We start from the raw sequence: 256361 nt of genomic DNA, 5'->3' as shown, positions 1-256361 counted from the left end.
TTCAATTTTTTTTCCAGGAGTTACGCCCCTTTGAACTTATTTGCCCAATATACTACTGCAACCTTTTGTCATCGCAACTCCTCTCAAACCACACAACAGAATTTCATAAAACCTTTTCATATAATAAGGACATACTTCGTAGATGTGCATATCGACAGAAAATTACGATTCAATTTTTTTTCCAGGAGTTACGCCCCTTTGAACTTATTTGCCCAATATACTACTGCAACCTTTTGTCATCGCAACTCCTCTCAAACCACACAACAGAATTTCATGAAACCTTTTCAGATAATAAGGACATACTTCGTAGATGTGCATATCGACAGGAAATTACAATTCAATTTTTTTTCCAGGAGTTACGCCCCTTTGAACTTATTTGCCCAATATACTACTGCAACCTTTTGTCATTGCAACTCCTCTCAAACCACACAACAGAATTTCATGAAACTGTGTAGATAATAAGGACATACTATGTAGATGTGCATATTGACAGGAAATTATGATTCAATTGTTTTTTTCTGATACAATTTTTTTTTCTTACACTTATTTTATTTCTCCAATGATAATGTGGGGACTTGGGGTATGTGAACGCGCTAGCCAAAATGACTGTATTGGCTATGTAATTTCACTTGTTACAGCACTGTGTAATACAACTTGTTGCTAGCCAAAATGATTGTATTGGCTATGTAATTCCACTTTTTACAGCACTTTGTAATACTACTTGTTGCTAGCCAAAATGATTGTATCGGCTATGTAATTCAGTGCAATACAGCAGACAATAAAGTGTGTCTCTGATAGATGAATTAAAAATATTTTGATGAAGTCTTGGACATGATAATTACCAATTTCTGCCCAGAAGCAACCATGTGGTTGGGTCTTTTTCTGTGTTTACAGCAATTTGCTAAGTTCAGTTGTTATTTAGTACTATTTGTAAGACAGCAAACATTGTGAAACCAGAAACTTGACACACCACAATGGAGTATACTAGAATGGGTACTTTTGGGGTCAAAGCGACCCAGACTTTAACCTGGAGATCAATCTGCATATGTCTTCTGTTTTTCAGTTTCTTCTGGACCCGGTTGTTCATCTCTCGGTTAAACATAGCCCTTGGTTAAATATAACCCAGGGTTAAATCTTTTAACTGAGGGTTACGTAACCCATTGTTCAATTTTCATAGAATGTTCATTTTTGTCTCGCCTTGACGGAGTCAAAAAGCGAGACATATGTATGCTGTTTCCGGCGTCGGCGGCGGCATCGGCGGCGTCAACAATGTATTAGTTTGTGATTAGGTCTAGTTCATGGTGAACCACTAGTGGTAGGTCAATGATATTTGGTATGCAGTTGTATTATCATTGGCACATCTCATTACCATGGAGATTATATTGCCCCGCCCCCTCAGTCAAGGTCTATTGACTTTGAAACTTTTCATAGTTTACATGTATTAGTTTGTGATTAGGTCAATTTATGGGGAACCACTAGTGGTAGGTCAATGATATTTGGTATGCAGTTGTATAAGCATTGGCATATCTCATTTCCATGGAGATTATTTGGCTCCGCCCCCTTAGTCATGGTCTATAGACTTTGAAAATTTTGCTAAGTTAACATGTATTAGTTTGTGATTAGGTCAGTTCAAGGGGAACCATTAGTGGTAGGCCAATGTTAATTGATGTTCAGTTGTATAAGCATTAGTACATCTCATTTCCATGGAGAATATGTGGCCCCGCCCCCTCAGTCATGGTCTATTTACTTTGAAACTTTTGCTTAGTTTACATGTATTAGTTTGTGATTAGATCAGTTTAAGATGAACTGCTAATGTTAAGTCAATGATATTTGGTATGCAAATTTATTGGCATTTGCAAGTATCGTTTCCATGGAGATTATATAGCCCTACCCCTGATCATGGTTCATTGACTTTGAAACTTTTACATAGTTTACAAGTTTAGGTTTGTTTAAAGGGAACGACTTATAATAAGTCAATGGTTATTGGTATGCAGTTGTATTAGCATTGGCACATCTCATTCCATGGAGATTGTTTAGCCATTTACCTTCAGTCATGGTTCATCGACTTTGAATATGTGCATAACTTACATGTTAAAGTATCGCTATTTTAATTTCAACATTTGCATTATCAAAATTACAAAAAGGCGAGACATATCTCTGTGATAACAGTTTATTATTAAAATAAGAATTATGAACACTTTTTTCTGGTCCTAGAAAAACTGTTTGGTCAATAAATATGATTTCTTATAAAAAACAATACGTTTTTCAGCATCTCAGTTCATTAAATAGAACAACAACGCGGACGTGACAGAGAGCACCTTTTGTTTGAAAAGATGCGTTGATCGTAAATTATTTGATTATCTAGATAAATACATTATCTTACTAAAAATTGTTTAATTTTGCTGCATACATTTGTTTATTAACGTAGAAGATGCCCAGGTAAAAAAATGTTGATTTGAAAACGTATGATAGGTACACGTAAACGTCGATGCAGAAAAGGGGGAAGGACTGTAAAATGTAATTAATCAGTTTTAATCAGTTTTTTGTCGAGCCAGCAACTTTTGTCGCAGAAAACTTGACATAGGGAAAGTGATCCGGCGGCGGCGGCGGTGTTAGCTAACTTCTTAAAAGCTTTATATTTTAGAAGGTCGAAGACCTGGATGCTTCATACTTTCTATATGGATGCCTCATGTTACGAAGTTTCCGTCAGGCACATGTCCAATGTCCTTGACCTCATTTTCATGGTTCAGTGACTACTTGAAAAAAAAGTTAACATTTTTTGTAATGTTAAATTCTCTCTCATTATAATTAGAAGGATAACTATATTTGGTATGTGCATACCTTGCAAGGTCCTCATGCCCTTCAGACAGTTTTCACTTGACCTCGACCTCATTTCATGGATCAGTGAACAAGTTTAAGTTTTGGTGGTCAAGTCCATATCTCAGATACTATAAGAAATAGGTCAAGTATATTCGGTGTATGGAAGGACTGTAAGGTGTACATGTCCAACTGGCAGGTGTCATCTGACCTTGACCTCATTTTCATGGTTCAGTGGTTATAGTTAAGTTTTTGTGTTTTGGTCTGTTTTTCTTATACTGTATGCAATAGGTCTACTATATTTGGTGTATGGAATGATTGTAAGGTGTACATGTCTAGCTGGCAGATGTCATTTGACCTTGACCTCATTTTCATGGTTCAGTGGTCAAAGTTTAAAGATTTTGAGTTTTGGTCTTTTTTTCTAATACTTCATCAATAGGTCAACTATATTTGGTATATGGAAATATTTCATGATCTATATGTCAGTCGCGCAGGTTTTATTTGACCTCGACCTCATTTTCACAGTTCATTGCTCAGTGTTAAGTTTTTGTGTTTTGGTCTATTTTTCTTAAACTATAAGCAATATGTCAACTATATTTGTTGTATGAAAATATTTTACGATGTACATGTCAGTCTGGCATGTTTTATTTGACCTTGACCTCATTTTTACTGTTCATTGCTCAATGTTAAGTTTTTGTTTTTGGTCTATTTTTCTAATACTTTCAGCAATAGGTCAACTATATTTGGATTATGCAATGATTGTAAGGTGTACATGTCCAACTGGCAGGTGTCATCTGACCTTGACCTCATTTTCATGGTTCAGTGGTCAAAGTTAAGTCTTTTAGTTTTGGTCCTTTTTTCTTATACTATATGCAATAGGTGAACTATATTTGGTGTATGGAAATATTTTAGGATGTACATGTCTGTCTTGCAGGTTTTATCTGACCTTGACCTGATTTTCATGGTTCATTGCTTAGTGTTAAAATTTGGTGTTTTGGTCTATTTTTGTTCAACTATAAGCAATAGGTCAACTATATTTGGTGTATGGAATGTTTATAAGGTGCTTATGTCTGTCTGCCAGGTATCATATGACCTTAACCCCTTTTACATGGCTCATTTGTCAATGTTACGTTTTAATGCTGAACTTGTTTCTTAGAAAATGTAAGCAATAGGTCAACTTTATTTGGTGTATGGAATGATTGTAAGGCGTATCTGTCTGTCTGGCAGGGTTCATATGACCTTGACCTTATTTTCATGGTTCATAGGTCAATGTTAGTTTTTTCATTCTTCACTGCCATCTTTAATCACAATAATCAATATCAATGGTATATCATTAAGTTATTTCACTCTTAACCACAGTTATCCAGCATATCTTCATATAGCGGATAATAACCTATACAATTAGTAGTATGAAGACACTAGGATAGTTGTCTTCAGCAGGCCTGGCAGCAGATTTAGCGTTCATACAGGCATCAGCAGCAGCGACATTATCTCATTATTTACAGCTTAAAATTTATAATGTATGTCTGATAGCATTTACTTTCAACATAACTTCAATTAGAAATACACAACAGGCGAGACATTTCTGTGTGTCCACTCTTGTGATAACTAATGGTTGTAGATAAAGAAGAATACGTTTAGTGACCTTTCCAATCTAGTAATAAACAGAGAATCGTACTTTTAGACAAAACTATTCCTTGGTTAAAATTTTAACAGAGGTCCGAAGCAAGGTTAAATCTGAATCATCTAACCAAGGATTTAACAAAGGGTTAAATTTAACCACAGGATGAACAACAGAAAATAACCTATGGTTAAATTTTAACCAAGGGTTATAATATTTAACCCTTGGTTAAAATTTAATCAAGAGATGAACTACCCGGTCCTGCAGTCCAAGGTTCTCTCTAAGTACTTCTGCTTCCTACAACAAAATAACAGGAACAAGGTTTTTCTGGTTTCCGGACAAATACTTAAGTATTAGTCAATGGATCTCTATGAAATTGTACCACAAGGTTCCATACCACACACAGAAGGTTGGGGTTGATTTTGTGGGTTGTGGCTTTAATTGTTAAGAAATTAGAGGCCAAATAGGGGCTAAAAACAAGACTTTTCTAATACTGACTAAGCTGGTTCTAACATAAATTATTTCTGATCTATATAAAGAAACAAAAAATACTGATATGGCAGGAGCTACACACCAAACAGGGTGTGTAAATTATTATATTTAGTTTGTAAACAGATTTACTAAGTATTGCACAACAGCAAAGTATTGCACAACAGCAAGTAATCTTCAATTGAAAATCAATACAAATCTTTTAACCAATTTCAAGGAAATTTGATTTATTAAATTATAGTTTATACACAACACAATTTATCTTCTATCTAGAGTTTAGAAGCCTCTGTCAATCTATTTTTAGATTCTATTATTGTTTACTACTAGAGGGGGTATGTGTTTTGATGACCTCATTATCAGATTGACAAACTTACCTACACGTGTATCATATGTATGTTAATCAGCTATTATTTACTGTTTTCGAACCATATTCGAAAATCTATTTAGTATCCGTATGTTAACAATCAATTGACATGGATATACGCTTCTTTGAAATAGTGATTGGATATTGTTCATTTGATTGAGTAATGATTATCTCCTCAACGTATCACTTTTCCAAGTGTGCCATGGGTAACCCCCAGGTAACAGAAACATTCGTCTTATGATCCAGAACTTTCGAAACTGGAATTAAACTAGATTTCGTGCAGAGCTGAGAACAAAGGACATTAAATGCCCAACTATCGCTAGGAGAATGGCTTATTGACTTTAGTTCGATTTTTGAAACCTTCGGCCATGACAGCATGTTAGAAGTTACATCTCAATTGACCAGTGCGCGATCCCACAATGCACCGCAAAAAATGTAACCAAAATAACAATTATGGGATAAGAACGACAAAGAGTAAACTTTCGTTCAACGTTTTAATCTACAGCTTTGAATAAATAATTATCTGTTTGTCAAACAATATTCCAAATGACAGTATCATTACATAAGCCCGCTAGTTTTGGGTTGGCCAGTTTTAACTACTTTGTCGGCGGCAGTCAACAATTCCATACACTCCATTTTTGTACTCCTGCTACATCAGAAACAATCACACTCCCAGCTCTTCAGGCAGTTATTCAATTGCGTCGGCTCTTCAACGCTTCACCGTCTTTGAATAAGCATGTTCCTACCGCCCAGGCTCGGGAAGTCAGTGATCGTGATTAAAGAGTATACATACATGTACGAATCTGTTACGGTTATTTTGCAGAGCCACTGCCTTTGGTGGAAACACAAATATTACAGCAGCAACCCAATGACTATATTTAATTAAAGAACATATATTTACTTTATTCAATGAAGAAGCCTCCTGCTTTACCGAGCGGAGTTAGTATTATCACATTAGTACATGTACGAGGTCAATTCCGTACCAGGAGAATGAGAAGATGTCGTCATACGGTAATCAACAGTAAACAGGTGTCAAATCAGTAGTTCAAGATTAGTCCTTGCAACTATAAAAAATTCCGCAAGTCTTTCCAAGCACGATCAATACTAGTCCAACAGCACCTACGGCACTCGTAGATCATACACTACACATTGGGGTTTACCATTCTACTGCAGCAGGGAGTGAAGAACAGCATGGAGATTGGAGGACACGTATAGGATATGCATATATATGTCTGCACTTCTTTAGGATATGCAACTGAATATATTGTATTGGTGGAAACTTTGCCTTTGTTAAGTATAAGTAATATTTATATATTTCATTAATAAACAAAACATACATCTCCTTATATCAGGATTAACAGCAGTTACATAGTATAAATAATACTATATATTATATGTAATATATTTCAGCACATAGTAGCACACATTATTTATATCTCTATTCTAGATTACTCTACACCTTCCGGGATCTCCCTAGGTGAATATTTTGTACAGTATAAGTAATAAATATGTATTTATATGTATTATATTTCAGCACATACTAGCACACAGTATTTATATCTCTATTCTAGATTGCTCCACACCTGCTGGGATCACTCCAGGTGAACATTTCGTGCAGTATTAGTCATCAATATGTATTTATATGCACATAGTACATGTAGCACACAGTATTTATCATGTTTATATCTCTATTCTAGATTGCTCCACACCTGCTGGCATCTCCCCAGGTGGACATTTCATACAGTAAAGTAATAAATTGTATTATATTTCAGGTCGTTCATTCTCTTTATATATATTGCACTAAGTCATTCATTCTCTTTATATATATCGTTCTACACCTGCTGGATCGCCACAGGTCAATCATTCATTCTCTTTATATATATTGCACTACACCTGCTGGATCGCCACAGGTCATTCATTTACTTTATATATATTGAACTACACCTGCTGGATCGCCACAGGTCATTCATTCACTTATATATATTGAACTACACCTGCTGGATCGCCACAGGTCGTTCAGTCTCTTTATATATATTGTACTACACCTGCTGGATCGCCACAGGTTATTCATTCTCTTTATATATATTGCACACCTGCTGGATCGCCACAGGTCATTCATTCATTTATTTATATTGTACTACACCTGCTGGATCGCCACAGGTTATTCATTCACTTTATATATTGCACTACACCTGCTGGATCGCCACAGGTCATTCAGTCTCTTTATATATATTGCACTACACCTGCTGGATCGCCACAGGTCATTCATTCTCTTTATATATATTGCACACCTGCTGGATCGCCACAGGTCATTCATTCACTTTATACATATTGTACTACACCTGCTGGATCGCCACAGGTTATTCATTCTCTTTATATATATTGCACACCTGCTGGATCGCCACAGGTCATTCATTCTCTTTATATATATTGTACTACACCTGCTGGATCGCCACAGGTCATTCATTCTCTTTATATATATTGTACTATACCTGCTGGATCGCCACAGGTCATTCATTCTCTTTATATATTGTACACCTGCTGGATCGCCACAGGTCATTCATTCTCTTTATATATATTGCACACCTGCTGGATCGCCACAGGTCATTCATTCACTTTATATATATTGTACTACACCTGCTGGATCGCCACAGGTTATTCATTCTCTTTATATATATTGCACACCTGCTGGATCGCCACAGGTCATTCATTCTCTTTATATATATTGTACTACACCTGCTGGATCGCCACAGGTCATTCATTCTCTTTATATATATTGTACACCTGCTGGATCGCCACAGGTCATTCATTTTCTTTATATATATTGTACACCTGCTGGATCGCCACAGGTCATTCATTCTCTTTATATATATTGCACACCTGCTGGATCGCCACAGGTCATTCATTCACTTTATATATATATTGTACTACACCTGCTGGATCGCCACAGGTTATTCATTCTCTTTATATATATTGTACTACACCTGCTGGATCGCCACAGGTCATTCATTCTCTTTATATATATTGTACTATACCTGCTGGATCGCCACAGGTCATTCATTCTCTTTATATATTGTACACCTGCTGGATCGCCACAGGTCATTCATTCACTTTATATATATTGTAATACACCTGCGGGATCGCCCCAGGTCGTTCATTCTCTTTGTATATATGGCAATACACCTGCTGGATCGCCACAGGTTGTTTATTATCTTAATAATTACGTATTAATGTTTTATATTTAACTCCGCTGGGATCTCCACTTAGATCTCTCTGGAGTATTTTAGGACTACTGGGACTTCCCAGGTCGTTTTTTCTTTTTCTTTATTTACAGAAAAATACAGATACAGATACAGATATTAATAACCTATCGTATCCTGATGCTGCCTTCAGAACAATAGCACCGGAATATAAAGGAAATCAATACCTTGATTCCTGCCATCATAGTATAATGTGTTAGAACGACAGTCACGCAACTTTCGTTAAGCATTAAACGCAACAATTTAATCAAATGTACAAGTTTATATCATTTCGAATTAGGGGCATACAGAGTTCCATGAACTGTCTTCCTACTATCACCGAGAACCATTTGATATACTTTATAACACACTGAAAGAATCGGAAAGAATTGCAATTATTATATAGCTAGGTTTTGATATCATTATTTGCTTGTCATAACTACACCACAACAGGGATCGAGCGATTACCTTCTGTTTGCATGGAGCAAGATAAACAACTTACATGTAGGCTTCTATGAACAGGCCAACATTTACATCATCCTTATTACAGTGTTTGTACAACATGTTATCAACAGGAGTTTTCCTCACGTTTCATAGATACTGTAACACTGTGCATTTTAACAGCGTTCTTTGGTTCTCTTCGATGAACTGGAAACATTCACTTGTTGAATTAGGGATGTAATCTAAAGTGCCTAGTAATCAGTGATGTTGATGTCAGGGTAGTACTTTGCTTTTGGTGTGAAACTTAGAACACCAAGACTGATTACAATTAAAGAATAGTTTGAACCAGTGGTGCCTTAGTATAAGTAACAATTAACTTGAGAATGGGGGCCGTATACTTTCTCCTCCTTTCTTTAAAGTGACTCTGATGCAATGCGTTTATTCCTTATTTGGACAACTCAGTTATGCCTTGGTTATAACTAAAGTTTCGTAGTCATTCTTAAGACAATACATCAGGACTTATAAGAAGTTTATTTGCAAATATCATGATAAATGTATCATTGAGTCTTTGTCATAGTTTTCTTATAACTAATTTATATTTTTATATGGTATTATTTCTTGGGGGCTTTCACTCATTCATCATTCATTATGAATTCACTCAATTTGGCCTTTATAATTCAAGGGGAATTATACTCCCCCAATTCAATAATACATCAGATGGGTTAATTCCTGCCAGGTCGGTAATTTCTCTAGTCAAGTAGCTTACACCTGCCGGGATCGCCCCAGGTGACATTTCATACAGTTAAGTTTAATTTCTCTAGTCAAGTAGCTCACACCTGCCGGGATCGCCCCAGGTGACATTTCATACAGTTAAGTTTGCTGCAGGGATCTCCCCATCATTGTTATGTATTTAAAAAATTTAAAGGTTAAATTTTCCAATGAATGAGTAGCCCCAAGAAAGCCAATAATGTAACATTTTAAGTTAAAGAAATGTTTATTGTTACATGTATGTTATGGTGTTTAATTTATATAATGATGTTTAGAGTTATTATGTTATATAATAAAAGTCTTTCTTTAAAATGTGTTGTGTATAAAAGGAAATTTGATTTATTAAATTATAGTTTATACACAACACAATTTATCTTCTATCTAGAGTTTAGAAGCCTCTGTCAATCTATTTTTAGATTCTATTATTGTTTACTACTAGAGGGGGTATGTGTTTTGATGACCTCATTATCAGATTGACAAACTTACCTACACGTGTATCATATGTATGTTAATCAGCTATCCCACCCACCGTCCCCAGCTACTCCAATCTGGGTTTCGAATAATATACTTGTATCTTACCAGTATGTAACTGTTAGTGTATAGATAGATAGTGAAGCTTCATATTGTATTTGTTGAACCTAAGGGATTTTCATTCTAGCCTTTTTTTAATAATTAACAATGATTTATAACATATTATTGTACATATGATATTGATGTTATGATATTAGTTCTTTAATAATCGTTTTAATCATTAATAACTAACTTAGTCATTAAGTTTAGTTTTATGTATGTACATTGTATATTTAGACTTGTTTTCTCACCAATTTAGAGGCTACTCATATTATGGATAATTGCATCAGGCCTTTATAATTCAAGGGGAATTATACTCCCCCAATTCAATAATACATCAGATGGGTTAATTCCTGCCAGGTCGGTAATTTCTCTAGTCAAGTAGCTTACACCTGCCGGGATCGCCCCAGGTGACATTTCATACAGTTAAGTTTAATTTCTCTAGTCAAGTAGCTCACACCTGCCGGGATCGCCCCAGGTGACATTTCATACAGTTAAGTTTGCTGCAGGGATCTCCCCATCATTGTTATGTATTTAAAAAATTTAAAGGTTAAATTTTCCAATGAATGAGTAGCCCCAAGAAAGCCAATAATGTAACATTTTAAGTTAAAGAAATGTTTATTGTTACATGTATGTTATGGTGTTTAATTTATATAATGATGTTTAGAGTTATTATGTTATATAATAAAAGTCTTTCTTTAAAATGTGTTGTGTATAAAATGAGAATTAATTTAAAGTCTTGAATTGTTTGATGTTTTTACCATGTATTACTATATTGGATATTTGGACATTTTTAAATAGGTCTACATTGAGGTCAAAAGGGTCCAAAATTAGACTTTGTTTGATTTCATCAAAAACTGAATTCTTGTGGTTCTATGATATGCTGAATCTAACTGTGCATTCAGATTTTTGTCGAGCCTGCGACTTTTGTCGCAGAAAGCTCGACATAGGGATAGTGATCAGGCAGCGACGGCGTTAGCTAACTTCTTAAATACTTTATATTTTAGAAGCTAGAAGACCTGGATGCTTCATACTTTGTATATAGATGCCTTATGTTACGAAGTTTCCGTATGTCATATGTCCATTGTCCTTGACCTCATTTTCATGGTTCAGTGAATACTTGAAAAAAAAAGTCAACATTTTTTGTAATGTTAATTTCTTTCTTATTATGAGTAATAGGATAACTATATTTAGTATGTGTGTACCTTGCAAGGTCCTCATGCCTGTCAGACAATTTTCATATGACCTCAACCTCATTTCATGGATCAGTGAACAAGGTTAAGTTTTCGTGGTTAAGTCCATATATTAGATACTATAAGCAGTAGGTCTACTATAATTGGTATATGGAATGATTGTAAGGTGTACATGTCCAACTGGTAGGTGTCATCTGACCTTGACCTCATTTTCATAGTTCAGTGGTCAAAGTTAAGTTTTTGAGTTTTGGTCTTTTTTCTTATACTATATGCAATAAGTCAACTATATTTGGTGTATGGAAATATTCTATGATGTACATGTCAGTCTCGCAGGTTTTATTTGACCTTGACCTCATTTTCACGGTTTATTGCTCAGTGTTAAGTTTATGTGTTTTAGTCTGTTTTCTTAAACTATAAGCAATAGGTCAGCTATATTTGTTGTATGGAAGGAATGTAAGCTGTTCATGTCTGCCTGGCATGGTTCATTTGACCTTGACCTCATTTTCACAATTCATTGGTCAATGTCTAGTTTTCTTGAGAACTGTAAGCAATAGGTCAACTATATTTAGTGTATTGAATGATTGTAAGGTGTACATGAATTTCTCCTTTGGTTCATATATGACCTTGACTTCATTTTCTTGGATCATGTTAAGTTTATGTAATAGTTGTAGTAATGCTTTCATTTAGGACTATCAACATAATATCAATGGTTAGTAAAGAAGGCGAGACATTTCAGCGTGTGCACTCTTGTGTTTTTATATGCTGAATCTAACCATGGAATTAGATTTTGGATATTGGACCATTAAGTAGATTAAATGTCCCATTTCAAATTTTTAAGTTATCTGACCACATTTATTCTGTGTTAGAAATCTATAATGTGTCAAATTCAGAGCTGTATCAAGCTTGAATATTGTGGCCATGCTTGCACCAACTGTTCAGAGTTCGACCTCTGTGGTTGTATCCAGTTGCTCCAGGCTGGCGCATTTTTTTGTTTGAAATGAAGCGTTGGTCATAGAATTGTACTTGATTATAGATAAATAGATTATCTTACTAAAACTTGTTAAATTTTTTTGCATCAATTTGTTTATTTACATAGAAGATGACAGGGTAAAAAAATTGTTGATTTAAAAATGTCTGCAAGGTACAATAGGAACGTAAACCTCAATGAATAAAAGGGAAAAGACTGTAAAACATAAAAATCATTTTTATGCCCCGTGTAGCGGAGGGGTCATTAAGTTTTACCCTTGTCAGTCTGTACGTCAGTACTTCCGAAATTGGTTTCCGTTCTCTAACTTTAGTTTGTCTCAACCAAATTTTATATAACTTATACACAATGCTTATTACCACAAAACACAGATCAAGTTTGAGTTTTGGTGGCATCACTTTTACCATTCTTTAGTTATGGCTCTTTTCAAATGGAAAAATTGCTGAATTTTTTGCTTCCGTTCTCTAAGTTTAGTTTGCTTCAACTAAACGTTATGAATCTTATACACAATGTTTATTACCACAATACACAGATCAAGTTTGAAATTTGGTAGCATCACTTTTACTGTTCTTGAGTTATGTTCCTTTATAATGTTGTATGCAAGCGGGGCATCATCTGTGTCCCATGGACATTTGATTTATGTAATGGTCGTAGAAATTGAAGAATAATGTATCAAATTTTTTGTGATCTTTCTAATCTTGGTATGAACAGGGAATTGTACTTTTAGATAACACTATTTTTTGGTTAACATTTTAACCACGGTCTGAAGCAAGGTTTAATCTAAATAATCTATCCAAGGTTTTAACAAAGGGTTAAATTTAACCAAGGGATGAACAACAGAAATTAACCAAGGGTTAAATTTTAAACAAGGGGTATGATATTTAACCCTTGGTTAAAATTAAACCAAGAGATGAACAACTGGGTCCAATGATAGATAAGTGAATGCCCTGAATAATAGAGGAATCTAACACTTAAAATACAATGACGCTGAAAACTGAAAGTAGCAAAATAAGAAAAATGGATGATTCCTCAATTGAATAACACCTTTAAATAGATTTAAACTATTCTTTTCCATACCTACCAGGCATATTAAGAGAAATCTGCATGGAAAAAAGTGGAACAGAGGCCAAAACAAGAAAAGTACTCACAATGAACTTTCACAAATCTCAGTTTAAAGCTAGTATATGAACATTACCAATGGTCAGAGCATAACAATGTGGCTGTGTTAACATTGTACAAAGATATGGACCAGATATTGTGTGAGTTGGGAGAGGTATTGGAGTATTGTAAATAGGTGATTTTATTTTTCAGAATCAGTGCAGCTGGAGGTAGAGGAGGGACTGGGATAAATGCACCGAATGTTTCAGGTGGAGGCTATGTGGAGGGCACGTTTAACTTGACAGAAGGAGAGAAGATTTATATTGTAGTAGGACAACCAGGCTCTAATGCATGTTCTCATCAAAGGGTATGTATAAGATAAACAACATTAGATAAATCTTTTCTTTTACTCATCAAGATTTAAGGGCAATCCGAGCTGTCAATGTGATGAATGGATGATTATTTTTTTAATTACAAAAGTCTTTATAAACATTGATATATTGTGGCTAGACTTGTGTGCATTCAATTGTTTGTCCCAATATGAGCTTTCCAGTATATATATTTTTGTTCAAAATTTCCATATGAAATAACATTTTTAAACCAACATTTTTTTCTGTTTATAAAGGATACATGTCTAAAACAGATCTAGGTCGACCACTTTATGTCCAGCCATATATATTTGAAGATGTTTTAACTTTCAAGAAATGTCTAAACATTTTCAAAAGGTTCTTTTGAGATTCATGTTGAAAAGTCAAATGAATGTTTTAAAAAGAAATTATTGACGTTGGGAGCCACATCTATAAATTCCAGGAATTTTTAAACAAGATAAATGACAAAACATTTTGGAAAACAGGAATCACAAAAACTAAATCCAATATTATCCAATGATAGATTTATATCCCTTTGTCAAAAGAAATTCAGAATCATGATATAAAAATTGGTTTAAATATGCATTTGATAGACTGTAGGAGATGGATTTGGTGATAAAACTGCAACATATATTGTTGTTGAACTAGGAAAGTGGTTGTATTTCATCAGTAATACTTTTTTTTATAACAAATTACAAATTTACCATTGCAACAATTTTTTTTTCAGATTGGTGAAATAAAGGATCTTTGTCATTTAGGCCTACCAACAAATGAGGAAGAATTCTTAAGAAAGAACAGATGGGGTGGAGGTGGTGGGGGAGGGGCAACTTATGTGTTTAAGGTATTTTGTATACTTGGTCTGCATGTTTGGGGAGGGACAACTTTTGTATTTAAGGTATTGTGTATACTTTGCCTGCATGTTTGGGGAGGAACAACTTTGTAAGGTACTGTGTATATTTTGCATGTTTGGGGAGGGGCAACTTTTGTGTTTAAGGTATTGTGTATACTTAGTCTGCATATTTGGGGAGGGGCAAATTATGTGTTCAAGTTATTGTGTTTACTTTGTCTGCATTTTTGGGGAGGGGCAACTTAAGTGATCAAGGTAATGTGTATACTTTGTCTGCATTTTTGGGGAAGGGCAACTTAAGTGTTCTATGTATTGTGTATACTTTGTCTGGATGTTGGTGGAGGGGCAACTTAAGTGTTCTATGTATTGTGTATGCTTTGTCTGGATGTTAGTGGAGGGGCAACTTAAGTGTTCTATGTATTGTGTATACTTTGTCTGGATGTTGGTGGAGGGGCAACTTAAGTGTTCTATGTATTGTGTATGCTTTGTCTGGATGTTAGTGGAGGGGCAACTTAAGTGTTCTAGGTATTGTGTATACTTTGTCTGGATGTTGGTGGAGGGGCAACTTAAGTGTTCTATGTATTGTGTATGCTTTGTCTGGATGTTAGTGGAGGGGCAACTTAAGTGTTCTAGGTATTGTGTATTCTTTGTCTGGATGGTGGTGGAGGGGCAACTTTCTTTTGTGTTTACAGTATTGTGTACACTTTGCATGTTTCGAGAGGGGCAACTTATGTGTTTAAGGTATTGTTTACACCTTGTTTGCATGTTTGGGGAGGGACAACTAATGTGTTCTAGGTATTGTGTTTACTTTATCTGCAATGTTTGGGGAGGATCAACCTATGTGTTCAAGGTATTATTTATACTTTGTCTGCAATGTTAGGGCGGGGGCAACTTATGTGTTTAAGTATTGTGTTTACTTTGCCTGCATGTATGGGAAGGATCAACCTATGTGTTCAAGGTATTATTTATACTTTGTCTGCAATGTTAGGGAGGGGCAACTTATGTGTATAAGGTATTGTGTTTACTTTGCATGTTTGGGGAGGGACAACTTATGTGTTCTAGATTTTTTGTGTATACTTTGTCTGCATGTTTGGGGAGGATCAACATATGTGTTAAAGGTATTGTGTATACTTTGCCTGCAATGTTAGGGAGGGGCAACTTATGTGTTTAAGGTATCGTGTATACTTTGTCTGCATGTTTAAGGAGGGGCAACTTATGTGTTTAAGGTATCGTGTTTACTTTGTCTGCATGTTTAAGCCAATTAAGGAGGGGCAACTTATGTGTTCTAGGTTTTTTGTGTATACTTTGTCTGCATGTTTGGGGAAGAGCAACTTATGAGTTCAAGGTATTGTGTATAATTTTTCTGTGTGTTTGGGGAGATACATCTTATGTGTTTAAGGTACTGTGTATACTTTGCATGGTTTGGAAGGGCAACTTATGGGTTTAAAGTATTGTGTTTACTTTGGGTGCATTTTTCACTCTAGTCTTAAAATGTTGTTTAAAATAAACCTTTGTCTGGAAAATCATATAGATTAGTATTAATTGAAGATATCTACAAAGACATGTTTTCCTAAAATAAAATGCATTTAAAAAACAAGCGAAAAAAAAGGTAAAATTATGAATAAAAGGAAGTGGGGTATAAGTAAGTGTGGCACCATCCCAAATGAAAATTATATTTTTTTGTAAAAAGCAAATCAAGTATTTAGTTTGTCATTAAACTGATAAAAATATTCTGGTTTTAAAAGCAAAGAACTTAGCTGCAAGTGGATGATATCCATGGTCATCTCTGACACGAGTGTATCAACTATGTGGTCATCTCTGACACAAGTTTATCATATATGTGGTCATCTCTGACAAGTGGATCATATCCATGGTCATCACTGACACAAGTAGATCATATTCATGGTCATCACTGACACAAGTGTATCATATATGTGGTCATCTCTGACACAGTAGATCATATACATGGTCATCACTGACACAAGTGGATTATATTTGTGGTCATCTCTGACACAAGTGGATTATATCCATGATAATCACTGCCACAAGTGGTTCAATTACATGCATGGTCATCACTGACACAAATGGATCAAATCTGAGGTCATCTCTGACACAAGTAGATCAGCTATGTGGTCATCTCCAACACAAATGGATCATATATGTGGTCATCAATGACAAGTGCATCATATCTATAGTCATCTCTGACACAAGTAAGTCATATCTGTGCCTTTTCTGTGGTATCCCGTGACACAAGTGGATCATATATGTGGTCATCTCTGACACAAGTAGATCATATATGTGGTAATTTTTGACACAAGTAGATCATATCCATGGTTATCTCTGACACAAGTGGATCATATCTGTGGTCATCTCTGACACAAGTGGATCATATCCATGGTTATCTCTGACACAAGTGGATAATATCGGTGGTCTTCTCTGACACAAGTGGATCATATCTGTTGTCATCTCTGATGCAAGTGGATTATATCATTGGTCATTACTGAAGCTTATTTTTCATATCCATCAAACAAATAGCTTTTAAAAATTTCAAAAATTTGGTTCAAGTTAACATTAAGATATTTTGGTTGAGTAGTCTTGAAGATATACACCCACTAGAATTTTATCATAGAAGTGGAAAGTTTGCAATGGGAAAATTGAAAAGTTGTTGTAAAGTTTAGTACTCAACTCCTTACTGTCATTTCAAGGTTGAATGGTTATTTTTATTACCATTATTATATATATATAGCACCTTAAACAATAAATGTTCGAAAATTAAAGTAAATAGCCTATATTTATGAATACAGTTTTATTTCAGTATGATGACAAAGATAATGTTGTGCCATTAATTGTAGCTGGAGGAGGAGGGGGTCAAGGTTACAGAAGTTCTGGAACACAACACAAAAAAAGAATTCTAGATATTTATAATACCAGTGGAAGTAATGGAGTGACTTCATATAATAGTTCAGGTAATTTTCATTAGATATCAAACATGATTATGTGTATAACAGAGTTGTTTTAATGTGGGCTGAAACGAAGCATGCATGAGTATAATCATTTTAAAGAAAGAAACTTAAAGAAAAATACTTAACTGTTTTTTGTTTCATATCAATTTTCTTGTAGCTGCATGTTGAAAAATGAATCACAGATAGTGGGTAGTGGATGTTGGTCAATATCTAGTATTCTTATAGCTGTTCAAGTTGTTTAGTATTCTGTATTTAGTACTTTATGTATACATTTGAAGTTTGATGCTGTTCATTCACCAAGGGAGGGGGGATGGAGGTAGGTATGTAACTTTTTTTAGTGGGTAGTGGATGTTGGTCGTACCCCCAAAACTGCCATAATAAGTTGTACTTCAAAGAAATTGTCTTTTGCCTTTTTCTGTTTTTATTGATTTGTTGAATTGAACTGTCAATATATAAACCTTGTTTGTATGTATTTTGCCATGTTTTTGTTCCACATAAAACTTGCAAATTCAACCTGTATTTTGGTATCGTCGAAACCAAAATTTTATCGGCCTTTCGCACTTTCACATATGTATAACAAGATCATAATTCATGCACAAATGAATGATAACTATATAAATACTCAAAGTACCATAAATTATAATGCACAAATTTAAAAAATAATTACGTTATAAATCAAATTAAAAAAGTATATTAAACTTTGCCTATCATGATATTTATTTCAGGTGGTTTTACCTTCTTAGCAATTCTCTTATATTAATTGCATCTGTCCATTCCAACATTATCTTCTGACAAAAACTGCTCTCTGCCTCATTTCAGCATACAACATCATTGTTAAAATTTAAAATCTTCACTTTTCTTGATAAAACAAAAATGGTGTCCGCTAGCATTCAGTGCAATTGCGAGAATGTTGGCTAATGTGAAGAGATAACATGCACCTAATCCTCATTGGTCAATTAGATATCATTAACCAATGCTACTCGTAAATAGTCTTAACCCTGATCGTGAGATGACCATACTGACCTTAACTGCCTGTAATCAAAAACTTAGTATACATAATTCACAGACAACCCCATGCAAATTTACTGTTTCATATTACTCTTGATAAGGATAATTTTCTGACAAAAATGTTTTTATGTACCAAAAAATTATTTTCTTTCTTTAATATGGCATTTAAGGAAGTGAAATATCAAAAGACTTGTTGTGGCAAACTTCAATGAGAGCTTGTTCGCTTGCAGCACTGCATTGTTTGGTTTTTGTCGGGCCTGCGACTTTTGTCGCAGAAAGCTCGACATAAGGATAGTGATCCGGCGGCGGCGTTAGCTAACTTCTTAAAAGCTTTATATTTTAGAAGGTGGAAGACCTGGATGCTTCATACTTTGTATATGGATGCTCCATGTTACGAAGTTTCCGTCAGTCACATGTCCAATGTCCTTGACCTCATTTTTATGGTTCAGTGACTACTTGAAAAAAAAGTTAACATTTTTTGTAATGTTAAATTCTCTCTTATTATAAGTAGTAGGATAACTATATTTGGTATGTGCATTCCTTGCAAGGTCCTCATGCCCGTCAGACAATTTTCATTTGACCTCGACCTCATTTCATGGATCAGTGAACAAGGTTAAGTTTTGGTGGTCAAGTCCATATCTCAGATACTATAAGCAATAGGTCTAGTATATTCGGTGTATGGAAGGACTGTAAGGTGTACATGTCCAACTGGCAGGTGTTATCTGACCTTGACCTCATTTTCATGGTTCAGTGGTTATAGTTAAGTTTTTGTGTTTTGGTCTGTTTTTCTTATACTGTATGCAATAGGTCTACTATATTTGGTGTATGGAATGATTGTAAGGTGTACATGTCTAGCTGGCAGGTGTCATCTGACCTTGATCTCATTTTCATGGTTCAGTGGTTATAGTTAAGTTTTTGTGTTTTGGTCTGTTTTTCTTATACTGTATGCAATAGGTCTACTATATTTGGTATATGGAATAATTCTGAGGTGTACATATCCAACTGGTAGGTGTCATCTGACCTTAACCTCATTTTCATGGTTCAGTGGTCAAAGTTAAGTTTTTGAGTTTTGGTCTTTTTTTCTAATACTATATGCAATAGGTCAACTATATTTGGTGTATGGAAATATTTTATGATGTACATGTCAGTCTCGCAGGTTTTATTTGACCTTGACCTCATTTTCAAGGTTCATTTCTCAGTGTAAAGTTTTTGTGTTTTGGTCTGTTTTTCTTCAACTATAAGCAATAGATCAACTATATTTGTTGTATGGAAGGACTGTAAGGTGTATATGTCTGTCTGTCAGGTATCATCTGACCTTGACCTCATTTTCATGGTTCATTGGTCAGTGTTAAGTTTTCATGGTTAAGTTTGTTTCTTAGATACTATAAGCAATAGGTCAACTATATTTAATGCATAAATTGATTGTAAGGTGTACATGTCTGCCTGGCATGTTTCATCTGACCTTGACCTCATTTTCATGGTTCATTGGTCAATGTTAAGTTTTCTTGGTTAAGACTGTTTCTTAGAAACTATAAGCAAGGTCATCTATGTTTGGTTTATTGAATGATTGTAAGGTGTACATGTATTTCTCTTTTGGTTTATCTGACCTTGACCTCATTTTCTTGGATCATGTTAAGTTTATATGTTACTTGTAGTAAAGCTTTATATTTAGGACTATCAACATAAAATCAATGGTTAGTAAAGAAGGCGAGACATTTCAGTGTGTGCACTCTTGTTCTAGTTTCATGACAATAACTGTGTGTAAGTGTATGGATCTTTCTGAAATTGTACTTCAAGGTTCCATATCACAAAGGGATAGCTGGAATTGAGTTTGGGGGTAATTGCCCAAAATGTTTAGGAATAAGGGGCCAAAAATAAGCATTTTTCTAGTTTCCAGACAATAACTTGTGTTCAAGTGTATGGATCTCTCTGAAATTGTACTGCAAGGTACCATACCACAAAGGGAAGGCTGGGATTGATTTTGGGGGTAATTGCCTCAAAATTTTAGGAATTAGGGGCCAAAAAGGGGCAAAAAACAAGCATTTATCTAGTTTCAGGACAATGACTTGTGTGTAAGTGTATGGATCTTTATGAAATTGTACTAAAAGGTTCCATATCACAAAGGGAAAGCTGGGTTTGAGTTTGGGGGTAATTGCTCTAAACGTTTAGGAATTTGGGGCCAAAAAGGGGCAAAAAAACAAGCATTTTTGTCGAGGCTTCGACTTTAGTCGAAAAAGCAAGACATAGCGATCCTACATTCCGTCGGCGGCGTCCACAAATATTCACTCTGTGGTTAAAGTTTTTGAAATTTTAATAACTTTCTTAAACTATCCTGGATTTCTTCCAAACTTGGACAGAAGCTTGTTTATGATCATAAGATAGTATCCAGAAGTAAATTTTGTAAAAATAAAATTCTATTTTTTCCGTATTTTACTTATAAATGGTCTTAGTTTTTCTGCCGGGAAATATTACATTCACTCTGTGGTTAAAGTTTTTAAAATTTTAATAACTTTCTTAAACTATCCTGGGTTTCTACCAAACTTAGACAGAAGCTTGTTTATGATCATAAGATAGTATCCAGAAGGAAATTTTGTAAAAGAAAAAAAACATTTTTTCCTTATTTTACTTTTAAATGGACTTAGATTTTCTGCCAGGAAACAACACATTCACTCTTTGGTTAAAGTTTTTAAAATTTTAATAACTTTCTTATACTATTTTGGATTTGTACCAAACTTGGACAGAAGCTTGTTTATGATCAAAAGCTAGTATCTAGAAGGAAATTTTGTGAAAAATTAAATCCATTTTTTCCGTATTTTACTTTTAAATGGACTTAGATTTTCTGCCAGGAAACAACACATTCACTCTGTGGTTAAAGTTTTTAAAATTTTAATAACTTTCTTATACTATTTTGGATTTGTACCAAACTTGGACAGAAGCTTGTTTATGATCAAATGCTAGTATCTAGAAGGAAATTTTGTTTTCTTCCAGTTAGCATTACATTCAGTCTGCAGTTAAAGTTTTTAAACATTTATTAGATTCATAAACTACCCTGGATTTTTACCAAACTTGGACAGAAGCTTCTTACAATCAAAAGATAGTATCAAGAGGAATATTTTTATTGATTTACTTCCTCATTTTTGTTGAGCCTGTGATTAACAGAAAAAGTAGGCGAGACACTGGGTTCCGCAGAACCCTTACGAATTTTTACAGTTTCCAGACAATAACTTGTGTTCAAGTGTATGGATCTCTCTGAAATTGTACTGCAAGGTACCATACCTCAAAGGGAAGGCTGGGATTGAGTTTGGGGGTTATGAATCATAAGGGGGTTCAAAAAATTGGGGGGGGGGGGTTCCTTTTTTTTTTCTTTAAAATTTTCCATTTTAAGTTGGTTATTTTTGATTTATATATAAAAGCAAATAATAATGATATGGTTTGATTTCATCAAAAATTGAAATATTGGGGTTCTTTGATATGCTGAATCTAACTGTGTATTTAGATTCTTAATTTTTGGTCCCGTTTTCAAATTGGTCTACATTAAGGTCCAAAGGGTCCAAAATTAAACTTAGTCTGATTTTAACAAAAATTGAATTCTTGGGGTTCTCTGATATGCTGAATCTAACCATGTATGTATTTAGATTTTGGATATTGGACCATAATAGGTAAATTAACAAATTTTAAGTTCTTAGACCACATTCATTCTGTGTCAGAAACCTATGCTGTGTCAAATATTTAATCACAATCCAAATTCAGAGCTGTATCAAGCTTGAATGTTGTGTCCATACTTGCCCCAACTGTTCAGGGTTCGACCTTTGGGGTCGTATCAAGCTGTGCCCAGCGGAGCATTTTATCTTATGATGTGATGTTAATGCACCAAGAGCATTCATGCAATTTTGCTGAATTTTTTTTAATTTAGATTTTGTGCATTTTTCAAAGCTCTAATGCATTTATTCCTTTGGTTTATGAGTTAGAATAAGAATAATGGTTCTGTAGTTGTTTTTTTTTTTTCAGTTTCAATTTTAACACAGCGAAATCAACATAGTGTTGGCACGTAGGTTAAGATACATGTGGATTTATGTGGGCAATAAATTGTAATACATGTAGTCATTAATAGGTACATCTCTCAGTCTGCGCTAAGTATAAATATATCGAGAATTTTATCACACTGTTGTTTACAATGCGAAAGAAGCACATCATATTAGAATGAGAAGTTACAAACTAATATAGCATATTACTAAACTATTCCTTATATTTAAACACTCTGATGAAAGATGAAGTCAGTTTAAGTAATAATGCTGAGCTATTGTTTTTACAGATAAGATATGTTTTCAACATGTACAGTATCAATGTTAAGCTGTATTTTAAACATTGCATTAATATTTATCTGTTTGTTTTTTTTTTTTGGCAAATCCATTACATTGTAGTAAAAAATGTTGTTCATCCTCAATATGCCCATTATTACTGACAAGACTTTTATCTCTTTGGAATATGAATATGTCTTTTTACAAAAGAATATGCACTTATGTGTGTTTTGCATATTGCATATTGATGCTCTATCATTTAAATTGTTGAACAAATCAACATATTACTGTCTGACCCATTGTGTAGAATTCTTATAGAAACTATATTGTGGTGCAACATATTATTTGAAAAATGTGTATGTCTCTTAACTTTGGATCAGGTTTTTGAGTGATTTCTGAAAAGCAGTGAATCTTTCTTTGGTAATAAAAGGTATTGATCACAGAATGCCATTTCAAAATGTTATCAGTTTAGTATCATAACCCTATTTGTACTGACCTTAATGATGCTATTTTGGAAGATCAGATTAATTAAAACTTGAGATGATAGATAAAACTGTAAAGATGCTGGGATTTTCCATGGAGGATACCATTATAAAAGATAATGTGATCCCATTTAAGTTAAATCAACATATAGTAATTAACTTTCACATTGTATAATTCTTTTTACTCACAAAACATGTACTTTACACAATTAAATTAGTTTTAATTAAAGTTATTACTTTATAATGCTGTGCTTCTAGGATTATTAAATGTTATTTATTAAGTAACAGAATTTATAGAAGATGGTTAATCAAAGGATGTTTTCTGACAATTAATTTGACAAATGAGGAAATATTGTCATAAAAAAAAGAAGTATGGTAGATATTGTATATGATTAATTGGTAGTGGCCATAAAAATGTCAGTAAAGGGTATATAGATGTACCTTCAAATGTTGAATTAAGGGTCTGTCTCTAATGTAATGTATATAAGGATTTTGATTAAAAAAACACACAGAATATATGATTTCCTAGATAATAGGAGATATGGGGTATATGAGACAGGAACACAATGACAAAAGTAACAGAAAATATAGAGGTCTTCAACAACAGACCATTATCCATACAATGACTTTATTCTAACACTTATATATATTCTTTATTGCACACAGTGCTTGCTGTTTATACAATGTCAAGATATAAATAGTCTTTGAAAGTTGTCATTTACTGTGGATTCATAATTATTAATCGTACCAATTTGAACCATAAATTTAAATGTTCCCTGTAAAGCTTGTATGGAGACTTACTGGCTTAACCATAAAATCAAATATCCACGAAAATAAATACATGAAATTGATACCCACGAAAATAAATACATCCACAGTGACATTCCCTGAAAATTAGTTGTCTGTGCAATATTTCAATCTCTTTACTCCTAATATTTCAATCTCTTTACTCCTTCTAATATTTCAATCTCTTTAATCCTCCCAATAGTTCAATTTGTCTAATCCTCCCAGTATTTCAATCTCTTAATCCCCCAATATTTTAATATTAATCCTCCCAATATTTCATAATCTTTTATCTTCCCAATCCTCCCAATATTCAATCTCTTTAATCCTCCCAATATTTCAATCTCCTTAATCCTCCCAATATTTCAAGCTCTTATCCCCCAATATTTCAATCTCCTTAAGGTGGATTGGGGTGGGGGTCTTCATTAATATCCATAAATTTTTTTTAATAATTTGATAAAATGTAGTTTATATCATGCTTTTTTCAAAAATATAATAAAAAGTATGGGTCACCGGCCTTTTTTTCATGCTACAGGTTGTGCAAAATTGTCAGATTTTATATACATTATGCATGGAAAACACAATTTTGTGTGATAAAAAGAAAACTACACCATAGAACTGTAAGATAAAATATGAGAAGATAGCTCTAATAATATGCTATGACGGCGTGCATAAAGCTGTCAGTCCACAAACGTAAGTCTTCAAATTACTTCAATCATTTACGACGTCGGCTTTTTTCCCTAGAAAACAAAAAAACTGGACACTTAGTTTATCACAAAGCTTTAAACATAAATGTTCAACACATTTCTTTTTTTTTTAACAACAAAGTGCAGCATATGCACATTCTGGAAATATAAATAAATATATGCTAAGAGCAGTGTAATGGAAATAATAAGCGACTATGTCGTGGACCCTATTCAGAAAATAGCGTTAAAACGTCTTTCTTTAAATTGTAACATAATAGCTGGACATTAAAAAAATTCAGGTGTTCAGCCTGGAATATCGAATCATTCATATTTTGCAGATTTTTTTAATGCTCATGTTATGCACATTTGGAACATCAAGTTATTTTGAAATAAAAAAATAGCAATTAAATACTTTTTCTTACCGATTCTTCCATTTTCGAATATAAATCCTTCCAAATTACTACTTCTTACACATAACGAACTACATTCCATACTCATCCACCATGGCCGTTTTTGTCTCGCCTTGACTTAGTCAAAAAGCGAGACATAGGTATGCTGTTTCCGGCGGCGGCGGCGTCAACAATGTAATAGTTTGTGATTAGGTCTAGTTCATGGTGAACCACTAGTGGTAGGTCAATGATATTTGGTATGCAGTTGTATTAGCATTGGCACATCTCATTCCATGGAGATTGTTTAGCCATGTACATTCAGTCATGGTTCATCGACTTTGAATATTTGCATAACTTACATGTTAAAGTATTGCTATTTTAATTTCAACATTTGCATTATCAAAATTACAAAAAGATGAGACATATCTCTGTGATAACAGTTTATTTAATTTTTATTCGGTGAATTTCGTATGACGTCATAGTCCGAATCCAAAAAATTCTATTATATGAAAATGCAGGAAAATATGTTGAATTTGTATAAATTTTAGGTCTTAAACTCTATTTTATGCTTATTTAATGTTACAAGTTTCACATATTTTTGCCGTATTCTCTATGTTCGTTTCATACTTTATAGATTTAATTTTGATAACCTTATAAGTAATGTGGATTTTAATGGCTAGCATTCACCATTTTATCATAAAAAAACTTCCTATTTAAAAGATATTTTAAACACGGTTGTATAAAACTACTTTTAAAAGCGCCTTTTACAGTTGCCTTCAACTTTGTGCACGCCGTCTTTCAGATAAGAAAAAGAAAAAATGGGGTCACCAGACTCGTTTTCTTGCTACATAATAAAATAGGTAAATTCACAACACATTCATTATAAAGGTTTAACTTTATCTGAGTTATCTCCCCTTATGTGGCAAATTTTAAAAAAATGAATCAAACAACAATATTGTGTTTTTTGTAAAATACAGCCATAAATGTGATAAAACACATAATTTTTTATAGTTACATGAAAAAGTCTTACACATGAATTACATACTGCTCTCGAAATTTGCACATTTCATTAAAGATATAGACCGATTGTTATCTGCTATTTCACAATCCAAGATGGAGGAAGACACTCCAGCTACCTTAACATCATCATCAACATTCATGTCTCAGTCATTACAACGGACGTGCTCGGTCAGCTCCTCTTTACCTACTATCCGCGATGTTGGTTTACTTATAGATGGCTCAACGACTTACTACTTTCAATGACAGAAACCAATCCAAAGCTGTACAGTCTACATTGTGGTCTATGTAAATACCCACGTCAGCATACACTCCAAAACCCATTATGGATGGGGGAGTGTTATGCTGACTGATGTCCGAGGGTCTGTATCCTTGGGTGTTAGATAATGGACCGCCATTTCACTGTCTTACGACATTGGTCCTGATAATGCTTCCTATCATAGTTATTACTATGTCGAAGACTCATCCACCAGTACTCCATTATCGTGGTTAGCGAGCTGCACAGCTGACCAACATGGTCCTGAAAGCAGATGTTGTGAAGGAAGTAAACTAACCAAAATAGTCAACAAACAAAAAGATCTTACCAAAACCAAAATGGCGGCCGTCCTTTTCAAAAGAGGGGCGAAAGATACCAGAGGGACATTCAAACTCATACATCGAAAATAAACTGACAACGCCATGGCTAAAAAAGAAAAAGACAAACAGATAAACAATAGTACACAAAACACAACATAGAACACTAAAGACTAAGCAACATGAACCCCACCAAAAACTGGGGGTGATCTCAGGTGTTCTGGAAGGGTAAGCAGATCCTGCTCCACATGTGGCACCTGTCGTGTTGCTCATATTAGTACAAACCAACTTTTCCAGCATTTTGTCAACAAAATATTTAAACTACCAAACGCCTTCGGGCACCGAGCTGACCGTGCGAGGGCTTAACAGCCAGTCAAGGTCGTTAAATACCACCCAGATAGATAGCTACCTTAATCTTCCCAATATTTAAATCTCTTTAATCCTCTCCCAATATTCCATCTCTGTAATCCTCTCAATAGTTCAATCTGTTAATCTTAATAATAGATTTATTGCACTTGAAAGCTGTTAACTGAATGACCTTACTGCTAGTAGCAGTTTTAATGGCATTAGATACTCTGATCATTCATATCTATAAGAACAGGATTTCATATAGATGAGTATTCTTTGATCATACCAATATTTTAATCTTTATAATTCTCCCAATATTTCAATCTTTTAATCCTCCCAATATTTCAACATCATTTTAGCAGTAAGGTCATTCAGTTAACAGCTTTCTAGTGCAATAAATCTATTAATATCTATAAGAACAGGATTTCATATAGATGAGTATTCTTTGATCATACCAATATTTCAATCTTTTAATCCTCCCAATATTTCAACATCTTTTTACACTTAATAATAAATTGATTGCACTAAAGCTGTTCACAATGACACCCTGATATAATGTGAATACAATACTTAGATCTCTCTATTCTTCCAATATTTCAATCTCTCTAATCCTCTCATTATTTCAATCTCTCTAATCCTCTCAATATTTCAATTGCTTAATCTGCCCAATATTTAGATCATTTAGATCTCTTAGTTCTTCCAATATTTCAATCTCTTAAATACTCTCAATATTTAAATCTCTTAATCCTCCCAATATTTCAATCTCTGCAAAAAGTGAGAATAATTTAAACATAAACTATCAAAGATGGATTTATTCAGTATTTTATGTGATTGTTGTAGCATATTAGTCCAGTTATGTTAACATTAATGTTTTAGCGGAACATTGTAAATACCAAGTTAAATATCTACATTGTAATATGTGATTAAAATCATCACACGTCAAACTTGTTTTTCTTAGAATATAGAATTATAGAACTTAGTAAGACAAGTTTATTTATTTTCAGATATAATTTATGCTGTCAGTTTTGATCATCTTTGTTTTGTACTGATTGTGACATCTGATTCAGCATTAATCAGTCTCTCAACACTATTAGGTTCTATTTGGTAACGTCATTTAAGTACTGTTACTGGTTAGCAATTTGTTAAAGTAGTCACCATTTATCAGCTCTGTATACAAATTTAATTCCTTGAATATTACAGCATAATTCTGTTGCCTACAGCTGTCAGAATTAGCTATATTTACCATTTAGGAGATGACATCATTGTAGATATTTAAATTGTAATTTTACACCTGCAAACTGAGTTTTCTTAACTATGTATATCTGAGCTTCAAAAAATGAATATCTGCATGCAACAATGAAATCAAGATTAATGTCTGCAAAATATATTATCTTCATTCTAATGCAATTATGTTCTCTATACTGAAAATTAATTTTCTTTTTGTCCTAATGTGGGTCTAATTTTACAAAGCTTGTAATTCTGCAAAATTTACTGGTATCTTTTGCACATCACAAATGCCATTTGAGTATACTTTCAGTACTTGAACTTTAGATTTTAATTGGCAGCAGCATTAACAATTGTTAAGTTTTCTGCTTTAGTCAATTTGATAGGAACTACTTGTGATAGGTCATTGATATTTTCTATAGATTTGCATAACTATCAGTACATATCAGTTTGAAGACTATTTTGAGGCCCTGCCCCCTAGGTCATAGTCCAGTGACTTTCAATTAATAAGCAATGTTCAATGTTAAGTTTTCTGCTTAAGTTAGTTTGATAGGAACTACTTGTGATAGGTCAATGATATTTTCTTTAGAGTTGCATAACTATCAGTAAATATCAGTTTGAAGACTATTTTGATGCCCGCTGTCCCCTAGGTCATAGTCCAGTCAGTGACTTTCATTTAATAAGCAATTTTCAATGGTTTTCTGCTTAAGTTTGTTTGATATGAACTACTTGTGATAGGTCAATGATATTTTCTCTAGAGTTGCATAACTATCAGTACATATCAGTTTGATGACTATTTTAAGGCCCTGCCCCCTAGATCATAGTCCAGTGACTGAATTAATTACCAATTTTCAATGTTAATTTTTCTCCTTAATTTAGTTTGATAGGAACTACTTGTGATAGGTCAATGATATTTTCTATAAAGTTGCATTACTATCAGGACATATCAGTTTGCGGACTAATGTGAGGCCTTGCCTAGTAGATCATGGTCCAGTAACTTTCAATTAATTACCCATTTTCAATGTTAAGTTTTCTGCTCAAGTTAGTTTGATAGGAACTACTGCCCCCTAGTTCATGGTCCAGCAACTTTGAATTAAGCATTAGCAAAGTTGCTGTCCATCAGATTGTCTTTTTCTGAATTTTCTGCTGACAGGCGCGACATATCTCTGCGTCAACAGTTTATCTTAAAACTTGGAGGGACTTGGACAGGAATTATCCAATCACAATAAAGTTTTTCTTTGACCAGGTTTTTTATGAAGAACTTTGATAGTGACAACCATTGATGATTTACCTGATCAAAATTTTCTTTCATCAAGTTTTTGTTGAAGAACATTAATAGTTACAAAAGATTTACTTTGAACACATTAAATTTGATAGTAACAACTGGGCTTAAGACATTTAATTTGGCAATTCTTCCATGTAGACCTTTTGTTATAATGAGTAAATTGATAATATTTTGGTTATGTTTTTGTCCAGCTTGCGACATTTATGTCGGAAAAGCAAGACATTGCAATCTTAGATTCCAGTGTCCGCAGCATCAACATTTAGGTTCAGTCTGTGGTTAAAGTTTTTTATGGCATCAATAACTTTGTGAAACCTTCATGGAATTTTATGAAATTTGGACAGAAGGTTTTATATGATCAAAAGCAGTATCAAGAGCTAATTTCTGAAAATATTTATTTTCATTTTCCTGTATTTTACTGATAAATGGACTGAGGTACAAGTTTTTCAGTCATCAATAACCTTGTCAAACCTTCATGACATTTTATTATATTTAGACAGTATGAAATGTGGACAGAAGCTTGTTTATGACCAAAATACAGTATCCAGAGCAAAATTTTTGAAATATTTATTTTCATTTTTCCGTATTTTACTGATAAATGGACTTAGTTTTTTTAGAGTTAACAAGTCTGGAGTTAAAGTTTGTTACACATTAACAAGTTTGTCAAACTTTCATAGAGTTTTATGAAACTTTGGCAGAAGCTCTTTTAATTATTAAGAGATAATGTCTGCAGCAAACCTTTGAAAATATATTGTTGTCATTTTTAGTATTTTTCTGATAGATGGACTTATTTTTTTACAGTCAACATTTACAGACAGTCTGGGATTAAATTTTTTTGACATGATAAATTTATAAACCTTCATGGAGTGTTATGAAACTTGGACAGAAGCTAATCTTCAAGACCAAGAAATAGCATCTGAAGAAAAATTTGATTTTTTTTTAAATTCTGTATTTTACTGATAAATGAACTCACTTTTTAAGTCAACATTACACATATTTGGGTATTAATATTGATTCACTCATAGGGTCTTTGCAACAGAAATAAACACATTTATTCTAAAACCAGTTGTAAAGTGGCATGATACAGGTTATGTTCTTCTCATATATTTTATGATGTTATGATACTAAACCCCTAAAGGGAGGGATTGTGCTTGATTTTCATATGATGAAGACATAATCTTTCAATCAGTTTAATTGAGGTCTGGAGCTGGCATGTCAGTAACTGCTAGTAGTCCTTTGTTAATTTATGTATCATTGTCATTTTGCTTAGTTTCTTTTGTTACCTATTCTGACATCGGACTCAGACTTCTTTTAAACTGAGTTTTACTGTACGTATTGCTGTGTGTTTGTTTATTCTACATTGGCTAAAGGTATAGGGGGAGGGTTGAGATCTCACAAAACATGTTTAACCCCGCCGCATTTTTGTGCCTGTCCCAAGTCAGGAGCTTCTGGACTTTGTTAGTCTTGTATGTTTTTTAATTTTAGTTCATTTATATGTTTTGAAGTTTAGTGTGACGTCCATTTTCAGTGAACTAGTACCGGTACTCTTTTTTGTTTAGGGGCCAGCTGAAGGCCGCCTCCGGGTGAGGGATTTTCTCGCGGTGTTGAAGACCCATTGGTGGCCTTTGGCTGTTTTCTGCTCTTTGGTCGTGTTGTTGTCTCTTTGACACATTCCCCATTTCCATTCTCAATTTTACTTTTACACTGACAGCAGCAATCACAGGCAATAATAGATGGACAGAAAGTTAAAATAGCAAAAAACTGATCAGCAAGACAAGATCTACAAATAAGTCAACATGGCCCAAATCTTCAGTCAGCTCATTATTAGAGTTATTCCCCTTTAGTAATGATTTTTACTAAAAAAGTGACCATTATTGAAGATGCAGGTGAGGGACACAGGCTCTTTAGAGACTCTTAGTTTACAATTAACAAGGAAATACAGTCTTGGGTTGAGTTTGTTACACATCACTTGCTTTGTCAAACCTCATAAAATTTTATGAAACACTGGCCGAAACTTTTTTAAGCAAACTTTTGAAAATATATTTTTTCCATTTTCAGTATTTTTCTGATAGATGGACTTATTTGTTTACAGTTAACATTATGCAGACAGTCTGGGATTAAATTTTGTTTTACATGATAAATTTGTAAACCTTCATGGATTGTTATGTAACTTGGACAGAAGCTGATCTTCAAGACCAAGAAATAGCATCTGAAGAAAATCTTAGAATTTTTTTAAATTCTGTATTTTACTTATAAATGGACTCAGACACAGGGTTCTACGGAACCCCTTACAAATTTTTAATTAATTGAACTTAGTTATTATAAAGTAACACGATGGGTGCCGCATGTGGAGCAGGATCTTCCTATCCTGCTGGAGCACCTGAGATCACCCACGTGGTGGTGTTCGTGTTGCTGCAATCTTTAGTTTTCTATGTTGTGTTTATTATACTGTTTGTTTTTTGTTTTTTTGCCATGACATTGTCAGTTTGTTTTCTACTTATGAGTCTGAATATCCCTTTGGTATCCCTTACTACCAGTATACATTGTGTCAATATATAAACTTGATTTGTACAAGACTTGGAAACAGATAGAAAGTGAGGTTGTGTAAGTGTTTTCTAATTTGTTTTAAGCCTAGTACAAATACAGTTTGTGTTTTGTTATGAGGATGAATAAATGAACCATGAAATCACTTAAATATTCTCATGTTGATCAATGACACTGCTACAGACATTTGTTTTTGCTCTTGTCTTTAAATAAAATTAAAAAAAAATCACTATTTTGTCCTTTACACACTGATTCCATACAAAATATCTTAATACACAATGATCCAATACATAATATCTTAATACACACTGATCCAATACATGATATCTTAATACACACTTATCCGATTCAAAATATCTTAATACACACTGATCCAATACATGATATCTTAATGCACACTGATCCAATACATGATATCTTAATACACACTGATCCAATCCATAATATCTTAATGCACACTGATCCATTACATAATATCTTAATGCACACTGATCCAATACATGATATCTTAATACACACTGATCTGATCCAAAATACCTTAATACACACTGATCCAATACATGATATCTTAATACACACTGATCCAATACATGTTATCTTAATCCAGACTGATCCAATACATAATATCTTAATGCACACTGATCCAATACATGTTATCTTAATCCAGACTGATCCAATACATAATATCTTAATGCACACTGATCCAATACATAATATCTTAATACACACTGATCCAATACATGATATCTTAATACACACTGATCCAGTACATGATATCTTAATACACACTGATCCAATACATAATATCTTAATGAACACTGATCCAATACATGATCTCTAAATGCACACTGATCCAATACATGATATCTTAATGCACACTGATCCAATACATAATGTCTTAATAAACACTGATCCAAAACATGATATCCTAGTACACACTGATCCAATACATGATATCTTAATACACACTGATCTAATACATAATATCTTAATACACACTGATCCAATACATGTTATCTCAATCCACACTGATCCAATACATAATATCTTAATGCACACTGATCCATTACATAATGTCTTAATACACACTGATCCAATACATGATATCCTAATACACATTGATCCAATACATGATATCTTAATACACACCAATCCAATACATAAAACTTAATGGACACTGATCCAATGCATGATCTCTTAATGCACACTGATTCAATACATGATATCGTTATGCACACTGATCCAATACATGATATCTTAAGGCACACTGATCCGATTCAAAATATCTTAATACATACTGAACCAATACATTATATCTTAATACACACTGATTCAATACATAATATCTTAATACACACTGATCCATTACAATTATACACACTGATCTAGTTAAAAATATCTTTATACACACTGATCCAATACCAAATTTCGTAATATAGACTGATTGAATACATATATCATAATGAACATTAGTACAACTGTACTTTGGTTTTTTTTTTAAAAGTGGCAATAATATAGGTTGAATAATTAAGAAAACTTTCACTTTTATTTTTGTTGTACTAACAGGTGGTTGTGATGGATGAAATGGAACAACCCTGTATCTTAAGGCAGGCTTTTCTCTTTTAAAAGCCAAAACGAAATCAAATAACGAAACGATATCAAATTACGGATCACTTTAATTAATTTTTTTTAATCTATTTAAAAACAAAACTTTAAAAAGATCATAAAATACTAGACAAATACAATATTGTATTACTAGTGTATGTGCCTTATTGTGGTTTTTCGTGAGGGTGAGGCAACACTGACTGGCCTCTCGGAATTAACATTCCTACAGTTGTCATCCTAGCTGTTTAATGGTACACTGGAGCATCCAAGTTTAAAACCGACTAAGGCACGGACCATTTGACTTTTTTTGGGGGAGGGGGAGTCTGGTCTTTTCATGTGGACCGGGATTTTTTTTCGAACGCTACGCTGGACAGATTATTGTTTTCATTGTTCAATGTAGAAAATTTATTTTGGATTTTTTTTTTCTATTGGAAAAATGTGGACAACTTGGATTATTTTTTTTTAATCCAAGTGCTGGCTGGGCAGATAATTTGTTTTACCTAAATCAGGGCCAGGATATTTTTTATAAAAAAGACACCCCCCCCCCCCCTTTCCCCAATAAAGTCAAATGGTCTGTGTCTAATCAACACGTGTCTGTCTAGTATAACATATAGAGTTCATAATCAAATATTATATATTGTGTTTAAATTCCTAAACCACAGCTTGTTATTGATTACGCTGAATTTCACAGTTTTTTTCCCCAATTTTAAAAGAAATTGTATCAAACTAGACAATACTATTTATAAATATAATCGGCTTAATATTCAATTTGACTGATTTAAATTTTATTTCTATTTCGTTTCGTTTCTTTTCTTTTCGTTGGTTCCTATTTCGATTCGTTTCGTTTTATGTTGATTTCGTTTCGTTTCGTTTTGTTTCTTTTCGTTTCGTTTCGTTTCTTTTCGTTTCGTTTCTTTTCGTTTCTATTTCTTTTCGCACTTTATAGGCACCCGCCAAATAATGCTGAAAACTTTATTTTTGTTGTATCAACATGTGGGGTGGTGGATGGAATTGCTAAGACAGGCTCTTCTTTTCTAAAAGTCAAACAATGATGTAAACATTTATTTTTGTTGTACTAACAAAAAACTTTTGTTGTACTTGCAAGTGGGTGGTGATTGGAATGGCTTAGGCAGGCTTTTCTTTTCTAGAATTCAAATAATGCAGACAATTTTATTTTTATTGTACTAACATGTGGGGTGGTGGATGGAATGGCTCAGACTGGCTTTTCTGTTTTAGAAGTCAAATAATGGAGAAAACTTTCTCTTTGTTGTACTAACAGGTGGTGGTGGTGGATGGAATGGAACAACCCTGTATCCTCAGGCAGGCTATTCTCTTCTAGAAGGTGCTACTGGTGGCATTTCTTGTAATGGCAGCTTTTCTGTGCAGACTCCAGGAGGATTTGGAGGGGGTGGAGCAGCTTGTTTATCTGGTGGTGGAGGTGGGGGTTTCACAGGTAAGCTACCGTAACAATTGCTAATGGTCACCTTTCTGAATTGTGGTATGTATTTGAGAACCATTGACATCTCTAAGTAACTAAAAAAACATTTCATAAATTTGATTATGAAAAGTTCTCCACCATTTATCCTTTTGCATAAGATGATGATAATATAACATTCAGTATGTCTTCATATAAAACCATGATTAGTTGACCAATATAAAGTGACCAGCCATCATATAAATTGAAACAAGGGTAATCCATTTGGTTGACTGATTCGATCCACAAAAACTCGTTCTTATACAGGTAAAAACGATGATTAACATATTTTCTTAACCTACAATAGGAAATCAAACAGACCAAGAAAAATCCAATTGCACGTGTTCGCTATCTACTTATATCCATGTTTATGTTTATATTGGGTTTTATGACAGTCTGCAGTCTTCGGAAGTCACCTCGATGTTTAATAAGATGGATTCTAGACTTAAATACACACGAAATGCTGATTCATATTATTGAGTACATGTATCATAAATTGTTTATTTAAGACTTTTTATAATTTGGATATAGGTTTTATCATGTTATGAATCAAATATGAAAATTTGAGTCAAATCGGTAACATGAAGGAGTAGGTTCGGTAAGGGCAGATTTTGGCCTCAAAATTCAGGTTCATCTGATGAAAGATTTTGGACACTTTTTAAACACTTAAGTGTCTAATTCAGTTGATTCAATTAGTTTATGTGAAAGATTTGAACTGATTTGGTCATTAAAGACGCTCAAATTCAAGCTTAAATATGAAAAATCTATCAAATATGCCATAATATGTCACTTTTCAGATGTTTTTTGTCAAAAATGAAAGTGGCCGCATCCGTGTTCATTCTCAAACTTTATATATGTTATGTATTATCATCAAATACAACTTACATTTAAATATTATGAATGAACACAAATGCGGCCACTTCCATTTCAGACGGAAACCGTCTAAAAATTAACCAAAATGCTAAAATTTCGAAGATTTCAGTAATTTAGCATGACTTAATGATGCTAGTACCCAATACATGTGCATTGTATTGTCAAAAACAGCCCATATTTATGTAACAGAAGTATTCTTCTTTCCAATAAATAGCTAAAAATTTACATTTTAACAATTTTGTAAAACTGCTATATTTTGGGGCCAAAAAGGGGTCTTACTGGGCCTACTCCTTTGACAGCTTATGCACCTTTAAGAGCGTATTAAACTAATGCTAGTCACTCTGACCTACATTTTTAGGATTGATTTATTTGTATTGAGTTAAATGTCTAAGTTATTTTCTGGAGTATTTAGTGATCACATTAAAACTCTTTAGATGTTAAGTTTCAAGTTTGATTGCAATTGTATTATGATATAAATCCTATGAAGCCAATTTGGGATATTGCATTCTTTTGTAATCATAGATAACCTACATATTATGTTTTATCACAAGCTATGTCTGGTTATAGTTTTTTTTTTATAGATATCTTTCTGTCCTTTTTGACTGTGTCAACTAAACTAAATACTTAATTCACTCACTTGGTTTTGTATCAGAGTGGGTCAGTTCTGTGGACTTGTCAATATTTAACTATTAGTAACCATCTCAGATTTATATCAAAAGGAGTTATTCATTATACAGATTCAATAATTATGTCAAAGTGTTTCCAAGAGCTCTCTTGTGTCTCTGTAAATCTTCCCATGATATATAAATTTTGTTTTATGCTAATTGTAATTACATAGTCAGTAATAGGTCATCTATAAAGAGACTTTGAATAATATTCTATATAAAATTATTTCTTTCATTATTTACAGTTTATAATGTAAGAGACTACTCATAGGGAACTTTAAACCATAGGATCTTTTCAGGCTTGTATGTTGGGAGGCATATCTCTTTATATTAATATAGCTGGAGTGTCTAAATGTTCGACAATAGATTTTTCTTAAACATCTGTAAAAGACTTCTGGGTCAATGTACTTTCAATTTTCAATATATAAACTGGGGTGATGGACCTTGTTTTTTTGTTAAAATACATTGAAATTAACGAAATCACAGTAATGTTATATGGGTTATATGGGGAAACCTTATTTTTCCTTATTGAGGATACATTAAACAATAGATATTGGTTAAAATTAAATGAGAGAATTGCTTTTCATAAATACTTCCAAAATATCAAATAAAATGAGGGGTCACAGGCCTTATATTCTTGAAAATCAGAAAAACACAAATTGTCCTATTGAATTCAATATAGTTATCTGTCCTTAATTTTAAAAGGATTTTTTCTGAAAATTTTAAATACACTTCAACAACACTTATTTTTTTTAAACATTAAACACAAGAGTGAACAAATGCCTGGTGAATCTGTAGTAAGTTAGAGTCCCTTTATAGTTTAATCATTAAATTTCAAGTTTCTGATGTTTATGTTGTATATTGAATGATGCTTGGTAGAATATTTTTAAACCAAAAAGTATTTTTGCAACATGCCAACAAGGGATGCTCAGAAAAAGACACCCAGATCTACTTTAATGCAGAAAATACATCAGTTTTAATTTTTGACTCAATTACCTGGAGTTTATACCTCTGAATTCGTTGTTATTTGTAGGTTACTTATTTTCTGCTTTCTCTAGTAATGGTTAAACACAAATTTAATTTTAATCTGCAATAGGTTTATTTAGCAGAAATAGTTAAAACTAAATAAGCTAGTTTCCATGGAAATTGTTTGTTTGTGAACTTCTGATGGGTTGCTGTCTCACTGACTTTCCCTTCTCATCTTCAACAGAATAATGGCAAATATTGATAAAACAATACACTTGTCAGAATTAAATACAGGTGTTGCTCATTGTTGAAGACTTACAGTACCCTGCAGTTGTTTACATTCTTAAAATGTCCTCTGCACTCTGGTTAATAGCTGTAACATTGGCAATCATACCACATTTCATTATTAGTCCCCTACCGATGAAATCTGTCCGTCTGTCTGTCCATCTGTCCATCTGTCAGTCCAGCAAATCAGTTTTCGACACTTTTTATGTCCCCGCCATAGTTGTGGGGGCATTAAGTTTTACCCTTGTCCGTCTGTACGTACGGATGTACATACTTACGTCCCATAATTGGTTTCCATTCTCTAACTTGAGTTTGCCTCAACCAAATGTTATGAAACTTATACACAATGCTTATTACTACAAAACACAGATCAAGTTTGAATTTTGGTGGCGTCACTTTAACCGTTCTAGAGTAATGCCCCTTTATAAATGGAAAACTTGCAAAATTTCAAGTTTCCATTCTCTAATTTAAGTTTGCCTCAACCAAATGTTATGAAACTTATACACAATGCTTATTACCACAAAACACAGATCAAGTTTAAATTTTGTTTTCTTCATGCTTGGAAGGTATTGATTTGATATATGGTATATAGTTTAACAATGAAAAGTTACAGATCAAGTTCGAATTTTGTTCTGGTCCGATGATTTGGTGCAGAGTTGTGGTCTTTGGACTTCGAAAATTCATGCTATTATCAGTTTTCCGCACTTTTTTTTCGTCATGCTTGAGGATCTTGATTTGATATTTGGTATATAGTTTTACCATGACAGTTTACAGATCAAATTCGAATTTTGTTCCGGTCTGATGATTTTGTGCAGTTATGGTCCTCGGACTTGAAAAACTTGCGCCAATAATCAGTTTTCCACACTTTTTTTCGTCATGCTCTAAGATATTGATTTGATATTTGTTTTATAGTTTACACCATGACAAGTTAAAGACCAGTTTTTCTGATTATCTGCCTTAATTTGTGACGCGACTCCTAAGTGTCGTCGTAGTAGCAGTCGCCATTACAGTCGTGAAAAAATTATAAACAAGCTACACATCTATTTCCCAGACCGCCTATAATTGCTTAACGTAAACACAAGAATGCGATGGCGTACATGACCTTGGCAAAATTATAAATGCTTTAAATAATAAAGTAATTAGATAAGGAATAGACATTCAAATAATTGGTATAAGTGTATTGCAGGGCAGTTGTCGTGCCCTAAAAATGAAACCGATACGTTACACCCGGGACAAAATATATTGACTAAAGTATACTAATCCCAGGTTACATATCCATTATAAATTAATTACTTAGTAATCATAATTGATTATTTTAGTAAATAAAAGTACATTGGACTAGAGGGTACCTGATGAGGATTTACGGCCTTGCCGGGTGGAATGTGATATCAGAAACACCAGGTGCATTTTTATCAAATCATAGAAATTTCTGTGGTCAGACCTATAATCAGACAGTCTTAAAATTTGACATTCCTCAAGTCCGACGTCCCTATATTCCGACAGCCCATTTCGTCCCACCCGCGGTTACTAGTCTCTGAAATAAATATACTGTCTTATAGACATGTAACGTTTGAATATATTTTTTCACAGAAACAGAGATTTTTGAGCTTGTGGTTCAACGCACTTATACTGCTCATAAATGAGTGACTTTTTATACGCCCGTCAAAATTTTGACAGGACGGGTCTGCCTGTCTGTCTGTCCGGCGTAAACATGTCGCACCGTAACTTGAGAACGACTTATCCAAATTTCATGAAACTTAAGATGGTTGTTTCTTATGACGGTCAAACGATCTGTATACTTTTTGGTGAAAATAAGATAAAAACTTTTTGAGTTACGGGACTTAGTAACTAAAACAGGTGTGTGTTTTTTATCGCATGTCGCGCCGTATCTCAAAAACAATTTATGATTATTGCTTAAAACTTTACACACATCTTAGATATATTAATCTTAAGATCTGTATACTTTTTGGTGATGATTCAAAATTTTATTTTAGAGATATTAAGTTTTTTGTAAAGAAAAAAGGGGGTTTTCGCATGTCAGGCCGTATGTCAGAAACTATTTATGATTATTGCATAAAAATTCACATACAAGACGACGAGCGTATTCGTCTTATTTTTGTCTCCACAAACATGAATTGTGCTAAAAATATTAACATTTAACGATCGTCTGAGTTGATGTTGTAAATAAAAAAAGCAATGATTAGTTGTGTTTTTAGAAGCTTCATTTAGTGTTTTTTTGACAAATCCTTTCTAATACATGTATATAAATGTGTAAAGTTGTATAAAATTGTATAATCCATGCACAGAACAATCTACTGAAGAAGGTCAAATCAAATTTCAACAGAGATTACTGTTAATGTCGTATAAAGAAAGTCAAGTGATTATATACTTGAAGCACAAAGGACAAGCTACGTTAAATCAACATGTAGCTTCGGGATAGGTTTAATTTTCATCATCATAAGAAATGTGTACAGCTTCTAGACAAAAAGAGGTAGATGCACTGTCATAATCGGATTCATTTTTTTTTAGAAATCGGCTCGTCAGAAGGCACCAAATGAAACTTGTATGGAATTATAAAAGGACAGACATTGCATGTTCAACTTTGTGTAATTCACATATTGATTTTTTCCACATCTGAAGATTTCTATGATTATTTGTAAAACAATTTTCTGCACAAGAATTGTCCCCACCTTTTTTTATAACTACAGACACTATCCATAACAAAATAAATCAGAAAATTAAAGAAATTCAAACGTAAATTGAAAATTTATAATGTTTTGATGGCGGATTGTTAATGGTTAATGGATGCGCCCATGTTTTTTTTATGCTAGTTATAGATAAACCCGTCTATAGTTCAAGTTAGCATTTTGTTCCAGTACAATGAATTTTTAACCGGTAGGGGACTATGCATTGCCATGCAATACTCTCAGAATGCTTGTTATTATATAGATTTTTTTTTTTATATATAAATCTGGTACTCATTTCACCAATGATTCAGTTACCAGAACCAGTACTATGTTGAGGTTAGGAATATCATTAGAATCTTGCAAGTAGCATATGAAAAGTATAACTGACTTGAGGGAACATTGTGTAAGAAGATTGATCAACTAGTTAAGGATCCAATAAGTCCCAAGTAATGGTCGTAATTAATCTTTTTGTTTATGATTAAAGTAATACATTGACACTAAGGGTTTTATTGATGTACAATAGTTGTCAGTCGCATTTGTCTTGATTAAAATCAGATCACCAAAATTGATTGTGCTTTGTCAAGTCTGATAGGATAAACATGGAGGTCATCTAAAACATAAATAATACACAGAATTTATAGAAATGTAATCACTTTAATATTTCCTGATATTCAAAAAATGCATTAGTCAATGTACTATGTGGTGATGATGGTGGTAAAAATCTGATTAAGTGTCTGTGTAAATGATTTGTATAAAGCTTTATATTTCAGGAGGTAGAAGTCTGTGTAAATGATTTGTATAAAGCTTTATATTTCAGGAGGTAGAAGTCTGTGTAAATGATTTGTATAAAGCTTTATATTTCAGGAGGTAGAAGTCTGTGTAAATGATTTGTATAAAGACTATATTTCAGGAGGTAGAAGTCTGTGTAAATGATTTGTATAAAGCTTTATATTTCAGGAGGTAGAAGTCTGTGTAAATGATTTGTATAAAGCTTTATATTTCAGGAGGTAGAAGTCTGTGTAAATGATTTGTATAAAGCTTTATATTTCAGGAGGTAGAAGTCTGTGTAAATGATTTGTATAAAGCTGTATATTTCAGGAGGTAGAATTCTGTGTAAATGATTTGTATAAAGCTTTATATTTCAGGAGGTAGAATTCTGTGTAAATGATTTGTATAAAGCTTTATATTTCAGGAGGTAGAAGTCTGTGTAAATGATTTGTATAAAGCTTTATATTTCAGGAGGTAGAAGTCTGTGTAAATGATTTGTATAAAGCTGTATATTTCAGGAGGTAGAAGTCTGTGTAAATGATTTGTATAAAGCTGTATATTTCAGGAGGTAGAAGTCTGTGTAAATGATTTGTATAAAGCTTTATATTTCAGGAGGTAGAAGTCTGTGTAAATGATTTGTATAAAGCTTTATATTTCAGGAGGTAGAAGTCTGTGTAAATGATTTGTATAAAGCTTTATATTTCAGGAGGTAGAAGTCTGTGTAAATGATTTGTATAAAGCTTTATATTTCAGGAGGTAGAAGTCTGTGTAAATGATTTGTATAAAGCTTTATATTTCAGAAGGTAGAAGTCTGTGTAAATGATTTGTGTTAAGCTTTATATTTCAGGAGGTAGAAGTCTGTGTAAATGATTTGTATGAAGCTTTATATTTCAGAAGGTAGAAGTCTGTGTAAATGATTTGTATAAAGCTTTATATTTCAGAAGGTAGAAGTCTGTGTAAATGATTTGTATGAAGCTTTATATTTCAGAAGGTAGAAGTCTGTGTAAATGATTTGTATGAAGCTTTATATTTCAGAAGGTAGATGTCTGTGTAAATGATTTGTATAAAGCTTTATATTTCAGAAGGTAGAAGTCTGTGTAAATGATTTGTATAAAGCTTTATATTTCAGAAGGTAGAAGTCTGTGTAAATGATTTGTATAAAGCTTTATATTTCAGAAGGTAGAAGTCTGTGTAAATGATTTGTATAAAGCTTTATATATCAGGAGGTAGAAGTCTGTGTAAATGATTTGTATAAAGCTTTATATTTCAGAAGGTAGAAGTCTGTGTAAATGATTTGTATGAAGCTTTATATTTCAGGAGGTAGAAGTCTGTGTAAATGATTTGTATAAAGCTTTATATTTCAGGAGGTAGAAGTCTGTGTAAATGATTTGTATAAAGCTTTATATTTCAGAAGGTAGAAGTCTGTGTAAATGATTTGTATAAAGCTTTATATTTCAGGAGGTAGAAGTCTGTGTAAATGATTTGTATAAAGCTTTATATTTCAGAAGGTAGAAGTCTGTGTAAATGATTTGTATAAAGCTTTATATTTCAGGAGGTAGAAGTCTGTGTAAATGATTTGTATAAAGCTTTATATTTCAGGAGGTAGATGTCTGTGTAAATGATTTGTATAAAGTTTTATATTTCAGGAGGTAGAAGTCTGTGTAAATGATTTGTATAAAGCTTTATATTTCAGAAGGTAGAAGTCTGTGTAAATGATTTGTATAAAGCTTTATATTTCAGGAGGTAGATGTCTGTGTAAATGATTTGTATAAAGCTTTATATTTCAGGAGGTAGATGTCTGTGTAAATGATTTGTATAAAGCTTTATATTTTAGAAGGTAGAAGTCTGTGTAAATGATTTGTATAAAGCTTTATATTTCAGAAGGTAGAAGTCTGTGTAAATGATTTGTATAAAGCTTTATATTTCAGAAGGTAGAAGTCTGTGTAAATGATTTGTATAAAGCTTTATATTTCAGAAGGTAGAAGTCTGTGTAAATGATTTGTGTAAAGCTTTATATTTCAGAAGGTAGAAGTCTGTGTAAATGATTTGTGTAAAGCTTTATATTTCAGAAGGTAGAAGTCTGTGTAAATGATTTGTATAAAGCTTTATATTTCAGAAGGTAGAAGTCTGTGTAAATGATTTGTATAAAGCTTTATATTTCAGAAGGTAGAAGTCTGTGTAAATGATTTGTGTAAAGCTTTATATTTCAGAAGGTAGAAGTCTGTGTAAATGATTTGTATAAAGCTTTATATTTAAGAAGGTAGAAGTCTGTGTAAATGATTTGTATAAAGCTTTATATTTCAGAAGGTAGAAGTCTGTGTAAATGATTTGTATAAAGCTTTATATTTCAGGAGGTAGAAGTCTGTAAATGATTTGTATAAAGTTTTATATTTCAGAAGGTAGAAGTCTGTGTAAATGATTTGTATGAAGCTTTATATTTCAGAAGGTAGAAGACCTGGATGCTTCATACCTTGTTTGAGATGCCTTATGTTTCTAAATATGTCCATTGTCCTTGACCTCATTTTCATGGTTCAGTGACTGCTTGAAAACAATGTTTAGTTAATCTGTCATGTGAAATACTCACTTATTATGATTAATAGGATAACTATTTGGTATATGGGATCCTTGCAAGGTCTACATTTCTGTCAGACAGGATTCACCAGACCTCAACTTCATTTCATTGATCAGTGATAAAGGTTAATTTCCTGTGCTGAAGTCCATAGTCCGCATTGAATAGGACAACTATACTTGGTGTATGGAATGATTGTAAGGTGTACATGTCCGACTGTTAAAAATGCAAATGTTGATACATGTGTCATATGACCTTGACCTTATTTTCATGGTTCATTGGTCAATGTTAAGTTTTTTATAGAATTTTTTATTTCTCCGATACTATAAGCAATTGGGCCACTATATTTGGTCTATGGAATGATTGTAAGGTGTACATATCTGTCTGGCAGGGTTTATCTGACTTTGACCTCAGAGATTCTATTTCAAACTAAAATCCTCTCTGAAAAACATTGATAAAATGAGACCAAAAAAGATGTGGCAGTGTCAGCAATATGTTAAAGTTTGTGATTATGTCAGTTAAAGAGGAACCACTAATGGAAGGTCAATGATATTTGGTATGCCGTTGAAGTAGCATTGATACATTTAATGTGGATTTCTTGGTCTCACCACTCAGTCATGGTCTATTAAAGTTGAAACTTTTGCTTAGTTTAAATGTAAAGTGTGATTAGGTCAGTTTTATAATAACCACTAATGGAAGACAATTTTATTTTGTATATAGGTTTTTCAGCATTTTCACATGTCATATCCATAGAGATTATTTGGCCCACCCCACTCTTTCATGGTCTAGTTTGTGATTAGGTCAGTTTGAGTGGAACCACTTATGGAAAGTCTTTGATTTTTTGGTCTGCAGTTGTTTTAATATTGAGCACGTCTCATTTCCTTGGAGATTACATGTTAAAGTTTGTGATTAGGTCAGTTTAAAGGGAATGGTTTATTGTAAGTCAATGATTTTGTTATGCAGTTGTATTAGCATTGGCATATCTCATTTCCACAGAGGTTTTATGGCCCTGAACCATTAGTCATGGTTCATTGACTTTTGATGATTTGCCTAGTTTTCATGTATACCCATTTTGATATCACCATATGCATTTTTACCATTGAAATTAATTGTAGGCCAGACATATCTATGTGTCAACAGTTTATTAATATTTTTATAGGTGGTGATGCCAGCACTGATGATGACCAACACAGAAGTGGTCAAGATGGATCAAATTATTTTCATCCAATGATTAAAGATGAAAAAGTTATTTCCCGTAAGTAGCTTATGAACTTGGAATATGAAAATATTAATTTCTGTAAGTAGCTTATGAACATGGAAAATGAAAATGTTAATTCCTGTAAGTAGCTTATGAAATTGGAAAATGAATATGGTATTTCCTATAAGTAGCTCACGAACTTGGAATATGAAAAAGCTATTTCCTTTTAGTAGTTTATTAACTTGGAATTTGTAAATGTTACTAGGAGATTCCATTTTGCCTGAAAATGTAATTTCTTGTAAGTAGCTTTTGAACTTGGAATATGAAAATAATATTTCCCATAAGTGGCTTATGAACATGGAATATGAAAATATTGTTCCCAGTTAGAAGCTTTTGAACATGGAATATGAAAATTTTAATTCCTGTAAGTAGATTATGAATTTTAAATATGAAAATGTTATTTCTGTAAGTAGCTTATGAACATGGAAAATGAAAATGTAATTTTCTGTAAGTAGCTTATTAACATGGAATATGAAAATGTAATTTTCTGTAAGTAGCTTATGAACATGAAATATGAAAATGTAATTTTCTGTAAGTAGCTTATGAACATGAAATATGAAAATGTAATTTTCTGTAAGTAGCTTATTAACATGGAATATGAAAATGTAATTTTCTGTAAGTAGCTTATGAACATGAAATATGAAAATGTAATTTTCTGTAAGTAGCTTATTAACATGGAATATGAAAATGTAATTTTCTGTAAGTAGCTTATGAACATGAAATATGAAAATGTAATTTTCTGTAAGTAGCTTATGAACATGAAATATGAAAATGTAATTTTCTGTAAGTAGCTTATGAACATGGAAAATGAAAATGTAGTTTTGGCATTGCACATGGTCATGTTTTTCTCTGACTGTTAATGACGTCTTAACACTAAATCAATTGGATGTTGGATGTGTATTGATTAATATTTTAGTCTTAGATACTTGATTTTTTCATTGGCTTTGAACTAGCTGTCAGTAACTGTGAGTACCCTCAGATCTGTCTTTTTTTGTTTTGAGGGATGTATAAATTCCCTGCTACTTCTGGTCTATGTTTTTGTTAGTTGTTTTGTATCATTCTGATGAGTTAAGCCCTTTTCAACCGATTTTTATAGTTCTTATGTTGTACTGTTACACCACTGTCCCAGGTTAGGAGGAGGGTTTGGCACCAGAAAACATGTTTAACCCCGCCACGGATATGTGCCTGTTCCAAGTCAGGAGCCTGTAGTTCAGTGGTAGTCGTTTGTTCATGTCTGTCATATTTGTTTTTCATAAATTATTTTTTTACAAATTAGGCCATTAGTTTTCTTTATTGAATTGTTTCACATTTTTCATGTCAGGACCTTTTATAGCCAATAATACAGTATGGGTTTTTCTCATTTTTGAAGGCTCTACGGTTGCCTATAATTGGTTACTTCATTTGAACTTTGGTGGATAGTTGTCAATCATACCACATCTCCCTATTTTGATAAGAACATAGAATATGAAAAATGTTTAGCTGGTGTTATTTATATAGATTGATGCACAAGGAAAAACAATTAATAAGGACTTTTTCTTAATTTCAGATTTGTCAGCTAGATCAGAAGCCTTTGTTGAAATCAACTTCCTATTAAACTGTCCATGTGACTTTTGGTGTAATATAAGTGATTGGGAGAAGCCTGTGTTTGCCTGCCTATGTCCTGCAGAACAAGTTTTATCAGCAGATGGATTCCACTGTGAAGGTCTGTATATTTAACATGAAATATTATTGATTGATGATTGATTGTTGGTTGCTGAAATATTATTGCTATGTTAACCAAATTATATTGTAGTATCAAAACTATAATGCATTCTGAAAATTTTTCGAATAAGTTAAAAGTTACAAAGGCTATATCAAATTCCAATATCCAGTCCAAACTAGCTCATAAGGTTTCTATGTGTTTCTACATCCCTTGATTTCAAATGTTTAGGTTTGAGCATTCGTGATGAATCCAGAGCTTCTGATTCACCAAATTTATAAAGTGTTTATTTTCATTAGTAATGATTATGATTAACCTGTAGTAGTGATTGCAACAGCCATTCTTTTATAGCCCATATGACCCTCCATACTTTTTTTAGAACTACCCCAGCTGAATTGGGTTGACAGCAAGGAGTTCAATTCATGGTCCATAAACTCTTTGCAGGTGTGTTGTTATGAAAATATGACAACTTAGATGCCCTTCTTGAAGTTAAAAATCGGAAAATTGTGAAAAGTAGCCAAAATCAGGTGGGAGTGGGAGTCATTTGATGGCCACTACGTTATTAGTATCGGCTGTAGGTATTAAATATAACCAAAGTAGATCAGTAGCACAAGGAGGTATTATATAGCCAAAATAGATCTGATCTGTAAAAAAAACAAGGTCATTTCGGCAGACCTGGCTGGCCATTAATAATTCCCCAGCAAGACTATCAAGTCACCTTTTCTTCCAGTCAACATGGATGGGTTACTTCAAGGTAATAACTCAGTCTGAATGATAAAGAAACACAATCTGGTCAATGTTCACCTCTCAAGGTCGTATTTAAATGGAAAAAAAGACTGAAAATTACCATTTTTCAGCTGGGGTGGGTTGGGTTGGATTCCACATGCTGGCTCCTACTCGACCCCCTATTCCATGAATTTAGCCCTTAAATCTCAATGCATTACATAAATTAATGAATCAGCATCAGATACATCATACAGTATCAAGAGTCAACTAATTTACATATTTTTGCAACTTTTTGACTGATTTTCCAGAAATCTCTTGGGGTCGAATCACTTTAACAATGAAATAACCCATACATAATAGAATTTCATTTAATAAAAAAGAAAAAAAAACATTTGTGGTAATTGTAATTAGTAGGATCAAAACATGATATAGTGTTTTAGTTCACTCTTATAACTTGACTTTAAATAATCGATTGTCAGTTCTAATGTTAAATCGTTGAAATAAATAATCTACATATTTTATTTTTTATTTAGTCTTTCTACTTAGGCATCATAATGATACATTGGCAGATCCAGTGGGGGTGTTGGGGGGTTGGAAACACACACCTCACAGCCTTTATTTTTATTTTTTATTAACTCACCTGACCAAAAGGCCAAGTGAGCTTTTCTCAAATTTAACCAAAGTTGGCCACAATCATTATTTGGGTATCTAGTAAAAAAAAGTGTGTCCAATAACCTCGCCTATCAACCAAGATAGCCAACATGGATAGAATAGAACGTAGGGGTAAAATGAAAATTTTGTCTATTACATGTATCTTGAAAACCTCAATGAATGGAGAAAATCAGACGGGACAGAAATGTTGGGATTTGCCAGCTGTCTATTTACAGCAAAACTTTATGACAACTTTATAGTCATTGCCCTTAAATATCAAATTTCAACATTTTTTTTCCATTTTTATGCCCCTGCCGTAGCGTAGGGGGCATTAAGTGTTACCCTTGTCCGTCCTTCTTGTACGTCCCCAAAATTGGTTTCCTTTCTCTAACTTTACTGTGCCTCAACCTTAACTATGATGACTCAGCATAAATTCACAGTTTACAGTATGCATAGTTCACTTAAAGCCCTGAATGCAAAGTAGATTCCGTGTAAAGAAAAAAAAAACATTTTAAAAGATAAAATTGTGGAAGTCAGCTCAGATGAAGACATGGTGGATGATATTAAACAGATGAGTGCATGTTGGATATAGATTAAAAAATCAGTCAAATTAGAAAAAATCATTCAACCCACACAATCCATCAATCATAACTTACCCCTCATTACTACTGTTTTCAAGCTAGTAATGTTACTCCCTCTGATACACCCATACATACCATTGTTCTACCTACATGCAATAGTGTACCCACAAGTGATACCTCTTAATTATAATAATAATAATAATAATAATAAATAAAAGAGGGTAAACACAGTTAGTTATAGTAAACTAATCTTCCCTGAGGCCCTCACATACAAATTACAATACAATCAAAAACAGATATTTACAGTCAACATGGTCAAGTAGTTCAATGTATTATTATTATAATTAATAGCTTTATAATTAATACTATTTTATTCAAAGGTCAAAACATAGGGCTGTGCAGCTAATTTTCAACATTTATATGCCCCAAACTTGTAAGAGTTTAAACTTATAATAAATTTCTGTTCTACCCCTCCCTTCATTAAATATAAATATTATAATTGAGTTTGCACACAAATTCTTTCAGATAGACATCTCATGTACAATCAAATGCAGTATCGTTTTATACTAGTAACCCCGCTATATCAGAGATTGTTCCTCCTTCAAACCCATCTTTGCACATTCCAAGTTTATATTTGTCATCTAGTGCAAACAACCAGTACCACAAACTACCAAAGTTCCATTTAAAAAACCAGTATCCTCAGGCATTTTTTTCTACAGAGCCATTGTATTTGCTTATGATTAAATGTCTTTGAAATAACCATTTAATCTTACAACAATTTCAGTATGCACAATAAGGGCATATCATGCACTCTTTGCGCAGCTGTTTATTGTATGTCAAAGCTTGATTTCAGTAACCGTAAGCATTCTTTGATATAGTTTTATTTTATATTGCTCCACAAGGAATACTGATGAGATTACCGGTATATATGGATTTTATATTAATTTTCAATTTAGTTTTAATTCTTGTAATTTCAGAATTCTTAGATACATATGATCTTTCATCCTAATTTACCCAAAATATTGTCTTTTACTTTACCTGAAGTAAGACCTATATCAAAATAGTAAATACTGCCTCTGAACTTGTCCTTATTACATCTTAGATCATACAAATACACTAAAACACACCTGCGGGTCTGTGACTGAATTAAAGTACCTATATAAAAATAAGAAGATGTGGTATGATTGCCAATTAGACAACATTCCACAAAAGACCAAATGACACAGAAATTAACATCTATAGGTCACCGTACAGCCTTAAACAATGAGTAAAACCCATACTGCATAGTCAGTTATAAAAGGCCCTGAAATGACAAATGTAAAACAATTCAAACAAGAAAACTAACGGCCTGATTTATGTACAAAATAGTGAATGAAAAACAAGTATGATATACAGCAACAAACGACAACCACTGAATTACAGGCTCCTGACTTGGGATAGGCACATACAGTATGTGGCGGGGTTAAACTAGTTTGAAGGCCCGCCAACCCTCCCTCTAACCTAGGACAGTGGTGTAACAGTACAACATAAGAACAAACTATAAAAATCAGTTGAAAAGGTCATCAGATCGATACAAAGCAGAAATCTAACAAAAACACAGAGTGAACGTGGCAGGGTACTTATACATCCCCACAACAAAAAGACACTAAGTACAGATCTGAAAGCACTCGCAAGTTACTGACAGCTAGTTCAAAGCCAATAATAACTAATAAAAAAAATTATGCATCTAAGACTAAAATATCAATCAGTACACATCCAACATCCAATGGATTTAGTGTAAAGACATCATTAACAGTCAGAGAAAAACATGACCTATGCCTTATATTAAGCCTGGATTTTTAGTACATGTAGTCGTATTGTCATCTGATAAAGTCATGCTGATTAGGTGCACAGTTTTCTCTGCTTTCAAAATCTTTCTGTTTGAACCCGTCCTGGTTTTCTTAATACAACCAGAAACTACATGTGACATATACTATTGGTATTGGGATCAGTTTCGACCCAGAACTTGTTAATTATTGGTGATATTAACTATGTGGAAAACAAAAGGGCCTGGAATGGTGTAATTTTTAGGCAGTTAACCTGCCTTATGCTAGCACTGTAGATTTGCATTTTTCCCCGAACTACTGAAATTGGTGCCATTGTCCTTATCTAGCAGGCTGGTAGTTCATGTATAACTAATTGGACACTTTTAGTTCTGGAATACCAAAAATAAGTCTAATATAACCTTAAATGATAGTCGAACAACCCAAAGTCAATAACGTTGCACATTGGAAATAGTGCTCAATGGAAAGTGTTACATTGAGTTTTATCTTCTGTTCTTTTGATAAGGATGTTAAAGAACAATTGTATGAAATTTCATCGTTGAAAATTTCTTTATACAAGTCGTTTACCAAATGACAAATTGCGCATGGATATCGTTTGGCGGTAATTTTAAACTAGTAGACAAAAGTAGATTTCAAGGATTTATTACAAATCGATACTATATTGCTACTTTGTTTACATGAATCGTACCTATTCCAGTGTCGTTTAAACGTAGCAGTCATTTGGCAGTCATGCATTGATAACTTTTTAAATGCGTACGTTCCTTTCTATTATATTATCCCGTTTTATTACATAACTGGCCTTGTCAAATGAAACGACAAATGATTTAATGGTTTCTAAGTTCAAGATTCGGGTCATGTGACAATAGGTCAGAGTTTATCGTGTATGCATTGTTTTCGGTTGGATTTTTTTTTTACATTGTATTGTCTTATTTTTACTTTTATACGTTTAACGTTTTATTTTTGTTATTGGTGAAAAAATAGTTAATCATATTTTGGATATCAACTGCATGCCATTTTCGCGATCTAAAAATTGGCAATGAAAGTAACCGAAATCCACTCTTCTGCTGCCAAGAAAGAATGGTTACTCCTCAATACTTTATGAATAGGAAAGTGAAGTTTTTATTTCTTCAAAATTCGGTTTGGTCAAAGCAATGATGATATTGTTATTTATACATCCTTGGTCAAAGATAAAAAAAAGTTATCCATATTTGGCTATAGTTCCACAACTTCAGACAACAGTGTCAGTGGACTTGTTAGTTTTTTTTTGTTCATAGAAAGGGAAGAAAAGCATAAATTTTGTACTGTAGAACTTACGTCAACCAAACTCAAGAGTTCTCCCCACGCAAATATAATATTGGAGAGTGGTCCTTAGACGTAATTTTAAACTAGTAGACAAAAGTAGATTTCAAGGATTTATTACAAATCGATACTATATTGCTACTTTGTTTACATGAATCGTACCTATTCCAGTGTCGTTTAAACGTAGCAGTCATTTGGCAGTCATGCATTGATAACTTTTTTAATGCGTACGTTCCTTTCTATTATATTATCCCGTTTTATTACATAACTGGCCTTGTCAAATGAAACGACAAATGATTTAATGGTTTCTAAGTTCAAGATTCGGGTCATGTGACAATAGGTCAGAGTTTATCGTGTATGCATTGTTTTCGGTTGGATTTTTTTTTTACATTGTATTGTCTTATTTTTACTTTTATACGTTTAACGTTTTATTTTTGTTATTGGTGAAAAAATAGTTAATCATATTTTGGATATCAACTGCATGCCATTTTCGCGATCTAAAAATTGGCAATGAAAGTAACCGAAATCCACTCTTCTGCTGCCAAGAAAGAATGGTTACTCCTCAATACTTTATGAATAGGAAAGTGAAGTTTTTATTTCTTCAAAATTCGGTTTGGTCAAAGCAATGATGATATTGTTATTTATACATCCTTGGTCAAAGTTAAAAAAAAGTTATCCATATTTGGCTATAGTTCCACAACTTCAGACAACAGTGTCAGTGGACTTGTTAGTTTTTTTTTGTTCATAGAAAGGGAAGAAAAGCATAAATTTTGTACTGTAGAACTTACGTCAACCAAACTCAAGAGTTCTCCCCACGCAAATATAATATTGGAGAGTGGTCCTTAGACCTATCAGCCTTAGGGCTGTCCTTTATTTCTGACCCATGTTGCTATAATTTTCAGTCAAAAAATCGTATATCGATAAAATTTTACCCGACTTGTTAAATCTTATCCGTGTAGTTTAAAATTCAAGGTGAAATTTTACCAACACCTTGATTGTAATTGATTTACCTGATGAGGTAGGTATGACGAGTGACGAGTCTCAGTTGTAAGCTTGTAAACTAGCACATTAAAATATTTATTCAGCGTTTTGGTCATGAACAAAGCAAGGTTCATAATCATGAACATAATATTAGCCGTCTATATAATAATTTGTGTAAAAATGCATCCTAAGATTGAAGCTTCCCATAAAACTGAGTCACTAAATCACCTTTTCAGAAATTCCCAATATAGATGCATTTGCTTTCTTCAATTATTCAATGGAGACATGCTTACACTTACATATACATACATCTTCTCAGACATTGATACTTTAAAAAATGATACATATTTTAAAGTAACTTGTATTAAAACCTGGTATCAATTTTTGAAAACAAATGGTATAGTTGTTGAGAAAAGTGTGTATAAAAGTGCAAAACAGAACAGTACAAAAAAATTGTTGATACGTGAGATTTTTTATACGACCGCAAAATGATTGCGGCGGTATAATGGTATGGTGATGTCGTCATCCAAAAAACATTTGGTTTCCAGACAATAACTTGAGTATAAGTGTATTGTTTTATCACACGTGCGCTCTTGATCACTTTTGAATTTGCAAAGCGTATGCAGGCTGCTTTTCATATTCCAGTTACAATTCAATTTTATTTATCACTGGAATTATTTAAACTTTAAAAGCTAAACGTTTTTAAACATGTTTGTTTAAAATATGACGTCTGAACGTGTAATTTGACCTAAATCCCAATCTGCCGTTTAGGACAAATAGCTTTAGTTTCACTCATGACTTGCAAATATGACTGTTTCCAAACCTTTGATTAGGACTCTTAGAGAAAGTTTTAAAATTACCTTTTATGGTATAAAGATACCAGAGTTTTTATACTCCCATGGCCATGTACTTGCTGAGTCCTGTTGTTCATTTGGACGATAATTAGAGTGTCCCATCATGGAGTGTAACTTATTTATACTGGTGAAATTTATTTAGAAAGGTCCTTTTAAACATAAAATTGAGAATGGAAATGGGGAATGTGTCAAAGAGACAACAACTCAACCATAGAGCAGACAACAGCCGAAGGCCACCAATGGGTCTTCAATGCAGCGAGAAACTCCCGCACCCCAAGGCGTCCTTCAGCTGGTCCCTAAATAAATATGTATACTAGTTCAGTGATAATGGACGTCATACTAAACTCCAAATTATACACAAGAAACTAAAATTAAAAATGATACAAGACTAACAAAGACCAGAGGCTCCTGACTTGGGACAGGCGCAAAAATGCAGCGGGGTTAAGCATGTTTTTTGAGATCTCAACCCTCCCCCTATACCTCTAGCCAATGTAGAAAAAACAAACGCACAACAGTACGCACAGTAAAACTCAGTTTAAGAGAAGTCCAAGTCCGATGTCAGAATAGGAAACAAAAGAAAATAAACAAAATGACAATAATACATAAATAACAACAGACTACTAGCAGTTACTGACATGCCAGCTCCAGACCTCAATTAAACTGATTGAAAGATTATGTCTTCATCATATGAATATCAGGCACAATCCCTCCTGTAAGGGGTTTAGTATTATACCATCATAAAATATATGAGAAGAACATAACCCTTGTCATGCCAACAACTGGTTTTAGAATGAATATGTTTAATTCCGATGCAAAGACCCTATAAGTGAATCAATATTAAAGCCAAAATATGCAATCTTTAATGACCTGACAACAGTATCGTAACTATATCCCTTCTTAATAAGTCTGTTTAAAGGTTTTGCACCATTAAAGAGTTTTACAAAGAACCTGTTGAAAATGCCTGTAGAATGTTTTCATGGAATACTTTAACTTGATTTAATGCATCAGATAGATGCATACCTCACGGCCTTCTTTATTGTTTTGTTTTATAATTTCCCACCTTGTGCAGAATATACCCAAGGACATATACATTGAGAAACAATTTACTCACAGTTCCTTTCATTAGGTGGTTTAAGCTTGTTTATTATGATCATGATCAATGATTGAATTTCAATGGTTTAGAATCGTGCTATATTTAATCACAGGATCTAGTCTCTATGGAATTTGTTGCTTATATAACTTTTAAAGAATGGTAAGTCGTGACAAATAGATATAATTGTCTCCTTCAAGAGTCCTCAGCCATTTATGATTTCTATCGTAAAAGTCAATTTAAAAAAAGAAAAGCAATATGTGAACCCGAGACTGCTGACTGGTCACCAAAATATTGTTGCTGAATTTTTTGCATTAGATTTGAAATAATTGACTGTGAATAAAAAAAGGTCATGATGATGTTAAACCACCTTTATTGAAAATATGTAAAAGTGTGTAGATTCTTGCACAAGTCGATTAAAAGGACTGTTGGATTTTAGTTGTAAATAGAAAAAAGTATTCAGCTACCTTTTGAATTTACCTTTTAAGGGTAGATTATTTTATTTATTACTTGGGAGTGTACAACATTTTTTCTTCGTGTTAAATATACAAAGTCCTAATCCTATTGCAATTCCTAGTTTCTGCAAATCAGATGTCTAAAGCAAATTGCACAGACCAATCGCAATATAAATTTTAGCACTCAGCTTGATTTATATATCTGGATGCATTTATCTTATCTTTCATATCTTCATCTTTTGTTTCCTGGATGCCTTTAATTATTCTTATTCTGATTATTTATTAACCGCATAATAATATGGTTTCAAGTTGGATTTCAAATCCGATTTTGTTGTGTTGCATGCAGAGGATTTAATATAATGTAAATGAACCAAGATGTGTGTAGGATAGCTGGTCAACACAATGCATACAATTTTCAAAACCGCACCATATTGCAAATATTTAGATGCTATAGGGTTGAACTACAATGCATTACAAACAAAAAGAAAATGGAAATTTAATTAACATACATTCCTGTTAAATCTTTTCCGAAAAATTTAAAATATACTATCAATAAACACAAACGTCAAGTATTTACTGATGGACATTTTTTTATCTAATCAATCTCTTCTTCAAGTCTGACTTTCCATTTTATAAATAGGTTGCTACACAAATATAAGAAGATACTTATAAAACCATACTAAAACGATATAAATTAATTAATGTAGTAATAAGTTGATGATTATTGTAAAAATATAAACTACTTTTTATGCGCCCGTTTACTGGACGTATTATGTTATACCGTTGTCCGTCCGTCGTCAACATGTTGGACAATAACTCAGAAACACTTTAACCAATTTGCATGAAACTTTGGTGAATTGTTTATATGTATTGACGTGAGCTCCCTTTCGATTTTTATAAATTTTAGATTTTACGTTTCCAAGTTATGGGGTTTTATTCATTAAAAAAGTAGGATTTTCCAGTTTTCGGACAATGACTCAAAAACGCTTTCACCAATTTGCAAGAAACTTTGGTGAATTGTTTATATCTATTGATGTGAGCTCCCTTTCGATTTTTATGAATTTCAGATTTTACATTTCTGAGTTATGTATGGGGTTTTATTCATAAAATTTTTTTTTTATATATAAAAAGGAGGATTTTCCAGTTTCAGACCAAAACTCAAAATTGATGTGAGCAGTTTCATGAAACTTTGGTGAATTGTTTTTATCTATTGACGTAAGCTCCCTTTCTGTTTTTATAAATTTTAGATTTTACATTTCAAAGTTATGGGATTTTATTCATAAAAAAGGGGTGATTTTCCAGTTTTCGGACAATATCTCAAAAGTGCTTTGAGCAGTTTTCATGAAACTTTGGTGACTGGTTTATATCTATTAAAATAACCTCCCTTTAGTTTTTTTATAAATTTCTGATATGACGCGATGGGCGTATCATGCGCTCATGGCCCAGCTCTTTATTTGTGAGATGCAAGGATTTAAAATCCTTGTGAATTGAAACCATGCAACTATATTTTTTTCATACACTACAGTTTACATTTTAGGTACTGATTTATTTGTGTGCATCCCTGATAATTTGTGCTGGTATGATGCATATAATTTTTCATAAATTTTATATATATGTATTCACGGTTAAAACAACTGTGACATAATATAACATTATTAATTATATAGTTACTATTAATGATAAATTTTGTTTCAGTTTAAACTTGATGATTTTAATGAATATTCCCTTGGTCTGTTGATGAAATTCAATATAATTTTTGACAGAAATATTGTTTTGTTTAATTATCTTTCCACTTTCCAACCAATGTGTTTCCGACCTAAGATAAATATTTTTAAGAAAAATATCGTTTTGTTAATTTTCTTCTTGCTTTCCAACATTTATACAAAATATCATGTGGTAAATGTTCAGAAAAAATCAGTTTATTCTGGGATATGATATATTTTGTCAGTGTAGTATTCCCAGGTTTATTGTAGAGCCTGCAACTTTTGTCGCAAAAGCGAAACATAGCGATCCTACATTCCGTCAGCGTCGTCCACAAATATTCACTCTGTGGTTAAAGTTTTTGAAATTTTAATAACTTTCTTAAACTATCCTGCATTTCTACCAAACTTGGACAGAAGCTTGTTTATGATCATAAGATAGTATCCAGAAGTAAATTTTGTAAAAAAAAAATCCTGTTAAAGTTTTTGAAATTTTAATAACTTTCTTAAACTATCCTGCATTTGTACCAAACTTGGACAGAAGCTTGTTTATGATCATAAGATAGTATCCAGAAGTAAATTTTGTAAAAAAAAAATCCTGTTTATCTGTATTTTACTTATAAATGGACTTAGTTTTTCTGCCAGTTAACATTACATTCACTCTGTGGTTAAAGTTTTTAAAATTTTAACAACTTTCTTAAACTATCTTGGATTTGTACCAAACTTGGACAGAAGCTTGTTTATGATTAAAGGCTAGTATCTAGAGGGAAATTTTGTAAAAATTTATTTCCTGTTTTTCCGTATATTACTTATATAAACTTATAAAGTTTTTCTTCCACTTAACATTACAAACAGTCTGCAGTTAAAGTTTTTAAAACATTTATTAGATGCATAAACCATCCTGGATTTTTACCAAACTTGGATAGAAGCTTCTTACAATCAAAAGATAGTATCTAGAGGAAAATTTTTAATAATTTTTTCCCTATTTTTGTTGAGCCTGTGACTAACAGCAAAAGTAGGCGAGACACTTGGTTCAGCGGAACCCTTACGAATTTTTGTCACAATGAACAATAGCATGTTGTGTTAAACACTACACACACAATGCATACATGGACCATCTCAAAACATGAATTATATAATTGTGTTATCATTATATTTGATATTTAATAAACATTCACATGAAAACACATATGTTCTGTCAAAAGGCAAATACTTTGGATCGAAAATTTTGAGACGTTCCGAGAATCTTGTTCCAATGATATCTGATTGGCCCCTAGAAGCTTCCGAAACTCACCAATATATAGACGCCTCAGCAAAAAATATGAATGACCAGAAATAAATACTTCCTTCAAGAATATCCAAATATTTTATGATGTATATCTTTTAAATCCTTCAATGTTGGTTGAGCTGGATTATTTTGATCTATTTTCTGGTTTTAGATATGCACGTAACATTACAGCCAGCAATGATGGAAGAAGTATTTGATATGCGATATATTATAGCCATTGGAGTGTCTGTGACCGTTCTCTTCCTTATCCTGGCTGCAGTTCTTATATGTCGTGGTAGGTAAAATTATCTACAAAAAAGCAATTTCAAATAAAAGTTATCATGATTAAGATTCTAATATTAAATAATGGCTGTTTAATTTTCTCAAAATTATTTAGTTTTTTAAAAAGGACAGTTTCTCATAAAACAGGTAGTATGTTTGTTTAATTTGTTTTGTGATTAGCTGGTAAATTTTTTTCTGATTTTCAAAATAGCGAAACTTAGTAAAAATTTCCAAGCAATATTCTCAGATGGTACCCTTCTTTAGCTCACCTGGCCCATTGCCATCATTTGGCATCTGTTGTTGTCCTTCATCTTTCAGTTGTCATTGTCATACATTTTTTTAAAGATCTGCTAAACCAATTTCAGCCAAACTTTGTGTGAATGACCCTTAGGGTATCTAGTATGAATTTTGTGGTTTTTTTTCTTTAGCTAGTAGTCAACAAACATGGCTGCCATGCTAAAAATAGATCATATAGGTAAAATGCATTGTCTTATATTTGAAAAAATTATAATACATAGAGAAAATCAGACCGTGGCTAAAAGGCTCAGAATGTCAAGATCTACCTTCTTCTAGTTTGCACCAAAACTATCAGATAACGATTTTTTTCTTGAATGTATGTGCTTTCTATACAAATGTTATATTGAAAGAATTAAATCAGTAATTTTTCAGAAAATATATTTTTGTTTTTGTTATTTGTTTTGTTTATAAATCAGACCATTGGTTTTCTCATTTGAATTGTTTATCATTTTGTCATTTTTGGGCCTTTTATATAACTTACTATACAGTTTTTCTCATTGTTGAACACTGTACAGTGACCTATAGTTGCTTACATCTAAGTCACTTGGTCCTAGTGGATAATTGTATCATAGGCATCAATACCACATCTTATTTTTTATTTATTTAGTAATTTTTTCATCAAAACTTTCAACAAAAGACTCAGTATCGATTTATGTAATCAACAAAGTATTATATTTCACTTTCTTATAAAATCTATACTATTCTATTTTATTAAAATTAATTTTACTTTGTCTTTCTTTTAATGGAAATATAAAATTTCCATATTTTGTCTATTTTTCTCTCATCCTTTCTACAGTTTTCAACCTAGACCTTTTAACTTACAGAAAGATTTCAAACATATTCAGATTGTAGCTTGCTATTATGGTAATGTTTGAGGATTTTTTTATCTTTTTCCAAGACATTTAAATTGAGTCATTATTCAGCAAAATAAGAAAAATACAGCATTAATTTTGAGTAATCAAATCCTTCTACAAACTTGAAACTTCATAGAATATATATTAAAGTGGCGCATTTCCCAATGTGTAGTTTTTTTCCTATTTTGAATTTCAATTGATTTTTGCTGTTTTTGCTTTTCAGGGACAAACAAATACTTATTTTAATTAAAATCTTCCTTTTGGTTGAATTAACTTTCTCATACATTTCCATAATAAAATCACTCAACTCTTTATGGTCAAGGGCATTGAATTGTAAATCCTAAGCTTATAAGGGTTACATGAAAACTGTTTTAAGACTGACAATGTCATTAAGCATAAGTATTAGGTCTACTTAATTACTGCTTAATTATACTGCAATGTATTGTGTTGACATGAGCTGGTTATTGTTTATTTTTAACTTGCATAGAGTTACTTATTGGATTAAAATGGAAGATTTAGAGAGTGCTATTACTGTAATGCCTAATAAATATTTTAATTAAGAAGACAATATATTCTTACAGATACGTGTAGAAATACAAATAATTATCCTTCCTCTGGCAAATAATAATCAATGGCTGAACTGTTGTTTATGGTTATAGTACTGTTTGGTAGATATTGGCAGTTGGATAAAAAGTAAATTGCTTTCTTTAGGATTCAGAACAGTCTCTTTACACACTTACTTAAACATGCTTTAATTTTGCTGTTGATCTAAAATAAAAAATAAAAAATTATTGAAACATTGAAATTTAATAAAAGGAAATGTGGGATATACATCAATACACAGTAACCCAATGACTAAAATTATCAATACATGTCAAGAGGTCAACATACAGTTTACAACAATGGACAGGTGTTTATAAAATATGTCAAGGTTTCAAAGCGTCATCGGTCTCCAAAAATTTTCATGTCTATTAATATATTCAAGGCAAAAGATATATAAAGAAAGGAAGAAATTGAGTGAAAATCAAATACTGAATATAATTAAAGGAGATGTGGTATGACTGCAAACATAACAACTATCCACCAGTGAGGGATGTATGTTGAAATCTAGATGTCTTTGGGTTGTTTTTGTCATTGGTTTGCTGTCTCATTGTTGTATACCCCACATTATATTTAATTTATATCAAAATTTGTTAGTTTGGTGAAATTATAATTTACACTGACAAAATTATTCAGATCTGTATAAATATCTCTATTAATCTTACAGGAATCAGACACACAACCAGTGTTTCCCCTTATCAGCCCTGAATTGAATTTAGATAAAAAGAAAACATGATACTGATTTGTAAGCACATGATGTATGTTTCTGAAATAATATTCATCTGGTAGGCTCCTAAACACAAGTTTGGAATTTAGCCCTTAATGACATAATCTTTTTTTATGAGCTGAATCTTGCTAGTGACATATTTGATGGAAATGAAACCATATCTCTATCATGTTTTGATACTCACATTAATTATTGTGCCACCACTCCAGAGTAGGGGTGGGGGGATTCTGTTTTATTTCTGTCCATCAGTCCAATGAAATTCAATGAAAATCACAATTTTCCTGAAACTTGGTATCAGTCTTTGTGTGATAGTACCATACCATGTCATGCAGTTTCAGATTCATAGATCCTCAACTACCTGTTTACCGAATACTTATAAATTTTAACACACAGTTGCCATGTATGAAATTTGAGTTGCATTTTTCAAGTGAACTACAAATAAGAGCTTCCTGAAATTTGTTATCAGTCTTGGTGTGATAATGCAATACCATGTAACACATAATGGCCATGTATGCAATTTTTGTAGGGAACAAAAATAATTTTGGCATTCAGCATTTAGGTACATTGTGGTTAGTCAGCATTTAGGTGCAATGTGGTTAGTCAACATTTAGGTACATTGTGGTTAGTCAACATTTGGTACACTGTGGTAAGTCAGTATTTAGGTACATTGTGGTAAGTCATCATTTAGGTATATTCTGGTCAGTCAACATTTAGGTGCATTGTAGTTAGTCAACATTAAGGTGTATTTTGGATAGTCAACATTTAGGTACATTGTGGTTTTTCAACATTTAGGTACATTGTGGTTAGTCAACATTTAGGTACATTGAGAATAGTCAACATTTAGGTGTAGTTTAGTTGGTCAACATTTAGGTATATTATGGTTAGTCAACATTTAGGTACATTGTGGTTAGTCAGCATTTAGGTGCATTGTGGTTAGTCAACATTTAGGTGTATTTTTGTTAGTCAACATTGTGTATTTTGGTTAGTCACAATTTAAATGTATTCTTGTTATTTAGCATTTAATAGGTTCATTGTGGTTAGTTAGCATTTAGGTTTAATTTTGTTATTCAACATTTGGATACATTGTGGTGAGTCAACCTTATAAAACATTGCTTTTAGTCAACATTTAGGTACATTGTGGTTAGTCAACATTTGGTACACTGTGGTAAGTCAGTATTTAGGTACATTGTGGTAAGTCATCATTTAGGTATATTCTGGTCAGTCAACATTTAGGTGCATTGTAGTTAGTCAACATTAAGGTGTATTTTGGATAGTCAACATTTAGGTATATTATGGTTAGTCAACATTTAGGTACATTGTGGTTAGTCAGCATTTAGGTGCATTGTGGTTAGTCAACATTTAGGTGTATTTTTGTTAGTCAACATTGTGTATTTTGGTTAGTCACAATTTAAATGTATTCTTGTTATTTAGCATTTAATAGGTTCATTGTGGTTAGTTAGCATTTAGGTTTAATTTTGTTATTCAACATTTGGATACATTGTGGTGAGTCAACCTTATAAAACATTGCTTTTAGTCAAAATTTAGGTGCATTGTGGTTTAAGTCAGCATTTAGATGCATTTTGGTTAGTCGCATACAGGTGTATTTTTGTTAAAAACCATATAGGTGCATTGTGATAAGTAAGCATTTAGGTACATTGTAGATAGTCAACATTAGGAAACACTCCTATTATTCAACATTGAGGTGTATTTTTGTTATTCAACATTTAGGCACATTGTGGTTTGTCAGCATTTAGGTACATTGTGGTTAGTCAGCATTTAAGTGCATTGTGGTTAGTCAGCATTTAGGTACATTGTGGTAAGTCAGCATTTATGTGTATTGTGGTTAGTCAACATTTAAGTGCATTGTGGTTAGTCAACATTTAGGTGCATTGTGGTTAGTCAACATTTAGGTACATTGTGGTTATTCAGCATTTAGGTACATTTTGGTTCGTCATTGTTTAGGTACACTGTGGTTAGTCAGCATTTAGGTACATTGGAGTTAGTCAACATTTATTTACATTGTGGTTAGTCAACATTTAGGTACATTGTGGTTAGTCAACATTTAGGTACATTAGTCAACATTTAGGTACATTGTGGTTAGTCAGCATTTAGGTACATTGTAGTTAGTCAACATTTAGGTACATTGTGGTTAGTCAGCATTTAAGTGCGTTGTGGTTAGTCAACATTTAGGTGCATTGTGGTCAGTCAACATTTAGGTACATTGTGGTTATTCAGCATTTAGGTGCATTGTAGTTCGTCAACGTTTAGGTACACTGTGGTTAGTCAGCACTTAGGTACATTGTAGTTAGTCAACATGTAGGTACATTGTGGTTAGTCAACATTTAGGTACATTGGTTAGTCAGCATTTAGGTACATTGTAGTTAGTCAACATTTAGGTACATTGTGGTTAGTCAGCATTTAAGTGCGTTGTGGTTAGTCAACATTTAGGTGCATTGTGCTCAGTCAACATTTAGGTACATTGTGGTTATTCAGCATTTAGGTGCATTGTAGTTCGTCAACGTTTAGGTACACTGTGGTTAGTCAGCACTTAGGTACATTGTAGTTAGTCAACATTTAGGTACATTGCGGTTAGTCAGCATTTTGGTATATTGTGGTTATTCAGCAGTTAGGTACATTGTGGTTAAATATTTTAAAACTTGAATAACTTTGTCAAACGGTTATGGAATTTTACTTGGACAGAACCTGAAGAGATAATCAAGAGACAGCACCCTAAGCAAAATATTGAATTTTTTTTCTGTTCAATGTTTACCGACAGCAACAGTTGCAGACAGGGTAGAATCATTTATGATATTTATCTAGTAGAGATCCTGGTACCTGTTGTATCTTGACATATTTATCCACAATGTCATAGAGGCTAGTTTATAAGTTTTGTTTTGATTATAAAATATTCAATTTGATGGCTTAAAACTGGATCAGGACATTGGTATACATACAAAAACTAAGATTCCCTAACTCCCATTGAGTTGTATGTTGCTCTTCAACTTTGTACTTTATTTGGCCTTTTATTTTTTTTTTTGAGCGTTACTGATGAGTCTTTTGTAGACAAAACGCGTCTCTGGCGTACAAAATTTTAATCTTGGTATCTATGATGAGTTTATTTGTATAAACTTTTGTTTCAATATAGTGTTTGACAAGTATCTGATTCGAAATATTGAGAGCATGCTATCGGAAAGATTCCATGATGGTGTAAGCTTTTCATTATTTTCTAGGTGCTGCTCCAACATCTGGCACATTAAATTTAACTTCAGGGGAATAACTGTATACAGTTCGAGATGTGGATGTGAAACTGCATTTAGATCTCATTAAATATGCTTGCTTTGTTGTGCCCTGTTTTTAAAATGAATTTTTAAATCTTTTTTTTATGATTTTCTTTTAAATTTTAAATATTTTTCCATTGAATGTCCTCAGTTGCCTTCATAAATTCTAAATATAAACATTACTAAATGAACAATGGAAGGAAACTGCAATAAACTATTGATAGAAAAAAAAATAAGATCATTGATCATTCTTGAAAATAAATTAGCTTGATTTATAGTTTAACAGAAGCATAGAAGAAGAAAGGAAAGGATTGTCAATTTTATATAATTACAATTTGAAGCATTCTATATCTGTTTCTATGCCTTTACGCAATGTGGGTGTGTGACTTCATTTAATTATTACCTCGACCTGGATAATCCCACCTAACAATGCAGGTGTGTGCATTCATGTAATTACAACTAGGTCTGGATAATCTTATCTGACTATGCTGGCCTGAGTCTCAATTAAATAACAAGCAAGGCCCTGAAAATGAATACCATCTGACTATACTGGATTGTAACTTGATTGAAATGCAAACAAGGCCTTGATAATCCCATCTAACTATACTATAGACTCTTGTAACTTGATTTAATTACAAAATAGGCCTTGATAATCCCATCTTACTATACTCTCTTGTAACTTGATTTATTTACAAAGAAGGCCTTGATAATCCCATCTGACTGTACTTGGTAATGTGACTTGATTTAATTACAAACTAGGCCTTGATAATCCCATCTGACTATACTGGTTTATAACTTGTTTTAATTACTACCTAGGCCTTGATGATCTCATCTGACTTTTCTGGCATGTGACTTGATTTCATTTCAGCAGCCAACAACAATCACTAGATGACAGGCACAGAAAGAATTTGGCTGGGTTACCCGTTTTTGGGAGCGTTGAACCTTCCATATACCGTATAGCGTTTTTTTTTCACAGATATAAAATTTTACAATTTAAGCTGGGGTAACACATTCCTATTCCTTGATAGAACTATTCCCGATTAAAATTTGTCAAAAGTCTGATCAAGATCCTGTGAATCGTGGCTGGAAATTCAAACTTTAAACAAAATTTGTAAAAACATTTATTTAATCACGACAAAAATCAGGTTTCAATTTTCTATTCTACAATGTATTTTCTAAGAGTATTCATAGTTCCTGAAGGCTAGTTCGAAGCCCAATATGATTAATAAATTAACTATGTTTTACAGGCCTAAAATATCAATCAGAGAACCTCCAAAGAATGTAGTGAAAGGACATCATAAATAGTCTAAGAAATGTATGACCTTGTACAATTCTAAAATACATGTATACGTTTTAACAAGATGAAGGACCATACGTTTTATAATTGGATAGCAATACTGTTTCAGTTATGTATTAAACGGTTAAAACAAAATCAATGCAAGTACCAATAAAGACAATATTTAAAGAACTTTCTTCAATGTTAACCTGATAACCTTTAAGACCAAATTTCTATAAATTACATGCATGTAAGATTTGAAGAAATACAGTTAACTTATAATGGTATATTGATATGTTGTACAGTTAACTTATAATGGTATATTGATATGTTGTTAGGAAGTAGAATGTTCATAATTCAGTCTAGTATCATTCTGTTATTGGCACAAATAATTTTTCTTTTGATACTTTTTTTGCTTCAGTTAATCAACAGAAAAAGAAACAGAATGCCAAACTTGTTAGACTTGAACTGAATTCCACGCCAACACGCGGTTATGCCATAAGGACATCAACTGCTAATGGTCTCCTTCCAAGTACTTTACTACATTCTACAGGAATAATGGCAGAATATAATCCAAATTACGACTTTGTTGTGGCCAACTGTCCAGAACAGAAGTTAAATGAGATTAATGCAAATAATCTACGATTAGTTAGGTATGTTAAACTGCCTGTGTATTTTATAGGATTTATCAGCAGAGAGTTTTGTCTGTGTCTGTCTTTTGAGCTGATTTAATTATATCTTTATGGTCCTCTTGAAGATTTATGGTTGATGACCCCAACAACCTTCAAACAACCTTCAAATATGCCTCTCCATTACTGAGAATACAAAATTTGACTAAAAATTTGGTAAAAAAGTGAGAAAAATCATGTGATGTATCAATTGCTATGAAACTTTGACTAAATTATTGGTTTAACTCTTTAAGAATTAATGTTGATTAATGAACCCATCTAATTTAAGCATGATTGCCACTGTATTACTTATATACAAAATTTGGCAGAATGGACCAATTGCTACCAAACTTTGATTAAATGATACATTTATAATCCTTTTTAGCTCACCTGGCCCAAAGGGCCAAGTGAGCTTTTCTCATCACTTGGCGTCCGTCGTCCGTCGTCATTAACTTTTACAAAAATCTTCTCCTCTGAAACTACTGGGCCAAATTTGACCAAACTTGTCCACAATCATCATTGGGGTATCTAGTTTAAAAAATGTGTCCGGTGACCCGGCCAACCAACCAAGATGGCCGCCATGGCTAAAAATAGAACATAGGGGTAAAATGTAGATTTTGGCTTATATCTCTGAAACCAAAGCATTTAGAGCAAATCTGACATAGGGTAAAATTGTTTATTAGGTCAAGATCTATCTGCCCTGAAATTTTCAGATGAATCGGACAACCCGTTGTTGGGTTGCTGCCCCTGAATTGGTAATTTTAAGGAAATATTGCCGTTTTTGGTTATTATCTTGAATATTATTATAGATAGAGATAAACTGTAAACAGCAATAATGTTCAGCAAAGTAAGATCTACAAATAAGTCAACTTGACCAAAATGGTCAGTTGACCCCTTAAGGAGTTATTGCCCTTTATAGTCAATTTGTAACCATTTTTCGTAAATTTTTGTAATTCTTTACAAAAATCTTCTCCTCTGAAACTACTAAGTCAAATTTAACCAAACTTGTCTACAATCATCATTAGAGTATCTAGTTTAAAAAATGTGTCCGATGACCCTGCCCGCGAACCAAGATGGCCGACATGGCTAAAAAATAGTACATAGGGTAAAATGCAGTTTTTGGCTCATATCTCTGAAACCAAAGCATTTAGAGCAAATCTGATGAGGATAAAATTGTTCATTAGGTCAAGATCTATCTGCCCTGAAATTTTCAGACCAATCAGGCAACAAGTTGTTGGGTTGCTGCCCCTGAATTGGTAATTTTAAGAAAATTTTGCAGCTTTTGGTTTTTATCTTGCATATTATTATAGATAGAGATAAACTGTAAACAGCAATAATGTACAGCAAAGTTAGATCTACAAATAAGTCAACATGACCAAAATTGTCAATTGACCCCTTAAGGAGTTATTGCCCTTTATAGTCAATTTTTTACAATTTTCATAAATTTTGTAAATTTTTGTAAATTTTTACAAAATATTTTCCACTGTAACTACCGGGCCATGTTCATTATAGATAGAGATAATAGTAAGGAGCAAGAATGTTCAGTCAAGTAAGATCTACAAACACATCACCATCACCAAAACACAATTTTGTCATGAATCCATCTGTGTCCTTTGTTTAATATGCACATAGACCAAGGTGAGCGACACAGGCTCTTTAGAGCCTCTAGTTTAGAATAGTAGTTGATAACTCCATTCACCTTCAAACATGACATCTACTGTCATTAAAATTGAAAACTTGATTAAAAATGATTAGAAGCTAAGCATTGAACATATCACCTTCAACAATGAGCAAAACCAATACCCTGGCATGAAAAAAGGAAAATTAATGAACAGAGAACTAGTGGGTTGGATACATTGACATATACAGATGCTGACTAGAAACAATATTGTCTATACAGTTGTATAATTCATTGACAATGTTCTTATGTCATCAGCTAATTTAATTTACAATTACATGTAGGTTAATTAAACTCCAGGACAAGTTGTTAGATATTAATGGTAATTTACAGCTTTTAGTCACAGCAAATTTTGAAATAAATGGAATTTAGTAGATTCCGATGGAGATTATGTAATCCGTAAACATATTAATGTGTCTGATTATGTAACAGGGTACCCAGTTGGTTCTGTCATCCCGAAACATATTAATGTGTCTGATTATGTAACAGGTTACCAGTTAGTTCTGTCATGGTGTAACACCACTAATTCGGGCCCGGCCAGAAAGTGATACATATTTAACACAAAATAGTTCCTACGCATGGGTGTAACTTTCAAAATATGTAGAATATTTAGGTAATTTTGGTATCAAATGAAAGCTGAATGACTGGTGATCATTGTAGAACACTGTTTGACTTATAATTTTGAAAAATAAAAAAATTGCATGAAATTTAAAAAAGAGGGTACATTTTGTCAGATCTGAAGTACCTGTTTTGGTATATCTGAAGTCCCGGGAACCAGTTCTTTCTTATATGCCATTAAAGGTATGTTGATTTTTTAAAGGCAGTGCTTTAATGCCTTTCTGGTTGCCGGGTTAATCCTTCCTTCCGCGATATCCAACTTATCTACGTGGGGGGTCATTAGGCTCCAAGTAGATCCGGAAATGTTGAATTCTCTCCTCTTCTTATTGTGATATAAAATGTTTTTTGTTTCATTTCATTTACATTGGGAAATAGAGAAACGATCATTGTGTTTTGTTAGTTTTAAAAACTTTTGAATTATTTGTATTTTGCATTATAAGCAGTCAACCGATTGACAAACACGAATTATTTGAATTCCGTGTGGAAAGAGGTCGGGTTAATTTCGAGTGTTATCTACAATCTAGATGTTTATAAATCATTTCAGTCGTTGATATAATAATTAAAGGTCGACTGAACATGAATGATATTATACAATTTAAAGCGCATTTCTGTTTATGCACGTGAACCCGTCTAACGTTATTGTTATTTCGCAGTTATGTAAAGTAGCAAATTATCGTTCCTGAATAGGTGGCGCCGTGGTAGCCCATCCTGTTCCTCAACTTCCTGTTTCTGCACTGTGCAACTAGAACAGTTACATTTTTAATTAACGATGCCAAGTACTTGTTGTTGTGTACTTGGATGTCATGTAAGAGGAGGACATGCATTTCCAAATGACTTAAAAAGAAGGAAAAGTTGGATCAACGCCATGGCCCATACGCAGATTGGACGAGAACACGATGAAATCGAGGAGTCCATCTCAATCAGCTGTTGTTTGCAAGGCACATTTTACTGAAAAAGACTACGTGCAGGAAACTATTCATGGTAAAACTCTATTTTCTTTTTGAAATATATAGTAATATATGTAATCTCCATGCGAATAAACCAAAGTCTGTTTACAACCGCAATTATCGTTTTAGAAAAAAAAAGGGGGTAGTTAATTCAAGACGTCATATTTTTTTGGATTACAATTCAATGTGATCTGTTTGAGATTTTTTGGTGATTGCTACAATTAAAATGATTTCTTACAAGAGGTATATCATACTGAGAATTATTTTAGCAGTAATTATGCTAATGTAGTAATGACAGGAATGCATAAGCTATGCCTCATAGACTTTCTTGAAAAATATCAATGACAATGTTAACAGGAACAAAACAATGACATGCTCTCATCTATATTATAGTTATTTAGGTAACAAACAATGTACGTTTGTTGCATAAGTCTCTCATTATTTGTCCTTTGGATTTACATAACATACATTGAATCAGGCAAACATAGTTTTATCCAGATTGTAATGAATAAATCTAGTTAATATTTTGCCAGGTAGTACAAAGTATACATTGCTAATGGAAGTTCATTTAGTTATCAAAAAACTAAAGTTTTATAACCCTTTTCAGGGCGCAAACCCACCATACAGAGACTTAAGTCTACTGCCATTCCCAGCCTATTTTCCTGGACCAAGCAAGAGACTGAATCGTCCGCAAAAAGAAAAATCAGGGCAGTTTCCTGTGAAAACAAAAGAACTAAACTTGATGAATATTGTAGTAGAAATCTAGAGGAAAGTTTTGATTGTAAAGTTGGTTTTCCTAAAGAAGTCATTCATACTGCAGAAAGGATTTATGACTGTTCACCACCAACTGCCGAGCTAATGTTGAGCTTCACAGATGGAATTACGCAAACACCATCAATGCCTATGTTTTCAGCAGAGAATTTTGAAATGAAGACAAGTGACACAGCCATGCATTTTTATACCGGTTTAGAGTTGTATACTAAATTTTTATTTGTTTTGACCACACTTGGTCCAGCAGCACATTGTTTGAGATACATATATTTTCAAATTGATAGCTATAGGGTGTCAGTTGAAAATCAGTTTTTTTATGACTTTGATGAAATTGAGGCATTATACAACCAACTTTGAACTGTCTAGATTCTAGATTGAATCTAGTGTTAAGAATATTGTGTATACATGGATTGTTTTTATATCTAAACAGTGGTGTGAGGCTTACACTTGGCCATCTGGTGGTTTAGTCAGGTATTCTTCGCCATCCAACTTCAAATTAAAGTTTCCTACAACTTGGATTATGATTGACAGCACAGAATATCCCGTGATAAAACCTAAAGTTCCTAGAGCTCAGGCAACCTTTTCATCATATAAAAACAGAAACACTGAAAATACTTGTATGTTCAACACCTGGTGGTTTAGTCAACTACAATGTATGTCTCTAATGCATATGTTGGTTGTACCAGTGACTGTGAAATAGTTGAAAGATGTAGAATAGTTCAATTATGTGATCCAGGTGACAGTGTGATGGCAGACAAAGGTTTAAATGTGCAAGATTTGTTTGCTAACTTTTTTCAAAAAAAGAAACAGAATTAGTTCCAAAACTCTTATACGGGATAGAAAAGTCTCCAATTAACACGTGCACATACATTGTAGAGCCAATTATTGGACTTGGCAAAACACAAAATTCTAATAAATCCTATGAATGGAACTGAAACAAAACTTGCATCTGAAATAACATTTAGTTGTTTTATGTTGTGTAATTTTAGAACTTGTATTGTGCCAAAGGATGCATAAATAAAAGTGACGCAATGAATTTTGTTCTGATATATATATATTTACAATTACATGCACATGTAAATTGTAATGCATATAAAAATAAGGAGATGTGGTATGATATTCAGTGAGTTTATCGAACCAAAGTGCATAAGAAATGGGTTTAAACAGTTACAGGTGTTACTGTCACCGTACAATCTCCAACAATGAGAAAAACTCGTACCGTGTAAAAAATCTCAGAGATCTTACAACTAAGTTTTGTTGTCTCGCCTTGACTTTGGTGAATTGTTTATATCTGTTGATTAAAATATAAAAAAGAAGATGTGGTATGATTGCCAATGAGACAACTCTCCACAAGAGACCAAATGACACAGAAATTAACAGCTATAGGTCACAGTACGGCCTTCAACAATGAGCAAAGCCCATACCCCACAGTCAGCTATAAAAGGCCCCGAAATGACAATGTAAAACAATTCAAACAAGAAAACTAAAGGCCTAATTTATGTACAAAAAATGAACGAATAACAAATATGCAACACATAAACAAACGACAACCACTGAATTACAGGCTCCTGACTTGGGACAGGCACATAGAAGTACATACAGAATGTGGCGGGGTTAAACATGTTAGCGGGATCCCAACCCTCCCCATAACCTGAGACAGTGGTGTAACAGTACAATATAAGAATGATCACTCATCAGATGGATAAATACAAATACAAGTGGACGTGGCCGGGTAGTTGTACATCCAAACAACAAAAAGACACTGAGTACAGATCTGAGAGTACTCGCAGTTACTGACAGCTAGTTCAAAGCCACTAACAACTGATAAAAAAATCTTGCATCTAAGACTAAATTATCAATCCGTTAGCACCCTTTAGAATTTTATAAATTTTAGATTTAACATTTCTGAGTTATGGGGTTTTATTCATTAAAAAAGGGTGGATTTTCCAGTTTTTGGACAACAACTCAAAAAATGTTTTAAGCAGTTCGCATGAAACTTTGGTGAATTATTTATAGCTATTGATGTAATCTCCCTATTGATTTTCATAAATTTCAAATATGACATTGAGAAGAAATTGAACTTTATTTGTTTATAGTCTGGCAACAGCTTTATTAAGTATTGCGCAACAGCACAGTGTATTGCACAACAGCAAGAAATCTTTAATTGAATATAAATTCAATTCATATAACCGATTTCAAGTTCTTTGACTACATTAATCAGAAACTATAATATGTCAAATATTAAATTACAATCCAAATTCAGACCTGTATCAAGCTTGAATATTGTGTCCATTTTTGCCCCAACTGTTCAGGGTTGGACCTCTGCAGGTGTATCCAGCTGCGCTCAGCGAATCAGTTTATTTCTTAATTAAGAACTCCTTTTTTCATTCATAAATTACTTTATACTTGGAAATATAATTTTGCTTGGAGTTATAGTTTCTAAAAAAAGTATTGTCATTGAAAGAGTTGACATGTTGCAATGTACATTTATTCTACATAGTTCTATGGTACCAAATCAAAAGTTTATATAAAAGAAATAAGTCAAAGGTTTCCCATCATAGTTTAGTTACATACATTTTTTTTGTACCTGAGGTCGTTTAATATAGATCATTATATAAATAAGGAGATGTGGTATGATTGCCAATGAAACAACTATCATCCATACTTACTAGTAACAAACCACATTTGCAAAGTTGAATAAAATACAGTTGATAACATTTATTTATTACTAAAAAGAAAATGCCCAACTATATTAAACAGTATTTGACTATAAACATAGATAAACAAGGTACAAACTGGACTTAATGGCACTAGTTCATAAACAAGTGAGAACAATCGCCTTCATATAGTGCTCAGAATATGACATTCATAAAACGTGTTCAATATCATTAGAGAACTCTTAATCTTAAATACTAAAAGCCACCTCTGATAAGTACACTGTACTATGCAAGATAATGATATAACTGGACTAAAAATACACACAACCTGTAATTAACTGCCTTTACAGCGCTTTCGCGCTTTGATTCAGTACAAGGCACCATAAAGTGTTGCTTTGACATGCAATGATTGTCACTTTATTTGAACTTGAAACAAAAGAGCTGTGCCTGCTTGAAATTGGGGAATTTAACATAGAAAGCAATGGGGCCATGAATTAGTGGTGTACTTCCTCATCCCTAAACATATAAATATGTCTGATTATGTAACAGGGTACCAGTTGGTTATGTAATCTCTAAACATATTAATGTGTCTTATTATGTAACAGGGTATCAGCTGGTTCTGTCATCCCTAAACATATTAATATGTCTGATTATGTAACAGGGTACCAGTTGGTTATGTAGTCTCTAAACATATTAATGTGTCTTATTATGTAACAGGTTACCAGTTGGTTTTGTCATCCCTAAACATATTAATATGTCTGATTATGTAACAGGTTACCAGTTGGTTATGTAATCTCTAAACATATCAATGTGTCTGATTATGTAACAGGGTACCAGTTGGTTCTGTCAAGGTTAATTACATAACCTCTAACATTCTCATATAATGTGTATAGTTGAATATATTTTATAAAATAATTTTGTTTATGTTTTTGATATACACTGAAAGTACTTTTTTTCGTGGGGTACCAATTTTTTGTAGTTTTCGTGGATCGCTTTATCCACGAAATTAAGTGTCCAATGAAATAAAACAACTATTGTCCAAAAAAATATGTGGTAAGGTCCCAGAGTAGGTTTGACTGCATGGATACGGACATCTAATCTAGAGATTACATCGAATATCGGCAAACGCACTATAAACTATATACAACTTCAGACAGGATTTTGCCCATTTAATCTTTTAAAAACTTAAACTGTATGACTTTTCTCCTTTTAATTCTCATAAAAAATTAGTTTTGATCCATGAAAGTCAAGACTTCCGGTGATGATATACAATGATGAAGTGTTCATTTTAACTCCTCATAATTCTTATACAAAAAAAATCGTATTGCGATTAATGCAAAAAAATTACTTCTACAAAAAGATGAATCAGCTTATTTTCGAAAACAATTATTTCATTAAAAATCTTGTGAATGTTTTCTGTTATGAAAGACAAAGAAGTAAATGAAAATGAACATATTTTGCAATGTCCCACAAATCGTTATAAAACAACATATGATTATTTTCATAAATCTTTGTTTGTGACGGCTTCAAATTCTTCACTCAATTTTTTTTTCTTCAGAAAACTAAAATCAGCGAATTTAAAAACCAAGGAACATGTAACTTTTGCTCAAACCACGAAAATTGATACCCACGAATTAAAGTAATTTCAAAGTAATTGAAAATATGTTTTATGCTTTAGAATATACCTTTAGATCTATTCAAAAAGTTATCCCCAGTTTTCTGCAACATTTTAGGACCTTAGAACTTTTAATGTGATAATAGCCTAGAACTCTGCCAATCTGGGTATATAGTAATCATCATTGACACTCATCCGTAAGTCTGTTTGTCCATCAAAGATAACAGCTTGTTGTAATTAGCAAAAACAAATTATGGAATGTTTTGGATTACTAAAGACAGGTTAAGTTCAATTAAGATTGTTTTCACTTATACCATTCCAGAGTTGAGGTGAATGATACATGTAGTTGAAAAAAATATTTTTTGGGGGGGTTTCCAGATAATAAATAGAGAATCTCTTTTTGAAATTAATTGTAATTTTCATGGAATGTTTTGGACCACTTAACAAAATCATGATGCCTCAGTTGCTGTGGATTGGGATATCTGTGATCACTAGATCACCTGAAGTTTTTTATCAGAATCATTTTTGCTCCCAACACTACTTAAGTTACTACTGAAATTAAATAATGCTAGAGTTGATTTCAAGCAATTTTGAATTCTCACAAGTTGTTAAACCTATTTTTCTTATGGTAAACATTTTCTTGATGTCAAATAGAAAATTCTGTGTAATGCTTTGCCTGTTTTTTGCACATAAGCAGTTTGATATCTTGGGTCCACTTCTGGTTACAACATTCACATCAGACATTCTAAAGCTTTTTGTACCCTTCAGCATGTAATCAAAGGAGTAGGTTCGATAAGGCCCAAAAATGGCCCCCTTATTTAGCTTAAATTTCAAATTAGGATTTATTGACCAATATCACAATGAATCATAGCTAATACAGTGACTAGATAGAAAATAAGCCTTTTTGTTGAAAATTTACGTTCCTGTGTTTTATTCATGACGTCACAAATAGTACTCATTTTGATTTTCCACGAAAAAAACAATGAAAATGGGTAAATTTGCATTGGTTTTTAGACTGGAAACATAGAGCGCATATGTCGACAAAAAAGATCTTTTAGAATAATGTTTGTATAGACATTTTACATGTCTAACTTGAATATTTAGTTTGTTGACGCCTGCGCTCTATGTTTCCTGGTCCTAAATTTGGTTGAAATCCGGCTGTTTTTGTCAAATTTTGCCAAAATCTCTTATCTTGATCTATTTGGGATGTAAAAATCAACGCTTTAGAATAAAACTTTGACACAAATAGTTCTATTTAACTTTCTCACATGTCTCTAAGTTAACTTAAAACATTTTTTATCTTGTAAAATTGAACTTTATAGTCAGGGCCAAATATGGCCCTTACCGAACTTACTCCTTTGGCAAAAAAAGGATTTTCAGTTCAAAATTTTAGTGCTTTTGTATATTATTGGAGAAATCACATATTTCCGTTGCTACGGCAGTGTGACCTTTGTAAGTCATCATTGACCTAACAAATAGCCAATGGAAATTTTGCATTTAGGTATCACATTGCTGGACACTTTGCAAGATAGACTTACCAAATTAATGTATTTTTTTGTATTGCTTATTATTATCACACCCTGTTGAGTGTGATACAAGAAATGTCTCTTCATGATGGTCACAACCAGAAGAGAATCCATTTTAATAACGTAAGGTTATTATTTATTATGCAATATCAGAATTCTTAGGTAATAAGTATCTCATTGAATTAAATTGGAATTTTGGATTTTGCATTATATTCTTCAGTTGACCTGTTAAAACCTATACGATTTAGATTCATATTTATTATCTGAATATAAGGAAGATAATAAGTTCATGGCACAAAACTTTGTTATATTTCAGAGCTCTAGGAAATGGAGCCTTTGGTGAAGTTTATAAAGGATTTCTGTCAGGTGTACCTGATGTCCATGGAGAATTACCTGTGGCAGTTAAGGTAAAAATTATTTCAATGTCCATTGAAAATTACCTGTGGCAGTTAAGGTAAATATTATTTCAATGTCCATCGAAAATTACCTGTGGCAGTTAAGGTAAATATAGGTACAAGGCCTCAATTAAAAATTTCTTTGTTTCCCCTTACCCTACCCAGGGTAGGTAGGTAGGATTTTTCTTTTGAGGAATTCCTAAAATATATCTGACACACAGGAAAACACAGAAAAACAATAAATTGAACTTTATTGATACTAAAACAACATATAACATATTATGCATGACTAGAAAACTTTTATAATTTCAGACTAGAAAATGTTTGTAAATATATCAATGTCTTTGTGACTAGAGTAGACCACATATAAATTGAGACAAGGTTCTATATTTTTTCAAGTTTCAATGATCTATGAATTACTATGCCTACACCAGTATGGCTCTTTAATTTTAAAATAAAGTGATCCTGACTGGGTTTAAAAACTTGTCAAGTTCATAGCTGTCAACTGACCCGTATTCTGCGGGTTACACCCGAGAATTTCCCCCTTCACATGGGATTTATTAAATACCTTCCGGGTATTCAAATAACCGGGGATTTCAGAAAATGACCTGTTTTCACCCGTATTTCTGACGGGTATTGTTTCCGGTATTTAGAAGTCAAATATACTTTCGGTTTTCGTTTCTCTGCGTTTTTCCTTTGAAAAAGTAAACAATTAAAATTAGAATTTACTTATTTACCGTGCCAATGACAGCTATCAAAACATTACATTTGATTGAAAAGTAACAATTTGTACCCCAGAAAGTTGAAGCCAGTCAAGCTTGACATACAATTCTATGATCTGATTAAAAGATTTGCCGTTTGCAAATATCCTTAATCCTGTTAAAATCATTTTAAAACAATTTGAACATTTTAATATATTTCTGTTGGAGAGAATAATTTTGTTATCACTTAAATGTAAAAGCTTTAAATCAAATCCATATGCTCTAAATATTACACTGAAAGGAAACACACTAACTTCTTTCTATTTATCTTCCTCCTGTGTAACTGAGCGACGTACAATGGCTCTGTTTCGCTCCGGTTCACTTCCACTTGCGTGTGAAACGGGAAGATACTCCAGGCCGCCTACACCCATTGCACACAGAATATGTGTGTTGTGCGAAACTAACAGCGTTGAAACAGAAAAACACTTTCTAATGGAATGCTCATTATATGATGATCTTCGATACAATCTTATTAATGAATGCTCAAAACTTATTGAAGACTTTCAAGATTTTAATACAAACAGAAAATTTATTGAAATTATGAATTGTACCAATATCCAGTATTATTTTTGCAAGCAAATGTTTACATAAATTTTATTTGCGTAGAAAATTATTTTTACAGTAATATTTTCCTATAATCAATTTTTAATGCTTTTATTTATAAGATTTTTACCCAAATGTGATCATTTTATAATATATCATATTTCATAGTTAATATATATCTTTTTTAATCCAAAAATTATTTAAATTTTAAGTGACCTGTCCTATTTTCAGTATAACTTTTATGAGATTATTTATAAGTTAAATAGTATATTTTTGTATATAATTTGGTTTTAAGGATCAGTGTCTCATAAGTCATTTTTTGGCTGGATATTGATTGTTTTTGTGTGTATTTGAATATTATGTGAATGTCTTGTCTCAATCTAGGAGCATATTAGCTATAATTGATTTCTAATTACATGTAATCTGGGGTTTATGACATTCATTAATAAGAAGAAGTAAACTAGTGTGAATAAAACAATAATTAAAGGGCACTGCTTTAGAAAGATATTTAATTAATGATAAATATTTATATACTTAACAAATACAAAAGTGATTATTTTTAGGAAACTCAGTGGTACATGTATATGTTGTAGTATATAAAAAAAAACTCTCAACACTAAAATTGGACCGAAAAAGTTCGTGCGCGTTATGACCTGACATTTTTACCTTCAATGCAGGTCATGACCTGCATTTTCAGTTTCAGAGATTGACAGGTATGCTGCAGTTTAAGGGTAAAATTTGAAAAAAATCCTTTTTCATTTAAAATTGTCGTTTAATATATATATGTGCATAAAAAAAAAAAATGAAAACTATTATAAACTGAAAACTAAAAACAAATAAGGATATGTACTGTAACCCCCTTACTACACATTCTCTGCAACAAACTTTAGCAAAATGTAGAACAATTGATTGTCTTAGTAGATAACAGTATATATAAATTCATCATTCCCCCAGTAAAAGTTACAGAACTATTTGATGAAATAATCAAACTAGATGTTAAGACATCTTCTAGTTCTGACAATATAGGTCCAAAGATTTTAAAACTGAGTGCTCCTTTCATAGCATCTTCCTTAACATATATTTTTAACCGAATGATTGATACTGGTATTTATCCATGTGTTTTAAAAAATGCCAAGGTAGCTCCTATTTTCAAATCAGGTGAAAAAAATTTAGCTAGCAATTACAGATCAATATCTGTTCTGCCAACATTATCAAAACTAATAGAGAGACATGTATCTAAACATCTGTATGATTATTTGACTAAGTTTCAATTTTTACACCCTTCCCAGTCTGGTTTTAGACCTAACCATTCATGTCAAACTGGCCTCATTAATATCATTGATAAATGAATAATGGAAATATCAATTTGGCAGTTCTCCTGGATTTTAAAAAAGCTTTTGATGTTGTTGATCCTGAAATTTTATGTAAAAAACTCCAAATTTATGGCTTCCATGACAATACTGTTGATTTTTTTAAACCACATTTGAAAGAAAGAACACAGTAAGTCCATATAAGTAATCAATATTCTGATAAAAAATTTATAAATTTCAGAGTTCCACAGGACTCAATACTTGGTCCCATTTTGTTTGTTTTATATAAAAAAAAATTGCCATGAAGATCTACTTGTATACTGATGACACAATGATGCATACATCAGGAAAGAGTATTGCTGATATGCAATTAAAAGTACAAGATGATCTCCAATGGGTTGAAAAATGGTGTCATGAAAATAACATATTCATAAATTTGGATAAAACTTAATGTATGGTTATAAGTACATGACAAAGGCTGCGTTTCCATCAAGCAGAACCAGTTCTAACTTGAGAATAATATTCTTCAAAAATCATCAATTGAAAAACTTTTAGGTGTTAGAATTGACTCTAATCTGTCATGGACAGGCCATGTTAATTACTTATGTTCATCAATATCATCTAGACTTCATTTACTCTCTAAGATCAAGAAATTTCTAAATATTGATTCAAGAAAATTATTTTATAATGGTTATATTATCCCACTGATAGATTATTGTTGTATTAATTGGAGTGGTTGTGCTAAAAATGAGCTAGTAAGAATAACAAAATTGCAGAAATGGGCTGCAAGACTAATTTTAGATGCTGATCCACTTTCAGCATCAGCACCTCTGTTTAAACAGCTTGGGTGGATGACAGTAGAGAACAGAATCTCATATCGTAAATCTGTTTTGATGCATAAATGCATTAAGAATGAAGCCCCTGTATATTTAACTGAAAAATTTGAAGAAATACCAGAAATAAACCAATATTGTTTGAGGAATATATGTCTTGCAAAAAATTGCAAGTTCCAAAAGCCAAAACAGAGATGTTTAAGAAATCTTTTATATATTCAGGATCTATTTTATGGAATAACTTACCAATATCCCTGAAAAAATCAACCTCAAGTACAAAGAAGATTTAAAAAATTACTTGTTGGAACATTAGGAAGCTGTGTAATTTTATATGCTTTTAAAATAATTTTTCACACACTTACTTAAACTTTAAATATTGTTGAGGTCATTTGAATGATGCCAATACTATATGAATTCATTACTGTCACCCGCACACGTTAAGGGGGACATAGAATTACCAGGTGTCCAGCCGTCCATCCGGCTGGTCTTGCTAGCTCTCTCACATGTATGATTCTTACCAGATTTTTCTAAAACTGATATCATAGGTTTAGATCAGCAATGTCTTGGACAAGTTTGAAAATCAGTGCCAAGGAATTATATTGAAAAGATTTATGCCCCTTGGAAACATTAATTATATGAAAATTGCCTTGTGAACGCTGATATATGTACAATTCTGCCCGAATTTTATGAAACTTATATCATAGGTTTATATCAGCAATGTCTTTAACGAGTTTGAAAATCAGCTGATCAATTATTTTCAAAAGAGTTATGCCCCTTGGAAACATTTCAAAAATAACTGCCGATCAAATATTTATAATGAGTTTCTATGGAACGCCACAGCTGTCTTATGTGGAACTCTGATATTACTTTATGTTATTTTATTATTACTTGATGATATTTTGTCTTTACTTAATATGGTTTTGACATTACGTAATGATGTTTTGATATAACTCAATATGGAATAGTCATTACTTAATGATATTTCGATATTACACGATATGGTTTCGTATTGACTTGATATAGTTTTGTCATTACTCAATATGGTTTTGTCATTACTCTATGCGGTTTCACCATTATTTAATGTGGCTGTGTCATTAGTCAATGTGGTTTTAACATTACTTGATGTGAATGTGACTTAACGTTATGTAGTTGTTTCATTACATGATGTGGTTTTGTTATTTTGTAATGATGATTTGCCTATTCTTTATATGGTTTTAACATTACGTAATGATGTTTCAAAAATTGACGATTTTACACTACATGATGTGTTTGTTTCATTATTTGATGTGGTCCTGTCATTCTTTGATGTGGTTATCCCATTACTTGATGAGGTAAAATCACGTGACCAATTCGGAAAAAAATATGTTCTATTTTTAAACAGATTTCAATATATCGTTTGTTTAATGTACTTTGGATGGGTATCGCTATCCATTGAGTTAAAGTTCAAATTAAAGTTCGAGTGGTTGTTCAGAGTTATTTGGTATGAAAAAGGGGAACGGCAGACAATAATAAGAAAAAAAGTATTAAAAAGTTTACAGTATTTCGTACATAATTGGGATATACCTAACCACTTGGTCTTGTTGTTTTTATCCTAAGTTCTCAAACGGAAGCAGTATTTAGTAATAAATTTGTAAAATATTCCACGGAACCCTGTGTCTCGCCTGATATTGCTGCTGTAAGTGTAAAAGCGTCATGTCGATCGGCTGTACATTTATCTATACATTTATCGGTAAAAACAAAATTAAAAAAAAAATGTTTTTCTGTAGATGCTTTTTCTTGAAATTGAGGAATAACTCCTATACAAGTTTTAAAACACTTCATGGAGGTTTACAAATTTATCATGTCAAAACAGTTTAATTCGGTTTTATTTAACTAAAACAAAACTGTATGGTTTTCAACAATAAGCAAAACCTATACCATATAGTAAGCTATAAAAGGTCCCGAAATGAAAAATGTAAAAAACTAGAAACCTAACGATCTATAGATAGAAAGATAAATAGATACTTTATTCTCTAAAAACTAATTACAAGTTTACAGAGAAACATACAATATAAATACAGATACAATAGTTGAGGTAAACAAATACAGTATGATATTCTAAAAGTACAAAATTATGATGGCATACATGTTTAGTAACATGTATAATGAAAGGTTAAAATCAACAGAAATTAAAAAAACTGGAGATTGAGACGCCGACGCCGACGCAACTATCGACGACGAAATATAGGTGTGTTGTGTCTCACTGCCGCTACATTGATGTCGCAGGCTCGACACAAATCAAAAGACTTGAACTTTATTGTTAACAAATGAAACACTTCAAATCAACTCACACTAAAGTTACAGGGAAACGGGGGGAGGGGGCTCGGATTTAGCGACAAAACATAAATACTATAAAATAAGAATTCTCCGAATTTTGTTTTAGCGAACTTATATGGATATCAATCTTTTATTTGTAATCAATTGAAATCCCTGATCTACCTCGCACTAATTGAAAAATAAACTTTTTGGAATATCTGTTTCACATGTGACGACGGACATGTTCCAGTGGTCGTAACCATAATACCGTTATCTTTTCCTTGAATGTGAACTACCAAATAAAACCAAATCACTGGGTTTGTACTTTCTCGAATAACACGACGGGTGCCTTTCTGGAGCATCCGAGATCACCCCGATGGATTTATATTACCCAGCCATACCGATCTATTGAGTCAGCCAAATGAAACTGTTTTGTATGCCACCACAACTGAAAGTTGGGGGCATATTGTGTTACTCTTGTCCGTCCGTCCGTCTGTCCGTCCCATTATGGATATATAGTTATTCCGCATAACTCCTCCTACAGTTTGAATCCTAGGAAGTTTTCTCTTTACTGTCTGTTTGTACATATATTGAAGGTGTGCATGTGGTCAGGGTTTAATGTTTATTAATATTTGCTCTTTTGGGAGATAGTTGAACTTTTTTTTTGTAATTTTTTGGGAAATTTACTAGCATAAGAAGAGCGTTTCCAGATTAATCCTCCTACAGTTTGAATGCTAGGAAGTTTTCAATCTGCTGGCTGTTTGTACAATTATTGAAGGTGTGCATGTGGTCAGGGTTTTTATTTTTATTATCTTTTGCTCTTTTGGGAGATAACTGAACTTTTTTTGTCATTTTTGGGGTATAAGCGGTTAATTTAAATGAGTTGAGTGCGGGGGCATCACTTTGTCTAGTTTACATTTTTTTCTCGTTTTGTGCTGTTACACAACTGTAACAGTCCGATGTAAGGTTAGGATTTAGCGCTCACATACATGTTAAACTCCACCACGTGCACTTTCTTTATGTACCTGCCCCAAGTCAGGAGCATGAAGTTCAATTGTTGTCATTGTATAAATGTGTGCCATTTTTTTTTGTAGATTGTTTAAATATAAATAAGACCGTTTGTTTTGTCATTTGAATTTTTTCACATGGTGCATGGTGGCCTTTTGTAGCTGACTATACGGTGTGTTTTAGGCTGTACGGTTGCCTATATATGATTTCTTACACCCACTGCATTTAAACTCTGGTGGATAGTTGTCTCATTGTCAATCACACCACATCTAACTTTATTTCAACTTTTATGTTGCGTTTGTATACTGTAACATTGTTTATCTTTTGTACGCATACACAGGAGCCCTCTTTTCGGAAGCCCGAGCAAAGTCCTTGTTCCGCGATAGAAAAATTTAATTACGAACTCATATAAGATAGCTCGAATTTCAACTCAAAATCTTAATTAATCTAAATGAGACTTAAATTCGAATCTTACTCAAACTCAAAAAGTGATTCAAATTTAATGTTGTAACTAGAACTCTTTAAATGTGACTCAAACTCGAAGTCCAACTCGAAACTCAATGCTAACTAAAACTTTAATTCTAATAATGACATGAATTCGAAATCGAAGACTAACTCAAAGTATAACTCAAACAGTAACCCGAACTTTAATTTGAACTCTAATTCGATGGATGGCCACACTCATCCAAGGCACATACAACATGGAAATCTATCTAAAAATAGAACAGGTTTTTCCGAATTGGTCACGTGATTTTACCTCATCAAGTAATGGGATAACCACATCAAAGAATGACAGGACCACATCAAATAATGAAACAAACACATCATGTAGTGTAAAATCGTCAAATTTTGAAACATCATTACGTAATGTTAAAACCATATAAAAAATAGGCAAATCATCATTACAAAATAACAAAACCACATCATGTAATGAAACAACTACATAACGTTAAGTCACATTCACATCAAGTAATGTTAAAACCACATTGACTAATGACACAATCACATCAAATAATGGTGAAACCACATCGAGTAATGACAAAACCATATTGAGTTATGACAAAACTATATCAAGTCAATACGAAACCATATCGTGTAATATCGAAATATCATTAAGTAATGACTATTCCATATTGAGTTATATCAAAACATCATTACGTAATGTCAAAACCATATTAAGTTAAGACAAAATATCATCAAGTAATAATAAAACAACATAAAGTAAAATCAGAGTTCCACATAAGACAGCTGTGGCGTTCCATAAGTTTCCCTTGGAAATATTGAATGTATCCGAAACTGCTCTCAAGTCTTCAACTTGCTTGTAAGATAATTTTAAAAAGTTTTAAAGAACAAAAAAAGTTTTTTTTTAGTTATTGTCCTTGGACGGAACAGATAAAATATGTGCAATGTGGGGGACATTGGAACTCTGTTCTTTTCTTTTTACCTGTTTTGAAAATTGTATATTTCATAACAATTTCTTATTTTATTTTTCTTATGTGTGTGTTTTGTTTGATTATTTTGTAATTCTGTGTTTGTTATATTTCAATGTATTTCATGAGGGCCTCAGGGAAGATTAGTTTTATAGCTAACTGTGTAACCCTCTTTAAATAGAAAATTATTATTATGATTATTATGAAAAACAACTCAATTAATTTAGTCAACAGAAGAATAGAAAACTGTTTGTAACTATTCAAAACGTGTGTAATAAATTGTCAGAGGAGCTATTTCAAAGTCCACATAAAATCATTCAATTTTTTATTGGATTTTGCCACTATCCACACATAAATGGCAAACTGGAAGTACTATTCGATAATTCTGAGTCGTTTCCTGTGATTTTTCTGCAGGAGCCATACCACAATGAGCACATACATCTGGTCTTCCAATATTGCTGTCATAGTAAGGAAACTTGATGTGCAACTGACATGAAAGCTGTAATCTTACGAACACTTTCCCTTGTAGAACATCTCCTGAAAGAAATTATTTAATATAACTAATATTTTTAATGTCAGAATACTAAGACTTTCAGAATACTTATAAAGAAGAAAGACTTAAAATAGCAACCTGGCGCTATTCAATGAAAAGTAATGAGTCCAAAAGTAATAACATTATTTGGTAGTATTTATATTAAAAGGAACAAAATGGAAGATGGAAGACACCTGCCAGTAGATGCAATTACAGAGAAAGCATCTTCTGTCACTTACATTAGTTAGTAATATAAAGTGCATGTTTTCTTCAAAGAGAAAAATTAAACTATAAAACCACTTCTTGTTAAGTTTTGTTAATTGACAAGGCAATTGTTCTCTTTAATAGACAGATTGAATTGACATGTAATGTTTAATATGTGGACTTTTGCAAGAGTCATATAGATTTTGACAGTGTTTTGGTTGTATATTAAAAATCACATTGATTAATTAATTGTTGCTTAACGTCGGGAAGTAAACTGACAAACCTTGTCACATACAAATCGAGCACACCCCTGGCATTTTTGTAAACATACAAAGCCAGGAGTCATGTATCAGTGATAGGCTAGTGGTCATTGAAGTAAACCAACGTCCTAGACCATTAGGCCAACCAGGCCCCCCCACTCCATCGTTCCGTCATTCTGTCTACCTGCAACGAACAGTTATATGGACTTTTTTCCTATACGCCTTCTCATATTAAGTTGATTTTTAGTATGTGAGTCTACTATGATGAGTTACAGATCGAGTTTTCATTTGGTTACACTCCATTGGTTATTGCTGAAATTAGCTTTGGACTTGAAAATTTCATGAAAATAGCAGTTATACAGACTATTTTTCTAAACACCTTCACATATTGAGCTGATTTTTAGTATGTGAGTCCTCTATATTGAGTTACAGATCGAGTTTATGTTTGGTTCAGCTCCGCGGATTTTTTTCTAGATTATTTGCTTTGGAATTTGAAAATTTCATGAAAATAACATGTATACAGACTTTCATTCTCTATTTTCCACTCCTTAAAATGGCTTCAAGCTTTTTTTGCAAGCGGGGCAATTCATGTCGTTCTGACACATCTAGTTTAACTCTCACCTAAGCCTGATTGATATCTTTTTAACTTTTTTGTTAGAGATGGCATGTGTTATAGTGACAAACAAAATATTGTCTTCAGTCTGTCAATCACAATCTTCATTAGTCACAAGCCTCACTCACTGTCTGTTTTGATTCTTCATTAGTCACAATCATATCTGTCTTGACTCTTTATAAGTCACAAACCTGTCTGTCTTGATTCTTCATTTGTCACAAGTATGTCCCTCCTGATTCCTCTTTTGTCACAAGTATGTTCCTCTTGATTCTTCATTAGCCACACACCTGTCTGTCTTGATTCTTTATTAGTCACACACCTGTCTGTCTTGATTCTTCATTAGTCACACACCTATCTGTCTTGATTCTTCATTAGTCACACATCTGTCTGTCTTGATTTTTCATTAGTCACAAGCATGTCTGTCTTGATTCTTCATTACTCACAAGCATATCTGTCTTGACTCTTTATAAGTCACACACCTGTCTGTCTTGATTCTTCATTAATCACAAGCATGTCTGTCTTGATTCTTCATTACTCACAAGCATATCTGTCTTGACTCTTTATAAGTCACACACCTGTCTGTCTTGATTCTTCATTAGTCACAAGCATGTCTGTCTTGATTCTTCATTACTCACAAGCATATCTGTCTTGACTCTTTATAAGTCACACACCTGTCTGTCTTGATTCTTCATTAGTCACAAGCATGTCTGTCTTGATTTTTCATTACTCACAAGCATATCTGTCTTGACTCTTTATAAGTCACAAGCCTGTCTGTCTTGATTTTTCATTAGTCACAAGCATGTCTGTCTTGATTCTTCATTAGTCACAAGCATGTCTGTCTTGATTCTTCATTACTCACAAGCATATCTGTCTTGACTCTTTATAAGTCACACACCTGTCTGTCTTGATTCTTCATTAGTCACAAGCATGTCTGTCTTGATTTTTCATTACTCACAAGCATATCTGTCTTGACTCTTTATAAGTCACAAGCCTGTCTGTCTTGATTCTTCATTAGTCACAAGCCTGTCTGTCTTGATTCTTCATTAGCCACAAGTATGTCCCTCTTGATTCCTCTTTTGTCACAAATAAAGGCAACAGTAGTATACCGCTGTTCGAAATTCATAAATCGATTGAGAAAAAAACAAATCCGGGTTACAAACTAAAACTGAGGGAAACACATCAAATATAAGAGGAGAACTACGACACAACAGAAACACAACATTAAAATGTAACACACACAGAAAGAACTATAATATAACAATGGCCATTTTCCTGACTTGGTACAGGACACAAGTATGTTCCTCTTGATTCTTCATTAGCCACAAGCCTGTCTGTCTTGATTCTCTATTAGTCACACACCAGTCTGTCTTGACTCTTCATTAGTCACAAGCATGTCTGTCTTGATTCTTCATTACTCACAAGCATATCTGTCTTGACTCTTTATAAGTCACAAGCCTGTCTGTCTTGATTCTTCATTAGTCACAAGCCTGTCTGTCTTGATTCTTCATTAGCCACAAGTATGTCCCTCTTGATTCCTCTTTTGTCACAAATAAAGGCAACAGTAGTATACCGCTGTTCGAAATTCATAAATCGATTGAGAAAAAAACAAATCCGGGTTACAAACTAAAACTGGGGGAAACACATCAAATATAAGAGAACTACTACGACACAACAGAAACACAACATTAAAATGTAACACACACAGAAAGAACTATAATATAACAATGGCCATTTTCCTGACTTGGTACAGGACACAAGTATGTTCCTCTTGATTCTTCATTAGCCACAAGCCTGTCTGTCTTGATTCTCTATTAGTCACACACCAGTCTGTCTTGATTCTTCATTAGTCACAAGCATGTCTGTCTTGATTCCTCTTTAGTTACAAGCATGTCTGTCTTGATTCGTCATTACTCCCAAACATATCTGTCTTGACTCTTTATTAGTGGCAAACCTGTCTGTCTTGATTCTCCATTAGTCACAAGCATGTCTGTCTTGATTCTTTATTACTCACAAGCATATCTGTCTTGACTCTTGATTAGTGGCAAACCTGTCTGTCTTGATTCTTCATTAGTCACAAGCATGTTTGTCTTGATTCTTCATTACTCACAAGCATATCTGTCTTGACTTTTTATTAGTCACAAACCTGTCTGTCTTGACTCTTTATTAGTCACAAGCATGGCTGTCTTGATTCCTCTTGATTCTTCATTAGTCACAAGCCTGTTTGTCTTGATTCTTCATTAGTCACAAGCCTGTCTGTCTTGATTCTTCATTAGTCACAAGCATGTTTGTCTTGATTCTTCATTACTCACAAGCATATCTGTCTTGATTCTTAATAAGTCACAAGCATATCTGTCTTGATTCTTTATAAGTCACAAACCTGTCTGTCTTGATTCTTCATTAGTCACAAGTATGTCTGTCTTGATTCCTCATTACTCACAAGCATATCTGTCTTGATTCTTCATAAGTCACAAGCATATCTGTCTTGATTCTTTATTAGTCACAAACCTGTCTGTCTTGATTCTTCATTACTCACAAGCCTGTCTATCATTAGTTTTCCATTCATACAACGGTTCTGGGTAATTTTACTTCATACAATGGTTCTTGGTAGTTTTACTTCATACAATGGTTCTGGGTAGTTTTACTTCATGCAATGGTTTTGGTAGTTTTACTCCATATAATGGTTGTTGGTAGTTTTGATTCATACAATAGTTGTTGGTAGTTTTACATCATATAATGGTTGTTGGTAGTTTTGATACACTTAATGGTTGTTGGTAGTTTTGATACACACAATTGTTGTTGGTAATTTAACTTTATATAATGGTTGTTGGTAGTTTTACTTCATATAATGGTTGTTGGTAGTTTTGAATCATACAATAGTTGTTGGTAGTTTTACATCATATAATGGTTGTTGGTAGTTTTGATACATATAATGGTTGTGGGTAGAATTGATACACATAATGGTTGTTGGTAGTTTTGATTCATACAGTAGTTTTGGTAGTTTTGATTCATACAATGGTTGTTGGAAGTTTTGATTCATACAATGGTTTTGGGTAGTTTTGATTAAAATACTATGGTTGTGGGTAGTTTTGATTAAAATACAATGGTTGTGGGTAGTTTTTTTAAGGTGATTCACACAGTGGTTGTGGGTTGTTTTAAATCAGCTTAATGACATTTGAAGTAGGTGCTTTTATTCAGCTTATGCTTTAATGTAGATAAACCGACCATTGTTTCTATACGTATGAAAGATAAACTTACCATTGTTTCATACCGTGATAATCCATGAGGTAATAACCTTTTAAGTTAATCAGCTTTCAAAGTCTTGCATTCATTAATCCTCTCACTTCCTTGTCAGCTGACTATCCTCAGGGTCATGAACTTCAGTACAGATGTGAAAGATGTCCATTTGCTTTGGTTCTTATCTGGACATGAGCGTAAAATAATATAAAGGTAATAACCCTTTAAGTTAATCAGCTTTCAAAGTCTTGCATTCATTAATCCTCTTTCTTCCTTGTCAGCTGACTATCCTCAGGGTCATGAACTTCAGTACAGCTGTGAAAGATGTCCGTTTGCTTTGGTTCTTATTTGGACATGAGAGTAAAATAATATTATAAAGTTCTACTGCTGATCACATGAAATAAGGACAAATTTTATTTCTCAAAATCTTAGTATTTTTCTATATATTGTGGACTGTTGAATGTTTGAATGTTAGAAGATCTGGATGCTTCATACCTAATGAACAAAGATGTAAGTTTTCATTGAAAATGCAATTGTTAATTTGGCATGGTCAATCTGACCTTGGCCTCTTTTCATTGGATAATGTTAAGTTTTTGGAATAGGTCTGTTTCACAGATACTATAAGCAGTATGTCGTCTATATTTAGTGTATGGAATGATTGTACGGTGTACATGGTAGTCTGGCAAGGTTCATATGAACTTGACCTCATTTTCATAGTTCATCGGTCAATGTTAAGTTTTCAGGGATAGGTCTTTTTCTCAGATACTTTAAGGAGTTTACCAACTTTATTTCGTGTATGGAATGATTGCAAGATGTGCATGTCTGTGTGCAGTGTGTGGTAGGGCTGATTTGACCTTGACCTTAATTGCATGGATCATTAATTGTGTTAAGTCTATTTGATAATTAGAGTTGACCCTTTGTTGTAAAGACTTGTATGTAGACTTAGCACATACTTACAACTTCTCGTCCAATCAAATTGCTTATATTTGCCTTCTAATTTTCATAGTACATACTTTTCCCGTGTACTAAGTAACTACACATGAATGACCACAAGGGTAAGATTTCATTGTATCATAATGAAGATATTTAAATCAAAAATTGCCGCTGGCTGTTTTGAAATAAAATGCTGTGTTCCAAATTAAATTAAATAGTTTGTAATTAGTTTTCACGTTGATTTTTAAATATCCTGCTATTAAAATCTTTGGATCTAAAAAATGTTTTTGATAATTGCTATTTCTTTCATTTAAATAAAGGGTAATACATATGGTTCTTTATACCTTGATTAGAGTACAACGATATCTTAAAATTATGATAATGTAATAATGTATCATCCATGCAATTACTTTGTACACAAAAAAGTGTGTACTATGAAACCTTGTGAAGGGAAATTAAAGCAACTTGGTGATAATTTTTTAAACTTTCTTAAGGTAGGTGATCTATTTCGTCATGAATTGATTGATTTATTGATTATCGGTTGCTTAATTTCCAGTGGCAAATATTTCATGCATGTTCAGGACGATGTCATGAATTGAAAAATTGTGATTATGTCTGAAGATAATGTGCCAATTATATATATAAACATATTCTGATAAATCTTTTAGTTTTTACTTTGAAATAATAAAAAAAAAAAAAACCACACAAAACCTATAATCTCTGATCTATTGATAGTTGCTTTTTAATGCCTATCTGCTAGACTATATCTATGGGGACAAACTATCTATATGTTTCAAATTTATTATAGCTTTAGTTTTTAGTGAAATTAAAAAATGTTTTCAAAACATGTAAAGCTTCCACTGCAATTTAATTATTGCCTGCTTTTGGTCAATTTATTTGGTCATCTTACCATGTAAGAAGAACATGTATAGTGAAACACCACTTTATATCAATATACATACTTACACCAGCAGCTACCATCTTTTCATTCTGGAGTCAAGGGCCTTTTGAAATCACATATTTTACAATGATACTAGTGAGTAGATTTACAAAACTTCGTTAATGAGCTCCGTTTTACAAACACCTGTGATACAAGTAGTCAGCCAAAATAAACTATCAATAGACCAATTAAAAGATTACTCGAGTTGTAAATATTTGCTAAATTGGATAGTCTATGAAAAGGTATATACTATGAAATTAAGAGCTCGGGGCAAGCCCCTCGCTCTAAATTTCATAGTATATACCTTTTTATAGACTAACCTAGACAAAACACATGTCTGTCGTACCAAATTAAGTTTTCCAACTTCAAACTAATTATCAGTAAAACAGGTGAGATATTGTAGTGAGTGAACTTTTGTTTTACTACTGTAATATCTTGTGAACGCAAAATCTGTGAGAGATTTGACAGAAAGCTCTTAAACTTCATAGGATTGGTTGTCATCATACGAGATTGAACTCATTTTTGAGTTGACCTTTTTGGAAAAGTTTAAATGGTAGAAAATTAATGACACAGCCTTTTATGATGGACTGATTAATAGATATAATGGTAAAGTAAAAGACCTTCCATTAAGATATTAAAGACATATGAAGTGGGAGGAATCATTTCCGGGAATGATATTCAACACTCTAATATGTCAATATTGTCTTTGATTCTCATTCTTTATGTCCTTGACCCCAGAACTTAGCTACTGGCATTCACAGATTGTTTCCTTTACACACTGTTATTGATTACAAACAAAATTAATGTTAACAATATCCATTCTTTCTTATAAACAGAATAATTTGTATCATTAAAATTTGTTGAATTTATCCTGGTTGATAGACATTTTCATGTTGAATCAATCTTCTAGGCTCAGCATGATTTTATCAGATTTGTCATAGGAAATTGTAGTACTGAAAAATATAAACATATTTAGTTTTTTTTTTTATTGGAGATTTATGAAAAACCAGTTGGACATCACCACCTGTTAATGTGCCTGTCAGAAATCTTGTCAATTGTTGTCTTTTCTTATTGTGGAATCCTCAATCAAATTCAAATGGTTTACAATCAATTTATGTCCCTATCAGAGTTCAAGATAAAGAAATATATGATACCTTGTTTGAAATTCTTAATTTTTATAAAGTGCATAGTTAAATATAAGTCCCACATGAGATTTCTCTTTGATATGGTACTGTATAGTTTATGATTTCTCTTTGATATGGTACTGTATAGTTTATGATTTCTCTTTGATATGGTACTGTATAGTTTATGATTTCTCTTTGATATGGTACTGTATAGTTTATGATTTCTCTTTGATATGGTACTGTATAGTTTATGATTTCTCTTTGATATGGTACTGTATAGTTTATGATTTCTCTTTGATATGGTACTGTATAGTTTATGATTTCTCTTTGATATGGTACTCTATATTTATGATTTCTTGTTAGTTATTATGATGCAGAGAAGGGATTTTTAATGCTTCCATATCGCCAGAGACATATAATACAAGAGATTCGCAACTCGGCAACATCCCGTAATAACACGCGGCCACTAGTTAAACCTCGCGAGATCTCCTTAGGTAATAAAGTCATTAATAAAAGTATTAAAAGTACTCGAAGTAAGGACGAATGTTTAAGCATAACATAAACTGTTTCAGTGTTAAATTTATCATAATTGATTCAATAATTTGAGTACATATATAATTATTTAATTTAATGTAATTTTGATTTTAGATTTGTATTATTGAAAAAGAGATATAATTTGATATTGTATTAAAAAAACTGATATTAAATAATTAACACTTGATAAATTGTGCCAGAGTTTATTTTATTTGATAGTTACATAATGGGTTTCTATTGAATATACACCTGTCTCGGAGACATAATTTCACAGTGTGACATGTATATTAGGTTTGAATTATTCGATGACCAGGTAAATCACGAACATGTTATAAATAATGAGTTTTAATTGACACCTTGTAAACAAGAAGTTGTTACACCACAGGTGTCCACACTCTTTCCAAAAATACAATTCACAAAATGTAAAATTAATTAATGTGGAAAAAAACTTAATTTATTTGTTAATTAATTGTTAATCATGATAGGCTTTGTTTTTTATTCTTGATATTTATAAATTATTAAAATTTCATTTATTTTTATAGTCATCATTTATTGGGCTTGCATTGATTTTTTCTGTAGGATTGTCTGTAAATGTTTGATTTCTAAGTGTTGTTTGAGTTTCATCATAGGCTTGCATTGAGTTTTTTTTTAAATGATTGTCGGTAAATTTATGGTTTCTTCATGTTCGAAGTGTGTATTGAGAATTAATATTTAAGAAAATTACAATTAATTTCTCATTTGAATAAAGCTTCATTCATGTGCACGCAATATGGAAAATTCCGATTTTATTTCGTGGGATGACAATCTTAATAGTTACGACTTAGATATTCTCCTAGTTGAATAAACTGATTACGAACTCTTTGTTGATAGTGAAAGTGACGAAGACATAAGCGAGAGTCACCCACCAACAAAAACAATTGACAATACTGCATACATAGATGGATATGTGTGTCCTAGAAGCAACAAAAAATCTATAAAAAAACACAACATTGAAGTGGGAGCCAAGGTCATACATCAAAGCAACATGAAAGACACTATTTAAAAAGTATTTTATAACCTTATTTCCAGGAGACAATCATTTGTAGTGGTTTTTGTCTTTTAATCATTTGTAGTGGTTTTTGTCTTTTTTATTCTGGGGTAAAGAGATGGCAGTTTAAAAGTAAGATTGTTTATGTGTATACATATACAAATCCTTGGTGTAAACAAAATCTTTTATTATCAAATATATATATATCTTTTGGAGTCACCATTGAAATGTCCTCAATACGATTTTAATTTAAAAATGAATTAGGTTCATGTTTTGAATGAGAAGCGTAGTCTGAAACGACAACAGATGCATGAAGCTCATTCATAATATTACGACCAGCAGAAGGTTTCTTTTACTAGGAAAATTTTACTCCTTTTGTAAATTTACTGCATTCGTTCATCTTTGGCACCCTAAAAAAAAAAAAAAAAAAATAACTTCAGAATAGGAGAAAATAAACAACTTTGCCATCAACAGAATGAAAAATGAATAAATTGCCTAACAAAATGCAGGCTATAAATTTCATAGTGCACAAAAATGAAGGACTGATTTAAGGAAATTTTTCCATGAACAATTTCAATATTTAGCCAGTTTAAAATTAATAAAAAAAAAAAAAAGAAATGAAAAGAAAAAGAAAAACTTGGGAGTAATATATATCCCCATAATATGACATATTTATTTGTAAATTTCTAGTTTCGACGAAACAGATTGATAAAATTAGCATAGCTGGCTTTGTGTATAAATAACAAAATAATAGTCACCTTTGTTGATATTTTTAGAAATAACTGTTTGATCAAATTTTACGAAACTGGTCTTATTTTCACGACATATAACATCTGAGAGTAATATAGCCCCATACAATTGAATATTTATTCGCACATTTCCAAGTTTTACGAGATAAAATGATAGTACCAGCACAGCTGGCTTCAGGTATCAATAAGAAAAAATCGCCACATTTGTTGATAATTTTGAAAGAAAAAAAACACTATTGGATCAAATTTTACAAAAATAGTCTTATTTTCACGAAACAAAATTTAGGAGTATTATTACCCCATAAAATTATATATTTATTAGCATATTTCCAAGTTTTAAGAAAAAAATTGGGAGATCAAATGGTTTATCTGGCAATAGGAGGTGAAGTAAAATGGGCCGAGTTTTAATTTGTTTGTATTTGATTAATTTCATCATTAGAAAACATTTTATCAATAACAAATGATTAGAATTAGTTTTTTGTAACTTTTAAATATATTTGCATGCTTTAGCTGTGAAAGGTATCGGCATTATCCATTAGAAAAATCGTGAAGCTTAGAACCTTTTTCACACGATAGCGGGTTTTTACCCATAAATCCATCGAAATAATCGGCTTTCCAGTGGCCACGTCATTTTATTGGCTGTTATATAGACTCTACTACAGTTGCGAATCTCTTGTATTATATGTCTCTGATATCGCATACTAAATGAATTTTTATACGACCCCAAAAACAATTTTGCAGTCGTATATTGGTATCACGTTGTCGTCGTCGTTGTCCGAAGACACTTGGTTTCCGGACAATAACTTTAGTTTAACTGAATGGATCTTTATGAAATTTATACACAAGGTTTGAAACCACAAAAGGATGGTTTGGATTGATTCAGTGGGTTATGGTCCCAACAGTTTAGGAATTAAGGGCCCAAAAGGGGTCAAAATAAGCATTTTTCTAGTTTCCAGACAATAACTTGTGTTTAAGTGTATTAATCTCTCTGAAATTATACCACAAGTTTTCATAACACAAAGGGATGGTTAGGATTAACTTTTGGGGTTATGGCTCAAACCATTTAGGAATTAGGGGCAAAAAAAGGGGGAAAAACAAGGGTTTCCTGGTTAGTGGACAATTAAGACAATTTAAAAGCAGTGTAAGGGAGGTAATCCAATCACATTTAAAGAACAATGTTGTGCAATTTTGGATTACCTCCCTTACACTGCTTGTAAATTATGTATAAAGAAATTTTGTATTGTCTTGAGGTGATTAGCTGTCAATTTAATTAGAAGTTACTATTCATTAATATTAATTTTAGCCATATGTCATTTTCTATTTTAAGACTTTTATGATGTATTTAAATGGGTAATTATAGTTGCAAACTCCATTAGAAATTTGAATTGGGATTATGACCATATCTTGAGGGAATGAAAATTTTTTGGAAAAAGGGAAAATGGGGGGGGGGGGGGGGGGGGGGGGGGTGGCATTTCAGATTTCAAAATTAAAAAGAAAATTCTTCAAATATTTTTTTTTTTTTTTTTGCAAAAAAGAGGGCAAAAGGGGGGGGGGGATAAAAGTTTTTTTTGGGGGAGGTGGGGGGTTGGGTCAATATGCATCAGCATAGTGTATTGCACAAAAGCTAAGTTCTTTGACTACAGTTATTCTGTGTCAGAAACCTATTATGTGTCAATTATTTAATTACAATCCAAATTCAGACCTGTATCAAGCGCGAATATTGTATCCATATTTTCCCCAACTTTTCAGGGTTGGACCTCTGCGGTTGTATCAAGCTGCACTCAGCAAAGCAATTTATTGACACTTATTATTGTCACACTGTTTAGAATGACAAAACAATAACAGAAATTTTTACTATTAATATCCTGATAAGACAATAACAAAAGAAATGGACATCAGGATTAATTAATTTGTGAATACATTGATCAGTACTATATGTGCTACCATCCATGATAAGATTTCCTTGATACTAAGAGAAAGGAGTGAGAAGCATGAAACATATCACTATATACTGAGGGGGCAATATCAGAAATCAAAGTAGGAATAGACAACAATGAAAATAATTAGATAAAACACCAATAAAAGACCACATCTATTACACAGAAAACTTCAGTAAAACTAACCACATTTAAGATGATTTTGAAGGTTAAAGCCCAACTGGACATGTTCATATGAAGGATTTTAAAACCAGTGTAACGAGGTCAAGAACAAATGTGCTGATATTCCAAATTGACACATAATAAGGTTCAGAGCTAATCAGTTTTCTGAAGCCTTCTCAAATAGTAGAAAGTTTACAATGTATCATAGGCAAGATGATAGTGCTTAGCTTCTTGTGGTATTATCTTTTAAGTTGAGTTCTGGTCACTTATAGCTCAAAATCATTATGTCCATCATGCAGTGCGATGAGGAGGTAAAAGATTTAAGATGTTTCATTGGTTAACTAGGAGAAAGATAATCTTATTTTTACCATTATGTATAGTAGGAGTAATATACTTCAGGCAGATTTCATCTAACGAAAAATGTAGAAATTGTTTATATCAATTATATATATAAGTGCAATGATTTGAAGAGATTTATAGGGAAATTGTGGTGTGATATTCCCATTAAGAAAACTTGAAAGCATGGACATTTTTGTTTGCCAGCTGTTCGTTCTTTCCTCTCAAGTTTTTTTTTTTTTTTTTTCTTCAACTATTCAGATAAGTGTACATAAATGTTGGAATAAGATCATCTTAAAATGCCTAGCTACGAAGTAACTTAAAGATTCTTCATAGTAACAATTTAGTACAGTTGAACCAAGCATTAAATTGAAGTTCACTGTAAAGGTTACGACAGTCACACGAAACTTCATTTGTATACTTGGTATCAAAATTTGTTAGATAATTGTGTTAAGGCCAGTATAAAAATTCTGAGATTCTCGTCTAACAACTAAAGAGGGGTGTTATTTTTAATTTTTGTAAAACCTAGCAAAAAGAAAAAAGGGTATGAAATCAAAATAATTTTGGTTTGGCTTTAAAAAAATCTGCTTAAACCTGGGCTGTTTGGTTGAGAATCTAGAATGTTTCTATGACCATACTCAGATTTATATACATATTTATCAACTGCCCTTTTTAAAAGAGGATCCGAGTCTGTTTGTCTTTCAAAAATCAATGATGAATTCAAACTTGAATGTTTGTTATATTCATTTTAAAGTAACTAAAAGCATGCCATCGACTGTTTTAAGAATGTAATAACAATCCAAATAGAAGCTTTATGAGTGGTGCTTGTTTTAACCATATATGTAGCTCCATTAGGGGGCAAGCCCATAAATCCGCCTCTGGTCTGTAAATATTTTTTAAAATAAGGAAATTCTATGGAAAACTTATTGGATCTGTGAAAATTGTGGTATACTGGTGGATGATATTCAGTAAAGGTTAGGGGAAATCTAGCTTACGTATTGAAACACAGTAAAATATGAAAATAGATATGTAATGTCCTGACGTACCCAAACCATACAAACAATAAGGATTTTCTATCTTACCTATGTGTTGGTAAAATGTAATTCAAATAAGCTAGTTCCTATAATATGTTTAATATTTTCATTTAAAAGGCATTTAAAAGAGAAAAAGGCATATCTTAGAAACAGTCAATTTTATATTCTGTTATGGATGTACACCTCTGAGGAGCCAAAAATTTCTAGAATTAAACTTTTTTCTTAACCTGATTTTTGGGTTTATATGACTGTAAAAAAATAATTGGTGAAGAAAAATTCATATGGCAGGTGCACTTCTTTTTTTGCTACGGCCCTTTGAAAGTACCCAATTTTGATGATTTTCCCATTTTTCATCAATTTTTACCCATTTTTGGGCTATTATCGTTAAAAAAATCACAGTCCCACAATTAAACTTTTTTTCATACTTTCAATAAAGATGAAGTGGACCAATCTGAATAAATTAAACTTCAAAAAACTTTAGGTAGGTGTTAATATAAGAAAGTTTTATCATATTTTGAGGCTTTTTCATGTCAAATTTACCATGCTGTCAATTTTGTAAATTTGAGATTTTTCTCCATTTTAAGAACAAAATGCATAATATTTCAACTTCTTTGTTATAAATGATTGAAAAATTACATATCTAAGAAATTTGAAAAGAAAAAAGTAATATGGGATGTATATGTTTCTGGTAAAATCATTTCTTGTACCCCTCACCCATTTTCTCAAAATTTTGTTTAAAAAGACTGTCTTGATTGGTAATAAAATTTGAAAAATTTATTACTCAAAAACTACTTATTGTAAATACACAATTTTTTTCACAGAGTTGAGTTTGATTATAACATTTTTTAAATTCATTGATATTTTTCACTTGTATCACATGTTTTGGAAATAATTCCAGAACGAGATTTCAACGAGACTGAAACGTCAGAAGAATACATCCTTCTTAAGTAAAAAGCTTGTAGTAAACATTATATTGAAAATGCACTAAAGCACAACTACCAGAAGCCTTAGTCAAACCATAATCTATTCATGTATTTTTTAGACATGGCATTTTATTGTTGAAGTAATGAAATTGTACTAAAAAACTCTCTATATCAATTAAAATGTAGCAACTGTCAAGATGAACTACAGCAATAAAATCACAGTTACTTTGATAAATTGGATGTTTTCAATTAATCAGAATGTTGTTAACCTCATATCATTTCTTTTGAAAAAAAAGGTTATCATGAAAAATAAGCTAACAAATATATAGAATATCAGACAATACTTAATATACTACACTCTACGTATCATTATAGAATATCAGACAATACTTAATATACTACAAAATAGTTGTTTTGGCTATAGATGCTTGTTTTGGCTATAGATGACTTGTTTTGAAAGTTTAGAAAATAAAACAAGATATTGTTGTATTGACAGTTAATGGAGGTCAGAGAAAATAATCTTCAATATTGTCGAGAGAAGATTTGTTATAAACACCAGAAATTGTTCTTTACAATTCATCATTTGATTTTGTTTTTACGTTTTCTGGATTTCAAGAAACAAAGTGATTTTTTTAACGGAAGATTGATATCATTTAAAACTCTCCTTGAAAAAGTGTAATCATGATATCTATAGGTGTATTTTTTGTCAAAAAATGTATGATATAGAGTATGTATTTTTATTATTCAAATTATATGACAAGGGTGGGGTACTTGGTGTGTCAGCTGCTAATTCCTACCTCAAAAATATTGAACAATTTTGTAAGAAATGGATTTCTATAACGTATCTATTTTCTCATTTTCAAAATTTTACTTTTTGTGGACATTACATGCGAAAGTTTCCATGAATTTTACTTTTTCACTGAAGTCTTCATCTGTTGATATATACTGTGACTGTTTTGTGTATCTTTAAGTTGAAAGACTTGCATAATGACAAATGATGAAAAGACGAATTGTTTTAAGTCTCTAAGAAGACCTATTGGATGCAGTTGCCATTTTTCAAAGTGGGTGCAATTAGGGTATTGTGACTTTACATGTCTGCATTTTATGTTTTTCAACAAAGTTTTATGCTGTTTTAAGATGATGGGCCTCATGAAATATTAGTTGCATAACTAACTGAATAATCCTATTAACATAAAGTATTGTTGTCGTTATATGACTCAACAGTGGCCTCAAATCAAAATAGTCTGAAGCTGAACTGTTCTAAATCATATTAATCCTTAAACTTTCTTCTTTTCAGACTTTACCAGCACTAACTACAGAACAAGCCGAGTTAGACTTCTTAATGGAAGCTGTTATAATGAGGTATTTTATGTTAATTATGACATGTCAAACATTTGTTACATGTGGTCATGTTGTCTAGACAGAAAAGTATGCTTATTATAAAAAGACAATAATTTTATTCAAAAAATTTCTATTCATTCATAAAACCAGACATGCAGGTCAGTTCTACCTCTCTTCAGGTTAATGTTTCCTCGAAAGCTAAGCCAGGTCAAATCTGAAGCCAAGTCTGATATGGTTGTTAAATCTGAAGCCCAATCTGACATAGAGGTCAGATCTAAAATAAAGTCTGATATATGTGTTAAATCTGAAGCTGAGTTTGATATGGAGGTCAAATCTGAAGCCAGGTCTGATATGTAGGTCAAATCTGAAGGCAAGTCTGATATAGAGGTCAAATCTGAAGCTGAGTTTGATATGGAGGTCAAACTGAAGCCCAGTCTGATATGGAGGTCAAATCTGAAGCTGAGTTTGATATGGAGGTCAAACTGAAGCCCAGTCTGACATGGAGGTCAAATCTGAAGCCAAGTCTGATATGGAGGTCAAATCTGAAGCTGAGTTTGATATGGAGGTCAATCTGAAGCCCAGTCTGACATGGAGGACAAATCTGAAGCCGTCTGATATGGGTGTTACATCTGAAGCCAAATCTGATATGGAGGTCAGAATGAAGTCAAGTCTGACATGGAGGTCAAATGTGTTAAATTTGAAGCAAAGCCTGACATGGAGGTTAAATCTGAAGCCAAGTCTAACATGGAGGTCAAATTTGAAGCCGTGTCTGACATAAAGGTCAAATTTGAAGCCGTGTCTGATATGGAGGTCAAATCTGAAGCCGTGTCTGACGACTGTGCACGTGTTAAATCTGAAGGCAAATCTGACATGGAGGTTAAGACTGGAACAAAGTCTGACATGAAGGTCAAAACTGAGGCTGAGTTTGACATTGTTGTTAAATCTGAAGTTAAGTCTGACATGGAGGTCAAAACTGAAGCAAAGTCTGACATGGAGGTCAAAACTGAAGCTGAGTTTGACATTGTTGTTAAATCTGAAGGCAAGTCTGACATGGAGGTCAAAACTGAAGCAAAGTCTGACATGGAGGTCAAAACTGAAGCAAAGTCTGACATGGAGGTCAAAACTGAAGAAAAGTCTGACATTGTTGTTAAATCTGAAGGCAAGTCTGACATGGAGATCAAAACTGAAGCAAAGTCTGACATAGAGGTCAAAACTGAAGCAAAGTCTGACATGGAGGTCAAATCTGAAGCAGAGTCTCAGATGTGGAGATCAAATTTGAAGCTGAGTCTGACCTGGAGGTCAAATCTGAAGCCATGTTTGACATGGGTGTTAAATCTGAAGCCAAGTCTGACATTGAGGTCAAATCTGCGAATATCTCCCACTTTCATTTATAATAAGCTCTAGGTAGTAATATGTCTGTCGAAAAAATTTGTGTTAAACAAAACAATGCCTAAGCTACCTGACATATTCATGAGCTAGGTCAATCATTTATTCATTGAAATTTGGATTTTTTAAAGGCAGTGCTTTAATGCCTTTCTAGTTGCCGGGTTAATCCTTCCTTCCGCGATATCCAACTTATCAACGTGGGGGGTCATTAGGCTCCAAGTAGATCCGGAAATGTTGAATTCTCTCCTCTTCTTATTGCGATATAAAATGTTTTTTGTTTCATTTCATTTACATTGGGAAATAGAGAAACGATCATTGTGTTTTGTTAGTTTTAAAAACTTTTGATATATTAGTATTTTGCATTATAAGCAGTCAACCGATTGACAAACTAGAATTATTTGAATTCCGTGTGGAAAGAGCTCGGGTAAATTTCGAGTGTTATCTGCAATCTAGATGTTTATAAATCATTTCAGTCGTTGATATAATAATTAAAGGTCGACTGAACATGAATTATATTATACAATTTAAAGCGAATTTCTGTTTATGCACGTGAACCCGTCTAACGTTATTGTAATTTCGCAGTTATATAAAGTAGCAAATTATCGTTCCTGAATAGGTGGCGCCGTGGTAGCGGATCCTGTTCCTCTACTTCCGGTTTCTGCACTGTGCAACTATTTCGGTTATATTTTTAATTAACGATGCCAAGTACTTGTTGTTGTGTACCTTGATGTCATTTAAGAGGAGGACATGCATTTCCAAATGACTTAAAAAGAAGGAAAAGTTGGATCAACGCCATGGCCCATACGCAGATTGGACGAGAACACGATGATATCGTGGAGTCCATCTCAATCAGCTGTTGTTTGCAAGGCACGTTTTACTGAAAAAGACTACGTGCAGGAAACTATTCATGGTAAAACTCTATTTTCTTTGTGAAATATATAGTTATATATGTAATCGCCATGCGAATAAACCAAAGTCTGTTTACAACCGCAATTATCGTTTTAGAATAAAAGGGGGTGGGTAATTCAAGACGTCATAATTTTTTGGACTACGATTCAATGTGATCTGTTTGAGATTTTTTGGTGATTGCTACAATTATAATGATTTCTTACAAGAGGTATATCATACTGAGAATTATTTTAGCAGTAATTATACTAATGTAGTAATGACAGGAATGCATAAGCTATGCCTCATAGACTTTCTTGAAAAATATCAATGACAATGTTAACAGGAACAAAACAATGACATGCTCTCATCTATATTATAGTTATTTAGGTACAAACAATGTACGTTTGTTGCATAAGTCTCTCATTGTTTGTCCTTTGGATTTACATAACATACATTGAATCAGGCAAACATAGTAATGAATAAATCTAGTTAATATTTCGCCAGGTAGTAAAAAGTATACATTGCTAATGGAAGTTCATTTAATTATCAAAAAACTAATGTTTTATAACCTTTTTCAGGGCGCAAACCCACCATACAGAGACTTAAGTCTACTGCCATTCCCAGCCTATTTTCCTGGACCAAGCAAGAGACTGAATCGTCCGCAAAAAGAAAAATCAGGGCAGTTTCCTGTGAAAACAAAAGAACTAAACTTGATGAATATTGTAGTAGAAATCTAGAGGAAAGTTTTGATTGTAAAGTTGGTTTTCCTGAAGAAGTCATTCATACTGCAGAAAGGATTTATGACTGTCCACCACCAACTGCCGAGCTAATGTTGAGCTTCACAGATGGAATTACGCAAACACCATCAATGCCTATGTTTTCAGCAGAGAATTTTGAAATGAAGACACGTGACACAGCCATGCATTTTTATACCGGTTTAGAGTTGTATACTAAATTTTTATTTGTTTTGACCACACTTGGTCCAGCAGCACATTGTTTGAGATACATATATTTTCAAATTGATAGGGTGTCAGTTGAAAATCAGTTTTTTATGACTTTGATGAAATTGAGGCATCATACAACCAACTTTGAACTGCCTAGATTCTAGATTGAATCTAGTGTTAAGAACATTGTGTATACATGGATTGTTTTTATGTCTAAACAGTGGTGTGAGGCTAACACTTGGCCATCTAGTGGTTTAGTCAGGTATTTTTCACCATCCAACTTCAAATTAAAAGTTTCCTACGACTTGGATTATTATTGACAGCACAGAATATCCCGTGATAAAACCTAAAGCTCCTAGAGCTCAGGCAACCTTTTCATCAAATAAAAACAGAAACACTGAAAATTCTTGAATGTTCGACACCTGGTGGTTTAGTCAACTATGTCTCTATGTCACATAGAGCGAATTATTGGACTTGGCAAAACATACAAAATTCTAATAAATCCTATGAATGGAACTGAAACAAAACTTTCATCTGAAATAACATTTAGTTGTTTTATGTTGTGTAATTTTAGGACTTGTATTGTGCCAAAGGATGCATAAATAAAAGTGACGCAATGAATTTTGTTCTGATATATATATATTTACAATTACATACACATGTAAATTGTAATGCATATAAAAATAAGGAGATGTGGTATGATTTTCAGTGAGTTTATCAAACTAAAGTGCATAAGAAATGGGTTTAAGCAGTTACAGGTGTTACTGTCACCGTACAATCTTCAACAATGAGAAAAACTTGTACCCTGTAAAAAATTTCAGAGATCTTACAACTAAGTTTTGTTGCCTCACCTTGACTTTGGTGAATTTTTTATATCTGTTGATGTAAATATAAAAAAGAAGATGTGGAATGATTGCCAATGAGACAACTCTCCACACATGCACAAGAGACCAAATGACACAAAAATTAACAGCTATAGGTCACAGTACGGCCTTCAACAATGAGCAAAGCCCATACCGCACAGTCAGCTATAAAAGGCCCCGAAATGACAATGTAAAACAATTCAAACAAGAAAACTAACGGCATATTTTATGTAAAAAAAATGAACAAATATAACAAATATGCAACACATAAACAAACGACAACCACTGAATTACACTTTTACAGGCTCCTGACTTGGGACAGGCACATACATGTACATACAGAATGTGGCGGGCTTAAACATGTTAGCGGGATCCCAACCCTCCCCCTAACCTGGGACAGTGGTGTAACAGTACAATATAAGAAAGAACTATAAAAATCAGTTGAAAGAGGCTAAACTCATCAGATGGATAAATACAAATACAAGTGGACATGGTCGGGTAGTTGTACATCCAAACAACAAAAAGACACTAAATACAGATCTGAGAGTACTTGCAGTTACTGACAGCTAGTTCAAAGCCACTAACAACTGATAAAAAAATCTTGCATCTAAGACTAAATTATCAATCCGTAAGCTCCCTTTAGAATTTTATAAATTTTAGATTTTACATTTCTGAGTTATGGGGTTTTATTCATTAAAAAAGGGGGGATTTTCCAGTTTTTGGACAACAACTCAAAAATGCTTTAAGCAGTTCACATGAAACTTTGGTGAATTATTTATAGCTATTGATGTAATCTCCCTATTGATTTTCATAAATTTCAAATATGACATTGAGAAGAAATTGAACTTTATTTGTTTATAGTCTGGCAACAGATTTATTAAGTATTGCGCAACAGCACAGTGTATTGCACAACAGCAAGAAATCTTTAATTGAATATAAATTCAATTCATATAACCGATTTCAAGTTCATTGACTACATTTATTCAGAAACTATAATATGTCAAATATTTAATTACAATCCAAATTCAGACCTGTATCATGCTTGAATATTGTGTCCATTTTTGCCCCAGCTGTTCAGGGTTGGACCTCTGCGGGTGTATCCAGCTGCGCTCAGCGAATCAGTTTATTTCTTAATTAAGAACTCCTTTTTTTCATTCATAAATTACTTTATGCTTCGAAATATAATTTTGCTTGGAGTTGAAAGAGTTGACATGTTGCAATGTACATTTACTCTACATAGTTCTATGGTACCAAATCAAAAGTTTATATAAAAGAAAGAAGTCAAAGATTTCCCATCATAGTTTAGTTACATACATTTTTTTTGTACCTGAGGTCGTTGAATATAGATCATTATATAAATAAGGAGATGTGTTATGATTGCCAATGAAAAAACTAAGGATTTTCTTATCCAAGGAATAGATTACCTTAGCCGTATTTGGCACAACTTTTTGGAATTTTGGGTCCTCAATGCTCTTCAACTTTGTACTTGTTTGGCTTTGTTACTATTTTGATCTGAACGTCACTGATGAGTCTTATGTAGACGAAACACACGTCTGGCGTATTAAATTATAATCCTGGTACCTTTGATAACTAATTTGACTATAAACATAGATAAAAAAGGTACAAACTGGACATAATGCACTAGTTCATAATCAAGTGAGAACAATCGCCTTCATATAGTGCTCAGAATATGACATTCATAAAACTTGTTCAATATCATTAGAGAACTCTAAATCTTAAATACTGAAAGCCACCTCTGATAAGTACACTGTACTATGCAAGATAATGATATAACTGGACTTAAAATACACACAACCTGTAATTAACTGCCTTTACAGCACTTTCGTGCTTTGATTGATTTTTTGTGAACATTTATAATGTTACAGTAAAAGGATAAAAAGATCAGTTCAAAATAGTTGTTGATGACTGTGAAGCCCTCTAGTCTTTTTTGTTTGTTTTTATGTGTGGTGCCTTTTTCATAGACGAACACCCACATCTCCTTTTTTTTGTTAAACTCTTAGACAATTCTGCCAATTAAACTGTTTTTTTTTTTTTTTTCTTTCTAAAAAGTTTTCCTCTTTTCATTGAAATAATTCAAAGCCATTGCTATAGCTTTCAGCTTTTTCACCACGTCAATTTTATCTTTTAATGTCTGCCATATTTTTTATTTACATAAGAGAAATTCTGAAAATAGAATTATAGTTTTTTATTCCACATTTAATTTATTATTGTTCATTAAATCTTTCAGACTTTTTTTATGAAATGTGCTACATTTTTTTTCTGTATGTATTTTTGTCAAGCCTGCCACATTTATGTCGCAAAAGCAAGACATAGTGATCATAGATGTCCGCGGGGGCGTCAACATTAAGGTTCAGTCTGTGGTTAAATTTTTTTTAGACATCAATAACTTTGTCAAACCTTCATGGAATTTTAGGAAATTGGGACAGAAGCTTGTTTAAGACCAAAATACAGTATCCAGGGCAAAAGTTTTAAAAAATATATTAGTTTCATTTTTCTGTATTTCACTGATAAATGGACTTTACATTTAACAAATAGATCACATTAATTACTTTATCAAACCCTCATTGAATTTTATGAAACTTTTGTTAGAAGTTTTTTTTTTTATTAGGTGATTATGTCTGAAACAAACTTTTGAAAATATATTTTTTTATATTTTCAGTATTTTTCTGATAGATGGACTAAGTTTTTGTCTCGCCTTGACGGAGTCAAAATGCGAGACAGAGGTATGCTGTTTCCGGCGACAATGTTTTAATTTGTGATTAGGTCTAGTTTATAGTGAACCACAAGTGGTAGGTCAATCATATTTGGTATGCAGTTGTATTAGCATTGGCACATCTCATTTCCATGGAGTTTTTTGGCTCTGCCCCCTCAGTCATGGTCTATTGACTTTGAAACTTTTGCTTATTTTACATGTATTAGTTTGTGATTAGGTCAGTGTATGGGGAACCACTAGTGGTGGGTCAATGATATTTGGTATGCAGTTGTATAAGCATTGGCATATCTCATTTCCATGGACATTATTTGGCTCCACCCCCTTAGTCATGGTCTATTGACTTCGAAAATATTGCTTAGTTAACATGTATTAGTTTGTGATTAGGTCAGTTCCAGGGGAACCATTAGTGGTAGGCCAATGTTAATTGGTATTCAGTTGTTTAAGCATCAGAACATCTCAGTCATGGTCTATCGACTTTGAAACTTTTGCTTAGTTTACATGTATTAGTTTGTGGTTAGATCAGTTTAAGATGAACTGCTAATGTTAAGTCAATGATATTTGGTATGCAACTTTATTGGCATTTGCAAGTATCGTTTCCATGGACATTATATAGCCCCACCCCCTCTTCATATTTCATTGACTTTGAAACTTTTACATAGTTTAAAAGTTAATGTTTGTGTTTAGGTTTGTTACATGTATTAGTTTGTGATTAGATCAGTTTAAGATGAACTGCTAATGTTAAGTCAATGATATTTGGTATGCAACTTTATTGGCATTTGCAAGTATCGTTTCCATGGACATTATATAGCCCCACCCCCTCTTCATATTTCATTGACTTTGAAACTTTTACATAGTTTAAAAGTTAATGTTTGTGTTTAGGTTTGTTACATGTATTAGTTTGTGATTAGATCAGTTTAAGATGAACTGCTAATGTTAAGTCAATGATATTTGGTATGCAAATTTATTGGCATTTGCAAGTATCATTTCCATGGACATTATATAGCCCCACCCCCTCTTCATATTTCATTGACTTTGAAACTTTTACATAGTTTAAAAGTTAATGTTTGTGTTTAGGTTTGTTACATGTATTAGTTTGTGATTAGATCAGTTTAAGATGAACTGCTAATGTTAAGTCAATGATATTTGGTATGCAAATTTATTGGCATTTGCAAGTATCATAGCCATGGACATTATATAGCCCCACCCCCTCTTCATGGTTCATTGACTTTGAAACTTTTACATAGTTTAAAAGTTAATGTTTGTGTTTAGGTTTGTTTAAAGGGAACGAACTATAATAAGTCAATGGTAATTAGTATGCAGTTGTATTAGCATTGGCACATCTCATTTACATGGAGATTGTTTAGCCATGTACCTCAGTCATGGTTCATTGACTTTGAATATTTGCATAACTTATGTAACTTGTTAAAGTATTGATATTTTAATTTCAACATTTGCATAATCAAATTTACAAATAGGCGAGACATATCTCTGTGATAACAGTTTATTTACAGTTAACATTATATTTACAGACAGACTGGGATTAAACTTTTTTGACATGATAAATTTGTAAACCTTCATGGATATTTATGAAACTTTGACAGAAGCTAATCCGTTCAAGACCGTGAAAAGGTTTGAATTTTTTTAAATTCTGTATTTTACTGATAAATGGACTCACTTTTTAAAGTTATGTCATTGCATTGATAAATCCTAAATTTTGTCTTGAATTGTATTAAAAAGTGTTTCGTAATCTATATATTGCACACCTTACAACCAACCCATATCATTTTGGATACGATAAGCACCCGTGACTGCTATATAAGAACATGAAGAAGGTTACTTAGCAGTTTCTTTTTATTTCTTCATTACTTGAATAAAATATGCTGCAAATTATTTCAGATTATAAATATTAATTATCCTCATGTTTTATTTGTTTATTTTGTGATTTGAACAGAACTTCAGACTATCTATCGGTTTCCCTTAGCAATCCCCAATGTCATTATGATCTGACAATAAAACTGATAATACTAAAAAAAATACAATTCTTTGATTAGCAGATGCAATTTTCAAGACTAAAAGAAGGAGTGTAAATTTCCCGAGCTTATAATGATGGACATGATGATAATACTCTGGCAGACTAGTGGGAAATATAACAGTATGCCTATTTCAGTGAATTTCACAAAATTTTGAGCATTGAATTGTTTAAGAAAATTTGAAAATAACTAATGGCTTTATACCCTTGAAGCAGTGTTATAAGATCTGTTTTAGCTAATTTAATTTCGTAAATTCTTTATAATCATGAATTTCCATGGAGAATTTATATAGCCCTTATATTTAAAAAGGAAATTACAAATTAAGTAGTTTTCCTTGACCTGGCTGTATGTTACATTTAAAGATTCCTAATAAATCTTGGAGAAATTTGTATTTTAAAAGGAAAAATTAACGCCTGTTTAGAAAACTAATTAGAAATAGGGATGAAATCAGCTCAATGTGAGGGTTAGAAGAAAGTATTATAATGAATCAGATGTTTGTCAACAATACATTAAAGATCACAGAGAACAACTTCCAATGAATTAATTACAAATCAACTTTGATCTTTTGGCTGGACACATGTGTTTGTCAACTCGAATTCTCCTATGATTTAATTATCAATGGAACAAAACTTAATAGATTTACTTTACATGGTAAACATTTTGTAGTATGGATGTTAGAATGGTCTATATAGCAAATAAGGAGATATGATTGTCATTAATGAGACGAACTATCCACCAGAGACTAAAGGAGGAAGATGTAAACAAGTATAAAACACTGTATGGCCTTTAACAATTAGCAAAATCTATACTCTATTATATAAATAAGCTATAAAAAGCATGACCAAATGGGAAACAATTCTGTTCATTTTTTATGAAAATATAGAAGTCTTCATATTTTAGATCCAGATGCAATGAATTTATTCTATCTCCCCATAGAACTATATCTTTATATTTTAGATCCAGATGAAATGATCAATCGCCCTATACAACTATAAAACAAGATTTCTATGAGTTTTGTTGTTGCTATTTCCCCACTCCCATTGCATTGTAATATATCCTATACATATAGGTTGAGACAGACAGTTTAGAGAATGTTATAGTGTTGTATGTCCATTATCTTAAACATAATTTTGCTCTTTAAAAATTGTTATCAAAATGATCTTAGTATTAGTATGTTTAAATGAATTGTCTGCAGGATTGAAAGCTGATCTATGAGCAAAAATTCAGGATTTGGGAATATTATACCCTGGAAGGGTACCTCCTAGAGCCCTTGTCTGTATAACTATTTCCTTTTTTTCAGTAAATTTCAGCATCCAAACATTGTTAAGTTTATTGGTGTGTGTTTTGAATGTCATCCGCGGTACATTATTCTCGAGTTATTAGAAGGTGGGGATTTAAAAACATTCCTACGAGAAATGAGACCAAAATCAATGAGTTTAAAGGTAAGATTAATATTACAAGCAGAATTTAGTATACACACTATGGATTGTACTATTTTGGAATTATTCTTCAAGTCTAAGTTTTTCAAAAGACTGACAACAAAATATCCTTCATATTATCATTTACATCCAGTTATCTGTTATTCCAACTTTTTTTTTGAAGAATTATCTAAGAGCCCCTGACCCCCTGTGAAGTTTGTTCTACCCATCAAACACATTTATTTAAATCAAATATCAAAGAGTTTATTTCCAAAGATAATGATTACAGTAATTTCCTGGTATAGTATTAAAGTATCCAGACTGATTTATGCCATTTTTGGGGTTGTTTCAATTCTGATACATATTAAAGTTTGTTTTTTATTTTTTATTTTTTTTATAGGGAAACATGACACCATCTTTGACATGTATAGACTTGCTCAAGATAGCCATAGATATTGCCAAAGGTTGTCAACATTTAGAAGATAAACATTTTATCCACAGGTGAGAAGATATAGTTACAACCAAGAATTGACCAATATAATTTCCTTATGTTTAATGGTGCTTTAAACTTAAGTGTTGTCTAGAAGTAGTTGATAAAAGGTCCATTCAATGATTTTATAAATAATTATTAACTCAATTGTTCTTCCACTAATGTATTGAAAGACTGCTGAACTCAATGATAGGGGCCATTTTGTTTTGTGAGACTTAATTAACAATGATCATCTGGATTAAAGAACATCAATAAAAGTATCATTCCTTTGTTGTAATATTATCTCCCTTTGCAGTTTACAGAAAACTTATTTCCCTGCATACTACACAACACACATAAGGAATTAAAGGAGGTGGAATCAAGTAGTTCCTAGAATACATACATTTATTGTGCACTTTTACATTGGAGAATTAATTGGAAGACAATAAACTTTTTTACGGAAATGTTCTTGATGGTAATAAATACAGCCATGAAATCTAGTTATTCTGTTACTTTGCACAAAACATGATAAACTGATGAACAATGCCAGCTTTATTTAGTTTATTAAACTCTGTTTCAAGGTCTCAGTTCATTAGAAAACAAAAATCACTCCATAAGACATGCCAATTAGAGGATAGAATGTTAAATAATGTCCATATTTGTCTACAGGGATATAGCTGCCAGAAACTGTCTATTAACATGTAAAGGACCAAACAGAAAATGCAAGATAGCAGATTTTGGTATGACAAAAGATATATACAGGTATTTTCTCAAAAATTTTGGTATGGCAAAAGATATATACAGGTACATTCTCAAACATTTTGATAAGACAAAAGACATATACAGGTATTTTCTCAAACATTTTGATAAGACAAAAGACATATACAGGTATTTTCTCAAACATTTTGATAAGACAAAAGACGTAAACAGGTACACTCTTAAAAATTTTGGTATGGCAAAAGATATATAGTATTTAAAATTAAAAAATTCTTGAGGAGTAAGATATTCTCAAACAGAAACGTAAAATATTATTAGTCTTGACAAAGAAACCCTGGAAATATTTAACATAGATATGACATTTGTCTGTTAAGCCTTTGGAAAAATCAAAATATCATCCACTCTGTTAAGTACCTATGTAACAATGGTTATGTTTTTATCAAAGTTTCTTAATCAATAATACTTCATGCCTTATTTATAAATCAAAAGCAATAGTAGTGCAATTTTCACTTTAAAGGTGCTAAGGTACGGTAGAAAATTTTTTGTTTGATTCCTTTTCATTAAAAAGCTCAAACAAAAACATATGAATTATTGAAAAGATAAGTTTGAAGACAAAGTTCATCTGGCAGACTATGTTTTATTATTTCAGGTCAGATTATTACAAAAAAGGTGGTAAAGCCATGTTACCTATCAAATGGATGCCCCCAGAAGCTTTTTTGGATGGTATTTTCTCTACAAAGACAGATGTTTGGTAAATATTTTATTTTTCCTTCTGAGGGGAGTTAACTGAACAGCAGTTACCAAAGATGTAAAGGACATGTGACTTCCGTTTGTCTGGGATGGATTGTAATCTCATTACCATTCCTACTCCATGTCTTTTATTCTTTTTGAGTTTAATGTCACCACACAACACACACTTAAAATTTAAAGTTGACAGAAACTATTTGCTATAAGAATATACCTGTATTGTAATGATAAGAATTAATAGTCACATTCAGAAAAAAATAAGGTCAATAGTCAATTCCATGAAGAGATAAAATTTTCAAAATTCTAGATGTCTTTTCACTTTTTGTGTGTGTTGAACTTGGGTTATTATCTCAATGACATTTACCTGACATCTGTTTTATACATATACATATATATAGAGAGAGAGAGAGAGAGAGAAACAGAGATAATTCCTCTTTTGAAGCCTGTTTGCATCAAGTTCAAAAGGTCAAATCCATAGACTGTAACCTTGAAATACAGCATGTTTAGATCTGGGATTATGTATTGATCTATTACAAACAGTTTTTATACGCCCGTCAATTTTTGACGGGACGTATTATGGTATACAAATGTCCGGTGTCCGTCCGTCTGTCCATCCATCTATCTGTCCGTCTGTCTGTCCGGCGTTAACATGTCGCACCGTAACTTGAGAATGACTTATCCAAATCTCTTGAAACTTAAGATAGTTGTTTCTTATTATGGTCAAACGATCTGTATACTTTTTGGTGAAAATATGATTAAAACTTTTTGAGTTACGGGACTTAGTAACTAAAACAGGTGTGTGTTTTTTTTCACATGTCGCGCCGTATCTCAAAAACAATTTATGATTATTGCTTAAAATTTTACACACTTCTTTGTTATATTAATCTAAAGATCTGTATACTTTTTGGTTTTGATTCAAAATTTTATTTTAGAGATATTGAGTTTTTTGTAAAAAAAAAAAGGAGGTTTTTGCATGTCACGCCATATGTCAGAAACTATTTATGCTTATTGCATAAAAATTCACACACAAGACGACGGGCGTATCATGCGCTCATGGCGCAGCTGTTTATTATAAATTAGTATGAATGAATGAATGAATGAATGAATATTTTAATATTAAAATGCAACCTGACTTATAACAAACAATTATATTCAAATAAACAAGTGATTTTCTGCAAGCCAAAATAGGCTTATGATGCACAGTCATGATATGATACGCATAATGCTTTCATTATTGAAAAGAAAAATAAGTTCAAATTTAGATGAAAATATAGTTTGGCACGATATCAATTGACCACAGGCTGTCTGATAGTAAAACAATCAAAAATAAAGTTAAAAACGTGCTTCCTGTAATTACAAAATAAAGGTTTTTATCTTAGGTTCACTGGTAGCGTATTTAAATCGATGTTGTAATTGTCTCAGATGTCATTGAATAGTGTTGTTCTCAATCTTTCATAGCATTTACAATACAACATAAACTTATCCTCTATGGATTGAGACTTGCACATTTTAAATAGGTGTTGGTCAAGTGGCACAGTTCGAAATGTACCCTTTTCAATCTCTAAAGGTAAAGTTCCACTTCGCATCTGGCAATCACAGATCTTTGTTGTCTTGACAACATTTTTTCAAGTATGGCTCTAAGTTGTAATCAGTTTTAATGTTTTGGTAATTGCATGATTTAGGCGTATCTTCCACAGGCACTTGTCTCAGAAAAAAATTTCCTTTATACCTTAATATAACACAAGGTACTTAACTCGCATTTTTGAAAAATGTCACCCCGTCGCGAAATTCCGTTATATTTCGATTTCTTGTTTGTCAACCCAACTAAAACTTGTTATGCCGTAAATCTAAATTGATTTATCTACACAATGGTGTATAACACGCCCTCCTTTCTTTGTTGGAATCATTCGTAGCAGGCCTACCCAAGTATGTCAAGCGTAATTATTTCATCTACCAACACTTGATTGGAAATGTAAGACTTGCAGTAAAAGGTATCTTTCCACTCACTTTATATATCTCAGTTTCCGATTGGTCAAATTTTATGGGAAGGTCTATAGCTAAAAATAAATATTTCTCTGAGTTATCTGATCTTATCTCATTTTATATGTAAAGTCCAGATAGAGTCTGAATGACATTGATGCAAAGGGAAAATTTGGTCTAAAAATAGAAACTCGTAACTCATTAGACATACCTCAAATAACACTTGTTATGATTTTTTTCACGGAATCTTTTACAAATTTGCTATCTGGATGACAAGTTCTATTCAGACAAGTTTTTTATACAACCCCAAAAAAATTTTTGTGGTCGTATATTGGTATGACGTTGGCGTCGTCGTCGTCCGAAGACACATTGGTTTTCGCACTCTAACTTTAGTTTAAGTGAATGGATCTCTATGAAATTTTACCACAAGGTTCAATACCACAAAAGGAAGGTTGGGATTGATTTTGGGGGTCATGGTACCAACAGTAAAGGAATTAGGGTCCAAAAAGGGGCCAAAAATAAGCATTTTTGTAACTTCCAGACATAACTTGTGTGTTAGTGTATGGATCTCTCTGACATTGTACCACAAGGTTCCATATCACAAAAGGAATGCTGGGATTGATTTTGGGGGTAATTGCCTCAAAATTTTAGGAATTAGGGGCCAAAAAAGGGGCAAAAAATAAGCATTTTTCTAGTTTCATGACAATAACTTGTGTGTAAGTATATGGATCTTTCTGAAATTGTACTACAAGGTTCCATATCCCAAAGGGAAAGCTGGAATTGAGTTTGGGGGTAATTGCCGAAACGTTTAGGAATTGGGGGCCAAAAAGGGGCCAAAAATAAGCATTTTTCTAGTTTCCAGACAATAACTAATGTTCAAGTGTATGGATCTCTCTGAAATTGTACTGCAAGGTACCATACCACAAAGGGAAGGCTGGGATTGATGATGGGGGTAATTGCCTCAATATTTTAGGAATTAGGGGCCAAAAAGGGGCAAAAAACAAGCATTTTTCTAGATCCAGGACAATAACTTGTGTGTAAGTGTATGGATCTTTCTGAAATTGTACTACAAGGTTCCATATCACAAAGGGAAAGCTGGGTTTGAGTTTGGGGGTAATTACCCTAAACGTTTAGGAATTTGGGGCCAAAAAGGGGTCAAAAAACACATTTTTCTAGTTTCCAGACAATAACTTGTGTTCAAGTGTATGGATCTCTCTGAAATTGTACTGCAAGGTACCATACCACAAAGGGAAGGCTTGGATTGAGTTTGGGGGTGATGAATCATAAGGGGGTTCAAAAAATTTGGGGGGGGGGATTTTTTTATTTTTCCTTTTTTTTTTCTTTTAAAATTTTCCATTTTAAGTTGGTTATTTCTGATTTATATTTAAAAGCAAATAATAATGGTATGGTAGGAGATACACACCAAACAGGATGTGTAAATTATTATATAATAAGTATTGTGCAATAGCAAGAAATTTTCAATTGCACAGTATTGCATAATAGCAAGAAATCTTCAATTGCACAGTATTGCGCAATAGCAAGAAATCTTCAATTGCACAGTATTGCGCAATAGCAAGAAATATCCAATAGCACAATATTGCGCAATAGCAAGAAATTGTCAATTGTACAGTATTGCGCAATAGCAAGAAATATTTAATTGCACAGTGTTGTGCAAAAGAAGATACTTCCTATAAATTGCTTATTTCTTGACCAATTTCAATGGGGTTTTATTCTTGAATTCTTGGGGTTCTTTAATATGCTGAATCTAACCGTGTATTAAGTTTTTGGATTTTGGGCCCTGTTTTTAAATTGGTTCACATTGAGGTCCAGAGGGTCCAAAATTAAACTTTGTTTGATTTCATCAAAAATTGAATTATTGGGGTTCTTTGATATGCCGAATCTAACCGTGTATTCAGATTCTTAATTTTTGGTACCGTTTTCAAATTGTCTACATTAAGGTCCAAAGGGTCCAAAATTAAACTTAGTTTGATTTTAACAAAAATTGAATTCTTAGGGTTCTTTGATATGCTAAATCTAAACATGTATTTAGATTTTTGATTATGGGCCCAGTTTTCAAGTTGGTCCAAATCGAGGTCCAAAATTAAACTTTGTTTGATTTCAACAAAAATTGAATATATGGGGTTCTTTGATATGCTGAATCTAACCATGTATTTAGATTTTTGATTTTTGGGCCCCGTTATCAACTTTGTCCACATTGAGGTCAAAAGGGTCCAAAATTAAACTTTGTTTGATTTCATCAAAAATTGAATTCTTGGGGTTCTTTGATATGCTGAATCTAAACATGTATTTAGATTTTGGATATTGGACCATAATAGGTGAATGTCCAATTTAAATTTTTTCAGTTCTTAGACCACATTCATTCTGTGTCAGAAACCTATGCTGTGTCAAATATTTAATCACAATCCAAATGCAAAGCTGTATCAAGCTTGAATGTTGTGTCCATACTTGCCCCAACTGTTCAGGGTTCGACCTCTGCGGTCGTATCAAACTGCGCCCTGCGGAGCATTTTATTTAAATACTTTTTATAATTAATCATTTACTGCGAGTCTTAATTTTCCAATAGAGTGTCAGTAGACGAAATAATTACGGTTGACATACTTTGGTAGGCCTGCTACGAATGATTCCGACAACAAAGGTAGGAATGTTATATACCATTGTGTAGATAAATCAATTTAGATTTACGGCATAACAAATTTTAGTGGGGTTGACCACCGAGAAATTGAAATATATAAAGAAATTTCGCGACTGGGTTACATTTTTCAAAAATGAGAGTTAAGTACCTTGTGTTATATTAAGGTATATAGGAAATTTTTTCTGAGACAAGTGCCTGAGATATCTTCAAACGCATTTAACCACTGCTGTTAAAGGATTTCAATAGATTTGCCCTTAACAAGGTAAGACATGAGTCATGGATCGTTGTTCTGAGTTAAGTTTGGTACTGTAAATTCAGATATTATTGCGTCCATTTATTATTGTGATTTTTCAAAGATGGACAAGAATGCGATTTTAATTATTGCGATTTCAGAAAAATCTACATACAGATCTATGTTTAAGTTATCAAAATGCGAGTTCTTATTATTGCGATACTCGCCTAGTCGCATTATTTGCAATAATTTCTGAATTTACAGTATACACGTTTAGTAGATTACATTTAGTCATGAAAACATAATTTCTGCCCAACTATATGAAACTCTCTTTTCCCTCCAAGAACCACCCACCCACCCACCGATCTCTCACACATTTAATTATACGACCGCAAAAATTAAAAAATTTTTTGGTCGTATATTGGTATGACGTTGGCGTCGTCGTCGTTGTCAGGCGTTGTCCGAAGACACATTGGTTTTCGCACTCTAACTTTAGTTTAAGTGAATGGATCTCCGTGAAATTTTACCATAAGGTTCAATACCACAAAAGGAAGGTTGGGATTGATTTTGGGGGTCATGGTACCAACAGTTAAGGAATTAGGGGCCAAAAAGGGGCCAAAAATAAGCATTTTTGTAACTTCCAGACATAACTTGTGTGTTAGTGTATGGATCTCTCTGACATTGTACCACAAGGTTCCATATCACAAAGGGAATGCTGGGATTGATTTTGGGGGTAATTGCCTCAAAATTTTAGGAATTAGGGGCCAAAAAAGGGGCAAAAAACAAGCATTTTTCTAGTTTCATGATAATAACTTGTGTGTAAGTGTATGGATCTTTCTGAAATTGAACTACAAGGTTCCATATCACAAAGGGAAAGCTGGAATTGAGTTTGGGGGTAATTGCCCAAAACGTTTAGGAATAAGGGGCCAAAAATAGCATTTTTCTAGTTTCCAGACAATTACTTGTGTTCAAGTGTATGGATCTCTCTGAAATTGTACTGCAAGGTACAATACCAAAAAGGGAAGGCTGGGATTGATTTTGGGGGTAATTGCCTCAAAATTTTAGGAATTAGGGGCCAAAAAGGGGAAAAAAACAAGCATTTTTCTAGCTTCAGGACAATAACTTGTGTTCAAGTGTATGGATCTCTCTGAAATTGTACTGCAAGGTTCCATACCACAAAGGGAAGGCTGGGATTGAGTTTGGGGGTGATGAATCATAAGGGGTTTCAAAAAATTTGGGGGGGGGGATTTTTTTTTTTTCCTTTTTTTTCTTTTTTTCCTTTTTTTTTCTTTTAAAATTTTCCATTTTAAGTTGGTTATTTCTGATTTATATTTAAAAGCAAATAATAATGATATGGTAGGAGATACACACCAAACAGGATGTGTAAATTATTATATAATAAGTATTGTGCAATAGCAAGAAATTTTCAATTGCACAGTATTGCACAATAGCAAGAAATCTTCCATTGCACAGTATTGCGCAATAGCAAGAAATCTTCAATTGCACAGTATTGCGCAATAGCAAGAAATATCCAATAGCACAATATTGCGCAATAGCAAGAAATTGTCAATTGTACAGTATTGCGCAATAGCAAGAAATATTCAATTGCACAGTATTGTGCAAAAGAAGATACTTCGTATAAATTGCTTATTTCTTGACCAATTTCAATGGGGTTTTATTCTTGAATTCTTGGGGTTCTTTAATGTGCTGAATCTAACCGTGTATTAAGTTTTTGGATTTTGGGCCCTGTTTTTAAATTGGTCCACATTGAGGTCCAAAGGGTCCAAAATTAAACTTTGTTTGATTTCATCAAAAATTGAATTATTGGGGTTCTTTGATATGCTGAATCTAACCGTGTATTTAGATTCTTAATTTTTGGTTCCGTTTTCAAATTGGTCTACATTAAGGTCCAAAGGGTCCAAAATTAAACTAAGTTTGATTTTAACAAAAATTGAATTCTTAGGGTTCTTTGATATGCTGAATCTAAACATGTATTTAGATTTTTGATTATGGGCCCAGTTTTCAAGTTGGTCCAAATCGGGGTCCAAAATTAAACTTTGTTTGATTTCAACAAAAATTGAATATATGGGGTTCTTTGATATGCTGAATCTAACCATGTATTTAGATTTTTGATTTTTGGGCCCCGTTATCAACTTTGTCCACATTGAGGTCAAAAGGGTCCTAAATTAAACTTTGTTTGATTTCATCAAAAATTGAATTCTTGGGGTTCGTTGATATGCTGAATCTAACCATGTATTTAGATTTTGGATATTGGACCATAATAGGTGAATGTCCAATTTAAAATTTTTAAGTTCTTAGACCACATTCATTCTGTGTCAGTAACCTATGCTGTGTCAAATATTTAATCACAATCCAAATTCAGAGCTGTATCAAGCTTGAATGTTGTGTCCATACTTGCCCCAACTGTTCAGGGTTCGACCTCTGCGGTCGTATCAAGCTGCGCCCTGCGGAGCATTTTATTTACATTTGAGTTGGATTGTCTCCTTCTATTCAGCAGCCGATTGCTGGATTCATATTCATATTTGCACAAACATGTTTTCATCTTGAATAAGGTTGACAGTTAACTTGTTGGAAGTTAACCCTTTGTCAGTCCAATTGTTTATAAAGTTGAAAGATAACTTGTTGGAAGTTCACCCTTTGTCAGTCCAATTGTTTATAAAGTTTGGAAGTTATCCCTTTATCAGTCCAATTGTTAATAAAGTTTGGAAGTTAACACTTTATCAGTCCAATTGTTTTTAAAGTTTGGAAGTTAACCCTTTTATCAGTCCAATTGTTTTTAAAGTTTGGAAGTTAACCCCTTTGTCAGTCCAATTGTTTATAAAGATGGAAGATAACTTATTGTAAGTTCACCCTTTATCAGTCCAATTGTTTATAAAGTTGAAAGATAACTTGTTGGAAGTTAACCCTTTGTCAGTCCAATTATTTATAAAGTTTGGAAGTTAAGCCTTTATCAGTCCAATTGTTTATAAAGTTTGGAAGTTAACCCTTTATCAGTCCAATTGTTTATAAAGTTTGGAAGTTAACCCTTTATCAGTCCAATTGTTTATAAAGTTTGGAAGTTAACCCTTTATCAGTCCAATTGTTTATAAAGTTTGGAAGTTAAGCCTTTATCAGTCCAATTGTTTATAAAGTTGAAAGATAACTTGTTGGAAGTTAACCCTTTGTCAGTCCAATTATTTATAAAGTTTGGAAGTTAAGCCTTTATCAGTCCAATTGTTTATAAAGTTTGGAAGTTAAGCCTTTATCAGTCCAATTGTTTGTAAAGTTTGGAAGTTAAGCCTTTATCAGTCCAATTGTTTATAAAGTTTGGAAGTTAACCCTTTGTCAGTCCAAATGTTTATAAAGTTTGGAAGTTAAGCCTTTATCAGTCCAATTGTTTATAAAGTTGAAAGATAACTTATTGGAAGTTCACCCTTTATCAGTCCAATTGTTTATAAAGTTTGGAAGTTAACCCTTTGTCAGTCCAATTATTTATAAAGTTTGGAAGTTAAGCCTTTATCAGTCCAATTGTTTATAAAGTTTGGAAGTTAAGCCTTTATCAGTCCAATTGTTTATAAAGTTTTGAAGTTAACCCTTTGTCAGTCCAATTGTTTATAAAGTTTGGAAGTTAACCCTTTGTCAGTCCAAATGTTTATAAAGTTTGGAAGTTAAGCCTTTATCAGTCCAATTGTTTATAAAGTTGAAAGATAACTTATTGGAAGTTCACCCTTTATCAGTCCAATTGTTTATAAAGTTTGGAAGTTAACCCTTTGTCAGTCCAATTATTTATAAAGTTTGGAAGTTAAGCCTTTATCAGTCCAATTGTTTATAAAGTTTGGAAGTTAAGCCTTTATCAGTCCAATTGTTTATAAAGTTTTGAAGTTAACCCTTTGTCAGTCCAATTGTTTATAAAGTTTGGAAGTTAAGCCTTTATCAGTCCAATTATTTATAAAGTTGAAAGATAACTTATTGGAAGTTCACCCTTTGTCAGTTCAATTATTTATAAAGTTTGGAAGTTAACACTTTATCAGTCCAATTGTTTATAAAGTTGAAAGATAACTTGTTGGAAGTTCACCCTTTATCAGTCCAATTGTTTATAAAGTTTGAAAGATAAGCCTTTATCAATCCAATTGTTTATAAAGTTTGGGAGTTAAGCCTATATCAGTCCAATTGTTAATATCTCTATTTTCATGATCAAAATGTGTTTAGCTTTCCAGCACTGAAACTTTTTTTCCCCTTTAATCTCCATTTGAGAAATGAAAGCAGTTGTATTATTAAGAAACATTTGATTTTATTTTCCTCCACAGTAATTGTTTTCTTAGAATTGAGACGGAAGCATATTTTCTACTTGACAGCCTGGGTTGATTAAGAAAAATGTCTGTTTATCTCAAATTGTTCTTGATAGGATTTGTTGACTGATAAAGAAGTAAAATCTTGCCAGTTTGAATTTATTTATCTAATTTGATACCAAAAATGCAGATTAATGGTATTAAATGCAAACAATATAAGGCAGTTGTAAATTTTGATTAAGCCTCAAATCAGTTTAGCTCAGAGGCATTTCCTTTTCTTCTCTATTGAATTAGTTTTGAATTTTATATAGTAAGATTAAAGAACGAATATATTTCTAAATTGTAGTTTTAACCCGCACAATTTTATTATGGTTTATAGATAATAGAATAAAAAGGTTTATACAACGATGAATTAACTGATTTTTTTTTATCTATGATACCCAACATTACAAGTTAAAAAGGATTAAATGCCTGTCTGTTTACAATTTGTTGTCACTTGCATTTGGAGAATATATATCTCTCAGTCTATACAATATTCTGTGTGTTTCCCATTATGATTTCCTTGATAGAAGGTTGCTGCCTACAAGGCACCTATTGAACCAATGGTTTCCAAATGCTTCATTGGTATCGTGTCTCCTTTTGCCTTTATTTCTCATTAGATCCTGTTCAATGATGGGTTATTCTCAACAAAATCTTAATAACATAGATTAATAGTTAAGTCAGAAATGAGGATGTAGCAAATATCACAGGAATGGGGACTTGTATAAATATCACTCTTTTATTTGTGTTGCATTAAAACTGCCTTTATTTCTGTATGGAGTACTGACAGTTTTGAAGAAAGTTTTAACTCGATCAACAACTTGAATAATTGCAAAAATAAGAATCAACATTTTTGTAGGAGTAAAAGTTGTTTTTGCTACAATCATTTTAGGAAGAATTAGTGGTACATCCATTAGTGTTCTGTCTTCCATGGGTATAAGCTATATTTAAATGGAATAACCCTGATAACTTCTAAAATTGCATCTCAATTTACTTATTTACTCGATGGCTCCACATAATATCCCCTTCTTACATTTTTGCTTCGCATCACAGTGGGAAGCTATTAGTTTCATTCGATATTCACGCCATCTTGAAATTATTATGTAATACATATTGGTTCTCATTGTTTGCCAGGTGATGATATAAATGTTGTATTGTCTAAAATGAGATGTAGAATTGGGAACATGTCCTAGACAGGAGAAGATATTACATACGGACATAATTACAGTATGGGTATTCATGGGAACATGTCCTAGACAGGAGAAGATATTAAATACGGACATAATTACAGTATGGGTATTCATGGGAACATATCCTAGACAGGAGAAGATATTAAATCCGGACATAATTACAGTATGGGTATTCATGGGAACATGTCCTAGACAAAGATATTAAATACGGACATAATTACAGTATGGGTATTCATGGGAACATGTCCTAGACAGGAGAAGATATTAAATACGGACATAATTACAGTATGGGTATTCATGGGAACATGTCCTAGAAAGGAGAAGATATTAAATACAGACATAATTACAGTATGGGTATTCATGGGAACATGTCCTAGACAGGAGAAGATATTAAATACGGACATAATTACAGTATGGGTATTCATGGGAACATGTCCTAGACAAAGATATTAAATACGGACATAATTACAGTATGGGTATTCATGGGAACATGTCCTAGACAGGAGAAGATATTAAATACGGACATAATTACAGTATGGGTATTCATGGGAACATGTCCTAGACAAAGATATTAAATACGGACATAATTACAGTATGGGTATTCATGGGAACATGTCCTAGACAGGAGAAGATATTAAATACAGACATAATTACAGTATGGGTATTCATGGGAACATGTCCTAGACAGGAGAAGATATTAAATACGGACATAATTACAGTATGGGTATTCATGGGAACATGTCCTAGACAAAGATATTAAATACGGACATAACTACAGTATGGGTATTCATGGGAACATGTCCTAGACAGGAGATAATTACAGTATTGGTATTCATGGGAACATGTCCTAGACAAAGATATTAAATACGGACATAACTACAGTATGGGTATTCACGGACATAATTACAGTATGGGTATTCATGGGAACATGTCCTAGACAGGAGAAGATATTAAATACGGACATAATTACAGTATGGGTATTCATGGGAACATGTCCTAGACAGGAGAAGATCTTAAATACTGACATGATTACAGTATGGGTATTCATGGGAACATGTCCAAGAAAGGTGAAGATATTAAATACAGACATAATTAATATGGGTATTCATGGAGTTCTAGACAGGAGAAGATCTTAAATACTGACATAATTACAGTATGGGTATTCATGGGATCATGTCCTAGAAAGGTGAAGATATTAAATACAGACATAATTAATATGGGTGTTCATGGGGTCCTAGACAGGAGAAGATCTTAAATACGGACATAGTTACAGTATGGGTATTCAAGATCCAATCTGATACCCGATCAATGAATAATTTTGCCTTTATTGGTTTACCTTTCTATATATATAATGTCAGGTCAATTTGTGTTGATAAGTTAGAAGAGGGACAAAGATTAACAAGTTTATGAGTGCTCATCTGACTAAATATGCATACACACCAACACTTAAAACACATATAACCAGTAATCTTAAGAATTTTGTATTCCATGTTATGGAAGAAAATGATATATAACAAAAAACAGCTACGTCAAGACCCCATGATACCACCAAATTGTGCATTAGAATTATTGTGAGAAGATCTGAAATCCATTTAAGCTTCTAATAACAACTTGGTAACGTTGCTGTATAAGAAAACATGAATGAGGATATCCATATACAAATAAATATTACGTCAAAATTGACTGCTAAAAGTGAGATAACCGTATGGAACGACAAACCAAAAAAATTTCAAATCCAAAATGAGTCTTGATTCACTAATACAAACAACAGTGTAAAGTTTATAGTTAATCCAAATAAAACATTCTAGATCTAGAGTATGCCATGTAGAATATTATTATAAGTCTCATAATTGTGGAATGACAAATCTTAGATTTTCAAAACCAAACGGGATTTCTTGAATGACAACACATTATTATTTTGAAATCAAAAGGAAGTTTTTGTCTACGAATCCTAATGTTCTGTTTTAGTTTTGTGGGAATTGGTTAAAGCAAATCTAAGTTTTTGTAGGAAGAATTCATGTTCAAACTACAATATATAGTTTTACCACATATTTATCAAAAGATATCACTACAAGTCTTCAGAAATTGTCTGTGGAAAACACCAAGCAGTCATTTAAAAGATAATTGTCAGATTGCCGTCATTTTAAAGAAAATTGTCACATCTCCGTCATTTAAAAGATAATGGTCACATTGTGTCTTGAAGCAAATAAGTTTTTTCTAGTTGACCTCATGAGAATCAAAGTACAATAACGTATCTATTGATGCTGTTAATGTCTCTTTTGTTAATCATTTATTTTATTCTACAATAAATGAGAAGTTTGCAACATATATAGTCATTGTTAAACTCATTGATGTGTAAAGTTTTTAGATTACCATTTAATATCAAGGTTTTGTCCTTTTATCAATGACTTAGTGTGGGAGTTTTACATAAACCTACTGTACTAGCATATTATCATTTGTATTCCCCCACCGCGGCTGAGGGGGGGGGCATTAAGTGTTACCCTTGTCCGTAAGAACATAAGTCCCAAAATAAGTTTCTGTTCCCTTACTTTAGTTTGCCTCAACCAAATGTTATGAAACTTATACACAACGTTTATTACCAGAAAAAACAGATCAAGTTCAAATTTGGGTGGCGTCACTAGTACCTTTCTAAAGTTATATCCCTTTATAAATGGAAAATTGCTGAATTTTTTCGTTTCCATACTCTAACTTTAGTTTGCCTCAACCAAATATTATGAAACTTATACACAATGCTTTTTACCATAAAACACAGATCAAGTTTGAATTTGGGTGGCGTCACTGTTACAGTTCTCTAGTTATGTCCCTTTACAACTTTATATGCAAGCAGGGATAGCATCTGTGTCTCATGGACACATGCTCCATTTATTTATATATATTTATGTAATGTAATCAACTTCTAGCAAAGGAACCTGCTCAAATACTATATATATAGTGATATAACAATAAATTATTATCCTATGCTATTCATGTACAATATTGATTGAAATTTTACTAAATATTTTACAAGCTATAATCTACATAGACATCTTCATATACCATGGCCAGTTTCAGCTATATGACTTATTATACAAGTAATTGATTTCACATGGAATGATACTGCTTTTATCTCAGAAGACAATTTCTGCTGAATTTTTTTTTTAATTTTACTTTCAGATTAAAAATGTAAATAACATCTATTTTCTTATTTCCAAAATCTATTGATATAAGAATTGAATGCTGTGTTTTTGAAAATTTATATGAAATGAAAGTAAGTGACCATCACATTTTTAGCAAGAATACTTTAAGAGGATTTAGAAAGTAAAAATCTTAGGTCATTGCACTCATTTTCTTACTTAATTACAAAATTGCATTGACTAGCTCTGTATTCTTTTATAAAACTAGATTATCCAGGAACTCTCTATATAAAGCTAAATTTTTCAATCAGACATTTCATTTATAAAAAGTAATCACCATATGTTAAAATCAAATCAATTTTAATGAAAGTTTCAACAAATAATTGCATTTCTCATTTTGAAATTGTATAAAAATAAGGACATGTGGTATGATTGTCAATGAGACAACTATCCACCAGAGTTCAAATAAGTGGATATAAGCAATTAAAGGTCAAATGTACAGTGTTGTCACAAATAGACAAGAATCATTATACTCTTTACAACTTGTTATATTGGCTTCAATAAATAAGTCAGTTGTAAACCTAATTATTTTAATATTTATAAATTATTTGTTTTTCTCCTAAATATGGATGTAACTATTTTGCCACGCGATGTTCAACCCAAAAGATCTAATCAACAATCAGTTATCATCTGAATAGTAAAGCAGCTTGTTTAATTGTAAATTAATTATGGCGCTGTAGTTCTTGTGATTTAATTGGAATGTAATATTTTCAGGTCATTTGGAATTTTGTTGTGGGAAATATTTTCCATGGGTTATATGCCTTATCCAGGAAGGACAAACCATGATGTCATGCAATATGTTACAACTGGTGGCAGGTTGGAAGCCCCTCAGCAGTGTCCACCTGTCATGTAAGTATATGTTTTCATGCAGTCCGTTACAACTGGTGGCAGGTTGGAAGCCCCTCAGCAGTGTCCACCTGTCATGTAAGTATATGTTTTCATGCAGTCCGTTACAACTGGTGGCAGGTTGGAAGGCCCTCAGCAGTGTCCACCTGTCATGTAAGTATATGTTTTCATGCAGTCCAATACAACTGGTGGCAGGTTGGAAGCCCCTCAGCAGTGTCCACCTGTCATGTAAGTATATGTTTTCATGCAGTCTGTTACAACTGGTGGCAGTTTAGAAGCCCCTCAGCAATGTCCACCTGTCATGTAAGTATATGTTTTCATGCAGTCTGTTACAACTGGTGGCAGGTTGGAAGCCCCTCAGCAGTGTCCACCTGTCATGTAAGTATATGTTTTCATGCAGTCTGTTACAACTGGTGGCAGGTTGGAAGCCCCTCAGCAGTGTCCACCTGTCATGTAAGTATATGTTTTCATGCAGTCCGTTACAACTGGTGGCAGGTTAGAAGCCCCTCAGCAGTGTCCACCTGTCATGTAAGTATATGTTTTCATGCAGTCCGTTACAACTGGTGGCAGGTTGGAAGGCCCTCAGCAGTGTCCACCTGTCATGTAAGTATATGTTTTCATGCAGTCCGTTACAACTGGTGGCAGGTTGGAAGCCCCTCAGCAGTGTCCACCTGTCATGTAAGTATATGTTTTCATGCAGTCCGTTACAACTGGTGGCAGGTTAGAAGCCTCTCAGCAGTGTCCACCTGTCATGTAAGTATATGTTTTCATGCAGTCCGTTACAACTGGTGGCAGGTTGGAAGCCCCTCAGCAGTGTCCACCTGTCATGTAAGTATATGTTTTCATGCAGTCCGTTACAACTGGTGGCAGGTTGGAAGCCCCTCAGCAGTGTCCACCTGTCATGTAAGTATATGTTTTCATGCAGTCCGTTACAACTGGTGGCAGGTTAGAAGCCCTGTCAGTTTTTGTTATTTATATGAAGACATTATATGATTATAGTACCGTTTTCTAATTTTTTTCTAGATACATAGATGCCAAACGTTAGGATTTTTTCGTAATTGTTACAAATTTTGGACCAAAATTACAGTGTTACGATTAACAGTCTATTTGTTACAGATTTTACTTCATTACTGGTTCTGGAACAGTTCCCTGTTTAAATATCATTTTGAACTTTAGGACTCTCCATCCGTTGTTATAATTGTGTAACAATAAGCGCTTGAGTGTTTCGGATTATTGAATTCTTGGAGGGTTCTTTGGACCATCTGTAGTAGAAAGCAATCTATCCATTTTCTGTTCTATTCCAAATGATTAATGAAGACAGGAAGTCTTTGTTTTTTAATTTTATGGTTTCTAATGGAACAGTGAATTTCTGCAGTAAGGAAAGAAAACTTGAACAACAAAATCGGAAATTGCCTTTTGCAATATTGTGAACAAGACTTCCATTCAGAGTGATAGTTAGTGTTCCTCACTTGCTCATCAAGTTTGAATCTTAGTTGTCATAAATAAAGGAAGTCATGTATATGTCACTGTGTGTGCCAAGTTGTTGTCATAAATAAAGGAAGTCATTTATATGTCACTGTGTGTGCCAAGTTGTTAGTTGTCATAAATAAAGGAAGTCATGTATATGTAACTGTGTGCCAAGTTGTTAGTTGTCATATATAAAGGAAGTCATGTATATGTCACTGTGTTTGCCAAGTTGTTGTCATAAATAAAGGAAGTCATGTATATGTCACTGTGAGCCAAGTTGTTAGTTGTCATAGATAAAGGAAGTCATGTATATGTCACTGTGTGCCAAGTTGTTAGTTGTAATATATAAAGGAAGTCATGTATATGTCACTGTGTGTGCCTAGTAGTTAGTTGTCATAGATAAAGGAAGTCATTTATATGTCACTGTGTGTGCCAAGTTGTTAGTTGTCATAGATAAAGGAAGTCATTTATATGTCGCTGTGTGTGCCATGTTGTTAGTTGTCATATATAAAGGAAGTCATGTATATGTCACTGTGTGTGCCTAGTTGTTTGTTGTCATAGATAAAGGAAGTCATGTATATGTCACTGTGTGTGCCAAGTTGTTGTCATAAATAAAGGAAGTCATGTATATGTCACTGTGTGTGCCAAGTTGTTAGTTGTCATAGATAAAAGAAGTCATGTACATGTCACTGTGTGTGCCAAGTTGTTAGTTGTCATAGATAAAGGAAGTCATGTATATGTCACTGTGTGTGCCAAGTTGTTGTCATTAATAAAGGAAGTCATGTATATGTCACTGTGTGTGCCAAGTTGTTAGTTGTCATAGATAAAGGAAGTCATGTACATGTCACTGTGTGTGCCAAGTTGTTAGTTGTCATAGATAAAGGAAGTCATGTATATGTCACTGTGTGTGCCAAGTTGTTGTCATTAATAAAGGAAGTCATGTATATGTCACTGTATGTGCCAAGTTTTTAGTTGTCATAGATAAAGGAAGTTATGTATATGTCACTGTGTGTGCCTAGTTATTTTTTGTCATAGATAAAGGAAGTCATGTATATGTCACTGTGTGTGCCAAGTTGTTAGTATGACTTAGTATGATTATTATTAAATTCCATGAAAAAAAAAATTATTTCTGAAATAAATCACAAATTACGAAAATCTAAATACTTTTTTACTAATTACAACAAAAGGGGGTTGGCATCTATGTAGATATAGAAAATGTTTAAATTGATTCTAAGATATAAAAAAATAACTTTTAACTCACCTGGCCTAAAAGGCCATGCGAGCTTTTGCCATCATTTTGTGTCCGTCCATCTAGGGTATCTAGTTTTAAAAATTTTTAGGGGGATTTGATCCATCAACATTAAAATTTTTTCGGTTGTATATTGGTATCATGTCTCGTCGTCGTCGTTGTCGTCGTCCGAAGACAGATGATTTCCGGATAATAACTTGAGTATAAGTATAAGTGAATAGAAATCAATAAAATTTTAACACAAGGTTTATAACCACTAAAGAAAGGTTGGGATAGATTTTGGGGGTTATGTTCCCAACTGTTTAGGAAATAGGGGCCTAAAAAGGGGCCCAAATAAGCATTTTTGTATTTTCCAGACAATAACTTGTGTTAAAGTGTATGAATCTCTCTGAAATTATACCACAAGTTTCCATACTACAAAGGGATGGTTAGGATTGACTTTGGGGGGTTATGGCTCTTACCATTTAGGAATTATGGGCAAAAAAAGGGGAAAAACAAGGGTTTTTCTGGTTAAAGGACAATTGAGACAATTTAAAATTAGTGTAAGGGAGGTAATCCAAATCAATTTTAAAGAACAATGTTTGATTACCTCCCTTACACTGCTTGTAAATTATGTATTAAGAAATGATGATTGTCTTGAGGTGATTAGCTATCAATTTATTTTTAGCAGTTACTATTAATTAATATTAATTTTAGCCATGACTATGTATGTCATTTTATATTTTAAGACTTTTATGATGTATTTAAATGAGTAACTATGGTTGCAAACTCCATTAGAAATTTGAATTGAGATACTGACCATATCTTGAGGGAAAGAATTTTTTTTGGAATAAGGGAAAGGGGGAGGTGAAATAATTGGAGGGGGGACAATTTCTCTCATTTCAGATTTCAGAAATTAAAAGAAAATTTCTTCAAATATTTTTTTGGGGGATTATATTCAACAGTATAGCAAAAAACCGGGGTAAAATTTTAATTTTTTATTTTTTTTGGGGGGGGGGGATCAATTCGCAACAGCAAAGTGTATTGCACAAAACCAAAAAATTGAATATAAATTCAAATCATATAACCAATTTGAAGTTCTTTGACTACAGTTATTCTGTGTCAGAAACCTATTATGTGTCAAAAATTTAATTACAATCCAAATTCAGACCTGTATCAAGCTTGAATATTGTGTCCATTTTGGCCCCAACTTTTTAGGGTTGGACATCTGCGGTTGTATCCAGCTGTGCTCAACGAAGCAATTTATTTGAGTTATTGCCCCTGAAATTGATTTTTTTGCAAATTTCACAGTTTTGCGTTATTATCTTGAAAACTATTACAGATAAAGAGAAATCTTAAACAGTAAAAATGACCAGAGCATTGAAGATCTTCAAATAAGTCAACTAGGCAGAAATCATCTAATTATAATGACCCCTTATAGTTTTTGATTTTTGCCCTTTTTGCATTAATTATAGGAAACTATAGTTGATATAGAGAGAATCATTTGATAGTAAAAATATTTTTTGGAAATGCAATCTACAAGTCAACATGGAAGAATAGTCATAATCCAGAATCCAGATAGGAGTTGTTGCCCGCATTAATAGAAACTTCGCAATAATTTCTGAATTTACAGTATGTTTGATTATAATCAATCTGGATTATAAAATAAAGAAACCTGTAGGTAACTGCCTTTACAGCTCTTTCTTGTTTTGATTTGTTTCAGGAAGCATTTTTATGGCACCGCCACTAAGTGGTCGTTCTGACACATCTAGTTTAAGAGCTTTTTACATTTTATTCCAAATTCTTTTAACTTGTTTCTTTCTCTATTTCAAAATAATGCTTCTTCCATGTATTATTCTTACAAACTATGAGGAAATTGTCAGATATAACTAATAAGTGTCAGATATAACTAATTTTTGACTACGTTTCAAAATTGGTTTCCATTCTCTAACATAGTTTGCCTCAACCAAATGTTATGAAACTTGTACACAATGCTTATTACCACAAAACACAGATCAAGTTGGAATTTTGATGGTGTCACTTTTACCATTCTAGAGTTATGCTCCATTACAAATGGAAAAATTGCTGAATTTTTCGTTTCCATTCTTTAACTTTAGTTTGTCTCTACCAAATGTTATATGAAACTTATACACAATGCTTATTACCACAAAACTCAGATCAAGTACACATTTGGGTAGCGTCACTTTTACCCTTCTTGAGTTATGTCCCTTTATAATGTTATATGCAAGCGGGGGCATCATCTGTGTCCCATGGACACATTCCCCATTTATTTATACTATATTCTACCTTAAAGTTACATTTTATTTTCAAAATGTTATTGGAAAAACTTTTTTAAAAATCAAACATAAGCTGTGACTTTATGACCCAGTTTGACTGTAATGTCAGTAAAATGAAGTAAACACATTTGCATGGTTTTAGCTAAAAATCGGCAAAAAATCCAGAAGCTTTTTGGTAAACATAACATAAAGTACAAGCTTTGCTTGAAAGTATTTTTTGTCATGGTAAATAGTCACAACTTTAAATATTGTTTTTGGCAACGGTTGTGTACAGTATGATTTCATAGTATATTTGAGTGGCACGTCAAGATTTTGGACAATTTAGCAAATACCTTGTAATAACTTTCATTTCATGGTTTTATGACAAGTAAGAGAGAAAGGCTCAAACAAAAATTAGAAATTTGATCTTGACTGTAGATTGATTCAATATGTAAGTTTTAAAGATGGAAAAATTTAAAAATATATCTGATTTACAGGCAAACTTGGGCCAAAATTATACCATTTCTCTTGTCAAAAATTAATCTGTAATAATACGACTTAAATTCAGAATCAACATGTTGAAATAATTAATGGCATTGACCATTAAAATTTTGTTTATGGCTGATTGAGGTCTAAATTTGATTTTATCTTTACTTTAGAAAAAAATTTTTGTGTACATTTATTTGACCTATGTACCGGTAAGTCTTTCCTATAAAAAAGACATCTTGATCGAAATGTGTGGACAATGTTTTCCAGAGAGCCATGAAGATTTAAATTACGCTCAAAAAACTTGCTAACACCTGGTCAGCAGCTTGGCAGTGTTGAGTGTGCACTTTTCCCAATCTGTCGACCAGACAACTACTTCTTTAGCTCACCTGGCTTAAAAGGCCAAGTGAGCTTTTCTCGTTACTTGGCGTTTGTTACAAAAAATCTTCTCCAAATTTAACCATACTTGGCCACAATCATCATTAGGGTATTTAGTTTGAAAAATGTGTGTGATGACCCAGCCTGCCAACCAACATGGCTGGCATGGCTAAAAATAGAACATAAGGGTAAAATGGGCAGGTTTGGTCTAGTATCTTGAAAACTGCTGTAAATGGAGAAAATCTGAAAGCGGCAGAAATGTTTAAAATGATGAGATCTACCTATTGTCTATTTATTTCAAAACTGTCAGACAACTTCTTATACGAGTTATTGCCCTTAAATGACGAATTTTACCCAAATTTTCCATTTTTGCTTAATATCTGGAAAACCTAAATAGATAGAGAGAAACTTTTATTATCAAAAATGATTAGCAAGATCAGTCTGCATGGTCGGAATCGTCAGATGACTCCTTATTGGAGTTATTGCCCTTTAATAATGATTTTTATCAATTTTATGCATTTTTGCCTGATATCTGAAAATAATAATAAATAGAAAGAAACTTTGATAAGCAAAAATGATCAGCAAGACTTGTTCTACAAGTAAGTCAAATAGTGGAAAAGAGTTCTTGCTCTTTAATGACGATTTTCCCAATATTTTACGTTTTTTCTTACTATCTTGAAAACTATAAAAGATAGTTGGAAACTTTAAATAATAAACTAATCAGTAAGACAACGTCTACAAATAAGTAAAATTTTGCTGAAATCAGATTTTACTCTTTATAGGAGTGATGGCCTTATATGATAATTTTTTTATCGTTTTTGGTGTTTTGGGCAAAAATTATAAACAGAAAAATGATCAGCAATACAAGATCAATAAAAAAAAAAGATTTTTGTCAAGAATTCTATTCTAGTCCACAAGATGCTCATAGACCTAGGTGAGTGACACAGGCTCTTTAGAGCCTGTAGTTTGTTTACCAATACTTTTTTCAATATGTTGAATGAACACAATGACTTCATATTAGGTCAGCATCTTAGCCTTGACAAGTTATAACATTTAAGATCTTTTAGGATCTGTCAGACATCTACTTTCTAATTTCTTTGAATTAAGGGTGGGATGTGCTGTCTGCTATCCTGTTAAAGAATATAATAATTGTTTGATAGTTGTGATTCTTCTTTTTGTAGTTAAAATTAAAGTTAAAATTTTATGTGGTTTCTCCTTACACATAGGAAAAGTTAAGGATAGGCAATATGACAAAGTAGATAATCATCAAGTAAGAAACATATGCTGACAAATATAATACCTACCAATGATAGAAGAACATAGAGCATGACATGAAAGAATAATTTTATTTTAATAGGATTGATGTTGCAAAAACTAACCACTTCACAATTAAAATGTGTACAAAAACATATAGACTTACTTTTTTCTGGGACATATTTAAATGATTTTATTGAATTTTATAGCATGCAGCACCCACAAAAATGTCCATTTTGACCTTGGTCATTATTAATATAAACTTATGTATTTAGTTTAATTTTGATAATTTTGATGTGACTCACATCTAACCCTTGTTTTGTATGTATTTGAACAAGTGTGTAACAGTTTATAGAATTAGTAAATTTTTATTATAGGTACCAGTTAATGTCAATTTGCTGGGCAGCCATTCCAGAAACCAGACCAACATTTTCTGAATTAATAGAAAGGTTACAAAGGGCCAAACAGGTATATTGAAACTATTTGATGTTACTACTTTAACTACAAAGCTACTTGGTTTATAAGTAACAAATAAAAGATGTTGGGTGTACCTATGTGAAACGGCATCTGAAATTAATATTGCTAAACAATTAGAATACTTGGCAGGGGTGGATCCAGCCATTTAAAAAGGGGAAAAGGGGGGGGGGGTTCCTAACCCAGGATAAAGGGGTGGTTCCAACTATATGTCCCCATTCACATGCATTGATCGTCAAAAAAAAGGGGGGATCCCCCCCCCCCCTCTGGATCTGCCACTGCTATGATATATTATGTGTACTTCATTTGACAAGTTTGTTAAAATGATCTTAATTAAAACAGAAAATGTATGATAAGACCAGTTTTTGGCACCATTACATGTATTTTGAAATACTAAAAGTATTATAAATATACCAATTACCAACCTTTCATTTCAAGCTCACCTGACCTGAAGAGTCAATTGACCTATCTAATCACTTGGGGTCTGTCATCGTCCATTAAATCTTACAAACATCTCCTCTGACTTGAAAAAAAATGTCCAGAATGTTGAGATCTAACAACTGTCCAATTTTGAGGCCCCTCATGGGGGTGTCCAAGTAATCACATAATCACAAATTTTTTGCCAATACAATTACATAATCATTAATTATTTTTTTAAACAAGATAGTCAAATAATCACAAATACAGTCCTAGATTATCGAATAATCACATAACCATGAAGTATTTGGTCTGGTAATCAAATAATCACTATAAAAACGGCCAAGTAATTACATAATCAATAAAATGCTTCGTTGAGCGCAGCTGGATACGACCACAGAGGTCCAACCCTGAACAGTTGGGGCAAAAATGGACACAATATTCACGCTTGATACAGGTCTGAATTTGGATTGTAATTAAATATTTGATATGGAAAGAACTTAGAATGGGTTATATGATTTGAATTTATATTCAATTTTTTGCTTTTGTGCAATACACCATGCTGTTGCGTATTGACCCCCACCCCCCTTTATTTTGCAAAAAAAAAAATATTTGAAGAAATTTTCTTTTTAATTTCTGAAATCTGAAATGAGAAAAAATTGCCCCTCCCCCCACAATTTCTTTTTTACCCCCCCCCCCCCCCATTTTTTTTCACCCCCCCCTCAAGATATGGTCATAATCTCAATTCAAATTTCCAATGGAGTTTGCAACCATAATTACCAATTTAAATACATCATAAAAGTCTTAAAATAGAAAATGACATACATAATCATGGCTTAAATTAATATTCCTTAAATAGTAACTCCTAAAACTAATTGACAGCTAATCACCTCAAGACAATAAAACATATTTATGCATAATTAAAAAGCAATGTAAGGGAGGTAATCCAATTTTTTTTTTAATACTTTAAATGTATTTGGATTACCTCCCTTACACTGCTTTTAAATTGTCCATTAACCAGGAAACCCTTGTTTTTCCCCTTTTTAGCCCCTAATTCCTAAACATTTTGAGCCATAACCCCCCAAAGTCAATCCTAACCATCCCTTTGTGGTATGGAAACTTGTGGTATAATTTCAGAGAGATTCATACATCGTTCCACAAGTTATTGTCTGGAAACTAGAAAAATGCTTATTTGGGCCCTTTTTAGGCCCCTAATTCCTTAACTGTTGGTACCATAACCCCCAAAATCAATCCCAACCTTCCTTTTGTGGTATTTAACCTTATGGTAAAATTTCATAGTGATCCATTCACTTAAACTAAAGTTATTGTGCGAAAACCAATGTGTCTTCGGACGACGCCAACGTCATACCAATATACGACCGCAAAAGGTCGATAAAAACCCCATGAGGAGGCTCATTAAAACTGTCAGACTACTTCTAATAATTTTGCCTATACTTGAAAATTATGATAGATACATAGAAACTTGAAATAGCGAAAAGGATGAGCAAGACCAGATCTACAAATAAGTCAACATGACCTAAATCATCAGTTGACTCCTTATTGGAGTTATTGCCGTTAAATCACAATTTCTGACATTTTGGATGTGCATATTATCTGGAAAACTGAAATAGATAAAAAATAAAAAAACAACATTTAAGTAGGAAAATTATCAGCAAAACAAGATATACAAAAAAGTCATCATGGCACAAATTGTTGGTCAACTCCTGATAGGAGTTTTTGCCCTTGAATGACGATTTTTACAATGCTTTTGTGCAATTTAACTATTTAGTTATAATATATAGAGAGAAAATTTAAATAGCAAAATTGATCTACAAGACAAGATCTTTACAATGCGATTTTTACAATGCTTTTGTGCTATTTAACTATTTAGTTATAATATATAGAGAGAAAATTTAAATAGCAAAATTGATCTACAAGACAAGATCTACAAATAAGTGGATATTGCCAAATTGTTGGTCAACATTTTATTGGAGTTATTGCCCATAAATGACAATTTTTTTTTTAGTTTTTGCGTATTATCTTATTTTAATAGAAACAAGAATGTGTCCATAGTACACGGATGCCCCACTCCCAGTATCATTTTCTATGTTCAGTGGACAGTGAAATTGGGGTCAAAACTCTAATTTGGCATTAAAATTAGAAAGATCATATCATAGGGAACATGTGTACTAAGTGTCATGTTGATTGGACTTCAACTTTATCAAAAACAACCTTGACAAAAAACTTTAACCTGAAGCCAGTCAGGCGGACGGACGCACACACCAGAAAACATAATGCCCCTACTACTATCATAGGTGGGGCATAAAAATGAGTAGCAAGAAAAGATGACAATTAGTCAACATGGCTGAAATTGTCAGTTAACTCTTTATTGGAGTTATTGCCCTTAAAAGACTATTTTTACAATGTTTTGAGGTTTTTATGCCCTCGCCATAGCAGAGGGGGCATTAAATTTTACCCTTGTTGTCTGTACTTACGATGTCCCAAAATTGGTTTCCGTTCTCCTACTTTAGTTTGCCTCAACCAAATGTTATGAAACATACACAATGCTTATTACCACAAAACACAGATCAAGTTTGTATTTTGGTGGCGTCACTTTTACTGGTTGAGAGTTGTGCCTCTTTACAAATGGAAAAATTGCTGAAATATTCGTTTCTGTTCTCTAACTTTAGTTTGCCTTGACTAAATTTTATGAAACGTATACAAAATGCTTATTACCACAAAATACACATCAAGTTTGAATTTTGGTGGCGTCACTTTTACCGTTTTAGAGTTATGCCTCTTTACAAATGGAAAAATTGCTGAAATATTCGTTTCTGTTCTCTAACTTTAGTTTGCCTCAACTAAATGTTATGAAACGTATACACAATGCTTATTACCACAAAACTCAGATCAAGTACAAATTTGGGTAGCTTCACTTTTACAGTTCTTGAGATATGTCCCTTTATAATTGTTATATGCAAGCGGGGCATCCTCTGTGTCCCATGGACACATTCCTCATTTATTTCCATTTTTTTACAGTTTTTTCCTACTATCTTGTAAACTATGATAGGTAGAAATTTAAAAACCAAAAATGATCAGTGAGACCAGATCTACAAATACGGCAATTGCAGGAATCGTACTTTCACTCCTTTTAGGACTGGAGTTATTGCCCTTAAAGACGATTTTTTTTACTATTTTTATGCTCCCTCTGCGGCGAAGGGACCATTAAGTGTTACCCTTATCGGTCCTTCACTCCATCCCATTTTCTTTTCAGCACTCTAACTTAAATTTTCGTCATCCAAATTTTATGAAACTCATACACAATGCTAAGAAGTACAACTTGCAGATAGAGTTTGAATTTGGGAAGTGAGTCATTTACCATTCAAGAGTTATGCCCCTTTTTAGCTCACCTGGCCCAAAGGGCCAAGTGAGCTTTTCTCATCACTTGGTGTCCGTCGTCGTTGTCGGCGTCGTCCGTCTTCTTCGTCGTCCGTCATCGTTAGCTTTTTACAAAAATCTTCACCTCTGAAACCACTGGGCCAAATTTAACCAAACTTGGCCACAATCATCATTAGGGTATCTAGTTTAAAAAATGTGTCCGATGACCCTGCCAACCAACCAAGATGGCCGCCATGGCTAAAAATAGAACATAGGGGTAAAATGTAGATTTTGGCTTATATCTCTGAAACCAAAGCATTTAGAGTAAATCTGACATAGGGTTAAACTGATTATCAGGTCAAGATCTATCTGCCCTGAAATTTTCAGACAAATCTGACAACCTGTTGTTGGGTTGCTGCCCCTGCATTGGTAATTTTAAGGAAATTTTGCAGTTTTTGGTTATTATCTTGAATATTATTATAGATAGAGATAAACTGTAAACAGCATTAATGTTCAGCAAAGTAAGATCTACAAATAAGTTGTATGACCAAAATTGTCAGTCGACCCGTTTAGGAGTTATTGCCCTTAATAGTCAATTTTTAACAAATTTTTGTAATCTTTTACAAAAATCTTCTTCTCTGAAACTACTGAGACAAATTTAACCATACTTGGTCATAATCATTATTAGGGTATCTAGTTTAATAAAAAATTTGTCCGATGACCCTGCCTTCCAACCATCATGGCCGACTTGGTTAAAAATAGACCATAGGGGTAAAATGCAGTTTTTGGTTTATATCTCTGAAACTAAAGCATTTAAAGCAAATCTGACAGGTGGCAAAAATGTTCCTCAGATTTAGATTTATCTGCCCTGAAATTTTCAGACAATTCCCACAACCTGTTGTTGGGTTGCTGCCCCTGAGTTAGTAATTTTACAAAAATTTTGCAGTTTTTTGTTATTATCTTAGATATCATTATAATATCTAATATCTAATACTATTAATTATGATTTTAACCTTATTTTACATGATTTCCAAAGCATCAGTAAATACAGGTGAGCGACACAGGCTCTTGAGAGCCTCTAGTTTAACTTGAAAAATTGAAAAGCTTGAGTGGGGCATTCATGAGGACATGTTCTTCTTTTATTTTGTTTTTGTCATGAATCTTATCTTGAAAACTAAAACAGATAGAAACTTTTAAGAGCAAAAATGATCAGTAAGACAAGATCAACAAATAAGTCAAATTGCAAAAATCATCAGTTGACTCCTTATCTCGGTTATCCTCCTTAAAGACAATTTTTATACGACCGCAAAAAAATTTTGCGATCGTATATTGGTATGACGTTGGCGTCGTCGTCGTTGTCGTCCGAAGACACATTGGTTTTCGCACTCTAACTTTAGTTTAAGTGAATGGATCTCTGTGAAATTTTACCATAAGGTTCAATACCACAAAAGGAAGGTTGGGATTGATTTTGGGGGTTATGGTACCATCAGTTAAGGAATTAGGGGCCAAAAAGGGCCAAAAATAAGCATTTTTGTAACTTCCAGACATAACTTGTGTGTTAGTGTATGGATCTCTCTGACATTGTACCACAAGGTTCCATAGCACAAAGGGAATGCTGGGATTGATTTTAGGGGTAATTGCCTCCAAAATTTAGGAATTAGGGGCCAAAAAAGGGGCAAAAAAACAAGCATTTTTATATAGACAAATACTTTAGTACAAAACATAATTTAAAGCAGTGTAAGGGAGATAAATCAAATACATCATTTGTATTACCTCCCTTACACTGCTATTAAATTATGTATAAAGTTATGGTTAATGAACAATTAAGACAATTTAAAACAGTTTAAGGGAGGTAATCCACATACAACGTTTTGATTACTTCCCTTACACTGCTTTTAAATTATGTTTAAAGAAATGCATATTTATAAAGGAAGACCAGTAAAAATATCTGCAAATGTTACATCTTTTTTTTTTTTACAAAAAAATCCATATGAAAGATTTGACACCATATTTTAAATTCTATTGTAAAATAGATTAAGTTAGCACTATGGTAAATTTAAATGGGTAATTATGGTTGCAAATTCCATTGGAAATTTGAATTGAGATTATGATCATATCTTGAGGGAATGAATTTTGGGGGGAAAAAGGGGGGGGGGGGTAAAAAGAAATTGTGGGGGGTCATTTTTTTCTCATTTCAGATTTCAGAAATTAAAAAGAATTATTCTTCAAATATTTTTTTTTTTTCAAATTTCAAATATTGAAAAATTTCAAGAAGTAATCTTTAATTGCACAGTATGGCGCATTAGATTTGTAAAATCTTTGACCACATTTATTTATTTGTTATGCAAAATCTGACCGTGTATTTAGATTTTTGATTTTGGGTCCAGTTTTCAAATTGGTCTACATTAAGGTCCAAAGGGTCCAAAATTAAACTTATTTTGATTTTAACAAAAATTTAATATATGGGGTTCTTTGATATGCTGAATCTAAACATGTATTTAGATTTTTGATTTTGGGCCCAGTTTTCAAGTTGGTCCAAATTGGGGTCCAAAATTAAACTTTGTTTGATTTCAACAAAAATTGAATATATGGGGTTCTTTGATATGCTGAATCTAACCATGTATTTAGATTTTTTATTTGTGGGCCCCGCTATCAAATTGGTTCATATTGAGGTCAAAAGGGTCCAAAATTAAACTGTTTTATTTCATCAAAAATTGAATTCTTTGGATTCTTTGATATGCCAAATCTAACCGTGTATTTAGATTTTTAATTTTGGGTCCAGTTTTCAAATTGGTCTACTTTAAGGTCCAAAGGGTCCAAAATTAAACTTAGTTTGATTTTAACAAAAATTGAATATATGGGGTTCTTTGATATGCTGAATCTTAACATGTATTTAGATTTTTGATTTTGGGCCCAGTTTTCAATTTGGTCCAAATTGGGGTCCAAAATTAAACTTTGTTTGATTTCTACAAAAATTGAATATATGGGGGTTCTTTGATATGCTGAATATAACCATGTATTTAGATTTTTTATTTGTGGGCCCCACTATCAAACTGGTTCATATTGAGGTCAAAAGGGTCCAAAATTAAACTTTGTTTTATTTCATCAAAAATTGAATTATTGGGGTTCTTTGATATGCCAAATCTAACAGTGTATTTAGATTTTTAATTTTGGGTCCTGTTTTTTAAATTGGTCTACATTAAGGTCCAAAGGGTCCAAAATTAAACTTAGTTTGATTTTAACAAAAATTGAATTCTTGGGGTTCTTTGATATGCTGAATCTAAACTTGTGTTTAGATTTTTGATTATAGGCCCAGTTTTCAAGTTGGTCCAAGTTGGGGTCCAAAATTAAACTTTGTTTGATTTCAACAAAAATTGAATATATGGGGTTCTTCGATATGCTGAATCTAACCATGTATTTTGATTTTTGGGCCCCGATATCAAATTGGTCCATATTGAGGTCAAAAGGGTCCAAAATTAAATTTTGTTTGATTTCATCAAAAATTGAATTCTTTGGATTCTTTGATATGCTGAATCTAACCATGTATTTAGATTTTAGATATTGGACCATAATAGGTAAATTAAAAAAATTTAAGTTCTTAGACCACATTCATTCTGTGTCAGAAACCTATGCTGTGTCAAATATTTAATCACAATCCAAATTCAGAGCTGTATCAAACTTGAATGTTGTGTCCATACTTGCCCCAACTGTTCAGGGTTCGACCTCTGCGGTCGTATCAAGCTGCGCCCAGCGGATCATTTTATTGTCCATTGTTTTTGTTTATAATGGATAGATAAAAACTTTGAAATGCAAAAATGATCAAACAGCTGTTTGTTTCCTTGTACTATCTACCTATTGTTTATTTTACATTGCAGATGCCTGAAGTTATAAATGCTCAAATTCCCACATTTTATCAGATTCCCAAGCTACCTGTGTTATCGACAGAAAGTGTAGAACCCTCCGAGGATTCTGATGAGGAAGTGTTATCGACAGAAAGTGTAGAACCCTCCGAGGATTCTGATGAGGAAGAACAATGTCATCAATGTGTACGGGATTCAGAATCGAAGGAACCGCTTCTGCCTCTTCATGAAAGTACAGATGAAAACATTGAATCGCAATTTATATCAAGTTTTAATGTGACTTTTAACCATGACAATTTAGGGTCAGAAGCTAGTGAAAAATCTTTATCATCTCGATCACATGACTCTGTTTGGACCAATCCAGTATTAACAGATGCCAATATACAGTGTAATGTTAATCTTGAAGAGGATTGATGTTTTTAATTGAAAATACTTTAAAACAATGAATACGACTACACCATATGAACTTGTGTATGCTGAAGGTAATTCCAGATACATTTGTTGTAAACACAGCAATCATATCATATACTGGCGAAAAAAAAAAAAGAAACTTATGTATCCTAAAGTACTATCTTTTTATGAAACCAAACGTTTAAGTTATTATGTGCTCAATATTGTTAAAATGATGCTTTTGAAGATAGCCAGTGATACTAAACTCTGCATGATGGATATTTGCATATTCCTGAATTACATGCTCATTTTTGTCTCGCATTGAGTCAAAAAACAAGACATAAGCATGCTGTTTCTTGTGTCAGTGGTATCAACAATGTATTAGTTTGTGATTAGGTCAGTTTATGGGAAACACCAATATAATGAATTGCATAGGCCAAAACACCGGAATAGTGAATTGCATCAGCCAATACTCCTGTATAATGAATTGCATAGGCCAAAACACCAGAATAATAAATACATTGAATAATGAATTACATAAGCTACAACACCCAAATAATGAATTTCAAAGGCTAAAACACCGGAATAATGAATGCATAGGCCAAAACACCAGAATAATGAATTTCATAGGCTAAAACACCAGAGTAATGAATTGCCTAGGCCAAAACACCAGTATGAAATACATAGAATAATGAATTGCATAGGTCAAAACACCAGAATAATGAATTGCATAGGCCAAAACACCAGAATAATGAATTGCATAGGCCAAAACACCATAATAATTAATTGCATAGGACAAAACACCTGAGTAATCAACTGCATAGACCAAAACACCTAAATAATGAATTGCATTGGCCAAACCACCAGAATAATGAAATGCATAGTCCAAAGCACCAGAACAATTAATTACATAGGACAAAAAACCAAAATTATGAATTACAAATGCCAAAACACCAGAATAATGCAATACATAGAATAATCAATTACTTAGGCCAAAACAGCTGAATAATGAATTGAATAGGCCAAAACACCAGAATAATGAATTACATAGACCAATAACAGCTGAATAATGAATTGCATAGGCCAAATACAGCTGAATAATGAATTACATAGGCCTAAAACAGCTGAATAATGAATTAAATAGGCCAAAAACAGCTGAATAATGAATTACATAAGTCAAAAACAGCTGAATAATGAATTACATAGACCAATAACAGCTGAATAATGATTTGCATAGGCCAAAAACAGCTAAATAATGAATTACATAGGTCAAAAACATCTAAATAATGAATTACATATGTCAAAACAGCTGAATAATGAATTACATAGGTCAAAAACAGCTGAATAATGAATTACATAGACTAATAACAGCTGAGTAATGAATTGCATAGGCCAAAAACAGCTGAATAATGAATTACATAGACCAATAACCGCTGAATAATGAATTGCATAGGCCAAAAACAGCTGAATAATGAATAACATAGACCAATAACAGCTGAATAATGAATTGCATAGGCCAAAAACAGCTGAATAATGAATAACATAGACCAATAACAGCTGAATAATGAATTGCATAGGTCAAAAACAGCTGAATAATGAATTGCATAGTTCAAAAACAGCTGAATAATGAATTACATAGGTCAAAAACAGCTAAATAATATGAATAACATAGGTCAAAAACAGCTGAATAATGAATTACATAGGTCAAAAATAGCTAAATAATATGAATTACATAGGTCAAAAACAGCTGAATAATGAATTACATAGACCAATAACAGCTGAATAATGAATTACATATGACAAAACACCAGAATATGACTATATATCATTGAAATTGATTATTTCTTATGTAAGTAAGTACATTGTAAACATGCACTGTAAAATAAGCAAAATTGTTTATATATCTGTATTAGATGTTCATGAATAAATTGTTTAATGTTATGTTGGCAATTATGATAAAGTGTCTGTTTTCTGTTCAAATCTCTTCTTTCAAAGGTTGTATTAAGCCTTCACAAAGTATTGTGCAATTTCTCTATTTATATCAATTCTAATTAATCCATCTTTATCTGATTGATGTTTTTGTCGGGGAAAATATGTTTTTTTTTTTTAAATTATGCTTTAAAGTTGCTTTCAGTAACTGTTAGTAATCGTATAAATATAAGGAAATGTGGTATGATTGCCAATGAGACCACTATCTACCAAAGTTGAAATAAAGTGGATGTAAATGATTAGATTGTCTTGTGCTTGGTACAGATCTGAGGAGTCCGATGTTCAGCTAACAAATCTCACAGGTTCAAATGAGCTATGCTCATCTATCGTCATGTTTGTAAATTAACTTTTACAAAAGTCTTCTCCTCTGAAACAACTTGGATACAATCAACATTTGGGTGTCTAGTTAAAAAAATGTGTCAAATGTGATTCTCATGGCAATTATGTTTAGAATGTCAAAATCTACCTACTGTCCAATGTGTTCAAAATTGTCAGATGACGCCTTATTGGAGATATTACATTTAAATGATGATTTTTTTACCTCTTTTTCAGGTTTTTTGTTATCTTGAAAACTATAATTGAGAGAAACTAAAAGGCACAAAAATTATCAATAGGAAAAAATCTGCAAATAACTCTTCAGTTGACTCCTTATAAAAGTTGTTGGCCTTGAATGACAAATTTCAACCATATTTTGTGTTCTTGGAGGAAACTATAGTAAGTAGAAAGAGATAAACTAAACGATATAGAAAATTATCAGAAAAAAAAACATCTACATTAAATCTACACTAAGATGCCTGAATGTATCTGTTGACTCCTTATTAGAGTTATTGCCCATAAATGATGTCTATATCCAGCCAATTGTTTATAAAACATGCCAAGCTCTATATTCAGCCAATTGTCTATACAAGATGTCAAGCTCTATATTCAGACAATAATCTAATTAGTATGTCAAGCTCTATATCCAGACAATGGTCAATACAGCATGTCAAGCTCTATATCCAGACAATTGTCTATACAGTAGGTCAAGCTCTATATCCAGACTATTGTCTATACAACATGTCAAGCTCTATATCCAGACAATTGTCTATACAACATGTCAAGCTCTATATCCAGACAATTATCTATACAGTATGACAAGCGCTATATTCAGACAATTGTCTATACAAGATGTCAAGCTCTATATTCAGACAATTGTCTATACAGCATGTCAAGCTCTATATCCAGACAATTGTCTATACAAGATGTCAAGCTCTATATCCAGACAATTTTCTATACAAGATGAAAGCTCTATATCCAGACAATTGTTAGTACAGCATGTCAAGCTGTATATCCATACAATTGTCTTTACAGTATGTCAAGCTCTATATCCAGACAATTGTCTTTACAGTATGACAAGCTCTATATCCAGGCAATTGACTATACAGCATGTCAAGCTCTATATCCAGACAATGGTCAGTACAGCATGTCAAGCTCTATATCCAGACAATTGTCAATACAGCATGTCAAGCTTTATTTCCACACAATTGTCAATGCAGTATGTCAGGTTCTATATCCAGACAATTGTCTATACAGCTTGTCAAGCTCTATATCCAGACAACTGTCTATAAAGCATGTCAAGTTCTATATCCAGACAATTGCGAAATAAAGTATGTAAAAATCTATATCCAGACAATTGTCTATACAACATTTCAAGCTCTATGCCCAGATAATTGTCTATATAGCATGACAAGATATATATCCAGTATATTTTCAGCACAGTATGTCAAGCTGTATATCCAGACAATTGTTTATACAGCATGTCAAGCTCTATATCCAGACAATCGTTTATACAGCATGTCAAGCTCTATATCCAGACAATTGTCTATACAGTATGTCAAGCTCTATATCCAGACAATTGTCTATACAGCATGTCAAGCTCTATATCCAGACAATTGTCTTTACAGTATGTCAAGCTCTATATCCAGACAATTGTCAATACAGTGTGTCAAGCTGTATGTCTAGACAATTGTCTATACAGCATGTCAAGCTCTATATCCACACAATTGTCAATGCAGTATGTCAGGTTCTATATCCAGACAATTGTCTATACAACATTACAAGCTATATATTCAGACAGTTGTCTTTACAGCATGTCAAGCTCTATATCCAGACAATTGTGTTTATCTTACTTCCTATACATTTCTGGGAATATGATTGGTTAAAAAAGCAACCGCTTGGAGACCGTGTATATTTCATATGGGATTAGTAAGCGTGGTTTATTTCAATACATGGTTAGTTGTGGTGTTGGGTTCATTTGTCAAAACAACACAGTGTTGAGGAAAAATCTGAAAGGTTTCAACAAAGAAATTGCTGATGATCGTTTGAAATAAATGCAAAAAACACATTTAAAGCTTGTTATTGTTGGCATTTTCTTTGTGTATAGACCAATGTAAGTAGGTTCTTAATATTGAAGATTGATCACTTTGATAGGCCACTTGTTAAGATAGTCGGTAAGATGAATTCGTTACACAGTGTGCTAGTGACCTAATACTATATATATATATATGGGGTCAGTAATTTTCATATGGTATTCGAGCTTCGCTCTCACCCCATATGGAATTAACTGACCCCATATATCGTATTAGGTCACTAGCACACTATGTAACTAATAATACATCATGTTAAGCTTTATATCCAGACAATTGTCTATACAGCATGTCAAGTTCTATATCCAGACAATTGTCAGTACAGCATGTCAAGCTGTATATCTTGACAATTATCTATACAGCATGTCAAGATCTTTATCCAAACAATTGTCTATACAGCATGTCAAGCTCTATATCCATACAATTGTCTTTACAGCATGTCAAGCTCTATATCCAGACAATTTTCTATACAGCATGTTAAGCTGTTTATCCATACAATTGTCTATACAGCATGTCAAGCTCTATATCCAGACAATTGTCTATACAGTGTGTTAAGCTGTATATCCAGACAATTGTCTATACAGCATGTTAAACTGTATATCCAGACAATTGTCCATACAGCATGTCAAGCTCTATATCCAGACAATTGTCATTATAGCATGTCAAGCTCTATATCCAGACAATTGTCTATACAGTATGACAAGCTCTATATCCAGGCAATTGTCTATACAAAATGTCAAGCTCTATATCCAGACAATTATCTGTACAGTATGTCAAGCTCTATATCCAGACAATTGTCTATACAACATGTCAAGCTCTATATCCAGACAATTGTCTATACAGTATGACAAGCTCTATATCCAGGCAATTGTCTATACAGCATGTCAAGCTCTATATCCAGACAATTGTCTATACAACATGTCAAGCTCTACATCCAGGTAATTGTCTTTACAGCATGTCAAGCTGTATGTCCAGACAATTGTCTATACAGCATGTCAAGCTCTATATCCAGACAATTGTCATTATAGCATGTCAAGCTCTATATCCAGACAATTGTCTATACAGTATGACAAGCTCTATATCCAGGCAATTGTCTATACAACATGTCAAGCTCTATATCAGACAATTGTCTATACAGTATGTCAAGTTCTATATCCAGACAATTGTCTATACAACATGTCAAGCTCTACATCCAGACAATTGTCTTTACAGCATGTCAAGCTGTATGTCCAGACAATTGTCTATACAGCATGTCAAGCTCTATATCCAGACAATTGTCATTATAGCATGGCAAGCTCTATATCCAGATAATTGTCTATACAACATGTCAAGCTGTATGTCTAGACAATTGTCTATACAAAATGTCAAGCTCTATATCCACACAATTGACTATACAACATGTCAAGCTCTATAATCAGACAATTGTCTATACGACATGTCAAGCTCTATATCCAGACAGTTGTATATACAGTATGTCAAGCTGTATGTCCAGACAATCGTCTATACAGTATAACTTAATGTCTATACAATCTGGTCTTCCTTTTCTGTATAGCTTCTGTAAATATTTAAACGATAGTATATAAAACAAGCATTCTGTGAGTATTGCATGGCAATACATAGTCCCCTACAGGTTACAAATTCATTGTAATGGAACGAAATTCTTACTTGATCTATAACTTGTCATGGTGTAAACTACATAAAAATATCAAGTCAAAATCTTCAAGCATGATGATAAAAACTGTTGAAAACTGATTATTTAAGGAAATTTTCTATGTCCAAAGACAATAACTCAAACAAATCAATATCTTCAAGAATGACAAACAAACCTACCACTAAATTCTTCAAACACTTAACCAAAGAAAAGGAAAAAAATCCAAAATGTCATTTTGTCTTTTAAAAGTCTTTTAAAAAATGATTTATTTCCCTTTGAACAGAAATCTACTAATTAATAAGTATTTCATCAAAAATTTAATTCTAGGGAAAGGGCTTTAACTGAACAAAGAGAAAAGCTAAAATCGTGAAAATTGAACTTGACCTGTAACTTGTCATGATAAATCAATAAACCAAATATCAAATCAATATCTTCAAGCACGAAGAAAAAATGTCTGGAAAACTGATTTGCCGGACTGACAGATAGACAGACAGACAGACAGACGGAGTGCAAACCTAAAGTCCCCTTCGACTACGTCGGTAGAGGTTTACTAGCCTCATACGACGATACCACAAGGATCCATAGGATTCATTTTGGAGGTATATCGGTCATTTATTATAAGGATGTACATGAGTAGCATTAGGTAAGATTAATGTGCTGTATTGAATGCATTTCAATTGTTTAAGACAGGAGGACTTCAAATCAATATCTTAACTCTTTTGAGCTTATTTTCGGTAACTGATAGCATTTTTTAATACTGTTATATCATTTTTTATTATATCCCCGATCCAAAGGAAGGGGGAATACGTGTTTACCTCTGTCATTCTGTAGCACTTTTCTCAACAACTGCAAATCAGAGCTTCTTTTTATTTGATACCAAGCTGGTACATTGTACGCCGTACACATTGTTAGATCAGTTACTTGTCTAACGCGAGTTTGCATCATTATATATGGTTGTTTTTCACACTGATGCAGATAAAAGAAATTGAATTGTTGCATTTTTCTTAGCAGCTGTTGAGAGTATATAATTGAAAGGACTTAAACATAGCAGTGACAAGCGTCGATAGGCCACATTGATCAGGGCATGGCACCCTTAGAAAACATTTTATTGTACTTTAATTCCATGATACTCAATTTTGACTATATGATGAATTGCTGGTGATGTTCCGTGGTCACACGGAACTTCAATTCCTATCACTACATGTTCTTCATGTGACAAAAATGTGTTTCTCTTTGACGGTAGAAGTTGAATTCACCAAACTTATAATAGACCATGTCATACCTTGTTACTTACGATCAGGTGCGGATCCAGGCTTGCTTACTATTTTGTGTTTGTAAACTTGTATCTATATGTTTATATATACAAGTCTAAATTGAATATATATTATTGTGAAACTAACCCTTTACAACGGGGGCAAGTGCCAGCATAGTATTTACAAACAACATTATATGATTGTAGTAAAACATGGTACAAGATACTTGCAAATATTTAAACGTCTAATAATTACATTAAGGCTAAAATAGCATCATACATTGGTTATTTCGTAAAAGTACATCGCAGTAAAAAGTTCATAATCGTATATTATTTGAAATATATATTTCGTCCATGAAAAAACATAAAAACTCAAACCTTGAAACTAAAAATTTTCGCACACAGTTCATGATATTTGAAAGTTGAAATTTTATCAAATAAAAAAAGAACGTTCATTCATAACGTCTGTAAGAAATTTTTCCGATCTTATCTAAACTATAACTTAGGTCCGGACTATACAAGTAACCCAAATCGCCTATCATGAACTGTATTTGTGCTAAAGGCGGCAACTCTGAAAAGCAGATGTCCATTTAAGACTATCGAAACATGCTTGTATGTCAGTAATTGGTTTTTTTCCTGATAGACGAGAAAGAAGGAAAATCTAACATGACGTGAAAAATACTTTCAGTCGCAATTGAGGAACATAACTGACACTCATTGTTTGTTATAAAGATCCATTCGTTGGAGCCTTGATGGGCGAAAGTCGTCAATGTTACGTTTAACCACAAATGATTGGTACAAGTTTAAACTACTCTTTTCTAAGATATTGGATAGTTGTGTATTTGTCGTTTCGTTACCATAAAGTTTATTAAAGATACTAACGTTTATCTTCAAGGCTGGCAATCTGTAGAATAATTTCGATATTTTCTATATATTTCCATTCATTAAATTTTGAAATTATAATTTCATTTAGGATAATTTTATACAATCGAATATCAGGCAGGTTTTTTAATCTAGCGTAGTATGCAATTCTTTGTCTATCCATAAATATATTTATTGATTCCCAGCCAAATTCAGTTAGTAGCGCATACATTTAGGAATATTCATTTTTGTGTTTACGATATTTTTTCCCACTTTATATTGAAAACTCTCTAGTAATTCAATACATCTCTTGGATGACGGGAACCATACCGAACACCCGTACGTCAGTGATGGCCGAATAGCCGACATCCAGAGAGAATGTCCAAAATTTATACGAATAAAATCCCTATGTTCACCTAAAATAGGAATTGCATGATTTATTTTCCGTTGAAAATTTTCTTTCAGGTACTGCTCTATATGGTATGTAGATTTAAGGGATCTTGAAAATATACGTCTTAACATTTATATTCATTTACTTCTTCAATGAGATAATTCCCAAAGTACCATTTTTTTCTTTGAGTCTTTCTTTTTACCTGTAACCAGAACCTTCGACTGTGATTCATTAAACTTTATGGTCCATTTTGAGACAAATTTATGAGCTATTTGTAGCTCATCTTTCGTGATTCCTAACAGGACAATATCATCAGCGAAAAGAAGACATTTTATTAATACAGAAGCGATGCTAATACCTTAATTTGCCTCCTTCAGCATATCGCAAAGGTCAGTCATTAAAACGGGAAAAAGTGTAGGGGATAAAATGCATCCATGTTTCTTGATCGAACCAATCAGACTCCGAATTATCAAAAAGGATTTTATTGCTCACATTTCTATATAGAGCACGGAGAATCTTCCGGCATTTACCCTGGATAGCCTTTTTCCATAGGAGATAGAACAATCTATCTCGCCAAACTTTGTCGAAAGCCGATGAAAGATCTGGGATTGTTTCTAAATCTGTATATTTTGTAAAAAAATATATACTAAAGAGTTCAACAGAATGTCCTCCTCATATTTAAGGAATTCGTTAGGAATGCTATCAATACCAGACTTTTACGGATTTGAGATTTTTCAAAGTCTGTGAAATTTTATTTTCGTCGAAAGTAACCGATAGTGGAGAATATGAAATTTATAATTTTTTGTCAATATTTGTAATTAGGTTTTAACTTCTTTTTCAATTGAGCCGTTTTCATTTTGAAAGGAACCAATGGAGCTGAAATGCTGGGAAATGGCATTATTTATCTAAAGGTCCTGTATCGGTTCGTTTTATTTTAAAGAAACCCGAAAACCCTTTCATTTTATTCTTTGCATTTATACAGTTTTCATTAAACTGTCGGATTTTAGCTGACCGTTCTTTTCTTTTGATGGCCTCTTATATTTGCGCTTCCCGATTAAAATAAATTTCTTTCAGTCTTTTGCCAATTTCGTCATCATGCGCATTGAATTTATTATGAGTGCGGTTTAATCTATTGGCATTGCGGCGTTGCTTTGAAAGATAATTGAGTTCCTTAACCCAAAAGTCTCTGTGATTTTTGACGGGTTTTGCTTTACCGATAACTAACAGGGCAGACTTTTCAACCGCATTTTTCTAGAGACAATTTCTGACAAGCTTTTAGTTAAAAATGTGTAATCTATAGCCGATCTCTGACTATTAAGAATGCGCGTGAAATGACCCGTACAGCAATTCATTGTATTTATAGCGACTGTCATTCGACTTGCGTCGCTGAACTGTGGTAACATTAATTCATCAGTGTAAGTTTTATTTGTTCAATCGTTCGGAAAATAGACTACACCTATTGCCGTTTTCACATTATTCATTCTCGTTAGAATCCATAGCCGTTCATATGAATCTGATTTGCTCTGAAGCAAATCTTCATCAAGCAATGGTAAATGAGGCTGCACTCTTTGTTTCCCTCTAACAAAAAGCTTGATTTATTAAAATAGGAAGAAAGCTAATATCATTGAGTGACCATTGTACTATTGTTTTACTATGATCCGAGGAGTAAAATGAACTGAAAATAAGTCAATTTTAATTACTACCTACGTCAGAAATGTAGGCGGATGTTTTAAAGTGCTATGTTATTGTGTAATCACTGTAACTGCCAAACAAGGATACCATAATGGTATAGATACGATAATCATGTGTAATTCTTTAATCATCATTAAGTTGGTTACCTTGTGTTTTTATAATACCGAGTTCCATTTAAAAAGGTCTGTTTTCAAAAGACTAAGAGATATAATATCGAGTTCCATTCAAACAATCTGTTTTCAAAAGACTCAGAGATATAATATCCGGGAGTTCCATTTAAACAGATCGGTTTTCAAAAGACTAAGAGATATAACATCGAGTTCCATTTAAAGATATCTGTTGTCAAAAGACTAAGAGATAGATACCCGATTGTATACTGTATGATATTACAGATAAAGTTTTTCTCAATAAATTCCAAACGGATGATTCAAATGATAATTCCTTTACTTGATAACAAAATAAACCGTATGGTCAAGCGAGCTATTGTCGTCAATTGACGTCCGTCGTCGTCATCGTCGTGCCTCGTTCATTAACTTTTACAAAAATCTTCTCTGAAACTACTGGGCCAATTGGAACCAAACTTGGCCACAATCATCATTGGGGCATCACGTTTAAATATTGTCCGATGATCCCGCTTGCCAAACTGGCAACATGGCCGATATGGCTTTAAATAAAACATATCGGTAAAATGCAAGCATTGACGATTATCTTGAAAGCCCCTATAGATAGTAAAAATCTGATAGGCGCAGAAATGTTCAGGACGTTGAGATCTATGTACTGTCCGGTGCCATCAAATCTGTGAGACAACTTCTTATAACATTTATTGCCCTTAAATAAATGATGAATTTTACCATTAATTCTATCTTGAAAAATATAAAAGACAGAGAGAAACTTTTAATAGCAAAAATTATCAGCAAGACAAGATCTACAAATAAGTCAAACATTGCCGAAATTATCAGTCAACTCCTTATCGGAGTTATTGCCTTTTAATGATGATTTTACCAATTTGTTACGTTTTTGCCTATTACTTTGAAAAATGTTAATATATTACCAGGAGGACAAGGTCTACAAATTTGTCAAGATGGCCAGATTTGTCATTCAACTCTTTATAGAAGTTATTGCCTTTTGTATGATGATTTTTACCCATTTTTGCATTTTTGGCGAAAATTTTGATGGATAATGAAAACAAAAACGCAAATATGATCAGCATGACAAGATCTACAAAAAAGATAAGCATAGCCTAAATTGTCCGTTGACTCCTTACAGAATTATTGGCCTTAAATGACGTTTTTAACTTTTTTGCTCACCTAACCTTAAAGGCCAAGTCCCTTTGCGTCCGTCAATCCGTCCGTCCGTCCGGTGTTATCTTTTTCAAAGAGCTCCTCTGAAACCACTGGATCAATTTCAACCAAACTTGGGCTGAATGATCCTTAGGGTATTATTTTTTTGCTATTATAGATAGAGAAATTGATATTAGAAAAAATGTTAAGCACAATCATATTTATAAATAAGTCAACATGGCCGAAATTGTCAACTGACATCTTTTCGGAATTATTTATTTTTACCCATTTTTTTTTCTAAAATAAAGATATATTAGAGAGCAACAGTATATAGCAAAAATGTGTAGCACAATAGAATCTACAAATCAGTCATCGCGTCCGGAATAGTCAACTGGCTCCTCCTTATAGAGAAATTTCTCCTGAATGATGATTTTTACCCATTTTTACATTTTTGTCAAAAGTTTTGGTCGGGAGCAACTTCAAAAAAGCCCAAAAGATCAGCAAAATCAGATCTGCAAGAAAGTCAACATTGCCAAATTATCACACTAGTTATAGGATGTATTGCCATTTAACGACATTTATTTTATTCAAAAACTTTAATAAATAAGTGTAAACTGTTAACAGTAGAATATGATCATCAGTACAAGACCTACAAAAATGACACAAAAAGATCTACAAATAAACAAACATAACTGACTGTGATAGAGAAAGAAAAAATAATATCAAAATGGCATATTTTTTACCAGGTGAGCGATTCCGGCTTTTGTGAGCCTCTTGTTTCATTTTAATTACCCTTTTTCATTTTAATGACGATTTTTACACTTTTTCAATTTTGGCAAAAATTACAGAAGATAGAGAGAAACTGTAAATAGTAAAAGTGAAAGTGAGCAACAAGCCCCGACCAACAAAAAAATCATTAAATTCATAATTATGTTCTAGTTTACAATGTCAGAGAGTTTCCATTTTTAAAGATGCACATAAATCCATGTAAACGATAAAGACTCTTTAGAGACTCTATTTATGAAATTTCTGTAGGTAGAATAAAACTTGCACAACAGATCTCTATATTTTGGATAACATGTAATGGATAAAAACTTGCGTATTATTTAAAGTTCAAATTTAATTATCGAACTGATACATAAAACAGAACAATAGGTTGCAGCAGTGCTGTAGGCAACTTATATCTCCGACAGCTTTATATTTGTTCACATGGTAGACACTATTATAATCACCAAACATAATGGCACTGTATGTTTTTTAAATTGTTGGGCATATCCTGATATTTTGAATTGTCGAGAAATAATATCAGACTTTATGAGGAAAGAAGTATAATTATAAGAAACACAAATGATGATGATATGTATTCACACAAGGAACTGCTGCAGGGTATTAATATGCATATATGTATAGGGTATGTAGATAGTAACGTGGCAACATGGGAAAGTGTTTATCTGAGAAAGTCTCACTTAAAACATTAAAGGAAAACTCATCTTTGTTATAATCAAAAATTTCAAGATATGGATGTATAACTGTTCAATATTTTGAGGGATTTCGTAACAACAAATTCCTTAAAAAATTTAACAAAATTCGTTCATAGAGCCTGTGATTCAATAGTTATCGTCGGTTAAAACTTATGAAGTTAGATATCAAAGATCTACCTTCAAAATAAAGCTCTACAAAGTATTACTAGTAATATAAAAAAAAATACTGCTTTTTACTCCAAGGTAAACAAAGTTATAATGTCAGAGATCTACTTTTTACTCCAATGTATACAAAGTACTAATATCAAAGATCTACTATGAACAACAAGTTCTACAAAGTATTAATGTCAAAGATCTACTATTAACACCAAGTTATACAAAGTACTAATATCAAAGATCTACTATTAACACCAAGTTCTTCAAAGTATTAATATCAAAGATCTACTATTAACACCAAGTTCTACAAAGTATTAATATCAAAGATCTACTATTAACACCAAGTAATATCAAAGATCTACTATTAACACCAAGTTCTACAAAGTACTAATATCAAAGATCTACTATTAATACCAAGTTCTACAGAGTATTAATGTCAAAGATCTACTATTAACACCAAGTTCTACAAAGTATTAATGTCAAAGATCTACTATTAACACCAAGTTCTACAAAGTATTAATGTCAAAGATCTACTATTAACACCAAGTTCTACAAAGTATTAATGTCAAAGATCTACTATTAACACCAAGTTCTACAAAGTATTAATGTCAAAGATCTACTATTAACACCAAGTTCAACAAAGTACTAATATCAAAGATCAACTATTAACACCAAGTTCTACAAAGTATTAATATCAAAGATCTACTATTAACACCAAGTTCTACAAAGTATTAATATCAAAGATCTACTATTAACACCAAGTTCTACAAAGTATTAATGTCAAAGATCTACTATTAACACCAAGTTCTTCAAAGTATTAATGTCAAAGATCTACTATTAACACCAAGTTCTACAAAGTACTAATATCAAAGATCTACTATTAACACCAAGTTCTACAAAGTACTTATATCAAAGATCTACTATTAATACTAAGTTCTACAAAGTATTAATGTCAAAGATCTACTATTAACTCCAAGTTCTACAAAGTACTAATATCAAAGATCTACTATTAATACCAAGTTCTACAGAGTATTAATGTCAAAGATCTACTATTAACACCAAGTTCTACAAAGTATTAATGTCAAAGATCTACTATTAACACCAAGTTCTACAAAGTATTAATGTCAAAGATCTACTATTAACACCAAGTTCTACAAAGTATTAATGTCAAAGATCTACTATTAACACCAAGTTCTACAAAGTATTAATGTCAAAGATCTACTATTAACACCAAGTTCAACAAAGTACTAATATCAAAGATCTACTATTAACACCAAGTTCTACAAAGTATTAATATCAAAGATCTACTATTAACACCAAGTTCTACAAATATCAAAGATCTACTATTAACACCAAGTTCTACAAAGTATAAATGTCAAAGATCTACTATTAACACCAAGTTCTACAAAGTATTAATGTCAAAGATCTACTATTAACACCAAGTTCTACAAAGTATTAATGTCAAAGATCTACTATTAACACCAAGTTCAACAAAGTACTAATATCAAAGATCTACTATTAACACCAAGTTCTACAAAGTATTAATATCAAAGATCTACTATTAACACCAAGTTCTACAAATATCAAAGATCTACTATTAACACCAATTTCAACAAAGTACTAATATCAAAGATCTACTATTAACACCAAGTTATACAAAGTACTAATATCAAAGATCTACTATTAACACCAAGTTCTACAAAGTACTAATATCAAAGATCTACTATTAACACAATGTTATACAAAGTACTAATATCAAAGATCAACTATTAACACCAAGTTCTACAAAGTACTAATATCAAAGATCTACTATTAACACCAAGTTCTACAAAGTACTAATATCAAAGATCTACTATTAATACTAAGTTCTACAAAGTATTAATGTCAAAGATCTACTATTAACTCCAAGTTCTACAAAGTACTAATATCAAAGATCTACTATTAACACCAAGTTCTACAAAGTACTAATATCAAAGATCTACTATTAACACCAAGTTCTACAAAGTACTAATATCAAAGATCTACTATTAACACCAAGTTATACAAAGTACTAATATCAAAGATCCACTATTAACACCAAGTTATACAAAGTATTAATATCAAAGATCTACTATTAACACCTAGTTCTACAAAGTAATAATGTCAAAGATTTACTATTAACACCAAGTTCTACAAAGTATTAATGTCAAAGATCTACTATTAACACCAAGTTCTACAAAGTACTAATATCAAAGATCTACTATTAACACCAAGTTCTACAAAGTACTAATATCAAAGATCTACTATTAACACCAAGTTCTACAAAGTACTAATGTCAAAGATCTACTATTAACACCAAGTTCTACAAAGTATTAATGTCAAAGATCTACTATTAACACCAAGTTCTACAAAGTATTAATGTCAAAGATCTACTATTAACACCAAGTTCTACAAAGTATTAATGTCAAAGATCTTCTATTAACACCAAGTTCTACAAAGTTCTAATATCAAAGATCTTCTATTAACACCAAGTTCTACAAAGTACTTATATCAAAGATCTACTATAAACACCAAGTTCTACAAAGTATTAATATCAAAGATCTACTATTAACACCAAGTTCTACAAAGTACTTATATCAAAGACCTGCCATCAACACCAAGTTATACAAAGTACTAATATCAAAGATCTACAAATATCAACAAGTTCTACAATTTCTACAAAGTTCTAATATCAATGATCTAACATAAACATCAAGATAAACAGAGTAACAATATGAAGGATCTACTGTCAAAATCATATCTACAGAGTACTAATATTAAGGCATACGATACAGTTGCAAGGGAGATAATGAGATTGCTAGCATAAATGTTATTTATCGCGACGTCAATCTGTGACATATCTGGAAAAGATGCATTTTTCGATTGATTTTATCGAAAACGAGTACATGGACCCCTAGATTGGTTCCTTCTGTAAAATAATCAGTGTGCCATCGGAATATACAAATAATAACGGTCGGTATGAGCTTGTAGTGACCTTGAACTTGAACGTTTCGGTTCCTGGTAGACGACGTTTCTGAAATTCTACAGAGAATGAACTCTGTTATGACTACTAAATATTCTATTCTTTAAAAAAAAACAAAAAGAGCAATTGAAGCATGTAAAAAAAGAAAGATGTGCTGGTAGTTTTGCCAACAGGATACGGCAAAACCGTCATAATTCAGAAAAATAACGATACTCTCGTGCTGTCAAACTTTCAGTTTACTTATTTAGTAAACAATCAGAATAATTCGTCTTGGTCTTTTTTATCGTCCAGTTCTATAATTTAACTTTCAAATTGGGAATCTGCATGTTCTGACAATTATTATAGACACATTGTTCGTTGTTCTATGACTTGCTTCTCTCGAAGGACCCCATGTCAAATGGGGCAGTGTATTTATAGAAAGGAAATCGAAAATTTGTCTCTAGCAAAATGAGTATTGCAGATTGTTTATTAATATGAGTTTTGTTATTGTGTTCTGTTACTGGAAAATCTTATTCCAAGTATGAGTGTTTTGCTATGCATAACAGTGTATAAGGACTCCATGCTATTTTTTCTAAAATATGAAACTTATGATATCAAATGAGATTGAAGTGCATTCTAACATGAAACCTTGTGTTTACAGGCTCTTCTATTTTTGACGGTTGAAAATGTTTGTGTTGTTATTATCAATAGACTCGCAAGCATTATTCAGAAACAAAAACAAGATTTTGAGACAAAGCTGTTGTCATTGATGAGGAAATAATTAAATATTTAGAGGACTAGCCAACTACTAGTACCAAATATAAAAAAGCAACAGGTACTGAAAAAAAAATGTTTAAAATTTGAAAATATTTTCTTTCAAAAATTTATTATTGTTTGCATTTTGTCAAACTTGGCAAACAACGGCCGGGTACCAGTCTAATGGAGTACATGGACGCCTCTTTCTTAAAATGACGTTTGGCTTGATTATGTACTTGAAGATTATTTGTTCCATTTTTTATGAAGAAATCACCGATGATTTTTTTTTATAATTAGATAAATATACAGCAAAAAATGCCTGTTTTTTTCTCTCAAATCATGAAAATTTAATAAAAATAAATTATTTTCAAAGAATTGTTACACAAATTTTAGAGCAAAATTTTGTTAAGAAGATTTTCCAAATCGTTTTACAAAATTTATCTTTTGAAACAAAAAAGTTAAGTCTGCCTCATAGGATAGAAATGTCCAAGAAACCGAAACTATCCATATCACAGATGGTGGTCAGTAAGTTGCTCATTTACTACCACTGCTAGCTCCATACTACTGCTGATGGACAGTTAGTTGTCCATTTACTACCACTGCTAGCTCCATATCACAGCTGGTGGTCAAATAGTTGCCCATTTACCACTACTGCTAGCGCCATACCAAAGCTGATGGACAGTTAGTTGTCCATTTACTACCACTGCTAGCTCCATACTACTGCTGATGGACAGTAAGTTGTCCATTTACTACCACTGCTAGCTCCATACCACTGCTGGTGGACAGTAAGTTGCCCATTTACCCCCACTTCTAACTCAATACCACAGCTGGTGGACGATTAATTGCCCATTTACCACCCCTGCTAGCTATATACCATTACTGGTTAGTTCCTATTTATCAATAAAAGGTTAACCTAAAGATACATCCAGAGAAAAATCAGTTCCTTCTACTTAGATTTAATAGGACAAAAAATGCATATATATAATTATTAATTGAATGTGCTTTTTAAGGGTCATAACATCCGTTTAACATTAAATTTGTTAGTTTGTATGTACCCAACAAAGTATATATATATATGATACAAATTAGATTTAATGAAAACAGTTATACATGGATGTATCGGATGAATTGAATTTTCATTTAATCAAGTCTCTGACCGAGATTTGTAGTAACTAATTTAAACCTTCACTATTATTCCTAAAGTAAATTATATATTGTTAACCTTTATATCAAGTGTTGGTAAATGGAATCAAATTTCAGAATATCACAAGAAGAACGACTGCAAATGTTTTAATTATATTTTAACTTCAATCCTTACAACATTTATTTTTTTAAATAAATTAGACTCAATGAAAGGGAGGAATTTAAATGAATTTCTCTTCATCACCGTATCAGTACTCATTAACTAGGTTAAACTTTCAGTACCAGTTTTAGATTATATTATGATATAATTTCAAACCAAATTTTACAATAAATTTATGATTTTCATCTCTTAATTAATTCTTACACGCCAAAGCAAACATAAGTACACACACACTTGTATTTTCATTAATCAGATATATTTTATCAAAATACCATTTCAATTAAAGTACATTTAAACTTCATGGAATTTGTGTTGTGTTGTACTGATTCGTATTCAAGTTCGGGAAAATATGGTTTATTTATTAGTTGAAATTAATTTTAAATTAGCTTTAAGTACCTGCGAGTACTATTATTTCGGTACTTCGTGTGGTAAACTTCTGTTGTCTAAATTTTTCTATTTTTCAATTTTGTTGTTGCAGCAAATTAGTTTAGGCTTGTCCTTCAAATCCTCTTTTGGTCTAAAAGAATAGCTGATCTTATTGAATTTATTGGGATAGTTTTTGTCTTGTTATCTTTTGTTCCCTTTTACATATATTTTTGTCATTATCAATGATCTTATTTATAGTCTGAAGACACAATAAAAAAAAAAGATGTTGTATGATTGATGCAGTGTGATAACTTTCCACCTGAGACAAAAGGCCGAGGATGTTAATTGTTTACATCCTATATTAGGCTTTTTTTTTCTATTAGACCAAAAAGAGGATTTGAAGGACAGTGCCTAAACTTATTTGCTGCAAATTCAATGTTAATGTGAAAAGTTGAGTATGAGATATATATGCTTCGCGCTCACCCCATATGGAATTTTTATCGTATTAGGTCAGTATCACACTATGTAACTAATATTATAGGTAACCTTTTCAGAGACACGTGCCTGTGGGGGTGGGGATAATATCTGTGATAATGGTGTTACGTTCGCTGAAAATGGGAGACATATTTGCATACACGCTCAAATCTTATCTATAACAAAGACCAACTTGCAATAAAGTAAACCAAGATGTGGAAAAAAAATGTATATCAGAATGAAAAGACTTAGAAAAGACGTTCTTATTCCCTGAACAATCTACTTGTAACTTTAATAATGATAATCAAATTGTCTATCAATCTTAAATTATCGGCATATTTATAAGACAACTTCAATCAACAAAGTCTTGGAATTTAAAGAATTAATAAAACAGAGTTTTTTGTGTCAATCATACGAAAGCCTAGAAACATCTATTGTTGTAAGGTTCGAGACTCGGAATTTGAAATTCCTCCGTTTTTCATTTATGAAAAAAAAACTCGTTCGCTTTAACACAAATGTGTAGTGTCTTTTGCTTGAAATTTAAAAATTTTGTTCAAGTTTTCCCTTTTGGTTGAACAATTTCCTTGCGAAGGGACTTAATTTTATTACCGTACTTTAAAAAATCGTTCATTTTTAAATATTATTTAGTTCAAATGAAAGTATGTCACAGGTACTTTAAAATATCGTCAATATTGTTAAAATAGAAAGAGAAATACAAGAGTTTTATAAATTTATCCTTGAAGTCAATGTCGAGAAGTAACGTCGATTTAGGTACACAAGAGCCTAGTAATATTCTAACGTTCTATTGTTTCGCAGACCCGATAGTTAAGACGCACAGGGTTAGTCTGTTGTTGTTTTTTTTACTTATATAATGTTTTATTCCTCAACCGATATTATTTTTTTAATCTTTCTTTTGAGCTGGTTTTAGATTGTATCATAAATTGCTGTGTTAATTTCGAATATTTATCTATAAAACATGATTAAGATTAAACATTCACATGAATTCAAAGCAAACTAAATCAAACTTTCGCGATTATCTTTTGAGAAACTAAAAACTTTTTTTACCAAAGAGATATGTAAATTTTTAATCATTTAGACTTTGTCAGAAATTTGGTTTTATTATATCGCCTAAATATGAGTTATTTCATGTTTAACATTATATTTTCGATGTTTTATCATTTTTCTATGTTACCACTGTAATTTGTTTAGTTGAAACATCAATTCAAAACAGCAATTGATAACTACTGGTCAAATTTTATAAAGATCAATCAACTAGTAAATCAACATTACTCTGTTTGGAACATGTCGCAATTGGAAAACTGCATCTAATTTGGCAATCTATTGGGTCATCAGTCACTGAGGTGAAGAGATTTAACACTCACTGTCTTCTCACAGCCCAAATGGCAATGTTAATCTCGCAGAAAATGATTAATTATAATTGTCCCTTTGGTATCTTTCCCCTCTCTTAAACATATCTCGGATTCCGATTGGTCAATCTTATTGCTAAAAATAAATGTTTTTTGAAGTTATCTCAATTCTATATGTAAAGTCTAGAGAGAGTCTGAATGACATTGATGGAATGGGAAAATTTGAATTTCAAAATAGAAACTCATAACTCATTAGAAATACTTCAAATATCACTTATTAGATTTTTTCACGGAATCTTTTACAAAACTATGTAGATGATAAGTTCTATTAAGGTCTGTACTTTGACCTATAAGGGTATACTTTTACAAATTGTGACTTGGATGGAGAGTTGTCTCATTGGCACTCATACCACATCTTCTTATATCTATATAAGATACTCTTTTTCAGAGACAAATGCCTGTGCTTGTGAAGCTGCTCATTTGAACTATGATTGAAAAAAACTTTTGATGTCATGTAGATTTTGGTCACTTATGTCCCCTTGTACTTTAGTAATTGCTAAATTCTTTGATTTGAAGTTTTATAAAAAAAGAGTCAACCTAAATTGTACCTTGGCAATATGGTACTGTGCAGTGGTAATGTCTAATGCCCTGAACTATGGCTACAATTGCTAATGAAAACATGCGCAGTACAATAAATTATGTAACCTTTGTGGGATTTACGTCAAAAGTGCACGTAAAGCAATACATGTATTTTTTATTATAATAAATTAAAAGAGACCTCGAAAATAGACATTTGTTCTTCAGACAGACTATAATCAAACTAGTGTGTCTTTAATAAATCGGGTAATTTAATTTATAAACCTTTATCGGCTTTCTATCATGACTTCTCTATGTTCTACTGGTATTAAATGCACTTTTGCATAATATGGAAAAATAATTGTAAAGCTTGAAATTTTATTATTCAAGTTATCAATTTAAAGTGGTTACAGACAAAATACACAGCTCTAAAACAAACACTCATTTTATCATAAAAGGGCTTCTGGCTCCATAATTCAAACTCTTCCATCGGACAAAGTAATGTAAAATCCGTTTCAGTTGTTAGAAAACTATAGTATGGTGTACAAAATGTAAAAGTAAACCAACATATCTAAACCCTTACCATAATATGCGGAAAGGAACCCAATTTGTTGTCACTAGATTTAATCATACAAACTCAGTGGTGGCGGAAATTTAAACGTAGACAATTATCATATTGTGGTATTTTACTGATTTGGCAATTTTAAAAATCTATCAAAAAGTTAGAGAAGGGGATACATTAGCCTAAATAGTATCTTACTGTAAATCAGACACTATTACAAAATGTCCCTGATCTGGAAACTTGTTCCTGCATGAGAATTCGAGAACGCATGATGAGTGATGCATGCAGACAATGTCAAATACTTCGTGTCGTTCAAATCGGATGATGAGTGAGGCATGCAGACAATGTCAAAACACTTGGTGTCGTTCAAATCGTATGACGAGTGATGCATGCAGACAATGTCAAAATACTTGGTGTGGTTCAAATTATTACGACTCACCCGTTTAACATCACTAATTGGTTGACTGATATGGAATTTTTGTGTCACTGATGTGTTAACCATGAACAACATTAGCAACGTTACGGGTGCAACATGAGTAGTAGAGAATTGAGAGTTCTGCCTTACCATGCAGAAATTCAGGTCAAAAGGTGATTTTTACAAAAATGAACCTATAACGGTGATTTGATGATTTTTTTTCCAAATAGGAGTAAGAGATTGAAAGTGAAAGTAGAAAAAATGAAAGTAGGAAAGTGAGAGATTGAAAGTGAAAGTAGTAAAATGGAAACTTGTTCCTGCATGAGAATTCGAGAACGCATGATGAGTGATGCATGCAGACAATGTCAAACACTTCGTGTCGTTCAAATCGGATGATGAGTGAGGCATGCAGACAATGTCAAAACACTTGGTGTCGTTCAAATCGTATGACGAGTGATGCATGCAGACAATGACAAAACACTTGGTGTCGTCCAAATTGCATAATGAGTGATGCATGCAGACAATGAATAAGAGGTAGTTTTTTTAAACCCTAAACCCCTAACTCTAGTGAGAGTTCTGCCCCACACAGATATTAGGTCAAAGTTAAAAATGAAAAAAAACATAGAATAAAAGATATGGTTATAATAAGTAAAATGAATACAATTGTTGTTGAAACAGTAAAACAGTTAAAAAGTATGGCTAAAAATGCCGGTCTTAAAAGGTACTCTAGAATGAAGAAAAATGAGTTACTCGAGTTGATTGAAACGAAGACGGAACATACATTTGAGCGCATTCCTAAACCAGCGACGAAAAAAAGAGATCATGATCGAGGCGAAACAACATGAGTTGAAGGGTTTAGAAGGTTACCTAAAAATCAACTGTTGACAAAGGTGAGTGAAAAGATTATAAAAGATAAGGTGTCTATGATTCATGTACATGAACCAATTAGATCCTTAAAAAGTGTATTAACTATCTGGAAAATAACACCGAATGCTGAAATGGATATCCAGACCTTTCTTGAAATAGCACGAGGAAAAGGGAAGGACATAATCCAAAATTGTGGATTGAAAGGAGTTAAAATTAATGTGGTGTATTTTTGTAAAAATTAACCCCACAAGTTAAGAGGACGATGAGAATGAGGGACACTTTAATTCGGGAAATCAAACTTTTACCGATGTCACCGACTTAATTGATACTTTGGAAGAGATGGACCAAAAGATCGGAGAAAAAATTACCGAGGAGACCTTTGAGAACAGTGGCTGGACATTGAAGGAAATTGTGAAATAGCAACTTAACATCAACAAACACAAACCATTATCTGGTTCGCAGTATGTAGCTTTACCGAAATGGATCAAAGACAAGAAAGCTGTGATTAATGTGGAAAACAAAGATGATCAGTGTTTTAAATGGGCAATACTTGCAGCCGTGCATCATGAGGAGGTAGACCAAAAGCATACAAATAGGTGGACTCAGTATTGTAGATGGAACAATGAACTAAATCTAAAAAGGATTAGAAGTCCCCGTAAGGCTTAAGGATATTAACAAGTTTGAGGAAATCAACCCTACCTTGGCACTCAATGTGTATACAATCGATGATGACAAGGAAATATATGTACTACATTATTCAGATGTTGCTGAAGAGAGAAGTAAACTGATTAACGTGTTAATGATACAAGGTGATGAAAGAAAACACTACTGCTGGATTAAGAATAAGTCCCTGCTGATTTCAAACCAGATCTCGGCACATAAGGGTGAGATTCATTTATGCTACAGGTGTTCAAACCACTTCCACAGCAAGGATGTACTGAAGACTCATAAAGAGCATTGTGTTAACCACAAAGCAGTTAAGATTGAGATGCCTGGTAAAGGAGCGTACCAAAGCTTTGAGAACCACGCCAGATCGATGAGAGTTCCTTTCGTGGTTTATGCAGACTTTAAGTGCTTTACTGAAAAAGTAGAATCCAAAACAGAGGAAACTATTGCAGATAATACACACATCAAAGTGTATCAAAAGCATACACCACCGGGATTTTTTTATTACATGGAATGCTTTGATGAAAGTTTCTTTACTAAGGAGCCGGTACTTTACACTATGCAAAATAAAGACAACAGTAGTATACCGCTGTTCGAAATTCATAAATCGATTGAGAAAAAGACAAATCCGGGTTACAAACTAAAACTGAGGGAAACACATCAAATATAAGAGGAGAACTACGACACAACAGAAACACAACATTAAAATGTAACACACACAGAAACGAACTATAATATAACAATGGCCATTTTCCTGACTTGGTACAGGACATTTTAAGAAAAAAATGGTGGGTTGAACCTGGTTTTGTGGCTAGCCAAACCTCCCGCTTTTATGGCAATGTTAAATATAACATTAAAATGACAACATTACATGACAGGACTACAATACAAATAAATGGGAGAACATATAGGACAGAGACACACACAAATAATAGCTAACAAAAGGTACCAGGTTTAAAATTTGATACGCAAGACGCGCGTTTCCTCCACACAAGACTAACCAGTGACGCTCAGATAAAAAAAGTTCGAAAGCCAAAACAAGTACAAAGTTGAAGAGCATTGAGGACCAAAAGTTCAAAAAAGTTGTGCCAAAAACGGCTAAGGTTATATGTCTGGGATTAGAAAATCCTTAGTATTTAGAATAATTCATAATTAATTTAGCAAACAGTAAATTTATAAAAATATATAATAGATATACATTATAACACCGAAAAGAAGGAGAAGATGTGGCGCAGATTTTTGTTTAAAGACTTGAGAAAGAAATCAAAGCCATTTACTCCGAGAATGACTTTAAAAAACCGATGGTAATGATGACGGAGGATAAGAGATATTAAGGCTGCAACAGTGCTGCTTAAGGAGAGGATGGAGTCAGAGATCACTGTCACTTTACCGGTAAGTACAGGGCGCGGCACACAACGAGTGTAACTTGAAGAACAAAGTACCAAAGTTTATACCCATGTTTTTTCATAATCTAGCTGGGTATGACAGTCACCTTTTCATTAAGAATTTATGTGTAAGAGAAGGACCGATTAAATGTATTCCCAACACCGATGAAAAATACATTTCATTCACCAAAAGAATTCAAGTAAGTGAATACAAATCAAAGGATGGTACTATGAAACCACTTTACCAACATTTGAGATTTGTGGACAGTTTTAAGTTCATGAGTACAAGTCTAGATAAATTAGTGAAAGTAACCCCTCGTGAAAATTTAAAGAACATGCAAAAAGTGTTTGGTGACAAACCGCTGGATCCTAAATTGTACAAAGTTAAACCATTTACATCAGCGAACAATCGGGTAATCATCGATATACATAAGTTTCTCATGCTGACGATTTTGAGTTGGGAAGTCGATGTTTCAAAAGCGATTTTGAGTTGAGAAGTCGATGTTTCAAAGGGTTAAGTTGGAAAAAAGCACAATTAACACTGATGAAAGATTATTTGTCGCGGGTAAACAAGCGAGGAGAATGTGTAATGAGGTATTATCAGAGAAATGGTTTTGATAGATACTGGACTAGTGAAATCTTGGTTTTCAAAACATGAGTCGGAAAATTAGACACACTTTGTGTCGGGAGACCATGTATGACATTAACATGAAGAATGCGCATCCAAAATTGTTATCATGGTATTGTCATGACAATAGTATTAAATGCAATGGGCTTGATGCTTACATTGAAAACAGGGAAAAGTACATGGCAGATTGGATGACACGAAATAAAGAAACCCGGGACGATGTCAAAGCACATTTTGTAGCCATGTTTTATGGGAGACGGGTTACACTAATACCTGAGGATCCAGAATGGTACAAAGAATTTTACAGTGGAATGAGACATATCATGAACTCAATCGTCAAATTGAGACCAGACCTTTATGCACTAGCTAAAAAGTCAAAGGATAACAGAGGTACAGACTACAACATCGATGGTACTACGGTAAATTACGTGATGTGTAGTCTAGAGAAGATTGATTTTGATCATTTAACAGAACAAGGCATTGAAGTTGGATCTCTTGTGTTTGATGGTCTCATGATTTACAAAGATAATGTACCACAGGAGAAACTTCCAGAAATATTCAAAGGGTGTTCGCAAAAAGTGAGTCATGGGATGTAACATTACATTTACTAACAAAGTTATGGATGAAGGTTACGATTTACCTCCGGACGCATCAATCCAATCTGTGAACGTTAAATTGCTTCTGCGAAAAGGTGTTTACCCCTATGATTACAACGGTTGGGTTTGAGAAACTCCAAGTCACAGAGTTACCATCTAGGAGAGACTTTTACAATACCCTCGATAATGAAGAAGTGAGTAATGCAAACTATGAACATACACAGAAAGTCCAGTAAACTGATGTCCCGGAAGATGCAATTCTACTGGTAGATGATTGATGAGTTTGTTCATAAAACCCCTACCGGTAGACCTTACAAACTGGGATTTCTTTGATTCACACACGGTGCAGATTCCACCTTTTCTTCGTCGTTCGGTGCTAGTCGTCTCTTCAAAAAGACTGTTTGTGTCCGTAGTCCTTTTACATTTCAAACAATAGAATGTCTTTTATGTAAATAAATGGACGATGAAGACATCTCATACAATGAAACGACTGTTAACAGAAAGAATTACTTCCTTCTTCTACAGCGTTCGATTCGAGAGTTGATTATTGGCAAGTCAGACTGTGGTAAGACAATATTACTCAACAACTTTCTTTGTAAAGATGAATGCTTAGATTACGATTGTTTGGAAAATCACTTCATCAACCCATCTATCAACTGTTTCAACAAGCATTGGAAAAGGGATACACAAAAAAAAAGACAGACGCGACCTGTTATCCGTTAAAGGAAAATACCCTCACTCTTTAATCGATGTTGTAAAAGAATTACCCCCACGTCAACATCCTAGTGGTATCAATGCCTTCTATTATGAACAAGGAGACGAGGTACCCGACCCTCGACAACTGAATTCCCATTGTAAGAACTTGATGGTGTTTGATGATTTGATGTTTAGTAAACAAAAAAAAATTAAAGATTATTACGTCAGAGGTCGGCATTAGAACGTGGACTGTTTCTACTTATGTCAAAATTACTTTAAACTTCCACGTCAAACGATTCGTGCAAATAGTAACTTACTCTGCTTATTTCGACAAGACGCTAAAAATCTTCAACTCATTCATCGTGACCATTGCTTAGATATGACCTTTCAAGAATTTAAAACATTCTGCAATCATTGCTGGAACGGGCCTTATGGATTTGTGACCATCGACCTAATTAGCCGTAATGAAAATGGTAAATACAGATCTAAATTAAAAGACTTTTATGTCGTTAAATACAATGGACCCCATTAAGGATTTTGAACCTTACTTTGAACTGTTTAGTAGTAGTAGTAGTAGTAACAGTAACAATAATAATGATGTGTGTGACCATAACTTTTGTACTGTTTGACGACAGGGTAAAACAATGTTTAAAATCGGGTATTGAACAAATCTACAATCGATTTAGCAATGGTGATGACTTTGAGTGTTGGAATTTGGGTAAAATCTTTCACAAGTCAAAACCACAATGCACTCCAAAGACGATCAGAGGACATCAATGTACACGCCCATGTCAACCTAAAAATTAACTATGCCTGAGACACTTGAATTTTAAGAAAAAGAATGCTCTTAACTATGCACTACCTTCATTGTTTTAACAACTATTTAAACGCTAAACAACGTTCAACAGCGTTCAACGTTCAACGCTCTAAATAAATGGCGTTTATTAGCATTACCGACCCTAAACAACGTAAGGCTCTTGCTAGGGAGTTACACGATATCAAGCGTAGCATTCAAGCTAGCAACTTACAACAACGACTTCACAAACAAGGAGTGAGTCGTGATCTTAACAAGTTTTTTAAACCCGTCGTAGAAGCACAAGAGAAAACGGCTTCTAAAATCACCAAGACCATTGAAGACCTCCCGGCAATCCTACCGCTACCCGCATTACCTCTCCCTCCACCTCCCAAGTTTGCCGATCCATTTCCTATCGAACCACCTACAGACATCATTAACGTTGGACCTCGAGCACAAAAGTATTTACAACTCAGTTAATCGCCAAAGGATGCTGACCACACACGGACTAAGATTTAAAGACAACAATAGTATTTACATCGGGAATGCACCCGTTACCTTTGAAGGAGATGACATTCTTGCGGATGGAGTACCATACAAAGGAACACTAGGATTGTGGGAACTTATGGTCTAGAAACGTTCTGAAACAATTGAACAGGACGACTTAGATGTCTCTGAAGCTATTTTGAAAGATACAAATGCAATGTATAAAAATTATGATCCAGCGTCCGGACCTAAATAAAACTGAGGTCTCAAATGGAAAGCCATCGTGTGGGACATTTACAAGAGAGATAAGTCTGGTAGTGGACTGCAACAAACCGTATTTCTACCCTGAGACTTTTATCAGCTCCTCGATCGATTGGAGCTGTGCACTGCCTGCTATTATGCTGGAAATAGTGGTATACGTAAAGAGACCGTAGCCATTCTCGACGTCATGAAAAAGAGCGGTTTAATTAACAATGAGGAGTATAAACAAATTCATCGTAAACTCCTATAAATCAATGTTACACATTAATAAAGGATACAAACGTGTAAATATGTGGTTGGTGGTAATGGTCTGTTTGACACGATCGCTAATTTAGCTGGACGCGCGTTCATCTCTTCTACCGCAAAGACATTGGGGAGTAAAGCCATGACCGCTGTCACCAATGCAACTCTTAAAGGTGTGGAAAAAGGAGCTTCCAAAGCTGTGGATCGTGTGCTTCGTAGGAAACCAAAAGCAAAGACTCCTCATCAACAAGCCCGTTTGAATAACATCATCTCATCTAAATGCAAAAAGACTCCTCAGTAGCAAGCATCATCATTTCAGGCAGTGGTATTGCAACCATTCGGGTGCTGAAATAAGAATCAACATCGAAACCCAAGATCTGTTTGTTCGTTCGGCTGAGAGATATCTTTTGGTGGAAGGACGACTTTACAAAACGACGACACGGCGTATACCGATGCAGATCTGGTATCCCTTGTCAACAATGGTATCGTGTATCTCTTAAAAAGCATCGGTTATAAACTGTCCAGTCAGCAGATTGAATACCTCAATGATCCAGGTATAGCGACTACTATCTTGGGGTTGTTGACGTATCCCGACAACTTAAGTAAATCGTAAAATAAGTATCCTGGTTGGTTCCCCATGTGGTCCCCTCCGATGACAACAAGATGAAACTATACAAAACAATCCAAAGCAAAACTAAACTCAATTGTGGTTTCCGCATGAGGCAGTGCGATTCCATATCTGTTCCCCAAAGTAGAGAATTCACTTGGCGACTCTCTGCCAAGAGTGACGAGAGTAGCCTAGATACATCATCGTTGCCTTCCAAACCGATAAAAGTAACGATAAAGAACATAACGCAGCCGTGTTTGATCACTGTCGATTACAAAATATCCATGTCACCCTGAATGCTCAACGTAATCCAGCCGTAGACTTTAACACCCTCTTCACCCAGTGTCAATTATCTAGGGTGTACAATGAAGCCGCTGATTTTCGTAAAAAGTTTTTCAACATGGTTCATCTCGTTAGCAATACTAACATCAACCCTTCTGATAGACCTATACCCTCTGTTCGTCATCGATGTGAGTCACCAGTCTGAAAAGTTGAAAGAGTCTGTGGTTGACATTCAAATCAGGGCAGCATTCGGACACAATGGTCCAGCGAACACCGAAGCCTTTGCACTGATGATCTCAGATAGAGTCCTACAGTTCAAGTCTGATGGACAAAAAATGAACGTTGTGTTCTAAAGTATAAATAAATGGATCATAAGTGGTTACAACGCATCGTTGAAAATACAGCACCTAGGGAGGGGTTCTCTTTTATTGTGTCTGCTAATAACAAAATAATCGATACCCGGTTCAATCCACCCATTCACTTAAAATTGGAAAGAGTTATGAAATGGCTCTGCTCAATCTGGATACTTACTAATATTTCCCAAATATTCATGCAAGGAACACCACTTTTCGTTATTCTTATGATAATGGTGCCACCTGGTTTACCGTTGCGTTAAGCACTGGCTCTTACTCTATCGAAAACATCAACGACGTGTTACAAAGGAATCTACAACTCAATAAACACCTCACCAAAATCAACATCGGTGCTAATCACAATACACTGAGGGCAACAATTACTTTAGCTAAAAACTATCAAGCAGATTTTAATGTTGACAATAACATCAATACAGTGCTGGGCTTCGAACGAGAAATTTACACACACGATCGAGCCACAAACGGTTACACAGAGGGTGAGACCATTGTCAGTATCATAAGCATCAACAGCATTCTCGTCAATAGTGATATCATAAGTGGTAGCTATGTCAATGGATCACAACAACCCACCATCTACAGTTTCTTCCAAAATGTATCCCCTGGTATGAAAATCATTCAAACTCCTAAAAACTTGGTCTATTTACCAGTCACACTGAAAACCGTCAATCGCATGAGTACTACTCTGATGGATCAAGATGGAAATCCCATCGATCTGAGAGGTAAACATTTAAGCATACGTTTTCATCTTCGTGATATATAAACCACCTTAAAAGGGAATGTAATGACTTAATATGGATCATTATCCAATTATGAGATGTTATTGGTGCATCTGTAAAGTAAACTCTGAAGTTGACTCACTGTGGTGTCCTGTTGACAAACAATCCACGTACTGTAAGTAATGGAGTAACATTACGATGAAAGATTACACATTACATAACCAAAAGTATGTGGTGCTTCCTTACCTTTTTTGTTCGTTTGAATGTTGCTTAGCCTTCGTTAAAGACAATACAACTGATTACACGTTTGTTAAGAGTAAAGCGTTAGTGTTAGACATGTTTAAACAAGTCAGTGACCCAGATGAACCTGAACCTTGTCGTGCTAGTCATCGGTCGGTGTTAAGTGTGTTTGGAGGTACCATGGGTAATGGTGAATTTAAGAAACTGTTCGTGACTAAAACGTATTACTGTAGATTCATTAATATTCGTGGGATACCAATTTTCGGGGATTACGTTGTTACAGGTGATCCACGAAATTTAATGTTCAAGGAATTACAAATTTCCTATAGTCTTGTATGCAGACTTTGCTAAACCATGAAATCAAATATCCACGAAAATGAAAGAATTCCTGAATCCACAAAAAATTGGCACCCACGAAAATAAATGAATCCACAGTACATGAAACGTACTTTACTATTCAAACCCCTTCAACAGGAGTATGTTGTAGTGAAAAAACATGGAAATCAGTAAAAACGGTTTTGTTTTTTAGGGAATTAAACCAATTCCCTAAAATAGAAATGTTCGTTAGGTATAAATAAATGAACTATCATACGTATGGTTTGCATTTGACACAAGGTCAAGCCCATAAATTACAAAAAGCAGCCAAGAATGGTTGTCCTTTTAGTATGCGTTTATCGCATGCTAATTTAACGGGGAACGATAAGATGTTGCTCACTCAGCGACAAATACAAAAGATCGACAAGCTGTTAAAAAGTGGTAAAGGTGGTATGGTCTTGGAGTTGAGTGTAAAACAACTTAAACAAAACATGCAAAAGGAAGGTGGATTCTTACCCATGGTGGCTGGTTTGGCTATGAGAGCTCTTACACGCTTTAGGTGTAGGTGCTTTGAGTGGTTTAGGTAGTGCTGCCATGAGTAAAGCCGTTGGTTCTGTCTCTGCCTTCAACGTGGAGATAATGTTTGCATTTGTAAAAAAACAAGGTAAAGGTCTATATCTCACCCCAGGTCAACTCCTTAACACCAATGGAGATGGGTTGTATTCAAAACATGGAGGTAAATACAAATGATAAAGAGGGTAGTGGATTGCATTTAGGTCCCAATAGTCCTTTGGATAACGTTCCTCTCCTAGGTTGGTTGTTATAAATAAATGGATGACGTAGACTCTAACAAGCAAACGTATCGAGAAGACAAAATTCGATCCGTTGAACACCTTCTAGAGGCAGAGATGCTTAAATACACCAAAATGCTAAAAACATACAATAAACTAGACAATGTGCTTTCTGTTGCATTAGGAACCTGTTCTATTCTAAGCGTTATTTGTACAACCAGTGCACTCAGTGCTGCTGCAACAGGAATCGGAGCCATTGCTTGCATTCCTTTAAGTTCACTAGCGGTCATTTATTCGTTTGGAACGATGGGGTATTATCCAAACGTATCAATAAAAAATGTTAAAAAAAATAAAGATACCGTACAAGTAATTAGAATCTCTAAATCTAAGATTGAAGATGCAGTTATTAAAGCTTTGGATGATGATGACTTTAGTGACCTTAGTTTACGAGTAGTGTTACATGCTTAGACTCTTACTACGACTACCTAAGAAAAACCCGCATGTAAATTAGTTACACACACCAATATTTTTTTTTAATCTAGTGTTTGCTAGATTAAAAATGAATTGGCATTAACTTAGGGGATGGACTGTTCGCTTGGTAACTAGGTGTCAATTACTTTCTAACCAGGTCGTATGAAAAATACTCTTGTTTAGTCGTTTTACTTATTTTAAAACCTGTACGTCTTACAAAGGCACCTTCCAAAGGTTCCTTCTCTTTGTTTACCCACTGCAAGCCCACACCCTTATCATTTTCCCTTCCCTATTTTTCAAGGTAAGTATACTACTCTTTCCAAACTTACCATCTACTTCAATCACCTCTAAAATTTGGTGAATTACTCCGGTGGGAAGGTCTTTCAATTTTGAGGTTTCTTCATATTCTTATTCTACCTTTGTGTCAAATATATTCAGATCAATGAAAGTAGCCATCGTATTCTTAATACTTAACATACACACGTCTTTATGGTGTTTTTTTTTTCAATTTTCATCGTCGCTATCACTGTAAAAGCCACTGTCGACGTCACTGTCCAAATCCAACAATTAAAACTCGCTATCGGTACTTCCACTGTCGACGTCACTGTCCCAATCACCGATCACCTCTTCTTCTAGTTGTTAAATCTCGAGAAATAATGCTTCGTTGGTGCTAATTGCCATGTTTACCTTGTATTCCAAGGTTTCTTCGATTGGTACTTGTACGTGGGTGTTGTAATAGCTTAGGAAACGGGTGTCAAAATCTTCAACACTTACGAAATCGTATGCAAGCCATGGTTATTAACCAAACACACTGTCTTCATACTATGTTTTTTTTTTATTTTTAACTTTGACCTGAAAACTTGTGTGGGCAGAACTCTCACTAGGGTTAGGGGTTTAGGGTTTAAAATAAAACTACCTCTTACTCCTATTCCATTTTACTACTTTCACTTTTACAACTTTTACTTTCAATCTCTCACTTTCCTACTTTCATTTAATCTACTTTCACTTTCAATCTCTTACTCTTATTAGGAATATCATCAAATCAACGTTATAGGTTCATTTTTGTTGTAGTGTGTTACACTGTGTTTTTGTAAAAAATCACCTTTTGATCTGAATTTCTGCAAGGTGGGGCAGAACTCTCAATTCTCTACTACTAACATGTAGAGCAGGATCTGCTTACACTTCCGGAGCACCCGAACATTCGGTTTTTGGTGGGGTTCGTGTTGCTCAGTCTTTATGTTTCTATGTATGTTTTGTTTTATGAACTTGTTTGTCTTTTTGTCGTCTTTCGCTTTTTGCTATGTTATTGTCATTTTCATTGTGTTGTGAGTTGTGAGTTGTGAATGTCCCCTTCTTATCTTCCGCATCTTTTTTTTGTATATTTTTTAGGAATGGGAACGTTAAAGCCGATAATCCGCGTACGTTGAGTGTCACGATCTCTGTGCGTTAAAAAACCCTTGCAACACCTTCTGACAGGTTCGTAGGTGGACAATATGCTGAAGAAAAGAAATTTATCAATCTTAATCCTGAGTGGTGTCATTTATTCATATTGATAATTCAAAACAAAATAAAAAGGAAAGGATAGTTTTTCAAAAAGTTAATTGTCTATCCAGACATCAGCCTCGGGCTGTTTCCTGCTCTTTTGTGGGGTTGTTGTCTCTATGGCACATTCCCCATTTCCATTCTCAATTCGATTAACTCATATTTAACCGAACGATCACAAAGACGATATAGTCTAACTAGAATCATCTTTAAGCATGTTTGCACGCATGCCCCTCTTTAGGTGAAATAACAACTAAATATTTGCGTCTGATGAGGACAGTATGGCTTGATATAGTTTGACCATTACAAAATATCTTTGTCATAGATATACTTCATTTATTGAATCACTGAATGCGCTTGATTTTAATGTGATGGGTCACATCTATGAATTGTTTTATTGACCTGTCAGTGTCTTGTCGTCTTTTTCTTTGACAATGTCTTTCTTTTGATAACGTCTTTCTTCTTTGACAATGTCTTAAGTGTGGAATAATCATCCAATAATAACATATCATATTTAAACATCACAGATTAAATGGATCTATCTATACTAGTGTAGTTAAAAATGCTGAAACAAATAGGCATTCACATTTTATTTGCATTATTTGAACTATTATTCCCTCTGACTTGAATATTATATCATAAAAATGACAAGACCTGGAACGTCTGACTTTGTGACTTTGTGACTTTGTCATAATCCATACTTCTGTTATCCCGTTACGTTTGCGCGAATTTTACCTGTTGAAAAGTCACTACGTTTGCTCGGATCAATTAAAAAAAATATTAAAAAGAAATCAATGACTATTTATAAACAAAAATTATGATTTCAAAACTAAACAAATTTATTTTTAACCTAAAAAAAAACCCCAAAAAAAATTAATTTCAACTTTTTTATTGGCAATCTTACATATACATGGTAATGATTGACCTGTATTCACCTACTGTCCACCCACATAATTATAAAGACTTCTCTAATATATATTTATTAATATAAGAAATAAGAAGATGTAGTATGATTGCCAATTTATGTTCAAAACAATAAACGAAAAACAAATATTAAAGACAACAACCAACGAAATAACTCATTTTTCTAAAAAAATATGTAAAATTCAGGTTATTCTCGGGATTAAACTACGGGTAAATTCGAGCAAACGTAATGCCATTTCTTCACGCAAACGTAATGTCATTTCTTCACGCAAACGTAATGCCATTTCTTCACGCAAACGTAATGCCATTTCTTCGCGCAAACGTAATGTCATTTCTTCACGCAAACGTAATGCTTGTCATATTCAAATTCGCGCATATTTATGTCGTCCATAATGCAATTAGGCATGTAACCCCAATTTTGGTTGAATGACATATTCCATCAATTCCCCGGTTGACAGTCGTAGCCATTGAAACCGAAACCTAGATTAAAACCGATGAAATCACCACCGAAACCGAAATCAGTTATAGTTACAGACACTTCAGACTTAGCTAGTGAATCTTCACCAGAGGATGAATATTATTTTGTACCTGTTATGACAACAGATAGTGCTCCAACAAGTACTGAGGATACTGTTGCATTACAGGAAGTGGAAATTGAACAGGATACAACAGAATCAGTTGGGGATTCAATCTGATATTCAGGAAATCAGAGATGATTCTGAATTAGGAAGCGCTTCTGGAATTGATGAATCTAGTCATGAATTATTGAACGCAGATGAAACCGTTCAATCTGATAATGATAGTGATACATTAGATGATTTGGTTCTTACTCCGATACCTCCACCTAGAAGGTCGCGTCGTGCTAGGAGAGAACCAAAGTGGCTAAGGTCTGGAGATTTTGTTGTAAAAAGTGCAGTGGTTTGTGATTGGAAAGCAAAAGCAGAATTTATGGCTTCTGCAATTAAGGATGGAACTCTATCTGGATTAGAAAAAGAAGCTGGGAAAGCTTTAATAGACATTATTTTGAAATCATCTTAGATATTCAGTGAGATTATTCCATTAAGTGATTGAGATATGTGTTTTATCTTTTATATGTTTGATAGTTAATTTCATGAATTGTTAGTAAGAAGTACTGAGAGTCAGAACTTCACATGTGTATTATATATTGTATTATGTTAAAACTTGACTGCAATGACGGGGACGTCATTTCCCAATGCAGGGGAGTTTGTAGTACAGCTTGATTTTATCATTTATGTTAATAAATAGTATTTGTATATATTTGTTCATGCATTGACTTGTTGACTGACTCTGACAGAGTATATAGTATGACAGTACTTTGATTTTCTATTCACTTGGGTATTTACATCCTGGGTTTTCTATTTCTTTATTCTGATTGGTTACTCTGTGAACTCCCTTGATATTGAGGCACTCTTTTCAAATTCTACACAGAGATATAGAACACTGACACTTTATTGTGATTTATAGATATTTATTCTTCTTATTCTGGAAACTATTCTTTATATTCAGGTCAGTTATATTCTTTACATTAGTATTTGATGCATTGTATTTCTATATTTTTATCTTGGTATAAAAGATATGAATGTGTTATGAAAATGTGTATGAAAGTCCACTTTGATTCCCATGAGTATGAAAGAGTTCATATTTTTATTTATGTTGGTATTTGCAAGACAGAAAGAATATTACAGTTATTATATTATTTTTCATATTTGGCTGTTATTAGATTTCAGCATAGAATATTGTCTTGCATTGAGTTTAACTATGTTATTTACTAGTTTTGACATTAAGACTTATGAAGTCATATTTATTTATATTCAGATTCCAGTATGTGAAGTATAAGAGTATACAGTAACTTTATAGAGGAGCACTGCTCAGCCCTTGTATTATATACACGGTAAGCTGTGTTCTGTGTTTACATGTTTATTTATTTACGTGTTGTCTATTTGTACTTATGTGTTTTAATTAATGTGTGTCTTGTCTGTGTTTGTAATGTGTTATTGTTTAGTTTACGAATATCTCAGACGCGAATAGTGTATTAGAATTGATTACTTTAGATAATGATCGTTGACACAAGGTGTTATTGATATCTGTAGAATTGCATTTTGAACAGTTACTGGAAATAGACTTTGGTATAGATGCTTATGATTTGTAGTAAAACATACTTTATTAAATATGATATATTTCGAACTGAAGTTAACTACTTGGATAATTTATACTTTATTTTATTAATATGGAGATTATAATTAGAGTTATCGTTCTTTGAACGTATGTATTGTATCTTATTGTGTGTTTTATATGTTACAGGGTGTTTATTTGAGATTACTATAATAAACCAATAGAACCTTACTCAGATGTTATTTACGCCCAACTTGATGAGTCTACAGTTGCACAATTTAGTGCAGTCGACGTTAACGGAATATTCCAAATGTTTTAATTTGAACATTTTAAGAGTTTTGTATTATAATAGGAATAACAGTTATGTAGTTGAAGCGTTGCCACCGTCAAATCTCCAATTGATAGTGGCAACTCTTCAAATACAGTACTGTTATTCCTTAAATAATAGAATTGTGTAGGAAGTAAAGCTATATATATATATATATAATGTCTTTCAGATACAAGTTATTTCATTCTGTTGAGCGAAGTCTTTCGATGCAAACTTTTACAAAAACATGTAAAATTTGAATTTTGTTTTATAAAAATGCGTTCAGCAGCAACTTGTAGAGCTGAATAACATTTTGAATTTATTGAAATTTGTTGCATTGTTGAAAAAGTATATTATATCACATAGAATCTTAAATAAAGGATTTGCCTACTTTAAGATTTTTACCTGGTGAGTGAAATAAAAACAGAGGTTCTCTCTATCTCAGGAGCTATAATAATTATTTACCCCCCCCCCCCCCCCAAAAAAAACAATAACTATTGAATTGTCCGGAAAAGCGACTGAACAGTTCTAGATGAGGGGCAGCACTTAAATCATTTAAAGGATAATGCATAAAGGTGCAGTTATTGTAGAAATAACTTTGACTGCTCTCAAAGTTATTAAAAAAATATAGTAGTCCAGCAAATTAATCTAGGTTTGCAGAACAGTTCTAAGGACAGAATTGAAATCGACTTGTAGTGGTTTGCTTCATTAGACCATTTAAGACAAGTGGTTAAATATTCTTCTTGACCAATCCCGTTGACAGTCTGTATTTTGACCAGACCTTTATATTGACAGGTATGCCCATTTATATTTTGGGTGATATATCCCCTAGAATAAGTACATGTGTTTCTACAACTCTTAAATGATTTTTGTCGAGCCTTCGACTTTTGTCGAAAAAGCGAGACATAGCGATCCTACATTCCGTCGGCGTCGTCGTCGTCGTCGTCGTCGGCGGCGTCCACAAATATTCACTCTGTGGTTAAAGTTTTTGAAATTTTAATAACTTTCTTAAACTATCCTGGATTTCTACCAAACTTGGACAGAAGCTTGTTTATGATCATAAGATTATATTCAAAAGTAAATTTTGTAAAAAAAAAATTCCATTTTTTCCGTATTTTACTTATAAGTGGACTTAGTTTTTCTGCCAGGAAACATTACATTCACTCTGTGGTTAAAGTTTTTGAAATTTTAATAACTTTCTTAAACTATCCTGGATTTCTACCAAACTTGGAAAGAAGCTTGTTTATGATCATAAGATAGTATCCAGAAGTAAATTTTGTAAAAAAAAATTCCGTTTTTTCCGTATTTTACTTATAAATGGACTTAGTTTTTCTGCCAGTTAACATTACATTCACTCTGTGGTTAAAGTTTTTAAAATTTTAACAACTTTCTTAAACTATCCTGGATTTGTACCACACTTGGACAGAAGCTTGTTTATGATCAAAAGCTAGTATCTAGAAGGAAATTTTGATAAAATTTTGTTCCATTTTTTCCATATTTTACTTATAAATGGACTTAGTTTTTCTTCCAGTCAACATTACATACATTCTGCAGTTTAAGTATTCAAAACATTTATTAGATTCATAAATTATCCTGGATTTTTACCAAACTTGGACAGAAGCTACTTACAATCAAAAGATAGTATAGAGAGGAATATTTTTATTAATTTTTTTCCTCAATTTTGTTGAGCCTGCGATTAACACCAAAAGTAGGCGAGACACTGGGTTCCGCGGAACCCTTACGAATTTTTTTACTATTTGAACTGAACAGCGTAAATTTTAAAATTTCCGCGATTAACAAGTCAAATATACAAAATGTTTCAAAAATTGAATAATGACTCACTGAGAATAAATTTTTAAATTCTTGATAAAAATTAAATTGATACTCTTTTCCCAAGCGCCAATAGTGCTATCGATGCCATGATGCGGATTTTGTTTCTAATAAAATACCAAATCGTTTATTCAAAGGGAGACAACAACAAAATGTTATCAATTCCAGGTAGTTCTAGATTTTGACATTGTTGACATTAGACTTGTGTTTAGTTTATTTATTCAAGCTGATTACATTTGACAAATATTTAACAAAGGACTAAATAAAATATAGATCTGCTCAGTTAACTAAATAAAAAGGAATGTTTTCATCAGAATATTTTGAGCGAATGAGTGTTAGTCCTGGATCTGTAACTGCGACTTTACTGGTTGGGTTTGTTGTTTACATTTTAATAGTTGTACTGCGAGAAATTCTTAGACAAATCAATTTACGGAAAACATTTAGTGGCTTACCAGAACCAGGAAAAAGGCACTGGTTGTATGGTCATCTTCATTTGGTAAGTCTTGCGTACACCAAACCCCCTTTTCACCGATCACTGTCATCAGTCAAATACGCCATTTATTACATGTTAATAACGTAACATTTAGATATGGCACAAAGAAGATCAGCCAGATATGTAACAAACCGATACTGAAATAGATCATCTGTAAGCGATATGTTATAAATAACAATTAAATTAAACATCGTTAGAGAAAAGAAGAAAAAAAATCATGTCAAACCATGCTTTATAAGGAAGTAAGGGAGCTACCATTTGATTTTTATGGGGGGGCTAGGATGAAATTTGAAAAAAATAGGCAGGACAGGAGTTTTGTGTAAAAAAAAAGGCAGGATGAGACACTTTGCAAAAAAAAGGCAGGATTACAATTTATGTAAAACAAAAGTCAGGATAAACTAAAAAAAAAAAGGCAGGACCGAATAGAGTGGAAAATAAAAAGGTAGGGCAGAGATTACAAATAAAAAAAAATGCAGGACAAAATTTTTCATCCTAGCCCACCCCCCCCCCCCCATAAATATCAAATGGTAGCTCCCTAAACATCGCAGCAAACTTGTCATAAATTGATATACCACCAGACATAATCTCACGAAATATGAGCAATAACTCGTTCCAGATCCCAGTGTGTACCACCACAACAAGGAAAGAATCGTTCTACCCAAGAACCATTAGGGATTGGAATGCCTTACCCTACTCAGTGACATATCTGTCAGTAGTCTTAGATCCTTCAAGAGATTCCCGACTTAAAAATAAATCTATATAGTCACCTGTGTTATCACCCTTACTGTTAAATATATGTAAAGCAATTTTATTTTTGTTCAAAATTATTCATTCGCACACCAAAAAGTGACAGAATAGTCAACCTGATGACGTTGGTTCACTCAGCGGTAGAAGTAGAAGAAATATTTTGTACACATAGGCAGCGGGACATTGCTTTATAATGATGGTCTTCTGTGTGTTGCCCTACTAGCATAAAAGACATTTAAAGGGATCAATAAATACGTGTAAATCAAGACTTTACTGACAACATTAGACTACACCAAAAAGAATAATGATGAGAAAAATTATTGTCAGAATTTTCCATCAGTCTTTAACAAATATGAAACATATGAAGTGACCGGTCAACACAACTTTGCAATCTTTCCCTTTTGGATTATAAGACTAGATCTCAGGTGATGCACCCCCTTTTTATCACTTGAATTTTAATAGGTTCTAAAGCATTGATCCTTGCTCATATGTATCGGTCATAAGGAGAATTATTACTGATTATTTGCAGCTAGCTGTTCAAAATGACTGACCCTTGCTAACCTCTGCATTGTAGTGATGTAACGACGATCCCTGTGTCTCCGTTTTTGTCGAGCCTGCGACTTTTGTCGCAGAAAGCTCGACATAGGGATAGTGATCCGGCGGCGGCGGCGGCTACGGCGGCGGCGGCGGCGGCGGCGGCGTTAGCTAACTTCTTAAAAGCTTTATATTTTAGAAGGTGGAAGACCTGGATGCTTCATACTTTGTATATGGATGCCTCATGTTACGAAGTTTCCGTCAGTCACATGTCCAATGTCCTTGACCTCATTTTCATGGTTCAGTGACTACTTGAAAAAAAAGTTAAGATTTTTTGTAATGTTAAATTCTCTCTTATTATAAGTAATAGGATAACTATATTTGGTATGTGCGTACCTTGCAAGGTCCTCATGCCTGTCAGACAGTTTTCACTTGACCTCGACCTCATTTCATGGATCAGTGAACAAGGTTAAGTTTTGGTGGTCAAGTCCATATCTCAGATACTATAAGCAATAGGTCTAGTATATTCGGTGTATGGAAGGACTGTAAGGTGTACATGTCCAACTGGCAGGTGTCATCTGACCTTGACCTCATTTTCATGGTTCAGTGGTTATAGTTAAGTTTTTGTGTTTTGGTCTGTTTTTCTTATACTGTATGCAATAGGTCAACTATATTTGGTGTATGGAATGATTGTAAGGTGTACATGTCTAGCTGGCAGGTGTCATCTGAACTTGACCTCATTTTCATGGTTCAGTGGTTATAGTTAAGTTTTTGTGTTTTGGTCCGTTTTTCTTATACTTTATGCAATAGGTCTACTATATTTGGTGTATGGAATGATTGTAAGGTGTACATGTCCAACTGGCAGGTGTCATCTGACTTTGACCTCATTTTCATGGTTCAGTGGTCAAAGTTAAGTTTTTGAGTTTTGGTCTTTTTTCTTATACTATATGCAATAAGTCAACTATATTTGGTGTATGGAAATATTCTATGATGTACATGTCAGTCTTGCAGGTTTTATTTGACCTTGACCTCATTTTCACGGTTCATTGCTCAGTGTTAAGTTTATGTGTTTCAGTCTGTTTTTCTTATTAAACTATAAGCAATAGGTCAGCTATATTTGTTGTATGGAAGGATTGTAAGCTGTTCATGTCTGCCTGGCATGGTTCATCTGACCTTGACCTCATTTTCACGATTCATTGGTCAGTGTTTAGTTTTCTTGGTTTAGTCTGTTTCTTAGAAACTATAAGCAATAGGTCAACTATATTTAGTGTATTGAATGATTGTAAGGTGTACATGTATTTCTCGTTTGGTTTATATGACCTTGACTTCATTTTCTTGGATCATGTTAAGTTTATGTAATAGTTGTAGTAAAGCTTTCATTTAGGACTATCAACATAATATCAATGGTTAGTAAAGAAGGCGAGACATTTCAGCGTGTGCACTCTTGTTATTCTTTCTAATGATGATACTTGACTATAGTCCATATTTTAAATCATTCCTTTGGTGGACCCTGCACTCCGACAACTGAACCAGCATGTTCGACTGCTTTGACCACGAAGAAGACTGTGACTTGAATACTATCCAATGTATTATCCACCTTGGCAGAAATCCAGTCCAAAATATAATATATATATATTATTGGAAAATGTTGTTTGTGCTGTATTTAGACCTCTCTACCAAGAAATTATAAAAATTGCGGTTTTTATCCAACGCAATCATATGTTTGAACGTTGTTTTCAATTTAGACTTGTTTATATATATTTATATATATATATTAAGTACGTCTGAACCAGTGACAACTCTACAACAGATTTATCCATCGGATCACCAGCAGTGATGGTGATACATGGCTGTGTACATTCTGTATATACAACTCGTCTAAACATCAGCCCAACAATGTTAGATCTGTAAATTTGCTTTCGCAAATTTTTTGTTCTTCCCTCACCTGGATTCGAACTCATGCTACTGAGATATCGTGACACGATATCTCAGTAGCATGAGTTACGATATCTCAGTAGCATGAGTTCGAATCCCGGCGAGGGAAGAACAAAAAATTTGCGAAAGCAAATTTACAGATCTAACATTGTTGTCACGATATCTCAGTAGCATGAGTTCGAATCCCGGCGAGGGAAGAACAAAAAATTTGCGAAAGCAAATTTACAGATCTAACATTGTTGGGCTGATGTTTAGACGAATTATATATATATATATATATATATATATATATATATATATATATATAAATTGCGGTTTTTATCCAACGCAATCATAGGTTTGAACGTTGTTTTCAATTTAGACTTGTTTATATTTTTTCGTTTGGGCTTGTATTATATTTGCCTTTGGGTTTATATGATCCGTTCATCCTATTTTGACTCCTCAAAATTCAAGAGTCTATCCTAAATTGAGGTAAATTGTATGGCTTTCCAAATACCGTTTCGATTCCTAACATCACTGAAGAGACATTAATTGCCGAAATCCGGATATGGTGTAGAAAAACCTTTGCACCTTTTGTTTGCGGTATACCATCTTTTCTGCAAGTTTATTGTTTTCTGTTTAGTATTAAATTTATAATTAAGATCCATTTGTTACATCGGTGATCCGTTTATTTGGCAATCGCCAATGGCAGTCAGCAGGGTTTAAAACATTTGTTGTTCGACCTGTTAGTCAAATGCGTTTTGTTAAAATATACTTTTTCACTTTTTTGTTCCTTTGGAAAATGTTGTTTGTGCTGTATTCAGACCCCTCTAACAAGAAATTTGTTTTGCATGCACACGTATAAAAATTGCGGTTTTTATCTAACGCAATCATAGGTTTGAACGTTGTTTTCAATTTAGACTTGTTTATATTTTTTCGTTTGAGCTTGTATTTTATTTGCCTTCGGGTTTAAATGATCCGTTCATCCTATTTTGACTCCTCAAAATTCAAGAGTCTATCCTAAATTGAGGTAAATTGTATGGCTTTCCAAATACCGTTTCGATTCCTAACATCACTGAAGAGACATTAATTGCCGAAATCCGGATATGGTGTACAAAAACCTTTGTACCTTTTGTTTGCAGTATACCATCTTTTCCGCAAGTTTATTGTTTTCTGTTTAGTATTAAATTTATAATTAAGATCCATTTATTACATCGGTGATCCGTTTATTTGGCAATCGCCAATGGCAGTTAGCAGGGTTTAAGAACATTTGATGTTCGACCTGTTAGTCAAATGCGTTTTGTTAAAATATCCTTTTTCACTTTCTCGGTCTTTTGGAAAATGTTGTTTGTGCTGTATTTAGACCCCTCTACCAAGAAATTTGTTTTGCATGCACACGTATAAAAATTGCGGTTTTTATCCAACGCAATCAAAGGTTTGAACGTTGTTTTCAATTTAGACTTGTATATATATATATATATACGGATTCGACCCCAGTACAACCTGGGACTATTATACTAACATATATTAAACAACAATTTTCAATTAAAACACATATAAAATATGAGCAATATAGAACATCGTTAAAATTCAAATGTGCGTTGTATCTGGGACTAGTATAATAGTCCCAGATACGATGTTCTATATTGCTCATATTTTATATGTGTTTTAATTGTAAATTGTTGTTTATACATATTTCATAATATAATTTGTAATCACGTGTACAGTGAAGTTTATGTATCTAGTCTAACAAGGACCTATAATTAGTCTAATCATAAATCTCATTGCTATATATATTCTTTTTATTGACAATCTGCTTAAAACCTGTGCTTAGGACCAATAAAAGATTAAAGTTTATAGATTGTACTTATAGATAAGAAATAACATGTATAAGGTTCTGGTTGATATAATAGGCGATGTTGTGTCTTCATTTCTGTTTTAGGTCGTATTTCTCTATTCTTTATATTTTGCCCACTATTCTGTATTCTTTATTTTTTAGCACCCCATTAATCTTTATATATTTTGTAAACCCCATTCAGTCCCTCTTGTATACTCCAAGGTTAGAAAAGTTTAAAATTAACAAATCAAATTAAAATTAATTTTTTTTTTAAAGATTTTATTAAAAGTTGAGTGTCTAAAATGTATCGACTGTTTGATTAAAACTGTGTCAATGCATTCCTTCTTGATCAGAAACCCCACTTTCAAACACGGAAACAGATACAAGTAGATGTCAGACAGTAATCAATCAACACAATTTTACCAAACTTGAGAGTTAAAGAACTCTGCGTACACGAACCTCTATCTCATAAACAAAACCATAAAAAAATCATATTATTATTTCATAACAGATCATATGCTACATGTATAACAGTGTTCCCGGATTACATAACATGGGCACTTGCTGCTTGTTTCTGAATCCTATTTGTGAATATGAATATATATTGTAATTTGTATAATTAATAATTATAAACTATTGTTTACACTAACAGTGTTCCCACTGACACAATAATTTCAATTGCAAGGCAAAGTATACATAAGTATGCAGTACTTTGGATTCTTATTGAATTTCGTGCATTTAAAACTCGTTGAATAGAAAAATTATATGTTTACCAGTTATACTTTCAGAGATATACATCTGTAAATGTATATAATGCATGTAAAACGCTATAAGTTTGCATTTTCACTTTGAATTGCGAATTTGTCAACAGAATTTTCTTTACGAATTAGCTGTTATTTCTGCATATATTTCTGTTACAATTATATAAAAGAATAAGTGGTATACCGGATTCATTTTGCAGTAGTTTTGGTCCAATCAAGGAGATCCGAAAATAACCGTCTTAGTCTTATGGGTATTTTTTTGTTTTAACTATTTTTTTTTTTTTTTCAGAGACCCATATTCGTGACCCTCAATACCAAACATGTTTCCTGTTGGGTCGCATTTGTATAGCATTACTAATAATAATGAAACTGAAACCAAATCATAAGTGTAAAAAAAAACACGAATAAAGGCTTCTGTAAAATAAATAAAAACTGTGTTTTTTTCTTTCCTAAAAAAATCACAAAACCACAAAAACAAAACTGCATGACGTGAATTTATGATACTGCGAAATACTCCATTCCTTTTTTTTTAATAAAGGTTGAAATAGTCCATGTGTTCTTTCGTGTATCACAAAAACTTAAATTTATCAGATAGCAAAAACGAAGCCGGTGTTATGAAAACGGAAATTGTTCCCAGCATATCATGTTCGCATATCATATGTGAAAAAATTGTGAAATCGCAAGCAAAGTAAAAACAATCCCGTTAATTCCATTTTTACATGTAATTATTTATACTTGTACTTCTATTTCACAATTATTTATACTTGTACCTCTATATCACAATGATTTATACTTGTACCTCTATTTCACAATGATTTATACTTGTACCTCTATATCACAATGATTTATACTTGTACCTCTATTTCACAATTATTTATACTTGTACCTCTATATCACAATGATTTATACTTGTACTTCTATTTCACAATGATTTATACTTGTACCTCTATTTCACAATGATTTATACTTGTTCCTCTATATCACAATGATTTATACTTGTACCTCTATTTCACAATGATTTATACTTGTACTTCTATTTCACAATGATTTATACTTGTACCTCTATTTCACAATGATTTATACTTGTACCTCTATTTCACAATGATTTATACTTGTACCTCTATTTCACAATGATTTATACTTGTACCTCTATTTCACAATGATTTATACTTGTACCTCTATTTCACAATGATTTATACTTGTACTTCTATTTCACAATGATTTGTACTTGTACCTCTATTTCACAATGATTTATACTTGTACCTCTATTTCACAATGATTTATACTTGTACTTCTATTTCACAATGATTTATACTTGTACCTCTATTTCACAATGATTTATACCTGTACCTCTATTTCACAATGATTTAACCGATTTTATCTATGGAAGTATAAATGAGTCACATATCATTTTTCAATACTCAAATAGTTTAACGAGTTCTAAGGGATACAACATTTCATAAAAGTCCGAAGTATTGGCCAAATAACGTAGACTTTACCTGAAGTTGATACTAACCAGAAAACGTATACTTTACCTGAAGTGAATACTGGCCAAATAACGTATACTTTAACCGAAGTTATAATATGACGTTCTGAAACAATAAAACATGGGCTGCACGACGTGATTGACGTCACGATTGAAATTGCGACAGTTGTATTTTGAATAAAGCCGGAGATCAAAATGGACATTTGTATTGGTGTTGCTCGCTGGGAAATTAAATAAAATCTTTCTAAAAGTAGGTTCGAAGTACCAAAGTTCTAAATCTTCCTATTAGAATCGAAATAATTCTATGATGACATGCTCTATGCTCATTTTAACATGGGTAGGCATTATATTTGTCAACATTTTACACTTCGCTCACGCTCGGTCTAAAGATTTGACAAATATAATGCCTACCCATGTTAAAATGGGTATACAGGAACATCTATACCGCTTCCGAAAACTTGAGAAATTCAAAAGTAACAACCACAATATTAAATTTATAAGATTCAAACACTCGAAACGATCCAGAAACAACAAGGGCAATCGCATGAACAATTTGAAGATTCCCATAAAATTATTGAACTGTCTCAAATTAACAAGTTCTGTGCCATATATATAGGGCCAATATTTTGGCCTTTGTAATTTCTCAAAATTGCCACGGGGCCAATATTTTGGCCCATTGAAAGTAAAACATTAAGATCACTTTGAAGTACAGATTCACTGTTTGTGTTGTATGAAATATACCCAATTAGTTGTGGTGACAACAACAATGTGTGTTTAAAAATTATAATGGTTTTATTTCGATTCGCGTCAGTAGTAGTGTGACGTTTACGTTTGTTAGGGGACGATCATTTGATATTCCGGGGGAGAGGGCTAAAAGGACTGCATTTCTTTTCACAAAAAATCTTAAGAGTAAAAGTACTCTTTAAGTCATACACATTTCAGTATAACTTACGATCAATTTTAATCGTAAGATTTTTTGTGAAAAGAGTCGCAGATTATTTATTTTCACAATTATATATAATAATATTTGAAAACACACAATTTTTAAATTCATTTTTTTATTCTTAAATAAATAATACATGTATAGTCAAGTCATTATGTACCATTTAATCAGAATTAATCATCATCCTCTGGAAGTGAATCTGGAAGAGGATGGTCACAAGCACTTGTCTCAGAAAAAAAAATCAAAACTCTATACCTGAAAGTGAGGTTAATGTACAGATATAAAAAAAAATTCTGAGACAAGTTCGTGCGTGGATGATAAATAAATGACAGGGAATTCAACCTCACCGTAATAACTATATATTGTAGTGATACAAATCAGTATAATCTGGTTTGTTGTTATATATTATATTGATATTTGTATATTACAGTTACATGTATATATAATTTTCATCCATTTGTATATCATTCTATTCTACTATATTAATAATAGTGCAGTACAAGTGCATGGTGGACACTCTTCTGTAAAAAATCGATTTTTCTAATAGATTGGATTTGAGAAGGCATTCATATTTTCCCGCAAAACGTTCAATCTCTCATGCAGAGTTATCGGTCCTTGAGAGAGAGAGCAAAGACCGATAACTCTTCATGGGAGATTGCAAACGTTCTTGTGATATTCTTCCGCATGCGTTAACACAATTTTTTCTGTACGTGTGCATAGATATTAATGATTTTTTCTTATACATATATAACAAAACATTTTCATATTATTTCTGTTCTAAAAAAATATTTTATGAGTATTCATTGAAGAAATTAATTTATAACAAGCGATAAGGAATGTTATTTTGCACTCGATGATGTCCGCGTATTTATAGATTATAGATCGGTTCCCATTCAAACACGAAAGTTACGTAATGAAAATCTCTCTGGCAACAATACATCGGAATGCCCTCACGGTCATCGCGATGTAAAAATGATGAAAAATCGTGCATTCTGCGCGTTTCCCAGACCCTTTAATTTCTTAATCTGAAACACAAGTTCTGTTTTAATTATTTTTTCGACAATATTTTGGTCTCTAAGCAAAATATATAGATTCAGTGTAAGACTTTTAGTTTTTAGGGACATAGTAAGTCACATAGTTAAGTATGTGGCTGCTCTGGTTTTTTTTTTTTTTTTTGGTGTTTCGGCTTGCAGAAAATCTTTTATTCCTGTCAATTATGTGGGTTTTTTTCAAATTAAGTTAAGAGGGGGCTATATATCATTGATATAACTATGTCAAGTAAGTTTTTATAACACATTTCAATTACAACTGTCAAGTAAGTCTTTATAACACATTTCAATTACAACTGTCAAGTAAGTTTTTATAACACATTTCAATTACAACTTGATGTAGTTCCTAACTGGGATACAATTTAAAGTAGTTTGTAAAATTAGATCAAAAGTCCTTAAATGAAATAAAACTCAAGATTAAAACAAAATTACTAAATTACAAACGGATTCAACACTAAGAGAATAAAGAAGGGCAATCAATAAACAAAAGGCAAACCCGGGAACAGATAAATCACAAAACGACAAACAATAGACAAATAACACTGAAAACTAAAAATAAATGAGAAACGCGGATCCCGAAAAACGGGGGCTACGTCAGAGGGTGAACAGAACTTGCTTCTTGCAAGGCACTCGCCGTAAAAACAATTTGATGTGAGAACAAGCTTTTGTTTTTTGAAATTTCCTACACGAGGCATTTGCCTCAATGTAGAACTTTACGGCCCTGTAATAAAAGTGAGGTAAATGTTCCTGAGACAATATACCTCAAGTTAAATGAAACCCATTTTCAGACATTTCAAGTACATTAATATTTAATATTTATACATTGTATTATTAAAAGATTTGGGAAGTTTTTCCCGAAAAAAATATGAAAAAAGATGAATTTTGGAAGAATCTGGTGCCATCTCATACTTTAGAATAGCATTATAGCATTTATAAAATGGCTTAAAAGACCTGGCGAGTTATTTTTTTTTCAATACATTGTAAGTCAGGTTATTTGTTTTCAAAGAACCACAGAGCAAACCATAATAATGATTCATTTTTGTTACTATCAAGGCTGAGATATTTATTTCGTCTGTTACGTCACTTTCAAATTCACAACAGGTAACCGTTCTAGAACAAACGCTACGTGTAATATCATGCTTTATTAACGTCAAATGTTGTGATTTATATACACAATTCCATTGTCAAACTTTAGAAAAATAATTTATAAGCAATGAAAGAATAAAGCTAATTGTATTTTTTTTAATTATTGTTTGTCTAAGTGGTGAGCGAAAAAAACTTTTGGTTTTGGTACAGTTTGTTTTCCTGCTTTTGTTCTACGTACATGCCCATAGTTTGTATAATATTGAGCATTAATGAGCACAGAAAACAGGTATTCCGTTAATTTCGGTGAATGATAAAGCTGACCATAAATATAGTTGTGAAATGATATGAAATATATTGTTTGCAAAGGAGTATCGGCCAGAAAATCGTTCATCATAATGTTTACGGCAAACATTTTTGAAACAAACAGCTAATCTAAAAGATCGCTACTTCTTTGTAAAATTGAGCTCCTAAAGACAGGCGATCTGATGTTCAGTAGTTGTCGTTTGTTGATGTGGTTCATAAGTGTTTCTCGTTTCTCGTTTTTTATATAGATTAGACCGTTGGTTTTCCCGTTTGAATGGTTTTACACTAGTAATTTTTTGGGGCCCTTTATAGCTTACTGTTCGGTGTGAGCCAAGGCTCCGTGTTGAAGACCGTACTGTGACCTATAATGGTTTACTTTTATAAATTTTGACTTGGATGGAGAGTTGTCTCATTGGCACTCATACCACATCTTCTTATATCTAACACATTCGTTTCTTGTTTTATCTTTAATTGAAGATGATGATGGATGGCTGCTTAACGTCCAGGGGCAAAATAATATGCATATTTAGGTCGATAATATGTTAATGGAATTTGAATTTTTACCCTGCTTTGTACTAGACCGACACCGCTTGGTAACAGTCCGCAGGAAGACATGTCAGCCTACCCGGACACATTCATCTGACTCTGTGCCGACCAATCTTTGCTCTTACTCCTTAATGCCGCTTGCCTAGCGGAGAAGTAGCAAATACCAATTTTAAAGTCTTTAGTTTAACCAACCCATGACCTTCCGCATTCAAGGCGAATGCGCTACCACGAGACCACCGAGGCGGTTTTTTAATTGAGAATATATATCTAAGTCTATAAGTATTTATTTTAATTCATTCTTTTATTTAGTTAAATTTTAAAATACAAGTATAACGTGGAAATGAAGGAAAACTAAATGAAAACAAGACCAGTCCTCTAATCAACTAAAGACTGTTGGTTACCTAAACTACACAAAAAACCAGTAAAATATCGTTATATCTCGGCCTCTAGTAATTATCGGAATAAAACAACTGGATTATTCGGGTTAATTTAAACCACGTTGGTTACGTATCTGCGCATGTGCACAAATGGGAAATTTAATTGTGCATCTGAAAGTTTCAAAATAATGATAAACAGAATTGTCATATATTCATACCATCCATCTTGAGTTAAAGTCAAGTATATACGTGGAGAGTACGACTTCAAATCAATGATGCTTGAAAAAATACAACTAATATTTCAGTGCTTTTTTAACTAGTTCCTTAACTACTATCAAAGAACTTATCATTAACTTGTGTAATAAAATATATGAAAATAGTGGAATTAACTATTTTTCGAGTGTAAAATTTTTAGTGGATGTTTTAGATAAATTACGTGCTTTTGATGGTCCTTTTGATTTTGTTGACAGTTTTGACTTTTCAACTCGTTACACTACACTTCCACACAATCTTATCAAACAAAAGTTTTCCTATTTAATTAAATGGTCGTTTGGTAAATCTGAATGCAAATATATTTGCTGCAACTCATTAAAAGCCTTCTTCTCTAATGAGAAAGGTAAATATGCTAGATATACTTACTGGAGGTGTGATGAGATGATTGAAGCTGTTAATTTTCTCCTTGATAATATTTATGTACGTTTTCAGCAATAAAGCTTATCGACAGGTTTTAGGTATTCCTATGGGCACCAATTACGCCCCCTTAATAGCAGACTTGTTCTTGTACTGTTATGAATCAAAGTTTATGACCAAACTCAGTAAAGACCCGTCTAAGTTGCATTTAATTGATAAATTCAACAACACTTAACATTATCTTGATGATTTTTTTTCGTTAAATAATCAAGAATTTTCTAAATGTACTGCCGAAATTTACCCAAAGGAACTACTTTAAATAAAGCAACTATAAACGGTAATAACTGTCCTCTCCTAGATTTAGATATTTCAGTCTTACACGGGAAATTCTACACTAAAATTTACGACAAAAGGGACGATTTTTCGTTCCCTATTGTTAATTTTCCTTTTTTGGATGGTGATGTTCCTTTGGCACCATCTTACGGTGTTTATATATCACAAATCGTTCGCTATGCCCGTGTCTGTTGTTAAGTTTTGGATTTTAATGAACGTAGTCCATGGGTTACTGGTAAATTATTAAGTCAGGGATTTCGTTACCACAAATTACTTAAAACCTTTACTAAATTCTTTAGACATAAAGATTTGGTTTTGAAGTTTGGTTGTACCTGTAGAAAACTTATTTCAAACGGGATAGCACATCCTCATTTTTAGGGAAAGACGGCTTCAAGCCGTCAATTCCCTATTTGGTTGGCCAGACTTCCAAGCTTCTCACGTCAATCATTTTGTTTTTATAGTTGGGAAAACACCTCAAAATTTCATACTGAATTGATGAGAAGGAGACACACAAATGAACAGATTGACTTTAAACACTTTTTTACACATTTCCCTTCTGTTTCTCGTGAAATTATCGTATCTTGAGCTCTCCCTTACACTAATTACGTTTCTTTTACAATCCGGAAAAATCAGTAGTTGTTATTTCATTTACTTTTTTTTGTTTGTTTGACATCTTATGTATTTGAAAAAAAAAATTGTCAAATAATCGATCACAGATGTCATTTGTTTCAAAACGTTGAACTATATCTTGAAATTCATTACATGACGTCACAAAGTATATCGGTTTTAGATATTCTAAAAATAACCGTGCAATATGCTTTTTGCTGTGCAATATGCTTTTTGCTATCCGCCGTTTTCTCTCTACCTTCGAAAATATAGTTTAACATGTGACTATCCCTAAACGAATCAAATTTGTTAAAATATACGAATTAATAATATTAAGAAATATTCTAAATATATCAAACCTAGTGACGTCATGGTAGGAATTCCACACTTCGTAGAAGAAGTGATATCCTTTACTCATTATTAAAATCATTCGCAGAAATCGTGTACGGTTTTAAAATTGGTATTTGTTTATTTAAACATAATTATGTTTGCTGTAGATGATTCCAACATCAATGCTTTAATTTGTAGGTCAACTTTCGCGGTAAACAATGGGGATACATGAGATTGGGGAGAGAAACGACAGTTTTCATTCTTTCTGTAACTGTATTGAGAATCTTCCTACAATACAGGAGCACCTCAATTGATGAGTAATTATCCACCAAAATAAAAGTTAATGTATCTGAACACTTAAAACGTGACATTCATTAGATGATAAGTAGTCTTCCATTTAAACAAAATTTTGTGTACCAGCAAAATGGTAAAAATTATAAAATTTTCAAATGTTGCTTTTTAAACATATTTATTCATGAAATTTGCATATATCATAATGTAGGATCTTGAAACAAGCTGCACACAGCTTATATCAATCTGATTGATTTTTGTAAGTACATGCATTCCTGTGATGAGAGTTGTAACTGGGAACTTTATCAATGGAAATTTAAAACTGAATAGTCTTTTCAGTCCTCACTTTCTTGAGAAAGTTGTAATCAATTAAAAATCTTAGAGCACTGTCACAAAAAATGGAGAATGACCCTAGCCTGCAGTTCAGTGGTACACAAAAAAAAAATTAAAATGTATTGTAGAAGTTATTAAATGATAGAATTCAATTGAATTTTAGATAATTAACTTTCAACTTTAATCAAATGTTTTGATTTAGAAGGTGCCGATCTCTTCCATTGGTCCAAATTGACTCCATGATGAATTCTTGACTAAGGAAATGAACTTACATTAAACAACAATTAATTTCAAAATTGTCAACCTTTCTGCATGATCTGGCTGTTCTTTTGCTCATTCTTTGTATGAAGACTATCAAAAGATACCCCCAAAAAATAGAAAAAATGGCCGCCTTTTCCCTCCGAGCTCTTAAGCTCTTTGATTACGGAGATGTTGTTTACCAAGCCCGGAAATTTAGAAACGATCCGGATAAACTTGTCAATCCTTTAAATAAACTTATTCTAAAAGGTTATCAATTCAACACTGTAATTAGATCTTTGAATAATGTTTTTATTGGTATTGATATTGTTTTGTTATAAGTAAATTAAAATCAAACTAAATATTATTGTTATATACATGTGCACATTCATGGCTCTACAATCTGTCGATACCTCACGGTATCTTGGCATTGCACAAGGTCATGTTTTTCTCTGACTGTTTATAACGTCTTTACACTAAATTCATTGGATGTTGGATGTGTACTGATTGATAATTTAGTCTTGGATGCATGAATTTTTGTATTAGTTGTTATTGGCTTTGAACTAGCTTTCAGTAGCTGCGAGTACTCTCAGATCTGTACTTAGTATCTTTTTGTTGTTTGGATGTATAAGTACCTGTCCACGTCCACTCTGTGTTTTTTGTTTATGTATTTCTATTTGTATCCATCTGATGAGTTAAGCCTTTTTCAACTGATATTTATAGTTTGCTCTTATGTTGTAATGTTACACCACTGTCCCAGGTTAGGGGAGGGTTGGCGCCTTCAAACTAGTTTAACCCCGCCACATTTTATATGATATGTGCCTGTCCCAAGTCAGGAGCCTGTAATTGAGTAGTTGTCGTTTTTGGTGGAAGAAGACTTCAAGTCTTCTGAAAGCCTTTACTGCCGGCTGTAAAATCATTGAACCGTTACCAGGACGTATATGCCGTATCCCTTTCTGTGCTTTGCAATTTCATCACAACTTCCGTGCCATATCTTGACACCGAAGTTTACACATGATCTAAGTATCTGCATCATTAAATTTATTAGTTAGGCTTGAAAAGCGATCACTATCGTTAGTGTTATAATTTCTCATGTTTTAATGTATTAATATCAACCCTTTTATTTATGTAAATTATTAGATTTCATCTCATCTTACATGAACGTTATTTATTTACTTGTAATCGGATGTCTTTAAAGTAGAGTTTGTAGTACGCATGCGTGAATTTGGTATCGGGTCGGTTCGCCCTGATTACATGTTCGCCCTGAGTTCGTCCCCATAGAGTACGTTCACCCTGGGTTCCTTCTCCTTATTTTTATCGTGGAAGTATTATATTGACTGCTTTTATCAAGGACGTTTTATACGTCCTTGCAATTATTAAAAAATAATAATATCATGGGTATTAAAGTTTAATTAAGTTATTCAGATATTTATATGGTATAAGTTCTCGAAATTCATGAACACACATGAAAAAAAATTAATTAAAAGTTGATGGCTTGTTTTGGAGCATTAATAGGTCATGATAATAATTCTCACTGATTGTTGTAATAATTGTCTTTGGCAGATAAATAATTGGAATTATCGGAATAAAACAACTGGATTATTCGGGTTAATTTAAACCACGTTGGTTACGTATCTGCGCATGTGCACAAATGGGGAATTTAATTGTGCATCTGAAAGTTTCAAAATAATGATAAACAGAATTGTCATATATTCATACCATCCATCTTGAGTTAAAGTCAAGTATATACGTGGAGAGTACGACTTCAAATCAATGATGCTTGAAAAAATACACGGATTTATTTGTTCCGTCTGCGTTCAGATCTTTAATGCAATCAATTAAGTCATATTCCAGTATTAGACAACATGTGTTTTTTTAAAACGAAAGTTAGAATATTTAAGTATGTTATTGCGATAATAAAGAGTCAAGCGCACACGTGAATCTGCTGGTGTTTTACACATCAAACGATGCACCGTCTGTTGACAGAAATATCAATATTCAAACTAATGTCTGTTGACGGATTCCATTTCGAAAGTACGTAGTTTTCATGTCGGTCATTGTCGGAATGTCCCCAATGATTGCCTTTATTGCCTTAATACGTTTCAAAGTTTTAGAAGTGATAAAAAACAGGATTTAACAACTGAATAGTCCAGCTCTTTACCGTTATTCGTCATTAAGGTACACACATTATCGAGGCTCGAGTACGGAACCAGTAATTCGTTACTGTCAATAGTTTTATTTTCATTTGTTTTTTTGTATATTGTTTTGTAAAATTTGTTATTGTGTTGTGCAGTTACACCACTGCCCCAGGTTAGGGAGAGGGTTGGCGCATCCAAACTAGTTTAACCCCGCCACATTCTGTATGTGCATGTCCCAAGTCAGGAGCCTGTAATTCAGTGGTTGTCGTTTGTTGCTGTGTTACATATTTGTTTTTCGTTCATTATTTTGTACATAAATTTGGCCGTTAGTTTTCTCGTTTGAATTGTTTTACATTTGTCATTTCGGGGCCTTTTATAGCCGACTATGCGGTATGGGCTATGCTCATTGTTGAAGGCCGTACGGTGACCTGTAGTTGTTAACTTATGTGTTATTTGGTCTCTTGTCGAGAGTTGTCTCATTGGCAATCATACCACATGTTCTTTTTTATGTAGAGCATGGCATGAAAAAATTATTTCTTAGTTGATACTGGCCAAACAACATAAACGTTACCTGAAACTGAATTGTATGTTTGGTGATGTTTTAGCTTCCAGAACCTGGAGAGAAATTGATAAGATGGGCACAAGAAACAACTGGGAGGTTACCACGTATATACTGTTTTTGGACAGGGCCATTGAGACCGAGTGTCATGTTGAACCACCCAGAAACTGTTAGTGTTCTTTTAAAGACTGCAGGTAAAAGTTACAATCTAGTAGGTCAGGAAATACCTTAAGGCGATAGCGACCACCTTTAGGGGTTTTCGAAGATGTGTTTTAAGAGTTTTTACTATTATATATCATTTAAATGAAGTATAATGATAAAGAAAGTGTGTGTTATGACTAAAATGAGACGGTGGGTATACGTCAGTGATCAGACAATAATTACAGAAAGATGGCAATACTTCTGTATCATCCTACATGTTCATTTGATACATCTATTTACAGAGCTGGACATGGTGACATTTCAAAAAAGGAAATAAACAGAATGATACGCATATTATACCTGAATATTAGTCTCATATTGGTACACACATAGATAACAAAGGATCATGATTCTTCTCTTGTCGAACTTTCTTTTAATTCAGTCTCATCTAATTGTAAGAATAAAAATTGAAACTAACGGTAACTCTTATTTCGGCGTAACTTTCATAAAATCTTGTTTTAGAACCTAAACCAGTTCAGTGGGGCGGAGCTTACAGACATGCGTTACCATGGCTTGGAGAAGGATTGTTATTAGCTGGAGGTGCCAAATGGGCTAGATCTAGACGATTACTAACACCAGCCTTTCGTCCATACCAAACTATTTATAACGAGGCTGCTGACTTGTTGTTGGTATGATAATAGTGTTGTTAAATGAGGAATAAGTGATGTTTTTTATTTTTGAAACGAGGCCTTATATCCATCCTCATAATACATGTTTTATATTTCAGAATGAAAAAAGTCACAATATGTGGGGTTTTTTTTCAGCAAGATACATTCACATTTTCACATATATGCTTGAAGTTCTAGTGTTTGTAAGCCGTTAATAATATTGAAGAAAAAAACACAACAATAAATAGCTTTAAATTGCAAATTCGAAGGATTTGTTGCAAATCTTGAATTTTACCTGAAAAATGATTAAGAGGGACATTCAAAACAAAATTATTGTATCAAATTTTTTAAATTAAAAAAAATTGATTCTCAGTAAAAAAAATTCTTTGAATGTCCTTCTATGTAAAAGAGAGGCGACAGATACCAAAGGGATAATCAAACTCAAAAGTCGAAAACGAACTGACAATGGCATGGCAAAAAAAAAAAAAAAAACCAACAACAACCAAAACACAAACACAAACAACAGTATACAAAAAACAACATGGAAAACGGGGTTACCTCAGGTGCTCCGAGAGGGGAAGCAGATCCTGCTCCACATGTGACACCCTTCGCTATCTTATAAAATATGTTGATGAGTTATATCAGGTGATTTTGTATAACGCAATAGCGGATTGGTAATTGGCTCTTTTCTACCCCTAAGACATTACTAAATTTATAAACCATCGGTCATGTATATTTTCTAACCCTGCAACTTGACTGGATTTGAAATTTTGAAATTGAAAACAACTTTTTAATGACAAAGGATAGACAAGACTGTTATCGTTATAAACATCAGAGACATTTAAAAAATTAAAAAAAACACAAAGAACAACACTAAAAACTAAAGCAAGAGCAACACTAAAAGCTAAAGCAAGAGCAGCACTAAAAACTGAAGCAAGATCAACACGAACCCCTTTTAAATAAAACTATGGTTGATCTCTGGTGCTTCGGAAGGGTAAGCATACTCTGCTCCACACATGACACCCATCGTGTTGCTGGTGTCAGTACAAACCCGGTGATAATTCGGTATGTCGGATTCGAGGATGTAAAACGTAAATGTCCTATAATACCTTATTTAAATTGTACATTACATTATCAATTATTTTCATCAATAATATCATGCTTTGATATAAATATTTTAATTTTATTGATATTTGTAAAAATGAAATCATTGTACACATATTATTCAAACATTATAATGTTACACTAGGTTTCATTAGCTTTTCTTACTTATTATGCATAGAAGAAATAAGAGCATAAGTGAACATTTCTTTTTTTACCATTTTGTGTCAATACACATACTCTTAAAAAATCATATAATATTAAATGCATATAACAATATAAGAAGAGGTTGTATGGTAGTAATTAAGAAATTTCCAACAGAGACAAAATGGCATTGATGTAAGCAACTATAGGTCGCCGTACGGTCTTCAACATTGAGCGAAACCCATACCGTATAGTAACTAAAGCTATAAATAGCCCCGACATGAGACAATATAAAACAACCCAATCGAGAAAACCAACGAACTGATTTAAATACAAATCAATAAACAATAAACAATAAACGAAAACCAAATATGGCAGACAGCAATCACCAATCATGGAGGTATCGGCAAAACTGTATTTATGTTTCTCTGGACGTTTTTTTTACTTGAATGGCCATACAGTAACTGTGTGTCTTTTGAAAACCTTCATGTTTCCACTACAATATAATCCTGAATATTTATTATATATTTGGATGCTAAAATAGCAGTTGATCAATAATCTCCATAAAAGTGGTCTGACACATTTTACACTTGAAAACATTTGATGCTTTCTTAGTGGTGACCATGGATTGGTGATATTTGAACACTATAATAACTCCAAATACACTGTACAACTTGCAATTTCTGGAATCATTTTGTTACTCTGACTTTTCTACACACTTAAATTGACTTGGACTAGGATATAAACGTGTCACAGTTATATGAAAGGTTCAATTAACGTGGTTGCTTATTATTTCATAAATTAAAATTGGTACCGTTAATGTTATAAAAGCGATGGTAACTTGCTGAAGGTGAAACAATTGAAGTTTGTCTGGATATATACATGTGTAAGTTATATCCCTTTCAATATACATACTGTCTTGGGCCATCATATAGATGTCAGGGAAAAATGATAAATTTGCTCAGACGATGGAAGTTTTGAACATTATTGTACTGTAATTTTTAGGAAAATATTGATAAATATGCTGATTCGGTTGAAAGTTTTGAAGTATTCCAGTTGATCAGTGCTTACACCTTAGATGTGATGCTCAGATGCGCTTTCTCATATGAGACAGACTGTCAGAAAAATATGTATGTATAGAAATTTGTTTCTATTGCGTTGTTATTGTGCAAGTCCGTCTTGCACACAGACACTAAATGTTATACAAACCATATTTCACTCTTAATTTGGCTTCCATTTCATTGTTAAAGTTAAAGGGAATGTTCAGTCGGAAGACATAAAGTTACTATCAGTGACTGTAATATAACTCTACCTTTAAAAGTCAGTCTTACCTACATTATGATTCATTTCCCTAGGCGAAGTTTTTATTTCTCCAATATTTTATGACTTCATATATTGTTGCAGCCTGAGAAAGTCAGTCTGACTAACATTTTATACTTAATTCCTTTATTGACTAAATAAACTTTTAATATCACAGTTTGATCCCAAGATTCGAAGTGACTATACATTTTAAATTTTGATGGAGGGATGCAACAAGGAAGATCTATGAGACTATTAATTTTTATGATTAAATGATTCACGTCAAGTTTAACATTTAAGCTAAAGGGCTACACCCCTCCTTTTTTTGAACGTATTTCACACCAATACCAGAATATTTTTAATTATTCTTAAAAAAACATTCCCTTTGTTTATCCCAATGAGTGGAATAATAAGAAGGACAGTTTAGAACGCACAAAAGTACCATTTGTTAGTCAAATGAATGAGGTTAAAATAGAAGGGTTGATATTTCTAACCTAGTTTTAACTCTGCAACATGCTAAAATATCTGTCCCAATACAATTCTGTCATATCATAATGTATTTTGGTCTTTTGGGGGAATTAGGTGTTGTAGGAAAATCTTTGATAGTTTATAACACATTTATTAGCTTCTTTTCTAGACTTGGGGTGATTTAGAGCTTGACATTTTGTAAAAACACCTATCTTGTTGAAGATATCAAAGAGGGCTCGCAGTAACTAAAGTCAAACTCATGTACAAAATCTCCTGTCTAATAAATTGTTATACTACATTCTAAAAATTGTCATTCTGATTCAACTGTATCCTAGATTCAGATGCAGGATGTAGAAAATGGCTTAACCTACATATCTTGGCTGAGGTCAGATCTAATTGAATGTGCCCTAACATTTACGAATGAAACGTCATGGTTTACATTTTCGTCAATTCTCACATTGAAATGGTTTCATGTCCCTTTCTATGGCTAAGTTAGGTTTTTAGAAACATTGGAGCCACTTTGTATATAAAATAACTTTGCTGATTTCAGTGTTCCTGTCACATGTTTCTGATTTAGTGTTTAAGTATTGTACGTTTGAAAGCTAAACATGTAGCAATTGTGTATTACCGATGCCAGATATATAGTGAATAATGCATATTTATCTTCTTAAGTTTGATGTAATACTTTTCCAATTGTAGAAGTGGAGAATCTCATCCATATTGTAATGCTGTTGGTATTATTGCCAAGTGTTGGGCAGCAAGAAGCAGGTATGAAAAATATATGTTACCATACATGGACAAATGTTATTGATTTGAACAAAACGAAAGATAGCTGTATGACTATTATTATAACCTTTTGTGTTTGATTGAAGTAGGACATAGGTATAAGAGGCATCTGTACTTATGTAGTTAAAGTCATTTGCATCGAGATACTTCCAAAACGAAATGTTCTGTTCAAATTGAGAATTTTAAATTACAGTTGCAATCATTTGATCTGTTGGAAAATAAAATTAATTTTAAGTTTTCTGTGAAGTGTTTTATTGACTTGTCGTTTTGTCGACTTGTCCTTTTGTCATGGTTATGTCTGTTTTTCTTCGAATATGGTCTCTGATTTCTCCCTTGACATCTTCTGGTCTGTTTTGATTCGTATACATCATTGGCGTTCAAATATTCAGTTTTGAGTGTTCCTGATGAAGGTAAAACCAGAAAAGTGCTTCGGACGCTTGAAATTATAAAGTGTTGCTTTCATTGTTACAGCACTGGGTCGATACAACTGCACTTGTACTATCAGTCCCAGAGGGTATCATCAACTCAATAGTCAGTACTTTGCAACTGACATGTTTATAACAAACCTTTCTAAATTGTCCGTTTGCAAAGTTATACATTATTTGTCTTTATTAATATTACTTTTACTGTTAAGTCTGTTTTTTGAGATATCCATTTGACGTGACTCTGTACTTATGTATTCCGTCATACTTTGAACGACAACATTATTTTATTTATTAATATTACTTTTACTGTTAAGTCTGTTTTTTGATTGATTTGATTTGATTTTTGGTGTTTTAACGCCACTATTAAGCACCGCTTTTGGGCTATTTCGTGGCGGCCAGTTTGTATTGGTGGAGGAAGCCGGAGTGCCCGGAGAAAACCACCGACCTTCGATAGGAAAACTGACAATCCTAGTCAATTAAGATTGGAGTCGAGTGCACCCGCACGAGCGGGGTTCGAACTCATAACCTCAATGTTGACTGGCTAGTGATTACAGTAGTAACTACTTAGACCACTCGGTCACCGAGGCCCCCTCTGTTTTTTGTGGTATACATTTGACGTGACTCTGTACTTATGTATCCCGTCATACTTTATTTTATTTATTTATATTACTTTTACTGTTAAGTCTGTTTTTTTTTTGTGATATCCATTTTACGTGACTCTGGACTTATGTATCCTGTCATACTCTGAACGACAAAATTATTTTATGTCTACCTGTGCGAATTTCAAACGCGCGATTTTACGCCAGTACTTAAAACCTTCCATCCTTTATGGGTGGATTTTACATAGATAGATAAAATCGTATAATAAAACAGCAAAATGAGGATGTTAAATTTGATGTATGCCTTTATGTGCTTCTTCGTTACATTTGTTTGTTTTTATAGTGATTAAGATGATAACACAATGTTGACTGCTGTACCCCTATTTTTGACATTTTTACCTATTGTGTCTGTTTGTTTTGTTCACGCATCGTTGTCAATGTAATGGAATTTGATGCGACTGTCATACAAGTGAGAGGTTTAGCTAGCTATAAAACCAGGTTCAATCCACCATTTTCTACATAAGAAAATGCCTGTACCAAGTCAGGAATATGACAGTTGTTATCCGTTTGTTTGATGTGTTTGAGCTTTTGATTTTGCCATTTGATTAGGAACTTTCCTTTTTGAATTTTCCTCGGAGTATAGTATTTTTGAGATTTTACTATTTATAGAAACTTAGGTTTCAGGCAAATTGACCTTAGATATATTTGGCTATCATTTTATGTCCTTTTTGGTCATACAGCTCTTCAACTTTTTTCGGTTCTTTACATCCTTGGCTTTCAACTATTCGGCTTTGAGAGTTCCTGGTGAAGGTAAATCTAGAAAATCGCTTCGGACGCATGAACTTTATTAAATGTTGTTTCCATTTATTTCTGCGTCCCCTTTATCGATTTAATTAATTTTCATTAATTGCTTAAGTCAATACTATGAACAGGACCCTTCTTGGTCTTTGTTGTAAGGTCTTTGGATTAAAATTAAAATTTTTTGAAATCCTGCAGTAACTGGCAGGGTAACAGAAATGTTCCTATCATATACTTGTTTTTTTGTCCTGTCACTCAATAACCCACATTTCAGCGAGTGCTAGCATCTAGTATATCTCAGTGAACCTTGATATTAAGGATGCTACCAAACCAAGAAGTTCTGCTTTATATCTTGACCTCTTATTTGATATTGACACAGATGGACGACTTCAAACTAGAATCTATGACAACAGTAATAATTTCAACTTTCCAATTGTCAACTTCCAATTTTTCATCAGTGACGTACCCCAATCATATTTCGTTTACATATCTAAATTGATACGTCATTGTCGTGTATGTTCACACTATACAGACTTCGTTCACAGTGGTTTACTTCTTACACAAAAACTGCTGGAAACCAACACTACATAAGTTTTACGACACACAATCACGAATTGTTTACCCGACATGATATACCTATGTCTAAACTTACTAGCGAGATATTTTTTCAGTCTTCGATTTAGAAACCAGAATAGTCGCCTTATCTGTAATGTTTCCTATTGTGTCTATTTCCGATTGTGACATTTCGAAATGTTGACTTGAGTGTGGATTCGTATGTCTTGTGATGAACACATGGCATTAGACACCTACACCTGTTGACGTACCCAGTCTCGATCATTTTAGAGTTTATGCGATTCCTTCTGTTTTTGTTTTTTGTCTTGCTTCTTCTTTTTTATCCATTAAATCGAGATAAACAACACGTTATAAGTTTCATGCGTCCGAAGCGCTTTCTGGATTTACCTTCATCAGGAACGCTCAAATACGAACATTGAAAAGCCAAGGATGTATAAAAACCGAAATAATTGAAGAGCTATATCCATCTAAGGTCAACTTTGCCTGGGTGAGTTGAAACCTTAGTTTCTTTTTAATTTCAAAATTTATAAACGGACAATTTTAGAAAGGTTTGTTATAAATTATGTCAATACCGAAGTACTACCTACTAAGCTGATGATACCCTCAGGGACTGATAGTCCACCAGCAGAGGAATGGACCCAGTGCTGTAAAAAATGAAAACAAAACGTTATAAATGTCATGCATCCGTAGCGCTTTTCTGGATTTACCTTCATCAGGAACACTCAAAGCCGAATATTTGACAGCCAAGGATGTATAAAAACCGAAACAATCGAAGAACTATATAACCAAATGGACCTTAAATAATAGCCAAATCCATCTAAGGTCAACTTTGCCTGAGGGTGTAGAAACCTTAGTTTCTTTATGATTTCAAAATTTATAAACGGAAAATTTCAGAAAGGTTTGTTATAAACAATGTCAGTACCGAAGTACTGACTATTGAGCTGATGATACCATGAAGATACTCGGGGAGTATGAAGATACGCAAGGAGTATGAAGATATCCGGTGTTTTTTTGTAGCACTCTATAGTATGAATATTTAATTTTATTACGTGTGGGGTTATTTTTTTCTAATGTTGCAAAAAGTAAAATCACAAAAATACTGAACTCCGAGGAAAATTCAAAACGGAAAGTCCCTAATCAAATGGCAAAATCAAATGATAAAACACATCAAACGAATGGACAACAACTGTCATATTCCTGACTTGGCACAGGCATTTTCTTATGTAGAAAATGGTGAATTGAACCTGGTTTTATAGCGCTAAACCTCTCACTTGTATGACAGTCGCATCAAATTCCATTATATTTACAACAATGCGTGAACAAAACAGACAAATAGGTAAAATTGTCAAAATATGGGTACAGCAGTCATTACTTTGTCACAATCTCAAAACAAACAAACATTTAACAAAGAAGCACACTAGCATCTATCAAATTTAACAGCAAATTTCTAGGGAAGTCATTCTTGTTACACAGATCACCGTGGTTGTTTCCAGATACAATATTTTACTTGACTTCCATTGGTAGAGAGTTTTCAAGGAATTGTGATTATGTACATAAAGTGGCAGATGACATTATCAAAGCAAGAAGAAAAGTATTGGTTAGTCTTATGATATTTAGTAAGCTGTTGCATGTAATGGACATTTAAGTCATACATATATATGAATGCTTGGCCTGTATTAATATCAAATGGTTTCAACAAGAAAACAAATCATAAAACAAAACAAATAAAACACAAATTATTTACATTTATTTACGTGTTGTGAATTTTGTCAAGTGGCAAATGTTTCACCATAATTCAAGACCTCTCATACATTCAGTAAATGAACAATTTTATAATACATCAGCTAGTAGAATATAAAAAATGAGTGGATCAGGAAAACTTAAACCACAACTGGAAAACAAGTTTGTTTTAGTGTAAGAATATTTTCCTTATATCAAATACTCGGAGGATCCACATGAAGACTTCTATTTGTTTACATGAATTTCATATACGCATAGATCTCTAGACCTTGCCTTTGGTTATTGTCACCAGTAAGACCAGTAGTAACATTCTTAATCATGTCAGAAGTACTGACTGCTGGAAGGTAGATATATTCAAGCTACCCGTAGAGTGTAATAATATAAGAGATACAGAATACATGTTCTTATTTGAATTAGTGTTTTCTCTCCTTTCTTTAAAGTGTTTTGCTAATGATGTACATAAATTTCGTTTGGCCGGTCTAGGGGTTTTTAGAGCTTGGTATATGGTTTGAGGGATTTTTGTTAAATGTCTATGATAACCTCTAGACGTATGGTTAAGCATTTTTGTTACACATGTACATTAAAAGTAATATATCAACTGAACTTAAGGAAGGATCTAAAATAAAAAAATCCTAAATTCTTGGTAATCAGAGAAAACTTTAAAAAGCAACAAATCATGCTCAAACTTTACAATGTCACTGTAAATAACATTCTTTTAGAAATTTTGGTCGTCAACGTTATAATTAGATTTGTCTTGTAACTGTTTTGAATCGAGCGCGCCACTGATGAGTTTTTGTAAATAAAGCGCCCGTCTGGGATACCATACCAACAGTAACATAATCTTGGCTCCATCTTGTGTTGTTTATATATCTCAGTTAATACGTTACGCTCGTGCATGTTCACACTATACGTACTTCATTAACAAGGGTGTGCTTCTTACAAAAACTGCTCAAACAGTTATGAGGGTGAACGACTGAAATTGACACCACATAAGTTTTACGGTCACATCACGATTTGGTCGACCGATACGATATGGGGTTGTCTGAACTCACTAGCCACATTTCTTTTTCGGTCTTAAATCTTTAGATTCCAGTATTGTCGTCTGATTCGAATTGTTACCGATTGCGCCATTTTGACTGAATGCGAATACGCATGGCGGGTGATGCATGTATTGGAGGAGATTCTTACACTGTCTTTGCCTAAGGTTTCGCTCCATTTGGAGTTCATGCGATTCCCTCAGATTTTGTTGAATTGGTTGCCTCGATTAGTCTCTTTTAAACCGATTTAAGAGATTTGGACATCGGTACACTACTGTCGCCTGTATACTTATATAAAAAGCCTGTTATCTTTGATAGTTTTTTACAACCACAATGTCGATACTACAACTGTTGGGAGATTCTTCCTTCCCCGAGGGTATGAATTGAAGTTCATGCGATTCCATCAGATTTTGTTGATTAGCTTGATTTTTGTCTTCTTAACCGATTTACGAGATTTGAAGATCGGTAAAATACTGCCTTTATATTAAATCAAAAGCCTGTTATCCTTGATGTTTTATACATATACAATAACTGGGTCGAATTCACTGCAGTTGGAAGATTCGTCCCGGAGCGTATCCAAAGCCCAGTAGTCAGCTCTTTTGTGCTGACAAGAATGTACAAGAATCATTGATACTGACATTTTCTGTTAATTTACAGTTTATAAAACTTTATAATATTTTGAAACAATGAGATTTCTCTACCCTCAGGTCTAGACGGCCGAAGCCAGAATTGGCACAGATGGTTTTTGATTTTTTGTTTTGTTTTCAAGGGTGTTTCTTCGTAATTCATTTAGCCTTTTTAATTTTTTTAATTTGAACACCACTGGTGAGTCCAGACGATCCTGGCGTTTAACTAAAGTTAAAGAACGTTATCTTTTGATGAGTTTTATTATATGTGATTAAGAAACTTACAACTCTGATGACTGTGCTTCCTTCGACTGAAGAAATTAGTTAAAATCTATAAATTCTGTTTAATAATTAACAATCATGTTAATTAGCGCTTTTTACAAGAATACTGAATTATAGGTCTCTCTTATTACTGTGTTACAGATGTCTTTTTTCATAGATGTGTGTAAATACCTATTTATCCAAAAGAATTACCCAGGTTATATTTTACTTTCAAACTCCTAACAGACGATATATATATTTAAGTAACTATGATTCATGATTAATGATGATAATTATAAATAGGCCAAGTTTTCGAGTAAAACCGCTTTTAGAAATTTGATTTGATAATTAACTAATGAAGATCGTATTCATATCATCATTGTCATTTCCAACCATAGATGAATATATATGGATGAAACGTTATCGTTTAATTGTTCAGGAAACAGAGGATATCAGTAAGAAGAAATGTTTAGATTTCCTTGATATTTTATTGACTGCCAAAGACGATGACGGCAAAGGACTAACAGAACAAGAAATTAGAAATGAAGTCGACACATTTCTATTTGAAGGTATTTTATATTTCCATTTTATAAAGAATTTTACCTATACCAGTAACAAGTGCATATAAAAAAAAAACTTTCATGTGTATTGTTCTTTATGGACTTAAATGTAAGCTCATGCACAGATACAAAGATACGGACTAAATATGAAAAATAAGATATAGCACAAACATAAAAATAACCTGTTAAAAAAGAGCTACATATAGGCGTCCATAAATATAAAATGTTCATGCAATGACAAGCTCTAACCACTGGAAGTTAAAAACAATTATAAAAAAAATTGAAGTTTTTACATTTGCCGTGCAACCACTTCCTGTTTACAGTTAGTTTGAAAATTTTCAACACTCCCTGTACATGGAAAATGTTTGACTCATTTTTGTATAGAAAGAAATGCTTTTATATTTGGTTTGCAGCTTACAATGTTAAGTTGTAGCGTGTAAGCAATCTTTACATCTGTCTTGAAGCCACGTGTTTGCCGATAGCTTGAAATTTTACAAAGCATTGTTCAAGGAAAATATTCGTCAAAGTTTTCTTGGCTTCAATGAAATGGCATTTTCAGATATTACTTCAGTATACTTGTTACCTAAATCAATTGCATGGGGAGGCGCAGCCAGACATTTCGTTGGTTTTGTTATATTACCATTAAGTTCGAAAAATAATGTTATATTACTATTAAATTTGAAAAATAATTTAGCAAATTCAAGCTGTCAGATTGAAAATATTATATTTCGATAGAACATAACATTTATCTTATCATCAATTAAAAAGTATTGAGTCTTTAGTATTCTATATTGTGTATTGTATATTGTGTATTCTATATTGTGTATTGTATACTGATGTTTGTCATTTGATCGGTTTTTTTCAGTTTTTGCCATTGCATTGTCAGTTTGTTTTCGAATATGGTTTAAATTTAAGTCATCATTTAATCATTTATTGTAAACAGATTGTTTTGTTATTGTTTGTTATTTTGTTTGAAATCAGGTCATGATACAACTGCAAGTGCATTATCCTGGACTTTATACTCATTGTCAAAGGAAAAGGAATATCAAAACAAATGTCAAGAAGAAGTAGATTCTGTACTCAGTAGCAATAACTTTGTCAATTGGTAGGTGTTTTATATTACAAATGACAATTCGAATAATAATTGATTTAATTATAAAAAGTAAAATCACAAAAATACTGAACTCCGAGGAAAATTCAATCGGAAAGTCCCTAATCACATGGCAAAATCAAATGATTTGTACTATGTTTGTCCAAGGATGTGTAAATACATGAATTTGACCTAAAGGGACCTGATATTCTGAATATTGCTTGGCATTCTTTCATTGATTATGACCACCTGCAGGTCCACCTGCTCGACTTTTACATGCCAACATGATTATATTATAAAATGTGGACCCTAATCATGGAAGGCAAAACTTTTGGGTTTTCATAATCAGCAAATTCAACAAAATATGTTAAACACCAATATTTATCATTTTCTTGATATATCTGACTTTAGACTCTCGGAAAATGTAAATATTATTTATAGCCAAAATTACATCTATAATGTATAAGGAAGATTTGCTGAAATTTCGAAAAGTTGTTCCAAATACGGCTAAGGCAATGTATGGCTGGGGTAGAAAAAAAACCTTAGTACTTCGAATAAATCAACATTTTATAAACAGTAAATTTACAGAAAAAGAACGTATCAATGATATGTCATGTCAACACAACAGTACTAACTACTGTGATACAATCGGGGACGACATGTCAACACAACAGTACTAAGTACTGTGATACCCTCGGGGACGACATGTCAACACAACAGTACTAACTACTGTGATACCCTCGTAGACGACATGTCAACACAACAGTACTAACTACTGTGATACCCTCGGGGACGACATGCCAACACAACAGTACTAACTACTGTGATACCTTCGGGGATGACATGCCAACACAACAGTACTAACTACTGTGATACCCTCGGAGATGACATGCCAACACAACAGTACTAACTACTGTGATACCTTCGGGGACGACATGTCAACACAACAGTACTAACTACTGTGATACCCTCGGGGACGACATGCCAACACAACAGTACTAACTACTGTGATACCCTCGGGGACGACATGCCAACACAACAGTACTAACTACTGTGATACCCTCGGAGATGACATGCCAACACAACAGTACTAACTACTGTGATACCTTCGGGGACGACATGTCAACACAACAGTACTAACTACTGTGATACCCTCGGGGACGACATGCCAACACAACAGTACTAACTACTGTGATACCCTCGGGAACGACATGCCAACACAACAGTACTAACTACTGTGATACTCTCGGAGATGACATGCCAACACAACAGTACTAACTACTGGGATACCCTCGGGGACGACATGCCAACACAACAGTACTAACTACTGTGATACTCTCGGAGATGACATGCCAACACAACAGTACTAACTACTGGGATACCCTCGGGGACGACATGTCAACACAACAGTACTAACTACTGTGATACCCTCGGGGACGACATGCCAACACAACAGTACTAACTACTGTGATACCCTCGGGGACGACATGCCAACACAACAGTACTAACTACTGTGATACTATCGGAGATGACATGCCAACACAACAGTACTAACTACTGTGATACCTTCGGGGATGACATGCCAACACAACTACTAACTACTGTTATACCATCGGGGACGACATGCCAACCATCAGCGATATCGACCCAGTGGTTGTAAAAACTTGATTTTTCGTTCAGTTGTCTTATTCATTGACATACCTATGTCTCCCCTTTTAAGTTGAACACAGAAGAGTCTCGCCTATATCCCACAACTAGTTCGTTTTCAATAAACAAGAAGTATAAAGACTTTTTACACAGTTGTGCTTTAATGATAATGTTTTACAGGGAAGATTTGTCCAAGTTAGAGTACCTTACTATGTGTATCAAGGAAGGGATGAGGCTTCACAGTCCTGTACCATTCATACAAAGACGTAGTACCAAAGAAGTAGAAATTGATGGTTTCCGATTTCCACCGGGAACAAACTTCTCAATAAGTCTAAGCTCTGTACATATTAATCCAACAGTCTGGAAAGTGCCAGACAAGTATGATCCGGAAAGATTTTCTAAGGAAAATATTATGAACAATAAAGGATATACTTATTCATTTGTGCCTTTTTCCGCTGGTCCAAGGTAAGTGTCTTTGTAAGGAATCTTATGAGTTTATAGCTCCAGTCGATGATCTAATCAAAAGTTGGTTATGCGACCTTTTTACATAAAAGAGAGGTTTTCTGATACTAAAAATTTCATTTGTTTGTTTTCAGTTTAATCGGGAGTTTGAATATTTACTTACTTAATGATACTTAATGATGTTTTCCGGTACAGGATCCTCACGGTTCCTCTTCACCAGACTCATATATTGAATTGTTATCTCTATTATTTCTGTTGCTGCTTCCGGTTATTTCAGCTCGATAATCAGAATAATAGATTTCTTCGCATTCCCAGTAATTATCTAATCTATTTTTAAATGCATTTATAGATGGCGCTTTTGTTACTTTATCTGGTAACTTGTTCCATAATTTGGCAATTCTTACTGCAAAGCGGTTTTTCCTCAGACTTGTTTTAAATCTTTGGTGAATAATTGTGTTGCTATTAACTCTTGTGCTATGCCTATTTTCGGTGTTTGAAATTAATTTGAGAAATGTACTAGTTTCTGGATCATATTTTCCGTTAAGTATCTTATATGTCTCAATCATGTCCCCTCGGACCCTTCTATATGACAATGTTTTTTCAGTCTTTCCGGGTAACTTACTTGTTGAATCCAGGTATCTGGCGTGTTGCCCTTTTTTGTACATTTTCAAATTTGTCAATGAATTTCTTTTTGAAAGGTGCCCATACTGAACTGGCATAGTCTAAGTGTGTTCTCACTAATGTTTTATACAGTGGTATGAAGATCTTTGCATTTAAATTTTTAAATGTTCTTCTGATTGCCGCAAAGATTGAATTAGCTTTGTTCACTTTTTCACATATGTGTTTTTCAAAGGTTAAATCTTCATCTATAACTACTCCTTCTCTTCTTTGCATTTGATAATATCATGACCTAATAGATTATAAGTTATGCTATTATCTCTTACCCCTCTACTTATATTTATATATTTATATTTTTCTGGGTGGAATTTCAATAGCCATGTATCACTCCATTGCTCAAGATTTTTTAGGTCGTTTTTTAGTATAACCTGGTCTGATTTGTTCTCAATAATTTTGAAGATTTTGGTGTCGTCCACAAATAAGTAGGCATCAGATGTGACGCAGTCAGGCAAGTCGTCTATGTATAGAACAAATAACAGGGGGCCTAGTACTGAGCCTTGGGGTATTCCAGATGTTAATCTTTCCACTTAGATGTTTCCCTATTCACTGAAACTCGTTGTTTTCTATCAGACAGAAAATTAGTTATCCAGTCTAGGATTGGATTTATTATCCCAAATTTCTCAATTTTCTATACGAGTCGCCTGTGTGGTACTTTATCGAAGGCTTTCATGAAATCTGTGTATATGCAATCAACCTCATGGCCATTATCTATAGCTTCTGTCCATTTATCTATTACCTCTAATAGTTGTAGTGTTGTCGATCTTCCAGAAATAAAACCGTATTGCTTGTTTGAAAATAATTTATTTTCTTTCATATAGCTAATTATATGTTCTCTTATAATTTTCTCCATTATTTTGCAAATCACCGATGCGAGACTAACTGGTCTATAATTTTTTGCTTGTGATTTATTCCCTTTTTTGAAGATTGCACTAACTAGGGCGTTTTTCCAATCCTTTGGGACTACTTTTTGTGCTAATGATTGTCTAAAAATGATGCCTAGTGGTTCAGCTATACCTTCTTTGACTTCAGACAACTAGAAAATGCATACATTTTAGAATGTATGTGTTTGTTCTCTTCTACTCATTTTAATAATTCAGTTCATGGAAATATTAGATATATTCAAATTAAGTAATGAGATACTTTTTCACTGTTAATTTATCTGTATAGTGGTGGTCTAAGATTCATCTACATTCACATTGGACTTCTCAAGCCACATAATACCAGAGATTTCACCCATAATATCATCTACAACACAGAATCCAACAACTACATACTTGTGTTCGTAAATTAATTGTCACAGACCACCTCAAACTCTTACTACATCAGTAGAACAAATCCCGCTACAGACGTGTCCGTTAATTCAATACTCGTCAATAGATAACCAAAAGAAAATCTATCCAAACAATTTCATACGACAAAGACGGCCCAAAGATCAAAATATAGGACATAATAAACCACAGAAAAAAATGCGTCTATATGATATAACCCAAACAAGCTTCCAGTAGAAGGATTTCTTGACGGATGATGCATGCAGGAGATACTGATCCTGTCGACTCGACCGTATTGCTTATTTTGAAGTTCATGCAATTTCCCCTGTTTTGATTATTTACCTTGATTTGTCTCTTCTCAATCGATATGTGAGATTTGAACATCGTTAAATTACTGTCTCCTGAATTTATGATTGTCCTATTGTAAAAAAAAACCAAGCATACATAAATGTGGTATAATTACCAGTATATGTTTACAACAGAAAATATTTGAAGGTATAGATTTACTACAACGTAGAGTAATTAAGGCATTACTGTTATTGTTCATTTACCATTTGATATGTATTGATAATCTCTTTACCAGGAACTGTATAGGACAGAACTTTGCTATGAATGAAGAGAAGACAGTTCTAACAAGAATATTAAAGCGGTAAGACCATCTGCACTCAAATACAGGGGAACAAATTTTGAAAAAAATATGTGGAATCAAGGAAATGCAATAAGTCTTAACATTTTTAATTTATAAAGAGTAAATTGCAAAAAATACTTTTAGTGGAACGAAATTAACATTGGGAAAGAACACGATGAAGCAAATATTCTCAGTTTGTCCCAGTACCAACCGTTTAACAATAAATGTAGGAAAGTTCGTTCATGAAAATCTATACGTAAATATCTGTTTTTGTGTTGACCACACTTTCACAGTTCCATGTTCACACTCAATAATCTTCTTTAAATATTTCACAAATGCATTACATGTACATGTATTTCACATGATCGGTTTTACTTGTTGAACTAATTTCGACTCGACGATCGATCATACTTGAATAATTATTTTGTTCTTCTCCTGACATCAACCCTAGTTTTTTTTTAATTTAAAGGGGTTCGTGTTGCTCTTGCTTAAGTTGAAGTGTTGGTCTAAGTGCGTTTTAATTTTCAATGTCTGTGTTGTTAATACCGGTAACAGACTTGTAAATCCATTGTCATTTTCAAAATTTCACATTCGGCCATGTTTCTGAGTTAGAAAACATCTGTTGTTGTCTTTGTGTCGGTGTTTTTGCGATGGCGTTGCCATTTTTTCACTGACTTATGAGTTTGAATATCTGTTTGGCATCTTCCGCCTTTCTTTAATAAGAGAAGGGGTTTCAGGATAATCAATCCAGAAAGTTTTATGTGGTTACAAAGAAATGCATTGATTCGATAACATACCTTTAAAGATCAAAGTAACAAAAAAAATACAACTTTGTGAGAAAGGGATGTTCAGATAATAGTTCTAGAACCTTGCATAGGATTTGGACCTTACTTGCACATACTGTCGCATATAATCGGGTGAAAACCATTTTTGGTTATTAGGATACTATGTAAAGGTCATTTTTAATAAAATTAACCAAAGTAAGTGCAGAAAATGGGTTTTCTGTTGATAATCCCAGGATATTACATTGGATTGCAACATAATTTGGATAAATGGCATCAGGGAGATCCATATTAATTGTTTCGGTTGACCCTGTCTGAAGTTTGTAATAAGCAGGGTAAATAATACTTATTTCGTATAGTCTTCTTTTGTAAAATGTTCTTACATGTTTTATTGATGATGTTTCTGATTATGTTGCTTGTTTTTATATATTATTTACTTTCGGATCATTGTTGTAAACCTTTATTTCCCCTTTCCCCAAATGTGACCTACCGAATTAGACTTATCACCAGGTTTGTATTAACATGAGCAACACGACTAGTGCCACATGTGGAGCAGGATCTGCTTACCCATCCGGAGCTTCAGAGATCACCCCCAGTTTTTGGTGGGGTTCGTGTTGCTCAGACTTTAGTTTTCTATGTTGTGTTTAGTGTACTGTGGTTTGACTGTTTTCTTTTTCTTTTTTAGCCATGGTGTTGTCAGTTTATTTTCGACTTATGAGTTTGAATGTCCCCTCGGTATCTTTCGCCTCTCTTTTGTTCCTTTTTATTTTATGGTCTTTCACCATATATATTTTTGCTCATAATTTCCTTCTATATCATGTCATACTTTTCGTAGTTCTGATTAACAAGTTTAAATGTTGCAATGCAATTGTTTTTTACAAAGCAGATCATGTGGTGACATCTAGATGTCTGTTTTCTTATGTTGTTGGCTGAATTGTACTATCATATCTACTTTTCACTCCATATAACCATAAATTAATGATAATGAATTAATTGCAGGTATGAATTGACAGTTGATCCAAATCATACAGTAGAAAGAATAGGAGCTGCGGTCAGAAGAGCTAAAAATGGGATAAAAATGTTTGCCAAAAGACGGTGATTACATCTGATGAATTCAACCCAAAGACACAGAAATACTGTATAACCAATTAAAATTACAACATTTGAAATGGAAACAAAATATGAAGTCATCATTATAAGATCCATTGACTTAATTTGTGATAATTAAATTATGATTATAAAAAGATATCACGTCAACTATTTTAGATATCTTGAAACAACTTTCGACACAATCAATTTAACTCATTGGATATTTCCCCCTCTTTTTTAAACCACCGTTGTTTCATTTGCAGTGTGTGCATTTTACCGACATTTTATTTTGAATAAACAAGTACAAAAAGGAAGCAAAATTGTGGTACTCGTTCTTTTTTCGTCTTGTTGATTCAAATTTTACTATATCCTAGTTTTATTAACATCTCCTTTATTGAACACATTTGTGCCAAGATTCCTTGCCTCGCTAAAATAGAGATTTTTTTCTATTGTAAATGAATCGTTATTCTTGCTTATTTTTAAAGTATATAAGAAACCATGCAAATTTATATTTACCTCATCTTTGCTAACTCAAGGGTTGAGGTCCAATCCACTTTCTTTAAGAGGAGATTAACGTGCTGTTATCGGCATCGGCAGCGTCAATAATTTATTAGTTTATAAGTACTATAGGTCAGTTTAAGAGGAACCACTAGTAGTTGGTCAATGATATTTGGTATGCATTTGTATATTACATTTCCATACAGATTGTTTGACACCGCCCCCTCAGTGATAGTCTATAGATTTTTGAGTTTTTGCATAGTTTACTTTTTAAAGTTTATGTTTATGTCAGTTTAAGGGTAACCACTTATGTTAAGTCAATGGTATTTGGTTTGAAATTGTATAAGCACTGGCATATCGCATATCTCTGGTGTGAAATTGTTTTAGCACTGGCATATCGCATATCTCTGGTGTGAAATTGTTTTAGCACTGGCATATCTCATTTCCAAGGATAGTATTTGGCCCTGTACCTTCAGTCATGGTTCATTGTCTTTTTGTTTTGCATAGTTTACATGTTAATTTATTGCCGTTTTAATTCCAACGTTTGCATTATTATTCTATCAAAATGATATACAGGCGAGACATATCTCTGTCAACAGTATTTTTTTTTTTATAAATATGGAATTTTAGAGAAATTTTGAAGAAAAAAAAAATGAAATACATACAACCGCCACTTAAACATTCAGCATAATAAAAAGACTTTACTTATACATTTAATAAAACAAAATTTCAAAAAGTATTTACATAATCAGTAAATTTGTACAAATGCTGTTTTCGGTATAGGCAGAGATGCATGGTTTGTTTTTCTCTGATACTATAAGAAATATTGTACATTGGACTTTGATCTAGTTGAACGGTGGTCACTCTTATGAAAATATATCATCTGAGTCTCAGACAGTGATAATTCACTGTCACATTCCAACAAAAAGCATTGAGGTTTTAATCTAATCAAAATACTATGCTTAGTGGAGAATGCAACACTGAAAATCAGTAGATAGATTACTGAAAGGAGTGTGCGAGATAAATGGTGTTAAGATCAAAATGCATTTGATTATTTTTAGATTTTATAGATAGATATTTCTTTTCTAGAAAGTCATGACATGTTGTGCTAACTATTTACTATGAACTGAAGTTAGTTAAGAAATAAATAGATTATAGTATAACATAGTATATAGTATAACAAAGTTTATACTATAGTGCATCTCTCTCTCTCTCCGATTGATCCTTTTTTTAAAATATTATACATTATACTGATCTTAATTTTCTGTGTATAAATTTGAGGCAGTAGTTTTCATATCTCAGAAATGAAAGAAAAAAGCAATACTGGTTGAGTCAACAGGGTAATCGTCTCTTACATGCCTAATCTACCATTCGAATCTACACTCAGTCATAAGGTGTTTTAATTTCGTTTCTGTAGATATTTCACCATGTCTATTACATCAACTAATATAATAAAACTAACTGGAATTGCTACAAAGAGTGTTGCCGACCATCCTATTGCTTTAGATTCAGGCCTTTTGTCATCTATAGAATTCTTTTTCTGAATTACACTGGACAGCGATTTCTTGTTAACGCTTATATTTCCCTTTACGTTATCTTCAAAGTCTTTCTGAACCAAGTTTTCAACTTTTGTTTCCGAAATGTTAGCTCCATCAAGAAAGTGCCATTTCTTGTTTATTTTCCGCATAGAACATTTACAGTAAAGAACTTTTGGTCGTGTTTCGACTTCCTTCTCTACAAATGAACAAATTACAATTTTATTGGTATGCAAAACTATAAGCTTTCTTTCCTTGATAGCAATTTTTCTGTAACACTACGTTATGAAAAAAATAATAATCGAATGACTATTTATTGTATGTATATTATGGACATGAAAATAATGAATGACCCTTAAAACGTGTAGTAGAATCGTTACAGATTATGTTTTATATATTTTGGGTATTCATTGATTTCATACCCATAAACTAAAACTAAATACTGAACAACACGAACCCCACCAAAGACCGGGTGACATCAGGTGCTCAGGAAGGGTAGACCTGATCCACGTGTGGCACCTGTCGTGTTGCTCATGTTAGTACAAACCCGACGATAAGTCTAAGTCGGTTTTCACAATGACTTTCGAGGAAAAGAGGACTTGATTGGGCTCACGACAATTGTCATCTGTGAAACATATATTTCACAACGTTCAATCAACTCGTCATGGCGTCCGTAAAATTTTCGAAGGAACGACTTTAATTTCGCCATCTGGAACTCTTTTAATAGCTTCGTTATAAGCAGCAACCCTCTATCATGGAAATTATGATAGCAAATACAATCTCTGGAATATCGTATCAACTGGGAAATATATAATTCCATACGCAGGCGCAAACACAATAATGAAGCACTTTAATTTATAGCATGATAATAGTAAGCTGACTTATAAGCATGATAATAGTAAGCTAATTTATAAGGATGATAGTAGTAAGCTGATTTATAAGCATGATAATAGTAAGCTGATTTATAAGTATGATAAGCTATGTATTAAAGCAGGAAGCAAATAAACAAACGTAAACCAACTGAAGAATAATTAGGAAGCAGGTAAAATGCATAAAAGGAAAGATAGGATATTATTTGAATAGGTAAAAAATTAACCAAATATATTGATAGTCTGCGCAAACTGTGCACTTCGGTCATTTCAATTTCAAGACTTTAAAACATTTTTAAACTGACTGAAATTTGCAACTTTTCTAAGATAATCAAGTAGATAACTCCATAAAACAGCAGCTGTATATTTGAAAGAATTCTTACCGTAAGTTGGTGCTCCAACCATTTGTATATCTACAATGTTAGAATATCTGAAATTATATTTGACCAGAACTTTTGTATACATTTGCACTACATGTAACATTTATAAAAGGACGGGTAGGTTTGCATGTTTTACCCGCGAAACATAAATTTAAGGAAACTAACGTTTCACAATTACATTTGGTTCACACAGGCACTTGTCTCAGAAAAAAATTTCCTATATACCTAAAAAAAGAATTTTTTTTCTGAGACAAATGCCTGTGTTGGTTCATTATTCGATGTGGATGGCCGTTTGGATGGAAATCCACATCAGATTCAATTTGCTGGTTTTTCTGATATATTTTTACGGTTTTGTTCGTAAGGTTTTCTTTAAATTGAAAATTTTATAAGTTGCCGTTTTTATTTGCGGCCTGGTCATGTTGTTTATCATATTCAATATATATGTCGTGATATTTTGCACAATACGTTTTATATGGAAAGAAAGGAAACTGCTCTACACACGGCTGTCAATGATTGTTAACAAACTATTTTAGGTAAAGTTCAACAAGTCTACGTTTAACCCAGTCAGATGTAAATATTTTAAATGAGTAAATACAAATGTGAGTAAGTAAATTAAGACGGAAACAAAGTATATCATATAAGGACAATAGCAAATCCACTGAAGGACCAAGGCTTGTGTCATAATGTGAGTGTGTGTGTTTGTTTTGTTTAGGTTGAGCGAGCACGAGAGCGTTTGTCTGTGTGCAATAACATTAACGTTACCAATTTTACTGCATCAGATGCGCATTTCGACAATTAATGTCTCTTCAGGGATGTGGCATATCTTTATTACATGGATATGTTAAACACGAACATTAAACCGAAAGGGCATTTAGATACTTTACTTGATTGAATATAATTGAAAATCCAAAATCATTAAATCAAAGCCAATAAGTAAATTCCATTAATTGAGTAATTACTGAAAGTTTTATTGGAATCACAGCCTTTCGTTAAGGATGGGTTTACTATCCCGTTATTTTTCATCTTTCGTTATGGAAAAATAAAAAATTAACTTTGGATAAAAGTAAATTAACAGCCTCAGGTCATAATTTAAAACCACAAAGTACCGCATCTTCAGAAAGGTTAAAAACATTGTGTATTTTTGCAGAAATAAAATTCCATTTTTAATCTTGTGTAAACTTTCAGGACAGGAAAATATCTATTGTTTATTTCTATTGTAGGAAGTGCATGTATCATCCGGTGATATCATGATTTGTACTTATAATTTGAATATAACGAGAAGTTTGGTAGTTAAAACTTTATTTAGACAGAAAACTAACGACGCAAATAGTATACTTCTAGAGGTCAACATACAGATTTGCAAGTACAAATTACTTTAGAAAACAAAATATGGTATATTATTTTTATATAACTTACACTGTTGACAGATGACTTTATGTAGATTTAAACAGTTTCTAGTCCTGAAAAAAGAGCCAGCAGAAACGACACAATTTTTTATTTTTCCTAAACATTCTAAAGACCACAACGTATTCCATCCTGCCATGCATTTCGGTTCTTCGTTGGCCCATTTGGTCCACGTAACTGTGTAATTGTCTAGCCATTTGTGTTTTTGAATGTTTTCGTTCCATACCATACCAATCCAATAACCAGTGTTATTACTGAAATATTTATAGTTATACTTCATCTAATAAACATTAAACTTTTATAAACAAGACAGTTTTACTATTACTTTGCAGTTATACAGATTATACATGTATAACAATCTTGATGTGCCAGTAGAATCTATATCCTCGTATTATATATATACGTGTGTGTGTGTGTGTGTATAAGTATGTGTATTTGTACTTGGAGCTCAGTTTTGATTACTGCTGGTGCGTGGATACATGATACCAATATGGTATTTGTCATTGTTTGCATTATATATTCAATTTCTATGTATTTACCACATATCTAACATATCTGCGCAAATCTCACCTTGTCTTACAGTAAATTTACCAGCTCTGATACAACCCCTTATTTTACCATTTATCTAAAATCTCACCACAAGCTCCTGTGGTATTGGTCGCAGGTGATTGAGTACATGATACCATCATAGTATTTGTCATCAATTTCTATGACCATATATCTAACATACCTGCGCAAATCTCACTAGTCTTAAAGTAAATTTACCAACTCTGATACAACCCCTTATTTTACTACCCGTCTAAGAAACACACGACACAAGTGCCTGCAGTGTAGTCTTGATAGCGGATATAAAATGTAAATGAATTGGAAAGAGGTTTTGTAGAGCCTCTGTCAGACCCAACAACATAACGTTATTTGGAAAGACCCTTATATAACTAAAGTACCCAGTAAAGGGAATTAAGATTCGTTTCTTCATCTTTGGTTGATTTCTACAGAAAACACAAATCACACCTCACAACAACAAAATAATAACAGAAAAAATATCAGTGATGATCGTTATAATACTTGCATTCCATTTAGTTGAAGATACTGAATAATATCTTTTATAATCTCCAATCTACCTGCATCTTTGATCATTAAGATGTCCATGTTCCTCCCTTTACACAGTTGCAGTGCTTGGGTCCAATTCACAACTTCATTATCAAGCTGAATGTATTGGTATGACCATGTTCCAACCGTCCATAAAGTTTTCAAAGCCGGAGATGCTGTAATAATTTTTGTAACCTCGAGCTCTGTTGTTGTAGACAATTCCTCTGTAGGTGTGGCAGACGTTAACTTATTATTACTTGTTGTTATCACTGTAGATGACCTGTCTGTAACACAAAAGGGATGTTTTCAGGGACAAGTATAACACTAGATACATTAAAAAATTGAATTGTAGACATGTAATAGGCTTCCAAACCGAACATAATTCCATCATTGAAACCGTTTTTTTAACATTTAATTAATAATTGATGCTATGAATTGCACATAAAGAATGTGACAGGGTTAATATGTTTGTGAGGTTTTAACCCTCTCCTTAAATCAGTTGGATAAGGCTTAACTCATCATATCGGCATGTAGCACACGAGAAACATTGAAAAAAAATCCAACACAAGGAACCGATGTGGAAATGTCTTTCCACAATGAATCCCTATGTAAAAAGCGTCTATGATTTTGTTAGATAAATCAATTAAACAAGCCGTCCAACGCAAGCTTAAGAACCTTTTAGTAGCTGTCGATAACAGAGTCCGGTGGTTACAGAACTTAAGATGTAACTTGTCTATTGACGACTGATGCATAATGATAAGAAAAACTTCCATGGCTCTTCAAAAAGCCAGGGAAAAAGAAAAGTATAATCCGTTCAACTATTTGTGAGTTAAAAAGGTACAATAATTACCTTCTATAATGATTGTAAAATGATAGTTTTATCTGTTGCATTTGTACATATTTACTATAACACGATAAACTCACTGCTTTCACATAAAACATTACACACTCCATTACAATCCTTAGTTCTGAAATTAAAGGCCTGAGTAAAGGACACGCAGTTCCTTTCAATACCATTGCAGCGAATATCATTCGTTGGTTTCATACAAGAAGGGTTATTATTATACCATTGTGCCCAGGTAAGGGGTTCACCATCTTCCCACTCGTGACGTAATGTTTCTAGCTTCCAATAGAGTCCGATCCACATACATCGGCTTCCCCTTATATACAATACAAGATGGATGGAACGTTAAAATTAATATTCATATTGAAATGAGGACAAAATAATGAAAACCCCTACAAATTCAACAAAGCTAATATATTCATAAATGAATTGTGGAAACTAATTTTGTTATTTTTGTGTAATTCATAATTTCCAAAATGTTCCGCTAAAATATTGATTCATTCAGTTCAGTGACATTCAGGCCTTTTGCAAGAATCGAATGCTTGTTTTATCGGAGCGTAAAGGCGGTGATCGAAGCAATTATATTGGACTTTAAAAATGGCGATAGAAGCATTTTTATTGGAGCATAAAATCGGTGATCGAACATATATTTCGACAGAGCTGTTATATATTTCTGTATTTGTAAATGTTTTGACATCATAGGTTTGTCAGGAATCCAGTGACTGTATTTGTAAATGTTTTAACATCATGGGTTTGTCGGGAATTCAATGACTGTAGTAACTCTACAAAACAGTCAAAACGTTTATTAAGTCATAGCCTGTAAAGGGATGCTTCATGTGTTCGTCGTTTAAGTTGTGCGAAGACATGTTAAATGAGTAACAGTAAATTGTATATCTTGCTGTATGTATCACAAAATTTTACAACTCTCAGCTTTCTAAATATTTTACCTAAAGTTTAGCTTCATGAAAACCATGTATAAATTATCCTGAATTATTAACTTTGTACATGCCAATTTTCAACCCATGTCTAAAGTCTTGTAGTGAAACATGAAGTTCCGGGAATCATCTACTGCACAAGTAAATTTGGGCTCAAAATGGTAACAATATATTTCTCATTCAGCGAAAGTTTTATTCGTGTTATATCATTTGCTAGTTTTGGAAAACAACTACAGCAAAGCGCTATGTTTTATCAGAGTAGTACTACTGAGGCCCCTCATGGGGGGTGTCCAAGTAATCACATAATCACAAATTTTTTGCCAATATAATCACATAATCATTAATTATTTTTTTAAACAAGATAATCAAATAATCAAAAATACAGTCCTAGATTATCAAATAATCAAATAATCAGGAAATATTTGGTCTGGTAATCAAATAATCACCATAAAAATGGCCAAGTAATCACATAATCAAAACCCCCATGAGTGACATCTGTAGTATACAATGGATATCATGTACAACTGCCCATTTATGTTGTCTTTCCAAATAACATTAGAGGCCTTATTGTCCGTATTTAGAACTTTGTATTAAACTTTGTATGCTATTGAAGTTACCCCGATGTTTATATTTCAAAATCAAAATCATCACTTTTCTTTCTTTTAAATAGAATCATATTATATTTACGACAATGTGATGGTATTATACTTACATGTCAATACCGCCGAGGTAATCCTTCACTGAGTTATAGATAAGTACAGATTTTATTGTTGCAATATTCATATCTAATGAGTTACATAGAGGTAAAGCTTCGTCAGAACGGACTCCTTCCAAGGTTTCATGTAAATGGTAGGAAATATTTCTATTGCTTGAGTCAAACAACGTTGTAGTCGTCTTGGTGGTGGTTTCTGTGGTTGTCATTGGAACAACGGTCGAAGGAGTTGTTAAAGCAGATACTGTTATTGTCACAATATCAGGGTCATCTGTTAAAGAAATAAATACCACAGCAGCTTACAGGTCAAAAGTATTATAAAATATGAAAATGGTATAATTGCCAATGAGACAACAATCAACCAGAGACTAAAGAACATGGATGTAAGCAACTATAAGGTCACCTACGGCCTTCAACGATGAGCAAAACCCACACTGTATATATATATATATATAAATATATATATATGTGTAGTAAGCTTTAAAAGGCCCCGACATAAAGCTGTATCTTACCGTTAAAAAAGACTATTGCATTTTTATTATGAATGTACTTGGAGGTAAACCCTAGTAAAATTGATATTGTAATAAAATTGTTATTTACCAAGACATACAGACTGTGAGATACCAAGTGGAAGTTATATTATTAATCACTTAATGTATTGTAATTCTATTTGAATATGTGTTGTTATCATATGAGTATTAACTAAATGTGTTAAAGAATTTGTGCTTTTGTTTTTTTATTTTTTTTTGTGTCCTAAAAAACAGCCCTTGATATAAGAATATACTCAATATTTGTAACACTCAATCAACATTACAGTTTTGAGCTACCTTAAAGCACTTTATAATTAGATACATGTTAAAAATCCTGACATTTATATTGGTATTCTAGAGTTAGATAGGCTGTACGGTGACAACATCTACGTCAGGTGGTCTCTGATGGAAAGTTTTCTCGTTGAAATAATACAAAATCTTCTTATTTTATACTAATTGTTTTTTCTACATTTTCTTATGCCCATTAGAGTTTTGTGTTTTTCCAACGTTATCTTAAATAAAATAAGGAGATGTGGTATGATTGCAATGAGACAGCTATCCACCAAAATTCAAATGAATTGAATGGAAGCAATTATAGGCAACCGTGCGGTTTAACAATGAGAAAAACCCATACCGTATAGTCGGCTAAAAAAACCGACATGAAAAATGTCCCATCAGAGTTAAGTGTTTTTCCTACGTTACAGTATGACCATCAGAGATTTTCCTGCGTTTTCTTATGCCCATAAAAGTTCAGCGTTTTTTTTTTCAACGTTATATGCCTGTTAGAGTTAAATGCTTTTCCTACGTTATCTTATGCCCATTAGAGTTAAGTATTTTTCCTTTGTATTCTTATGCCCATAAGAATTAAGAACCTTTTCTACGTTAATCTTATGCCCGTTAGAGTTAATTGCCTTTCCTAAGTTATCTTATGCCCGTTAGAGTTAATTGCCTTTACTAAGTTATCTTATGCCCGTTAGAGTTAATTGCCTTTACTAAGTTATCTTATGCCCGATAGATTTAAAAGTGTTTTTCCTACGTAATTATATTTTCATGGATAATAAGTGTTTTTCCTTAGTTATATTATGCCCATGAGAGTTAAGTGTTTTTCCTTAGTTATATTATGCCCATGAGAGTTAAGTGTTTTTCCTTAGTTATATTATGCCCATGAGAGTTAAGTGTTTTTCCTTAGTTATATTATGCCCATGAGAGTTAAGTGTTTTTCCTTAGTTATATTATGCCCATGAGAGTTAAGTGTTTTTCCTTAGTTATATTATGTCCATGAGAGTTAAGTGTTTTTCCTTAGTTATATTATGTCCATGAGAGTTAAGTGTTTTTCCTTAGTTATATTATGCCCATGAGAGTTAAGTGTTTTTCCTTAGTTATATTATGCCCATGAGAGTTAAGTGTTTTTCCTTAGTTATATTATGCCCATGAGAGTTAAGTGTTTTTCCTTAGTTATATTATGTCCATGAGAGTTAAGTGTTTTTCCTTAGTTATATTATGTCCATGAGAGTTAAGTGTTTTTCCTTAGTTATATTATGCCCATGAGAGTTAAGTGTTTTTCCTTAGTTATATTATGCCCATGAGAGTTAAGTGTTTTTCCTTAGTTATATTATGCCCATGAGAGTTAAGTGTTTTTCCTTAGTTATATTATGCCCATGAGAGTTAAGTGTTTTTCCTTAGTTATATTATGCCCATGAGAGTTAAGTGTTTTTCCTTAGTTATATTATGCCCATGAGAGTTAAGTGTTTTTCCTTAGTTATATTATGTCCATGAGAGTTAAGTGTTTTTCCTTAGTTATATTATGCCCATGAGAGTTAAGTGTTTTTCCTTAGTTATATTATGCCCATGAGAGTTAAGTGTTTTTCCTTAGTTATATTATGTCCATGAGAGTTAAGTGTTTTTCCTTAGTTATATTATGCCCATGAGAGTTAAGGGTTTTTCCTACGTACTCTTATGTCCATTAGATTTCAGAGATTTTCCTACGTTATTATTTAAAAGTGATTTTGCGACGTTACCCTATGTCCATTAGAGTTAAATGCCTTTCCTACCATTATATTATGTCCTTGAGAGTTAAGTGTTTTTCCTTAGTTATATTATGCCCATGAGAGTTAAGTGTTTTTCCTTAGTTATATTATGCCCATGAGAGTTAAGTGTTTTTCCTTAGTTATATTATGCCCATGAGAGTTAAGTGTTTTTCCTTAGTTATATTATGCCCATGAGAGTTAAGTGTTTTTCCTTAGTTATATTATGTCCATGAGAGTTAAGTGTTTTTCCTTAGTTATATTATGCCCATGAGAGTTAAGTGTTTTTCCTTAGTTATATTATGCCCATGAGAGTTAAGGGTTTTTCCTACGTACTCTTATGTCCATTAGATTTCAGAGATTTTCCTACGTTATTATTTAAAAGTGATTTTGCGACGTTACCCTATGTCCATTAGAGTTAAATGCCTTTCCTACCATTATATTATGTCCATGAGAGTTAAGTGTTTTTCCTACGTATTCTGATGCCCATGAGAGTTAAGTGTTTTTGCTATGTTATCTTATGCCCATTAGAGCTAATACATTTTCCTACGTTGTTATTAAGTGATTTTGCGACGTTACCTTATGCCCATTAGAGTTAATTGCCTTTCGTTATATTATGTCCATTAGATTTAAGTATTTGTCTAGGTTCTCTTATGGTTGTTACCTGTTATCTATTTCTTGCATGAAGAGATATTTCTCGTACCACACTGCACGGAGTGTGATACGAAAAAGTGATACGAAAACTGCGTTAATTTGATTGGCTTATCCAGCATCATGAGACGATATTACGACATTTCCATTGGCTATTCGTTAGGTCAGTAAGAGAAATATGTTTAACAACTCGTTAAAATTTGATATCGCTTGATATCAACTCTCGTTATTTGATTTAAATAGTAACAATAAACTCGCCATAGGCTCGTTTATTACATTATTATATTGAAATTAAATAACTCGAGTTGATATCAAGCGATATCCAATTCTCACTCGTTATGAAACCTATAATTATCGTATGTCCATTAAAGTAGAGTTTTTTCCCTACGTTATATTATGCCCGTTAGAGCTATGTGATTTCCTACGTTATCTTATGCCCATAAAAGTTGTGTTTTTCTACTTTATATTATGCTTTTAGAGTTAAGTGTTTTTTCCTACGTTATGTTATGCACGTTAGAGTTAATAGATTCTCCTACGCTATCTTATGCACGTTAGAGTTAAGTGTGTTCCTACGTTATGTTATGCACGTTAGAGTTAAGTGTGTTCCTACGTTATGTTATGCACGTTAGAGTTAAGTGATTTTCCTACGTTATGTTATGCACGTTAGAGTTAAGTGATTTTCCTACGTTATGTTATGCACGTTAGAGTTAAGTGTTTTTTCCTACGTTATGTTATGCACGTTAGAGTTAATAGATTCTCCTACGCTATCTTATGCACGTTAGAGTTAAGTGTGTTCCTACGTTATGTTATGCACGTTAGAGTTAATAGATTCTCCTACGCTATCTTATGCACGTTAGAGTTAAGTGTGTTCCTACGTTATGTTATGCACGTTAGAGTTAAGTGTGTTCCTACGTTATGTTATGCACGTTAGAGTTAAGTGTGTTCCTACGTTATGTTATGCACGTTAGAGTTAAGTGTGTTCCTACGTTATGTTATGCACGTTAGAGTTAAGTGTGTTCCTACGTTATGTTATGCACGTTAGAGTTAAGTGATTTTCCTACGTTATGTTATGCACTTTAGAGTTAAGTGATTTTCCTACGTTATGTTATGCACGTTAGAGTTAAGTGATTTTCCTACGTTATGTTATGCATGTTAGAGTTAAGTGATTTTCCTACGTTATGTTATGCACGTTAGAGTTAAGTGATTTTCCTACGTTATGTTATGCACGTTAGAGTTAAGTGATTTTCCTACGTTATGTTATGCACGTTAGAGTTAATTGCCTTTCCTAAGTTATCTAGATTACGTAAATCGGTTTATATGTACATAAGTTGACAGCCTAACATGTTGACAGGTCGACAGGTTGACACTAGAAAGGTCGAAGTGTGATAGTAGACAGGTTAACAAGTTTTAAGGTCGACAGGTTGACAAGTCAACAGGTTGACAGGTTGACAAGTGTTTAGGTCGACAGATTGACATGTGTAATGGTTAACAGGTTGACAGGTTGACAGGTTTAATTTTAAAATTCAGTTTATTAAGCTTTTTAGTAAGTCTTGACTTATAAATGTCTACCTGTCGACTGTCAACCTGTTAACCATTATTACAGTTTTCATTTCTCACCGTCAAATTGTCAACCTGTCGACTTGTCGTCCTGTCTACCAGTCACCAATAATACTAATTTACACTATATAAATTCTTTCAAATTGTCAACCTGTCGACTTGTCAACCATAACTTCAATTTTAACTAATATATTAGATTTTCAACTTGCCAACTTGTCAACCTGTCAACCTGTCGACCAGTCAACCATAAAAATATTTACATTTTTAACATTGTCAACTTATCGACTTCTCAACCTGCCAACCAGTCAACCATGAAAATATTTATTGGCTGTTGCCTGTCCTGTGATGTAGATTTTGCTGTTGGGTTAATATTTTTAGTTTTTTTTTCATATGGTTAATTTTCCAATTTTTTATTAAAATTTCCAAATGCACGAATGCAAAGAATTAAAATTGTAATATTGTATGACAGATATTTAAAGTTCGCGACAAAAATATTTTATTAGTGGCGGATCCAGGATAGGCCGTAAAGGGCGAGCGCCCTCCACTTTTTAATCTCATGTTTCTCATTATTTAGTAAAATTTTTATCATAAAATCGTCCAAAATTGTTTTCGCGTAACTCCACTCGGCGGTATATCTTTACTTTTCTGGAATAACGTCTCCCCTTTCAAAAATCTTGGATCCACCCCTAATTATTTAAAGCATATATTCATACATTGTTTCTGGCACAGTGCCATGCAAACCTTCTGGTTGCAAGAGTAGGTAAGAAAACTTGACTTATTAGGCAGTGTTGGGTTCATTGCAACACAATGTTCTTCTCCCTGCAGACAGTTCCGATCACTTCCGGTTTCACAATTAGGTTCACTTGTAGCCCATGGTATGTTCTCTGTAACTCCACCATCCAGCCATTTGAACACGGTTTCATTTGGTCTGTATAGCATGCCAATCCATAAACACTCTGTGAGGCTAATTAAATCGAAAATTACATGGCCTTTTAAAAACAAAACTGACGATTAAAAACCCAAAATTGACAATCAATAGAAGTGGATGAGGATTCAATCAGACAGCAACCAAAACGAAGCAAAAAAACCCAACTTATCTAGTCTAAGAGTACGCAATACATAAAAAAACAGGTGTCTATACAACATGTCATCGTTAAAATCGGTCCAAAGTAAAAGAAAATTTGTAAATAGATTTAACAGGGAAGAAGAATAGCCATTAACAACAAATTCCTAAATGACAAAAGCTTTCAAGATGAATAAAACGAGATGTAAAGTATACGTCAATGAGACAGCAACTCAACAATAAATATAGCATAAAACATATTGATGAAACCGTACAGTCTTTATCAATAAACAGGTGACTATACAGTTTGTCTTAAATCATCCTGAAAAGGCAACTACTTACTGGGACAGACACATGACCATATATACTAATATTTGGAAGAAAGAAGCGTTTTAAAACTTATAGCATGTTAACAACGCGGGAATCCTACGGTCAAGATTTGTAGTTCCAAGATCTTCTAAACAAAAAGAAAATTTCCATTTGTATGGTAAATGAGAGGTTAGGACCAAATCAATTCTTCAAGGAAAACAGCTATGCAAGTAATAAAACAATGATAGATCTAGAACATTTTAGCTTAGAATAACATGTACATTAACAAAAAATAGAAAATATTTTTCTTCTACTGGTTTAGGAAAATTGTGCGACATATAGATAGATGCAAATAATACAGTTTACAAAAGACTATGTTTATGATGATAGCCAACTATACAACTCTCCTCAAAGGACACAGGCGTTGGCTGAAAATCATGTATAACCTAATAATCAATGTTGTAATTTATATTACTTATGAAATACGGTAACTTTGTTATAATGTTCATTAAAAGTTAAGCCGATGTAGAATGGATATAGAAACATACTTTACGTTTACTGAATCTATAAACCTGAACTCATTTTCACCACCTTAAACAAAACCGACTCGTTGGTCTCGTGGTATCGTGTACGCTTCGTGGGTTCGAACCCCGACCGGGTCAAACCAAACACTTTGAAATTGGTATTTACTGCATCTCCACTAAGCACGCAGCATTAAGGAGTAAAAGTAAAGACTGGTCAGCTCGGAATCAGAATAATGAGTCTGGTTAAGGTGATATGTCTTTCTGCGACTGCTACCTTGTGAACTAGCACGTTAAAAATCCGACTCAGCGTGTCGGTCTTGTACAAATCATGTTTAATATTCGTATTACATTAACATGTTCTCGTCCTGAATACGTATTCAATTTGCCATCCATGATCATCATCACATCATTAAACATTTGACCACAGGCCTGAGGGACATATATGTAGAAATCATAAATTTGTAAAAACATCTTCAAAAAGAGGGAGAAGGTCCGTGCCGTTCAATCTTTAACTTATGGACTTGTTTGTCGTTCGACATTTTTCTTTTTGGTCATTTTGTCTGTTTTTCTTCTACTTTTTTATTGCTGACTACTTGTTTTTTTCTCACCCTTCTCGAAAATATTGGGAAATGGCATCACGTAACAGTGCAGCAACTTCGCGCTTTCATGTCCGTCCTCGTCAATATATCAATGAGATGTACACGACTTCATTCAAACAACCAAATAAGATTGATTATTGGCTGCTGAATGTCTAGTGGCAAATATTCCAAGCATGTTCAGGAAGGGAATAAATTAACAATAAATAGGTCATATAATAGAGGCCATCCGGGCGGGATAAAGGTCGGGGAAATTTTGACTGCCGCTAAAAACTGAGGGTTTATTGGGTAGGGAAAGAAATGTTACTTTACAACAGGCCACCTAATGACCCATAAAAAGAGTTCTTGTAATGTTTCTTAACGTGCACAGAGCGTGGCACTACTTTTTCACGAGGCATCGAATTTTACGTTCACATTCTGACCGGACGTGGCTGCGTACTTGTATATCGCGCACAGCCAAACGGGCGTCCCACTTTGGCAAGGTTTTACTGCTGGCTGGAAGAAGACCAAAGTGACCATATTTCTATTCCTAAGTTACCGTGGGGGACAACCATCACAACGTTTTGTACGCGTAAAAATAGTTTTACTAACTATTTCATTTAATTTCATATTCTCAATAAAACACATAATTATTGCCGATAAAAGAATAATGGCATTTAATTGTTGTTTGTAAATTCAATTAAATACTTGAGAAACTCTATGACCAAAAGAGACTCTCAAACAACTCACTTTTCATAATCTTTCACAATTTTCTTTAGTTTGGCGTCAGATTTATAAGATTTGATAAGGGCTAGTTCCTTGGCATTTTGTTGGCAGAAAATACGAGCTTCTTCCCAATCTAAGTCGGCTTCTATCACTTTATACGTCCACGAGACAGACTCAGTAGTCACAATATAACACCCTGAAAGTTAAATACAGACTCAGTAGTCACAATATAACACCCTGAAAGTTAAACACAGACTCAGTAGTCACAATATAACACCATGAAAGTTAAACACAGACTCAGTAGTTACAATATAACACCATGAAAGTTAAACACAGACTCAGTAGTCACAATATAACACCATGAAAGTTAAACACAGACTCAGTAGTCACAATATAACACGCTGAAAGTTAAACACAGAAACACAGACTCAGTAGTCACATTATAAATAACATAACCCCCCCCTCCATGAAAAAAACAAAAATCAGAAACAGAAACAAAAAACCCACGAAAAACTAAAAAAAAAACAATATATATAAACAAGTCTAAATTGAAAACAACGTTCAAACCTATGATTGCGTTGGATAAAAACCGCTATTTTTATACGTGTGCATGCAAAACAAATTTCTTGGTAGAGGGGTCTAAATACAGCACAAACAACATTTTCCAAAAGACCAAATGAGTGAAAAAGTATATTTTAACAAAACGCATTTGACTAGCAGGTCGAACAACTGATGTTCTTAAACCCTGATGATTGCCATTGGCGATTGCCAAATAAACGGATCACAAGATGTAACAAAATAGATCTTATAATTAATTTATTACCAAACAGAAAACAATAAACTTGCGGAAAAGATGGTATACCGCAAACATGAGGTGCAAAAATTTGTACACCATATCCGGATTTCGACAATTAATGTCTCTTCAGTGATGTTAGGAATCGAAACGGTATTTGGAAGGCCATATAATTTACCTCAATTTAGGATAGACTCTTGAATTTTGAAAGAGTCAAAATAGAATGAACGGATCATATAAACCCGAAGGAAAATATAATACAAGCCCAAACGAAAAATTACAAACAAGTCTAAATTAAAAACAACGTTCAAACCTATGAATGCGTTGGATAAAAACCGCTATTTTTATACGTGTGCATGCAAAACAAATTTCTTGGTAGAGGGGTCTAAATACAGCACAAACAACATTTTCCAAAAGACCAAATGAGTGAAAAAGTATATTTTAACAAAACGCATTTGACTAGCAGGTCGAACAACTGATGTTCTTAAACCCTGATGATTGCCATTGGCGATTGCCAAATAAACGGATCACAAGATGTAACAAAATAGATCTTATAATTAATTTATTACCAAACAGAAAACAATAAACTTGCGGAAAAGATGGTATACCGCAAACATGAGGTGCAAAAATTTGTACACCATATCCGGATTTCGACAATTAATGTCTCTTCAGTGATGTTAGGAATCGAAACGGTATTTGGAAGGCCATATAATTTACCTCAATTTAGGATAGACTCTTGAATTTTGAAAGAGTCAAAATAGAATGAACGGATCATATAAACCCGAAGGAAAATATAATACAAGCCCAAACGAAAAATTACAAACAAGTCTAAATTAAAAACAACGTTCAAACCTATGAATGCGTTGGATAAAAACCGCTATTTTTATACGTGTGCATGCAAAACAAATTTCTTGGTAGAGGGTACAGCACAAACAACATTTTCCAAAAGACCAAATGAGTGAAAAAGTATATTTTAACAAAACGCATTTGACTAGCAGGTCGAACAACTGATGTTCTTAAACCCTGATGACTGCCATTGGCGATTGCCAAATAAACGGATCACAAGATGTAACAAAATAGATCTTATTATTAATTTATTACCAAACAGAAAACAATAAACTTGCGGAAAAGATGGTATACCGCAAACATGAGGTGCAAAAATTTGTACACCATATCCGGATTTCGACAATTAATGTCTCTTCAGTGATGTTAGGAATCGAAACGGTATTTGGAAGGCCATATAATTTACCTCAATTTAGGATAGACTCTTGAATTTTGAAAGAGTCAAAATAGGATGAACGGATCATATAAACCCGAAGGAAAATATAATACAAGCCCATCGGAAAAATATAAACAAGTCTAAATTGAAAACAAAGTTCAAACCTATATATATATATATATATATATTAAATATATAGTATTAATTATACATACTTAAATTTAAATGAACAAAATAAAAAATAAAAGACAAGACAAGTGGTGTTTTTATATTATTCTATTGCCCTGTATCGTCATTACCCGAAAATCAACACTATAATTATGAAGTAAGGCAATAAGTGTACTTTGTCATAATCCCTACTAATGAAACCGTTATAGTATAAGTGTACATTGTCAGCCAATGTTCATTGTGTTAAACGATGGTTGAAGGTGGGAGAGTGTTCAAAGATTACATTTTCTAAAAATAATGTGTTGTATCTTGTATGTAAGACAGTATGTTTTCAACGTATGGTCTTAAATGAAAGTCAAGAAATTCTGATATTTTCCCCGTAAGGTGGTCATTGGCAGAAACTATTGGTCTATATGGATTATTGACTGTGTATACAGGACAGAAGATAGAAATGTCCCGTCTTTAAACTATGTTCACACACGATTTTCAAGTCTGTGGTGACCTTTTTGTTGAATTTAAGGATTGGGTCAGAGCTTATATTATTATAAAATGTTTCTTTAGAAAGTTGACGTTCTGCCTCTTGGATATAACCACATTTGTCTATGCGACAACAGCTCTGCCTTTATCTACTGGTTTTATTTATATGTTGTCTATGTTTTTAAGCAACTTCACAGCGGTGATGGTGGATAGATGTGATACGTCGGATTTAATTTTGTCAATAATAAATTCTAAAGTGACAATGCAAGCCAGATCTTCCTCTCAGACGATATTTGAATTCCCTGACCACACTTAGGCAGATCGCAATCGACTGACTATTACAATCATTGACCACAACACTGGTTGGTCTAGGGAGGAAATAGTTTGGATTAGAAAATTGAAAATGTTATCACCAAATGGGATCAATGTAAACTAATTGAAGTTAAAATGTCGCAGTGCTGTTCATTTTCTACGCAGCCACTGTTGTAAATTCTTAATATGTATCAACTTTGAAATTTTAGAATTGTGGTTCGGGTTTTAATTTGTATTACGTTCAAAATATTTTTTGGAAAACCAGCATAAATTAATTACATTCATTTTACATCATGCTGATGAAGGATATCGGTTATCCGAAATATTTATTGATACTTGTATTTATTTTTTCCTATTTTGTAATTTTGGTTTTGTTTTGTACCTTTTTTTAGGCGTATATATACATATTTATGAAAAAAGAGATGTTAGATTGCCAATAAGACAACCATCCATAGACCAAAGAACAAAGATTTGAACATTTACAAGTCATCGCATCGCCTTCAACAATGAGGAAACCATACTTTAAAAGTAAGATATAAAAGACCCGGTATGACAGAATGTAAAACAATTCAAAAGAAAATTTTGAAATAGACATCTAATTTACTGCTAAAACAAAGGATGAGTGTCAAAACCGTATGACAAGTCTCTTACAGTATTGTCTTCACAGCAAACACAGAACACCAACATCTCAAAACACAAAAACATGAAGACAGATCATTGACCAGTGGTAAGTCCACTTAGTGTAGGCACATCAATTTAAATAACTTTAGTGGGTAGATTTTAGTATTTTAAGTTAAATAGTTTTAAAAAATCCTCTTTATTAGGAATTGTTAGGTTTTCATGTACCGATAACCCTCTATATCATTTATTAAGGAAAATGGGCTACCAAAGAAACTTTATTCAACTACTTAGACCAATGTGATAAACAAACAGTTTGTAAAAAAACTATAAAGCCTAGGGCTTGATCCTCTATATTACTTACTAATACTTCAGTATTTCAGTTTCTTAATCGTTACTTTAGTCGTAGATGTAAGTCGTCAGGTCATGAAACTCCGATCGTTCATCTTTTGTAAGGGCATTTCTTTTTTTTTAAATTAATAATTATTGACTCTTAATTTCTAAAAAAAAATCGTTTTAAAACGGAAGTGAAAAAAAAGTATGTTTCCATTGTAAATTTGTATAAAAAAAGACCCACCAATATTGATTTAAAAAAAATGTGTTCTTGTATGGTATTGAATAATAATTGTTTGATTTTGATTACATTTGAAAAGTTTTTTTCCGAAAAAAAACCCCACAAAAGATGAATGTTCGCTGCCTTAAAAGGGCTCAATCCTCATCCTGTTAATTATTATTGACTAGACATGGTCGTTCGGGATAATTATCCGTTATACTTCATTAATGTATCATCATTGTGTAAAGACGGACTTTAATCAAAACAAAAACTTGTTTCATGACAAGGAATGATGTGTGCGATGTATTAAATAATTCATTCACTTTAAAAAAAAATAATCAAAACGTGCGGACTAAATATTTGATTCGGGATAAATATTTTTTAAAACATGTTTTTTTTTTCATATCCTAATTTTGAAAGTAAAAATTTAAAAGACAGTGTTTTTTCTTTATTTTTAAAAGTGGATTAGAAAATTTTAATATTAAACAGGCTTTATAACAACTTACCTTGAAATAGAGTTAATATCACCACATGAAAAATCATGGTTAAACCATCAAATGTTATATAAATTTGAGTGTCCACTCATTAATAACCCTGTACCCGACTTTTAGAAATGTATTTGTAAGTGATATTTCCGCGATCAATTAGTTCAGTACATGATTAATGCATATATTGCCTCTCGCTGTAATGAATATTTGATATATTCACCATTAAATGTACAAATGAAAATTTATATTGGAACATAAAGTCTAGAGAGATCAGATTTATCAGCATTGAAATCTCCAATAATGTACAATCGTACAATATATCATATAAACACATTTGGTTATTTTTTTTAAGAAATGCATATAATCATATATACACAAAAAATATAGACTAACAATCAGGGAAAAAACCTTTGAAAATAGTCCCCCGATAAAACAGAATGTTCTACAAAATGTCTGTATAATTAAATAATGTCCAAATCAACACCATATCTTCATTAAATTATACCCACCCTTTCAGTGAATCTAACGGTAGCGTATTAGCGCCACACAATTTTTTTTTTATATTTCTTCCTATGTTTGCGTTATAACGTAAGGCAAACTTTTGCGAAGTAAAGCAAATTTTTGCTTTATAACACAAACCTTTGCATTATAACGCAAACATTTTGATTTTTATTACTCATTAAGTTTTATATATTTTTCATATAGGTGGTGACAATTCACTTGGACACTTACCAAGGAGGAAATCCTGGATAATCATAGGTCTGTTCTATGTTCCTTTGGAATTTCAACCAAAGATGAAAAACTGGATCTTCCTTCATTGTATTAGATACCTTAACTACATAAGTGTCCTTACAAGCAACGTTATATTGCTGGGTCTTCCAAGTGCTCAACGAAACCTCTTTCTAAATTACTAACATCAATTTTATCAGCAATTAAAGCCAGGCTTCAAAGTTATTGTGAAAATACCTATTCTAGGTGGCGTGAATCAGATGTGGATACTAAAAAATTCCAAAGATCTTTTAGAGTACATACAATCTAAGACTCTTGCAACAGTATTAAAATATTTGACTTTTCTACACTTTACACAAGTATTCCCCATTCCAAACTAAAAGACAAATTGAAAGAGTTGTTCCTGCTTTGTTTCGTAAAAAAGGATGGCTTACGTAGATACAAATTTCTTGTCTTAGGGAGGGATAAATCGTACTTTGTAAATAACCACTCTGATTCAAACAAAAAATTCTCTGAAACTGACATTATCAAGATGCTTGATTTCTTGATTGACAACATATTTGTTACGTTTGGAGGACGTGTTTTTCAACAAACAATCGGCATTCCCATGGGAACCAACTGTGCTCCTCTTCTTGCCGACTGGTTCCTTTATTCATATCAGGCTGACTTCATACAGGAACTTCTTATGAAGAAAGAATAGACGTTTGCAGTATCCTTTAACCGTTAAAGGATACTGCAAACGTCTTCACTTTCCGCTATATAGATGATGTTCTCTCACTAGATAATTCAAAATTTAGTGACTATGTAGAACACATCTATCCCAGCGAACTTGAGATAAAGGATACAACAGATACAGTTAAGTCTGCCTCATATCTTGACTTACATCTAGAAATGAGGGTCGGTTGAATACAAAACTTTACGCCAAAAGAGATGATTTCAGATTCCCTATTGTGAACTTTTCATTTCTATGTAGCAACATTCCAGCAGCGCCTGTATACGGAGTATATATCTCCCAGTTGATACGATATTACAGGGCTTGTGTTTTCTATCATGATTTCCATGGAGGGTTGCTGCTCACAAGGAAGCTATTAAACAAAGGGTTACAAGTGGTGAAGTTGAAATCATCTTTTCGTAAATTTTACGGACGCCATCACGAGTTGGTTGACCGTTATGGAATATCTGTTTCATAGATGACGACGGATATGTTCTAATTGTCGTAACTACAATCTCGTCCCCTTTCCCCCGAATTAGACATATAACCGGGTTTGTACTTACATGAGCAACACGACAGGTGCCACATTTGGAACAGGATCCGGAGCACCTGAGATCAGCCCCAGTTTTTGGTGGGGTTCGTGTTGCTTAGTCTTTGGGTTTCTATGTTGTTTTGTGTACTGTTGTTTGTCTGTTTGTCTTTATTTCTTTTTTGGCCATGGCGTTGTCAGTTTGTTTTCGATTTATAAGTTTGAATGTCCTTTTGGTATCCTTCGCCTCTCTTTTTATAATCAAAAACTATGTTGAATTTACATTTTACATTTATTATATAATGTGAAAGCAGTGTTTGGAAAATACCGACATTTGCATGTCCGTCTACCAGTAAAATTTGGTTGATTTGTGAAGAGAAGGACCATGAACACATGGCCAAATCGTTATCATTAGTATACATAGGAATATAAGGGAATACTTGTATCGCAATTATACACAAATTAAGAATGATTTTTATATCAGAAAATTATATAAATTCAACATGAAAATAGATATGGTATAGGCACATTTCAATTGAAAGGCCAGGATTTTGAAAATTTTGATTTACGTAAAGTGGAGAAGAGCAAAAGAATTTCATACAATTGTGAAAAAAAGGGTCAAATAAACAAACTGATCTTACGGTTCTAAAATGAACAAGAAATGATTGTAACAGGATGCTGTTACGAAGTCTCCCAAACGAAGCTCCCATAATTCGTTATTCCCAGTGTCGCCTGACATTGGACAAAGTCCAGTGAAAATTGGTTTGGTCCAGTAAAGTTATATGCATTAGTGATGCCTGGGGACTAACCCTGTATATCATTCAAATCATCTTGGCATGACAAACCAGAATATATATGGTTTAGGGGTGGGGATCTCGACCATTTACAAGATACTAGAACATTTGTGGTGGGGGGGAACCCCCGGGGACTGACCTATACATCATTCAAATGTTCGAGACACGACGAACAGGAATATATATGGTTTAGAGGTGGGGATCTCGACCATTTACAAGATATTAGAACATTGGGGGTGGGGGGAACCCCTGGGGACTGACCGTATACGTCATTCAAATGTTCGAGACATGATGAACAGGAAAATATATGGTTTAGGGGTGGGGATCTCAACCATTTACAAGATATTAGAACTTTCTCAAATGGCAGGGGGTCGGGATGACCCCTGGGGACTAACCCTGTATATCATTCAAACCATCTTGGTATGACAAACCAGAATATATATGGTTTAGAGGTGGGGATCTTGACCACTTACAAGATATTAGAACTTTCTTAAATAACAGGGGGTGGGGTGACCCCTGGGGACTAACCCTGTATATCATTCAAACCATCTTTGCATGACAAACCAGAATATATATGGTTTAGGGGTTGGGATCTTGACCACTTACAAGATATTAGAACTTTCTTAAATGGCAGGGGGTGGGGTGACCCCTGGGGACTAACCCTGTATTTCATTTGATGTGCTTTATCATGACAAACCAGAATATATATGGTTTAGGGGTGGGGGATCTCGACCATTTACAAGATATTAGAACTTTCTCAAATGGCACGGGATCGGGATGACCTCTGGGGACTAACCCTGTATATCATTCAAACTATCATAGCATGACAAACCAGAACATATATGGTTTAGGGGTGGGGATCTTGACCATTTACAAGATATTAGAACTTTCTTAAATGGCAGGGGGTGGGGTGACCCCTGGGGACTAACCCTGTATTTCATTTGATGTGCTTTATCATGACAAACCAGAATATATATGGTTTAGGGATGGGGATCTCGACCATTTACAAGATATTAGAACTTTCTCAAATGGCAGGGGGTCGGGATGACCCCTGGGGACTAACCCTGTATATCATTCAAACTATCATAGCATGACAAACCAGAATATATATAGTTTATGGGTGGGGATCTTGACCACTTACAAGATATTAGAACTTTCTTAAATGGCAGGGGGTGGGGTGACCCCTGGGGACTAACCCTGTATTTCATTTGATGTGCTTTATCATGACAAACCAGAAATTATGGTTTAGGGGTGGGGATCTCGACCATTTACAATATATTAGAACTTTCTCAAATGGCAGGGGGTCGGGATGATTCCTGGGGACTAACCCTGTATATCATTCAAACCATCTTAGCATGACAAACCAGAATATATATGGTTAAGGGGTGGGGATCTCGACCATTTACAAGATATTACAACTTTCTTAAATGGCAGGGGTAGGGGGTGACCCCTGGGGACTAACCCTGTATTTCATTTAATGTGCTTTATCATTTAGAACATTTTCAATTAAAAAGATTGTGTCTATCACAAACGGTTTTCAATTTATAATCACTTGAAAATTTTAAAAAATAAAATCCCATAAGGTTCTATAGTAAAACCCTCCTTTCTTTTTGCCCCTCAAAGTACCCCTTTATAAACCCCATTGCACAAGCAAAATCCTGATTGCACCACTAGACATGTTAGTCTAACATATTGTGAAACCCTAAGTTAATCTGACAAGTGGTTTTGGAGAACGGGTGCGGACAAGTTCAAATTTAAAAGCGGCGGAAGAGGAAAAAGAAGAAGAAGAAGAAGAAGAAGAAGAAGAAGAAGAAGAAGAAGAAGAAGAAGAAGAAGAAGAAGAAGAAGAAGAAGAAGAAGAAGAAGAAGAAGAAGAAGAAGAAGAAGAAGAATAACAAGTAATCCTGTGTTAGGATGCTAACACAAATGTCGCCAAAACGGCCCCCAACCATTGTTCTCATGTTTCCATGGTAACGGCAGCCATTTTGAAATTTCAAAGTCGGATATCACATCTACACGTGACAGGTCACATTACTTACAAGTTTCATAAAAATTGGACCAATTTTCAAATTTAGGCATTCGTGTTTCCATGGTTACGGTGGCCATTTTGGAAATTCCAAAGTCAAATGCCACATCTACATAAGACAGTCAACATATGTGTAAAGTTTCATTAAATTTGAAGCATTTTGAATTTTTTGACATTTTTGCAGTTTCCATGGTAACGGCAGCCATTTTGAAAATTCCAAAGTCGGATGGCACATCTACACATGACAGGTCACATTACTGTCAAGTTTCATAAAGATTGGACCAAATCTAGATTTTACGAATTTTTGTTGTTTCCATGGCAACGGCGGCCATTTTGGAAATTCCAAAGTCAAATTCCAAATCTACATACACTCGTTAACATCTCTGTAAAATTTCATTAAATTTGAAGCATTTTAAAAAAAAATCACATTTTTGCAGTTTCCATGGTAACGGCGGCCATTTTAAAAATTCCAAAGTCGAATTACAGCTACATATGGTGCTACTTGTAATAATCTATCATTATATAACATAAAAAGTACATAGGAATAATTCAACACTATCACATGACTAATCACATGACCATTGTTCTAGAATGTTCCATGAAAATTGACCCCCTAAAATAATGCCAAAATGACCCCGGGCTGAAATAAAAAATGTGGAAATGGACACCTGGACATCGGTCTCTTGTATTACACAAAACTTAAAGGTTCTACCAGTAGCGAATCAATAGTCGAAAAATGACCCCACCCATGTCCCGACCCCCAAATAGTGCCAAGTTGACCCCGAATGCACCCCTAGGAATACTACCGCATCATCATACCAAATATAAAGTTTCCATCATTTAAGGCTTGGAAGAAAATGGTTGGACAAATTAGGGTTAAGAATAATAATAAAAATAATAATAATAATAATAATAAGAAACGGGACAAAAACATAAAGTCCCCAAAACTCCGTTTTGGCGACTTAATAACTAGAATTGCCATTGCAAGCAATAGCGGATGTCACCCTGGTCTGCCAATTGCCACTAAACAGCAGCCATTTCGAAATTTTCCATCAGTGAATGCAGATTTATGCATGACAACAGATCTATGTTTTAAATTCCAATGAATTTGGAGCATTTTGATATTTTTTGTATTTTTGCTGTTTCCATGGTAACGGCCGCCATTTTAAAAATTCCAAAGTCAAACTACTGCTGCATATTGTTTTCCCCATAATAATATACCATCATATTACATTTAATGTCTGTAGACCTATTTTAACACTAATGTTCTGGAATGTTCCATGAAAAATTCACCCCCCTCAAATTATGCCAAGGAGACCCCCCAGTTGAAATAAAAATGTTCCATGTTGAAGTGTGCATGAGTCTCTTAATATCATAGAAGTTTCATATAAATTGGAACACATTTCTATTTTTCACATTTTTGCTGTTTCCATGGCAATGGCAGCCATTTTTTTTATTCCAAAGTCAGGTGCAGAACTACACATGGTGGTTAATATTATGGTATAGTTCCATCACAATTGGTCCATTCAATTCCGAGAACTAAGCTGGACAAAAAGTGTGGAATAAGAATAATAAAAAAAAGAATCGAACAATAACAATATGTCACCTGACCTCCGTCAGGGTGACATAATAATAATAACTGAGCAAAACCAATAAGTCTTCCCAAACGAAGTTTGGGAGACTTAATTACTAGTATTTAGAATATTTTTAAAACAATTTTGATGTAAGAAATCGTTTGTTGAAATCTCAGAATATGATAAAGATTCGTTGATTAAAAATTATAGGGTTTTAAATTTCAGTTTTATTTTCTTCGGTGTAATATTGTCCTGCTCATTATTATGTCATGATATGTGCTAAACACTCCAGCATTTTACTTTGCAATAAGTGCAAAGAGTGATAAAATTTAATACATGCAGCCTCCTCCATTGATAACAGCTGCTTCCCTTGAAATTTAAATAAAAAATAAGATGTTTGCGTTATTTCGCAAAGATTTGCGTTACAACGCAAACATAGGAAGAAATATAAAAAAAATGTGTGGCGCTAATACGCTTCCGTAGAATCTTGTTCTATAAGAGTAAACAACATAAATAACCGACACATCAAATTTTAATTTTATTATACACGTCTGAACATGTGACCCGCTGAGGGAAGAACAAATATGCTAACGCAAATTTGAAGATCTAACATTTTTGGGCTAAATTTGAGACGAATTATTTATATAGTATTGTGTTGGCCCTGTATAACCATGTGTTATCCGATGGAGAATGTCTGTCATAAAGTTGTAATTTGTTAAGACGTGTATGATAAAATTAAAATTTGATGTGGCAGCACGGTAAGTAACATTATCATCCTTTACGACAGACAAAATAGCTGATCTGAAAGGTACACCATCTACTTGCCACGATACATCATGTACTCTGTTACAACCCTAGATAAAGTCGACGAGGAAAGGCATTACACAACCAGCGAAAGCTATATTTTTATAGAGCCTAGGTGGTCGAGTGGTGTAGAAAGCTGGACACGGTGCAGGCGGTGTTGCCACGATCTCACAGAAGCAAGGGTTCGATCCCCGCTGAGAGAAGAGTATGTGTGTGTGCGTGTGTGTTTTACGATTATTTTAAAGGCAGGTATGGTATAAAACGTTCAAGCTTCTTGAATGATTTTTTTTGTGTAAACATATTTTGCTTCTCAGATATTTTAATAGCCACGATGAATAGCATTTCATCTAAATCATTAGAATCCTTCTTTGACTGTTCAAAAACTCTCCTGAGAGGGGGACATGACCTTTTTCTGAGCAAAATTTAAGTAAAACTGGTGGAATTTTGATATTAAAGAGTCTGAATATTTGTACATGTACTGGCATGATTTCGCAACAATCTTGTTCTTGAAGTAAAAACATATTGCTAAACATTGCTAGTGAAGACAATATTGATCAAATATTGCAAATTTTACATGAATTTTAAAATTTTGTATCGAAAAAGTATTTAACCAAAAAAATGTGTTTGAAGGAATATGCATAGCTTACTTTATGACATAACTTTTTTACTTAATGACATAACTGTGTTACAACCTATAAGACTACATCCTGTAAATTTTAATAAAGCTTGCAGCACTTTTAGAAAATGACGATTGTGGGAAATACATTCAGGGGATTTAACCCATTTTGATCATACTTCTTTTCATCACTTTATTACCAAACTATAACCAAAGATGAAACCAGATGATAGATGTTGCCACAACATGTGTCATGCTAACAGAATTAGCAGTATCGTATTTTTTTGCAATTCATACTTGTAAACTGTTGATTTGTTATTTTATGCTAATCATCTCAGATCGTTTTTGTTTATTTTTAGCACAGAAGCTATGTTATGATTTTGTTCTTACATATAAATAAATGTTTCGTGCAACAATACTGAAAAAGTATATTTTGCGAAAAAGATGGATAGTATCGAATTGAAAGACATATAATTTGCCAATATATTAGTATTCCCTCGTATAAGAGCCTTAAGAGAAGCTTAATAGGCATCGATATACAATACAATACAATATTTTTATTAAACAAAAAAGGGGGCTCCTTTAGAACAAGATTACAATCATGACAGTGCATCAAGTACGGAACATAGTAGTATGCAGCATATACTGTAGCAGGAAATAACAATAAAATTTTAACTTTCATTAACAAAATTTGAGATAAAAAACTTTGGTTATTTCCCTTTGTAATATGTCATGTTCATGTAGTATTATTTAACCAAGAAGTCTTTAGATGTATTGATCATAATTTGTCCTAACATAAGATCAAATTGCTGAAAGACGGCACTATGCACTGATGATTGGAGCTTTACTAGACACACTATGGTTATCAAAAATGTATTTCAAATTGAATAAATTATATTAATGATTGGAACTGCTGCAGTGGGCAACAACTCTGCCTTTACTTAAAAAAGGGTGGATATTTAAAATATAACAATGTTTTGTTGATTATAAGGCTTGTGTGTACATACATTCACATATTTTACTGAGATCTTTTGATTGTTTGTGTCGTTGGGTTGCTACCACATATTTCAATTAATTTATATATACATAAGATACAAAAAATAGATTTCAAACATATTGTATGAGCATTAATAACATTTTCATGTTTGTAACATGATCATACTTAACAGAGCAGAGAAGAAAAACATAAAATAAAGAGTTTAGGCTAATATGTTCATTGTCCACCAATCATTTCTCACAACAGCACTGAAAATAAAAATTATATAATTATATACTTAATATGATATAAATTATTTTTTGTTCTATACAATAGCCACTTTCATCTCCAGTAACTAATTTCCTAAACGGTTTACTTTGGTGGACTCTATCACACCTTATCCTAAACTTTTTACTTTGGTGGACTCTATCAAAATTATTCCTAACCTTTTAACTTTGGTGGTCTCTATCACATTTATTCCTCACCTTTTTACTTTGGTGGTCTCTATCACATTTATTCCAAACTTTTTTACTTTGGAGGTCTCTATCACAGTTATTCCCAACTCTTTTACTTTGGTGGTCTCTATCACATTTATTCCCAACTTTTTTTACTTTGGTAGTCTTTATCACATTTATTCCCAACCGTTTTTACTTTGGTGGTCTCTATCATATTTATTCCTAACCTTTTAACTTTGGTGGTCTCTATCACATTTATTCCCAACTTTTTTTACTTTGCTGGTCTCTATCACATTTATTCCTAACCTTTTTACTTTGATGGTCTCTATCATATTTATTCCAAACCTTTTTACTTTGATGGTTTCTATGATATTTATTCCAAACCTTTTTACTTTGGTGGTCTCTATCACATTTAGTCCAAACCTTTTTACTTTGATGGTCTCTATCGCATTTATTCCCAATATTTTTACTTTGGTGGTCTCTATCACATTTATTCCCAATCTTTTTACTTTGGTGGTCTCGACCACATTTATTCCTAACCTTTTTACTTTGATGGTCTCTATCATATTTATTCCAAACCTTTTTACTTTGATGGTCTCTATCATATTTATTCCAAACCTTTTTACTTTGGTGGTCTCTATCACATTTATTCCTAACCTTTTTACTTTGATGGTCTCTATCACATTTATTCCTAACCTTTTTACTTTGGTGGTCTCTATCACATTTATTCCCAATCTTTTTACTTTGGTGGTCTCGACCACATTTATTCCTAACCTTTTTACTTTGGTGGTCTCTATCACATTTATTCCCAATCTTTTTACTTTGGTGGTCTCGACCACATTTATTCCTAACCTTTTTACTTTGGTGGTCTCTATCACATTTATTCCCAATCTTTTTACTTTGGTGGTCTCGACCACATTTATTCCTAACGTTTTTACTTTGGTGGTCTCGACCACATTTATTCCCAACCTTTTTACTTTGATGGTCTCTATCACATTTATTCCCAATCTTTTTACTTTGGTGGTCTCTATCACATTTATTCCCAATCTTTTTACTTTGGAGGTCTCGACCACATTTATTCCCAACCTTTTTACTTTGATGGTCTCTATCACATTTATTCCCAACCTTTTTACTTTGGTGGTCTCTATCACATTTATTCCCAATCTTTTAACTTTGGTGGTCTCGACCACATTTATTCCCAACCTTTTTACTTTGATGGTCTCTATCACATTTATTCCCAATCTTTTTACTTTGGTGGTCTCTATCACATTTATTCCCAATCTTTTTACTTTGGTGGTCTCGACCACATTTATTCCCAACCTTTTTACACTCTAGACGATTTATAGGTTGATATACATTAATTGTATAGAAACCTCTCTATTGTTGAAGACAGAATATTGACTAGATGACTTTCATATTAGTCTTTTTGAATCATTGGGTTGCTGTTTCATTTATTTATACTTAATATTAACTTTTCTCCATATTTATATATAAGTTATCTTCAATATAAAAATCCTAGTAAAGATGAACGTTGCAAATAGCAAACAAAACAAAAGAAAGTGATCCAATTAACATGGAGTGTAGGTAATAAATACAGTACCCAAAACTTTGTAAAAACTTTGCTCATGTTACAGACTACTACGGCTATCGGTACGGCGTATACAATAGGATCTGTGTTCCCGCTGCTGTTGGAAACAATTGTTTTGCTGTCGTGTACAGCAGATTCTGTCGCGTTTCCGATTCGATCGTGTACAGAAGATTTTAATCTGTGTTAACCTATTGTATCTGCTGTACCGATAGCCAGAATCAGGGTAAGTGTTCTATATTTACATATCAGTATATTTATCCTCGATGTTTAAAGTGTTAAATTACCTATTCAAAAGTAACACGAAAAATTTATTATTATACAGACGATCGGATTCAATTATGTTCAAAGACAGATAATTAAAAATTCCACAATGAACTAAATACGGATTTTTAATAATAATTTTTGATAATTGTATACGAAATCCCACAATGAAAGTAATATGTTTATTTCTACCTACCAAACATAACCAAATAAACAACCAAAATGGACAGAAGATAGTGAGGCAGATATTCAGACAGATTTTGTCAGCACATCTGAAATTCAAAGAAAATACCACAATAATTCAACTTTATATTAAAAATGTATGTTAGTTTTAAATCTCAAGATATTTTAGTGGAAGTAAATGAATACTAGTAATTTTATGTAAAATAAAAAGACCAAATGGACAGATAACAATTTATTAAATATACAGAATATATAAGGAAAGTTCTTTGAAAAGAGAGGAACGGTGATTTTCGGATTTGTTTTTGTCCTGTTTTCCATTCAAAATACTAAAATAATAAATAGATAATGTTGAAATATGTTATTACAGGGGACCTCAATATCGTCCAAGACAGAGAATTTAAAAACTATTTGAAAAAAGGACCAAAATATCGTCCTCCATCTAAAATAGATTGAAAACAGTGTCGTCAGGTCACAAAAGATGCTCTTTCCTCGTTTTGTAAAAATTGGCGTAAACAGGAAAAATCTGATAAAAAATCTCTTGATTCTTATTTAAATAAATGTATGAATGTTGTGGATATTCGAATATCACATTTTGAAAATAATTCAGAAATAAATAAAAGAGTACACAATACGCCTATTTCCATTTTAAGAAATAAACTTCAAGAACTTTCAAAGCTATTGTGTTTGTACAGGCCGACAAAGCAGCCAACAATGTGGTTGTGGTATGCCGTAAATACTTCACGGACGTTCTTAAGAATGAAATTTTAAATTCATCTACATTCAAGTCCGTGCGCTTCACAGAGAGTCATATAGTAAACAAACATATCGTAACTACATCACAGCTTAAGGCATCTTCTGAACATTTGAAGGTCCCTACTATGTATTGGTTACCTAAACTACACAAAAAACCAGTAAAATATCGTTTCATCTCGGCTTCTAGTAAGTGTTCTACAACTAATCTTTCAGTGCTTTTAACTAGTTCCTTAACTACTATCAAAGAACTTATCATAAATTTTTGTAATAAAATATATGAATATAGTGGAATTAACTATTTTTGGAGTGTAAAAAATTCTTTGGATGTTTTAGATAAATTATGTGCTTTTGATGGTCCTTTTGATTCTGTTGACAGTTTTGACTTTTCAACTCTTTACACTACACTTCCACACAATCTTATCAAACAAAAGTTTTCCTATTTAATTAAATGGTCGTTTGGTAAATCCAAATGCAAATATATTTGCTGCAACTCGTTTAAAGCCTTCTTCTCTAATGAGAAAGGTAAATATGCTAGATATACTTACTGGAGGTGTGATGAGATGATTGAAGTTGTTAATTTTCTCCTTGATAATATTTATGTACGTTTCGGCAACAAAGTTTATTGACAGATTGTATGTATTCCTATTGGCACTAATTGCGCCCCTTTAATTGCAGACTTGTTTTTGTACTGTTATGACCACAGTTTATGACCAAACTCAGTAACGACCCGTCAAAATTGCATTTAATTGATAAATTCAACAACACTAACCGTTATCTTGATGATATTTTTTTCGTTAAATAATCAAGAATTTTCTAAATATACTGCCAAAATTTACCCAAAGGAACTTACTTTAAATAAATCAAATGTAAACGCTAATAACTGTCCTTTCCTAGATTTAGATATTTCAGTTTTACACGGGAAACTCCACACTAAAATTTACGACAAAAGAGACGATGTTTCGTTCCCTATTGTTAATTTTCCTTTTTTGGATGGTGATGTTCCTTTGGCACCATCTTACGGTGTTTATATTTCACAACTCGTTCGCTATGCCCGTGTCTGTTGTGACGTTTTAGACTTTAATGAACGTAATCTATGTATTACTGGTAAATTATTAAGTCAGGGATTTCGTTACCACAAATTACTTAAAACTTTTACTAAATTCTTCCACAGATATAAAGATTTGGTTTTGAAGTTCGGTTGTACCTGTAGAAAACTTATTTCAAACGGGATAGCACATCCTCATTTTTACGAAGATGTTGTTTACCGTGCCCGGAAATTTAGAAACGATCCTGGTAAACTTATCGATCCTTTAAATCAACTTATTCTAAAAGGTTACCAATTCAACACTGTAATTAGAAATAAAGTCATCATAGATACCAGGATTGAAATTTTGTACGCCAGACGTTCGTATCGTCTACAAAAGACTCCTCAGTGACGCTCGAATAAATAAAAGTTAAAAAGACCAAATAAAGTACGAAGTTGAAGAGCATTGAGGACCCAAAATTCCTGAAAGTTTTGCCAAATACAGCTAAGGCTATCTATTCACGATGTAGAAAAGCCTTCTTTGAATATAGTTTTTATTGGTATTAATATTGATTTTGTTATCAGTTACTTAAATTCAAACTAAATATTATTGTTATATACATATGCACTTTCATGGATCTACAATCTGTCGGCTCCTGTATCTTGGTATTGCACAAGATCATGTTTTTCTCTGACTGTTTATGACGTCTTTACACTAAATCCATTGTATGTTGGATGTGTACTGATTGATAATTTAGTCTTAGATGCATGATTTTTTATATTAGATGTTATTGGCTTTGAACTAGCTGTCAGTAACTGCGAGTACTCTCAGATTTGTACTTTGTGTCTTTTTGTTGTTGGGATGTACAAGTACCCGGTCACGTCCACGTGTTATTGTTATATGTATTTCTATTTGTATCCATCTGATGAATTAAGCCTTTTTCAACTCATTGTTATAGTTCGTTCTTGTGTTGTACTGTTACGCCACTATCCTAGGTTAGGGGGAGGGTTGGGATCCCGCTAACATGTTTAACCCCGCCACATTCTATATGCATGTGCCTGTCTCAAGTCAGGAGCCTGTAATTCAGTGGTTGTCGTTTGTTGCTGTGTTACATATTTGTTTTTCGTTCATTTTTTTGTATATTAATTAGGCCGTTAGTTTTCTCAATTGAATTGTTTTACATTTGTGATTTCGGGGCCTTTTAAAGCTGACTATGCGGTATGGGCTTTGCTCATTGTTGAAGGCCGTACGGTGACCTATAGCTGTTAATTTCTGTGTCATATGGTCTCTTGTGGTGATATGTCTCATTGGCGCTCATACCACATCTTCTTTTTTATATTTACTAAGTATAATATTTTCATATTATTTTGGGTGTCATACCAACAAATTACAATACTCTGTCACTTTGCGCATGTACAACTAAAGGCCCTGCCATGCCACTTGTTAACATCATTGCTCTTACCGTTCTTGATGTATTTGTACTACTGTAGGTCCTGTCTGGCCATCTGTTACCATCATGGATCTTACCGTTCTTGATATACTTGTACTACTGTAGGCCCTGCCTGGTCACTTGTTACCATCATGGATCTTACCGTTCTTTATATACTTGTACTACTGTAGGCCCTGCCTGGCCATCTGTTACTATCATGGATCTTACCGTTCTTTATGAACCTGTAACACTGTAGGTCCTTCCTGGTCATCTGTTGCTATCATGGATCTTACCGTTCTTTATGTACTTGTACTACTGTAGGCCCTGCCTGGTCACTTGTTACCATCATGGATCGTACCGTTCTTGATGTACTTGTACTACTGTAGGTCCTGCCTGGCCATCTGTTACCATCATGGATCGTACCGTTCTTGATGTATTTGGACTACTGTAGGTCCTGCCTGGCCATCTGTTACTATCATGGATCTTACCGTTTTTTATGTACTTGTGCTACTGTAGGTTCTGCCTGGTCATCTGTTGCTATCATGGATCTTACCGTTCTTTATGTACTTGTACTACTGTAGGTCTTGCTTGACCATCTGTTACTGCAATGGATCTGACCGTTCTTAATGTACTTGTCATACTGTAGTTTCTGCCTGACAATCTGTTACTATCAATTATCATGGATCTTACCGTTCTTTATGTTAATGTACTACTGAAGGTCCTATCTGACCACCTGTTTCTATCATGAATCGTACCGTTCTTTATATACTTGTACTACTGTAGGTCCTACCTGGTCATCTGTTACTGTCAGGGGTCATGGATCTGACCGTTCTTTATGTAATTGTACTACAGTAGGCCCTGCCTGGCCATCTGTTACTGTCAAGGATTTTACTGTTCTTTATATACTTGTACTACTGAAGGTCCTATCTGACCACCTGTTTCTATCATGAATCGTACCGTTCTTTATATACTTGTACTACTGAAGGTCCTCTCTGACCACCTGTTTCTAACATGAATCTTACCGTTCTGTATATACTTGTACTACTGAAGGTTCTATCTGACCACCTGTTTCTATCATGAATCATACCGTTCTTTATATACTTGTACTACTGAAGGTCCTATCTGACCACCTGTTTCTATCATGAATCGTACCGTTCTTTATATACTTGTACTCCTGTAGGTCCTACCTGGTCATCTGTTACTGTCAAGGATCATGGATCTGACCGTTCTTTATGTAATTGTACTACAGTAGGCCCTGCCTGGCACTCTGTTACTGTCATGGATTTTACTGTTCTTTATGTACTTGTATTACTGTAGGTCCTGCCTGGCCATGTATTACTATCATGGATCTGTCCGTTCTTCAAATACTTGTACTACTGTAGGTTCTACCTGGTCATCTGTTTACCGTTCTTTATGTTGTTGTACTACTGTAGGTCCTACCTGATAACCTGTTTCTACATGTATCATAGATCTTGCCGTTCTTTATGTACGTGTACGGTTGTAGCTCCTACCTGACCACCTGTTACTTCCGTGGATCTTACCGTTCTTTATGTACTTGTACTACTGTAGCTCCTACCTGACCACCTGTTACTTCCGTGGATCTTACCGTTCTTTATCTACTTGTACTACTGTAGCTCCTACCTGACCACTGTTACTTCCGTGGATCTTACCGTTCTTTATCTACTTGTACTACTGTAGCTCCTACCTGACCACCTGTTACTTCCGTGGATCTTACCGTTCTTTATGTACGTGTACGGTTGTAGCTCCTACCTGACCACCTGTTATTTCCGTGGATCTTGCCGTTCTTTATGTACTTGTACTACTGTAGGTCCTGCTTGACCACCTGTTACTTCCGTGGATCTTGCCGTTCTTTATGTACTTGTACTACTGTAGCTCCTACCTGACCACCTGTTACTTCCGTGGATCTTACCGTTCTTTATGTACGTGTACGGTTGTAGCTCCTACCTGACCACCTGTTATTTCCGTGGATCTTGCCGTTCTTTATGTACTTGTACTACTGTAGGTCCTGCTTGACCACCTGTTACTTCCGTGGATCTTGCCGTTCTTTATGTACTTGTACTACTGTAGCTCCTACCTGACCATCTGTTACTTCCGTGGATCTTACCGTTCTTTATGTACTTGTACTACTGTAGCTCCTACCTGACCACCTGTTACTTCCGTGGATCTTACCGTTCTTTATGTACTTGTACTACTGTAGCTCCTACCTGACCATCTGTTACTTCCGTGGATCTTACCGTTCTTTATCTACTTGTACTACTGTAGCTCCTACCTGACCACCTGTTACTTCCGTGGATCTTGCCGTTCTTTATGTACTTGTACTACTGTAGGTCCTGCTTGACCACCTGTTACTTCCGTGGATCTTACCGTT

At 33.1% G+C, this 256361-nt stretch overlaps 4 protein-coding genes and 5 long non-coding RNA genes across 38 annotated transcripts in view; 5 read left to right on the top strand and 4 right to left on the bottom strand.

Annotated features, from left to right (window-relative positions):
* Positions 1-13802: 13802 nt before the first annotated feature.
* On the top strand, positions 13803-145093 carry LOC127737499 (ALK tyrosine kinase receptor-like). 11 transcript variants are annotated; one of them, XM_052248288.1, is made up of 17 exons: positions 13803-13952; positions 14681-14794; positions 17616-17766; positions 35282-35455; positions 45449-45544; positions 47094-47249; positions 58846-58968; positions 66409-66640; positions 76784-76874; positions 100882-100946; positions 111071-111212; positions 111589-111689; positions 112327-112419; positions 113024-113125; positions 127413-127547; positions 135011-135101; positions 142778-145093. In XM_052248288.1, exons 5-17 carry the CDS (start codon positions 45517-45519, stop codon positions 143174-143176), a joined length of 1758 nt encoding a protein of 585 aa, XP_052104248.1. In that variant the 5' UTR covers positions 13803-13952; positions 14681-14794; positions 17616-17766; positions 35282-35455; positions 45449-45516; the 3' UTR covers positions 143177-145093. The 11 variants fall into 11 exon arrangements, 2 of the variants coding, with proteins under 2 accessions (XP_052104248.1, XP_052104246.1); XR_007999600.1 differs by lacking the exons at positions 13803-13952; positions 14681-14794 and having other exon boundaries at positions 17583-17766; positions 142778-144791; positions 144825-144855; positions 144889-145093; XR_007999602.1 differs by lacking the exons at positions 13803-13952; positions 14681-14794 and having other exon boundaries at positions 17583-17766; positions 142778-144420; positions 144825-145093.
* Positions 19537-20567, bottom strand: LOC127737507 (uncharacterized). Its single transcript, XR_007999605.1, has 2 exons — positions 19793-20567; positions 19537-19645 (listed from the first exon to the last, which is right to left on the bottom strand). It is a non-coding gene; the product is annotated as an uncharacterized LOC127737507 (long non-coding RNA).
* On the top strand, positions 69511-71705 carry LOC127737508 (uncharacterized). Its single transcript, XR_007999606.1, has 2 exons — positions 69511-69932; positions 70506-71705. It is a non-coding gene; the product is annotated as an uncharacterized LOC127737508 (long non-coding RNA).
* Positions 102438-104764, top strand: LOC127737504 (uncharacterized). Its single transcript, XM_052248298.1, has 2 exons — positions 102438-103221; positions 103778-104764. Exons 1-2 carry the CDS (start codon positions 103137-103139, stop codon positions 104305-104307), a joined length of 615 nt encoding a protein of 204 aa, XP_052104258.1. The 5' UTR covers positions 102438-103136; the 3' UTR covers positions 104308-104764.
* Positions 145094-179823: 34730 nt separating the features above from the next.
* On the top strand, positions 179824-180356 carry LOC127699172 (uncharacterized). Its single transcript, XR_007981120.1, has 2 exons — positions 179824-179904; positions 180315-180356. It is a non-coding gene; the product is annotated as an uncharacterized LOC127699172 (long non-coding RNA).
* Positions 180357-182415: 2059 nt separating this feature from the next.
* On the top strand, positions 182416-218987 carry LOC127737496 (cytochrome P450 4F1-like). The gene is made up of 11 exons (XM_052248227.1): positions 182416-182758; positions 199842-199989; positions 200459-200625; positions 202855-202979; positions 204316-204384; positions 208271-208394; positions 210901-211030; positions 212003-212126; positions 213939-214223; positions 216750-216815; positions 218576-218987. Exons 1-11 carry the CDS (start codon positions 182564-182566, stop codon positions 218673-218675), a joined length of 1533 nt encoding a protein of 510 aa, XP_052104187.1. The 5' UTR covers positions 182416-182563; the 3' UTR covers positions 218676-218987.
* Positions 218988-219083: 96 nt separating this feature from the next.
* On the bottom strand, positions 219084-227367 carry LOC127737497 (uncharacterized). Of its 2 annotated transcripts, XR_007999593.1 has the most exons (6): positions 226932-227367; positions 225365-225600; positions 224473-224724; positions 223364-223605; positions 221951-221980; positions 219084-220897 (listed from the first exon to the last, which is right to left on the bottom strand). XR_007999593.1 is itself a non-coding variant. In XM_052248228.1 (4 exons), exons 1-4 carry the CDS (start codon positions 227138-227140, stop codon positions 223541-223543), a joined length of 762 nt encoding a protein of 253 aa, XP_052104188.1. In that variant the 5' UTR covers positions 227141-227367; the 3' UTR covers positions 222867-223540. The 2 variants fall into 2 exon arrangements, 1 of the variants encoding a protein (XP_052104188.1); XM_052248228.1 differs by lacking the exons at positions 219084-220897; positions 221951-221980 and having other exon boundaries at positions 222867-223605.
* A 20794-nt stretch (positions 227368-248161) lies between these two features.
* Positions 248162-256361, bottom strand: part of LOC127737494 (uncharacterized) — an 8405-nt gene continuing 205 nt past the window's right edge. For 2 of the 14 annotated variants that reach the window (XR_007999578.1, XR_007999579.1), the window contains exons 2-3: positions 250779-250854; positions 248162-248547 (exon numbers count right to left, since the gene is read on the bottom strand). This is a non-coding gene — a long non-coding RNA (uncharacterized LOC127737494). The other 12 variants (XR_007999576.1, XR_007999575.1, XR_007999580.1 and 9 more) reach the window with 12 other exon arrangements.
* On the bottom strand, positions 249014-250257 carry LOC127737495 (uncharacterized). Of its 6 annotated transcripts, none has more exons than XR_007999592.1 (3): positions 249859-250257; positions 249352-249702; positions 249014-249039 (listed from the first exon to the last, which is right to left on the bottom strand). It is a non-coding gene; the product is annotated as an uncharacterized LOC127737495 (long non-coding RNA). The 6 variants fall into 6 exon arrangements; XR_007999590.1 differs by lacking the exon at positions 249014-249039 and adding an exon at positions 249103-249312 and having other exon boundaries at positions 249430-249780; XR_007999587.1 differs by lacking the exon at positions 249014-249039 and adding an exon at positions 249103-249312 and having other exon boundaries at positions 249430-249702.

This window comes from Mytilus californianus, unplaced genomic scaffold (assembly GCF_021869535.1).
Source record: "Mytilus californianus isolate M0D057914Y unplaced genomic scaffold, xbMytCali1.0.p SCAF_4, whole genome shotgun sequence".
NCBI lineage: Eukaryota > Metazoa > Mollusca > Bivalvia > Mytilida > Mytilidae > Mytilus > Mytilus californianus.
The sequence above is the reverse complement of the archived record's forward strand: the minus strand, read 5'-3'. Positions and strand labels throughout refer to the sequence as shown.

Excerpts from the sequence above, each read along its gene's own strand:
- LOC127737499 (XM_052248286.1), top strand. The coding sequence starts at position 17,595 with ATGAATACAGTTTTATTTCAGTATGATGACAAAGATAATGTTGTGCCA. Across the intron at positions 45,545-47,093 it reads AGATGAAAAAGTTATTTCCC|ATTTGTCAGCTAGATCAGAA; the intron begins GTAAGTAGCTTA and ends TCTTAATTTCAG. Across the intron at positions 113,126-127,412 it reads TCTACAAAGACAGATGTTTG|GTCATTTGGAATTTTGTTGT; the intron begins GTAAATATTTTA and ends TAATATTTTCAG.
- LOC127737504 (XM_052248298.1), top strand. The coding sequence starts at position 103,137 with ATGATATCGTGGAGTCCATCTCAATCAGCTGTTGTTTGCAAGGCACGT. Across the intron at positions 103,222-103,777 it reads CGTGCAGGAAACTATTCATG|GGCGCAAACCCACCATACAG; the intron begins GTAAAACTCTAT and ends AACCTTTTTCAG.
- LOC127737496 (XM_052248227.1), top strand. The coding sequence starts at position 182,564 with ATGTTTTCATCAGAATATTTTGAGCGAATGAGTGTTAGTCCTGGATCT. Across the intron at positions 202,980-204,315 it reads ACAGACTGTCAGAAAAATAT|AAGTGGAGAATCTCATCCAT; the intron begins GTATGTATAGAA and ends TTCCAATTGTAG. Across the intron at positions 216,816-218,575 it reads CTAACAAGAATATTAAAGCG|GTATGAATTGACAGTTGATC; the intron begins GTAAGACCATCT and ends AATTAATTGCAG.
- LOC127737497 (XM_052248228.1), bottom strand. The coding sequence starts at position 227,140 with ATGACAACCACAGAAACCACCACCAAGACGACTACAACGTTGTTTGAC. Across the intron at positions 225,601-226,931 it reads TACCTCGGCGGTATTGACAT|GGGAAGCCGATGTATGTGGA; the intron begins GTAAGTATAATA and ends ATTGTATATAAG. Across the intron at positions 223,606-224,472 it reads CTTAATGATCAAAGATGCAG|TAATAACACTGGTTATTGGA; the intron begins GTAGATTGGAGA and ends TAAATATTTCAG.